This window comes from Ranitomeya imitator, chromosome 1 (genome assembly GCF_032444005.1).
Source record: "Ranitomeya imitator isolate aRanImi1 chromosome 1, aRanImi1.pri, whole genome shotgun sequence".
In the NCBI taxonomy this organism is placed as follows: domain Eukaryota; kingdom Metazoa; phylum Chordata; class Amphibia; order Anura; family Dendrobatidae; genus Ranitomeya; species Ranitomeya imitator.
In genome coordinates, this window is record NC_091282.1 from 163,604,562 (window position 1) to 163,874,447 (window position 269,886).

At 42.9% G+C, this 269,886-nt stretch overlaps 1 protein-coding gene across 1 annotated transcript; it reads left to right on the forward strand.

The window, feature by feature from the left end:
• Nucleotides 1–46,413: 46,413 nt before the first annotated feature.
• Nucleotides 46,414–168,099, forward strand: LNPEP (leucyl and cystinyl aminopeptidase). The gene is made up of 18 exons (XM_069752086.1): nucleotides 46,414–46,634; nucleotides 97,057–97,891; nucleotides 100,799–100,940; nucleotides 105,252–105,383; nucleotides 109,844–109,964; nucleotides 114,311–114,465; nucleotides 118,665–118,778; nucleotides 127,267–127,398; nucleotides 130,219–130,350; nucleotides 135,753–135,913; nucleotides 139,681–139,769; nucleotides 148,629–148,812; nucleotides 152,144–152,300; nucleotides 153,790–153,968; nucleotides 155,574–155,735; nucleotides 162,218–162,358; nucleotides 165,251–165,332; nucleotides 167,062–168,099. Exons 1-18 carry the CDS (start codon nucleotides 46,616–46,618, stop codon nucleotides 167,188–167,190), a joined length of 3,066 nt encoding a protein of 1,021 aa, XP_069608187.1. The 5' UTR covers nucleotides 46,414–46,615; the 3' UTR covers nucleotides 167,191–168,099.
• The last annotated feature ends 101,787 nt before the right edge of the window (nucleotides 168,100–269,886 follow it).

Here is a 269,886-nt window from a genome sequence, read left to right on the forward strand (position 1 = left end):
CTGTAGCTGCGACGGTGCAGATGCCAATCCCGGACACACGGACACGCACCTTTATATATTAGATAGCTGAGTTTCCTGTTATCAGGAACAGTATGAGAAATGCAAGCCAAGAAGTACAGAACTGTCAGAGAAGCCAAAATCGAGACACTGTTTCTCCCTATAAGGGCTCGTGCACATCGTTGTACTAAGGATCCATTTTGCCATAATAGGGATGACATGGAGGTGCACGAGCCAGATATGTGCTACTTCATACACAGGCACGGATGGATGCTTTTCTGCACAAATTCGACAGAAAACAAGTTGTGTTCAGATAAGAACTGGAATAACAATAAGCACAATGGGGTCTTATCCGGATTACAAAGTAAAAATGGATTTGCTCACCTGGGGGGCTGTGAAAGTCACGGGTTTCATGTGGTTTTATAAAACTGGATCCATACCGCATCTGGTTTCCTATCGTATATTGTGTAATAGTGTGCAGGGTAGAGTATGTCACCACGGAACAGATAGACCAACTGTTGAGGGGAATTTATTAACAGGAGTAAGATTCTCCTTGCAGGGGTTTAATAGAGATGAAGTAAACAGTTATCAAAATCGAAATGGTTAACGAGTGTTCTTGTAACTTATCAGCCCAGGGAGGTCCTGACTGGAGGGTCCTTGTTCCAACGTGGGTACAGTCACCAGCAGCGCTTGAGATCCTGAAGTCTCTCCTCTGTCTCCTGGGAACTTGAGACGCCGGGGTTAAGTCTCTGCAGTCTTTTCTCCCAGTGAAGCTGGAAGCAGGAAGTAACATGGCCACTCTGCTGCAAGTCTCTGTATATCAGGCTGGCAGTCTTTCTGCAGTAGCAATGCTGCACACACACTGAGCAGTTTACTTGTCACACTCAGGGGTCCTGGCTTGTCACTGCGGTCACCGGGGCTGCGTGCTCAGGTCACTGTCAGGGGATACGTCTTCTCTGATTACGGAGGGGATACGTCTTCTCTGATTACGGAGGCTTCCAAGTCCACACTCTCACATCCAGCCTTCACTACGGCTGGTATCTCAGCCTCAGTGCCCTCACGGGGAGCACTCTCTCTCGGGGAGCGCGGTGCTGCAGCCTGCTTTCTCCCTGGCGCGCTGTTCCCTCTGTCTCGCGCACTCTGCTCTCCCGCTCTTTTCTGACCACACCCCCCTCTTCCTCTCTGCCCCCAGCAGTCACATGGTCCCTTCTGTCCAGGGCATAAACTCTTCCCCCGACAACCCAGCTGTCTAAGTGGTTCCAGGTAAGGAGCATGGAAAGCAACCTCCTTACATTCCCCCTCTCTTGAAGCTCGCCATTCCACGGGCGAGGACTTTTCGAGCTTCTCTTTGTTCTTTTGAGGGGAGTCAGATACCTGCAATTCTCACATCTCCTTCTGCCTTTCTTCTTTCACATACTGCCAAACTAAATGGTCTAGGAGTTGTTCATCAGTCAGATTGAGATATTATTCCTTTACCTCGTCGGCAGCGATAGAAGAAAATTCCTCAGACGAATTTTGTGTTGTCACATTAGATTTTCCAATGGCATCCACTGTCTTCTTCTTTTTCTTTTTGGCTTTGCCGCTAGCAATGCTTGCATAGATGATTCATCCTTTTCCTTGGCGTTATCAGAAACTTAAGGGACTTCTTGCCTGGGCTCCTCAGTCTGGGGGCTTAGTACAAGTAATTCTTCTCCATAGCTCCCCCTCTCTTTGACAGGAGCATTCTCGTCAACACTGGAATCAGATGAATTAAGACCATGCAGGCCGGACTCTTCGCCATCTGCGCCGGGCTCTGCGAGCATCACTTCCGAGGGCTTCTCAGCCACACGCCCTGTCTCACACAGCTGTTCCATTTCCTCCATTTGATCAGGAACTGGTGAGCTGACAGCCAGCACACTCTTCACCTCAGGGGACGACATCAGTGGTTCCTCCTTCTCATCGAATAGGACCTTGAAAACGAGCTTCGCAGGAACACTTGGCACTTTCTCCCCTTCTCCTGGGCATCCGACGTTGTGGTACTGTCTTGCTCTAGGTGGGGCTCTTCTCTTGCTGCCGTACCACTTCCTCCAGGGGATTCGTTCCCTCCAGATAGTAGGACCTTCAGAGGGGTGAGTGGATCTCTGCCACCGCTCTTCTCGGGTAGGGCAATTTCTGGACATGAGTCCCACCCTTCTGCACGACCAGCACTCACGTCTGCGTCTGTCTGGAGGGCGCTTTAGCCTGGATCGTCAACCTCAGCGGGAGACATCTCTCATCTGCGGTTGCTCTTCACCCCAGGATACGGAGTTACACTCTGGGGCCACCACTGAAACCTTCTTCATGCTACGCACCTCTCCGCTATCTCTTTCTGACTGCTTCTGCACGTTACCTCGGGGTATGTTGCTGGTCCCCAAAACGGCAGTCAGGGCTTTCCCCAGACTCTCAAACTCTTCCCAGATTCTTCTTATCTTCAACCGGGAATCCCGGGTCCATGTCATCTCTTCTTCATTCTGACTGGGTGCTCCACAATTGTAGCATGTCGACAGTCTTCTTCGCCGAGCGGCACTAGTCTCACTTTGGGGGGCGGTCACTCTTTCTCGCACCGGAGGGCTGTACTCTGCAGCAGGGGTCTTCTTATATTCAGCCACTTCTTCATTGACTCGCTTAACCTCCTTCTTCAAGTCTTCTACCCATTGAGGGGCTGTTACCTCCCCGCTCCATACCTTCCCCACTGGCACTACCACCCCTTGCTCTTGCTCGCGCATGCGTGCGTCACTGCCGACCTCAGAGAAGGTCATATCTGGCTTTACGTGCATGCGCTCTCGCAGGGCCTGTTTCATCAACACATCTCGCAAGCCTGACACTAGTTGGTCTCGCAGCACAACATCAATTGACCCCACACCTACACCGTCCTTCCGTATAATGGCAGTATGAAGCTCCTGCAGTGCATTCATATATTGGTCTCCCCCTCTCTTTGTACCCGGCGAAACAGTTGCATGCGCAGCTCCCCTACGTCAGTGGGGTCCCCATGCGTCTCCTCAAGTATACATAATACTTTGTTCAGGGTATCTCTCGCCTGGGGGGGTCTGAGCATAACAGAGTCCCGTGCATCCCCCTCTAGGGCCATCACAGCTATTTCTGCCTGCAGAGCTGGCTTTCTCTCTGGCGCACTGTCCCCTCTGTCTCGCGCACTCTGCTCTCTCGCTCTTTTCTGACCATCCCCCCCCCCCTCTTCCTCTCTGCCCCCAGCAGTCACATGGTCCCTTCTGTCCAGGGCAGAAACTCTTCCCCCCCGACAACCCAGCTGTCTGACTAAGTGGTTCCAGGTAAGGAGCAGGGAAAGCAACCTCCTTACAATTGCATCCTTGTCAGCACAGGTTTCATATCCACTTTCATCTCCACGTGAGGAAACAAAATGTGGTAATCTCCCCTAGAAGCATTGATTCTTGAGCTCTGAGATATGGGGTCTGACGGAGCTGGATGGCAGAGCAGAGACCACCGCTGAACACAGCCCAAGCAGATGGGTATAAATCGGACATGTGCTGTCTGAGTTTTGACCTGACAGCACACTGAGCCATGTTATTCTATAAGGCTGCCCAGATGACTAATCCTTCTCTTGCTCCGACTGTCCACAAGACATATTGACAGGTATTCTATCACTGGGTGTCCCTTCATATTGACAGGTATTCTATCACTGGGTGTTGCTTCATGTTGACAAGTATTCTATTACTGAGTGTCTCTTCATATTGACAGATATTCTATCACTGGGTGTCTCTTCATATTGACAGGTATTCTATCACTGGGTGTCGCTTCATATTGCAGGTATTCTATCACTGGGTGTTGCTTCATATTGACAGGTATTCTATCACTGGGTGTCGCTTCATATTGACAGGTATTCTATCACTGGGTGTCGCTTCATATTGCAGGTATTCTATCACTGGGTGTCGCTTCATATTGACAGGTATTCTATCACTGGGTGTCGCTTCATATTGACAGGTATTCTATCACTGGGTGTCGCTTCATATTGCAGGTATTCTATCACTGGGTGTCGCTTCATATTGACAGGTATTCTATCACTGGGTGTCGCTTCATATTGCAGGTATTCTATCACTGGGTGTAGCTTCATATTGACAGGTATTCTATCACTGGGTGTTGCTACATATTGACAGGTATTCTATCACTGGGTGTTGCTTCATATTGCAGGTATTCTATCACTGGGTGTCGCTTCATATTGACAGGTATTCTATCACTGGGTGTCGCTTCATATTGCAGGTATTCTATCACTGGGTGTCGCTTCATATTGACAGGTATTCTATCACTGGGTGTCCCTTCATATTGACAGGTATTCTATCACTGGGTGTTGCTTCATGTTGACAAGTATTCTATCACTGGGTGTCGCTTCATATTGACAGGTATTCTATCACTGGGTGTCGCTTCATATTGACAGGTATTCTATCACTGGGTGTCGCTTCATATTGACAGGTATTCTATCACTGGGTGTCGCTTCATATTGACAGGTATTCTATCACTGGGTGTCGCTTCATATTGACAGGTATTCTATCACTGGGTGTCGCTTCATATTGACAGGTATTCTATCACTGGGTGTCGCTTCATATTGCAGGTATTCTATCACTGGGTGTTGCTTCATATTGACAGGTATTCTATCACTGGGTGTCGCTTCATATTGACAGGTATTCTATCACTGGGTGTAGCTTCATATTGACAGGTATTCTATCACTGGGTGTTGCTTCATATTGACAGGTATTCTATCACTGGGTGTCGCTTCATATTGACAGGTATTCTATCACTGGGTGTTGCTTCACATTGACAGGTATTCTATCACTGGGTCTCGCTTCATATTGACAGGTATTCTATCACTGGGTGTCTCTTCATATTGACAGGTATTCTATCACTGAGTGTCGCTTCATATTGCAGGTATTCTATCACTGGGTGTCGCTTCATATTGACAGGTATTCTATCACTGGGTGTCGCTTCATATTGCAGGTATTCTATCACTGGGTGTCGCTTCATATTGACAGGTATTCTATCACTGGGTGTCGCTTCATATTGCAGGTATTCTATCACTGGGTGTCGCTTCATATTGACAGGTATTCTATCACTGGGTGTCGCTTCATATTGCAGGTATTCTATCACTGGGTGTCGCTTCATATTGACAGGTATTCTATCACTGGGTGTTGCTACATATTGACAGGTATTCTATCACTGGGTGTTGCTTCATATTGCAGGTATTCTATCACTGGGTGTCGCTTCATATTGACAGGTATTCTATCACTGGGTGTCGCTTCATATTGCAGGTATTCTATCACTGGGTGTCGCTTCATATTGACAGGTATTCTATCACTGGGTGTCGCTTCATATTGACAGGTATTCTATCACTGGGTGTCGCTTCATATTGCAGGTATTCTATCACTGGGTGTCGCTTCATATTGACAGGTATTCTATCACTGGGTGTCGCTTCATATTGCAGGTATTCTATCACTGGGTGTCGCTTCATATTGACAGGTATTCTATCACTGGGTGTTGCTACATATTGACAGGTATTCTATCACTGGGTGTTGCTTCATATTGCAGGTATTCTATCACTGGGTGTCGCTTCATATTGACAGGTATTCTATCACTGGGTGTCGCTTCATATTGCAGGTATTCTATCACTGGGTGTCGCTTCATATTGACAGGTATTCTATCACTGGGTGTCCCTTCATATTGACAGGTATTCTATCACTGGGTGTTGCTTCATGTTGACAAGTATTCTATTACTGAGTGTCTCTTCATATTGACAGGTATTCTATCACTGAGTGTCTCTTCATATTGACAGGTATTCTATCACTGGGTGTCGCTTCATATTGCAGGTATTCTATCACTGGGTGTTGCTTCATATTGACAGGTATTCTATCACTGGGTGTCGCTTCATATTGACAGGTATTCTATCACTGGGTGTCGCTTCATATTGACAGGTATTCTATCACTGGGTGTCGCTTCATATTGCAGGTATTCTATCACTGGGTGTCGCTTCATATTGACAGGTATTCTATCACTGGGTGTCGCTTCATATTGACAGGTATTCTATCACTGGGTGTCGCTTCATATTGACAGGTATTCTATCACTGGGTGTCGCTTCATATTGCAGGTATTCTATCACTGGGTGTCGCTTCATATTGACAGGTATTCTATCACTGGGTGTCGCTTCATATTGCAGGTATTCTATCACTGGGTGTCGCTTCATATTGACAGGTATTCTATCACTGGGTGTTGCTACATATTGACAGGTATTCTATCACTGGGTGTTGCTTCATATTGCAGGTATTCTATCACTGGGTGTCGCTTCATATTGACAGGTATTCTATCACTGGGTGTCGCTTCATATTGCAGGTATTCTATCACTGGTTGTCGCTTCATATTGACAGGTATTCTATCACTGGGTGTCGCTTCATATTGCAGGTATTCTATCACTGGGTGTCGCTTCATATTGACAGGTATTCTATCACTGGGTATTGCTTCATATTGCAGGTATTCTATCACCGAGTGTCGCTTCATATTGCAGGTAGTCTATCACTGGGTGTCGCTTCATATTGACAGGTATTCTATCACTGGGTGTCGCTTCATATTGACAGGTATTCTATCACTGGGTGTCGCTTCATATTGACAGGTATTCTATCACTGGGTGTCGCTTCGTATTGACAGGTATTCTATCACTGGGTGTCTCTTCATATTGACAGGTATTCTATCACTGAGTGTCGCTTCATATTGACAGGTATTCTATCACTGAGTGTCGCTTCATATTGACAGGTATTGTATCACTGGGTGTCTCTTCATATTGACAGGTATTCTATCACTGAGTGTCGCTTCATATTGACAGGTATTCTATCACTGGGTGTCTCTTCATATTGACAGGTATTCTATCACTGAGTGTCGCTTCATATTGACAGGTATTCTATCACTGGGTGTCGCTTCATATTGACAGGTATTCTATCACTGAGTGTCGCTTCATATTGACAGGTATTCTATCACTGGGTGTCTCTTCATATTGACAGGTATTCTATCACTGAGTGTCGCTTCATATTGACAGGTATTCTATCACTGGGTGTCGCTTCATATTGACAGGTATTCTATCACTGAGTGTCGCTTCATATTGATAGGTATTCTATCACTGGGTGTCTCTTCATATTGACAGGTATTCTATCACTGAGTGTCGCTTCATATTGACAGGTATTCTATCACTGGGTGTCTCTTCATATTGACAGGTATTCTATCACTGGGTGTCGCTTCATATTGACAGGTATTCTATCACTGAGTGTCGCTTCATATTGACAGGTATTCTATCACTGGGTGTCTCTTCATATTGACAGGTATTCTATCACTGAGTGTCGCTTCATATTGACAGGTATTCTATCACTGGGTGTCGCTTCATATTGACAGGTATTCTATCACTGAGTGTCGCTTCATATTGACAGGTATTCTATTACTGGGTGTCTCTTCATATTGACAGGTATTCTATCACTGAGTGTCGCTTCATATTGACAGGTATTCTATCACTGGGTGTCGCTTCATATTGACAGGTATTCTATCACTGAGTGTCGCTTCATATTGACAGGTATTCTATCACTGAGTGTCGCTTCATATTGACAGGTATTCTATCACTGGGTGTCGCTTCATATTGACAGGTATTCTATCACTGGGTGTCGCTTCATATTGACAGGTATTCTATCACTGGGTGTCGCTTCAAATTGACAGGTATTCTATCACTGGGTGTCGCTTCATATTGACAGGTATTCTATCACTGGGTGTCGCTTCATATTGACAGGTATTCTATCACTGGGTGTTGCTTCATATTGACAGGCATTCTATCACTGAGTGTCGCTTCATATTGCAGGTATTCTATCACTGGGTGTTGCTTCATGTTGACAAGTATTCTATTACTGAGTGTCGATTCATATTGACAGGTATTCTATCACTGGGTGTCTCTTCATATTGACAGGTATTCTATCACTGAATGTCGCTTCATATTGACAGGTATTCTATCACTGAATGTCGCTTCATATTGACAGGTATTCTATCACTGGGTGTCGCTTCATATTGACAGGTATTCTATCACTGGGTGTGGCTTCATATTGACAGGTATTCTATCACTGAGTGTCGCTTCATATTGACAGGTATTCTATCACTGGGTGTCTCTTCATATTGACAGGTATTCTATCACTGAGTGTCGCTTCATATTGACAGGTATTCTATCACTGGGTGTCTCTTCATATTGACAGGTATTCTATCACTGAGTGTCGCTTCATATTGACAGGTATTCTATCACTAGGTGTCGCTTCATATTGACAGGTATTCTATCACTGAGTGTCGCTTCATATTGACAGGTATTCTATCGCTGGGTGTCTCTTCATATTGACAGGTATTCTATCACTGAGTGTCGCTTCATATTGACAGGTATTCTATCACTGGGTGTCTCTTCATATTGACAGGTATTCTATCACTGGGTGTCGCTTCAAATTGACAGGTATTCTATCACTGAGTGTCGCTTCATATTGACAGGTATTCTATCACTGAGTGTCTCTTCATATTGACAGGTATTCTATCACTGAGTGTCGCTTCATAATAACAGGTATTCTGTCACTGAGTGTCGCTTCATATTGACAGGTATTCTATCACTGAGTGTCTCTTCATATTGACAGGTATTCTATCACTGAGTGTCACTTCATAGTAACAGGTATTCTGTCACTGAGTGTCGCTTCATATTGACAGGTATTCTACCACTGAGTGTCTATTCATATTGACTAGTATTCTATTACTGAGTGTCGCTTCATATTGACAGGTATTCTATCACTGGGTGTCGCTTCATATTGACAGGTATTCTATCACTGAGTGTCGCTTCATATTGACAGGTATTCTATCACTGGGTGTCGCTTCATATTGACAGGTATTCTATCACTGAGTGTCGCTTCATATTGACAGGTATTCTATCACTGGGTGTCGCTTCATATTGACAGGTATTCTGTCACTGGGTGTCGCTTCATATTGACAGGTATTCTATCACTGGGTGTCGCTTCATATTGACAGGTATTCTATCACTGGGTGTCGCTTCATATTGACAGGTATTCTATCACTGGGTGTCGCTTCATATTGACAGGTATTCTATCACTGGGTGTTGCTTCATATTGACAGGCATTCTATCACTGAGTGTCGCTTCATATTGCAGGTATTCTATCACTGGGTGTTGCTTCATGTTGACAAGTATTCTATTACTGAGTGTCGCTTCATATTGACAGGTATTCTATCACTGAATGTCGCTTCATATTGACAGGTATTCTATCACTGAATGTCTCTTCATATTGACAGGTATTCTATCACTGGGTGTCGCTTCATATTGACAGGTATTCTATCACTGGGTGTCGCTTTATATTGCAGGTATTCTATCACTGGGTGTTGCTTCATATTGACAGGTATTCTATCACTGGGTGTCGCTTCATATTGACAGGTATTCTATCACTGGGTGTCGCTTCATATTGACAGGTATTCTATCACTGGGTGTCGCTTCATATTGACAGGTATTCTATCACTGAGTGTCGCTTCATATTGACAGGTATTCTATCACTGAGTGTCGCTTCATATTGACAGGTATTCTATCACTGGGTGTCTCTTCATATTGACAGGTATTCTATCACTGGGTGTCGCTTCATATTGACAGGTATTCTATCACTGGGTGTCGCTTCATATTGACAGGTATTCTATCACTGGGTGTCGCTTCATATTGACAGGTATTCTATCACTGGGTGTCGCTTCATATTGACAGGTATTCTATCACTGAGTGTCGCTTCATATTGACAGGTATTCTATCACTGGGTGTCTCTTCATATTGACAGGTATTCTATCACTGAGTGTCGCTTCATATTGACAGGTATTCTATCACTGGGTGTCTCTTCATATTGACAGGTATTCTATCACTGGGTGTCGCTTCATATTGACAGGTATTCTATCACTGAGTGTCGCTTCATATTGACAGGTATTCTATCACTGGGTGTCTCTTCATATTGACAGGTATTCTATCACTGAGTGTCGCTTCATATTGACAGGTATTCTATCACTGGGTGTCGCTTCATATTGACAGGTATTCTATCACTGAGTGTCGCTTCATATTGACAGGTATTCTATTACTGGGTGTCTCTTCATATTGACAGGTATTCTATCACTGAGTGTCGCTTCATATTGACAGGTATTCTATCACTGGGTGTCGCTTCATATTGACAGGTATTCTATCACTGAGTGTCGCTTCATATTGACAGGTATTCTATCACTGAGTGTCGCTTCATATTGACAGGTATTCTATCACTGGGTGTCGCTTCATATTGACAGGTATTCTATCACTGGGTGTCGCTTCATATTGACAGGTATTCTATCACTGGGTGTCGCTTCATATTGACAGGTATTCTATCACTGGGTGTCGCTTCATATTGACAGGTATTCTATCACTGGGTGTCGCTTCATATTGACAGGTATTCTATCACTGGGTGTTGCTTCATATTGACAGGCATTCTATCACTGGGTGTTGCTTCATGTTGACAAGTATTCTATTACTGAGTGTCGATTCATATTGACAGGTATTCTATCACTGGGTGTCTCTTCATATTGACAGGTATTCTATCACTGAATGTCGCTTCATATTGACAGGTATTCTATCACTGAATGTCTCTTCATATTGACAGGTATTCTATCACTGGGTGTCGCTTCATATTGCAGGTATTCTATCACTGGGTGTTGCTTCATATTGACAGGTATTCTATCACTGGGTGTCGCTTCATATTGACAGGTATTCTATCACTGAGTGTCGCTTCATATTGACAGGTATTCTATCACTGGGTGTCGCTTCATATTGACAGGTATTCTATCACTGGGTGTCGCTTCATATTGACAGGTATTCTATCACTGGGTGTCGCTTCATATTGACAGGTATTCTATCACTGAGTGTCGCTTCATATTGACAGGTATTCTATCACTGGGTGTCTCTTCATATTGACAGGTATTCTATCACTGAGTGTCGCTTCATATTGACAGGTATTCTATCACTGGGTGTCTCTTCATATTGACAGGTATTCTATCACTGAGTGTCGCTTCATATTGACAGGTATTCTATCACTAGGTGTCGCTTCATATTGACAGGTATTCTATCACTGAGTGTCGCTTCATATTGACAGGTATTCTATCGCTGGGTGTCTCTTCATATTGACAGGTATTCTATCACTGAGTGTCGCTTCATATTGACAGGTATTCTATCACTGGGTGTCTCTTCATATTGACAGGTATTCTATCACTGGGTGTCGCTTCAAATTGACAGGTATTCTATCACTGAGTGTCGCTTCATATTGACAGGTATTCTATCACTGAGTGTCTCTTCATATTGACAGGTATTCTATCACTGAGTGTCGCTTCATAATAACAGGTATTCTGTCACTGAGTGTCGCTTCATATTGACAGGTATTCTATCACTGAGTGTCTCTTCATATTGACAGGTATTCTATCACTGAGTGTCACTTCATAGTAACAGGTATTCTGTCACTGAGTGTCGCTTCATATTGACAGGTATTCTACCACTGAGTGTCTATTCATATTGACTAGTATTCTATTACTGAGTGTCGCTTCATATTGACAGGTATTCTATCACTGGGTGTCGCTTCATATTGACAGGTATTCTATCACTGAGTGTCGCTTCATATTGACAGGTATTCTATCACTGGGTGTCGCTTCATATTGACAGGTATTCTATCACTGAGTGTCGCTTCATATTGACAGGTATTCTATCACTGGGTGTCGCTTCATATTGACAGGTATTCTATCACTGGGTGTCGCTTCATATTGACAGGTATTCTATCACTGGGTGTCGCTTCATATTGACAGGTATTCTATCACTGGGTGTCGCTTCATATTGACAGGTATTCTATCACTGGGTGTCGCTTCATATTGACAGGTATTCTATCACTGGGTGTTGCTTCATATTGACAGGCATTCTATCACTGAGTGTCGCTTCATATTGCAGGTATTCTATCACTGGGTGTTGCTTCATGTTGACAAGTATTCTATTACTGAGTGTCGCTTCATATTGACAGGTATTCTATCACTGAATGTCGCTTCATATTGACAGGTATTCTATCACTGAATGTCTCTTCATATTGACAGGTATTCTATCACTGGGTGTCGCTTCATATTGACAGGTATTCTATCACTGGGTGTCGCTTTATATTGCAGGTATTCTATCACTGGGTGTTGCTTCATATTGACAGGTATTCTATCACTGGGTGTCGCTTCATATTGACAGGTATTCTATCACTGGGTGTCGCTTCATATTGACAGGTATTCTATCACTGGGTGTCGCTTCATATTGACAGGTATTCTATCACTGAGTGTCGCTTCATATTGACAGGTATTCTATCACTGAGTGTCGCTTCATATTGACAGGTATTCTATCACTGGGTGTCTCTTCATATTGACAGGTATTCTATCACTGGGTGTCGCTTCATATTGACAGGTATTCTATCACTGGGTGTCGCTTCATATTGACAGGTATTCTATCACTGGGTGTCGCTTCATATTGACAGGTATTCTATCACTGGGTGTCGCTTCATATTGACAGGCATTCTATCACTGGGTGTCGCTTCATATTGACAGGTATTCTATCACTGGGTGTTGCTTCATATTGACAGGCATTCTATCACTGAGTGTCGCTTCATATTGCATGTATTCTATCACTGGGTGTTGCTTCATGTTGACAAGTATTCTATTACTGAGTGTCGCTTCATATTGACAGGTATTCTATCACTGAATGTCGCTTCATATTGACAGGTATTCTATCACTGAATGTCTCTTCATATTGACAGGTATTCTATCACTGGGTGTCGCTTCATATTGCAGGTATTCTATCACTGGGTGTCGCTTCATATTGACAGGTATTCTATCACTGGGTGTCGCTTCATATTGACAGGTATTCTATCACTGGGTGTCGCTTCATATTGACAGGTATTCTATCACTGAGTGTCGCTTCATATTGACAGGTATTCTATCACTGAGTGTCGCTTCATATTGACAGGTATTCTATCACTGGGTGTCTCTTCATATTGACAGGTATTCTATCACTGAGTGTCGCTTCATATTGACAGGTATTCTATCACTGGGTGTCTCTTCATATTGACAGGTATTCTATCACTGAGTGTCGCTTCATATTGACAGGTATTCTATCACTAGGTGTCGCTTCATATTGACAGGTATTCTATCACTGAGTGTCGCTTCATATTGACAGGTATTCTATCACTGAGTGTCTCTTCATATTGACAGGTATTCTATCACTGGGTGTCGCTTCAAATTGACAGGTATTCTATCACTGAGTGTCGCTTCATATTGACAGGTATTCTATCACTGAGTGTCGCTTCATATTGACAGGTATTCTATCACTGGGTGTCTCTTCATATTGACAGGTATTCTATCACTGGGTGTCGCTTCAAATTGACAGGTATTCTATCACTGAGTGTCTCTTCATATTGACAGGTATTCTATCACTGAGTGTCGCTTCATATTGACAGGTATTCTATCACTGAGTGTATCTTCATATTGACAGGAATTCTATCACTGAGTGTCGCTTCATATTGACAGGTATTCTATCACTGGGTGTCTCTTCATATTGACAGGTATTCTATCACTGGGTGTCGCTTCAAATTGACAGGTATTCTATCACTGAGTGTCTCTTCATATTGACAGGTATTCTATCACTGAGTGTCGCTTCATAGTAACAGGTATTCTGTCACTGAGTGTCGCTTCATATTGACAGGTATTCTATCACTGAGTGTCTCTTCACATTGACAGGTATTCTATCACTGAGTGTCACTTCATAGTAACAGGTATTCTGTCACTGAGTGTCGCTTCATATTGACAGGTATTCTATCACTGAGTGTCTATTCATATTGACTAGTATTCTATTACTGAGTGTCGCTTCATATTGACAGGTATTCTATCACTGAGTGTTACATCATATTGACAGGTATTCTATCACTGAGTGTCGCTTCATATTGACAGGTATTCTATCACTGAGTGTCGCTTCATAGTAACAGGTATTCTGTCACTGAGTGTCTCTTCATATTGACAGGTATTCTATCACTGAATGTCGCTTCATATTGACAGGTATTCTATCACTGAGTGTCTCTTCATATTGACAGGTATTCTATCACTGAATGTCGCTTCATATTGACAGGTATTCTATCACTGAGTGTCTCTTCATATTGACAGGTATTCTATCACTGAGTGTCGCTTCATATTGCAGGTATTCTATCACTGGGTGTTGCTTCATGTTGACAAGTATTCTATTACTGAGTGTCGCTTCATATTGACAGGTATTCTTTCACTGGGTGTCGCTTCATATTGACAGGTATTCTATCACTGGGTGTCGCTTCATATTGACAGGTATTCTATCACTGGGTGTCGCTTCATATTGACAGGTATTCTATCACTGAGTGTCTCTTCATATTGACAGGTATTCTATCACTGGGTGTCGCTTCATATTGACAGGTATTCTATCACTGGGTGTCGCTTCATATTGACAGGTATTCTATCACTGAGTGTCTCTTCATATTGACAGGTATTCTATCACTGGGTGTCGCTTCATATTGACAGGTATTCTATCACTGGGTGTCGCTTCATATTGACAGGTATTCTATCACTGGGTGTAGCTTCATATTGACAGGTATTCTATCACTGGGTGTCGCTTCATATTGCAGGTATTCTATCACTGGGTGTTGCTTCATGTTGACAAGTATTCTATTACTGAGTGTCTCTTCATATTGACAGGTATTCTATCACTGGGTGTCGCTTCATATTGACAGGTATTCTATCACTGGGTGTAGCTTCATATTGACAGGTATTCTATCACTGAGTGTCTCTTCATATTGACAGGTATTCTATCACTGAGTGTCGCTTCATATTGCAGGTATTCTATCACTGGGTGTTGCTTCATGTTGACAAGTATTCTATTACTGAGTGTCGCTTCATATTGACAGGTATTCTATCACTGGGTGTCGCTTCATATTGACAGGTATTCTATCACTGGGTGTCGCTTCATATTGACAGGTATTCTATCACTGGGTGTCGCATCATATTGACAGGTATTCTATCACTGGGTGTCGCTTCATATTGACAGGTATTCTATCACTGGGTGTCGCTTCATATTGACAGGTATTCTATCACTGGGTGTCGCTTCATATTGACAGGCATTCTATCACTGAGTGTCGCTTCATATTGCAGGTATTCTATCACTGGGTGTTGCTTCATGTTGACAAGTATTCTGTTACTGAGTGTCGCTTCATATTGACAGGTATTCTATCACTGAGTGTCTCTTCATATTGACAGGTATTCTATCACTGGGTGTTGCTTCATGTTGACAAGTATTCTGTTACTGAGTGTCGCTTCATATTGACAGGTATTCTATCACTGAGTGTCGCTTCATATTGCAGGTATTCTATCACTGGGTGTCGCTTCATATTGATAGGTATTCTATCACTGAGTGTCGCTTCATATTGACAGGTATTCTGTCACTGAGTGTCTCTTCATATTGACAGGTATTCTATCACTGAGTGTCTCTTCATATTGACAGGTATTCTATCACTGAATGTCGCTTCATATTGACAGGTATTCTATCACTGAGTGTCTCTTCATATTGACAGGTATTCTATCACTGAGTGTCGCTTCATATTGACAGGTATTCTATCACTGAATGTCGCTTCATATTGACAGTTATTCTATCACTGAGTGTCTCTTCATATTGACAGGTATTCTTTCACTGAGTGTCTCTTCATATTGACAGGTATTCTATCACTGAATGTCGCTTCATATTGACAGTTATTCTATCACTGAGTGTCTCTTCATATTGACAGGTATTCTATCACTGAGTGTCGCTTCATATTGCAGGTATTCTATCACTGAGTGTCTCTTCATATTGACAGGTATTCTATCACTGGGTGTCTCTTCATATTGACAGGTATTCTATCACTGAGTGTCTCTTCATAGTGACAGGTATTCTATCACTGAGTGTCGCTTCATATTGACAGGTATTCTATCACTGAGTGTCGCTTCATATTGACAGGTATTCTATCACTGAGTGTCTCTTCATATTGACAGGTATTCTATCACTGAGTGTCGCTTCATATTGACAGGTATTCTATCACTGAGTGTCGCTTCATATTGACAGGTATTCTATCACTGAGTGTCTCTTCATATTGACAGGTATTCTATCACTGAATGTCGCTTCATATTGACAGGTATTCTATCACTGAGTGTCTCTTCATATTGACAGGTATTCTATCACTGAGTGTCGCTTCATATTGACAGGTATTCTATTACTGAGTGTCGCTTCATATTGACAAGTATTCTATCACTGAGTGTCGCTTCATATTGACAGGTATTCTATCACTGAGTGTCTCTTCATATTGACAGGTATTCTATCACTGAGTGTCGCTTCATATTGACAGGTATTCTATCACTGAGTGTCGCTTCATATTGACAGGTATTCTATCACTGAGTGTCTCTTCATATTGACAGGTATTCTATCACTGAATGTCGCTTCATATTGACAGGTATTCTATCACTGAGTGTCTCTTCATATTGACAGGTATTCTATCACTGAGTGTCGCTTCATATTGACAGGTATTCTATCAGTGAATGTCGCTTCATATTGACAGGTATTCTATCACTGAGTGTCGCTTCATATTGACAGGTATTCTATCACTGAGTGTCGCTTCATATTGACAGGTATTCTATCACTGAGTGTCTCTTCATATTGACAGGTATTCTATCACTGAGTGTCGCTTCATATTGACAGGTATTCTATCACTGGGTGTCTCTTCATATTGACAGGTATTCTATCACTGAGTGTCGCTTCATATTGACAGGTATTCTATCACTGAGTGTCTCTTCATATTGACAGGTATTCTATCACTGAATGTCGCTTCATATTGACAGGTATTCTATCACTGAGTGTCTCTTCATATTGACAGGTATTCTATCACTGGGTGTCTCTTCATATTGACAGGTATTCTATCACTGGGTGTCGCTTCATATTGACAGGTATTCTATCACTGGGTGTCGCTTCATATTGACAGGTATTCTATCACTGGGTGTCGCTTCATATTGACAGGTATTCTATCACTGGGTGTCGCTTCATATTGACAGGTATTCTATAACTGGGTGTCGCTTCATATTGACAGGTATTCTATCACTGAGTGTCGCTTAATATTGACAGGTATTCTATCACTGGGTGTCTCTTCATATTGACAGGTATTCTATCACTGGGTGTCGCTTCATATTGACAGGTATTCTATCACTGGGTGTCGCTTCATATTGACAGGTATTCTATCACTGGGTGTCGCTTCATATTGACAGGTATTCTATCACTGAGTGTCTCTTCATATTGACAGGTATTCTATCACTGGGTGTCGCTTCATATTGACAGGTATTCTATCACTGGATGTAGCTTCATATTGACAGGTTTTTTATCACTGGGTGTCGCTTCATATTGACAGGTATTCTATCACTGAGTGTCTCTTCATATTGACAGGTATTCTATCACTGGGTGTCGCTTCATATTGACAGGTATTCTATCACTGGGTGTAGCTTTATATTGACAGGTATTCTATCACTGAGTGTCTCTTCATATTGACAGGTATTCTATCACTGAGTGTCGCTTCATATTGCAGGTATTCTATCACTGGGTGTTGCTTCATGTTGACAAGTATTCTATCACTGAGTGTCTCTTCATATTGACAGGTATTCTATCACTGGGTGTCGCTTCATATTGACAGGTATTCTATCACTGGGTGTCGCTTCATATTGACAGGTATTCTATCACTGGGTGTCGCTTCATATTGACAGGTATTCTATCACTGGGTGTCGCTTCATATTGACAGGTATTCTATCACTGGGTGTCGCTTCATATTGACAGGCATTCTATCACTGAGTGTCGCTTCATATTGCAGGTATTCTATCACTGGGTGTTGCTTCATGTTGACAAGTATTCTATTACTGAGTGTCGCTTCATATTGACAGGTATTCTATCACTGAGTGTCGCTTCATATTGACAGGTATTCTATCACTGGGTGTCTCTTCATATTGACAGGTATTCTATCACTGAGTGTCGCTTCATATTGACAGGTATTCTATCACTAGGTGTCGCTTCATATTGACAGGTATTCTATCACTGAGTGTCGCTTCATATTGACAGGTATTCTATCACTGGGTGTCGCTTCATATTGACAGGTATTCTATCACTGGGTGTCGCTTCAAATTGACAGGTATTCTATCACTGAGTGTCGCTTCATATTGACAGGTATTCTATCACTGAGTGTCTCTTCATATTGACAGGTATTCTATCACTGAGTGTCGCTTCATAGTAACAGGTATTCTGTCACTGAGTGTCGCTTCATATTGACAGGTATTCTATCACTGAGTGTCACTTCATAGTAACAGGTATTCTGTCACTGAGTGTCGCTTCATATTGACAGGTATTCTATCACTGAGTGTCTATTCATATTGACTAGTATTCTATTACTGAGTGTCGCTTCATATTGACAGGTATTCTATCACTGAGTGTTACTTCATATTGACAGGTATTCTATCACTGAGTGTCGCTTCATATTGACAGGTATTCTATCACTGGGTGTCTCTTCATATTGACAGTATATACCTATCTTCCATATTATACAATATATAAATGGAAATATGAAGAGATCCCAAAAATGCAAATAAAATACAACTTTTATTATACCACAATTAAAACAACAATTAAAAAAGCAACAATACCATACAGTGGAAGTCGAACAGGAAAAGAACCACACATAAATGTAAATAGGTAAAATGAATCAGTAATACTCATAGATCATGGCATAAATACAGGCTAAGGCCATAGTAACAGGTATATCAGGATGTCATTCCATACTGCCCAGAACTCAAGATGTGTAACAAAATATAAACACACTCTATCTCAACTGTGGAGGGGCACAGACGATCCCTATATCCAATCCTAATAGAGACAGCCACCAAATGCTATTAATCCTATTTATTGACAGGTATTCTATCACTGAGTGTCTCTTCATATTGACAGGTATTCTATCACTGAGTGTCTCTTCATATTGACAGGTATTCTATCACTGAATGTCGCTTCATATTGACAGGTATTCTATCACTGAGTGTCGCTTCATAGTAACAGGTATTCTGTCACTGAGTGTCGCTTCATATTGACAGGTATTCTATCACTGAGTGTCTCTTCATATTGACAGGTATTCTATCACTGAGTGTCACTTCATAGTAACAGGTATTCTGTCACTGAGTGTCGCTTCATATTGACAGGTATTCTATCACTGAGTGTCTATTCATATTGACTAGTATTCTATTACTGAGTGTCGCTTCATATTGACAGGTATTCTATCACTGAGTGTTACATCATATTGACAGGTATTCTATCACTGAGTGTCGCTTCATATTGACAGGTATTCTATCACTGAGTGTCGCTTCATAGTAACAGGTATTCTGTCACTGAGTGTCTCTTCATATTGACAGGTATTCTATCACTGAATGTCGCTTCATATTGACAGGTATTTTATCACTGAGTGTCTCTTCATATTGACAGGTATTCTATCACTGAATGTCGCTTCATATTGACAGGTATTCTATCACTGAGTGTCTCTTCATATTGACAGGTATTCTATCACTGAGTGTCGCTTCATATTGCAGGTATTCTATCACTGGGTGTTGCTTCATGTTGACAAGTATTCTATTACTGAGTGTCGCTTCATATTGACAGGTATTCTTTCACTGGGTGTCGCTTCATATTGACAGGTATTCTATCACTGGGTGTCGCTTCATATTGACAGGTATTCTATCACTGGGTGTCGCTTCATATTGACAGGTATTCTATCACTGAGTGTCTCTTCATATTGACAGGTATTCTATCACTGGGTGTCGCTTCATATTGACAGGTATTCTATCACTGGGTGTCGCTTCATATTGACAGGTATTCTATCACTGAGTGTCTCTTCATATTGACAGGTATTCTATCACTGGGTGTCGCTTCATATTGACAGGTATTCTATCACTGGGTGTCGCTTCATATTGACAGGTATTCTATCACTGGGTGTAGCTTCATATTGACAGGTATTCTATCACTGGGTGTCGCTTCATATTGCAGGTATTCTATCACTGGGTGTTGCTTCATGTTGACAAGTATTCTATTACTGAGTGTCTCTTCATATTGACAGGTATTCTATCACTGGGTGTCGCTTCATATTGACAGGTATTCTATCACTGGGTGTAGCTTCATATTGACAGGTATTCTATCACTGAGTGTCTCTTCATATTGACAGGTATTCTATCACTGAGTGTCGCTTCATATTGCAGGTATTCTATCACTGGGTGTTGCTTCATGTTGACAAGTATTCTATTACTGAGTGTCGCTTCATATTGACAGGTATTCTATCACTGGGTGTCGCTTCATATTGACAGGTATTCTATCACTGGGTGTCGCTTCATATTGACAGGTATTCTATCACTGGGTGTCGCTTCATATTGACAGGTATTCTATCACTGGGTGTCGCTTCATATTGACAGGTATTCTATCACTGGGTGTCGCTTCATATTGACAGGTATTCTATCACTGGGTGTCGCTTCATATTGACAGGCATTCTATCACTGAGTGTCGCTTCATATTGCAGGTATTCTATCACTGGGTGTTGCTTCATGTTGACAAGTATTCTGTTACTGAGTGTCGCTTCATATTGACAGGTATTCTATCACTGAGTGTCTCTTCATATTGACAGGTATTCTATCACTGGGTGTTGCTTCATGTTGACAAGTATTCTGTTACTGAGTGTCGCTTCATATTGACAGGTATTCTATCACTGAGTGTCGCTTCATATTGCAGGTATTCTATCACTGGGTGTCGCTTCATATTGATAGGTATTCTATCACTGAGTGTCGCTTCATATTGACAGGTATTCTGTCACTGAGTGTCTCTTCATATTGACAGGTATTCTATCACTGAGTGTCTCTTCATATTGACAGGTATTCTATCACTGAATGTCGCTTCATATTGACAGGTATTCTATCACTGAGTGTCTCTTCATATTGACAGGTATTCTATCACTGAGTGTCGCTTCATATTGACAGGTATTCTATCACTGAATGTCGCTTCATATTGACAGTTATTCTATCACTGAGTGTCTCTTCATATTGACAGGTATTCTTTCACTGAGTGTCTCTTCATATTGACAGGTATTCTATCACTGAATGTCGCTTCATATTGACAGTTATTCTATCACTGAGTGTCTCTTCATATTGACAGGTATTCTATCACTGAGTGTCGCTTCATATTGCAGGTATTCTATCACTGAGTGTCTCTTCATATTGACAGGTATTCTATCACTGGGTGTCTCTTCATATTGACAGGTATTCTATCACTGAGTGTCTCTTCATAGTGACAGGTATTCTATCACTGAGTGTCGCTTCATATTGACAGGTATTCTATCACTGAGTGTCGCTTCATATTGACAGGTATTCTATCACTGAGTGTCTCTTCATATTGACAGGTATTCTATCACTGAGTGTCGCTTCATATTGACAGGTATTCTATCACTGAGTGTCGCTTCATATTGACAGGTATTCTATCACTGAGTGTCTCTTCATATTGACAGGTATTCTATCACTGAATGTCGCTTCATATTGACAGGTATTCTATCACTGAGTGTCTCTTCATATTGACAGGTATTCTATCACTGAGTGTCGCTTCATATTGACAGGTATTCTATTACTGAGTGTCGCTTCATATTGACAAGTATTCTATCACTGAGTGTCGCTTCATATTGACAGGTATTCTATCACTGAGTGTCTCTTCATATTGACAGGTATTCTATCACTGAGTGTCGCTTCATATTGACAGGTATTCTATCACTGAGTGTCGCTTCATATTGACAGGTATTCTATCACTGAGTGTCTCTTCATATTGACAGGTATTCTATCACTGAATGTCGCTTCATATTGACAGGTATTCTATCACTGAGTGTCTCTTCATATTGACAGGTATTCTATCACTGAGTGTCGCTTCATATTGACAGGTATTCTATCAGTGAATGTCGCTTCATATTGACAGGTATTCTATCACTGAGTGTCGCTTCATATTGACAGGTATTCTATCACTGAGTGTCGCTTCATATTGACAGGTATTCTATCACTGAGTGTCTCTTCATATTGACAGGTATTCTATCACTGAGTGTCGCTTCATATTGACAGGTATTCTATCACTGGGTGTCTCTTCATATTGACAGGTATTCTATCACTGAGTGTCGCTTCATATTGACAGGTATTCTATCACTGAGTGTCTCTTCATATTGACAGGTATTCTATCACTGAATGTCGCTTCATATTGACAGGTATTCTATCACTGAGTGTCTCTTCATATTGACAGGTATTCTATCACTGGGTGTCTCTTCATATTGACAGGTATTCTATCACTGGGTGTCGCTTCATATTGACAGGTATTCTATCACTGGGTGTCGCTTCATATTGACAGGTATTCTATCACTGGGTGTCGCTTCATATTGACAGGTATTCTATCACTGGGTGTCGCTTCATATTGACAGGTATTCTATCACTGGGTGTCGCTTCATATTGACAGGTATTCTATCACTGGGTGTCGCTTCATATTGACAGGTATTCTATCACTGGGTGTCTCTTCATATTGACAGGTATTCTATCACTGGGTGTCGCTTCATATTGACAGGTATTCTATCACTGGGTGTCGCTTCATATTGACAGGTATTCTATCACTGGGTGTCGCTTCATATTGACAGGTATTCTATCACTGAGTGTCTCTTCATATTGACAGGTATTCTATCACTGGGTGTCGCTTCATATTGACAGGTATTCTATCACTGGATGTAGCTTCATATTGACAGGTATTTTATCACTGGGTGTCGCTTCATATTGACAGGTATTCTATCACTGAGTGTCTCTTCATATTGACAGGTATTCTATCACTGGGTGTCGCTTCATATTGACAGGTATTCTATCACTGGGTGTAGCTTTATATTGACAGGTATTCTATCACTGAGTGTCTCTTCATATTGACAGGTATTCTATCACTGAGTGTCGCTTCATATTGCAGGTATTCTATCACTGGGTGTTGCTTCATGTTGACAAGTATTCTATCACTGAGTGTCTCTTCATATTGACAGGTATTCTATCACTGGGTGTCGCTTCATATTGACAGGTATTCTATCACTGGGTGTCGCTTCATATTGACAGGTATTCTATCACTGGGTGTCGCTTCATATTGACAGGTATTCTATCACTGGGTGTCGCTTCATATTGACAGGCATTCTATCACTGAGTGTCGCTTCATATTGCAGGTATTCTATCACTGGGTGTTGCTTCATGTTGACAAGTATTCTATTACTGAGTGTCGCTTCATATTGACAGGTATTCTATCACTGAGTGTCGCTTCATATTGACAGGTATTCTATCACTGAGTGTCTCTTCATATTGACAGGTATTCTATCACTGAGTGTCACTTCATAGTAACAGGTATTCTGTCACTGAGTGTCGCTTCATATTGACAGGTATTCTATCACTGGGTGTCTCTTCATATTGACAGGTATTCTATCACTGAGTGTCGCTTCATATTGACAGGTATTCTATCACTGAGTGTCGCTTCATATTGACAGGTATTCTATCACTGAGTGTCGCTTCATATTGACAGGTATTCTATCACTGGGTGTCTCTTCATATTGACAGGTATTCTATCACTGAGTGTCGCTTCATATTGACAGGTATTCTATCACTGGGTGTCTCTTCATATTGACAGGTATTCTATCACTGAGTGTCGCTTCATATTGACAGGTATTCTATCACTAGGTGTCGCTTCATATTGACAGGTATTCTATCACTGAGTGTCGCTTCATATTGACAGGTATTCTATCACTGGGTGTCGCTTCATATTGACAGGTATTCTATCACTGGGTGTCGCTTCAAATTGACAGGTATTCTATCACTGAGTGTCGCTTCATATTGACAGGTATTCTATCACTGAGTGTCTCTTCATATTGACAGGTATTCTATCACTGAGTGTCGCTTCATAGTAACAGGTATTCTGTCACTGAGTGTCGCTTCATATTGACAGGTATTCTATCACTGAGTGTCACTTCATAGTAACAGGTATTCTGTCACTGAGTGTCGCTTCATATTGACAGGTATTCTATCACTGAGTGTCTATTCATATTGACTAGTATTCTATTACTGAGTGTCGCTTCATATTGACAGGTATTCTATCACTGAGTGTTACTTCATATTGACAGGTATTCTATCACTGAGTGTCGCTTCATATTGACAGGTATTCTATCACTGAGTGTCGCTTCATAGTAACAGGTATTCTGTCACTGAGTGTCGCTTCATATTGACAGGTATTCTATCACTGAGTGTCTCTTCATATTGACAGTATATACCAATCTTCCATATTATACAATATATAAATGGAAATATGAAGAGATCCCAAAAATGCAAATAAAATACAACTTTTATTATACCACAATTAAAACAACAATTAAAAAAGCAACAATACCATACAGTGGAAGTCGAACAGGAAAAGAACCACACATAAATGTAAATAGGTAAAATGAATCAGTAATACTCATAGATCATGGCATAAATACAGGCTAAGGCCATAGTAACAGGTATATCAGGATGTCATTCCATACTGCCCAGAACTCAAGATGTGTAACAAAATATAAACACACTCTATCTCAACTGTGGAGGGGCACAGACGATCCCTATATCCAATCCTAATAGAGACAGCCACCAAATGCTATTAATCCTATTTATTGACAGGTATTCTATCACTGAGTGTCTCTTCATATTGACAGGTATTCTATCACTGAGTGTCTCTTCATATTGACAGGTATTCTATCACTGAATGTCGCTTCATATTGACAGTTATTCTATCACTGAGTGTCTCTTCATATTGACAAGTATTCTATTACTGAGTGTCGCTTCATATTGACAAGTATTCTATCACTGAGTGTCGCTTCATATTGACAGGTATTCTATCACTGAGTGTCTCTTCATATTGACAGGTATTCTATCACTGAGTGTCGCTTCATATTGACAGGTATTCTATCACTGAGTGTCGCTTCATATTGACAGGTATTCTATCACTGAGTGTCTCTTCATATTGACAGGTATTCTATCACTGAATGTCGCTTCATATTGACAGGTATTCTATCACTGAGTGTCGCTTCATATTGACAGGTATTCTATCACTGAGTGTCTCTTCATATTGACAGGTATTCTATCACTGAGTGTCGCTTCATATTGACAGGTATTCTATCAGTGAATGTCGCTTCATATTGACAGGTATTCTATCAGTGAATGTCGCTTCATATTGACAGGTATTCTATCAGTGAATGTCGCTTCATATTGACAGGTATTCTATCACTGAGTGTCGCTTCATATTGACAGGTATTCTATCACTGAGTGTCGCTTCATATTGACAGGTATTCTATCACTGAGTGTCGCTTCATATTGACAGGTATTCTATCACTGAGTGTCGCTTCATATTGACAGGTATTCTATCACTGAGTGTCTCTTCATATTGACAGGTATTCTATCACTGAATGTCGCTTCATATTGACAGGTATTCTATCACTGAGTGTCTCTTCATATTGACAGGTATTCTATCACTGGGTGTCTCTTCATATTGACAGGTATTCTATCACTGGGTGTCGCTTCATATTGACAGGTATTCTATCACTGGGTGTCGCTTCATATTGACAGGTATTCTATCACTGAGTGTCGCTTCATATTGCAGGTATTCTATCACTGGGTGTTGCTTCATGTTGACAAGTATTCTATTACTGAGTGTCGCTTCATATTGACAGGTATTCTATCACTGGGTGTCGCTTCATATTGACAGGTATTCTATCACTGGGTGTCGCTTCATATTGACAGGTATTCTATCACTGGGTGTCGCTTCATATTGACAGGTATTCTATCACTGGGTGTCGCTTCATATTGACAGGTATTCTATCACCGGGTGTCTCTTCATATTGACAGGTATTCTATCACTGGGTGTCGCTTCATATTGACAGGTATTCTATCACTGGGTGTCGCTTCATATTGACAGGTATTCTATCACTGGGTGTCGCTTCATATTGACAGGTATTCTATCACTGAGTGTCTCTTCATATTGACAGGTATTCTATCACTGGGTGTCGCTTCATATTGACAGGTATTCTGTCACTGGGTGTAGCTTCATATTGACAGGTATTCTATCACTGGGTGTCGCTTCATATTGACAGGTATTCTATCACTGGGTGTAGCTTCTTATTGACAGGTATTCTATCACTGGGTGTCGCTTCATATTGACAGGTATTCTATCACTGAGTGTCTCTTCATATTGACAGGTATTCTATCACTGGGTGTCGCTTCATATTGACAGGTATTCTATCACTGAGTGTCTCTTCATATTGACAGGTATTCTATGACTGGGTGTCGCTTCATATTGACAGGTATTCTATCACTGGGTGTAGCTTCTTATTGACAGGTATTCTATCACTGAGTGTCTCTTCATATTGACAGGTATTCTATCACTGAGTGTTGCTTCATATTGCAGGTATTCTATCACTGGGTGTTGCTTCATGTTGACAAGTATTCTATCACTGAGTGTCTCTTCATATTGACAGGTATTCTATCACTGGGTGTCGCTTCATATTGACAGGTATTCTATCACTGGGTGTCGCTTCATATTGACAGGTATTCTATCACTGGGTGTCGCTTCATATTGACAGGCATTCTATCACTGAGTGTCGCTTCATATTGCAGGTATTCTATCACTGGGTGTTGCTTCATGTTGACAATTATTCTATTACTGAGTGTCGCTTCATATTGACAGGTATTCTATCACTGAGTGTCGCTTCATATTGCAGGTATTCTATCACTGGGTGCTGCTTCATATTGACAGGTATTCTATCACTGAGTGTCACTTCATAGTAACAGGTATTCTGTCACTGAGTGTCGCTTCATATTGACAGGTATTCTATCACTGAGTGTCTCTTCATATTGACTAGTATTCTATTACTGAGTGTCGCTTCATATTGACAGGTATTCTATCACTGAGTGTTACTTCATATTGACAGGTATTCTGTCACTGAGTGTCGCTTCATATTGACAGGTATTCTATCACTGAGTGTCGCTTCATAGTAACAGGTATTCTGTCACTGGGTGTCTCTTCATATTGACAGGTATTCTATCACTGAGTGTCTCTTCATATTGACTAGTATTCTATTACTGAGTGTCGCTTCATATTGACAGGTATTCTATCACTGAGTGTCTCTTCATATTGACAGGTATTCTATCACTGAGTGTCTCTTCATATTGACAGGTATTCTATCACTGGGTGTCTCTTCATATTGACAGGTATTCTATCACTGAGTGTCTCTTCATATTGACAGGTATTCTATCACTGGGTGTCTCTTCATATTGACAGGTATTCTATCACTGAGTGTCTCTTCATATTGACAGGTATTCTATCACTGAGTGTCTCTTCATATTGACAGGTATTCTATCACTGAATGTCTCTTCATATTGACAGGTATTCTATCACTGAATGTCTCTTCATATTGACAGGTATTCTATCACTGAATGTCTCTTCATATTGACAGGTATTCTATCACTGAATGTCTCTTCATATTGACAGGTATTCTATCACTGAATGTCTCTTCATATTGACAGGTATTCTATCACTGGGTGTCTCTTCATATTGACAGGTATTCTATCACTGGGTGTCTCTTCATATTGACAGGTATTCTATCACTGGGTGTCGCTTCATATTGCAGGTATTCTATCATAAATGTATAACAGTCAAGAACATATCAGAAAACTGCAAACTCGTCACTGCCAAGGAAACCACTGAAAAGAGGAGAGGGTATGAAGAAAAGTTCAGAAACCTCTAAAAACATAACTAAACGAACAAAGTTGTTATTCTCTGAAATCCTTTACTGCACTAATTCTACAAAGCCACTAAAAAGAAATGTGAGGTCACACACCCACAGCAATATCTAGACAGGAAGTCATTTAGTTATATGTGCGATAAACAATAATACAGGAAACTGCAGATAACAGGATACTGTATATGAGCTTACTAGGAGAACACAGAATTATCTCAGATTTTACAGTACAGCTTTACCTGCAGTGCTAACACGTGCAAGGTATGGCGTCACACATATTGCCCTAAGGTCACCAGCGTTTCTTTCCATGTCTACCCTGGTGATAGGAGCTGCGCCTACAGGGTATGTGCACATATTGCGGATTCCATTTTAGATTTTTCCTCGCGGATTCCCTGCGGGTTTTCTGTGGAATTTGTGCGTTTTTCACCTGCGTTTTTACACCTGTGGATTCCTATTATGAAACAGGTGTAAAACACTGCTGAATCCGCACAAAGAATTAACATGCTGTGAAAAATAAACCGCTGCATTTCCTTGCGGTATTTTCCGCAGCATGTGCACTGCAGATTTGGTTTTCCATAGGTTTACATGGTATTGTACAATGCATGGAAAACTGCTGCGGATCCGCAGCGTCCAATCCGCTGCGGATCCGCAGTCAAATCCGCAACGTGTGCACATAGCCACAGGGAGCCTATGCTGGCGCACCCTGCGCATCCATGGATTGCAGCAATTCATCTGAATGGCGACAAATAGTGTGCGGCTATCCACAGCTTCAATCAAATATCAATGCAAATTGCCAGACTGCTGAGTCACTAGGCTTTTGTCACCTAATCTGAGAGCAGCATAATGTTGAGACAGAGATCCTGATTAGGGTTGAGCGAAACATATCGGTCATTTTCATAAATCGGCGACTTTTAGGCAAAGTCGGGTTTCATGAAACCCGAACCGATCCTACAGTGGGATCGGCCATGCGGTACACGATCAGAGCGCCAAAGTCGCGTTTCATATGACGCTGTCACCGCCGTTTTTCATCCAATGAAGGAGGACGCAGAGTGTGGGCAGCGTGATGACATAGGTCTCGGTCCCCACCATCTTTGAGAAGGGCATGGCAGTGATTGGCTTGCTGTCTGTGGCGTCACAGGGGGTATAAAGGGGCGTGCACGCCGACCGCCATCTTACTTCTGCCGATCTGAGCATAGGGAGAGGTGTTGCTGCAGTTAGTCAGAAGCAGGGACAGAGTTAGGGAGGAAATATAAACCCCCAAACTGCTTGTGCTTGAGCGATTTTCACTGTCCCACACCACCATTTTGTGCAGGGACAGTGGAGGTCATATTGTAGTGCAGCAGCTGCATAGCTGTGTGCACGGTGCTGTGCAAACCAACTGCTTTTTTTAAAGCAAAATTCCTGTTGCTCCTTTCTGCACAGTTACCTATCTTGTTTATTTGTCCACATTTTTGTGTTAAGCAGTCCTTTTTATTGCTGCCATACTTGTCCTGAGCTCATTGTAGGGAGCTTTTTTTTTTTTTTAATTTTTAAAAAAATAATAATTCCAGCCACTTTCTGGCACGTTCATAGTGTTGTGTTATACCACTGGGCCAGAGTTGTGGTTCTGTGTCTCCCCCCCCCAAAAAAAAGGGAGATTAAAATTCGCACACAGTGTATATTCTGCTGTACTGCTAGTGTGTCATATATATCAGGCAGCCACTTTCTGCCACGTTCATAGTTTACTGTTATACCACTGGGCCAGAGTTGTGCTTCTGTGTCTCCCCCCAAAAAAAATGGAGATTAAAATTCGCACACAGTGTATATTCTGCTGTACTGCTAGTGTGTCGTGTATATCAGGCAGCCACTTTCTGCCACGTTCATAGTTTACTGTTATACCACTTGGCCAGAGTTGTGGTTCTGTGTCTCCCCCCCCCCAAAAAAAATGGAGATTCAAATTCTCACACAGTGTATATTCAGCTGTCCTGCTAGTGCATCGTATATCAGGCAGACACTTTCTTCCACCTTCATAGTGTTGTGTTATCCCACAGGGCCAGAGTTAGGGTTCAGTGTCTCCCCCCCAAAAATGGAGATTCAAATTCTCACACAGTGTATATTCAGCTGTACTGCTAGTGCGTCGTATATCAGGCAGACACTTTCTTCCACGTTCATAGTGTTGTGTTATCCCACAGGGCCAGAGTTAGGGTTCAGTGTCTCCCCCCCAAAAATGGAGATTCAAATTCTCACACAGTGTATATTCAGCTGTACTGCTAGCTAGTGCGTCGTATATCAGGCAGACACTTTCTTCCACGCTCATAGTGTTGTGTTATCCCACAGGGCCAAAGTTAGGATTCAGTGTCTCCCCCCAAAAAATGGAGATTCAAATTCTCACACAGTGTATATTCAGCTGTACTGCTAGTGCGTCGTATATCAGGCAGACACTTTCTTCCATGTTCATAGTGTTGTGTTATACCACAGGGCCAGAGTTGGGGTTCTGAGTCTCCCCCCAAAAGCAAGTCATCTTTCAGGCAAGCTACGTGTCAGCAGGGGAAGGTGGGGCAAAAGAATGTGAAATCCATGATTGGTTAATTTAAATGAAGGTTAGATCATCAACATTTTTGGTAGCCAGACGTGTCCTTTTTTCGGTCAGTATTGAACCAGCAGCACTGAACACTCTTTCTGAAAGCACACTGACAGCAGGGCAATCGAGGTTCCGTAATCCATATTCTGGCAATTCAGGCCAGGTGTCTAGTTTAGATGCCCAGTAATCAAAGGGGAATGACCTGAGAGGCAGAACATCGATAAGGGCGGAAAAGTAGTTTGTAACCATACTGCACAAATGCTGTCTCCTGTCACTTTGAATCGATGCAGCTGTCCCTGTCGTGTCAGCGGTCATTGCGAAATCATTCCACAACTTTGTCGTAAAACCCCTCTGTCCAACGCCACTTCGGATTTCTGCACCTCTGCCATATTGCCCCCTGCAGCTCGTGTGAGAACCATCACCGGCGCTGTGTGCTGGGAATGCCTGAACCAAACGGTCTACAAGAGTTGCTTGTTTGGTAGCCAATATTTGACCTAGGTTCTCATGTGGCATGATATTTTGCAGTTTTCCTTTATATCTTGTATCCAGGAGGCAGGCCAACCGGTTGTCGTCATCGGTCATCAGTTTAAAAATGCGGGGGTCCCTTTTTAGGATACGCAAGGCATACTCAGCCATGTGGGCCAATGTTCCAGGTGTGAATTAACTGTTTCTGCTGGGTTGAGGCCCACTTTCTTGCAAATCAACATCACAAGTGTCCCGCAATAAACCTGTACCAGACCTTGCAATGCCACCAGTTTCTGTTGCCACCTGAGAATCATCCTCCTCCTCATCCTCTTCGTCCGCCAATTCGTCCTGTACAGTTCCCTGAGCAGACAATGGCTGACTGTCATCAAGGCTTCCCTCCTCCTCGACTGCAGACGCCTGCTCCTTAATGTGCGTCAAACTTTGCATCAGCAGACGCATAAGTGGGATGTTAATGCTTATGATAGCGTCGACCACTGCACACCAGACAACTCCATGTCTGCCATCCAAGTGCCTGCCCGTGTATCCTCCCACAAATTTATAACAGCACGCCTCTGTTCGCACAGCCTCTGAATCATGTGCAGTGTGGAGTTCCACCTTGTTGCAACGTCGATTATTAGGCGGTGCTGGGGAAGATTCAGCGATCGCTGATGGTTCAGCATACGGCTGGAGTGTATGGGCACCCGGCGGATGTGCGAGCAAAGTCTTCGCACCTTCAGAAGCAGGGCTGGTAACTTTGGATAATTTTTGAGGAAGTCCTGCACCACCAGGTTAAAGGTGTGAGTGTTGTGTGTTCTGTGGCAGAGCTCCCTCCTGTGGTCACAAGTGGTACTTCGGCTGATTCTCTCTGGGAGCTTCCGTTTGTGGAGGAAAGTGGTACTGCGGCTTCTGAGTTTCCTCCCTCAGGTGATCTGGTGGGGTCGTTAGGTGCTTCTCTACTTAACTCCACCTAATGCTTTGATCCATGCTTCCTGTCAATGTTCCAGTGTTGGACTTGTTTTTCCCTGGATCATTCCTGTGGCCTGCTGCTCTGCATAGCTAAGTTCTTCTTTGCTATTTGTTTGCTATTTTTTCTGTCCAGCTTGTCTTATTGTTTTGCTGGAAGCTCTGGGACGCAAAGGGTGTACCTCCGTGCCGTTAGTTCGGTACGGAGGGTCTTTTTGCCCCCTTTGCGTGGTTTTCTTTAGGGTTTTGTGTAGACCGCAAAGTTATCTTTCCTATCCTCGCTCTGTTAAGAAAGTCGGGCCTCACTTTGCTGAATCTATTTCATCCCTACGTTTGTCTTTTCATCTTAACTCACAGTCATTATATGTGGGGGGCTGCCTTTTCCTTTGGGGTATTTCTCTGAGGCAAGGTAGGCTTATTTTCTATCTTCAGGCTAGTTAGTTTCTCAGGCTGTGCTGAGTTGCATAGGCAGAGTTAGGCGCAATCCACGGCTGCCTCTAGTGTTGTTTGGAGAGGATTAGGGATTGCGGTCTGCAGAGTTCCCACGTCTCAGAGCTCGTTCTATTATTTTGGGTTATTGTCAGATCACTGTATGTGCTCTGACCGCTATGTCCATTGTGATACTGAATTGCCTATCACAACAGTGAGCCAGGCAAGGTATGTGTTTCAGTTCTGAAAGGGCTATGGCAGCCATAAAATTCCTTCCGTTATCACTGAATACCTTGCCTGCCTCAAGATGTTGTTGTGAATTCTGTGGCTGAATTCACTCCTGTGGTCACAAGTGGCACTGCAGCTTCTGAGCTTCCTCCCTCAGGTGTTCTGGTGAGCTCGTTAACTGCTTCATTACTTAACTCCGCCTGATGCTGCTATCCTTGCTCCTTGTCAATGTTTCAGTGTTGGATCTGAGCTTCTCCTGATTGTTCCTGTGACCTGCTGCTCTGTATAGCTAAGTGCTTTTTGCTTTTTTGTTGCTTTTTTTCTGTCCAGCTTGTCTTTTGTTTTGCTGGAAGCTCTGAGACGCAAAGGGTGTACCGCCGTGCCGTTAGTTCGGCACGGTGGGTTTTTTTTGCCCCCTTTGCGTGGTTTTGCTTTAGGGTTTTTTGTAGACTGCAAAGTTCGCTTTACTGTCCTCGCTCTGTCCTAGAATATCGGGCCCCACTTTGCTGAATCTATTTCATCCCTACGTTTTGTCTTTTCATCTTACTCACAGTCATTATATGTGGGGGGCTGCCTTTTCCTTTGGGGAATTTCTCTGGGGCAAGTCAGGCCTATTTTTCTATCTTCAGGCTAGCTAGTTTCTTAGGCTGTGCCGAGTTGCCTAGGTAGTTGTTAGGCGCAATCCACAGCCGCTTTTAGTTGTGTTTAGGATAGGATCAGGTGTGCAGTCTACAGAGTTTCCACGTCTCAGAGCTCGTTCTTGTATTTTTGGGTATTTGTCAGATCACTGTGTGCGCTCTGATCGCTAAGCACACTGTGTTTCTGGATTGCCTTCATAACACCTGTCATTAGCAAACATAACAGTACAAGGAGCCCAACTAATGATTCTCAATAGAGGGAAAGAAAAAGTTCTGACATCATTTTTTTTTTTTTTTCTGCTCTGTGTTCACTTTTTTTTTTTCCCCTAGACATTTGGGTGATTCTGGACACAGGTGTGGACATGGATATTCAGGGTCTGTGCTCTTCAATGGATAATCTCGTTATAAATGTACAAAAAATTCAAGATACTATTGATCAGAAATCTATGTTAGAACCAAGAATTCCTATTCCTGATTTGTTTTTTGGAGATAGAACTAAGTTTCTAAGTTTCAAAAATAATTGTAAGCTATTTCTGGCCTTGAAACCTCATTCTTCTGGTAATCCTATTCAACAGGTTTTGATTATTATTTCTTTTTTGCGCGGCGACCCTCAAGACTGGGCATTTTCTCTTGCGCCAGGAGACCCTGCATTGAGTAGTGTCGATGCGTTTTTCCTGGCGCTCGGATTGCTGTACGATGAGCCTAATTCAGTGGATCAGGCTGAGAAAAATTTGCTGGCTTTGTGCCAGGGTCAGGATGATATAGAAGTATATTGTCAGAAATTTAGGAAATGGTCAGTACTCACTCAGTGGAATGAATCTGCGCTGGCAGCTTTGTTCAGAAAGGGTCTCTCTGAGGCTCTTAAGGATGTCATGGTGGGATTTCCTATGCCTGCTGGTTTGAATGAGTCTTTGTCTTTGGCCATTCAGATCGGTCGACGCTTGCGCGAGCGTAAATCTGTGCACCATTTGGCGGTACTGCCTGAGGTTAAACCTGAGCCTATGCAGTGCGATAGGACTATGACTAGAGTTGAACGGCAGGAATACAGACGTCTGAATGGTCTGTGTTTCTACTGTGGTGATTCCACTCATGCTATTTCTGATTGTCCTAAGCGCACTAAGCGGTCCGCTAGGTCTGCCGTCATTGGTACTGTACAGTCCAAATTCCTTCTGTCCATTACATTGATATGCTCTTTGTCGTCGTTTTCTGTCATGGCGTTTGTGGATTCGGGCGCTGCCCTGAATCTGATGGATTTGGATTATGCTAAACGTTGTGGGTTTTTCTTGGAGCCTTTGCGGTGTCCTATTCCATTGAGAGGAATTGATGCTACACCTTTGGCCAAGAATAAACCTCAATACTGGGCCCAGCTGACCATGTGCATGGCTCCTGCACATCAGGAAGTTATTCGCTTTCTGGTGTTGCATAATCTGCATGATGTGGTCGTGTTGGGGTTGCCATGGCTACAAACCCATAATCCAGTATTGGATTGGAATTCCATGTCGGTATCCAGCTGGGGTTGTCAGGGGGTACATGGTGATGTTCCATTTTTGTCGATTTCGTCATCCACCCCTTCTGAGGTCCCAGAGTTCTTGTCTGATTATCAGGATGTATTTGAAGAGCCCAAGTCCGATGCTCTACCTCCGCATAGGGATTGTGATTGTGCTATCAATTTGATTCCTGGTAGTAAATTCCCTAAAGGTCGATTATTTAATTTATCCGTGCCCGAACACGCCGCTATGCGCAGTTATGTGAAGGAATCCCTGGAGAAGGGACATATTCGCCCATCGTCATCACCACTGGGAGCAGGGTTCTTCTTTGTAGCCAAGAAGGATGGTTCGCTGAGACCGTGTATTGATTACCGCCTTCTTAATAAGATCACTGTTAAATTTCAGTATCCCTTGCCATTGTTATCTGACTTGTTTGCTCGGATTAAGGGGGCTAGTTGGTTCACTAAGATAGATCTTTGTGGTGCGTATAATCTGGTGAGAATCAGGCAAGGAGATGAATGGAAAACTGCATTCAATACGCCCGAGGGTCATTTTGAGTATCTAGTGATGCCGTTCGGACTTGCCAATGCTCCATCTGTGTTTCAGTCTTTAATGCATGACATCTTCCGTGAGTATCTGGATAAATTCCTGATTGTTTACTTGGATGACATTTTGATCTTCTCAGATGATTGGGAGTCTCATGTGAAGCAGGTCAGAATGGTTTTTCAGGTCCTGCGTGCTAACTCTTTGTTTGTGAAGGGATCAAAGTGTCTCTTCGGTGTGCAGAAAGTTTCATTTTTGGGGTTCATCTTTACCCCTTCTACTATCGAGATGGATCCAGTTAAGGTCCAAGCCATCCAGGATTGGATTCAGCCGACATCTCTGAAAAGTCTCCAAAAGTTCCTGGGCTTTGCTAATTTTTATCGTCGCTTCATCTGTAATTTTTCTAGCATTGCCAAACCATTGACCGATTTGACCAAGAAGGGTGCTGATTTGGTTAATTGGTCTTCTGCTGCTGTGGAAGCTTTTCAGGAGTTGAAGCGTCGTTTTTGTTCTGCCCCTGTGTTGTGTCAGCCAGATGTTTCTCTTCCGTTCCAGGTCGAGGTTGATGCTTCTGAGATTGGAGCAGGGGCGGTTTTGTCACAGAGAGGTTCTGATTGCACAGTGATGAAACCATGTGCTTTCTTTTCCAGGAAGTTTTCGTCCGCTGAGCGTAATTATGATGTGGGCAATCGAGAGTTGCTGGCCATGAAGTGGGCATTCGAGGAGTGGCGTCATTGGCTTGAAGGAGCTAAGCATCGCGTGGTGGTATTGACTGATCATAAGAACTTGACTTATCTCGAGTCTGCCAAGCGCTTGAATCCTAGACAGGCCCGTTGGTCGTTATTTTTTGCCCGCTTCGACTTTGTGATTTCGTACCTTCCGGGCTCTAAAAATGTGAAGGCGGATGCTCTGTCTAGGAGTTTTGTGCCCGACTCTCCGGGTTTATCTGAGCCAGCGGGTATCCTCAAGGAAGGAGTCATTGTGTCTGCCATCTCCCCTGATTTGCGGCGGGTGCTGCAAAAATTTCAGGCGAATAAACCTGATCGTTGTCCAGCAGAGAAACTGTTCGTCCCTGATAGGTGGACTAATAAACTTATCTCTGAACTTCATTGTTCGGTGTTGGCTGGTCATCCTGGAATCTTTGGTACCAGAGAGTTAGTGGCTAGATCCTTCTGGTGGCCATCTCTGTCACGGGATGTACGTACTTTTGTGCAGTCCTGTGGGATTTGTGCTAGGGCTAAGCCCTGCTGTTCTCGTGCCAGTGGGTTGCTTTTGCCCTTGCCGGTCCCAAAGAGGCCTTGGACACATATTTCGATGGATTTCATTTCTGACCTTCCCGTTTCTCAAAAGATGTCAGTCATTTGGGTGGTCTGTGATCGCTTTTCTAAAATGGTCCATCTGGTGCCCTTGGCTAAATTGCCTTCCTCCTCTGATTTGGTACCTTTGTTCTTTCAGCATGTGGTTCGGTTGCATGGCATTCCTGAGAATATTGTTTCTGACAGAGGTTCCCAGTTTGTTTCAAGGTTCTGGCGAGCCTTTTGTGGTAGGATGGGCATTGACCTATCCTTTTCCTCGGCTTTTCATCCTCAGACTAATGGCCAGACCGAACGAACCAATCAGACCTTGGAAACATATCTGAGATGTTTTGTTTCTGCAGACCAGGATGATTGGGTGTCCTTTTTGCCGTTGGCTGAGTTCGCCCTTAATAATCGGGCCAGCTCGGCTACCTTGGTTTCTCCATTTTTTTGCAATTCTGGGTTCCATCCTCGTTTTTCTTCAGGACAGGTTGAGTCTTCGGACTGTCCTGGTGTGGATTCTGTGGTGGATAGGTTGCAGCAGATCTGGACTCAGGTAGTGGACAATTTGATCTTGTCCCAGGAGAAAGCGCAACTTTTCGCTAATCGCTGACGCCGTGTGGGTCCCCGACTTTGTGTTGGGGATCTGGTTTGGTTATCTTCTCGTCATATTCCTATGAAGGTTTCCTCTCCTAAATTTAAACCTCGTTTTATTGGCCCGTATAGGATTTCTGAGGTTCTCAATCCTGTGCCTTTTCGTTTGACCCTCCCAGACTCCTTTTCCATACATAATGTATTCCATAGGTCGTTGTTGCGGAGATACGTGGCACCTATGGTTCCATCTGTTGAGCCTCCTGCCCCGGTTTTGGTGGAGGGGGAATTGGAGTATATTGTGGAGAAGATTTTGGATTCTCGTGTTTCTAGACGGAAACTCCAGTATCTGGTTAAATGGAAGGGTTATGCTCAGGAAGATAATTCCTGGGTTTTTGCCTCTGATGTTCATGCTTCCGATCTTGTTCGTGCCTTTCATGCGGCTCATCCTGGTCGGCCTGGGGGCTCTGGTGAGGGTTCGGTGACCCCTCCTCAAGGGGGGGTACTGTTGTGAATTCTGTGGCTGAATTCACTCCTGTGGTCACAAGTGGCACTGCAGCTTCTGAGCTTCCTCCCTCAGGTGTTCTGGTGAGCTCGTTAACTGCTTCATTACTTAACTCCGCCTGATGCTGCTATCCTTGCTCCTTGTCAATGTTTCAGTGTTGGATCTGAGCTTCTCCTGATTGTTCCTGTGACCTGCTGCTCTGTATAGCTAAGTGCTTTTTGCTTTTTTGTTGCTTTTTTTCTGTCCAGCTTGTCTTTTGTTTTGCTGGAAGCTCTGAGACGCAAAGGGTGTACCGCCGTGCCGTTAGTTCGGCACGGTGGTTTTTTTTTGCCCCCTTTGCGTGGTTTTGCTTTAGGGTTTTTTGTAGACTGCAAAGTTCGCTTTACTGTCCTCGCTCTGTCCTAGAATATCGGGCCCCACTTTGCTGAATCTATTTCATCCCTACGTTTTGTCTTTTCATCTTACTCACAGTCATTATATGTGGGGGGCTGCCTTTTCCTTTGGGGAATTTCTCTGGGGCAAGTCAGGCCTATTTTTCTATCTTCAGGCTAGCTAGTTTCTTAGGCTGTGCCGAGTTGCCTAGGTAGTTGTTAGGCGCAATCCACAGCCGCTTTTAGTTGTGTTTAGGATAGGATCAGGTGTGCAGTCTACAGAGTTTCCACGTCTCAGAGCTCGTTCTTGTATTTTTGGGTATTTGTCAGATCACTGTGTGCGCTCTGATCGCTAAGCACACTGTGTTTCTGGATTGCCTTCAGTACACCTGTCATTAGCAAACATAACAGATGTACACTGCCCTGCCATGACTGAGTTTGTTGCTGCAAGTACTCCACCAGTACTTCCGCGGTGTGTCTGTTGTCGCCCAAACACTTCATTTGCAACACAGCCTGCGGACGCTTACCACTAGCTGTTCTATAATGGGACACCCCGTGTGCAACACTGGCAGCTGCGGATGGAGTGGTAGGGCGACTGCGCTCTGTGCACGAGCTTTCGCTTCTGGAGGAGGAGGAGGAGGAGTTGCGAACGCCGTATGCCAACTTTTTCCTGAGACTGTGGGATAGGCTGAACTGTCGCACTATGGCTGCCCCTTGTGGACCCTGCATTCTACACATTAACCCAGTGCGCCGTGATGGACACGTAACGTCCCCGGCCATGCCTACTGGTCCATGCATCTGTTGTGAGGTGCACCTTTCCACTGACTGATTGCCTCAAGGCATGGACAATGCGGTCTTTGACATGCTGATGGAGGGCTGGGATGGCTTTTCTCGCAAAGAAATGTCGACTTTGTAGGTCATAGCGTGGTACTGCGTGGGCCATCAGGTCTTTGAAAGCTTCGCTTTCAACCAAACGGTAGGGCATCATCTGTAATGAGATTAGTATAGCAATGTGGGCATTCAAATCCTGTGTACGTGGATGAGAGGATGAGTACTTTCTTTTCCTAACGAGAGTCTCTTGTAGGGTGAGCTGGACTGGAGAGCTGCATATGGCGGAACTAGCGGTGGTGGTGGTGGTGGACATGGCGGATTGAGAGAGAGTTTGTTATGGTATTCTTGTTGTTGCCCAACATAGAGTCTTTCCTACCAATAACCTTGTGATTCCCTGACTGCTTTGGCCTTACGACGATACCTCCACATTTGCTGCTGGTGGTGTCCTAACCGGTGGGCTTACAGTGAGGGAAGCAATGTAGCATTGCTGACTACCTTCACTCCGAGCAGGTGAACCAACGGTACGGGATGTTTCGTAGTTAGTCCAGGCTTGCAAGTGCATGGTGGTTAAATGTCTAAGCATGCACGTTGTATTTAAATTTTGAAGATTCTTCTCTCTGCTAAAGGTCTTGGAGCATTTCTTACAGATAACTTTTGACTGATCATTCTGATCTTGGTGAAAAAATTGCTACGCTACACTCTTCCTACTATCGAAAATCTTTTCAGGCATTGTGCGCTGTGCTACTTTCACCGAATGACCACGCTCTCCTAACACTGTTTTTGTTTTTCGCAAACATTTTTGGCCTGATACGGGCCTGCCAGATGTCAGCTGTTGCAATGTAGATGGCTGATGCGGATCATCCTCCTCCGCTTCTGAGCTAGTGGCAGCGGCACCCTCTTCCCCCAATGGCTGCCAATCTGGGTCAACAACTGGGTCATCTATCACCTCCTCCTCAATGTCATGTGCACCTTCCTCAGTGTCACCGTGTAAGGTGCTATAGCGTTCGGGACAGGGCACCATAGTCTCATCAGGGTCACATTCTGGCTCAGTAAACTGCGAGGGCAATGTAGTGATCACAGTCAATGGAACAGCATCACAATCTAGCTGTGGCTGTGCATCAGTGCACTCCATGTCCTATTCTTCTTGTAATTGGCAGTGTACAATTTCCCTTTCGAACCCAGGCACGGTATGTGTAAAGAGCTTCATGGAGTAACCTGTAGTGTCGCCTGCTGCATCCTTCACTTTGGTTTGGGAGAAGGACACAAGGAAACGTCTTTTTCCTGACCGGGAGCATCCACTGACGACTGGCTGCTCTTACATTTAGAACTTTGGGAAGAGGAGGTGAAAGAGCTAGAGGGTGAGTCAGCAAGGAAAGACAACACTTTTTCCTGCTTCTCCGGCTTTAAAAGCTGTTTTCCTACTCCCAGGTAAGGGAGCCTTCGAGGCCTTGTGTAGTCAGACGATGACACAGGCTGAACACCTCCAGCCTTAGGTGCTACTGTGCTTTTGCCACTACCACAAGATGCAACACCACCAGCACCATCAGTACCAGCTGGCAACCCACGGCCTCTTCCACCAGACTTCCTCATTTTTGGGGGGGAGACACTGAACCACAACTCATATTACACCGTCGTAATATGAGGGGCCCTGTGCCAGTACCCCCCCAGATTGAACTGTGCTCTACCACTTGCAATACTACCTCTCCTAGCTCCACCACTGTGTAGTCTGTGCGGGTAAAACCTGAAATGGCACTGCCAATACGAATTATTTGAAATGATAGATGATAGTTAAAATATACAGGGGCCCTGGACTCCATTTAATACTTTGCGCCTACTACCACTGTCTTTATTATTTAGGCGTAATAACGGTGTCTGCCGCTGCATCTTTTTTTTCCTTCACTGAACAAGCTGAACTTCAACTGTTGTCCCGTTTCAAATATTAAACTGCATTTGCCCTACTTGTTGGGTTGGGGCCTACTAACGGTGTCTGCCGCTCCTTGGTGTTCTCCTGGTTTATTTTTCTTGCGCTTCAATCTTCAGGCTTTCGTTTAAATATTTTTTATATTAAACTGCATTTGGCCTACTTGTTGGGTTGGGCCTAGTAACATTGTCTGCTGCCGCCTCTTGTTTTCCTCTACTAAACAAAGTTGAGCTTGAAGCTTCAGGTTTTCGGCCTGTAACAACAATATGAAACTACATTTGGCCTAGTTCTTGGTTTGGGCCTAGTAACATTGTCTGTTGCTGCCTCTTGTTTTCCTCTACTACACAAAGCTGAGCTTCAATCTTCAGGCTTTTGGCCTATATTTAGAATATGAAACTGCATTTGGCCTACTTGTTTGGTTGGGCCTACTAACGGTGTCTGCCGCTGATTGTTGTTCTCCTCCACTGAACAAACCAATGCCGCCTGTTTACTCCTGTTACCAATTTTTAACAGCTTTTAGCCTACTTTTTTTTATTTTGGGCCTATATCTGTGTTTCCTCCTAATTCCTGCCCATTGCCCAGCCACTGCTAGATGAGTCTGCTGGTACATTGACACAGACCACTACATTCCCCTTGCACTCTACACAGCCTGAATCTGACCCTGCTGAAACTCAGGTTCCCCTTCCCGCATACTATACCACCTTACATGGGGACAAAGAGGAAGGTGCAGATGAAAGTGCAGGTTCCTTCAACAGGTGGGGGGGGGCATACTCGTTGGCGACGTCACTGGCACAGGGCCCCTCATAGTACGCAAAAGTGTCTCTGCCGGTGGGAGGCGCCCCCACCGTCAATCACAACGCCGTACTTTGAGGGACCCTGTGCCAGTGGCAATGCGAACGAGTGTGCCCCCCCTGCTTGCTCAAGATCACAGCACTTGCAAAGTTGAAATACTTACCTCTCCCTGCTCCACCGCCGTGACGTATTCCACATTTCCTGGGCCCAAGAAAAAGCCCTCCCCCCCCCACAACTTTAACCAAATGACCCCCAATTTTCAATACCTAACTATTATTATAAGGTTAATTAAGATTGACAAGCTTAAGTAACAAGAATTGATGATTTTGACATTAAAATGGGCTCTGTAGGTGTTTTTCTGTCCTCCACTCACTGCCGACTTTTATTCTCCATTGACTTGCATTGGGTTTCGTGTTTCAGTCGGCCCCCCGACTTTTCACAATGATCGGCCAATTTCACCCGACCCGACTTTTGACAAAGTCGGGTCTCGCGAAACCCGACTCGATCCTGAAAAAGTAAAAGTCGCTCAACCCTAATCCTGATGGCAGCGATGTGTCACTTTGTGGGCTTCTAAGAAACTCAAGACAAAACCTTGGTTAAAACACATAGGCTTTTTAACCACAGAGTGACAACCAATTCATGTAAATATACTCTAAAAGGAGTTGTTTCATTAGACAAACCTTTAAGGCTCAAAAATTCTGGCACGGATTTAACAGCAATTTCTGCAAAAAAAACTGACAAGCCACAGACACAAAAATTTGCAGCACACGTTCATTTTTCAGTGTGGAAAAAGTCTGGAGAATGTAAATGAGATAAATAAAATTTCCCCCACTTGACTGGTACTCTGAAGATCAAAACTGCACTGGCTGCAGCCCAGGTGATCTTTCCCTAAGGCCAGATTCAGACATGATCAGCCATGCCGCAGATCTCCTGACCCAAGCTTGACAGCCTCATATATGCCTATAAGGCCGGCCTCACACTCAGCGTATAAAAATACGGTCCGTAATTTATGGCCGTAATACGCTTTGAGGCGCCCTCTGCTGGTTGTCCTCATATGAACTCGAGCCTGGGAACTTTTCGGATTTTTTCCCACGCTCGAAGGACATCCAGCAGAGTGCGCCTCACCACGAATGAAGGTAACTACAGGTCATTGACCTAGTTTCCATTCATTCGCTGGGGTTTTACAGTCAGGAACACAGCTGCATTATAGCAGAGCTCCTGGCTGTAAAAGAAATTAACCCCTTCAGATGGATTTACATCGTGGGACGTGACAGATCCTCGTAAGGTATGTATATTGTTGGTTTATTATTTTTTCTTTTTCACAGAGCGAGGGTCTACAGGTGGATTACCAGAATAATAAAATATTCAAACAACCTGTGTTTTTATTTAATTAAAAGACTTTTTAATAATGTGTTTGTGTTTTTTTTAACCATTTCAGACTATTGGATTAATAATGGATAGGTGTCATAATTGACGCCTCTCCATTATTAATCTGGCTTAATGTCACCTTACAATAGCAATGTGACATTAACCCTTCATTACCCCATATCCCACCGCTACATGGGAATGGGAAGAGAGTGGCCAAGTGCCAGAATAGGCGCATCTTCCAGATGTGCCTTTTCTGGGGTGGCTGGGGGCAGATGTTTTTAGCCAGGGGGGGCCAATAACCGTGGACCCTCTCCAGGCTATTAATATCTGCCCTCAGTCACTGGCTTTACTACTCTGGCAGAGAAAATTACGCGGGAGCCCACGCCAATTTTTCCGCCATTTAACCCTTTAATTTAATAGCTAGAACGGCCAAATTTTCCATATACACACTACTAACATTAGTAGTGTGGAATATGCAAAAAAAAATGGGAATATGACATGGTTTACTGTATGTAAACCATGTCTCATATCATGCCGGGTTTTGGAAGGAGATAGCAAAAGCCGGCAATTGAATTACCGGCTTTAAAGCTATCTCGCGCTGTATGAATTATTAATATATATACATATATGTGTCTCACATATATATATATATATATACCTATTCTATGTGTAGACATTTATTCTACCTATTCTACTGTAAGCTGTCAGTGTGATTTTACTGTACACCGCACTGAATTGCCGGCTTTTCTTTCTAACACCGCTGCGTATTTCTCGCAAGTCACACTGCTGGTCCGTGTGTAATCTGTATTTTTCTGGCTTCCATAGACTTTCATTGGCAATTTTTTTGCGCAATACGGTGACAAACGCAGCATGCTGCGATTTTCTACGGCCGTAGAAAGCCGTATAATACGGATCAGTAAAATACGGCAGATAGGAGCTGGGGCATAGAGAATAATTGGGCCGTGTGTAATGCGTGTTTTACGGACGTATTTTATGCGCTCATACATCCGTAAAACTCGCTAGTGTGAGGACGGAGTAAGGCAGTTGCGTTTTGGGTGGAAAGAAGTTCGGCTAGTTCATCAATAATGAACTGTGACATTAATGTGTGAACCTAACATTGCCAGAAATAATCTTAGTCTCAGTCACCATTTCTGCCAACGATAACAGACGAAACAGAGCAACACGTTACGCCAATGTTGGAATAATGCTTATAATTGTATATTTTGCAAGAACTACTATTTACTACTGTTTATTAGTGAATTTGTTTCTGTCTCCAGCAATAGTGTTATATTGCCAGTAAAGCACTGTTCTAAAAACAAAACATCTACACTGTGTGTGTAGCTGGAGCACATTTTACGTTGCAAGTTGACAGACTAGATGCTAAAATCCTAAGCTATAAGAAATGCCAGTTGTAAGCTGTGCTATCTTTGTTCCTATCTTTGTTCACTATTGAACTGCTGGACAGTACAGAGATTATGGCCCAGAGACCCAGAAACCCAAAGCCCCAGAGAACAGCCGAGGAGAGACAGAAACAGAATACTAAGAAAAGTGGTTAGCACTCCAGCTTTGCAGTGCTGGAGTCCTGGGTTCTAATCCCACCAAGGACAACATCTGCAAAGAGTTTGTATGTTCTCCTTGTGTTTGCGTGGGTTTCCTCCATTTTCCTACCACATTCCAAAGACATACTGATAGGGAAATTAGATTATGAGCCCCATCGGGGACAGCGATGATGATGTGTGCAAACTGTAAAGCGCCGTGGAATATGTTAGCGCTAAATGAAAATATTATTATTATTAACTCTGTGAAGTTCACAATGCCAAATTTGACTAACCAGAACTACCAATCCTGGAAATTCAAGGTAAAGATGCTGCTAAGAGAAGATATGTGGAAATACACACAGGAGTCTAGACCTCAGAGTCCCTCTTCCTTCTAAAGGTACCTTCACACTAAGCGAGGTCGCTAGCGAGATCGCTGCTAAGTCACAAGTTTTGTGACGCAACAGCGACTTTAGTAGCGATCTCGCTATGTTTGACACGTAGCAGCGACCAGGCCCCTGCTGTGAGATCGCTGGTCGTGTCGAAATGGCCTGGACCTTTTTTTGAGCATTGAGGTCCCGCTGGGTAGCACACATCGCTGTGTTTGACACCTTACCAACGACCTCGTTGACGACTCAGACACCGACACATAGGCGTGCATTTGCGTTGCCTTTTCCGCACCCCTCCACTCCGATTGGTGGTCGCTTCTGCGTTCTGATTGGCGGTCAACAGAAGGCGACATAGTAGCGCTTCCATCCTTTGTTCCTGACCGCGTGGTGGTTTGCAGATCGTTGTAGAGTTCTCCGACCTGCGACTCCTCTTCGATTTATCTATTCTTCAACGGTTCTTCTGACACCTTTTGTGCACGGTAGGTATTATTTGGGGTCTCAAATTCGTTCCCACCGAAGGGCTATTGTGTCGCCTCATAAGGCAAGGCCGCCACCAATCAGAACGCAGTAGCGACCACCAATCGGAACTGAATGGGCGCGGAAAAGGCAACGCAAATGCATGCCTGTGTGACTACAACGTCACACAGGACGTCCCTCATCGAGGTCTGAATTGTCATAATAGCTGCCATGTGACAGGGTCACATCGACCAACGACATCGTTGTACAGGTCGCCGCATCGCTGCTACATCGTTGGGAAGATCTGTTTGACATCTCACCAGCGACCACATAGCGACGCAGCAACGATCCCTGACAGGTCGTATTAGTAACATAGTAACATAGTTAGTAAGGCCGAAAAAAGACATTTGTCCATCCAGTTCAGCCTGTATTGTTGTCGGGATCGCTTTAGCGTCGCTAAGTGATACGGGGCAGTTCTTGCATTGTTTGCATAAGCTTTTTGAGTTTCAGAGTCCCTCCTTGTTCAATTAAACAGGATGTGTCTGACCATGTCACACACACCACCGGCCTAGATAAGGTAGTAAAATGTTAACATTACATTTACTGTCCATGTCCAGGCGTCTTCCCTGTGCTGCTCCCATTCCGTTAGCACTATTTCCGTGATTTTCCTGCCTCCCCAGCCCTCCTGTCCAGCCCTCCTGTTAGCGTCTTCCAGAAAAATGCTCGAGTTTCCCATTGACTTCTATGAGACTTGTTACTCGAGCCGAGCCTATCCGAGCGTGCGACCTGCTCCATTCGAGTACCCAGCATTAGTGCTCGATCATCAGTATTCCTGCATTATTTATCACCCATCTTTGTATAGTGTCCACCAGTAAACCCTGCAGAGTCCATGCTGCTGGTCTGACATACACAGAGGGACCACCACATCTGCTCAGACCTGCAGACCACCACAGTACAGTGGGACCAGGCTGCCATGTGTGTTTGGAGAGCAGGAGCCGGCGCCTGCCTGTGGGAGTGGTGTATGAGGCTTGTCAGTGTGTGGGAGGGCAGACATGATGCCTGGCAGGGAGGGGAGAGGAAGTGTGCAGCACAAACACACAGCTCCTCTCCGCCTCCTCCACTGTCCCAGCACTGACACCGGGCTGCCTGCACACGATGGCTCATCTCTAGCTGCTACACTGCTTCTACTGGGGGACTACAAGAACCAGAAGTGACAGGACAAACTCAGCCCGACTATGGACTCTGCATCTAACGGTGAGCACTGACTAGAGCGCCGCACATGTCAGGTATACAGCAGCTTGTGACGTGTGTTCCCAAACATTCCCTGCCACTCATCCTGTGTGCATGGATCAGAGTGGTCCCTATCTGGGGTGGTCAAAGAGGGGGGATCTGCTGGGTGCAGAAATCCAGCAGAGGATCTGGTGAGGCTGGGAGCTCTCTGACTGCCCTGCCCAGTTCTGGGCTGTTTGTTTTGTTACTTTACTGCTCTGTGGTCAGAGCTGGAGACCTGCTGCCACTGCCTCCTCCTGTGCTGCCACTGCCTCCCCCTGTGCTGCCACTGCCTCCTTCTGTGCTGCTTACTGCCTCCTCCTGTGCTGCTTACTGCCTCCTCCTGGGCTGCTTTCTGCCTCCTCCTGGGCTGCTTACTGCCTCCTCCTGTGCTGCTTACTGCCTCCTTCTGTGCTGCCACTGCCTCCTTCTGTGCTGCCACTGCCTCCCCCTGTGCTGCCACTGCCTCCTTCTGTGCTGCTTACTGCCTCCTCCTGTGCTGCTTACTGCCTCCTCCTGGGCTGCTTACTGCCTCCTCCTGTGCTGCTTACTGCCTCCTCCTGTGCTGCTTACTGCCTCCTCCTGTGCTGCTTACTGCCTCCTCCTGTGCTGCTTACTGCCTCCTCCTGTGCTGCTTACTGCCTCCTTCTGTGCTGCCACTGCCTCCCCCTGTGCTGCCACTGCCTCCTTCTGTGCTGCCACTGCCTCCTCCGGTGCTGCTTACTGCCTCCTCCTGTGCTGCTTACTGCCTCCTCCTGTGCTGCTTACTGCCTCCTCCTGGGCTGCTTTCTGCCTCCTCCTGGGCTGCTTTCTGCCTCCTCCTGGGCTGCTTTCTGCCTCCTCCTGGGCTGCTTTCTGCCTCCTCCTGGGCTGCTTTCTGCCTCCTCCTGGGCTGCTTTCTGCCTCCTCCTGGGCTGCTTTCTGCCTCCTCCTGGGCTGCTTTCTGCCTCCTCCTGGGCTGCTTTCTGCCTCCTCCTGGGCTGCTTTCTGCCTCCTCCTGGGCTGCTTTCTGCCTCCTCCTGGGCTGCTTACTGCCTCCTCCTGGGCTGCTTACTGCCTCCTCCTGGGCTGCTTACTGCCTCCTCCTGGGCTGCTTACTGCCTCCTCCTGGGCTGCTTTCTGCCTCCTCCTGGGCTGCTTTCTGCCTCCTCCTGGGCTGCTTTCTGCCTCCTCCTGGGCTGCTTACTGCCTCCTCCTGGGCTGCTTTCTGCCTCCTCCTGGGCTGCTTACTGCCTCCTCCTGGGCTGCTTACTGCCTCCTCCTGGGCTGCTTTCTGCCTCCTCCTGGGCTGCTTACTGCCTCCTCCTGGGCTGCTTACTGCCTCCTCCTGGGCTGCTTTCTGCCTCCTCCTGGGCTGCTTACTGCCTCCTCCTGGGCCATCTGCAGCCTGAACTATGGAGCAGCTGAAGGTCACAAAGAGCAGGCAACATGGGGGCAATGCTCACAGGGAGAAGCTATCAGCTTCTGCCTAGTCATGTACCAGTGCTTACTATTATCTACCATTATCCATCTGCAAAACAAATAGACCTTATAGCAATGCAGGACAGGCAGCCTGTGCCCTTAGTAGATGAGTGGCCATACCCAGGGAATGCCATACTAATGCCTTACACAGGACTGCTGTAGACCTAGCTGGCTGCTAGTTCCTTAACAATTGTGTCGCACATAATCGCTTGTCCATATAGAATAACCCGGTGCCTGCTCCTTCCTTGTCCTGATTTCTAGTGTCATGGAGAGCTGAACATGAAAGAAACGTATTAGAAGATATCATTTGGGCATGGGAGATGGTAGTTTTGCATGTTTTTTGGCAACGTGTCAAATTGACATTGGGCCCAGTTAGGGAACTACTTTGTGAGGAAATGGCAGTGACAATCGGAGCTATGGGTGTCCTACAAAGATTGGAGTTTTGAATTTGGGGCCTAAGGACTGATGAGGTTATTACTTTTAAAAAGATTTAAACCTGGTCCGAAGCAAGAAATGTTCTAGATGTGCCTCCGGATCTCCAGTGCTGGATGCCAGCCATAAAGGGGTTGTCCCATGAATAAAGTGTGTTTTGGTCAGTAGATCTTGGAATAATAATAAGCACCCACGATTGGATGTGTTTAAAAAAAAAAAAATTCCTGTACTGAGATAATCTTAGGCTGGTTTCACATTGCGTTCTGGCACCCGTTCAGTGGCCCTATCAGGGCTTGCATCCTAACCCACCCCGGGTTCGGGCATATGCGCTGACGAGGCCATAGACTATAAGGGTATGTGCACACGATGCAGATTTTGCTGTGAATCCCCAGCGTTTCCGCAGCTGCGGATCCGCAGCAGTTTCCCATGAGTTTACAGTACAATGTAAACCTATGGGAAACGAAATCCGCAGTGCACATGCTGTGGAAAAAAACGCGCGGAAACGCAGCGTTTTATTTTCCGCAGCATGTCAATTCTTTGTGCGGAATCCGCAGCATTTTTACATCTGCTCCAATAGAAAACTGCAGATGTAAAAGCGCAGCGGAATCCGCAATAGAAAACGAGATAAATCCGCAGGAAAAACCGCAGCGGATTTGATACGGCTTTCTACGTGTGCACATACCCTAACGGTGCGGACAGAGCAAATGTGCGCTTTGTTGTTCATCATTTTCGGGCGAGTACGCCAGACACGGTCTACTACGTATGAGTGTCCGCCTTCAGTAGATGTACACACCCGAAAATGATGCATTTGCTCTGTTGGCACCATTGTAGTGTGTGGTGCATTTGGCGCATGCACTATAATGGTTTTGTGGGGGGGTGGATGCAAGCCCCGATGGGGCCAACGAACGAGTGCCTCAATGCAATGTGAAAGCACCCTGCTGTACACTTTTGTTTTCTGTGTCCAACCATGCAGAGCTGCTCCAGTTTATGGTCAGAACATGGCACAGCTCTTGATGAGTATGCAGTTGAAGCAGCATCTGTTACTTTATCAGGTAACACATTTCCTTGCCTGTATTATCACAGGAACAAGTGTTTTTGCTGCCTCTCCAGTCTTCTGATCTCATCAAAAATAAAGTCAATGGCGTAAGAGCTTTAGCAACTGCTGAGATTGTATGTCACTGACTTGATTTATGATGAACTCACAGGACTGGTGACCCAACAGAAACACTCTCCTGTGATAAGGCAGGCAGGGAAATATGTTCTCCTATACAAAGAGCTGCAAGCCACTTTTTTCATTATACTCATATATCATAAGTCACTTGTACTTCCTCCACTAGCTAGAAGCTGTAGTATGTGCCGATCATGAACTGGAGCGGCTCTGCATGGTTGGACACAGAAAAAATAAAACCGTACATAGCACAGGCACATTTATAAGGCTAGGGTCACATGATCGTATAAAAAATTGGCCCCATTCTCATCCAGGAGAGTGAGATGATTTTTTTTTTTTTTTTTTACTTGTCATTCATGTGCGGTCCGTATACAATTTTTTTTTCTTTTACTCTGCAGATATTAATCTTTTACAGGACCAGTTACAGTTTCCCATCTTGCAGAACTGCAATTTATCCGTAAAAATCGTCTGCTATACTGATGGTCCATATGGCATCTGATTATTTTTTTTTTTTTTTTTTCTCCCACTCATCTGATTTTGAAGTCAAATCACAGCATTCTTTCTCTGCAACGGACTTCTGGGAGAAATCCGTGTTTGACGTTTAGCTCCAGATTCTAACTTTTTAAAGGGTTTTCCCACAAACAAAAGTTAATTTTATTCACTAGATCTTGGAATAATAATAACTTCCACAATTGGATGTGTTTTAATAAAAAATGTTCCTGTGCAGAGATAATCTTATAAATGTGCCCCTGCTGTGCACTGTGTAATGGCTGTGTCTGACCACACGGGGAATGGTCTGATCATACCACAGCTCCTGGGCAGGGGTGGAAATAAGTGGATACAGACATTACAGCACGGGATCTCATCTGATTCTTTTTGTGAAACAAAACATTTCCCTGCCTGTTTTTAAGCAATGTTTCTGTGAGGTAAAGCAATCGGCTGGGATCTCATGCTGTAATGTCTGTATACTCTCTTTTGCTTCCTCCCCTGTCCATTAGATGTGATATGATCAGATCATGTCCCTGCACGGTCAGACACAGCCATTACACAGTACACAGCCGGGGCACATTGAGGTCACGTGCACACGTTGCACAAAGTGGTGCGGATTTTTCCGGACTTGTTTTGGTAAATCAGCAGGAAAACCGCACTGCGGAATTACCGTGATTTTTTTGGCGGATTTTGTGTGGATTCCACCTGCAGTTTTACACCTGTGGATTCTTATTATGGAGCAGGTGTAAACCGCTGCGGAATCCGCACAAAGAATTGACATGCTGCGGAATAAACAACGCAGCATTTCCACACGTTTTTTTTTCTGCAGCATGTGCACTGCAGATTTTGTTTTCCAAAGGTTTACATAGTACTGTAAACTCAGGGAAAACTGCTGCGAATCCGCAGCGGCCAATCCGCAGCGGATCCGTAGCAAAATCTGCAACGTGTGCGCATAGCCTTATAAGGCTAGTTTCACACTAGCGTTTTTATGATCTGCGGAGGGCTGTGGACTTCCTCCGTGAAGCCCCGCTCTCAGCCGCATCTCCGCTGCTATCTCCGCCTACTTCTGCATGCGGCACGCATGCGGCCTGCGTACGTATCTTTAACATTAGGTATGCAGGTCGAGCGGCTGTATGCGGATGCTTCCGCATGCGTCGTTTTGACGGTGCGGCGACCAGCGTAGGACGCAGCTGGTAGCAATTTTTTTTTCCGCCGCGTCTTCAAAACGATGCATGCGGAATCATCCACATACAGCCGCACGACCTGCGTACCTAATGTTAAAGATAGGTACGCAGGCCGCATGCGTGCCGCATACAGAAGTAGGCGGAGATAGCAGCGGAGGTGCGGCTGAGGGCGGGGCTTCACGGAAGAAGTCCGCAGCCCTCCGCAGATCATAAAAACGCTAGTGTGAAACTAGCCTAAGATTATCTCAGCACAGGAACATTTTATTTATACACATCCAGTTGTGGAAATTATTATTATTTCAAGGTCTAGTAAATAAAATGAACTTTTAAAGTTCGTGGGAAATTCCCTTTAAGTTCAGATTTGCTCATGAGTATGGGGGAGTCATGAGACCACGGCCAAAATTCGGCCAACAGTGATCTAATGTATATGATCAGCTTTACTCTACTTTGTCCCTGGTACAACCTGAGCTCAGATCTTGCACTGATATGCTGGAGATTTGTTGCAGACATTTGTGTGTGCCCTATTCCATTGAGCAGAGACGCCTCCATTGTATGTGTTTTCAGTCATAGGAATTGTAAAGTGATGACATGTTAATAGACTATGCCATAACTTTATGATCGTGGAGTTTTGACCTCTGAAAATGAAGGGGACAACACTGGTCCCCTTTGAGCTGCTCCTCTTCACTTGAACAGGGCCACAATGCTGTTTCCTGCATTGCGGGCGGCTGAGGCTCTGCTCCATCATGGAAAAATAGTGGCGGCTGGGATCAATAGGAGTGTCACAGGTCGGGATGGCATGTCCTAGTATTATACTACCACTTTACAAATCTGCCACGTGTGAACATACCCTTACAATAGTGACCCTGCATCTCTAGTGTAAAGACCGTGCAATACACCTATTTCTTTCTGTCACGGTTCAGATGGTTCTGTGGCAGTTTTTTCAGAGTGTGACCACGATGAGTTTTGGTGAGATTTTGACATAGTGTATTTTTACTTCATCAAAAAGCAGCGTCTTAGTTTCAGCAGAGTGGTTGGGGTTTGTACACCTCTCGTACTTATTGTTACTTGGTGTAAACTGAGCTGCGGTGCATGTTACATATCTGCGACATGTCATGTCCTCTTGCGGTTAGGCAGAGTTTTATGTGCAGATTTTTTTCCATAGACTTGCGATAGGTGCGTGAAAGCCGCAGGTAAACAATACACATGTTTTTAGTTAATTTCTGCCATGGAAATGCATAAAAAAATGCATATACACTGCACATGTCTATATCAATAAAGTTTTGTTTACAGACAAATACCAGGAAGTGTGAAAAACGAATCAGCTTTATTTAAAGCATGACACACCAAAAAGAGACAAAAACACACTAAAAAAACCCGCAAGTGACCTAATTTACTTAGTAGGTGCAGAAAATCTGCAACATTAAAAACTCGCCAAAAGCTCATCGTGGGAACGTGGCCTCAGGGTCAAATCCGAGCCCGGGGTCCGGACTCACTGTGTCATAACTCGCTCTGGAAACATGTTAGCTGCTCTGAGGCTGCTGTGGGCTACAAGGCCTTTTTTTTTCCTTTTAGATACCGTAGTTTTCTTACAAAAAAAAGTTAAAATTGTGACTTTTTATTTCCGCTGTCTGGTAGTGTATGAAAGCTCCGGTGTACAGTGTTCCCTATGGACTTCTGTGCTGCTTTATTATGGAGCCGAAACATGGCTGCCTGTCATATCTTCTTCAGGACGTCATTATATAGAAGCAAAATGAACAGCTCCACTCCTACACATGGGCATTCTTAGGTTATTAGGTACTTGTCCTAGAATTCCCCTGGCAGACACATGTGTGGAGAGTATAAATATACCAGACTTGTTGTGCTGCTCCACTGCTGCAGTGTTAGTTAGGCTAGGTTCACATTGCGTTAGTGCAATCCGTTTAGCGCGTACGCTAACGGAATGCGCTAACGCAATGTACAAAAAGGGATTGTGTTTAGCGATCCCGCTAGCGCAGATTCCCGATCTGCGCTAGCGAGAATTGACCCAAAAACGCTGCAAACAGCGTTCGAGGTCCGTCGGAAAATAACGGGACATCGCTGACGCATGCCAAAAATGGCATACGTTAGCGATGCGTTAGATACATTGCGGTCAATGGGTGCGCTAAGGGATCCGTTACATTGCGTTAGTGGCGCTATGTAACGGATTCCGTTAGCGGACTGCCACTAACGCAATGTGAACCTAGCCTTAGTGGGCTATACACACTTCTGCAGTACTTGTTTTTTCTACGTTTGTCATTGTACTACGTGTCATTGTATTCTGTTCATTCCATTTTTACTAATTACTTGTTTTTCATATGCTGTATAGGTGTCTGGGTAAACCACCAGAAAAAGGCATTTTTTGTTTGTTTTTGCAGCAAAACCTGCTCTATTGACAGGAAAGAAGCTGCAGAAAAAAAGCAGGTTTTTCTTGTTTTTTTTTCTTCTGTTTTTTTCTGCGATTTTGTCATGCTAAATTTGTCTCTTGCACATGCTGATAAAGTTTAGTGCAAACAATAAAAAAAATCTATGTAATCAGGTTTTGGCAGAAAATACACTGCAAAACCTGATACCTGCTTTTTTTGGTGCAGATTTTCAGCGCTTCTCACTACCCATTACTTCGAACGGGTGAAGAAAGAAAAATGCCGAAAAAAATGCTAAAAGTGACATGCTCTATTGTGCAAACAAACATCCAAAGCGCAAAACAATGGTGGCAAAAAAATCAAGGTGTCTGCATGAGATTTCTGAAATCTCATAGACTTTGCTGGTACTGTAAAACGCCACTGAAAATTTGCATTAAAAATGCATAAAATAAACCGCCTAATGTGAACACAGCCTTATACTGGCAGGTGAAGTGAACCTATTATTATTATTATTATTATTATTATTATACATTTTTATAGCGCCATTTATTCCATGGCGCTTTACATGTGAATACGGGGCAAATATAGACAAATACATTAAACATGAGCAGATAACAAGGCACACGAGTACCTACCTGTAAGCAGGGAGAATGGGTGACTCTAAACACTTATTCACATGGACCAGTCAAGATGTGCTTTATATATTACTATGATGGTCGATTTTACAACATTAAGGCTAAACCATGGCATGTTTTAGTGATTGTGTGGTAATTGCATCAATAAGGCTACTTTCACACTAGCGTCGGAATCTCCCCGTCGCAATGTGTCGGGGAGAGATTTCGACGCTAGCGTTTAACGTACTGCACAATGGAGGCAGCGGATGCATTTCTCCGGAGCATCCGCTGCCCCATTGTAAGGTGCAGGGAGGTGGGGGCGGAGTTCTGGCCACGCATGCGCGGTCGGAAAAAGCGGTCCGTCAGGAGCAAAAAACGTTACATGTAGCGTTTTTTGCTCCCGACGGTCCGCAAAAGCTCGACGGATGCGACGTGTGGCAATCCGCCGCAAATGCGTCGTCAATACAAGTCTATGGGGAAAAAACGCATCCTGCAAGCACTTTTGCAGGATGTGTTTTTTCTGCAAAACGACGCATTGTGACGGATTGCAGAAAATGCTAGTGTGAAAGTAGCCTAGGTAGGCTATAAGGGGAACTGGGTGACTTTGACAAGGGCCAAATTATGATACCTAGATGAATGGGTCACGGCATTTTTTGCAGCCTTCTGATCATAGAGTGGCATGTTTGGAAAACCTGAAGCAGGAAAAAAGCGCTCAAAAGACTGATCATATGGGCCGCAAAGTGGCTTTACAACACATGAACAGGGAGAGTCTTTAAAGGTTTTTTTTTTTTTTAGAGCCGTTGCCCTCCAAAAAATTACATTTGCAAAAGCAAATGGCCCTGTGGTTTGACATTTCTATCTATCATAGCTGCTTTGGGTAAGATCCAGCAGCTGAGAGTCATCCCTGGCGTCCTAGTGATCAGTCACTTGATCAGTGGGATCAATACAGCAAGTGAGACGGCTTACTGCTTCCTCCATTACTTATAATCTGTACTGCGTCTTATGTTGATGGGAATAACCCATTAATATTCAGCCACACACATAATATAAGGTTCCTGGTACCTTCAGTACACACAGTATCTGGAGCTGAAAACTGATCGTGAACCAGATACAGCGGTGATGGCAGCATTCAATTAATCGTCACCATATTTAGAATCGCTGACTAAAGGAGCTTTAGAGCACTGACCCACGCTGTTTGCCCTTGCGCTGTTTGCCCTTGCGCTGCTGCCCCAGTCTTAAAGATGACTGCAGCCAATCACGGAGCTCAGCAGTATTGTGCCATCTAAAGTAGCTTGACCGCTGATCTCAGTGATTGGCTGCAGCCATGTGCTGTAGTTATGTCACCGCTGTAGCCATGTCCACCATGATTGGTGTTGACAGGCGCAGACTGTTGTATAACAGGTTACTCAAAGTCCCATACAAGGTGTCTGAGATTTCCAGTCACTGTGAAAGAGGAACTCTGGACTTTTTCTGACGCTCACGGGACTCCTTTTCTGATGTCATTTTAAAACCTGATCAAACCAAAAAAATTCTAAGACCTTATGTTGTTTTTCACCGTGCTAAACCAGTGAGGGAAGTTCCTTTTTCTTTCTTTTTCAGTTGTGAAAGTAGTTGGGTAGACATAATTATCTCTCTACCGCATACACAGCACTTATAAAAAAAAGGGGGCGCTATAGACTTTTGTGTCTCTGTTTTAACTCCCAAAATGCTGATGTTTATTTGAAAAATATTTAGAATTGACAGTCCTCGGTGGTTGATGCCTTTTAATGGCTAACTGAAAAGATGGTAACAAATTGCAAGCTTTCGAGACTACACAGGTTTCTTCATCAGGCAAAGACTAATACAACATCTGAAGAGTCCCATTTATACACAACATCTACAAGGTCCCAGGTACTTTCAGCTGCATCACATCTAATGTGGTGTATTTAATTATTTGTACTAAATGTCCAACTGGGGGTCTGTATGTGGGTTAGACAGGGCAAAAACTTAAAACAAGGATGAATTCTCATCCCCACACAATAAGAGAAAAAAGAATGGACCTTCCGGTAGCAAAACATTTTTGTATCCCTGGTCATGGCATCATGGACATGAAATTTTTTTAAAAGGTAATTTCAAACCTCAGAAAGACAGAAGAATCTGTGAGTATAAACTCATGAGGACCTTTACACACTCAGGAATGGATGTTTCGCATGGATTTATGTCTTTTTTTACATCAATTAAGGAATTTGCTCTTCAGACCTTCTGGGGTCATCATAACACAGAACCGGACCCATTCAGAGGACCATAAAACATTAAGACTTCCTTATCTATGAACTGTTCCAATATCTATGTCTATTCCTCTTACATAATGATAATTCTGCTTCATGTCACTTGTCTTATCTATTGCCTTCTTTCTCTCTGTGCTGTGTTGTGTATAAGTATGTGATTCTTCAGAATTTGCATTGGTCTTTGACTGATGAAGGGACCTGAGTAGTCTCGAAAGCTTGCAATTTGTTACCATCTTTACAGTTAGCCATTAAAAGGTATCAACCACTGAGGACTCTCGCGTCTAAATATTTTTTTTTATAGACAACATGAAGCAGGAATAATGCAATAGATAAGACAAGTGACATGAAGCAGAACTATCATTATGGGAGAGGGATAAACAGTTGTGGCTGTAAATATTGAAACAGGTCATAGATAAGGAGCGTGAAAGTTTTATTGTCCTGTGATTAGGGTCTGGTTGTGTTACCTCTACAGGGTCTAAAGAGCACAATCCTTAGCTGATGTAGAAAGACTTCAAATCTCAGCGAGACAGAAGGATCTGTGAATATAAACTTATGACAACCTTTGGCACACTAAGTGCAGGAATGAATGTGTCACATGGATTTATGTCTTTCTACATCAACTAAGTAGTCTGGAAAGCTTGCAATTTGTTACCATCTTGTCTGTTAGCCATTAAAAGGTACAGTTAGGGCCAGAAATATTTGGACAGTGACACAAGTTTTGTTATTTTAGCTGTTTACAAAAACATGTTCAGAAATACAATTATATATATAATATGGGCTGAAAGTGCACACTCCCAGCTGCAATATGATAGTTTCCACATCCAAATCGGAGAAAGGGTTTAGGAATCATAGCTCTGTAATGCATAGCGTCCTCTTTTTCAAGGGACCAAAAGTAATTGGACAATGGACTCTAAGGGCTGCAATTAACTCTGAAGGCGTCTCCCTCGTTAACCTGTAATCAATGAAGTAGTTAAAAGGTTAGGGGTGGATTCCAGGTGTGTGGTTTTGCATTTGGAAGCTGTTGCTGTGAGCAGACAACATGCGGTCAAAGGAACTCTCAATTGAGGTGAAGCAGAACATCCTGAGGCTGAAAAAAAAGAAAAAATCCATCAGAGAGATAGCAGACATGCTTGGAGTAGCAAAATCAACAGTTGGGTACATTCTGAGAAAAAAGGAATTGACTGGTGAGCTTGGGAACTCAAAAAGGCCTTGGCGTCCACGGATGACAACAGTGGTGGATGATCGCCGCATACTTAATTTGGTGAAGAAGAACCCGTTCACAACATCAACTGAAGTCCAGAACACTCTCAGTGAAGTAGGTGTATCTGTCTCTAAGTCAACAGTAAAGAGAAGACTCCATGACAGTAAATACAAAGGATTCACATCTAGATGCAAACCATTCATCAATACCAAAAATAGACAGGCCAGAGTTAAATTTGCAGAAACACACCTCAAGAAGCCAGCTCAGTTCTGGAAAAGTATTCTATAGACAGATGAGACAAAGATCAACCTGTACCAGAATGATGGGAAGAAAAAAGTTTGGAGAAGAAAGGGAACGGCACATGATCCAAGGCACACCACATCCTCTGTAAAACATGGTGGAGGCAACGTGATGGCATGGGCATGCATGGCTTTCAATGGCACTGGGTCACTTGTGTTTATTGATGACATAAGAGCAGACAAGAGTAGCCGGATGAATTCTGAAGTGTACCAGGATATACTTTCAGCCCAGATTCAGCCAAATGCTGCAAAGTTGATTGGACGGCGCTTCATAGTACAGATGGACAATGACCCCAAGCATACAACCAAAGCTACCCAGGAGTTCATGAGTGCCAAAAAGTGGAACATTCTGCAATGGCCAAGTCAATCTCCAGATCTAAACCCAATTGAGCATGCATTTCACTTGCTCAAATCCAGACTTAAGACGGAAAGACCCACAAACAAGCAAGACCTGAAGGCTGCGGCTGTAAAGGCCTGGCAAAGCATTAAGAAGGAGGAAACCCAGCGTTTGGTGATGTCCATGGGTTCCAGACTTAAGGCAGTGATTGCCTCCAAAGGATTTGCAACAAAATATTGAAAATAAAAATATTTTGTTTGGGTTATGTTTATTTGTCCAATTACTTTTGACCTCCTAAAATGTGGAGTGTTTGTAAAGAAATGTGTACAATTCCTACATTTTCTATCAGATATTTTTGTTCAACCCTTCAAATTAAACGTTACAATCTGCACTTGAATTCTGTTGTAGAGGTTTCATTTCAAATCCAATGTGGTGGCATGCAGAGCCCAACTCGCGAAAATTGTGTCACTGTCCAAATATTTCTGGCCCTAACTGTATCAACCACTGAGGACTCTTAAATCTTAATATTTTTCTATCTACTGGCTAACACGGTACAAAGATATATCTCTTTCCTGTATCAAGATGTTTGTGATAATTAGCTGTCATGTGATGACGTGGGTTAAAAAGATTTTCTAGTTTCTAAAACCCCTGTCTTTAACTCCAGTTTGTTTTAAAACCAATCTCCCTCCCCGGGTCCAGTGCCAAGTATCTGCCCCTGTTCCTGGTGCCTGTTCTTTTCTACAATACTGGCATCGCATTGATGGCGCTGCAGCCTTTCAGCGAGCTCAGCGGTTCTTAAGTTTGCTCTCAACTCGGGCATAGCCGCTGAGCTCAGCTACTGGCTGTGGTGCTGTCCACGTGACATTCGCACTGCTGACCATAACAGATACTTGGATCAGCGGTGGAGACTCAGTGCTGAACCTGGGGAGGGTGAGTAACGCAAACTTTATTGTTTTATAACAAATTACAGCTCGTAGACGGAGTTATCTAAAATCAAAATCACCTCTTTTAAATATCTCATGTGTTGTAGACGCTGGGCCTTAGTCATCATTTTTTTTAAAAGAAAAACTTTCTTTATTGCCCATAACGATCAAACTCAGTGCATCTTTAATTTTGTGAACAGCCCAGATAAAATGAAAACTGATTGGTTTCCATGGGCAACAAAGAAAGTTTCCTTGGCAAATTTGCCTCACTGCTTAACAGTTTTTTTTTTTAAAGTATCTAGAAAAAGATGAGTATATTCTAACGTGTCAAAACCTGAAAATATTATCAAAGATATCTACGATATAATTGTCTAAGGGTCACTTCCGTCTGTCCTTCTGTCATGGTTATTCATTCGCTGATTGGTCTCGGCAGCTGCCTGTCATGGCTGCTGCGACCAATCAGCGACGGGCATAGTACGGAAGAAAATGCCCGCTCCTTACTCCCGCAGTCAGTGCCTGTCGCCCGCATACTCCCCTCTGGTCACCGCTAACACAGGATTAATGCCAGCGGTAACGGACCGTGTTATGCCGCGGGTAACGCACTCCGTTACCGCCGCTATTAACCCTGTGTGTCCCCAACTTTTTACTATTGATGCTGCATCAATAGTAAAACGATCTAATGTTAAAAATAATAATAATAAAAAAACAAAACAAAACCCTTATTCTCACCTTCCGCCGTCGCGTCCTCTTCTCGGCACTGCAAGCGGCAGGTTCCGCTTCCAAAGATGCTATGGGAGAAGGACCTTCCATGACGTCATGTGACCGACGTCATGGAAGGTCCTGCGCTCATACCAATCCTGGGACCGGACAACGCACACAAGCGCCGGAACTACAACGGGCTCTTCGGATGGTGAGTATGTTTTTTTTATTTTTTAACCTGTTACATACGTGACTGGGCAATATACTACCTGGTTGGGCAATATACTACGTGTCTGTGCTGTATACTACGTGACTGGGCAATATACTACGTGGCTCTGTGCTGTATATTACGTGACTGGGCAATATACTACGTGGCTGTTGTGAATTCTGTTGTTGAGCTCCCTCCTGTGGTCAGGAATGGTACTTCGGCTGGTTCTGTCCATGGACTTTCTCTGGTGGCTGTGGGTGTTTCTGAGTTTCCTTCCACAGGTGACGAGCTTAATTCGTTAGCTGGCTACTCTATTTAACTCCTCTTGGATCATTGCTAGATGCCAGCTGTCAATGTTGTACTATGGCTCTAGTTTGCTCCTGGATCGTACTGGTTACCTGTTACTCCAGCAGAAGCTAAGTTCCTCTTTGCTATTTTGCTTGTTTGCTATTTTTTCTGTCCAGCTTGTTATTGTTAAATATTGCCTTGCTTGCTGGAAGCTCTGGGACACAGAGGGGCGCCCCCCGCACCGTGAGTCGGTGCGGAAGGGTTTTTTTTTCCCTGCACTCTCTGCGTGGCTTTTGTAGGTTTTTGTGCTGACCGCAAAGTGACCTTTCCTATCCTCTGTCTGTTCAGTAAGTCGGGCCTCTCTTTGCTAAATCTATTTCATCTCTGTGTTTGTGATTTCATCTTGCTCACAGTCAATATATGTGGGGGCTGCCTTTTCCTTTGGGGAATTTCTCTGAGGCAAGGTAGGTTTATTTTTCCTCTTAAGGGCTAGCTAGTTTCTGAGGCTGTGTCGAGTTGCATAGGGAGCGTTAGGAGCAATCCACGGCTATTTTTAGTGTGTGTGATAGGCTTAGGGATTGCGGTCAGCAGAGTTCCCACTTCCCAGAGCTTGTTCTGTGTTTTGTGGCTATCAGGCCTTTCCGGGTGCTCTTAACCATCAGGTCCATTGTTGTCCTTACCACCAGGTCATAACACGTGGCTGTGCACTATACTACGTGGCTGTGCACTATACTACGTGGCTGTGCAATATACTACGTGGCTGTGCAATATACTACGTGGCTGTGCAATATACTACGTGGCTGTGCAATATACTACGTGGCTGTGCAATATACTACGTGGCTGGGCAATATACTACGTGGCTGGGCAATATACTACGTGGCTGTGCACTATACTACGTGGCTGTGCAATATACTACGTGGCTGTGCAATATACTACGTGGCTGTGCAATATACTACGTGGCTGTGCAATATACTACGTGGCTGTGCAATATACTACGTGGCTGTGCAATATACTACGTGGCTGTGCAATATACTACGTGGCTGGGCAATATACTACGTGGCTGGGCAATATACTACGTGGCTGGGCAATATACTATGTGACTGGGCAATATACTACGTGGACATGCATATTCTAGAATACCCAATACGTTAGAATCGGGCCACCATCTAGTCTGTATATAATAATGTTAAAATATTGTTGGCTCATGAGTGCTGTCTATGACGTGGCGTTAAGAGGTGGCTGTTTACTTCCCTATCTCACTACACCCAGTGTATTATACCATATCCCAAATTTGCAGCATCATGTAGATTTGATAAATATTTTATCAATTCCGACTGTACCAGTCTCCCCACAGTAGAAGGACCATACAAACACTGCACTTGCCAGTCTCCCCACAGTAGAAGGACCATACAAGCACTGCACGTGCCAGTCTCCCCACAGTAGGAGGACCATGCAAACACGGCACGTGCCAGTCTTCCCGCAGTAGGAGGACCATGCAAACACTGCACGTGCCAGTCTCTCCACAGTAGGAGGACCATACAAACACTGCACTTGCTTGTCTCCCTGTTCAGCCTCCAGCAGGTTAATACCCATGGTTTGTATATATTGATAAAGCTCGCAAAGGGACTGCAGTGGGGACTAGTGCACAGGGCCGGTCACCTCAATCTGTAGCAATATTCAGAACCACACTGCTGTGCAGTCCATGAAGAAGCCTGTAGAGGCAAGTGACAGCACTTCTCAATGTAAGAGGTCAGAGCTAAGCTTGTAATAAGTTTGTATTCTCACGTTAACCCCTTAGAGACCGCCGATACGCCTTTTAACGGCGGCCGCTAAGGGTACTTAAACCACAGCGCCGTTAATTAACGGCGCTGTGGAAAAAGTCAATAGCGCCCCCCAGAGGCCGACTTTCTCCGGGGTCTCGGCTGCCGAGGGTAGCCGAGACCCCAGAGAACATGATTCGGGAGGGTTTTAACCCACCCCGCATTTGCGATCGCCGGTAATTAACCGTTTACCGGCGATCGCAAAAAAAAACAAAAACGCGATCTCTTTTTAATTTCTCTGTCCTCCGATGTGATCGCACATCGGAGGACAGAGAAAAGGGGTCCCAGGTGGCCCCCCAATACTCACCTAGCTCCCCCGATGCTCCTCGTGTCTCCCGGTGGGCGCCGCCATCTTCAAAATGGCGGGCGCATGCGCAGTGCGCCCGCCGGCCGGCACCCGGAGAATCTTTGGGGTCTCGGCTGCCGGGGGTAGCCGAGACCCCAAAGAGCATGATCGGGGTCGGTATTACCGACCCCTGTTTTGCGATCGCCGGTAATTAACTGTTTACCGGCGACCGCAAAAAAAAAAAAAAGTAAAGTGTAATTCTCTGTCCTCTGATGTGATCGCACATCAGAGGACAGAGAAATAGGGGGATTCGGGGACCCTAGCATACTCACCTAGGTCCCTGGATCCTCTTGCTGCTCCTCCTGGCCGCCAGCAGAAGAACATGGCGGACGCATGCCCAGTGCGCCCGCCATCTGTCTCCATCTGCCGGCCGGCAGGAGAACAGCAGTTGGGGCTAAAATTAGGGTTAGGGGTAGGGTTACGGGTAGGGTTAGGGGTAGGGTTAGGGGTAGGGTTAGGGGTAGGGTTAGGGCTAGGGTTAGGGCTAGGGTTAGGGCTAAATTTAGGGTTAGGGTTGGGGCTAAATTTAGGGTTAGGCTTCTTTCACACTTACGTCGGTACGGGGCCGTCGCAATGCGTCGGCCCGACATACCGACGCACGTTATGAAAATTGTGCACAACGTGGGCAGCAGCTGTAGTTTTTCAACGCATCCGCTGCCCAATCTATGTCCTGGGGAGGAGGGGGCGGAGTTACGGCCACGCATGCGCGGTCAGAAATGGCGGATGCGACGTACAAAAAAACGTTTCATTGAACTTTTTTTGTGCCGACGCTCCGCCAAAACACAACTGATCCAGTGCACGACGGACGCGACGTGTGGCCATCCGTCACGATCCGTCGGCAATACAAGTCTATGGGCAAAAAACGCATCCTGCGGGCACATTTGCAGGATCCGTTTCTTGTCCAAAACGACGGATTGCGACGGAATGCCAAACGACGCAAGTGTGAAAGTAGCCTTAGGGCTAGGGTTAGGGTTAGGGCTAAAGTTAGGGCTAGGGTTGGGGCTAAAGTTAGGGTTAGAGCTGGGATTAGGGTTAGGGTTTGGATTAGGGTTGGGATTAGGGTTAGGGTTGGCATTAGGGTTACGCTTGGGATTAGGGTTAGGTTTGGGATTAGGGTTAAGGTTAGGGTTGTGATTAGGGGTGTATTGGGATTAGGGTTTGGTTTGAGGTTAGGGTTGAGATTAGGATTAGGGGTGTGTTGGATTTAGGGTTTTGATTAGGGTTATGGTTAGGGTTGACATTAGGGTTGTTTTGGGGTAAGGGTTGTGATTATGGTTAGGGTTAGTGATTAGGATTATGGATCAGGTTGGGATTAGGGTTAGGGGTGTGTTGGGGTTAGGGTTGGAGCTAGAATTGGGGGGTTTCCACTGTTTAGGTACATCAGGGGGTCTCCAAACACGACAGCCAATTTTGCGCTCAAAAAGTCAAATGGTGCTCCCTCCCTTCTGAGCTCTGCCGTGCGCCCAAACAGTGGGTTACCCCCACATATGGGGCATCAGCGTACTCGGGATAAATTGGACAACAACTTCTAGGGTCCAATTTCTCTTGTTACCCTTGTGAAAATAAAAACTTGGGGGCTACAATATCTTTTTTGTGGAAAAAAAAATATTTTTTATTTTCACGACTCTGCATTCTAAACTTCTGTGAAGCACTAGATAAGTTCCTTGGGGGGTCTAGTTTCCAAAATGGGGTCACTTGTGGGGGGTTACTACAGTTTAGGTACATCAGGGGCTCTGCAATCGCAACATAATGCCCACAGACCATTCTATCAAAGTCTGCATTCCAAAAAGGCGCTCCTTCCCTTACGAGCTCTGCCGTGCGCCCAAACAGTGGTTTACCACCACATATGGCGCATCAGCGTACTCGGGATAAATTGGACAACAACTATTGCAGTCCAATTTCTCCTGTTACCCTTGTGAAAATAAAAACTTGGGGGCTACAATATCTTTTTTGTGGAAAAAAAAAATATTTTTTATTTTCACGACTCTGAATGCCCAAGTGCTTCACAGAAGTTTAGAATGCAGAGTCGTGAAAATAAAAAATATTTTTTATTTTCACGACTCTGAATGCCCAAGTGCTTCACAGAAGTTTAGAATGCAAAGTTCTCACCACACATCTAGATAAGTTCCTTGGGGGGTCTAGTTTCCAAACTGGGGTCACTTGTGGAGGGTTTCTACTGGTTAGGTACATCAGGGGCTCTGCAAACGCAACATAATACCCGCAGACCATTCTATCAAAGTCTGCATTCCAAAACGGTGCTCCTTCCTTCCGAGCTCTGCCGTGCGCCCAAACAGTGGTTTACCCCCACATATGGGGTACCAGCATACTCAGGACAAATTGGACAACAACTTTTGGGGTCCAATTTCTCTTGTTACCCTTGTGAAAATAAAAACTTGGGGGCTAAAAAATTTTTTTGTGGAAAAAAAAATATTTTTTATTTTCACGGCTCTGCATTATAAACTTCTGTGAAGCACTTGGGCATTCAAGGTTCTCACCACACATCTAGATAAGTTCCATGGGGGGTCTAGTTTCCAAAATGGGGTCACTTGTGGGGGATTTCTACTGTTTAGGCACATCAGGGGCTCTCCAAACGCGACATGGCGTCCGATCTCAATTCCAGCCAATTCTACATTGAAAAAGTAAAACGGCACTCTTTCTCTTCCAAGCTCTGCGGTGCGCCCAAGCAGTGGTTTACCCCCACATATTGGGTATCGACGTACTCAGGAGAAATTGCACAACAACTATAGTGGTCTAATTTCTCCTGTTACCCTTGTGAAAATAAGAATTTGTGGGCGAAAAGATCATTTTTGTGTAAACAAAAGCGATTTTTTATTTTCACGGCTCTACGTTATAAACTTCTGTGAAGCACTTGGGGGTTCAAAGTGCTCACCACACATCTAGATAAGTTCCTTAAGGGGTCTAGTTTCCAAAATGGTGTCACTTGTGGGGAGTTTCCACTGTTTAGGTACATCAGGGGCTCTCTAAACGTGACATGGCGTCCGATCTCAATTCCAGCCAATTCTGCATTGAAAAAGTCAAACGGCGCTCCTTCACTTCTAAGTTCTGCGGTGCGCCCTAACAGTGGTTTACCCCCACATATGGGGTATTGGCGTATTCAGGAGAAATTGCATAACAAAATTTATGGTTACATTTCTGTTTTTACACTTGTGAAAATAAAAAAAATGGTTCTGAATTAAGATGTTTGCAAAAAAAAGTTAAATGTTCATTTTTTCCTTCCACATTGTTTCAGTTCCTGTGAAGCACGTAAAGGGTTAATAAACTTCTTGAATGTGGTTTTGAGAACCTTGAGGGGTATTGTTTTTAGAATGGTGTCACACTTCATTATTTTCCATCATATAGACCCCTCAAAATGACTTCAAATGTGATGTGGTCCCTAAAAAAAAATGGTGTTGTAAAAATGAGAAATTGCTGGTCAACTTTTAACCCTTATAACTCCCTAACAAAAAAAAATTTTGGTTCCAAAATTGTGCTGATGTAAAGTAGACATGTGGGAAATGTTATTTATTAACTATTTTTCGTGACATATCTCTCTGATTTAAGGGCATAAAAATACAAAGTTTGAAAATTGCAAAATTTTAAAAATTTTCGCCATATTTCTGTTTTTTTCATAAATAATCGCAAGTAATATCGAAGAAATGTTACCACTAACATGAAGTACAATATGTCACGAAAAAACAATCTCAGAATCAGCGGGATCCGTTGAAGCGTTCCAGAGTTATAACCTCATAAAGTGACAGTGGTCAGAATTGCAAAAATTGGCTCGGTCATTAAGTACCAAATTGGCTCTGTCACTAAGGGGTTAAATCTTGTGTTACTTCATTGTTTCCAAACAATAGTCAAAACTACCATAGAGTGGACAACTGGTTTAAAGTTTACCTCTACTTGTACTGTCACAGAAAAATGGTCTGCTGGGATCCATGTCCATGCAAGTGACTTGTAGAATGTGCGACTATCTCGGCTACAGTGGTGACTTAGCCGCCCAGAGGCATTCCTCACCAACTATTCCTGGTGTTAGAACATGAATCCAAGGTGTTTCTGAGCTCTAAAAGATCTAGAGGTCATGTTGTATTTATTGCTTTGTCAAACTGGAAGAATTTTTGCGTGTTCACAAGTAAAATGAAATTATATTGGGGTCATAATAGTCTTAATATATACTTACCCTGTAATGTCTTCATATCCTGTTCCATCCCGATGTGTCCGGATCTCTGAATTCCAAGCGGCAGAAGTTCACCGACCTCCATATTGGGACACCCAAGTGATGGGTGTCTCAATATGGAAACTGCCGCTGGTATCACCAGCGGAACACTGTCGCACCACACACACACGCACTGTATGTCGTACGCACCACACACACACACACACACACTGTATACGCCGTATTTAACACACACTGTATACGCTGTATTTAACACACACACTGTATACGCCGTATGCAACACACACACACACACACTGTATACGCCATATGCAACATACACACACTGTATACGCCGTACGCAACACACACTGTATATGCCGTATTCAACACACACACACTATATGCCGTATGCAACACACACACTGTATACGCTGTATTTAACACACACACTGTATATGCCGTATGCAACACACACACACACTGTATACGCCATATGCAACATACACACACTGTATACGCCGTACGCAACACACACACTGTATATGCCGTATTCAACACACACACACTATATGCCGTATGCAACACACACACTGTATACGCCGTATTTAACACACACTGTATACGCTGTATTTAACACACACTGTATACGCCGTATGCAACACACACACACACTGTATACGCCATATGCAACATACACACACTGTATATGCCGCATGCAACACACACACTGTATATGCCGTATGCAACACACACACTGTATATGCCGTATGCAACACACACACACACTGTATATGCCGTATGCAACACACACACACACTGTATATGCCGTATGCAACACACACACTGTATACGCCGTACGCAACACACACTGTATATGCCGTATGCAACACACACACACACACACTGTATATGCCATTTGCAACACACTGTATATGCCGTATGCAACACACACACACTGTATATGCCGTATGCAACACACTGTATACGCCGTATGCAACACACACTGTATACGCCGTACGCAACACACACACACACACACACACACACACACTGTATATGCCGTATGTAACACACACTGTATATGCCGTATGCAACACACACTGTATATGCCGTATGCAACACACACAAACACACTGTATATGCTGTATGCAACAAACACACACACACACACACACACACACACACTGTATATGCCGTATGCAACACACACACACACACACTGTATATGCTGTATGCAACACACAAACACACTGTATATGCTGTATGCAACACACACACACACACTGTATATGCCGTATGCAGCACACACACACACTGTATATGCTGTATGCAACACACACACACTGTATATGCCGTATGCAACACACACACACTGTATATGCCGTATGCAACACACACACACACACTGTATATGCCGTATGCAACACACACACTGTATATGCCGTATGCAACACACACACACACTGTATATGCCGTATGCAACACACACACACTGTATATGCCGTATGCAACACACACACACACTGTATATGCCGTATGCAACACACACACTGTATATGCCGTATGCAACACACACTGTATATGCCGTATGCAACACACACACACACACACTGTATATGCCGTATGCAACACACACTGTATATGCCGTATGCAACACACACACTGTATATGCTGTATGCAACACACACAAACACACTGTATATGCTGTATGCAACACACACAAACACACTGTATATGCTGTATGCAACACACACACACACACACACACACTGTATATGCCGTATGCAACACACACACACACACACACACACACACACACACACACACTGTATATGCTGTATGCAACACACACAAACACACTGTATATGCTGTATGCAACACACACACACACACTGTATATGCCGTATGCAACACACACACACACACTGTATATGCCGTATGCAACACACACACACACACTGTATATGCCGTATGCAACACACACACACTGTATATGCCGTATGCAACACACACACACACACTGTATATGCCGTATGCAACACACACACACACTGTATATGCCGTATGCAACACACACTGTATATGCCGTATGCAACACACACTGTATATGCCGTATGCAACACACACACACACACACTGTATATGCCGTATGCAACACACACAAACACACTGTATATGCTGTATGCAACAAACACACACACTGTATATGCCGTATGCAGCACACACACACTGTATATGCTGTATGCAACACACAAACACACTGTATATGCTGTATGCAACACACACACACACACACACACTGTATATGCCGTATGCAACACACACACACACTGTATATGCCGTATGCAACACACACACACTGTATATGCCGTATGCAACACACACACACACACCCACACACACACACACACGCACTGTATATGCCGTATGCAACACACACACACACACTGTATATGCCGTATGCAACACACACACACACACACTGTATATGCCGTATGCAACACACACACACACACACTGTATATGCCGTATGCAACACACACACACACACACTGTATATGCCGTATGCAACACACACACATACACACTGTATATGCCGTATGCAACACACACACACACACTGTATATGCCGTATGCAACACACACACACACACACACACACACACACTGTATATGCCGTATGCAACACACACACACACACACTGTATATGCCGTATGCAACACACACACACACACTGTATATGCCGTATGCAACACACACACACACACTGTATATGCCGTATGCAACACATACACACACACACACACTGTATATGCCGTATGCAACACACACACACACACACACACTGTATATGCCGCACACACATGCAGCACACACACACACACACTGTATATGCTGTATGCAACACACACAAACACACTGTATACGCCGTATGCAACACACACACTGTATATGCCGTATGCAACACACACTGTATACGCCGTATGCAACACACACTGTATACGTCGTACGCAACACACACACACTGTATATGCCGTATGCAACACACACTGTATACGCCGTACGTAACACACACACACTGTATACGCCGTATGCAACACACACACTGTATACGCCGTATGCAACACACACACACTGTATATGCCGTATGCAACACACACACTGTATATGCCGTATGCAACACACACACACACTGTATATGCCGTATGCAACACACACACACACACACACACACTGTATATGCCATATGCAACACACACACTGTATATGCCGCATGCAACACACACACTGTATATGCCATTAAAGGGGTTTTCCAACTAAATAAAGTTGATTTTGAAAATTGTCTGTGTCTGACCGTGTACGGAGCATACCACATCTCCTGGGCAGCGGAGGAAGCAAAAGATAATACTGACATTACAGCAGGGGATCACAGAGGATTTCTTTTGTCAGGTAAAATATTTCACTTCCTGCAATTTTCATATTGAATTTCCCAGAGGAGCATTGCACGGCGAATAAGCCTCCTTACCTTGACAAGCCAGAGCTGGTATGTCACTCTCCACAAGGAGAAACCTTACCCCTTAGACCCCAGTCCAGAGCCTCTCACCTAGCGAAATCTGTTCTCATGCTTCGCACTGATGAGGGCCAACAGCCCGAAACACCGTGTCTACGAATTGAGATACTGATTTGGCTTTTATCCTAAGTCATATTGCACGACTCGTTAAAGGGTTGATTGTGACTTGTAGGATCGCTACTTCCAACAGGTGGCGCTATAGAGTTTAAGTCTCTTTTTCTCTGAAGAGGCAATTTGCATATTATGTTTTTAACCCCTTCCCGACCTTTGACACAGCGTATGCGTCATGAAAGTTGATGCCAGTCTGACCTGTGACTCATATGCTGCGTCACAAAATGATCGCGTTCCTGCAGGTCGGGTGAAAGGGTTAACTGTAATTTCACCCGCACTGCAGGAACAGGAGGTGTTGTACTTGAGCCCGGGGAAGGGGGGGGATGAGGGTGGCTTCGCCACCCCGTGGGTACGATCGCTCTGATTTGCTGCTAGCAATGAAAATTGGTGAAATATTACAATCCAGCCATGGCCGATGCTGCAATATCATCGGCCATGGCTGGAGACCGCGATCTAACCCCCACCACCGATCTCCTCCCCTCCATGCTGTCCTCCGCTCCCCTCCCGTCCGCCCCCCGCGGTCCGATCTCACCCCCCCAGGGTCCGATCTCGCCCCCACTTACCTACCGAGCTCTGGTGTCCGTCCGTCTTCTCCATGGGCGCTGCCATCTTCCAAAATGGCGGGCGCATGCGTAGTGCGCCCGCCGAATCTGCCGGCCGGCTGATTCATTCCAGGTACATTTTGATCACTGTGATAGAACCTATGAAACAGTGATCAAAATAAAAAAATAGTAAATAAACCCCCCCTTCATCACCCCCATAGTTAGAGAAAATAATGAAATAAAGATAATATATTTACTTTTATTTTTCCACTTGGGTTAGGTTAGAACTAGGGTTATGGTTGCAATTAGGGAGGGGTTGCAGTTAGGGTTAGAATTAGGGATAGGGTGCGGATGTGGCTGCGGATCCGCAGCGAATTGGCCACTGTGGATCCGTAGCAGTTTTTATCACGTTTACAGTACCATGTAAACCTATGGAAATCCAAATCCGCTGTGCCTATGGTGCGGAAAATACCGCGCGGAAACCCTGCGCTGTATTTTCTGCAGCATGTCAATTTTTTGTGTGGATTCCGCAGTGTTTTACACTTGTTCCTCAATAGGAATCCGCAGGTGAAATCCGCACAAAAAACAATGAAAATCCGCAGTAAATCCGCAGGTAAAACGCAGTGCGTTTTTATCTGCGGATTTTTCAAAAACGGTGCGGGGAAATCCTCACACGAATCCGCAACATGGGCACATAGCCTTAGGGTTAGGGTTGGAAATAGGGTTAAGATTAGGGTTAGGGGTGTGTTAGGGTTAGGCTTGGGGTTAGGGGTGTGTTGGGGTTAGGGGTGTGGTTAGGGTTAGGGGTGTGTTGGGGTTAGGGTTGTGATTAGGGTTATGGCTAGAGTTGGGATTAGGGGTGTGTTGGGGTTAGGGGTGTGGTTAGAGGTGTGTTGGGGTTAGAGTTGTGATTAGGATTAGGGGTGTGTTGGGGTTAGTGTTTGAGTTAGAATTGAGGGGTTTCCACTGTTTGGGCACATCAGGGGTCTCCAAACGCGACATGGTGCCACCATTGATTCCAGCCAATCTTGCGTTCAAAAAGTCAAATGGTGCTCCCTCCCTTCTGAGCCCCGGCGTGCGCCCAAACAGTGGTTTACCCAAACATATGGGGCATAAGCGTACTCTGCACAACAACTTTGGGGGTCTAATTTCTCCTGTTACCCTTGGGAAAATAAAAAAGGGGGCTAAAAAATTTTTATGTTTGTGGGAAAAAAATGATTTTTTGTTTTCACGTCTCTGCGTTATAAAATTCTGTGAAGCACTTGGGGTTTCAAAGTGCTCACCACACATCTAAGTTCCTTGGGGGGGTCTAGTTTCCAAAATGGGGTCTCTTGTGGTGGGTTTCTACATCAGGGGCTATGCAAACACAACGTGACGCCCGCAGACCATTCTATCAAAGTCTGCATTTCAAATCGTCAGTACTTCCCTTCCGAGCCCCGATGTGTGCCCAAACAGTAGTTTACCCCCAAGTATGGGGTATCGGCGTACTCAGGACAAACTGGACAACAACTATGGGGGTCCAATTTCTCCTGTTACCCTTGTGAAAATGAAAAAAATGCTTGCTAAAAAATAATTTTCGAGGAAAGAAAAATTATTTTTTGTTTTAACGGCTCTGCGTTATAGAATTCTGTGAAGCACTTGGGGGATCAAAGTGCTCATCACACATCTAGATTAGTTCCTTGGGAGGTCTAGTCTCCAAAATGTGGTCACTTGTGGGGGAGCTCCAATGTTTAGGCACACAGGGGCTCTCCAAACGCGACATGGTGTCCGCTAACGATTGGATCAAATTTTTCATTCAAAAAGTCAAATTGGCTCCTTCCGAGCCCTGCTGTGTGCCCAAACAGTGGTTTACCCCCACATGTGAGGTATCGGTGTACTCAGAGAAATTGCCCAACAAATTTTAGGATCCATTTCATCCTGTTGCCCATGTGAAAATGAAAAAATTAAGGCTAAAAGAAATTTTTTGTGGAAAAAAAAAAAAAAAAAAAGTACTTTTCCATTTTTACGGATCAGTTTGTGAAGCACCTGGGGGTTCAAAGTGCTCACTATTTATCTAGATAAGTTCCTTGGGTGGTCTAGTTTCCAAAATGGGGTCACTTGTGGGGGAGTTCCAATGTTTAGGCACACAGGGGCTCTCCAAACACGACATGGTGTCCGCTAAAGATTGGAGCCAATTTTTCATTCTAAAAGTCAAATGGTGCCCCTTCTCTTCTGAGCCGAACAGTGGTTCCCCCTTCCCCCTGCAGACCAATCCATCTAAGACTGCATTCCAAATGGCGCTCCTTCCCTTCCAAGCTCTGCCATGCGCCCAGACAGTGGTATCGGCGTACTCAGGACAAATTGTACAATAGCTTTCGGGGTCCAGTTTCTCCTTTTACCCTTGGGAAAATAAAAAAAATTGTTGCTAAAAGATCATTTTTGTGACTTAAAAGTTAAATGTTCATTTTTTCCTTCCATGTTGCTTCTGCTGCTGTGAAGCACCTGAAGGGTTAATAAACTTCTTGAATGTGCTTTTGAGCACCTTAAGGGGTGCAGTTTTTAGAATGGTGTAACTTTTGGGTATTTTCAGCCATATAGACCCCTCAAAACTGACTTCAAATGTGAGATGGTCCCTAAAAAAAATGGTTTTGTAAATTTGGTTCTAAAAATGAGAAATCGCTGGACAAATTTTAACCCTTAACTTCCAAAATTGTGCTGATGAAAAATAGACATGTGGGTAATGTTATTTATTAACTATTTTGTGTCACATAACTCTCTGGTTTAACCCCTTAAGCCCCAAGGGTGGTTTGCACGTTAATGACCGGGCCAATTTTTTAAATTCTGACCACTGTCCCTTTATGAGGTTATAACTCTGGAACGCTTCAACGGATCTTGGCGATTCTGACATTGTTTTCTCATGACATATTGTACTTCATGCTAGTGGTAAAATTTCTTCGATATAATTTGCGTTTATTTGTGAAAAAACGGAAATTTGGTGAAAATTTAGAACATTTTGCAATTTTCCAACTTTGAATTTTTATGCCCTTAAATCACAGAGATGTGTCACACAAAATACTTAATAAGTAACATTTCCCACATGTCTACTTTACATCAGCACAATTTTGGAACCAAAAATGTTTTTTGTTAGGGAGTTATAAGGGTTAAAAGTTGACCAGCAATTTCTCATTTTTACAACACCAACAGTTTTTAGGGACCACATCACATTTGAAGTCATTTTGAGGGGTCTATATGATAGAAAATAACCAAGTGTGACACCATTCTAAAAACAATACCCCTCAAGGTGCTCAAAACCACATTCAAGAAGTTTATTAACCCTTCAGGTGTTTTACAGGAAGTTTTGGAATGTTAAAAAAAAAAATTAACATTTAACTTTTTTTCACAAAAAATTTACTTCAGCTCCAGTTTGTTTTATTTTCCAAAGGATAAGAGAAGAAATTGGACCCCAAAAGTTGTTGTGCCATTTGTTCTGAGTACGCCGATACCCCACATGTGGGGGTAAACCACTGTTTGGGCGCATGGCAGAGCTCGGAAGGGAAGGAGCGCCATTTGACTTTTCAATGCAAAATTGACTGGAATTGAGATGGGACGCCATGTTGCGTTTGGAGAGCCCCTGATGTGCCTAAACATTGAAACCCCCCACAAGTGACACCATTTTGGAAAGTAGACCCCCTAAGGAACTTATCTAGATGTGTGGTGACTCTGAGCACTTTAACCCACCAAGTGCTTCACAGAAGTTTATAACGCAGAGCCGTAAAAATAAAAAATCATAATTTTTCACAAATATGATCTTTTCGCCCCCAATTTTTTGTTTTCCCAAGGGTAAGAGAAGAAATTGGACCCCAAAAGTTGTTGTGCCATTTGTTCTGAGTACACCGATACCCCACATGTTGGGGTAAACCACTGTTTGGGCGCATGGCAGAGCTCGGAAGGGAAGGAGCGCCATTTGACTTTTCAATGCAAAATTGACTGGAATTGAGATGGGACGCCATGTTGCGTTTGGAGAGCCCCTGATGTGCCTAAACATTGAAACCCCCCACAAGTGACACCATTTTGAAAAGTAGACCCCCTAAGGAACTTATCTAGCTGTGTTTTGACAGCTTTGAACCCCCAAGTGTTTCACTACAGTTTATAATGCAGAGCCGTGAAAATAAAAATTATTTTTTTTTCCACAAAAATTATTTTTTAGCCCCCAGTTTTGTATTTTCCCAAGGGTGACAGGAGAAATTCGACCCCAAAAGTTGTTATCCAATTTGTCCTGAGTACGCTGATACCCCATATGTGGGGGGGAAACCACTGTTTGGGCGCATGGCAGAGCTTGGAAGGGAAGGAGCGCCATTTGGAATGCAGTCTTAGATGGATTGGTCTGCAGGCGTCACGATGCATTTGCAGAGCCGCTGATGCACCTAAACAGTAGAAAGCCCCCACAAGTGACACCATTTTGGAAACTAGACCCCCCAAGGAACTTATCTAGATGTGTTTTGACAGCTTTGAACCCCCAAGTGCTTCACTACAGTTTATAACGCAGAGTAGTGAAAATAAAAATTAATTTTTTTCCCACAAAAATGTTTTTTTAGACCCCCAAATTTTTATTTTCCCAAGGGTAACAAGAGAAATTGGACCCCAATAGTTGTTGTCCAATTTGTCCTGAGTATGCTCATACCCCATATGTTAGGGTAAACCCCTGTTTGGGCGCACGGGAGAGCTCGGAAGGGAAGGACCACTGTTTTGCTTTTTCAACGCAGAATTGGCTGGAATTGAGATTGGACGCCATGTCGCGTTTGGAGAGCCCCTGATGTGCCTAAACAGTGGAAATCCCCCAATTATAACTGAAACCCTAATCCAAACACACCCCTAACCCTAATCCCAACGGTAACCCTAACCACACCCCTAACCCTGACACACCCCTAACCCTAATCCCAACTGTAAATGTAACCCTGACTTTAGCCCTAACCCTAATGGAAAAATGGAAATAAATAAGTTTTTTTGTGTCCCTACCGAAGGGGGGTTTGATTTACTTTTATAGTGGGTTTTCTAGCGGATTTTTATGACAGCCGTCACACACGTTTTTTGGCAGCCGTCACACACTAAAAGACGCTTTTTATTGCAAAAAATATTTTTTGCGTTACCACATTTTGAGACCTATAATTTTTCCATATTTTGGTCCACAGAGTCATGTGAGGTCTTGTTTTTTACGGGACGAGTTGACGTTTTTATTGGTAACATTTTCGGGAAGGTGACATTTTTTTGTCGCTTTTTATTCTGATTTTTGTGAGGCAGAATGACCAAAAACCAGCTATTCATGAATTTCTTTTTTTTTTTGGGGGGGGGGGGCGTTTATACCGTTCCGCGTTTGGTAAAATGGGTAAAGCAGTTTTATTCTTCGGGTCAGTACGTTTACAGCGATACCTCATTTATATCATTTTTTTATGTTTTGGCGCTTTTTATACGGTAAAAACTATTTTATAGAAAAAATAATTATTTTTGCATCGCTTTATTCTGAGGACTGTAACTTTTTAATTTTTTCGCTGATGATGCTGTATCGCGGCTCCGTTTTTTGCGGGACAAGATGACGTTTTCAGCGGTACCATGGTTATATCCGTCTTTTTGATCGCGTGTTATTCCACTTTTTGTTTGGTGGTATGATAATAAAGCGTTGTTTTTTGCCTCGTTTTTTTTTTTTTTTTAACGGTGTTCACTGAAGGGGTTAACTAGTGGGACAGTTTTATAGGTCGGGTCGTTACGGACGCGGTGATACTAAATGTGTACTTTTATTGTTTTTTTTTATTTAGATAAATAAATATATTTATGGGAACAATATATTCATATTCTTTTTCTTTATTTAGGAATTTAAAAAAAAAAAAAAAATTTTTACACATGTAAAAATTTATTTATTTTTTTAAACTTTTTTGCTTTGTCCCAGGGGGGACATCACTGTATAGTGACAGATCGCTGATCTGACACTTTGCAGAGCACTGTGTCAGATCAGCGATCTGGCGTGCCCTGCTGCTTGGTAACAGAGCCTGCTCTGGACCCGGAAGTACTCCCTGGAGGACCCGGAAGTAGCCCCACGGCCATTTTGGATCCGGGGCCTGCAGGGAGGAGACGCTCGGTACAAGGTGAGCACTTCGCCTTGTACCGATCGTCTCAGGGAAGCACGCAGGGAGCCCCCTCCCTGCGCGATGCTTCCCTATACCGCCGGCACACCGCGATCATGTTTGATCGCGGTGTGCCAGGGGTTAATGTACCGGGAGCGGTACGTGACCGCTCCTGGCACATGGTGCCGGACATCCGGATGCCGGACGTGAGCGCGGCCGATCGCGTATGACGTACTATCCCGTCACTGGGAATTAAGTCCCAGGTCACCTTGACGGGATAGCACATCATATGGGATTAAGGGGTTAACAGAATAAAAATTAAAAATTTGAAAATTGCAAAATTTTCAAAAATTTTGCCAAATTTCCATTTTTTTCCACAAATAAGCGCAAAAATTATTGACCTAAATTTACCACTAACCTGAAGCCCAATATATCACGAAAATACAATCTCAGAACTGCTAGGATCCGTTGAAGCGATCCTGAGCTATTACCTCATAAAGGGACACTGGTCAGAATTGTAAAAAATGGCCAGGTCATTAAGTTCAAAATAGGCTCGGTCATGAAGGGGTTAAACAATATGCACATAGGAAAGAGAGCATGGGGGGGGGGGGAGGGATAGACGGCTCAAACGAGAGAACACATGAACGAAGAAGACACAACAGTGGTGAACAGAGAGAGACAGCAGACTAGGGGGACAGCACATGGGGTACACAGGTCAAAGAAGAGATGGCATGAGAGGAGAAGACAGCAGATGGGGGAGAGAGAAAGCGCACAGGGGGAAGAGAGACAGAGCAAAGGGGGAGACAGCTCAAACTGGACAGCACATGAGGGGAGAACACAACACAGGAAGGAGAGAGACAGCAGACAAGGGGGATATCACATGAGGTACACAGGATAAAGAAGAGAGCACAGACGGGAGAAGTCAGCACATGCGGAAAGAGAAAATGGATAGGTGGGTGAGCACATAGGGGGAGAGATTCTCAAAGCTGCAAAGCCTATTCCTATCGTGACATTACCGCCCTCCCGATATGATAGCATCGGGCCTCCATTGAGTTTTCTAATATTCTCCTACAGTCAGTCATCTACATATGTTGGAAAAGTTAATGGCGATGCTTGAGGCTACTGCGCAACCTCTTTTGAATGTCCCTGTTGAATAAAATGAAAAACCTCCTTTCCTTCCAGATCGCTGCCACTTCTCTAAATGCTGTGTTCCACGGCGATCTCTTGATGTCTGCTCTCTCTGAACTGTGAGCCAAACAAGTAGCCAATGATGGGCTGCAGCGCTCACGTGACAATGTCACAATCGGGTCACCTAGCCACATACCTCACTGCTCTCAGTTAGCTTCTTAAGGTTGTCGTTACCTCCTCGCTGTGGGGGTCCGCCAAAAACGGAGAGCTACTTCTTTTAAGTGCTTCGTCCTTTGAAATCTAGGAAGCAGTAAAACGCAGCAGTGTGCTTCATTCTTTGGGTGGCTTTTGTTTGGAAGCTGACCGCTATTTAAAATTTAACTTTATAAAAAAAAAAAAAAAGCTGCCGCTGGTGAAGCAAAAGAATCGGCGAAACGCCAATGTTGATTTGCCATGTGTGATTGCCATCTCATCTCCGTTTTGAAAGTTTTCTTTGCCATCTCCTGATACTAATGTCCGTTTATTCCGTATTTGTGAACGTGGCTGAAAATCATTAATATATTTTTTTCTTTTTTAGAATAATTTACTTATTACCTGTTTTTAGGATATCTACACTGGACAGGGTTGGTAGAAAAAGATTAAAGTGTGGATGTGAAGAATCAGAAATCCTTCGTGGGTTCTGTAAGATGATGAATCATGCTCAATGTTATAGAGGCTGAGGATTTCTCAGGCAGTCCTTCTGACTAACGAGCACATTTATTTTATCTGGTATCTGGACAAGAGACCGAGATGAAGAACATCAGATGTGAAAGTAAAGCTTAATTTCCAGATTTTCTCGTTCCTCAGCAGGCTGTGCCCCTTCTATCTTGTATCCCTCCGCTTGTATTTCGTTCTGGTTGCTAGGCGATGATGACTTTTGGCACGCCACTTTTCCTTGATGCCTTGCATGGCATCCACCCAACTTGGATACAGTACAGAACACAGAATCTGAAATCTCTGAATTTGTGTGCGGCTCTTCCAGGATCCAGAGCGTTACTAAACATCCTCATGTTGTATGGGCAGTGGGCGCTTGGATACATTTTAACCTAATTTCCTGGTATGGGTATTTCCTGCAATCTGTTTGTGGGTAGAATACAATGGTTCAGCTGCTGTGCTATGGTTACCCATCCTAAATATCGTGCCTTGGAGGAGATAATTCCCATCTGTCCAGGTACACTATCTCTGCTGTATTTGCTGCACAGCTGAACAAATAGTTATTTATTTGGATTTATTTTGTATCGCTCCCTGCCTTCCACATTCTCAGGATACCCGGTGATATAGATACTATACACCAAGCTTGTAATTACCAGCACTTGTAATGAGGCCGTTTTCCTTTTTTGTTTTTGCCATTTGTTCATCTGTTTTGTTATAGTTTGCTTCCTGTTAAATACTCTATTTCATGATGCAAAGAACGGGAGTTGAAGAAGCTTCCTTTGTGCCCAAGGCTGGGGTTTCTGAATGTGTCCTCCAATTCTTGGTCCCAAAATTGCAGCATCATGACTGTCATTCAGAAAGGCATTTTTCCCCCCTGTCACCTCTTCCCCACAAGTCCCTAATATTATTATTAGCAATTCCTCTACACATTATGATTCCCTCACAATTTCCTCTACACTTGAAGAGGCCCCACTGTGCCCTCCACAAGTACTGACTAACAATAAATAAATACAAATGCTCACCTATCTTGGCTCCTCCATTGCTCTGCTCCAGTCTGTGTTGTGTGCAGGCTGAGGTGTGATCTAGTGCTATCATTGCGCCTACTGTACGAGACTCGATGCATAGGCTGAATGGTGGAGCAGAGAGCTGACAGCTCCCTGCACCACCACTGTATGCAACCGAGACTCCGATGGATAGGCTGAATGGTGGAGCAGACAGCCCATAGCTCCCTGCTCCTCTACTGTGCGCAACTGTGCGAGACTCCGATGCATAGGCTGACTGGTGGAGCAGAGAGCTGACAGCTCCCTGCTCCACTACTGTAGGCAACTGTACGAGACTCTAATGCATAGGCTGAATGGTGGAGCAGAGAGCTGACAGCTCCCTGCTCCACTATTGTATACAACTGTACGAGACTCCGATGCATAGGTTGAATGGTGGAGCAGAGAGCTGACAGCTCCCTGCTCCACTACTGTATGAGACTCCGATGCATAGGCTGAATGGTTGAGCAGAGAGCCAACAGCTCCCTGCTCCACCACTCTACGCAACTGTGCGAGACTCCGATGCATAGGCTTAATGGTGGAGCAGAGAGCTGATGGCTCCCTGCTCCCACTGTGTGCAACTGTGCAAGACTCCGATGCATAGGCTGAGTGGTGGAGCAGAGAGCTGACAGCTCCCTGCTGCACCACTGTACGAGACTCTGATGCATATGCTGAATGGTGGAGCAGAGAGCCGACGGCTCCCTGCTCCACCACTGTACGCAACTGTACGAGACTCCGATGCATAGGCTTGAATGGTGGAGCAGAGAGCCGACTGCTCCCTGCTCCACTACTGTGCGCAACTGTCTTTGCTTCTGAATGAGGCATATACTTTTGAAATCGAGACTATGAGCTGGGAGTGCAGTCCTTTTTGGCCTCTGATTCCCCCAACTCTTGGGCCCCATAGCTGCAGCATGGCCTGATGCTTTCAGCGATATGGCACTGCTATTGTGCCTGTCCTATGTTGGCTCCTAATAGCAGCATTACTGATAGAGTACTTTGCTGCCATAACAGAAATGTGAACAGTGATTTAGAAATGCAGTGTTTTATAGTTTATCTGCAATGTTTCCCTATTGACCTACAGCCAACATGCTGTGTGTGACACCATCCTAAATGGGGAAAGTACAGAATGGTAAATGATATGACTAATATTACTTCACCTCCAGAGCTTCATTGCAGGATTGCCCAACAGCCACTGTGTCATATCATAGAGACTGTTATTTCCTCAAAACGCCCACATCCCCAAGTTGTCACCTCTGCATTTCTTTTAGGGTAGAGGTGTTTTCACATTTCACAATGGGAAGCAAGTGTTCCTTTTTCTTTGCTTTCAGGACCCAGTATGAGCTTTGTTCTAGTAGCAGCCTAAGGAGAGAATTCATGTAAAGTCCCCTTATCCGCTATTCATCATTTTTCCTATTTTCGGCTTATTTTTTATTTCGAAACATATATATATATATGTGTGTGTGTGTTTTCTTTATTTTATGGTACTCCTAAAATCTCCAGTTAACATCCTGTTTCAACCCACATTGGAGACTCCTTCAGGGGCTTTTACCTGAAACCATGAAAAATGGGATGAGGATATGCTGCTGACAGAACCATAGGCTTCAATGATCAAATTGAGTCCATAACGTGCACCTCTGGGCTCCGAGTGACCTTTTTTAAAGCCACATTGGTCTTTGAAGCCGGAAATTGCTCTATGTACCAGGGCTGTGGAGTCGGTAAGCCACAGTTGCGACTCAGACTCCTGGATTTTATCAGGTTCCGACTCAGACTCCTTCATAAATGGCTAACAATAAATTTACTGTTGTAAAATATTAACATTGTGCTTATTCAGGTTCTCACCATCATATAAGTAATCAGACCACTTGGTAATACTGTTATTCCTCATGTACTCACAGTTAACTGATGCAAAGTTTGTTAAAAAGATAATACTTCATACAGTCTTCCTCTTCTGAGTAGCAGCTGTGAGATGCTTGGAAGACGCACACCTAGTAAACATCTAGTCTAGAGGAGGAGCTTTACTACTAAGAATTTGCAACACATTTTCACTTTCAGTTTCATACATTGTAAGTAGGGGGGCTGGGGCAGCATGAGGTTAACCAAGTATAAGATTAGATAAGGGCAGTGGAGAACAGTGACACATAAGAAGTAAGAAATGTCTCTATCTCCAGCAGAACTGCTTATCACTGTTGTTCATAGTTTGATAGAACATATATATTTGAGTAACATTTATAAAATTCATATGAAAGTTCAATTATGAAATATTAATATTTTTTTAAAAGCTGGAGTCGGTACATTTCTACTGACTCCGACTCCAACCAAAACTAACTCCGACTCCACGACTCCGACTCTGACTCCACAGCCCTGCTATGTACCCCCTCTGTCTATCTGTATGTCCCTGTCTACATTCTACTGAGGAGTACAGCACTACCAAATATATCTGATGGGAGCTCTAAGTTTGAAGGCGTATTCACACCTCCAAGATCCTATCCCAATACGTAGTAGGTGTACGGTAATTATAGTAATATTAGCAAATATCTCCAATTAGAAATATTGAATAGTTTTTCTGATTCATGGTAAGTTCACTAATGAAATGACTGTTTGCTAGTGGTTGTAACCATGGATACCTAAGGTCCTGCAATGCCTGCACATGAGGAAAGCGACATAGTGAATCAGAAAAACTATACAGCATTTCTAATTGGAGATATTTGCTAATCTCTATATATATAATTGTCTAAGGGTCACTTCCGTCTGTCTGTCCTTCTGTCTGTCACGGTTAGTCATTCGCTGATTGGTCTCGCCAGCTGCCTGTCATGGCTGCCGCGACCAATCAGCGACGGGCACAGTCCGATTAGTCCCTCCCCTACAGTCACAGTCCCCGGCGCCCGGTCCATACTCCCCGCAGTCAGTGTCCCCGGCGCTCCGCTCCATACTCCTCGCTCCTTACTCCCCGCAGTCGGCGCCCGCTCCATAATCCCCTCCAGTCACCGCTCACACAGGGTTAATGCCAGCGGTAACGGACCGCGTTATGCCGCGGGTAACTCACTGCCTATGCAGCGTCAATAGTAAAATAACAATATAGTGCTTTTTACAAAGCACTATAAATATCCAATGTTAAAAATAATTTTAAAAAATCATCATATACTCACCCTCCGGCGCCTTTCCCGCTCCTCGCGACGCTTCGGTGCTAAAGACGTTATGCGACAAGGACCTTCCATGACGTCACGGTCATGTGACCGCGATGCCATCACAGGCCCTGCACAAGAAGGACCTGCCATGATGTCACGGTCATCACACCCTGGGACCGAAAGATGGCGAACAGGTGACAGAACTACAAGGGGCCCTTGGATCAGAAGGTGAGTATGTTTATTTTTTATTTTTTAACCTGTGACATACGTGGCTGGGCAATATACTACGTCGCTGTGCACTATACTACGTGGCTGGGCAATATACTACATGGCTGTGCAATATACTACGTGGGCTGTGCAATATACTACGTGGGCTGTGCAATATACTACGTTGGCTGTGCAATATACTACGTTGGCTGTGCAATATACTACGTGGGCTGTGCAATATACTACGTGGGCTGTGCAATATACTACGTGGGCTGTGCAATATACTACGTGGGCTGTGCAATATACTACGTCGCTGGGCAATATACTACATGGATGGGCAATATAGTACGTGACTGGGCAATATAGTACGTGACTGGGCAATATAGTACGTGACTGGGCAATATACTACGTGGCTCTGTGCTGTACACTACATCACTGGGCAATATACTACGAGGACATGCATATTCTAGAATACCCGATGCGTTAGAATCGGGCCACCATCTAGTATTATTATAATTACACCTACTACAAATTGGGATAGGAGCTTGGAGGTGGGAATACGCCTTTAAGTTCTACTTTCTGCTCTAAAAGGAAAATGACAGATTATGAGAGGGGTGTTGGGAAGGGTGGGCTCAGCTGCTCTTGTCCCTGGATACTGTTCAGGAGTTGAAAAAAAGAAAGGGCATTGATGGTAGCGGCTGAGACACCATCTTCGCAAAATAAAGACTTCTGGGGTAGTCTCATGTTATTAATTGGGTAAAGTTGCAAAGTGCTGGTAAAAAGCAAACAACTTTGCAGTCTACCTCTTATCCCAAATCCTCTCCATTCTCAAGAACCGGAGTTAGAATTTTATAGTTGCCTAGATTACCGGCCACCACTGCAGCTCATCAGAGGTGGACAGTCTCCAAGGCAAGGAGCACACAATTGCACACTTTGCTGGAGAGCCTGCGAGTACTGCTCTGAAGATGGCCGGATCACTGGATCCAGCTAGCTGCAGTTCCTTTCCACTCCTCTGATGCTTCCACTTTACGAAAAATGGACCTCATTATGTGTCCGGACATGTAACATAACAGAATCAGACTGTTCTCACTCTCTCTGGGTCGAGGGCTGGTTTTTCGCCGTTGCAGAGTCGGCATCATGTCGACATCTCACATCACCACTGCAGTCAGTCACTGAGCTCAGCGGTCTGGCCGAGGTAGGCTGGACTCAGAGGATGGCTGCAGTGGTGAGCTGAGACCAGAGCAGGAGAACTGGCCCTGGACCCGGGAGGGTGAGTACTATAGGATTTTATGTTACACGTCCGGAAACGTCTAGATCTAGATTTCTAAACGTGGGAAACCTCTTTTACTATTTTGCTAAGTGACTTGTTGATCCTCTGTGACGGTGACATAGATTGGTGTTGATCCGGTGGCTAATCGCTGGTGTTGGAATAGGAGACCGGTCCTTTCAGACTCAATGTTTTGACTTTGAGGCCGGAGTCTTTATGCCAGTAATGAGGGAACATAATGTTCTCTAATTACATCTTCCCTGGTAAACACAGAAGGACGTGGTCCTTACAATGAGCGGCCCTACCTCAGACATGATTTGTGTCACTGTGCAAGGCTCCAGCACACAACTAATCATGTACATGAATTATGGCCTCCAAATCCTTCTTTGTACGGATGTCACCGAGGGATTTGGTTTTGTGTACAAAGCGACAGTTTCCTTCCCCGACTGTAATTATTATCTACAGCAAGCCAAAACTGTGCTTTTGCATCTAATATATATTCGGAATTTCCCTGGTTCTGTAACTTGTCATCCACTTTGCGTTTCTCTTTACCCTCCTACCAGTGCCTATGTCTTGCCCGTCCCAAACTAAAAACCTGCCTCGCTGTTATTCTAGCGTTCAGTTTGACGGACATGGGAGCGGGAGCAGAGACTTAAGATCCCGCATTTACAAAGATAGTGATTTGCAGATCCTATTTAGCACATTATCAAATGAGATCTGAAGCTACAGTGATCATTTATTGTCAATTTTTACATTCGCTTTAAGATTTGTAAGCTGATACTTTTTTTTTTTTTTTTTTTTTGGATCATCATCACATAATGACAGACCCTCTAATAGCAATTCAGATTACAGACCCCGAATTGTATAAACCCTGGAAGCTGACGATCGGGCATCTGTGCTCCAGAAAGAGCATAATTTCCAATATGCCTTTATACAATATGTCACATAGGCCATTGTGTGTTAAATACCTAGATATACGGTATTCTTTTTACCCTCGAACATTAATTGGATGTACATGTGTAGTGCCATATAATTACCCAAATAAACCTCTATAAAAATCAGCCTGGACTGTAGGCGTGTGATTATAGTGGGTGCAGGGGTCGCAATCACATCGGGCCATGGAGCCTAGGAGACCCTTTGGCCAATAAAAAGAACATTACTATTAAAAACCTGCGGTAATTGCGGGCTCTTTTGGAGATTTTGCTTAAGGGCCCATGTATGTGACTGCTAGAACCGAAAGGTGTGTATATGTGCCCTGCTGGAGGCCAACATGACATGCATTTTGAACTATTACTATTGTTCATCAGCCACTTTTTTCCATGTACTATTAAAGCATTTAGAGAGCATTAGAGTTTTTTTCTCTTCCCTACATTATAACCCTGACACATTGAGTTTTTAATTATGAAATTCCTCCATAATAAAAACAAAATCTGATGCAAAATGTCCTGTGCTAGAAGAAATGAGTGTCTTTAAAGGCCGGTTACTCCCTGGGTGAGATGTAATTGGCGGTCTGTTGTACAAGATTATAAAGCTGTGCACATTTTTATTCCATTAAATATGTAGGAGCTTTATCCTTTCATCTCGCTACAATCTGTCCTTCAGCAGAGAAGCCTTGTTGTGTCTGCAAACTCTGGTATAATTGGTATAGAGTTGCCACTAATACAGAAGCTAACGAAGCACTGCTCCCATCAGAATTGTTATCCTCTCACTATATTGCAGTCATCATATTATTCAGCACTGTGTACTGACAATTGCTCATTTTCCCTTTCTACTCAGCTAATTCGTCTCTTTTCCATTAGGTCTATGACATCACACGATTTAAAAAGCTGACTAGCTGAATCCTTCTAAGGCTGCCATCACACTATCCGTATTTGGTCAGTATTTTACATCAATATTTGTAAGCCAAAACCAGGAGTCGAACAAATAGAGGAAAAGTATAATAGAAACATATGCACCACTTCTGCATTTATCACCCACTCCTGGTTTTGGCTTACAAATACTGATGTAAAATACTGACCAAATACTGCTAGTGTGACGGCAGCCTAAGAAGGACTAGGAGGTCAATTTTCCCTGCATGAGTCATAAGTCACTGCAAAAGTCAATTAGAGGGGGGATGAGCTGCTGGGTCAGGAGTTGAAGAGGGGGAAGATAAATGCCGGTACAAGAGACTTCCTGTTTCTACTTAGAGCAGAGGAAAGAGAAGAATTAACTGGGTTGAAAGGCAAAATGAGCAATTGTAAGTATACAGTGCTATATAATATGATTGCAATATATTAAGAGCATAAAACCTTTGATGGGAGGAGTGTTTCTTTAAGATTTTCCAAGTTTACACCTACATGGTGATCCAAAAAATGCATATAGGACAATAATTTTTCCATAGAAAGTAGAAGTAAACTTTCCAAACAAAGTAATGACAATTACAAGTACAACATGATGTTACAAAAATCTATAAAACTGCATAGGCTGCTGTTTGCTTCATTTGGAGTCCTCCTTCGCCTGTGCCGGGGGGTCTGGAGATCTGTGCACCAGTCAGTCTTGGTTATTAGGGGTAGGAAATCCACATCCGTGTCTGACCAGGGATGACCCCCAGGGTGCTGGCGGGGGTTTGTAGATCTGTGCACCAGTCTTGGTTGTCAGGTGAGGATAATCCTCATCCTTGTCTGACCAGGGATGACCTCATGGTGCTGGCGAGGGTCCGTAGATCTGTGCACCAGTCTTGGTTGTCAGGTGAGGATAATTCTCATCCTTGTCTGACCAGGGATGACCCAAGGGTGCTGGCGAGGGTCCGTAGATCTGTGCACCAGTCTTGGTTGTCAGGTGAGGATAATGCTCATCCTTGTCTGACCAGGGATGACCCTAGGGTGCTGGCTGGGGCCCGTAGATCTGTGCACCAGTCTTGGTTGTCAGGTGAGGATAATCCACATCCGTGTCTGACCATGGATGAACCAAGGGTGCTGGGCTTGGTGTGTAGGCTGGTGCGCTCTGACTGCTAGCGCTCATCACTGAATTTCACTAGTGTCTTCTGTATTCCAGTGACACCACTGATACAGGTACAGACGCTTATACTAGCCGGAAGGCTTCGTAAGTATTTTTGAAACTGCATTTTCTGTCCTCAGGGAAGGAGGGAAACCATTGATTCTAAAAAGCGTTGGAAGCCTTGTACTATTCCAAGAACCCGTACAGGTATCGGTGACATGTTACTTGTCTATCTGTTAAAAGATAACACATCATGCTATCTAATAACGGATGGATAAAAACGGTATCTTTTATTTTTCAAACCATAAAACCTGACATTTGAAGATAAAAAAAAAAAAAAAAAAAAACGTGTTTCTGGAGTCCTGGACACCCTTAATTTGTAGTATAGTAATAAAATAACAATGGTCTCATTATAAACCAAACACAGCCAATCACAGGGGAGCTATGAGTGATGTCAATAATTGGTGTGCAGAGAACTTCTCACACATTTATGGGCAGAGGTCGGCCATGTAGTTGGGTATTGTACTAATATATTATATATATATATATATATATATATATATATATATATATATATATATATATATATATATATATATATAGTCATGGCCAAAAGTATTGACACCCCTGCGATTCTGTCAGATAATACTCAGTTTCTTCCTGAAAATGATTGCAATCACAAATTATTTGGTATTATTATCTTCATTTAATTTGTCTTAAATGAAAAAAGACAAAAGAGAATGAAGCAAAAAGCAAAACATTGATCATTTCACACAAAACTCCAAAAATGGGCCAGACAAAAGTATTGGCACCCTCAGCCTAATACTTGGTTGCATAACCTATAGCCAAAATAACTGCGACCAACCGCTTCCGGTAACCATCAATAGGCTTCTTACAATGCTCTGCTGGAATTTTAGACCATTCTTCTTTGGCAAACTGCTCCAGGTCCCTGATATTTGAAGGGTGCCTTCTCCAAACTGCAGGGGTGTCAATACTTTTGGCCATGAAAATATATATATATATATATATATATATATATATATATATATATATATATATATATATATATATATATATATATATATATATATATATATATATATATACACACACATACAGTTAGGGCCAGAAATATTTGGACAGTGACACAAGTTTTGTTATTTTAGCTGTTTACAAAAACATGTTCAGAAATACAATTATATATATAATATGGGCTGAAAGTGCACACTCCCAGCTGCAATATGATAGTTTCCACATCCAAATCGGAGAAAGGGTTTAGGAATCATAGCTCTGTAATGCATAGCGTCCTCTTTTTCAAGGGACCAAAAGTAATTGGACAATGGACTCTAAGGGCTGCAATTAACTCTGAAGGCGTCTCCCTCGTTAACCTGTAATCAATGAAGTAGTTAAAAGGTCAGGGGTGGATTCCAGGTGTGTGGTTTTGCATTTGGAAGCTGTTGCTGTGAGCAGACAACATGCGGTCAAAGGAACTCTCAATTGAGGTGAAGCAGAACATCCTGAGGCTGAAAAAAAAAGAAAAAATCCATCAGAGAGATAGCAGACATGCTTGGAGTAGCAAAATCAACAGTTGGGTACATTCTGAGAAAAAAGGAATTGACTGGTGAGCTTGGGAACTCAAAAAGGCCTTGGCGTCCACGGATGACAACAGTGGTGGATGATCGCCGCATACTTAATTTGGTGAAGAAGAACCCGTTCACAACATCAACTGAAGTCCAGAACACTCTCAGTGAAGTAGGTGTATCTGTCTCTAAGTCAACAGTAAAGAGAAGACTCCATGACAGTAAATACAAAGGGTTCACATCTAGATGCAAACCATTCATCAATACCAAAAATAGACAGGCCAGAGTTAAATTTGCAGAAAAACACCTCAAGAAGCCAGCTCAGTTCTGGAAAAGTATTCTATGGACAGATGAGACAAAGATCAACCTGTACCAGAATGATGGGAAGAAAAAAGTTTGGAGAAGAAAGGGAACGGCACATGATCCAAGGCACACCACATCCTCTGTAAAACATGGTAGAGGCAACGTGATGGCATGGGCATGCATGGCTTTCAATGGCACTGGGTCACTTGTGTTTATTGATGACATAAGAGCAGACAAGAGTAGCCGGATGAATTCTGAAGTGTACCGGGATATACTTTCAGCCCAGATTCAGCCAAATGCTGCAAAGTTGATTGGACGGCGCTTCATAGTACAGATGGACAATGACCCCAAGCATACAGACAAAGCTACCCAGGAGTTCATGAGTGCCAAAAAGTGGAACATTCTGCAATGGCCAAGTCAATCTCCAGATCTAAACCCAATTGAGCATGCATTTCACTTGCTCAAATCCAGACTTAAGACGGAAAGACCCACAAACAAGCAAGACCTGAAGGCTGCGGCTGTAAAGACCTGGCAAAGCATTAAGAAGGAGGAAACCCAGCGTTTGGTGATGTCCATGGGCTCCAGACTTAAGGCAGTGATTGCCTCCAAAGGATTTGCAACAAAATATTGAAAATAAAAATATTTTGTTTGGGTTATGTTTATTTGTCCAATTACTTTTGACCTCCTAAAATGTGGAGTGTTTGTAAAGAAATGTGTACAATTCCTACATTTTCTATCAGATATTTTTGTTCAACCCTTCAAATTAAACGTTACAATCTGCACTTGAATTCTGTTATAGAGGTTTCATTTCAAATCCAATGTGGTGGCATGCAGAGCCCAACTCGCGAAAATTGTGTCACTGTCCAAATATTTCTGGCCCTAACTGTGTGTGTGTGTATATGTATATATATATATGTATGTATGTATGTGTGTATATATATATATATATATATATATATATATATATATATATATATATATATATATATATATATATATATATATATATATATATATCTCTATCTCTCTATATCGCTGTCATCAGGTAGGGAGTGGATGGCATTTTTATTATAGTACTATAGATTCATTCTGCCCTGATACAGTAGTCATGTTGTTGACTTCCTCTGTTTAAAGGGGCGATGTCCTGTCGACAGTGAGGATTTAATGGCCTGCATGAACAATCCTGTTTTGCTCATTTGTCAGCTGAGAGGTGGCACAATTCCATGGGCCAGTGATCGGGAACAATCGCTGTTTTTGATCTCTCATTTGATGATTATTGTCTTGTGTAATTAGGTCTATATCCAGACAAAGTAATTTAAATATCTTTATCTTATCTTAAATATAAAGTTGTCTGTTATGGATGCTTGAGAGATCATGTTCGCAAATTAATACTGTGCTCGCAGCACCATCCTCAATGATTCAGACAGGCGGCCTCACTTTCTAGAGTAGGAGAAGGTCCACGGGGAGAATAAGAAGTCCGCCAAACAAGTTTATATAGAATGAACAATTTTAGTGAAGCAAAATAGATAGTTAAAAGTATTTATTTTTTTATTTATTTTTTTTAATTTGGAGATGTTAGCCGACCATACAAAAATGAAAAGAAAAAAAAAAAAACACTGAGCAAACCTAGATAACATACAGGTTGCGTCTGGAATTGCAAGTCAAGCAAGATCATCCTTAATAAAGTGCAAGGTGCGCGTGACAAGCTCATAGAAAGTAGAGCAAGGAATACCGGATGTGCTGGAGTCGGGCTCTGGTAACACCTATGGATTAGTGTGCTCAGTACACATAATAAATGAGGCCAATGGCAAAGAGTAAGTAATTCAGGAGAGGCCAGAGACGGCATCAGAAGGTATAGGAAGAGGTCAGACAAGTGATTCCAGAGTCCTAGAGAAACACATGGCGAAATCCTGGCTGTGGAGTTTATACTTTGTGACCAGTAACATGCTATAAATACCCAGATTCCAGGAGGCTCCAGCGTGTCCCCTACGTTTCGGCAGTTCTTCCTAGACCTTCTGATGCCGCCTGTGGACTCTCCTATGGATTACTCTTTGCCGTTGGCAGCATTTATTATTTGTTCTGAGCACACATATTCATAGGCATTACCAGAGACAGACTCCAACACATCCGCTATTCCTTACCTGCGTATGAACTTGTCACGCGCCCCTGGCACTTTATTGAGGATGATCGTGCTTTGATAATATTGCTATCTGATGCATTTATCTGCTTTTTGCTGTAACCTTGACTTGTAAGTTACACATAGTATGCAATTCCAGACACAACCTGTATGTTATCTGTTTGCTCAGTGTTTTTTTTTTTTTTTTTTCATTTTTCTATGGTCTGCTAATATCTCTGAAATGTAAAAAAAACAGCAACTTTTAACGGTTTTGTTTGATTAAAATTTTTCATGCTATATATCTTTTTGTTTGGAGGACTTCTCTCCGTAGGTCTTTTTGCAATCACGGTCCTCCGTGTCTTCTTATAGAGCATTTTTAGGCTTTTGGATTCGGAGAAGGTCTAGAAGGGGAAAGTTTAATGTGTGTAGACCTAGTGACCATGACCAGGCTGCATCTCAGTGTCTGTATCACCGCGGCCAAGGATGGCGTCTTTCTGTTGGGTGGGTTCATCCTTGGCATCGCTAAACAGGTGAGCACACCCTTCTGCCCTCTTGTTTTGCACATCCAACCTCCCTCACTGGTGATTACAGATGAGCGAATATGTTCGGAAAACACCCGCCAAATCCAAATTTGTCATATTCATGCCAATTTTATGTTTGACCATCGTTTCCGAACATATTCGCACATCTTCCCATTGACTCCAATGGCGAATATTGTAGATACCGCGATCGTAACCCAAACTGAATATTGAAATATTCGCTCATCTCTACTGTTGATAGACAGTCCTTACTCGCCTGAGCTGTCAGTCACCAGTGAGGGAGGCAGGAGCATGCGGAAAAGTTCCCTGAGCCTCTTGGCCACACCAAGGGTGCACCCAGCTCCCTAATTAGCTGTTTAATTCAACTTCAGTTTCTGAGTCCGCGATTAGAGCATATTTTACAGGGGCTATATCCCCTACAATTACTATGTGCTTAATTTTTACTGTCCGTTTAGAGAATGCATTAGAAATAATTTTATCACATATCCATTTGACCCTTTGATCCCCGGTGGAGACAGCCATCAGCATTTTGCAGTTATACTATAATTTTGGTTATTTTTACAAAGCCTCCTGTGGTTTATAATTGTTACCTATCCATATAAACGGTCGTCTCTTTCCATCTGTCCATGCTGGACTCTGAATCTCATCCTCTCTCAGGCGATGTAAACCGTTTATTCTCGTCATTTTCCTGTTGGATTATTGTAATTTACGTTGTATGTTTTCTCTGTAAAACATGTACATTTGTGTTTGAAATTAGATAAGTTTGGCAATTAATCACAACATCTAGCAGACTATCAAAATGACTAGAACTGAAATTTACAGCATTGGCTGCAATACTAGATCCGGCCCCTGGAAAGAAGTGGCGCTGTTTCTGTAAGAAATCAGCTGTGTTTTTTCCTAATCTCACAATTTTCTTTAAATCTAAGGCTACGTTCTTACAACGAGCATTTGAGTTTTTCATGTAGCAGCATTTCTGCACTTATTAATGCGTTTTTTTACCTGCGTTTTTTTTCTGCATTTTTTCTCTCTGTGGCGTGTCGTGCTATGAATAAAGCTTGTTTGTTTTTTATACTGCCTGGTAATTGGATTTAACAAACTATATTGATACAGTCATATATGGTTTAAATAAATTTTTTACCTTTTGGATTTTCCGTATTTACCGTAATTCAATTCTCGTACCCGCAAGAGGAATTGACATGTTGCAGATTTGAAATGCTCACCGCGGGGCCATTTATGCAGTTTAAAATAAAAAATAAAAAAACTGTAAGGATGATGAGATTTCTATATATTCCATCCACTTTGCTAGAGCTGTGAGATGTTGCATTTTTTCACAGGAAAAATACACCGCACCAAAAACTCATGGTGGGAACTTAAAACGGTATTCCCATCTTCAAGTTCTTATCCCATTATGTCGTAGGTGTAATAATAATAGCAAATACCTCCAATTAGAAATTTAGTATAGTTCTTCAGATTTGCCATGTCACTTACCTCATGCAGGGCATTGCAGTAGCTTGGGTGTTGTGAATTCCACTCTTGACCTCCCTCCGGTGGTTGTAAGTGGCACTTTTGTGGGTTCTGCTCTTGGGCTCCCTCCGGTGGTTTTAAGTGGTATGGCTGCTTTTTGGATTTAGCAGTCTGCAGCTGCTTCCACTGATTGTCTTTCTGCTCGGCTATTTTTGCCTGGCTCTTCCCTTCAGCCAGTGCCACTTGTCAATGGTTCCTGGTTGGATTCACATCTCTCTTGGATTCCCTGTTATCCTGACCAGTTCAGCAAAGTTAAGTCCTTGCTTGCTCTTTTCTGTCCACAGGTTGTGGACTTATTTGTTCTGTGCTTTCTATGTTTTGTCCAGCTTGTCAGTATGGATTAATTCAGTTAAGCTGGAAGCTCTGGGAAGCAGATTTACCCTCCACACCTTTAGTCAGGTGTGGAGATTTTTGTAAACTCTGTGTGGATTTTTTGTAGTTTTTAATACTGACCGCACAGTATTCTATCCTGTCCTATCTATCTAGCTATACTGGCCTCCTGTGCTACATCCTGGTTTCATTCTGTGTATGTCTTTTCCCTCTCCACTCACAGTCATTACTTGTGGGGATCTATCTATCCTTTGGGGATTTTCTCTGAGGCAAGATAGTTTTCCTATTTCTATCTTTAGGGGTAGTTAGTTCTCAGGCTGTGACGAGGTGCCTAGGGAGTGACAGGAGCATCCCACGGCTACTTCTAGTGTTGTGTTGAGCTTAGGGACTGCGGTCAGTACAGGTACCACCTCCTTCAGAGCTCGTCCCATGTTGCTCCTAAACCACCAGTTCATAACACTTGGGTATCCTTGGTTACAATCACTAAGCACTGTCTAACTGTCACTATAAGGCCGGCGTCACACTCAGCGTAGGGAAATACGGTCCGTATTTTACATGCGTAATACGCAGAAATGTTCCCAAAATAGTGATCCGTATGTCATCCGTAGGCAGGGTGTAGCAGCGTATTTTGTGCATGTAAACCTCCGAATGTAATCCGTATGGCATCCGTACTGCGAGATTTTCTCGCAGGCTTGCAAAATGGACATACAATGGATCCATGGGCTCAAATATTCGTGAAAACATGTACACAGTCTCTCTCTCTCTGTATGTATGTATGTGTGTGTATATGTGTGTATATATATATATATATATATATATATATATCAGTGAGGCACATATATATACATAAATTTATATTTCATACAGTGCTAGATAGCGGAAAAGCCGGTAATTCAATTGCCGACTTTTCCTATCTCTTTTTTGCATATTCCTCACTACTAATGTTAGTAATGTCTGTGTGCAAAATTTGGTGGCACTAGCTGTTAAAATAAAGGGTTAAATCGGGGGAAAAACTGGCGTGGGCTTCCGCGCAATTTTGTCCGCCTGTTGGGAAAGCCAGTGACTAAGGGCTGATATTAATAGCCTAGAGAGGGACCATGGTTATAGGACCCCCCTGGCTAAAAACATCTGCCCCCAGCCACCCCAGAAAAGGCGCATCTTGAAGAGGACACAGACGTATGCAATGCGGCAAGCGGACCATCGTTTGCGATGCTTCCACGAGTCCTAACGGTAGATTGCGCAAGGACCCTTAGAGGGGTAGTCCCATCTCCAAGATCCTATCCCAATATGTAGTAGGTGTAATAATAATATTAGCAAATTCCTCTGATTAGAAATGTAGTATAGTTTTTCTGATTCGCTGTCTCTTTCCTCACGTGCAGGCATTGCAGGACCTTAGGTATCCATGGTTATGACCACTGATATAGTGACAGTTATTTAGCTAGTTGCTAGAGGTCGTAACCATAGATACCTAAAGTCCTGCAATGCCTGCACATGAGAAAAGAGAAACAGGAAAACTGTACTACATTTCTAATTGGACGTATTTACTAATATTATTATTACACCTACTACATATTGGTAAATGATATGTGAGATGGGCATACCCCTTTAAGTCTATAATCTAGCCTAAATAGCATACAGTGTACTGGATATATCACAGATGACTGGTACTAATAAAGAAAGACATACAATACAAAAAGTTACAGAAATAATAGCAGATCAATTCTAGCATTTAAGCCCCGATTCATCAAAGTGTGAACACCATAAATTTTTTGCAGCTTTGGTGTTTTACTACATTTTTGGCCAACTCCACCAAACCGAAGTAGGACATGAGTAGCGACGCTCAGATGTCTCATTTATGACAAGCTGTGGTGGACCCAACATTACTAATCATACTCCATTTTCTGACTCAAGCTAATATTTGTGGCGAGATAGGACTCCACTATGCCCTGTCATCAAGACTGGTGTGAACAGCGGTTTTGATGAATAAGGGTCTTAGTCTTAATGGACCAAGTGCATCAGACCTCTTTAACTTTCTGGCTTCAAATTATGATAATTCAGGTTGAAGAGCCATGCTTAATTTTTTAAAGAGTCAGAATGGTAATAAGCTCTGATACGATTGATCCATTAGGGCTGAACGATAGCAATGACCTGCCATTGTTTTTGCGATCGTATCTTAGTCCTTTAGTACACGTTCGATAGTGTTTGATGGTTTGGCCAGCAGTGATTTCACCCTTTTCTGCCTTCCACAGGAGCACTCTCTTGGCTGAGTGCTTTCATGCTCTCTATTAGAGAGCTGACATCTTTTAGTGGCTTATCTTTTAGAAAGCAAAAGAATCTATGCTCCAAAATTGGATATACCGGATCATTATCTCCCTCGACAATAGGTTTTCCGTGGCCTTCATACACATTAAACTGTCAGCTGAACCCGTTAATATTGGTGAGCTCTGGCAAAATTAGTCCAATGTGTATGGTGGCCTTTACTTGATATCTATGTTGTGTCCAGTAGATTGTATGCTACTTAGGCTAGATTGGAGGCTAGATAGCCTTGAAGAAGCATAATTTGATGCATAAAAGTCCATAGACTGCAGTCAATTGTTTGTCTTCTTTCGTAGATGCTATTGTATTGTATAGTTACCGAATGGTGAGTGACGTGGATTCTCTTTTGACCTAATGATGGCTGCTTTTTTTCCTAAAAACGCACACTTTATGTTCATGGCGTGTGTCTGGAATTACATTTTTGCTCCATTCATTTGTTGAGGCCTATGAAGAGCTGAAGAATGGCGCCATTTCTAGAAAATGGCTGCTTTTCTGAGGTGATAAATTCCATTAATAACTAAATTATTTAGTAGTGCCATAGTAACTCAATGAAATCCAAATTAAATTGTAAAGGTTTTCCACAAGTAATCTGAAATACATAATGAAGAATTATGTGAACTATACTTTGCTTTTAATAGAAAAGGGAAATAATAATTTCATTTTTTTTCTACAGACCGGGCCCAGTTGCCTAGAAATATGATAGAAAACAGTATGTTTGAGGAGGAACCGGATGTGGTTGATATTGCTAAAGAACATAACCTAAATCCCTTGGAATCTGAAGACGTCGAATACGAACCAAGAAGCTCTCGTCTACTTGTGCGAGGTTTAGGAGAACACGAGCTGGATGAAGACGAAGAAGATTATGAATCTTCTGCAAGACTGTTGGGCATGTCGTTCATGAACAGAAGTTCAGGTCTTCGGAACAATGCAGGGAACTACAGACAGGTTCAAGAGGGACTTTGTCCGGCTCCTTCTGTGAGAACTGTAATTGTGAGCGTCGTGCTCGTTGTGATTTTAGTTTCCATAGTGACTGTCATTTACTTACTTCCAAAGTGTACATTTACCAAAGAAGGATGCCATAATAAAACTCGTCCAATGGAACTGGTGTACCCCATTGCTACTAATGGGCAGCTCTTCCCATGGACTAAAAGTAGACTTCCCACCTACATAAAGCCATTGGAATATGACATTACTCTTTTTCCCAATCTCACCACTTTGACGTTTTCTGGCAAAGTTAATATAAAGCTAAATATCATTGGGACCACTAATGCAATAGTGCTTCATAGCTCAGGTCTTCACGACATACAGGCAAATGTCATTTTACCGGGTGGCAGCGTTCATAACCTTTCCGTTTTGGAATATCCCACTTTTGAGATGATTGCTATGGTTTTACCTGAAACATTGACTAAAGGAGCCGAATACTTGCTCTCCATTGAATACCAGGCAAACCTTTCAAGTTCTTATTATGGATTTTATAAAATCTCATATAAGGATGAACATGATAACAGGTAACTATAAATGTGTATCAATATATGTGGTTATGGCTCTGTTCCCATGTTTAGGCATCTGTTTACCATACACACTAAAGGGACAGAATGACCAAACCAACGACAGGCGCTCAATGCACCCTTGGCATGGACAAACAAGTAAGTGCACCTTCTTGTCTGTTTGGATCCCCCTATCCTGTCAGCAGGGTTGTGCTCAGTAAACTACAGACTGTGGCAGGTTGGCACCGTTCTACAGATTACAATGATACCTTGGTTGCTGAAATCAGTCTTGTGGTTGTTGTTTAACTGAAAGCTACTAATAAAGATTAATGATATGCTCGTGCTCCGGGGCAGCCTGTGGGGGTCTTCATGTGGTGCTCTGCCTACATATTCATCCCTATGGGCTTCTGACAGGTCACTGATCCTTCACTGACCTGCCCCCTATTTTACATACTGCATATCATATTGTTTGGAAAAAAAATTACATTCATCACGCAGGCGGCACCTGTGCTGTAGCATGGTACAATGGCTAATATGCATATATCCATTTATGCTTTAGTCATATAGTGTTGTGGGTAGAAAACAAAATTGTTGATCAAAATGGCGCAGGCACAGTAACATCTATCGGGCTGGTGGTGGCGCCATTTTGCTAGAGACAAAACTTGGCTCCATCAAAATGGTGTCGTTGGCGCCTGCACAGTAGCATCTATCAGCTCAATTTTGATGGATCCAATTTTTTTTTCTCTAGCAAAACGGTGGTGGCGCTTGCGCAGTAGCATGTATCAGAACGCGATAGATGCTACGGAGCCGGCCTCATTTTGATGAAGATAATTTTTTTTTTCAACCCTACAATACTATATAACTAAAGCATAAATAGATATATGCATATTAGCTATTGTATCATGCTACAACGCAGGTGCTGTCGCCGCCATTTTGATGAATGTTAATTTTTTTTCCCCACACAATATCATATGCAGTATGTAAAATAGTAGGCAGGTCAGTGAAGTTTCTGATCTGTCATTAGCCCGTACAGATAAATATGTAATCAGAGCACCACATGAAGACCCCCCACAGACCACCCGGGAGCATGAGAATCTCATTAACTGAAAACTACAAATACAGATTAAAGGGACACTGTCACCTGGATTTGGAGGGAACAATCTTCAGCCATGGAGGCGGGGTTTTTGGGTTTTTGATTCACCCTTTCCTTACCCGCTGGCTGCATGCTGGCTGCAATATTGGATTAAAGTTCATTCTCTGTCCTCCGTAGTACACGCCTGCGCAAGGCAAGATTGCCTTATGCAGGTGTGTACTATGGAGGACAGAGAATGAACTTCAATCCAATATTGCAGCCAGCATGAAGCCAGCGGGTAAGGAAAGGGTGAATCAAACACCCAAAAACCCCGCCTCCATGGCTGAAGATTGTTCCCTCCAAATTCAGGTGACAGTGTCCCTTTAAACAACAACCGCAAGACTGATTTCATCAACCAAGGTATTATCTTAATCTGTAGAGTTTTAGGGTGTACGTACAGGTGTATTTATTATAGAGGCAAATGTAGGGGACACAGAAGTCATGTGGCTCCATGAGTTATTGGTTGGGGAACACTGCTTTAGGCTTACATAACATTAAAGGGCTATGCCAGTTCTAAGATATTCGCCAAACCGAATAGGTAATAACTAGTGATGAGCGAGTGTACTCGTTGCTCCGGTGACCTCCGAGTATTTATGACTGCTTGGAGATTTTCTTCTCCGCAGCTGAATGATTTACAGCTACTAGCCTGCTTGATTACATGTGGAGATTCCCTAGCAACAAGGCAACCCCCACATTTGCTTAGCCTGGCTAGTAGCTGTAAGGCTAGGGTCACACTGCGTTTTGGCGGTACGTTTAACGGACTACGTTACACCGCGGCATAATGCGGTGTAACGTAGTCCGTTAACGCTGCCATTGATTGTAATGGCGAACGCATCGCTAGCGCACACCCACATTGGGCGTGCGCTAGCGATGTGCCGTCATTTGAGTGACGGACCGCGAACGCTGCTTGCAGCGTTCACGGTCCGTTCTTCGCTAGCGCAGATCGGGGATCTGCGCTAGCGGGATTGGCAAACGCGATCCCTTTTGGGACATTGTGTTAGCGCAGTCCGTAGCGCTGTGCGCTAAACGGACTGCCCTAACGCAATGTGACCCTAGCCTAAATCATTCAGCTGCTGCCTTTAAACCTAAATCTCCGAGCAGTCATAAATACTCGGAGGTCACCCGAGCAACGAGTACACTCGTTCATCACTCGTAATAACCGCTAAATTAGCAGGACTTGCATGCCCCCTATTTGAATGGAGCAGGTGTGGTACACGTGGGCTTCTTATCTATTCCAAGTCTTTTGGACTGACGAAGATGGCCGATTACAGTACTACCTCCATTGTCCCTTAGGCCTTCATAGATGACCGCTTGTTAAAACTAGAATACAGCTTTGCTGATCACATGTGTAGTACCACAATGATAGTCTCTTTTTGGATTGTATCTTTGATCTCGGAGTATTGCAACGTGTGTGTATCCATCGATCCAGCCAGCATCAGAGTGACGTGAGCAGGCTATAAAGCTTAGGGGTTGCAAGCAATGCATTGTCTTCAACATGGTAACCGACCATTGCACCACCCTGACCCTTACCAATTTAAGAGCTTGAGACATCTCCTTTTATTTTTGCTCGTATTCAAAGGGACAAATGTGAACAAGTTATAACCTGAGGTGATCAGGCTTTGGAGCTCTTCATTCTCCTGTATAATTGTGTGGGGGAAGGGATGGGACAAGCCTTCAGACTCTATATTGCACTACTGGCATCATCATCTTTTTCTGACAGTGATAATATGGCAATGTTTGGAATGGTTACTGTGAAATTTGCATTATGCTATTGTTTCCTTCCATGTCTCGTACAGCACGTGGCTCGCAGCGACACAGTTTGAGCCCCTGGCGGCAAGAAAAGCTTTTCCTTGCTTTGATGAACCGGCTTTTAAATCCACCTTCCGACTGAAGATCAGAAGAAGTGCAGCACACGTTGCACTATCAAACATGCCGAAGGTATGGACGAATTAGAATTAATGTTGTTGGTGCATAATTATTACATGGTGGGGATATCTGAAACATGGCTGGATGAGAGCCATGACTGGGCTGTTAACTTGCAGGGCTATAGTCTGTTCAGAAATGACCAAACGGATAAGCGAGGGGGAGGTGTGTGTCTATATGTAAAGTCGTCCTTAAAACCCATCCGGCGTGATAATATAGGTGAATCTAATGAAAATGTAGAGTCCCTGTGGGTGGAGATAAGGGGAGGGGGAAAAAATAATAAATTACTGATAGGGGTTTGTTATAAGTCTCCAAAAATAATGGAAGCAATGGAGAATATCCTCGTAAAGCAAATAGATGAAGCTGCGACTCAAGGAGAAGTCATTATTATGGGGGACTTCAACTACCCTGAAATAGATTGGGGAACAGAAACCTGCAGTCCCAGCAAAGGTAATCGGTTTTTGACAACTATGAGAGACAATTACCTTTCACAACTGGTTCAGGACCCAACAAGAAGGGAGGCACTGCTAGACCTAATATTAACCAACAGGCCAGACCGCATATCAAATATAAGGGTTGGGGGTCACTTGGGGAATAGTGATCACAAAATAATAAGTTTTTATGTATCCTTTAAAAAGATGTGTAGTAGAGGGGTTACAAGGACACTAAACTTCAGGAGGGCAAATTTCCAACGGATGAGAGATGATCTTGGTGCAATTAACTGGGACGATATCCTGAGACATAAAAACACACAAAGAAAATGGGAGACGTTTATTAGCATCCTGGATAGGACCTGTGCACAGTATATACCGTATGGGAATAAACATACTAGGAATAGGAGGAAACCAATATGGCTAAATAGAGCTGTAAGGGGCGCAATAAGTGACAAAAAGAAAGCATTTAGAGAATTAAAGGAAGTAGGTAGTGATGAGGCATTAAATAAATACAGAAAATTAAATAAATTCTGTAAAAAGCAAATCAAGGCAGCAAAGATTGAGACAGAGAGACTCATTGCCAGAGAGAGGAAAAATAATCCCAAAATATTCTTTAACTACGTAAATAGTAAGAAACTAAAAAATGATAGTGTTGGCCCCCTTAAAAATAGTATGGGTGAAATGGTGGATGAGGAAAAAGCCAATATGCTAAATTACTTTTTTTCATCAATATTTACACAAGAAAATCCCATGGCAGACAAAATGACTAATGATAAAAATTCCCCATTAAATGTCACCTGCTTAACCCAGCAGGAAGTACGTCGGCGTCTAAAAATCACTAAAATTGACAAATCTCTGGGCCCGGATGGGATACACCCCCGAGTACTGCAGGAGCTTAGTACAGTTATTGATAGACCATTATTTTTAATCTTTAAAGACTCCATAATAACAGGGTATGTACCACAGGACTGGTGTATAGCAAATGTGGTGCCAATATTCAAAAAGGGGACAAAAACTGAACTCGGAAATTATAGGCCAGTAAGCTTAACCTCTACTGTGGGTAAAATCCTGGAGGGCATTCTAAGGGATACTATACTGGAGTATCTGAAGAGGAATAACCTCATGACCCAGTATCGGCACGGGTTTACTAGGGACCGTTCCTGTCAGACAAATCTGATCAATTTCTATGAAGAGGTAAGTTCCGGACTGGACCAAGGGAACCCAGTGGACGTAGTGTATATGGACTTTTCAAAAGCTTTTGATACGGTGCCACACAAAAGGTTGATACATAAAATGAGAATAATGGGGATAGGGGAAAATATGTGTAAGTGACTTAAGAGCTGGCTCAGGGATAGGAAACAAAGGGTGTTTATTAATGGAGCACACTCGGACTGGGTCGCGGTTAGCAGTGGGGTACCACATGGGTCAGTATTGGGCCCTCTTCCTTTTAACATATTTATTAATGACCTTGTAGGGGGCATTCAAAGCAGAATTTCAATATTTGCAGATGACACTAAACTCTGCAGGGTAATCAATACAGAGGAGCACAATTTTATATTACAGGATGATTTATGTATATTAGAAGCTTGGGCTGATAAATGGCAAATGAGCTTTAATGGGGATAAATGTAAGGTCATGCATTTGGGTAGAAGTAATAAGATGTATAACTATGCGCTTAATTCTAAAACTCTGGGCAAAACCGTCAATGAAAAAGACCTGGGTGTATGGGTGGATGACAAACTCATATTCAGTGGCCAGTGTCAGGCAGTTGCTACTAAGGCAAATAAAATAATGGGATGCATTAAAAGAGGCATAGATGCTCATGAGGAGAACATAATTTTACCTCTATACAAGTCACTAGTTCGACCACACTTAGAATACTGTGCACAGTTCTGGTCTCCGGTGTATAAGAAAGACATAGCTGAACTACAGCGGGTGCAGAGAAGAGCGACCAAGGTTATTAGAGGACTGGGGGGTCTGCAATACCAAGATAGGTTATTACACTTGGGGCTATTTAGTTTGGAAAAACGAAGACTAGAGGTGATCTTATTTTAATGTATAAATATATGAGGGGACAGTACAAAGACCTTTCTGATGATCTTTTTAATCATAGACCTGAGACAGGGACAAGGGGGCATCCTCTACGACTGCAGGAAAGAAGGATTAAGCATAATAACAGACACGGATTCTTTACTGTAAGAGCAGTGAGACTATGGAACTCTCTGCCTTATGATGTTGTAATGAGTGATTCGTTACTTAAATTTAAGAGGGGACTGGATGCCTTTTTTAAAAAGTATAATGTTACAGGGTATATACACTAGATTCCTTGATAGGGCGTTGATCCAGGGAACTAGTCTGATTGCCGCATGTGGAGTCGGGAAGTAATTTTTTTCCCCAATGTGGAGCTTATTTGTCACATGGGTTTTTTTTTTTGCCTTCCTCTGGATCAACATGTTAGGGCATGTTAGGTTAGGCTATGGGTTGAACTAGATGGACTTAACGTCTTCCTTCAACCTTAATAACTATGTATTCTAGCCCGTCTGGTAGTGTTGATTCATTATAAGTAACGCACATACTTAAAGGGATTTCAGATACTTTACAATTGGTGGCCCTTCCTAACATACAGTGGCCATCAACATACCATCAGTGGGCTTGCACCCTAGGCACCTCCGCTGATCAGCTAGGTGGAGTTGCCGGAGCGCTCCTCTGAGGGCAGGGTCTCCTTCATTATTACCATGAGTAGGAGGCTATACTGCCCTCCTGTCTATGGTTGGGTGCTGTGTACGTAAGTAAAGTATATAGATATCGGCACTCCCAATATTTAGTAGATAAAGAATATATATCAATTAGGTGACGTTTTGGTCCACAATCTGGACCTTTGTGAGAGCAAACAGAGACAACAACAGAAATGAAGATGGTTCCAGAAGTTGGTAACCAGCACTATGGGTAGAGCCGGTCCCCGCCACGTGCCGATCGCTCTGTTGGATCTCGCTCCATCCATAATGTTATTTAGTTCTATAACCATCTTCATTTCTTCTGTATCTCTGCAGTCCGTGTGGTCTAAGGACCAGATTGTGGACTGAAACATGAATAAACTATTTTCATCTATTACATAGTTCTTCACACTTTTTTTTTTTTACTTTTTTCTTTGCCAGGCGCCGCTTATTTAGTGGGAGCAGTGCTTAGTATTATGGCTGGGTCCCATTACAGTGAATGGATCTGAGCTTCAGTACTAAACATAGGTAAAAGTATGGAGCAGTAGGAACAATGAAGTCATCTATTTGGGGCCGGGCATAGACAGCAGAGGGGCCCCTGAGCAAGAATAGTATTTGGACCCCTTGCTTTCAAGATGAAAATGTCCCTCTCCTTCATGTCCCTATGTTTTATTTTAAATCCTCCATTTCTTTCTCATCAGTGGGGATGTTAATACTGGGGACCATGCAGTGTCAAGAATGAAAGCCCCCTTATTGCTAAGATTGTGGGAGTCCTGCAGTTGGGCGACCACTGATCAGACAGTGATGACCTATGCCGCCATATTGTTTTAAATGAGTTGTATAAATCTTCAGCGTCCTCCTTCTGGGAATCTTTGCAGGATAACGTTGGTGTGTTGCCGCGTTTCTTGGCCGTGTTACATTTTGCTGGCTTCCATTAAGGCCATTTATAGTCTTTCCTACATTTGTAAATACTTTGCTGATGTATATCCCCTGAATGACAGCGCGTCTTACAGCCAAGAGCCGCACTCGGATATGCACTGCTTATACACACAGCTGTCAGCAGCGACTCCTACATCTCGGCCGAGCCGCTGTAGCGCCACCCTGTGGTGCATTTTGGAACTGAAGCTTTAGGTCACTGCAGCTTTAACAACTTTGTCTAACACACATTTTCTTTTCAGATTAACACAACAGACCTCCCGGATGGTCTTGTTCTTGATGACTTTGCCACCAGTGTAAAGATGAGCACCTATTTAGTTGCTATAATAGTGTCTGACATGAAAAATGTAACTATGGACGTGAATGGGACTTTGGTAAGTTTACAGAAATTATTGAACTATTTAAGTAAACAATGTTCTTAAAGGAGTTGTATAGGAGTAAGATATCGATGACCTATCCTATTACTTTGGAGGTGGTCCGACAGCAGTCACTCCCACCAATAATGGCCACTACACAGTCTATGGAGCTGTGATGTCGGGGCCTGGTAACAGCTAGTTTGTGGGGGTACCAAGTGTCAGCCCCGCACTGATTGGATGTTCATTGCCTCTCCTAAGGCTCTTATTCCTGTGTAGAGAACCTTTGTTCTTCTGCCTTTAAATCTGTGCTGTTTGCACAAGTACAGCAAGCTTACCATGAGTCCTGTGTGACCTTACACAGCCAGGCTGATATTTGGCTGTCTAGTTTTTTATGTTTCAAAGTCGGCATCGCTGTTCCATGCAGAGGCTTTACACAACATAAGTATACCAACCCGTGTACTTTTTTATTTTCAAACTAGTAGCCTATGGGTGATATACTGTATGATATTGCAAATTAAAGACGTTGTCTAAGTACAACCCATTTAGCGGATTGCACTAGTGGATGAACTAAATGTAAGGGAATATAAAGCAAAATCAGTGTGGCAGGAGGGAATGAGGAGCGACCGTGAGCATGGGCTGGTTGTCATTCAGGAGTCAAATATTAGTAAATGTCATCAGTGAAATACTTCTAGAATTGATTTGGCTAAGAACTATCTATCAATTTTTGTTTCTTTTTCTGCTGTGAACGCATAATGTAAGCCCCACACCTTTTTCTATTGAATATAATGAATGGAAGCCAAGGGCCTCCACTGTCCTGGTCCTTATAGGTGCCAGCAGCCAGATGCCTGATGACCACACTAACTTATATTTTACCAGAGAAAAGGAAAGTAGTTTCCAGTTCATTCCACAGGTTTACAAATCAGTCCTTGAATTACGGTATATATTGCATGTTTAGAGCGGTATAGCTATCCGCCAGCGCATTTTGGACTCTGTGTGCCTTCCATATGTTACCACCAGGATTAAGGTAAAGAGTAACAGCCGCACTCAACAAGGTTCTTTGCTTCTGCAAAATAGTGCTCAAATTTATTTACGGTACACCACAGAAAAGGATAAGTAACGCGAGAATTCTGGTGTTACTTATCCTTTTCTGTGCTGTACTGTAAATAAAGAACCTTGTTGAGTGCGGCTGTTACTCTTTACCTGTCATGTTATCTGGACTCTGTTCAGCTTCAGCCTGCACCTACTATCCCAACAGAGGGCGCGTCATTCATTTTTTCATCGACCAGGATTAAGAACGCACGCATTGATGGATGGCTATACTGCATGAAAAATGGAATTTAATGGTATTTAAATAAAGACTGATATATAAACCTGTGCATTGAACTGGAAACTACGCATCATTTCATCAGTATCCACATGGGTGAGCTGGTGCTGTGTGTGTGTATGTATGTATATGTATATGTATATGTATATATATATATATATATATATATATATATATATATATATATATATATATATATATATATATATATATATATACCGTATATACTCGAGTATAAGCCGAGATTTTCAGCCCAAATTTTTGTGTGCCCTCGAGTCACGGTGGGCGGCAGGGTCGGTGGGTGAGGGGGAGAGGGCCCTGAGACATACTCACCTAGTCCCGGCGAGCCTGGCGCTCCCCGCCTGTCCCAGCTCTTCCCCTCTTCAGCGGTCACGTGGGACCGCTCATTAGAGAAATGAATAGGCGGCTCCACCTCCCATAGGGGTGGAGCCGCCTATTCATTTCTCTAATCCGCGGTTCCGGTGACCGCTGATAGAGGAAGAAGCTGCGGCACCGAAGACAGCTGTCCGGGAGAAGGAGCCGGACGCCGGGACCAGGTAAGTATGTCATATTTACCTGTCCCCGTTCCAGCCGCCGGGCGCCGCTCCATCTTCCCGGCGTCTCTGCGCTCTGACTGTGCAGGTCAGAGGGCGCGATGACGCATATAGTGTGCGCGGCGCCCTCTGCCTGATCAGTCAGAGCGGAGAGACGCCGGGACCGGACGCCAGAATGAGACGCTGGGAGCTGCAATCAAGAGAGGTGAGTATGGCTTTTTTTTTTATTGCAGCGGCAGCAGCGGCACAGATTTATGTGGAGCATCTATGGGGAAATATGAACGGTGCAGAGCACTATATGGCAGAGCTATGGGGCAGTATGAACGGTGCAGAGCACTATATGGTACAGCTATGGGGCAGTATGAACGGTGCAGAGCACTATATGGTACAGCTATGGGGCAGTATGAACGGTGCAGAGCACTATATGGTACAGCTATGGGGCAGTATGAACGGTGCAGAGCACTATATGGTACAGCTATGGGGCAGTATGAACGGTGCAGACCACTATATGGCAGAGCTATGGGGCAGTATGAACGGTGCAGAGCACTATATGGCACAGCTATGGGGCAGTATGAACGGTGCAGAGCACTATATGGTACAGCTATGGGACAGTATGAACGGTGCAGACCACTATATAGCACAGCTATGGGGAAATATGAACGGTGCAGAGCACTATATGGTACAGCTATGGGGCAGTATGAACGGTGCAGAGCACTATATAGCACAGCTATGGGGAAATATGAACGGTGCAGAGCACTATATGGCACAGCTATGGGGGCAGTATGAACGGTGCAGACCACTATATGGCAGAGCTATGGGGCAGTATGAACGGTGCAGAGCACTATATGGCACAGCTATGGGGCAGTATGAACGGTGCAGAGCACTATATGGTACAGCTATGGGACAGTATGAACGGTGCAGACCACTATATAGCACAGCTATGGGGAAATATGAACGGTGCAGAGCACTATATGGTACAGCTATGGGGCAGTATGAACGGTGCAGAGCACTATATAGCACAGCTATGGGGAAATATGAACGGTGCAGAGCACTATATGGCACAGCTTTGGGGAAATAATGATCTATTTTTATTTTTTAAATTCACCGGTAAATGATGCATTTCCACCCTAGGCTTATACTCGAGTCAATAAGTTTTCCCAGTTTTTTGTGGCAAAATTAGGGCGGTCGGCTTATACTCGGGTCGGCTTATACTCGAGTATATACGGTGTGTGTGTATATATATATACATACATACATATATATATATATATATATACATATATACATATATATATATATATATATATATATATATATATATATATATATATATATATATATATATATATATATATATATATAGAGAGAGAAAAAAACCAACCAGCACTCCCAATGTGAACACATGCAAGCTGCAAGCTGCATCATATAGATATAAAGAAACACAGCAGCACATGTATATGAATCTAGGCCATGTGAAAACACAGAAAAATATTCGATATGAATCATACTACTCAAAAATATTTTTTCATAAAAATTTTTTTTTTTTTTTAATTTTTTCATAAAACTTACAGTTATAGATAAAATGAAGATTCTTAGCGCATAAATTGGCCAATTCATGTGTGCCCATCAACCACGGCAAGGTGATCTCCCTCTGATGGGTCCTAACTCTACTGTACATGCCACTCTTGGGCCACCAGCCTACAACTTAGGACAAACATGTCACTCTGGGCTAAACCTACAATTTATGGGCAAGTAGAGATGATTACCGCCACCTGCAAGGTCAATGGGAGGAGTGCAAGATCAGTCTGGATGCAGCCACATCCATACACTAAAAAAAGAGAAAAAAACCAACCAGCACTTAACTGTAAGTTTTATGAAAAAAAAAAAAAAAAAAAATTTTTATGAAAAAATATTTTTGAGTAGTATGATTCATATCGAATATTTTTCTGTGTTTTCACATGGCCTAGATTCATATACATGTGCTGCTGTGTTTCTTTATATCTATATGATGCAGCTTGCAGCTTGCATGTGTTCACATTGGGAGTGCTGGTTGGTTTTTTTCTCTTTTTTTAGTGTATGGATGTGGCTGCATCCAGACTGATCTTGCACTCCTCCCATTGACCTTGCAGGTGGCGGTAATCATCTCTACTTGCCCATAAATTGTAGGTTTAGCCCAGAGTGACATGTTTGTCCTAAGTTGTAGGCTGGTGGCCCAAGAGTGGCATGTACAGTAGAGTTAGGACCCATCAGAGGGAGATCACCTTGCCGTGGTTGATGGGCACACATGAATTGGCCAATTTATGCGCTAAGAATCTTCATTTTATCTATAACTGTAAGTTTTATGAAAAAATTAAAAAAAAAAAAAAACATTTTATGAAAAATATTTTTGAGTAGTATGATTCATATCGAATATTTTTCTGTGTTTTCACATGGCCTAGATTCATATACATGTGCTGCTGTGTTTCTATATATATATATATATATATATATATATATATATATATATATATATATATATATATATATATATATATATATATAAATATTCTTTCCTCTTTCCTGCAACTTGTGGCACAACTAACCCTTTCTTTTACTAACAGGTGTCGGTCTACGCCATACCCCAGAGGATTGACCAAGCTGAGTACGCCCTGAAGGCTGCAGTCACGTTACTTGAGTTTTTCTCTAACTACTTCCGCATTAAATATCCACTTGGAAAATTAGGTTTGTATTCTTGCTTGAGTAGAGAATATGGGAGAGAGATGCATGTATTCTGTCCCTGAGGAAAGGGAGTAGGGTACATTTGAGTACGTCTGAAGGTGACACATAAGACTCGTGTGCGCTACATACAGGGTGACGAGTTTAAGGCCGTGCTCCGGTAGCTGAGACCCCAGAGATTTTCAGAAGCTGGGGGGGGCTATAACCTTATTCCTCAGCGTCGTTAAAAAACAGCACTGAGGAATAAGTACCCTTAACTTCTGCCGTTAAAAGGCGTATCGGCGGTCATTAAGGGGTTAAAGATATGTAACTAACAAATACTTTCCTGTTTAATCCCTTTGCTGCTCCATTCTTCTTGGCAGCTGTTCACATGAACTTTGCCAATTTAAATGTATCTTCTCATGGGCAGTAAGGTGATAAATCTGGCCTGTCTGGTCTTTATTTAGGACTATAATATTGAATCTGGCCTAGTGTTAGAGATCTTGCTTGAGCTGCATCTACACTGGAAGATGATCACTAATTCCATGATTATCCTGCAGTGTAAACAGGCTGCCAGTGACGCTCGATCATTGGGTTACATGATTTTTTTGGTCTGCTCTTGGCGTTCTACGGTATTTTGTCTCTCTGAGCATCTTTTACTTTGGTCTGTCTGTGTAAACGGGCAATTAAATGACCCCGATAGGTAAAAGTTTACCTATCGGTGGTCATATCGTGCCCCTGGTCGTTTTGTATAAACAGACCCTTAGTTCCGAAAGGGTGGATTATCATGATGAGGGAGAAATGGGCAACAGTCTTGCAGACCCCACTGATTGGCAAGACAAAGTAATATCTGGAGCACCGTAGGTGATCACTGTTCATCCAGGCACAACCATGTGTCTGTGTGGTGCTACAGCTCAGCCACATACTGTTGTCTATGCATTATTGGTAAACCCCAATATCAAAGCCAATGAAATCAATAAGATCTTTATTATTAATATATGAAACCAGAAACACAATAATTACAATAGACAAGAATGGAATACACAGGCAATGAAAAGACGGGGGATATCACCATAGGAAAAATAAAACCGTAATTGAAACCTTGCTAGATCGCGATATTGTAGCCACAGCGGTATATTTATTGAAAATAATAATTCACTATATAATATAGGCAGGTAAGAGAGTAAAGGAAGTCCGTACAATAATAACAATAAACCCCCATCTAACCAAAACATCTAAACTGAGCTGTATGACAAAAAGGCCCACTGTATACCCACATGGCTCTAAGAGTACAGTAGCAAGGTAGAGGTTGATGTCCCACCACACCCGACGCGCGTTTCGCAAGAACACCTTCATCCAAAAAAATAAGATCACATATCCTTGTACGCTGACGACAGACTACCACTGACCAGACTTAATTGATATGATATAAACCTCTATAATGGGAATATCTCTTTAAGCAGTTGACGCAATGATCTAGAGCTGTATAATTTAATTTTTAGCCCTGGATTTCTGAATCAAAATATATTTACATGTAAAAAATTGGGACAATTGGATATGTTCTGTATAAAGGATGACAAATTATCTTCAAGCCGCACAGTTCTGAATGCACGCCTAATTAATAATCCCCCGGTAGTTCTTTCTTTAATCCCTTGTTGTGATGCTATAATGCCCCAGGGCTTACTTTTATGTTTATTTACTGAACCAAATTATTTCATTTGCATCAGGCTTAATTTTTGCTTTTACCCAGTTCCCATATTATCATATCTCTTGATTAGTTGCTTGTTCTCAGTGTAAATATTTGGCACAATCCTGTCTTTCGCAGTCAGGTGGAAACGCTTCAGATGCTCGCTGGTGATGTAAATGCTGTATGTGTGGAGCTATGATTGAGAATGCTGCTCGGGGAGATCTGATTGAGGTGACGAGCTGAGACAATCAGGGGACCTTTATCACATCTCGGCGTCATCGGTTTGATATTACGCAAAGATTCTCTTAAGGTACCTTCACACTAAACGATATCGCTAGCGATCCGTGACGTTGCAGCGTCCTCGCTAGCGATATCGTTCAGTTTGACACGCAGCAGCGATCAGAATCCTGCTGTGATGTCGTTGGTCGGGGCTAGAGGGCCAGAACTTTCTTTGGTCGCTGGCTCTCCCGCTGACATCGCTGAATCGGCGTGTGTGACACCGATTCAGCGATGTCTTCGCTGGTAACCAGGGTAAACATCGGGTTACTAAGCGCAGGGCCGCGCTTAGTAACCCGATGTTTACCATGGTTACCATCGTTAAATTAAAAAAAACAACCACTACATACTTACCTTCCGCTGTCTGTCCCCGGCGCTGTGCTTTCCTGCACTCACTGTGAGCACAGCGGCCGGAAAGCAGAGCGGTGACGTCACCGCTCTGCTTTCCGGCCGCTGTGCTCACAGCCAGTACAGAGAAGCAGAGCGCCGAGGACAGACAGCGGAAGGTAAGTATGAAGCGTTTGTTTTTTTAACTTTTAGGATGGTATCCAGGGTAAACATCGGGTTACTAAGCGCGGCCCTGCGCTTAGTAACCCGATGTTTACCCTGGTTACCGGCATCGTTGGTCGCTGGAGAGCTGTCTGTGTGACAGCTCTCCAGCGACCAAACAGCGACGCTGCAGCGATCCGGATCGTTGTCTGGATCGCTGCAGCGTCGTTTAGTGTGAAGGTACCTTAAGTGCTGTTTTATGGTTTAGACATAAGAGAACTTGAAAGGTTAAAAATGACTGACTGCAGGCCGCCATTCTGTTATCAGCCCGTAACTGGGTGGAGAGCGGAGGTTCCCCGGCGGTACGTCACTGGTGGGGAGGAGGAACCCCTGATGGAATGCAGAATGTTCAAGGTTTCTGTTAATGCTGCTCTGCATGTTAAATCATCAAACCGACCTGACAAATACAGCCTGTAAATACATTGCTTTGTACTGATCCTCTCTTCTCTACAGTTTAGATCTACGTTCACAATTCTTTTGACTTCAGAGCTGAAATCTTCCAGGATTCTGGTTCAGATATCTGTTTTACAGCATTATAGTAATTCCATATAGTTGTTGGATGTGTATGACCACAGGTTTATGGGCTGTCTTCTATGGCAACAAGCAGAATGGTAAATGCAGCTCTGGGATATAGGACATTACAGGTTGTACCAGTGCAGTGTAAAGCAATGTACACAATTTGGGCAGATGTATTGGACACCTACACATAACCTCTACAGAAGCTTTTATGGCATCTTGCTCGAAATCTAGTGAATATAAATGTGGAACGTTCTTTTCTGAATGGTTGGTCCTGTGGATCGACATTTGGGATCAGGAGGGAAAGATTAAGCTGTTTTGTGGTGGGTTGGATCCGCCATTGTGGTTGTGCATGTGCTCCTTCGCTTTGCCCTTTCACATCCCTCGGTTGACCACCTTGATAGACTTTTTTTTTTTGTCAACCATTTTAACTTTGTAGCTATGTAAATCCATAGGCGTTAACATGGATTATTCACTTCACCACTACAATAGTTTCCACTCCTCTAGGAAGAATTTCTACAAGATTTTGGAGTATATCTGTGGGAGTTTTTGTCCATTCATCCAGATGAACATTTATGGAGTCAGGCATGATGTTGTTGGTTAAGAACTGGTCTATGATCTAGTTCAGCTTAAAGGGAATCTGTCAGCAGGTTTTTGCTACCTCATCTGAGAGCAGCCTGATGTAGGCAAATAGACCCTGATTCGAGTGATGTATCACTTAGTTTATTGGGTGAAGCAGTTGTGACACAATCAGAGTTTTTAGATGTAGCATGAAGCAGAGCTCATAAAGCTAACCCCACCCACACTAGACTATTTCCATTGTATATTGACAGTGAGCTGCTAATCAGTGCCGGGAGAGGATGTGGACCAGATCTCACATGGGCACCAGTCCAGGCAGTGGTAATCTCCCGCTATATTGAGAGATCTCCTGCTATCTCCTGCTATCTCCTGTGATATTCCACAGTCATCTGCCTCCAACAGTGGAGCTCCACCCATTCATTTATTCTTGTGTCTATATAGGTGTATTGTTTCCAACTTTGGTTGGTGTGTGTTCTTGTGGGCAGATACACACTGTGTGTGGCTAGCACCATATTGCCATTTTCTTCTCTTTTTCTTGTCCATATTTATTATCAATAAAATATATACATTTTGGATTACCTTTGTGTATCAGTGTTTATTTTCTGAATCCTCAGTTTGGTGTTTTCTCTTCTTTTGTTCCTTCTACTTTGCCGAATGGTCTGCTATTTTCTCTATCAAGCTTTGTAGTATATGTTAATCTACGGGATACTACTATCTTGTACATTGCTTGTGAAGTGTGTAATTTTTCTTGTTTTATGTTATGTAGATTTAGTCGCGATACCAGATATACAAGCAGGAGCAATGGAAAACTGGGGTCTCCTTACCTTCCGGGAGACCACACTGCTTTACCAAGAGAACACCTCGTCACTTCTGGATAAACAGCTGATCACTCAGGTCATCGCTCATGAACTGGCCCATCAGGTACATGCCTTCAGTCCTGCCGTAGAGAACGTTTATTAGTTTGTGTTGTTAGGCTACGTTCACATTAGCGTTGCGCGCCGCTGCGTCGGCGACGCAACGCACGACGCACGCAAAAACGCTGCGTTTTGCGACGCGTGCGTCGTTTTTTGACGAAAATCGGACGCAAGAAAAATGCAACTTGTTGCATTTTCTTGCGTCCGACGCTAGCGTCAAAAACGACGCACGTGTCGGAAAACGCAACGCGAAAAACGCATGCGTCCCCCATGTTAAACATAGGGGCGCATGACGCGTGCGTCGCCGCTGCGTTTCCCGACGCAGCGTCGGGAAACGCTAATGTGAACGTAGCCTAAGTCTGTGAATTCCAAGCGTTGTGACTATTGACTGTATGAATATTTAGAGGGGCTGTTTTTTATGCCTCCTGGCTTCCTGCTCGCTGCGTGGCGGTGCGCTCCTGATTATTGACAGTGGGGCCCACCAGGATGTCACGCTACTGACCTGAGCTCAGGAAAGTCGGGGGAGAGTCCGGAGATCCCCACTTTATGCTTCCATAGTTGTCCCATTTTATTGAACTTGGTGCGTTATGCTTACTGTACTCTAGTTGTCCCCTGATCCTTGGGGTAGAGAATGACTTGCCGATCGCGGACCATCTGCAGCCGATCTTTGCACACAACAGTCCCTTAGACAGTAAAATGGAGCAGAGGCTGTGATGTGCATCGCCGTTCCATTCAAGGCAAGGCTGTGGAGCCCCATTCTGAAGCCCCAATCTCTGAATCATGGAGGGTCACAGGGGTCAGATCTCCAGCGATCAGCAAGTTATCCGCTATCCTACATGGAGGGGGAAAGCTGGGTTTTTTGCTTGTCCCTAATAATATTTGGGGACAGAGTTGTTGAATGTTGGCGATAAGATGATTCTGAAGATGTAAAAATCTTCATGCTGTGTTGAATGCAAACGTGGGCAAAAGGCGTCAGGTGCACACAGTACAGAGGAGACGTATTATCTTCCAGAAGCCTCTTCCTCCTCTACACGTGGTGAAAAAATATTTGGGCCTCAAGCACGTGACCTGTAAGCCAGGCAGGTGAAATCAATAGAAAACTTCTTTATTCAACACGTCCATGAAAACTAAAAAACTAAATATCTGTTTGTATAAGTTGAGTAATGCACAAATATGAGTTACACTATCTTAATGCATAAACCCCAAATACCCCCAGACCTATACATTAAATGAATAAATCGGCGTTCTGGACTCCAGCTCGGGCCCCATTCATCTGCTCTGAGCAGGTGTCTGCCGTCGGTGACAGCGGATGCTGATCGCTGCAGCTGTGCTAGGTTTCTGGCCTTTAAGGGGCAACACGGGGTTAAAATAAGGTCATATGTTATTCACTCCTCAGTTCCAGTGCTGAATCTCCGCCACTGCTACAGAGGTGACATCACCACTACTGCTCATATCACCACTGATGCCAATGGCTAAGCACAATGGCTCTACCACTATAGACGGCATGAGCGGCTGAGCTCGGTGACTTGATATGCCTGTGACGTCACCACTGCAGCCAGTGTTAACTCAGTAAGGGAAAGTAACATCGGATTTTAACATTTTAATCCAGTCCAGGCCCATAGATGCAAGAAACCTATAATCCAAAACACCTGTGCAGCAGTCTGAGGGTATTTAACCCCTTAAAGAGAACCTGTCAGCAGGATTGGGCACAGTAACCTACAGACAGTGTCTGGTCGGCGCCATTATACTGAATAAAATGATACCTTGGGTGAGGAAATCCATCTTGTGGTTGTTGTTTAATCTTTATTTTCAGTTTTGAGTTAATGATATGCTCGTGTTTCGGGGCGGCCTGTGGGGGTCTCATGTGGTGCTCTGCTTACATATTCATCTGTGTGGCTTATGACAGGTCCCTGATCCTTCACTGACCTGACCCCTTTTTGGCATACTGAATATCTGTACAAAAACAAAAGAACAACCTTTTGCAGGCAGGTACCAGCCATGGCACCTGCTCTGCACTATAATCGCATGTTTAGTGTGGCATACATGTTCTTCATGTTGTTCAGCTAGAAAAAAAAATCTATTTGAAAATGGCGCCTGCACAATAGCAGCTATTGGTGTATGTAGCTGTGATCCGATAGCTGCTACTGTGCACGACTGGGCGGCGCCATCTTGCTGGAGAAGAAAAATATTCCTCCTCCCTCTATGGCGCCGCCCACGGAGATAACCGAGAGCTGCTACTGTGCAGGCACCATCTTGGAGGAGGAATACAACGGAGTATAAGGCCATGTTCACACAGTGCGTTTTTTACCGCGGAACCGCGGCGGTTTTGCCGCTGCGATTCCGCAGCTGTTTTCCATGCAGGGTACAGTACACTGTACCCTATGGAAAACAGGACACACTGTGCACATGGTCCGGAAATTGTAAAAAAAAAGCCGCGCTGAATAGCTCCCGGAAAAAAGAAGGAGCATGTCAATTCTTCTTCCTGAACCGCAGCGGTTCTGCACCCATAGACCTCCATTGTGAGGTCAAAATCGCAGTAAAACCCGCAGATCAAAAATATATCTGCGGGTTTTACTGCGATTTGATGTGCAGAACCGCTGCAGCAGGAAGTGCGGGGGAGCGGGCGGAAGTGCGTGGGCGGAGTGTGGCTGCCCCCCCGTGCTCCGATCCCGCCCCCCCGTGCTCCGATGCCCCCCCCCCGTGCTCCGATGCCCCCCCCCAGTGCTCCGATGCCCCCCCCGTGCCCTAATCTCCCCCCCTTATACTTACCCGGCGTCCCGGTGTCCGTCCGGCCGTCTTCTCCCTGGGCGCCGCCATCTTGCAAAATGGCGGGCGCATGCGCAGTGCGCCCGCCGAATCTGCCGGCCGGCAGATTCGCTCCAAAGTGCATTTTGATCACTGAGATAGGTTATATCTCAGTGATCAAAATAAAAAAATAGTAAATGACACCCCCCCCCCACTTTGTCACCCCCATTGGTAGGGACAATAAAAAAATTAAGATTTTTTTTTTTTTTCACTAAGGTTAGAATAGGGTTAGGGGTAGGGTTAGGGGTAGGGTTAGGGGTAGGGTTATGGGTAGGGGTAGGGTTAGGGGTAGGGTTAGGGGTAGGGTTAGGGTTAGGGGTAGGGTTAGGGGTAGGGGTAGGGTTAGGGTTAGGGGTAGGGTTAGGGTATTTTCAGCCATTTTAGCCCTAAAAAGCTTCCTAGGGAACACACAGTAAAAAAAGGATAAAAAAACGCATCAAAAAACGCATCAAAAAACGCATCAAAAAACGCATCAAAAACGCATCAAAAAAGGACAAAAAAAGGACCTGCGTTTTCTGCCAAGAGCTGCAGTTTTTTAAAAAAACTGTCCTGAAAAAAAAAGGATGGAAATCCTGAACGTGTGAACATACCCTTAAGATTAACCCCTTTCCGACTGTTTGGTGCGGGCTCCGGCGTTGAGCCAGCACCTTTCCTGGCACATTTCAGCTGATCAATACAGCTGACATGTGTCCACAACAGCCGCAGGTGGAATCGCAATCTACCCACGGCTGTTAACCCGTTAAATGCAGCTGTTAATTTCTGACAGCGGCGTTTAACTCGCACTTCTGGCAAGTTAAAAAAAAAAATATATAAAAAATATAAAAGTTCAAATCGCCCCCCTTTTGCCCCATTCAAAATAAAACAATAAAAACGATCAAATATACACGTATTTGGTATCGCCGCGTACAATTCCCTACCTGCTGTGCGATCTCTTAATATTGATAGACGGAAGGGAAAATCAGAGAGCCATCAGAAAAGCAAGAGCTTAGACAGACTTGTAACATTTTACCATATTATTGAGCTAAATAAGATTTATAGCAGCAAAATGGTAGTGAATTTTTAAGACTGTTTAAAAAGTTGGTTAACTTTGCATTTACAAAGTTAATGAACACTAAAAACAATATCCTGTGTGAAGGTGAATATAGCCTTTAATAACTCAATCTGGGTTGAAACATATAAGCAGAATTTGTATATTTAATCTTCTGGAAAAAAAAGTCACGCAAAGTGAACCCGAGCTCTGAATCCTGCCGGTATTCTGTTCTAGTCACTATAGGGAGGATCAGTGGTGAAACTCCCCCTAGTATAACATTTATTATCCATTCGTTTGTGAAAAATGTGTAAAGACCCCACCCCCCAGGAACGTGCCTGTGTTTTTATTAACGATAGGTTCTTGTCTTGTAGTGGTTTGGAAATCTTGTGACCATGGAGTGGTGGAACGATCTGTGGTTGAATGAAGGTTTTGCGACATACATGGAGTACTTTGCTTTGCAGTCAAAATTTCAGGACCTGAACGCTGTGAGTATAGTGATGGCTTTTAAATGAACTTTCACTACAAAATCTCGAAATGGCTCATGGTAATAGAAAACCCACTCAGTCAGGACCAACAGAAAGAGTACCATTGAATTGTAATAAATAACCGTAAATTAACATAACAACAATTATATCACAACCATAAGACCAAATTCACCCAACAAGGCTGGGCGATTCTCCACATGCCACAACTCACCGAGGCCTATGTCCGAAAAGTGGGCACAGTCCTTTCTGTATAATCCCGGGGTAAAACCCTCTAGATCGAGATTCCTATAAGAAAAAAGCCTTTGAATAAATACGTGAATTTTGACATTGCTTTATTAATTCTCTTCCTTATCCGATTCATAAACAAGAGCCTCGGTTTAGACTTCATCAACCTGGTGATGATTTTTGAAAAAACAAAACTGGAATGGAAACAACATTTTTAACAATGAGAAATCTTTTTTTTTCATTAACGCCAACAAACCTAAAGTGCCCACTTTTCCTAAATCATTACCACACTGTAACAAGGTCAGATACCAAATAACCGATAATTTCTCCATTTCCTCTCATTCCCCTCATACTGTGCCACCAGACAGTAAAATGATCAATTCTCAGTGTAATTTCTAGCGTTGGCTCTCTTCTGATCCCAATATATGATAGAATGTCCTAGGATCCACTCAAAGGACCTGAAATATGAATTTAAAAAGCATTAGTGAAGCATCAAATCCGGTCTTACGTAGAGCCTAAGGCCCCTTTCACACATCAGTTTTTTGCCGTCAGTCACAATCCGTTGGCTCAATGGATCATCTGATCCGTCGCAGATTGTGAAAAACTGATCCAACGGATTTGTTTTTTCTATGGATCCGACTAGCGGAGTTGGCTAAATAAATCTGAGCATGCTCAGTTAAAAGAAATGGATCCGGATCCGTCGCTGTCCGTTTTTTGCGATGTACACAAAAAACGTTACTATGTCTGTTGCCTCCGGCTGCCGGACAAACAATTTTCGATGGATCCGGATGTGAGGCCATCCGTCGCTAATACAAGTCTTTGAGAAAAAAACTGATCCGGTGCAATCAGTCACCAGATTCGTTTTTTTTCAAAATTCAACGGATTGTGACTGATGGCAAAAAACTGATGCGTGAAAGGGGCCTAAAATGTTTAGAATCCCATCTGCCATTTTTCATCATGTTATTGTCACACACCCATCTGTCCTGCTTCCGTGGCTGCACCAATTCTGGAGGAATGGGAAGAGATTTTTAAATCTGATTTTCCGAGTATAGAAAAACATTTGTGAGTATAGAACTGAATTGATATTTTGTAGCAGGTTCTCTATTTAAATGAACAAAAAGGGGCCTTTAATAACTGGTCTAGCCTGTAACCATTACTTTCAATTAATCACTGGACCAATTGAGCCAGAAATTGCATTAAGCCTGGTTGTACATCCTTTACCTAATTGATCAGTTTTTGATTGCCTTATAAATAATACGATATGAGAATTATGCAACTCTATGTTGTGAATGAATAAACCGGAAGGTTTTGTTTTACAAAAAAACATTAATTCACCCACTCTTAAGAGCTGCAAAAAATACTAATGCAAAAGCAACTCTAAAAAGTAATGTTTCATATTTCTCTTTGCATATGTCAGCCAGCAATGGCCACAAGTCTTTTAAGATATCAACAGAAACTGGGCGCCTGTCATCTGTTTTGTAAGAGCAACGCCTAAATTCTTTTAATAACTGTTTAATTGGGAAAAGGCTACATTCTGTAAAGCTGTAGATAATCCCCCCCCCCCCCGATGTAACCTTAAAGATAAGAAAAACAAGTTGTTTTATACTTACCCAGGGGCGGTCCCGCTGCAGTCCGGTCCGATGGGCGTCGCAGGCCCGGGTCCGGTGTCTCCCATCTTCATATGATGACGTCCTCTTCTTGTCTTCCTGTCGCGGCTCTGACCATTCTCAGCTCCTGCGCACTGCAGTACTTTGCTCTGTCCTCAACAGGGCAGATAGATTACGCCTGCGCAGGAGCCGCGACAGGAAGCAAGGATGAAGATTGGGGGCTTATCTACAACATTACAGAATGCTGTAGATAAGCCCCTGATGGCGGTGGCCTCAGTTTGTACGGCAAAATTGAGGTGACAGATTCCCTTTAAGAAGAATGATATTCCAGCTAAAAATTTTTGACATGGCTCAATAATAACCTTTATCTATTAAAGATTGTGCAAAATGCAAAGCGTATTCTGGACTGGTTTTGAAATACCGTATTTTTCGGACTATAAGATGCACCAGACCATAAGACGTGGAAAGGACCAAAAGGGTGGAAAATAGCAGAAAAAAGATTTTTATTAGATGGGAGTCCGTCTTATTGTCCAAATTTAAGGTTTCTTACCTGAGAGTCGGCGGTGGTACAGCGGGGTTACAAAAGGCAGGGTCCCTTCCTCAGGAAGCCGGCGGTGGCAGAAGTGGGGCAATGCTGCAGTCCCGGGTGCGTTGCTGCGGGTCCGGTGTCGGCGGTGAGGCAGAACTGGAGCTGGAGCAGGGTCCCATGCTCAGGATGCCGGTGGTGGCAGAGGTGTGGCGATGCAGCGGCGTTGGGCGGTGCGGAGTGCACCTCAGTAGGGTCCCTTCTTCAGGATTCCAGCAGCAGAAATGTGGTAACGCCGCGGCCCAGTGTCCACGGTGAGCTCCTGTGGCCCACGGCTTTAGTTAGATGGCCACAAGGTGATGCACTCTGCTCACCGTGGACACCGGGCCGCTGCGCCGCCACATATCTGCTACCGACATCCTGAAGAAGGGACCCTGCTCACCTGCACTCCGCACCGTCCACCGCTGCAGCATCGTCACACCTTTGCCGCAACCCCCCCCCGGTAAGCCTGTGTTCGCACTATAAGACGCACCCCCCCCTATTTTCCTTCAAATTTTTTTTTGGGAAAAAGTACGTCTTATAGTCCAAAAAATATAGTAATCAAAATAGTTCTTTTTACAAATTAATCCACTTCCACTATGCAGCGGAATAATCAGCCCATGTTCTATTTGAAATAAACATGTCGATGTAATACGGGATTATTCCCCGATAAGATCCCATAGATGAGTCGGGCAAGCTTTTCCTTCCTTTTCTGCTTCTGGAACTAATTGATGAAAAACCGACCACTGATGGCGAGAAAGGGTAGAAGCCCAACTACGGGAATTTTTGAAGATAATGTATTCATTGCTAATACCACTTCTTGGTTTGTGGATGAAAGCAAAATTATTTTATTAGTGAGGCATGAACCTCAAATGACCAGGGCCACTAAAATGGATAATAACTATAGAGCAATGGAATTCCGAGTCACAGGTCAACAGGTAACGGTCTAAATTCTGATTTTTATATCTGATTTTGCTAACAGAGCATTTTTTCCTTGGGATCTAAGTAGATCAATTGCCATATCAAAAGAAGTATATTTGATTGAAGCAACTGATTTATCTGTTTCATCATTTAATGATGATCCCCGGGGGTAGGACAAATGTTATATTAGTCTAAACAATCCAGGCTATTTTTAAGAACAAGCAAGACAGAGAAGAATGGACTAAAATATCTTGAGGAAAACTCTTCAAACTATAGAATGCATTGGGTTACAATTATAGATATTGTGGAGAGTGCCCGTGTCGGTGTGGAGAGTGCCCGTGTCGGTGTAAAGAGACTTAAAGGCCATGCAGTTTTCAGATCTTCACCTAAGTCATGTTGTTAGGCTTGTTAAAGGGTTTATCCAGGACTTTGTTTTTATGCCCGTAGTGAAAATACAACAACAAAAAAACAAGCAGGTAGGTTGCTACCATGTGCCCGGTGCCGAGTTCTGCCGGGATAGCTGGAAATCCAGCGGCATCCGCTGACATCACATCGACAGAGTTGCTAACTACCTGCCTGTTCCACCTGGTGCTGGCACGGGGTGGTCATTGACCGCTCCCGCCATTGATTCAGCTGCTCAACATCAATAGAGCGGCTCTTTCTGTTCCAGGCTACTCTGTCGACGGTTCGTGACCACTGACGTCATGCTAATTGACATCAGACTCCCCACAGTTCGCAACTTGCTTGCCTTTTAGTTTTTCGGTGCGTAGTAGAATAAAAAAGGAAAAAAAATGTCTTGGAGAAACCCTTTTAAAGGATCAATATGGACTGTTAGGGTTGCTACTTCCAATTTGTGGTACTAGAGTTCCAGTCCTCTTCCTCTCTGAAGAGACTATTTTGTATATTTGGTAGGATCTGTCCGCTCTCCTCTATTATCAGCTTTTATCCTATCCGTAAATATCAGCCTCATTTCATTGTAGAAATCACGTCTATGAAATATGCACACTGGATTTTGTCTTTGAAATATATTATCCAAAAGACCACAAGATGGAGCTAAAAGAATATCTTTGAATATAACAGCAGTCTCCTAGTACAGCGCATGAGTGTTATGTCTATATCTAGTGTACTACAGAAATATCTCTAGATATACAGTGGCGTGTAAAATATGGGACCCCTGGTCAAAATTACTGTTACTGTGAAGAGTTAAGCAGTTAAGTTGAAGATGAAATGATCTCTAAAAGGCATGAATATACAAATGACACATTTCCTTTTGTATTTTAGGGGAAAAAATTTTTTTTTTATCTTTTACATTTTAGAAATTACAAAAATTTAAAATGGTCCAATGAAAAAGTTTGGGCACCCTTGGAGATTTGTGTGCTCAGATAACTTTGACTAAGGGTACCGTCACACAGTGGCATTTTGATCGCTACGACGGCACGATTTGTGACGTTCCAGCGATATATCCATGACGTTCCAGCGATCTCGCTGTGTGTGACACGCTCCTGCGATCAGGGACCCCGCTGAGAATCGTACGTCGTAGCAGATCGTTTGAAACTTTCTTTCGTCGTCTAGTGTACCGCTGTGGCGGCATGATCGCATGGTGTAACAAAGGTGTGCACAATATTGTATACGATGTGCGCATAGTAACCAACGGCTTCTACATCGCACATACGTCATGAAATTTATGGCTCCAGCGTCGTACATTGCAAAGTGTGACAGCAGTCTACGACGCTGGAGCGATATTGTTACGATGCTGGAGCGTCACGGATCGTGCCGTCTTAGCGATCAAAATGTCACTGTGTGACGGTACCCTAAGGTTTCAGACCTTAACTAGCCTGTTAGGGGCATGGCTTGTTCACTATCATTGTTGGGAAAGGCAAGGTGATACAAATTTCCCAAATAAATGCTCAGCCTCCTCTAACCTTGTGCCAGAAAACAGCAGCCATGGGTTCTTCTAAGCAGCTGCCTAGTGGTGGAGGCCCACAAAGCAGGAGGAGGTCATAAAATTATAGCAAAATGTTATTAAGTTGCTCTTTCCTCAGTTTAAAATGTAATTAAGGAATTGCAGTTAACGGGAACAGTGGAGGTCAAGATGAGGTCTGGAAGAACAAGAAAAATGTTAGTGAAAGATGCTTGTAGGATTACGAGAGGCAAGTCAGAACCCCCACTTGACTGCAAACATTTAGCAGACTCTGGAGTTGTGGTTGGTACATTGTTCTACTGTTCAGAGACACCAACACAAATACGGCCTCCATGGAAGAGTCATCAGAAGAAATGGCAGATTGCAGGGTAAACCTGGGAATGTAATAAAACTGGGATTGTAATTGTACAAGTAGGAAGCGTAAAGGAACAATTAGTCTTGATTTCTGCTCTTCTCCTTGTACTTGCTGTAGGCAGCAGGTGAGGGGCTCGCTACTCGCCCTTCGTCAGATTTTCATGCTGCGGATATCCTGCTTTCTATTAATTAGTGGAAATCGAAGCATAAACTACTGGATTTACAACTTCAAAAGATGACTGCGTAATCAATAATTCAGCATCATGGTCTAGGAGTCATTGGTTGTCTTTTACGTGCCCTTGATATTTATGCCAGCTGATGTCTATAAAGACATAAAGGGGGAATGAGATAAAAGCTGCTGTCATCTCGCACACTTTTAAACCATCAGCAAGATTGGTAAGTGTTTCCTCTAGATGTAATGCGGAGGAATTACCGGTTGTGGTTATGGAATAGTCTGTGCACATTGCAGGTCAGCCATAGAAGTCGGTCACAGCCCCGGATCTGAGTACCGGGACTTCAGCTGAACATTGCATTGTTACACCTCATACGCGATATGTGTGATCCATAGCATGTGGGACTTGCTGATGTTAATGGCGCCAGGTCTGTGACACTGTCCCATCATCATCTGATGGGACCTCATCCTAAACACGTGCAGAAGACGCAGAACCTGAATCATGCTGTGCGATGTGCGATGCATTTATGGCAGAAGAGATACAGGACAGTCATCTGTGCACAGGTGCCATCATTACATGGTTCATCTGGGCGAGATTTCATCTTCTTCAATGACCACAAGCTGAGATCCATAAAGGAGTGTTATGGGACTGCTGACTTCCACAGTTGAAGGTGATGACCATGCCATGTGCGATCGGCAGATGCTGGGCCTCTAGAGAATCCTCATATTGGAGCATGAAGTCTGTACACATAGTCCATTAGAAGATTGCACACACTTTCATTACTATTGGTGATGTTACATTTTTTTTTTTCTTGTATTAAACTGATTTGATGGTCATCTTCTTCAGAATGTGTCTAGGAGGTTCTGGAGCAACTTGAGCTCTCTGTTCTGCTCTTTTCTTTAGGCTACGTTCACATTAGCGTTGCGTCGGGGGCAGCCGCGGTGACGCATGCGTCATGCGCCCCTATATTTAACATGGGGGGCGCATGGACATGCGTTGCTCTTGCGTTTTGTGACGCATGCGTCACTTTGGCGCAACTGTCAGAGCGCAGAGGACGCTGCATGATGCAGTTTTTTCTGCGCCAAAAATCATGAAAAAATGAACGCATGCGTCAAAAAATGCTGCGTTGCATCGCTGACGCTGCACCGCACAACGCAAATGTGAACTTAAATGTCAGTCCGTATCACTGCAATGTCATCATGACATAACAGAAGGTCATACATTCAGCGCATAGGCCAGTTCACACATTGGATCTGCTGTGTTTTTTCATTGTGGTTTTCTGAAATTTTTGGGGAGCATGATGGCTCAGTGGTTAGCACTGCAACCTTGCAGTGCTGGGGTCCTGGGTTCAATTCCTACCAAGGACAACATCTGCAAGGAGTTTGTATGTTCTCCCCATGTTTGTGTGGGTTTCCTCTGGGTTCTCTGGTTTCCTCCCACACTTCAATGTGTGGTAGGGAATTGGTAGAGAATCTAGATTGTGAGCCCCCATGGGGAGAGTGAGGTTTGTCTGTAAATTGGCACTAAGTAAGAAAAATAAATTACATAAAAAACTCTGCATTTTGGAAAAGAGCAAGCTACAAATTAAGTGCAGCATCGGTGCAACGTGTGAACTCATTCTTGCTCTTTTGAGAGAAGTTACAGGACGATGCAGTCCAGTGGTATATAGAAGAAAAATGCCTCCTAGTTCTATCCAGGAAAGATATATATCTTGGTACCCTGTTAGCCAGTAGATAGAAAAATATTTAGAATTGAGAGTCCTCAGTGGTTGATACCTTTTAATGCCTAACTGAAAAGATGGTAACAAATTGCAAGAAATTCTGGAGAATCACATATTTATGCACAACATATCACAGAAAAAAAAACATGGATAAGACAGGTGACATGAAGCAGAATTACCATGAGTGATAAACAGTTATGTCCATAAATATTGGACCAGTGCTTAGATAAGGAATGTTTTATTGTCCTCTGATTGGGGTCTGGTTCTGTTGTCATGACCCATCATGGTCTGAGGGGCAAATTTCATAGTTCCTTAGTTGATGTAAAAAGACATAAATCCATGCGACACATTCATTCCTGCACTAAGACTGTCAAAGGTCATCATCCGTTTATATTCCCATATTCTTCTGTCTCTTTAAGATTTGAAGTTACCTTTTAAAACAAGAAATTTCATGTCCATAATGTTATGATTGGGGAGACAAAAATGTATTGCCAAAGGAGATCCATTCTTTTTTCTCTTATTGTGTGGCGGTGAGAATTCATTCTTGTTCTAGTTAGTGCAGGAATGACTCAACCACTGAGGACTCAATTCTAAATATTTTTCATAGTTCTATTGACACTACACTTTGTTCCTAGAAATTACACATTTTTTTCCAAAGTTTTTCTCTGATTGTATTTGGCATAGCCAGAAGAGGCCCCTGTGGAACACAATGTGTGGGCCCTCTGTAGTCCCACCAGCTCCTTATAAAGCCCAGTTCCTCCTGCTTCGGAGGTGGCAGTGACCCCCTTTTAGCCCCCTGTGTGGTTGCACCAACGGTATGTCCGCCCCTTGGTTGTAAGCAGGCTTCCCCTTTATTGACAGGGGGGTAGAGATGGCGGATCATGCCTTACGAGCAGAGTTCTGCTAATTAGTCAGTGCTCATTTTCCCTGATCAATATTCATTTCTTCCCTGTGATATTAGATCGGTGGTTGACGCACCATTTTGCTGTTCTTTTCCTCCAGGACAGTAACTTCCTTAAAGCGCGCTGTGATGCCTTGGAGAAGGACTCGTTACAGACCACTCATCCTATATCTACTGATGTGCAGTCCCCAGAGCAGATTGAAGAGATATTTGATGAACTCTCCTACATCAAGGTCTGTAATATTCTGCTCTTCTCTTGCCAAATGGGTAAAATTACAAAATGCTTATAAAAACAAGCAACTTTGCTATTTACCTTTTATTATAAATCCTCTCCATTCACAAGAAGTGTACAGCTTGTTGCCAAAGTTATCGACCACCTCAGAGGTGGCCGAACTCCTAGGCAAAGGGCAGATGCTTGCAAGCTGCCTACTCTGAAGCTGGCCAGACTTTAGGATCCAGCCTGTTCAGTCTCCTGCACACCTCCTCTGCTACAGGGGGAAAACTCCAACCCAAAATGTCAATCCTAAACGGGTTGTCCTATGAACAAAGTACATTTTATTCAATAGTTCTTGGAATAATAATATCCACAATTGGATGTTAAAAAAAAAAAAAGAAGTCATTTGTGATCCCTGCTGTATAAACTCTTTTGCTTCCTCCCCTGCCCAGGAGCTGTGATATGATCACACCATGTCCCTGTACGGTCAGACACAGCCATTACACAGTGCACAGCAGGGGCACAATTATAAGATTATCTCAGCACAGGAACATTTTATTTAAACGCATCCAATTGTGGAAATTATTAGTATTCCAAGATCTATTGAGGCAAATGTTGATTAAAATTGACTTTGTTCCTGGGAAAACACACACTGCCCTCTGAGAAGACAGGGGAGTTGGGGGATCCTGGAGATGGGAACATGAGACAACCCCTTTAAGATGCAGTACACACCTCATTTGATCTCTATTTTGGAGAAACCTCTCTATGTATATGCTAGATGTACAGTAGAAACCGTTTAGTATATATTTTATACAATGGAAGTCAGTAGTATATAACCTTGCTGTATGTCCAGCACACACATGTAGTGTGAACAACGTCTCAGCAGTTTTTAATACATCCAGCAGAAAAAAATATATCCAACAGGTGGCGACAGCGTCCAGTTATTCAGTGTTCAGTTCCCTCTTTCGCTCTCTGTATTACTGTGATTGTGTGTATTAAAGGGAACCTGTCAGCAGGTTTTGCCACTATGCGGCCACTGCCTTTCAGGGCTTATCTACAGCATTCTATAAGGCTGGGTTCACACTGCGTTATCGGCGTACGTTAAACGGACTACGTTACACCGCGGCATAACGAATTGTAACGTAGTCCGTTAACCCCGCCATTGAAAGCAATGTCGGACGCATCGCTAGCGCACACCCACAATGGGCGTGCGCTAGGGATGTGCCGTCATTGAGTGACTGACCCTGAGACGCGGGCTGCAGCGTTTCCGGGTCCGTCACTGCTAGCGCAGATAGAGCTAGCAGATACTCCATCTGCGCTAGCGCTCTGCATATACCGGCACTTGCACTACAGCAGCCCGTTAGTCGGGTCCAATGGGTGTCGCAGGTCCGGGTCTTGCGCCTCCCATCTTCTCGCGCCGCCGCCCACCTTACAGGTTCTCTTTAAATACTGGAAATTTATATATGGAGAATAGATGTTCAGAAAGTAAAATTTTTGTCTTTTTTATGGGGAAAATGAATTGAAAACCTGAATAGAAGCCAAAATATCGTGGAAAGTGAATAAGGATTATTTTCTTTCGTTAGATCTTAAGTCGTCCAACTTGCCATTTCCAAATCTATACCCACCATTCATACATATGTCTTTGGACTTGTTGCTGATCTTATTTTCCCTTTCCTTTTCTGTGTTCCTAAGTACGATAATTGCCATTCCATGTTACTTCATATCATTCTTGGCGTGTTCTTCTGGTTTCATTGTTCTGTATCAAGGGGAAAATAACTAAATATGTCTCGATTTAATCCTGAATCGTGGACTCTGTTCCCGATGGACCCCATTGACTTATAAGGGGGTTAGCCTGGATATATCAAGGTTTCTGTTTTTCTGACTGCAGAAACACTGATTCATAATCCGATACTTTTGTTGATGGAGAAAACCCCTGAACCCCCCCGCATCGCCCATTATACCTGACAACGTTCCCTAATCCACAGCTTGTCACATTCCTGCTTGCAGGAGGCTGAATATAATGATTTCAGTGTATAATATTTCCTATGAAATGAGCTTTAATGGTTTTGCAGCATAATGTAGGCAAAGAGATACTGATTCCAATGTTGTATCACTTAGATTACTGGGTGCAGAGGTTCTGACACTCAGAGCTTTTAGATACAGTATGAAGCAGAGCTGAGAAAGCTAACCCCGCCCACACCAGGCTCTGTATATCCAATGGCTATAGACCCTGAGATGCTTATCACAGGGGAGGGGGCGGAGTCAGACTACTGTAGTTCGGCAGTGCTAATCACAAGGTGATAAAACCTTCACTATAAGTAAACCACACTACACATGGTAATATATGACATATCATTCAACTCTGTGTCTCAGCCCCTATGTCCTGCTGTCTTCGATAACATGGCAACCCCCTGCTGAGAGATTCCCTTTAAACACTTTGAGATGATTGAATCTGTCAATAAATGGCTCATCTATACTCCCTTCCTTGGCATTATCAGACACCGTACCAGCTGAACCATTGCTACCATAGGAGAAGGAAGCAATGAAACTGCAGGACCAGGGCAAGTCTCCTGTTAGTTTGGGTTATGCCACATTCAAGGGCCAGTAAAGCATTGGTAGAGTAGAGGCCTCTGCACAGTCCATTGGCAGCGTGCAGATGTTACCCAATATGCCAACATCTCCCGTCACAGATTACGGACGTCTTCATGCACCCAATACACTCGTGTGTGATGAAGTAGGTGACCCCAATAAATACTTACCAGTGTAGATAATGATATATTTCAGCCTTGTGCCCTTTATAGCTTACATTTATAAAATGTTTTCTGTCCTTTTTCTTTAGGGTGCGTCCCTTTTACAGATGCTGAATGCTTATCTCTCTGAGGAAGTCTTTCATGACTGTATTGCGAAATATCTTAAAGATCATGAATATGGAACCACAAAGAGCGATGATTTATGGGACAGCATGAACCTGGTACGTGTCCTGCAGCATTCTAGTCATCATTCTATAGACGCAATGTTGGCCAAACCGGCCAAGCTGCGCCAGGGCCTGCTGACTCCCCGACAGGTGGTCTTAGAGAAAAGAATGGGGATTCTTGAATTACAACACCCAATTCTTTTTTGTCCAAGGGAAGAGAAGCCACTGTACTGGCGTCCGTCAACAGCTTAATTCATTCTCCCCTTCAGATCACATGTATGGGGGATTTCGGGAGAAGAACGCTCTGAAGTCAATAGTCATCTTAATTTCTTTACCCCATCCAGTGGGCTTCGCAATTACTTTTTTTTATGCTAGCCATAGATAGAAAATATTCTTCTGATTTGTAGATGCAGATTATTCACAATGTTGTCTGATGCTTACATTGTGATTAAGTGCCCCAAGTAATTGTGGTGCAGAAAGGTAAGCTGGGATCAGTGAGTAGGATCAAATCCGTACTCATCTGGGGCCCGCCTGTGACAACTTTTTGGATAGTATTCACATCCAAGAGATGACACGTTAATGACACAGTAAACGGAGGTATGGTGAAAAGGGGGAAAAAATTAAGTCAGCTCACCGGTCTCAAAACAAAATCCAGTATGTGTCCACGCATGGAGCCGCCCTGATCAGAGACGTAGTCCAAAGCCAAAAGTAAGAGAGAAGATTCTCCAGCGTGGATCTTCATTAAAATATCAATTTATTGGAGACATTTTTAAAACCAATATTAAGTTATATGCAGCATGAAAATTGGGGTCCGTGGTGGTCCAAACCAACGCGTTCCAATCGAAACGCATCGGTTTATACCACCAGGGACCCCAATTTTCATGTTGCATTTAACCTAATTTTGGTTTTAAATATGTCTCCAATAAATTGATATTTTAATGAAGATCCACACTGGAGAATCTTCTCCACATTAATGACAAAGGAATCAAAGGTGCTCACCATTTTTGGCTATGTGAAGACTAAATATCATGATCACATGTAAGAATTTTGCCAGGCGTTGCTGTATATGCTGGAGAACCAACCAAGGCTGGAATCTGGTATGGTGTAGCAGGAAGATATCTGAAGACTAGTGCGCTATAGTAGCCAATCATGGGTGATATATTGAAGATTTCACGAATAAAAAGTGTAAGTCACTTCTTTAAAATAGTAAAAGGTAAATGGTGGTCCACACTCCAGGGAATAAAAGTACAGTTCCTGGTAGAAGCCCCTTCGCCGAGTCCATGTCTAGCTGCAAATTTAAGGGATCCAACAATAGCAGAGATGAGGCTAAAAGTAGATGCAAAAATAATCCAGATGTTTATTCCAGTAGGGGCAACATTTCTGCTACTTGACTGTATCGAGCATAGACAATAAGGTTTAACCGTACAGTTAGTCCTCGGGTTACGACGGTCTCGAGTTACATCGTTTCGTGGTTACGACGCCTCATTCCGACTTACGCGGCTTTGCGTCGTAAGTCGAACTACGTGCAACTATGTGCAGCGGCGGAACAAGAGTCCAGTACTGTACACGGTACCCAGTTACACGAGGAAAACAAGTCTTCTGCACGCCATAACACCCTAATTATGTAGGATACTGTTAGGATAGGTGTTTGGATAGGCTAAGTGTTTGCAGTACTGTACTATTATTATGGTACAGTACTGTATGAACGTATGATCCGACTTACGTCGAAATTCTGTTTACGACGCCGCGTAAGAACGGATCAACATCGTAAGTCGAGGACTACCTGTATTAGTAAAATCTGGCACAAATCACTCTTTGAATTGCTGTTGCCTTGATCTTTGGAAACCTTCTTTGCCTTCATCTCAAGGTGGAGGAGTTAAATGGATAGTTTTGCAGAAACTTCTCAGTTACGGTACTTAAAATAATAATCGCAACCACATGACACAGTTGTTGAGGTCTAATGGTGTGTGTATATGTATATATATATATATATATATATATATATATATATATATATATATATATATATATATATTAGTGTGTGTACATATATACTAGATGGTGGCCCGATTCTAACGCATCGGGTATTCTAGAATATGCATGTCCACGTAGTATATTGCCCAGCCAAGTAGTATATTGCCCAGTCACGTAGTATATTGCCCAGTCACGTAGTATACAGTACACAGCCACGTAGTATATTGCCCAGCCACGTAGTATATTGCCCAGCCACGTAGTATATTGCCCAGTCACGTAGTATACAGCACAGAGCCACATAGTATATTGCTCAGCGACGTAGTATATTGCACAGCGACGTGGTATACAGCACAGACACATAGTATACAGCACAGCCACGTAGTATACTGCCCAGTCCCATAGTATGTTGGCCAGTCACGTAGTATATTGCCCAGCCACATAGTATATTGCCCAGACACGTATGTAACAGGTTAAAAAGAGTTAAAATAAAAAATAAACATATACTCCCCTTCTGAGGGAGCCCTTGTAGTCCTGTCGCCTGTGTGCGCGGTGCAGGTGGCAGCTTCCGGTCCCAGGGTTGGATGAGCGCAGGACCTGTGATGACGTCGTGGTCACATGACCGTGACGTCATGGAAGGTCCTTCTCGTATACCATCCTTGGCCCCGGAACCTGCCGCTTGCACTGCCGAGGAGAGGACGCGACGACGGAGGGTGAGAATTAGCAGGTTTTTTGTTTTTTTTATTATTTTTAACATTACATTTTTTTACTATTGATGCCGCATAGGCAGCATCAATAGTAAAAAGTTGGGGACACACAGGGTTAATAGCAGCGGTGTATATATATAATATATACTAGATGGTGGCGGCCCGATTCTAACGCATCGGGTATATATAATATAAAATTTGGTCTAATATTTCCTAATCCAAACATTCGGACTCCACTAATTAAATATCTACCCTTTTCCAGACTATATTAAGCATCATAGTAACATAGTTAGTAAGGCCGAAAAAAGACATTTGTCCATCCAGTTCAGCCTATATTCCATCATAATAAATACCCAGATCTACGTCCTTCTACAGAACCTAATAATTGTATGATACAATATTGTTCTGCTCCAGGAAGACATCCAGGCCTCTCTTGAACCCCTCGACTGAGTTCGCCATCACCACCTCCTCAGGCAAGCAATTCCAGATTCTCACTGCCCTAACAGTAAAGAATCCTCTTCTATGTTGGTGGAAAAACCTTCTCTCCTCCAGACGCAAAGAATGCCCCCTTGTGCCCGTCACCTTCCTTGGTATAAACAGATCCTCAGCGAGATATTTGTATTGTCCCCTTATATACTTATACATGGTTATTAGATCGCCCCTCAGTCGTCTTTTTTCTAGACTAAATAATCCTAATTTCGCTAATCTATCTGGGTATTGTAGTTCTCCCATCCCCTTTATTAATTTTGTTGCCCTCCTTTGTACTCTCTCTAGTTCCATTATATCCTTCCTGAGCACCGGTGCCCAAAACTGGACACAGTACTCCATGTGCGGTCTAACTAGGGATTTGTACAGAGGCAGTATAATGCTCTCATCATGTGTATCCAGACCTCTTTTAATGCACCCCATGATCCTGTTTGCCTTGGCAGCTGCTGCCTGGCACTGGCTGCTCCAGGTAAGTTTATCATTAACTAGGATCCCCAAGTCCTTCTCCCTGTCAGATTTACCCAGTGGTTTCCCGTTCAGTGTGTAATGGTGACATTGATTCCTTCTTCCCATGTGTATAACCTTACATTTATCATTGTTAAACCTCATCTGCCACCTTTCAGCCCAAGTTTCCAACTTATCCAGATCCATCTGTAGCAGAATACTATCTTCTCTTGTATTAACTGCTTTACATAGTTTTGTATCATCTGCAAATATCGATATTTTACTGTGTAAACCTTCTACCAGATCATTAATGAATATGTTGAAGAGAACAGGTCCCAATACTGACCCCTGCGGTACCCCACTGGTCACAGCGACCCAGTTAGAGACTATACCATTTATAACCACCCTCTGCTTTCTATCACTAAGCCAGTTACTAACCCATTTACACACATTTTCCCCCAGACCAAGCATTCTCATTTTGTGTACCAACCTCTTGTGCGGCACGGTATCAAACGCTTTGGAAAAATCGAGATATACCACGTCCAATGACTCACCGTGGTCCAGTCTATAGCTTACCTCTTCATAAAAACTGATTAGATTGGTTTGACAGGAGCGATTTCTCATAAACCCATGCTGATATGGAGTTAAACAGTTATTCTCATTGAGATAATCCAGAATAACATCCCTCAGAAACCCTTCAAATATTTTACCAACAATAGAGGTTAGACTTACTGGCCTATAATTTCCAGGTTCACTTTTAGAGCCCTTTTTGAATATTGGCACCACATTTGCTATGCTCCAGTCCTGCGGAACAGACCCTGTCGCTATAGAGTCACTAAAAATAAGAAATAATGGTTTATCTATTACATTACTTAGTTCCCTTAGTACTCGTGGGTGTATGCCATCCGGACCTGGAGATTTATCTATTTTAATCTTATTTAGCCGGTTTCGCACCTCTTCTTGGGTTAGATTGGTGACCCTTAATATAGGGTTTTCATTGTTTCTTGGGATTTCACCTAGCATTTCATTTTCCACCGTGAATACCGTGGAGAAGAAGGTGTTTAATATGTTAGCTTTTTCCTCGTCATCTACAACCATTCTTTCCTCACTATTTTTTAAGGGGCCTACATTTTCAGTTTTTATTCTTTTACTATTGATATAGTTGAAGAACAGTTTGGGATTAGTTTTACTCTCCTTAGCAATGTGCTTCTCTGTTTCCTTTTTGGCAGCTTTAATTAGTTTTTTAGATAAAGTATTTTTCTCCCTATAGTTTTTTAGAGCTTCAATGGTGCCATCCTGCTTTAGTAGTGCAAATGCTTTCTTTTTACTGTTAATTGCCTGTCTTACTTCTTTGTTTAGCCACATTGGGTTTTTCCTATTTCTAGTCCACTAACGTTTTATAAGGTTTACACCTTTTGTTAGCGCACAGGCATAATCATGTTTCATTTGCGCTATCGCCATGTCATTGTTCTGTTTTATGCCGCTCCATAACTGAGGGAGAGCCTAACCATCTCTGTGTATATTTAATTAATGCATACATCTATTTTATTTCTCTCTGGTTATTCATGGCCAGTCCAAAAGTCAGGAAATAAGTTGATTAAAAAAAAAAAAAGGGTTCACGGAGAGTTTACCAAATTATTTCTAACAATAAATTTGATTCCTCGAGCCTTCATTTTGAGAAATACTAATAAAGGTTGCACGGAACGACCCGAGTTGTATGGCTCCTTTTGTCAAATACAATAAAGTAGGGTCAATCTAATTAGGACGGACGTTGTGTGGACCGATAATTTAACGGAGCTATCGGATTTGCTAAATATAGTTATGACAGTAGACAAACATTTCACTCTTTAGGTCACAAAATCTAAGGCAGATGTGAAGAACATCATGAAGACCTGGACTCAGCAGGCTGGATATCCTCTAGTGACTGTTGAAAAGAAAGGGAAGAATGTGTCTGTGAGTCAGGAACGATTCCTCCGAACTGTAAACTTCAGCAATGCAACTGGGATGTCCAAGTGGGTGTTTTTCTGTTTTAATTTTTTATAATGTAATTTTTGCCCCTTTTGAATAGAATTTTGGAAATATTTGAAATTTCTCTTCAAATATCTGAGATCAACATTTTGCTTTTTTTTTTTGTTTCATAGTTATATTACTTGCCAAATTGTAGGGAGTTTACAGGTTATAGGTTCTACATGTGTAAGAATAATCTTTAGTGTTCTCACATCAACTTTCCCACTCCAGGTCTGTCTGATGCCCTATCTTTGTGTTAACTAGTCTGGCATATTTTGCTGCCCCAAAGATAAGTATGTTTAATATACGTACTTTCCAATGTTGGAAAATAGCAGGAGAACAAAGTGTTAAATGTCACATTACTGTTGATTTTTGAAGAAATTATAATTTTTTTTCATGTTAAAAATTTAGGATGCAAAGTAAATGTTGTACCGTATTTGTTCCACGATTTATTTGAAAGATGGCCCTGACCTGTGTAAAATATGCAACTTTTTTCTGACTTTTGTATGGAAATACGTTCATAAATCCATAATAAAAAGTATTAACACCCCTGCAATTCTGTCAGATAATACTCATTTTCTTCCTGAAAATGATTGCAAACACAAATTATTTGGTATTATTATCTTCATTTAATTTATCTTAAATGAAAAAACACATAAAGAATTGTCCTAAATACAAATTGGATATAATTCCAAACCAAACATAAAAAAGGGGATGGACAAAAGTATTGGCACTGTTCGAAAAATCATGTGATGCTTCTCTAATTTGTGTAATTAACAGCACCTGTAACTTACCTGTGGCACCTAATAGGTGTTGGCAATAACTAAATCACACTTGCAGCCAGTTGACATGGATTAAAGTTGACTCAACCTCTGTCCTGTGTCCTTGTGTGTACCACGTTGAGAATGGAGAAAAGAAAGAAGTCCAAAGAACTGTCTGAGGACTTGAGAAACCAAATTGTCAGGAGGCATGAGCAATCTCAAGGCTACAAGTCCATCTCCAAAGACCTGAATGTTCCTGTGTCTACCGTGCGCAGTGTCATCAAGAAGTTTAAAGGCCATGGCACCCTGGCTAACCTCCCTAGATGTGGACGGAAAAGAAAAATTGACAAGAGATTTCAACGCAAAATTGTGCGGATGTTGGATAAAGAACCTCGACTAACATCCAAACAAGTTCAAGCTGCCCTGCAGTCCGAGGGTACAAAGTGTCAACCCGTACTATCCGTCGGCGTCTGAATGAAAAGGGACTGTGTGGTAGGAGACCCAGGAAGACCCCACTTCTTACCCCGAGACATAAAAAAGCCAGGCTGGAGTTTGCCAAAACTTACCTGAAAAAGACTAAAACGTTTTGGAAGAATGTTCTCTGGTCAGATGAGACAAAAGTAGAGCTTTTTGGGCAAAGGCATCAACATAGAGTTTACAGGAGAAAAAAAGAGGCATTCAAAGAAAAGAACACAGTCCCTACAGTCAAACATGGCGGAGGTTCCCTGATGTTTTGGGGTTGCTTTGCTGCCTCTGGCACTGGACTGCTTGACCGTGTGCATGGCATTATGAAGTCTGAAGACTACCAACAAATTTTGCAGCATAATGTAGGGCCCAGTGTGAGAAAGCTGTGTCTCCCTCAGAGGTCATGCGTCTTCCAGCAGGACAATGACCCAAAACACACTTCAAAAAGCACTAGAAAATGGTTTGAGAGAAAGCACTGGAGACTTCTAAGGTGGCCAGCATTGAGTCCAGACCTGAATCCCATAGAACACCTGTGGAGAGATCTAAAAATGGCAGTTTGGAGAAGGCACCCTTCAAATATCAGGGACCTGGAGCAGTTTGCCAAAGAAGAATGATCTAAAATTCCAGCAGAGCATTGTAAGAAACTCATTGATGGTTACCGGAAGCGGTAGGTCACAGTTATTTTGGCTAAAGGTTGTGCAACCAAGTATTAGGCTGAGGGTGCCAATACTTTTGTCTGGCCCATTTTTGGTGTTTTGTGTGAAATGATCAATGTTTTGCTTTTTGCTTCATTCTCTTTTGTGTTTTTTCATTTAAGACAAATTAAATGAAGATAATAATACCAAATAATTTGTGTTTGCAATCATTTTCAGGAAGAAACTGAGTATTATCTGACAGAATTGCAGGGGTGTCAATACTTTTGGCCATGACTGTATATCACTCAAAAGCATTAACCATAACTACATCAAACATACATTGATTTGGCACATCGTGTAGGACGTTATTGGCACAAAAGCAATGAGAAATTTCCCCCAAAGAGTCGAAGATTGTTGAATTTGCAAAACTGAAAAACTATTTTATCTAGAAATGTTCTTGGTTAAAGACAAGTTGTTGGAACTGTGTGTGTCATAGTTACATAGGTTGAAAAAAGACACCAATCCATCAAGTTCAATTTTTCTCTATCGGTTCTATCTTGAGATGATTTATGACCCACAAGGCTATTGGTTATGAGGAAATCGTCCAGCCCTGTTTTACCTGCTGATGTGTCGGCCATTACTACCTCTTGTGGTCGGCATTCCACAGTCTGACTGCTCTAACTGTTAAGACCCCTTTCCTGTCAAGATGCCAGAACCTCTTTTTCTCCACACATAATGAATATCCCCTGGTGATTTGCCAGGTATTTGGAAATAATAAGTTATGTAACAGTTTTTAGTAGTGACATGTGATTTATTTTTTCCCAAGGACTATGAGACATTTTGTTAATTATTGACTAAGTAAAACCATGTACTTCTCAATATTATTTTGGTCTTGACTTTTATTTTTATGCTCTGATGGTACCTTAGATTGTTTTGGGCCAGACCTGAATGTCAGTCTATTAGTAGGGTCAGAGGATAAAGTGATGCCTGCAATAATTCAGGATAAATTCAAACTATAGATTGTGATATGGAAAACTGAGAAAGTCACCAAATTTTTATTAAAATGTAACACAACTTGATTTAGCCAACTTGTTAATTAAATAACTTGTTTAGGGAGCAAAAAAATATATAGTTCTCAACTAATATCATAACTGGTTTCCATCATCTAGATAAACTGCAGAACTTCATTGATTTTTGCTTTGAATTGGATGCAGCTAAGATATCGGTTCGGGGATGGCTGTACTTCACTTCTGGTCTGGAGATGTCAGTGTACTTGTCATAAGAGACCTGTTTGACACAATAACTGTTTTATTAGAGACTTACGTAATACCATTCAGATGTTTTTTAGGGCTTTGTGATGAGATCAAACATGGTCTATATGTCGGTGTGCTATCTGTTTTTTTATTTGGACAGCAACTGACCCATAAACCATAGAGTTTCATTGATTCTTACAGACATCTATTGTAAAAATGAATCCATGTGTCTGATCTGTAAGACTCTGAAAAGCACCAGAATTGGCACATCTAATAGATGCACCTTTTCTAGGCAGCTGTGGGCTGCTGTTTTTAGGCTGGGGGGGGGGGGGGGGGGCCGATATCAATGCCCCCTTACCAGCTTGAGAATACCAGCCCCCAACTGAGAGCTTTTAGAAAAGACCTCTCTTCAGAAATGCCTCAGCCTTCATTGCCACCTGGAAATAGTGCCTGAGGGCTGGATTCCCTGGTTGAAAATTTACCACCTCTTCTTTTAAGTAAACGTGAAGGCCTGCAATTCCTTCGCATGTTATTGACATAGGAAAGGTTTTCCCAGTCATGGTTTAATTAATTTGTAGTATTCATTAAAGTTTAGCGTGTTGCGTAAGTTTTATATGTTTGATGGAATCCAAGCTTATCACCTTGTTTTTCATAACAGCACATTATGGCACGTGCCTCTTTCTTACACATTTGGACCTTGTGAAGGACTCACCTGTTTTTCGGTCTTCTTGCTCAATGAAACGCAACGTAAGTAATGTTATAATAGAAAGAAATTTGGATATATTTTTTTTATGGCATAGAAAAAAAAAGATACAGGTGAACTCCATATATTAGCTTTTAAAGGGAACCTGTCAGCATTGTGGTAACCATGTCACTTCACACTTGGTAACAGTGGTAACCATGTCACTTTACACTGGTACCGTATATACTCAAATATAAGCCAAGATTTTCAGCCCATTTTTTGGGGCTGAAAGTCCCCCTCTCGGCTTATACTCGAGTCATACCCAGGGGTCGGCAGGTGAGGGGGCCGGCGGCTGTCTAATAATACTCACCTACTGCTGGCGTGGTCCCTGCAGTCCCTGCTTCTTCCAGCGCCAGGAGTAGGTAAGTATACGGGGAGGGGAGCGCTGCGCGATATTTACCTGCTCCTCGTTCCAGTGCGGCTCCGTCTCCAGCGTCCTCTGGCTATGCCGCTCAGGTTAGAGGGCGCGGTGACGGTCACTGGTCCCTCACTGACCAGCCCCCTATTTTACATAATGCATATTATGTATAGTGAAAAGAAAATCACCTTAGGCAGCCACCGGCTCTGCAGCATGATCGCATGTATAATATGCATTTAATTCTTTAATTTGCTTGTATAAATAGATTTTTTTTAAATGAATTTATCTCAAAAAGTCGCTGGTTGTGCCTGCACAATAGCAGAAATCGGCGATTCAGTATGTAAAATAGGGGCAGGTCAGTGAGGGATCAGTGACCTGTCAAAGCCATACTGGTGAATACCTAATCAGAGCACCACATGAAGACCCCCACAGGCCGCCCAGGATCACGAGCATATCATCTACTCAAAACTGAAAATAGTGATTAAACAACAACCACAAGACGGATTTCATCAACCAAGGTATCATTGTAATCAGTATAATGGCGCTAACCTGACACTGTATGTAGGTTACTGTGCACAGTCCTGCTGACAGGTTCCCTTTAAGAACTGCAATAGACGCCTACCTATTATGGCTAGTAGGAGAGTGGACGTGCCTTCATAAAGCATGGTATGGAAACAAATTTACTTTTCAGTCTGAGTTCATGTCTGTAACCAGAAAAAGTGAATTCTTCAAAATATTACTTTTACCTAAAGCAAATGAACCATTGTGCTGAGATGAAAATATTTCAGTGTATCATATTCAGTAAGGAAAGGTTTCACCGATCTTCAGCATGCCCCTCAACAGTGTCGGGAGGGTCTGTTGTGACTAGCCCAGTGTAGCACTTACCTTGCTCCCATACAAGTTGACTTCATTCATTCACTACCACATGCTCATTCTGTGGCAGATCTGGTACAGTAGTATGTAAAAGTTTGCGCACCCCTAGTCAAAATTAATGTTATACAGTTAAACAAGTGGAAGAGGAAATGATCTCTAAAAGGCCTAAAGTTAAAGATGACACTTTTCCTTTTGTATTTTAGCCAAATAATAATTTTGTACTTTTTACATTTTAAAAATTACAAAAATGAAAATGGGCCTATGCAAATGTGTGTGCACCCTTGGAGATTTGTGTGCTTAGATAACTTTGACCAAGGTTTCAGACCTTAATTAGCCTGTTGGGATTATGGCTTGTTCACTATTATCGATGGAAAGGCCTGGTGATGCAAATTTCCCAGCTTTATGGAAACACAGTGAGTTTTTTGAGGTGGACAAATCTGATGAGTTTTTCAAGTGGAAATCCCTTCTGGAGATCCTCCTTTCTTACGCCTCCTTCACACGTCCTGATATTTTTGGTACTGGAAAAAACAGTACCGGCGTTTTCCGTGTGTACTTGTATATCATCAGTGTGCTGTCCGTGTGCACCATCAGGGTGACACTTACTGTAATGGAACGCAGAATAAAAATGACAGATGTGTAGCTGTTCGATGTGCAAAGAGATCGATAGATATGGAGTAGGTAAATGGCTAGAAAGAGATCTGTGAGATATCAGTGCCTTGTGTGTGTAGTTTACTGTACTTGTGTTAAGCTAATAATTGAATGAAAAAAAAAATTGTGGGGTCCCAGCTATTTTTGATAACCAGCCAATGGTTTATTTGAATAAACACGCCATCATACTTTTGCTGGTTCAGCAATTTATTGGGGGAAAAAACCCTAAAAAACCCATGGAGGTCCGCCGTATTCTTGAAATAGAAGCATATAAAAAGAGAGAAAAAAACTCAAGAGACTGTCCCCAGTTCACTAAATTATTATAAAAAAAAATGTTCTCCCGTGGCTTCGACGTAGTCCATCATTCCCTAATCCTGCTATTCAGTCGCCGGGTACTGACGACAACTCTCATCAGCGTCACTGTCTCAGCGAGACCAGTGTTTTTTTTTTCCATTTATTTCTTAACTTAATCCAAGTATAGTAAACTACACATAATAATAATCTTTATTTTTATATAGCGCTAACCTATTCCGCAGCGCTTTACAGTTTTGCATCACTGTCCCTGATGGGACTCACAATCTAGATTCCCTATCAGTATGTCTTTGGAACGTGGGAGGAAAGCGGAGAACCCGGAGGAAACCCACGCAAACATGGGGAGAATATACAATCTCCTTGCAGATGTTGTCCAAGGTGGGATTAGAACCCAGGACTCCAGCAGTGCAAGGTTGCAGTGCTAACCACTGAGCCACCGTGCAAATCACTAAGTATATATCCCACGGATATCTATCTAGCTATTTATCTACACCCTATCTGTCTTCCCTACATCTGTCCATCTGTCCATTCATCTAGCTTTACACATCTTTAACACCTAAACATCTGTGATTTCTATTCTGCATTCTGTCCCGGTACGTGTCACACTTTATTTCATCCATGTGCGGGACGTATTGACATCCGTGCTGCCAGTTAAAAACGGACCTGTCCACGTGTGTCACACGGACATCCAGCCATGTGCGCAGCCCCATAGATGGGTATGCCGGTGTAAGTGTGAGAACTGTCACCACACGTACCAGAAACACTGATGTGTGAAGGAGTTTTTCTATTCCTGAAGAAGGATCCACTTCAAAGAAATGTCACGCTCAAAAAATTACTTAGATGAACAGAAAAGTGGATTTCCCATAGAAATGAATATACCGTATTTTCTAGTGTATAAGACGACTGGGCGTATAAGACGACCCCCAACTTTTCCATATAAAATATGGAGTTTGGGATATACTTGCCGTATAAGACGGACGGGGGTCATCTTATACGCCCAGTCATCTTATATGGCGAGTGTGGTGTGGATTGTTCCCAGGGTCTGGAGGAGAAGAGACTCTCCTTCAGGCCCTGGGATCCATATTCTTGTAAAAGAAAGAAAAATAAAAAATATGGGATATTCTTACCCTCCGACGGCCCGCGGCTCTCAGCGGTGCAAGCGGCGGCCTCCGTTCCTAAGGATGCATTGAGCGAAGGACCTTCGATGACGTCATGGTCACGCGACCGGTCATGCAACGTCATCCAAGGTCCTTCGCTCAATGCATCCTTAGGAACGGAGGCCGCCGCTTGCACCACTGAGAGCCACGGGCAGTCGGAGGGTAAGTATATCCCATATTAATTATTTTTATTCTTTTTTTTTTTTTTTTTACATGAATATGGATCCCAGGGCCTGAAGGAGAGTCTCTTCTCCTCCAGATCCTGGGAATCATACAGGACCGCTCCCTGCACACGCTATACCCGGTGTATAAGACGACCTTTTGAGATGATTTTCATGGGTTAAAAAGTCGTCTTATACGCCGGAAAATATGGTAAATAATTTTCCCAGCGTTTTTGATTTTTTTTTTTTTTTTTTTTTAACACAAAGGGGGAGGATTTTGGATTCACTCTTTAACCCCTTCCCGACCTGTGACACCGTATGCGTCATGAAAGTCGGTGCCAATCCGACCTGTGACGCATATGCTGTGTCACAGAAAGATCGCGTCCCTGCAGATCGGGTGAAAGGGTTAACTCCCATTTCACCCGATCTGCAGGGACAGGGGGAGTGGTAGTTTAGCCCAGGGGGGGGTGGCTTCACCCCCCCGTGGCTACGATCGCTGTTGATTGGTTGTTGAAAGTGAAACTGCCAATCAGAGCGATTTGTAATATTTCACCTAAAAAACTGGTGAAATATTACAATCCAGCCATGGCCGATGCTGCAATATCATCGGCCATGGCTGGAAACACTTATGTGCCCCCACCCCACCCCACCGATCGCCCCCCCAGCCCCCCGATCTGTGGTCCGCTCCCCTCCGTCCTGTGCTACGCTCCCCCGTCCTCCTGTCCGCTCCCCCCGTGCTCCAATCACACCCCCCGTGCTCCAATCAAACCCCCCGTGCTCCAATCAAACCCCCCCGCACTCCGATCCCCCCCCCGCACAGCGATCCCCCCGTGCTCCGATCCACCCCCCCCCCCGCACAGCGATCCCCCACCCCGTGCTCCAATCCCCCACCCCGTGTTCCGATCCACCCCCCCGTGCTCCAATCCACCCCCCCGTGTTCCGATCCACCCCCCCATGCTCCGACACCCCCCCGTGCCCTGATCTCCCCCCCTTATACTTACCTAGCCTCCCGGGGTCCGTCCGTCTTCTTTGCTGGGCGCCGCCATCTTCCAAAATGGCGGGCGCATGTGCAGTGCGCCCGCCGAATCTGCCGGCCGGCAGATTCGTTCCAAAGTGAGTTTTGATCACTGAGATAGGTTATATCTCAGTGATCAAAATAAAAAAAATAGTAAATGACCCCCCCCCCCCCCCCCTTTGTCACCCCCTTAGGTAGGGACAATAAAAAAAATAAAGAATTTTTTTTTTTTGTTCCACTAATGTTGGGGTAAGAACTAGGGGTAGGGTTAGGGTTAGGGTTAGGAATGTGCACATGTATTCTGGTCCTCTGCGGATTTTTCCGCAGAGGATTTGATAAATCCGCAGTGCTAAACCGCGGTGGATTTATCGCAGATTTACCGCGGTTTTTCTGCGCATTTCACTGCGGTTTTACAACTGCGATCTTCTATTGGAGCAGTTGTAAAACCGCTGCGGAATCCGCAGAAAGAAGTGACATGCTGCGGAATATAAACCGCTGCGTTTCCGCGCAGTTTTTCCGCAGCATGTGTACAGCGATTTTTGTTTCCCATATGTTTACCGCAGCGTTTTCCGCAGCGTGTGCACATACCTTTAGAATTAGGCTATGTGCACACGGTGCGGATTTGGCTGCGGATTCGCAGCAGTGTTCCATCAGGTTTACAGTACCATGTAAACATATGGAAACCAAATCCGCTGTGCCCATGGTGCGGAAAATACCGCGCGGAAACGCTTCGTTGTATTTTCCGCAGCATGTCAATTCTTTGTGCGGATTCCGCAGCGTTTTACACCTGTTCCTCAATAGGAATCCGCAGGTGAAATCCGCACAAAAAACACTGGAAATCCGCGGAAAATCCGCAGGTAAAACGCAGTGCCTTTTACCCGCGGATTTTTCAAAAATGATGCTGAAAAATCTCACACGAATCCGCAACGTGGGCACATAGCCTTAGGGTTAGGGTTGGAATTAGGGTTGTGGTTAGGGTTGTGATTAGGGTTATGGCTACAGTTGGGATTAGAGTTAGGGGTGTGTTGGGGTTAGTGTTGGAGGTAGAATTGAGGGGTTACCACTGTTTAGGCACATCAGGGGTCTCCAAACGCAACATGGCGCCACCATTGATTCCAGCCAATCTCGTATTCAAAAAGTCAAATGGTGCTCCCTCAATTCCGAGCCCTGACGTGTGCCCAAACAGTGGTTTACCCCCACATATGGGGTACCAGCATACTCAGGATAAGCTGCGCAACAATTACTGGGGTCCAATTTCTCCTGTTACCCTTGTGAAAATAAAAAAAATGCTTGCTAAAACATCATTTTTGTGGAAAGAAAAATGATTTTTTATTTTCACGGCTCTGCGTTGTAAACGTCTGTGAAGCACTTGGGGGTTCAAAGTGCTCACCACATATCTAGATAAGTTCCTTGGGGGGTCTAGTTTCTAAAATGGGGTCACTTGTGGGGGGTTTCTACTGTTTAGGCTCACCAGGGGCTTTGCAAACGCAACGTGACGCCCGCAGACCATTCCATCAAAGTCTGCATTTCAAAAGTCACTACTTCCCTTCTGAGCCCCGACGTGTGCCCAAACAGTGGTTTACCCCCACACATGGGGTATCAGCGTACTCAGGAGAAACTGGACAACAACTTTTGGGGTCCAATTTCTCCTGTAACCCTTGGGAAAATAAAAAATTCTGGGCTAAATAATTATTTTTGAGGAAAGAAAACGTATTTATTATTTTCACGGCTCTGCATTATAAACTTCTATGAAGCAATTGGGGGTTCAAAGTGCTCACCACACATCTAGATAAGTTCCTTTCGGGGTCTAGTTTCCAAAATGGGGTCACTTGTGGGGGGTTTCTACTGTTTAGCCACATCAGGGGCTCTGCAAACGCATTGTGACGCCCGCAGAGCATTCCATCAAAGTCTGCATTTCAAAACGTCACTAAACAGTAGTTTACCCCCACATATGGGGTATCACCGTACTCAGGAGAAACTGGACAACAAATATTGGGGTCAAATTTCTCCTGTTACCCTTGGGAAAATAAAAAATTGCAGGCTAAAAGATCATTTTTGAGAAAATAATTTTTTTATTTTTATTTTCATGACTCTGCGGTATAAACTTCTGTGAAGCACTTGGGGGTTCAAAGTCCTCACCACACATCTAGATTAGTTCCTTTGGTGGACTAGTTTCCAAAATGGGGTCATTTCTGGGGGATCTCTAATATTTAGGCACACAGGGGCTCTCCAAACGTGACATGGTGTCCGCTAATGATTGGAGCTACTTTTCCATTTAAAAAGCCAAATGGCTTGCCTTCCCTTCCGAGCCCTGCCATGCTCCCAAACAGTGGTTTACCCCCACATATGGGGTATCGGCGTACTCAGGACAAACTGGACAACAACATTTGGGGTCCAATTTCTCCTATTACCCTTGGCAAAATAGGAAATTCCAGGCTAAAAAATCATTTTTGAGGAATGAAAAATTATTTTTTATTTTCATGGCTCTGCGTTATACACTTCTGTGAAGCACCTGGGGGTTTAAAGTGCTCAATATTCATCTAGATAAGTTCCTTGGGGGGTCTAGTTTCCAAAATGGGGTCACTTGTGGGGGAGCTCCAATGTTTAAGCACACAGGGGCTCTCCAAACGCGACATGGTGTCCGCTAACAATTGGAGCTAATTTTCCATTCAAAAAGTCAAATGGCGCGCCTTCCCTTCCGAGCCCTGCCGAGTGCCCAAACAGTGGTTTACCCCCACATATGAGGTATCGGCATACTCGGGAGAAATTGCCCAACAAATTTTATGATCCATTTTATCCTATTGCCCATGTGAAAATGAAAAAATTAAGGCGAAAAGAATTTTTTTGTGAAAAAAAAAAAGTACTTTTTCATTTTTACAGATCAATTTGTGAAGCACCTGAGGGTTTAAAGTGCTCACTAGGCATCTAAATAAGTTCCTTGGGGGGTCTAGTTTACAAAATGGGGTCAATTGTGGGGGAGCGCCAATGTTTAGGCACACAGGAGCTCTCCAAACGCGACATGGTGTCCGCTAACGATGGAGATAATTTTTCATTCAAAAAGTCAAATGGCGCTCCTTCCCTTCCGAGCCTTACCATGTGCCCAAACAGTGGTTTACCCCCACATATGAGGTATCAGTGTACTCAGGAGAAATTGCCCAACGAATTTTAGGATACATTTTATCCTGTTGCCCATGTGAAAATGAAAAAATTGAGGCTAAAAGAATTTTTTTGTGAAAAAAAAAAATACTTTTTCATTTTTACGGTTCAATTTGTGAAGCACCTGGGGGTTCAAAGTGCTCACTATGCATCTAGATAAGTTCCTTGGGGCGTCTAGTTTCCAAAATGGGGTCACTTGTGGGGGAGCTCCAATTTTTAGGCACACGGGGGCTCTCCAAACGTGACATGGTGTCCGCTAAAGAGTGGAGCCAATTTTTGATTCAAAAAGTCAAATGGCGCTCCTTCCCTTCCAAGCCCTGCCGTGCGCCCAAACAGTGGTTTACCCCCACATATGAGGTATCCGCATACTCAGGATAAATTGGACAACAACTTTCATGGTTCAGTTTCTCCTTTTACTATTGGGAAAATAAAAAAATTGTTGCTAAAAGATAATTTTTGTGACTAAAAAGTTAAATGTTCATTTTTTCCTTCCATGTTGCTTCTACTGCTGTGAAGCACCTGAAGGGTTAATAAACTTCTTGAATGTGGTTTTGAGTACCTTGAGGGGTGCAGTTTTTAGAATGGTGATACTTTTGGGTATTTTCAGCCATATAGACCCCTCAAACTGACTTCAAATGTGAGGTGGTCCCTAAAAAAAATGGTTTTGTAAATTTCGTTGTAAAAATGAGAAATCGCTGGTCAAATTTTAACCCTTATAACTTCCTAGTAAAAAAAAATTTTGTTTCCAAAATTGTGCTGATGTAAAGTAAACATGTGGGAAATGTTATTTATTAACTATTTTGTGTCACATAACTCTCTGGTTTAACAGAATAAAAATTCAAAATGTGAAAATTGCGAAATTTTCAAAATTTTTGCCAAATTTCCGTTTTTATCACAAATAAACGCAGAATTTATTGACCTAAATTTACCACTAACATGAAGCCCAATATGTCACGAAAAAACAATCTCAGAACCGCTAGGATCCGTTGAAGCGTTCCTGAGTTATTACCTCATAAAGGGACACTGGTCAGAATTGCAAGAAACGGCAAGGTCTTTAAGGTCAAAATAGGCTGGGTCATGAAGGAGTTAAAAAAGCAAACAAACTCTGTGTGAACAGTGTCATAGTACAATATGTCATCCTAAGGAAACATGTGGTTTAGGATAATGTTCTGTTTTCTCTTTAGACACAATAGTTTTGCCAAGCGAGCCGGCCTGGCTGAAGTTTAATGTGAAGATGACTGGCTACTACATAGTGGATTACGGTCCAGAAGGTTGGGACGTGCTCATTACGCAGCTCCGGAGCAATCACACGGTCTTTACTGCTAGTGATCGAGCCAACCTGATCCATGATATATTCAGTCTTTCAGGGTAAATTACTGATTTTTTCTTTTGGCTTCTTTACTTTGTCAGGAAGGCAGAGGCAGCTTTTAATATAGTGAGCGTGTAGCTTTTCTTTAAAGCCATGATAAGCGCTGATTTGTTGTCTGTGTGTTGATGTATTTTCGGCTCTCTGCCTGCGCTGTGTTTTATTGGAATGCTGTTTGTTTTTCATGCTGGACAGGAAATATTCCCTGACCTCAGAATTGCTCTGGATGTTTCGGCATGTGGCTGATTTATTGACATTGCTAAGTGAACAAATCTCGGCATCTTGTGGTTTCTACTATGTACACATTTCGAGTAACCCAAATTCTGATTCGCATCACTTGTTCCTTTTTGGATAAATACCTGCTCAGCCGCAATTTTAGGGGAACAATGTAGATATTGTACCAATGTTATACATTCGCGGATGTTGGATGTTACCAAAAGCAACTAGGAAAGTGCAGAATAGAGAAGAAAGATTAAAAGAAACCAATTCTTTTTGGGTTTTGCTCTTTATGTCGGTAACCGGAGTTTAGTGGAGACTGACCCTTACTGAACCAAATTTGTTTTAGGTTTAGTTATCTCTAAACTTGATCAATATCATTTTAATGACTTGCCAAGCGTGGTAGAGAAACGTTTGTCAACACGTAGACTGTTGGATTGTAGACACTCGATGATTAAAGTTGCGAGTAGATTTCTGCCCATAACGAGGGCAAATCTACAGTCTGATAAGTCAATCTGTGATAGTTTAAAGACCCTCTCACATGGGCCCATGGAATCTAAACTTACAAGGACTAAAGGGGTTGTCCACAGGCTGGATATTGGTGACCTCTCCAACCGATCACCTTTTAGGAACGACTACTGTATAATTGTTGTTAGTGGGTAAAGCACCTCAATTCCTACGCTTACTTTTTGCTATAATATGTCTATATGGTCACAAACAATAAAGAAAATAATATATAATATGCTGAGTGAAAGGAAAGTCTGAGAGTCACAACAGTGTGGTCAGAAAAAAAATTAAAATGTGTAAATAATGTGAATTAAAGGGAACCTGTCACCCCCAAAATTGAAGATGAGCTAAGCCCACCAGCATCAGGGGCTTATCTACAGCATTCTGTAATGCTGTAGATAAGCCCCCAATGTATCCTGAAAGGTAAGAAAAAGAGGTTAGATTATACTCGCCTGGGTGGGCAGACCGATCCGATGGGCGTCGCGGTCCGGCGCCTGCCATCTTCATGAGATGACGTCCTCTTTTTGTCTTCCTGCCATGGCTCCGGTGCAGGAGTTGAGGGCAGAGCAAAGTACTGCAGTGCCCGGGAGCTGGGCCTCTCTGACCCTTCCGGTGCCTGCGCACTGCAGTACTTTGCTCTGCCCTCAACAGGGCAGACAAAGTACACATGCGCCGGAGCCGCAGCGTGAAGACCAGAAGAGGATGTCATCGTAAGAAGATAGGAGGCCCCAGACTGGACCGCGACACCTATCGGACCCGGACCGCAGTGGGACCGCCCCTGGGTGAGTATAATCTAACCTCTTTTTCTCCTCTTTCAGGATACATCGTGGGCTTATCTACAGCATTACAGAATGCATTACAGAATGCTGTAGATAAGCCCCTGATGCTGGCAGGCTCAGCTGATCTTCGATTTTCAGGGTGACAGGTTCCCTTTCACATCGTGTGCGGAGATATGTGTGTGTATATATTGGTGCAAACATATCACAGAAGGAATCGGTTTCATGCCCAGAAAACATTAATACATAGATAATACCTGTTACAGAATGAGTTGTGAAAAAATGAGAATAATCCTCAATTAAGCAAATTAAAACGCAAACTACAAGATGCAAGGTTAATTACTTGTGATTAGCAAGTGTTCTCGGATAGCGTGTTATCCGAGCATTCTCTGTGCTAACAGAGGGTCTTCGGCGTGCTCGAATAATATGTTCGAGTCCCCGCGGCTGCATGTCTCGTGCCTGGTTGTTAGGCAGTCCCTGCATGTGTTGAGGCTGCTGAAGCGCTGCAAGACATGCAGCCGCGGGGACTCGAACATATTATTCGAGCACGCCAAGACTCTTTGTTAGAACCCGAGCATGATAACACCTTATCCGAGCATGTTCGCTCATTACTATTACATAAAAGTATCAGAGAGCAATAGAATTACAGTTTCCCATCCGGCTTTACCATTTTTAAAGGGGTTGACTGGGGATTATAAGTTTTCATCTATTCAGAGGATAGGTGATCAACAAGTTATCGCTGGGGTTCCATGTCTGAGATCCTCACCGATCAGCAGAACTTTTATTCCCCTTAGAGAGCGGCGGTGTGCATGCTCGACCAATGCTCCATTAATTCCCTGTGGGGCTGCCAAGTGCTGCACTCAGTTTTTTTTCTCACTCACAGCCCCGTGGTGAATGAATGCAGCGGCAGTTGAGTAACCGATCTGCCGTTTCATTTAAGGATAACCGTTCCCAATTCTGCCGATAGGTGGTGACTTATTTCCAGTGACCATCTCCTTTAGTGAAATACAGCTCTATTACTTGAGAATTTTGTACTATTTACTTAGAATGATTACACATTTTCAGTATTCCTGAAGGGAAATTAAGATCCAGCACTTTGCACGTGATTGCTGCAATGATTTGCTGCTTACATTACATGCGACTTATATTATATTATTATATTATTACAAATTTTAAAAAACTGACGTCACATCTAAACTTAAACTACGGTAAGTGTGAACAGGTGCTAACCTAGAGTCACCAACTCGTATACACTCAAACAAAAAAGGCTGCACTCTGTAGCGCCATAGCATGCAAATATGAAATATGAAAATTGAATTGTGTTATTGCACTAGAAATATGACAAATTGAGAAAGCTTAGCGCATAGATTGGCCAATTCATGTGTACCTGGTCGCCACGTTAAGGCGTTTCTCATTACCTGGACCTATCAATGCCAATTCTCTCTTAGAATAAAGTCTTCATTTGTATGGGAACCTAATAGGAGTCCTCTCTTAGACTGAAATCTATATCTCTGTGGAGGGGTAATGGACCTGTTGCGATTAAAACACCTGTGGCTAAGAGGTGGAGGAGTGCTCAGTCAGAAGGCTAATGAATACAAATTTCAAAAAACTGACCATCACATCCAAACATAAACTAAGTGTGAACAGGTGCTAACCTAGAGTCACCAACTACATGCTTTGGAGCCACAGAGTGCTGCCTTTTTTTGTGTGAGAGTATATTATGTTACAGTTCTGATTATATTTGTATTATGGGGTCATTTTGTGCTATTGATTACTACGAATGTGTATGTCCTTCCACTGGACAACTTACTGTATTGTTGCTTTGTTTTACCAGTGTTGGAAAGGTCTCGCTGTCAAAGGCCTTTGACCTTCTGACCTATATTGAAAATGAAGTGGACACTGCCCCCATCAGACAGGCGCTGCATCAGATCCACAACATTCAGAGTCTCCTAGCTAAACAAGGATTTGATTTTCCAGCGGCACAATTAATGGTATGTGTTTTTTTTTTTTTCTTAAATATTCAAAGTTTACTTTGCCTCTACTTAAAGTTTTAAAATCCTTTATGGGAACCTGTCCAGTCCCAGAAGCTATTAACATGCAGATATATAGGGATCATCTGCAGGTTAATATCATTGCAAAGCTGTCCGGCTGCTTTATTGAAAATGTAGCTACAGGAACAAAATGAACTTCATTCCTCCCGGCAGTTGGCATAGAGGCGCCTGGAGCAGCTATAGTCACCGCTCACTATACCGAGTGGCGGCTCCCAGCATGTCCTGTCACTTTGATTGACAGGTCACTCTGCACATATTTGTGCTGCAGAGTGCACTGTCAATCAAAGTGCCGGGGTTGTGCTGCCACTCAGTATACGGGGACTGTAGTAGCTGCGTGCATGCCTCTTGACAGGAATCGGGGAGCTCTCCAGACAAATGAAGTTCATCTCTCCTGGTAGCCAGCTTGGCAGCATTGTAAAATTGATAGAGTCTCCTCCTCATGCTTAACCCCTTCATGACCTATAACATATAGGTACATCATAGGTTGTGTATCTCTCTTTGATGCGGGCTCCAGCGCTGAGCCTGCATCTTTTCTGGCACGTGATAGCTGTTTTGATGACCTGAGATGACAGAAGATCGCAACTTCAAGTTGAAAATAAAGTTGATAAAAACTGAAATAATTAACAAAATATAAAAATTCAAATCAACCCCTTTTTGCCACATTCAAATTAAAACCAGAAAAAACAAAAAAATACACATTTGATATTGTTGCGTTCAGAAACGTGTAGTCTATCGAAATATGAAAAGAATTAATCCAATTGGTAAACGGCATAACGAAAAAAAAATAAAAAACACCAGAATTACCTTTTTTTTTTTTTTGGCTACGGCAACATTGCAATAACAGGCAATCAAAGCATCATATCTACCCCAAAATGGTATCAATAAAAATATCAGCTCGGCATGCAAAAAATAAGCGCTCAGCTAGCCCCAGATTCCGAACAATGAAGACGCTATGGGCCTCAGAAGATGGCGCCATTTTTTTTTTCAACCTTTGGATTTTTTTCACCACATAAATAAAAAAGAACCAAGACATGTTTGGTATCTGCAAACTCGGAATGACCTGGAGAATCATAATGGCAGGTCTCTTTTTACCACATCGTGAACATGGTAAAAAAAAAAAAATCAAATTATTTCTGTAGTAGACCCTGGCAAGCAATGTGTAATTTCCCTTCAGCATCCTTGCAGGATAAATTGAGCATTCCACGGTGGCTAATATTGGTGGGCTGACTTTGAAGGGTCCTCGTCGCTTCTCAAACCACGGTGAAAGCCCTGGATCTCACCGGAAAGACTAAGATGATGTCCGTCTCACCATGTGTAGTGGACATTTGTGCTTACGTTAACAATCTGTCTCAACTCTCCTTTTTCACAGTCATGTTTTGAGTGTAGATGGCTAGAACTAATTGACTTACCAGTATATGTTTTATTTTAGAGGCGCATGTTTGATCTTTTGAGCAAGCAGATAAAAAAACAGGAGTGGACTGATAATGGAACATTGTCTGATCAGGAACGGAGATCATTGCTCTTGGATTTGGCATGTACATATGGCGATGCTACCTGCATTAGCACTGCTACGGAGCTGTTCAATACCTGGCGTACCAATGGAACACGGTGAGGTTCTTGTCCTACTATGCATGCATATATGCCACACCATTGTTGTCTACAGAGCTCAGATGATGGGCTAATCAGACACATTTGGGGGTGCAAGATCATCTTACTCTACAGGTACTGTCACACTCAGCAACTTTACAACGAGAACGACAACGATCTGTGACGTTGCAGCATCCTGGATAGCGATCTCGTTGTGTTTGACATGCAGCAGCGATCTGGATCCCGCTGTGCCATCGCTGGTCGGAGCTAGAAGGCCAGAACTTTATTTGGTCATCAGGTCGGCGTGTATCGTCATGTTTGACATCAAAAGCAACGATGCCAGCAACGTTTTACATGGAGCTAACAACCAGCGAGAACGATAAGTACGTCACTGGATCACTCCTGCATCGTTCTGGAGTTGCTGTGTTTGACGTCTCTACAGCGACCTAAACAGCGACGCTCCTGCGATCGGCTCGTTGTCTATATCGCTGCAGCGTCGCTGAGTGTGACGGTACCTTACTACTATAAAATGATTACGGTAATTTAATTAAGACTGTAATAAGCAGGGAAAGAATCAACTGGATGGCACAATTGACAATTTGCCACAAATTGAGTTAGGGCTGAGGTTCTCTGCTAGTCACATGCAGGAAGATGAGCTGAGGACTCCATGATATAGTCCAACAGGCTAGTGGTAATTGTAATTGTGACTATCTAACAATATTATACATCCTATTAAAAGAAGATTTAAACTCCGTATTGTAGGGAAAGGACATTGATGACCTAACCTTAGGCTAAGCCACAAGTTTAGGATCAGTGTCAGTCCTATCCTTAGAATGCCCATTGATTAACTGCTGTGTGGCCCCTTTCAATTTTCATCCACAGTAGCTCCCCCTACATAACATTATGATGTATTTCTAGATTTAGATTTTAAAAGTGCGTTATAAGGCTCTCTGTACTGGTGTAACAGTTCAGAGGAAGGTTGGCAGGTTTCAATGGGGCTTCCATGGACAGGCTTTGTACAAGCCACTCCACTGAGTAAGTTCTAAGGGAACCCTGGCCTTCATCTTTTAACCCCTATACAGGCACCTGGACTTACGCTGGGACCCCTCGGTTCCATCCACTGAGTGACTGCTTGCTGGTGGGGCGAGCTAGCAGTGAGCAGGATCATCCAGCTTGGTCATATCAGTCAGGGAGAAAATCAGAAGTCTGGGACATGGTTAGGATTGAGATTAGTAATGTAATGCAAATCAAACCAGATAAATCAGAGCAATTAAACCAGGTAAAATCTCACGTATGATTGGCAGCTAGAGACAGACTGCCAGCGGAAGAAATAAGGAAAAGCAAGAGGAGGGTGTAGGAGGAAGGCGGAGATTGTGGCAGAGCACAAAGGATGTTCTCAGTAGCCGCAGTCATCTTCTATCTTAGTAATATGAAAATCAGTCTTAACTGAATACAGATTTTACCCGAGAATTGAGACTTGAGAATGATTGATGAGTCCTGGAGGAGAAAGAAGCCGATCTCTCTGATAAGATATATTACACAGTTACATATTTCCATGTGTATATTGATTTATGAACGACAAATGTATTCAACGTTACTCTTTAAATACTATGTTTATCTCCTTAGTCTCCCAACAGCTGTCACGAAAATTGTATTTAAAGTTGGTGCCCTGACAGATGATGGCTGGGGGTTTCTGTACCAAATGTACTCTACATCGCCGTCTGAAGCGGAGAAAATCAAAATGCTGGAAGGTCTTGCTTGCACAGAAAATGGCAAACAGCTCCAGTGGTGTGTATTGTACTAATGCCATTTTTAAAGACAAGATTTTTCTTTTCTTTCTTTGTAAAATGTCCACAATAGAGGGTATATTATCAATGGAGGTGTAGGTGGCAATGAAGTATAATTAGGCAGCACCTTACTTAAAGGCCTGACGTTTGATAGAAGGACAAACCACATTCTGTTAGAATAGCTGGTTAGAGTGTTGGACATTTTCCTATTTTGGAAAATCCCTGTCCCCAGGCGCAGTTTGTTTTTGAATAAAAAAGCCCTTCACTCCCCATCCCCGGGTCCTGGTCTCCCCAATTGCTGCCAGTTATGTTGACAGCGCTGCGTCCAATTAGTGAATGGCCTGTGCCATCAGCTGCTGGGCCAGTGCTGCAGACAACAACAGACACTGGGAGTAGCAGCAGATACTCACTGAGTGAGAAAAACACATTTTTCTTTTTTAAATGAAACGATGCTTGGTGACAGGGGCTTTATGAAACTGGTAAAGCTTATATACTTACATCCAGGGGATCCCACTCTACTCCCGTTTGATGTTCTCACATCTAGCACACTCGCCACACTATTGCATCCAGCTTCAAGCCATTCTTTAACTGACAGCATCATCCTATCTCCAGGCTACCATTCCCCCCCTCAGTCTACGCACATCCAGATCTGCCCTTCTGTGCAGGGCTACTCACAAGTCACCATCTGGAGACCTGCTCTTCATACCTGGTTGTTAGACCTGGTGCTAATGCACCAAGTTGGCAGATGGACACAAGCTAGACATCATTGGACCATGAGATATTTGTGGCTCCCAAGCCAAAGGACAGGTTGGGAACACTGCTGTAGAGGCTGTTATGGAGCTGAATGGGGGTCCGGAGGCCTAAGCTCAGGTTTGCTTTCTTCCAGCTTTCCATGTGCAGACTTCTCTTTGTATTGCCATAGGAAGGATCGGAGGAGATAAGCTTTCACTGTTAACTCTTGGGATGATGACATATCATACTACAGTGCTCTCTCAAATTACATTGCAACTCATAACTCACCCCAACCAGCTGTGTTCAGAAGGAATCAACTCCTATTGAAGAGAATAGGAGCTGGCGTTCAGTATGCAGCAAAGTGGCCACTACATGGTGCAATTGGGATGTGATGTTCCAGCTCCTAACATTATGTACATCCGGCCGATGCTGAGCTGGTAATCGATGATCTTTGGGTGTTTGACCCTGTGAGGCAGTGACTCGTGTCACAGGTAGGGGTTGCTGTGTGTTCTCCCCAGGTTGTGCATGCAGACGGATGAAGTCCATAGGTGTTCATGGCAGTCACGGATTTCCGGTCCGGGTTTTCAATGTGGCTGAAAGCCACAGGTTTGTTTGTTAAAAACCCTGCAGTAAGGGGGTGTCAGGTGCAAGGTCAGTGTCAGGCTGGTGTGCAGAGCAGAGGCCTGCTGAGCACTGGCTGAGTGCATGGAGGCACAGGCCAGCGGAGCCAGCAGCTATGGCAGCTGAATAGCCTGGCACCCGCAACGTACACAGTGATACAAGTCGTCCATGGTAACTGGTCTCAGATGTGGACAGTCCTGTCCTCGGAGGTGGATGTCCTGTGCCCGAAAGAGAACTGGCATGTATAACTATTGCAAACAGGTGGATATGGTGCCCGGCTGCGTACTGGAGTATATCCTGGGCTGTGTATGGCTGTGTGAGTAAAGAGTCTGTGATACAGCGGTGCATGACACCCACAGGAACTAGTCAGAGGAGGACTGCCGTGTGTTGTGTCTGCAACATGTGAAGCTGTGTGTTTGGACACTGTAATATGGCGTGCAGTCGCCCCACGGATACTGGACAAGGAGAGGTCCGGCGTGTTTAGGGACTGCAATCTAAAAGCCATATTATGTGTAGTGCTATGAAACCGGCACTGAGACGAGATGCAACTGTGTGTATTGAACTTTGATGTCGTGTACTATGAAATGCTATGCATGTTATGTGTGAAGTAACACATGAAAGAGACTTTTGTGTTTGAACTTTGTGGGTCACTGCCTCTTCACTGCGTACTGTGCTACTGCTGCCTTACAGACCCCCATTTATTTTATATTGGTGTCCCAAGGGTGGGTCGTCAATCATAATGTCCTGGACAAATCCTATATATACAGTGGGGCAAAAAAGTATTTAGTCAGTCAGCAATAGTGCAAGTTCCACCACTTAAAAAGATGAGAGGCGTCTGTAATTTACATCATAGGTAGACCTCAACTATGGGAGACAAACTGAGAAAAAAAATCCAGAAAATCACATTGTCTGTTTTTTTAACATTTTATTTGCATATTATGGTGGAAAATAAGTATTTGGTCAGAAACAAACAATCAAGATTTCTGGCTCTCACAGACCTGTAACTTCTTCTTTAAGAGTCTCCTCTTTCCTCCACTCATTACCTGTAGTAATGGCACCTGTTTAAACTTGTTATCAGTATAAAAAGACACCTGTGCACACCCTCAAACAGTCTGACTCCAAACTCCACTATGGTGAAGACCAAAGAGCTGTCAAAGGACACCAGAAACAAAATTGTAGCCCTGCACCAGGCTGGGAAGACTGAATCTGCAATAGCCAACCAGCTTGGAGTGAAGAAATCAACAGTGGGAGCAATAATTAGAAAATGGAAGACATACAAGACCACTGATAATCTCCCTCGATCTGGGGCTCCACGCAAAATCCCACCCCGTGGGGTCAGAATGATCACAAGAACGGTGAGCAAAAATCCCAGAACCACGCTGGGGGACCTAGTGAATGAACTGCAGAGAGCTGGGACCAATGTAACAAGGCCTACCATAAGTAACACACTACGCCACCATGGACTCAGATCCTGCAGTGCCAGACGTGTACCACTGCTTAAGCCAGTACATGTCCGGGCCCGTCTGAAGTTTGCTAGAGAGCATTTGGATGATCCAGAGGAGTTTTGGGAGAATGTCCTATGGTCTGATGAAATCAAACTGGAACTGTTTGGTAGAAACACAACTTGTCGTGTTTGGAGGAAAAAGAATACTGAGTTGCATCCATCAAACACCATACCTACTGTAAAGCATGGTGGTGGAAACATCATGCTTTGGGGCTGTTTCTCTGCAAAGGGGCCAGGACGACTGATGCGGGTACATGAAAGAATGAATGGGTCCATGTATCGTGAGATTTTAAGTGCAAACCTCCTTCCATCAGCAAGGGCATTGAAGATGAAACGTGGCTGGGTCTTTCAACATGACAATGATCCAAAGCACACCACCAGGGCAACGAAGGAGTGGCTTTGTAAGAAGCATTTCAAGGTCCTGCAGTGGCCTAGCCAGTCTCCAGATCTCAACCCTATAGAAAACCTTTGGAGGGAGTTGAAAGTCCGTGTTGCCAAGCGAAAAGCCAAAAACATCACTGCTCTAGAGGAGATCTGCATGGAGGAATGGGCCAACATACCAACAACAGTGTGTGGCAACCTTGTGAAGACTTACAGAAAACGTTTGACCTCTGTCATTGCCAACAAAGGATATCTTACAAAGTATTGAGATGAAATTTTGTTTCTGACCAAATACTTATTTTCCACCATAATATGCAAATAAAATGTTGAAAAACAGACAATGTGATTTTCTGGATTTTTTTTTCTCAGTTTGTCTCCCATAGTTGAGGTCTACCTATGATGTAAATTACAGACGCCTCTCATCTTTTTAAGTGGTGGAACTTGCACTATTGCTGACTGACTAAATACTTTTTTGCCCCACTGTATGTGATATGTTTGTCCTTCTGTCACATTTTTAGACATGATATTTAAAGTGTAGCCTGGCTCAGCTTGTAATTCATCTTGTCCTAAATATTAGAAAATTGGATTGCATGCAGTTCCATCATTCATACCTTCAATGGTTTCAAACTATAGACTGCCAATGGCGAATAGCTTTTTTTCTACTTTGTATTTAATCTTATCTCACTATGGTTGCCCTTTTCCACTTTAAGGTGGAGAAGATCACTGGAATGGTTCTGTAACAACATCTTTACTAAATTCCAATTCTTAGACAATACATACAGTGGGTACGGAAAGTATTCAGACCGCTTTAAATTTTTCACTCTTTGTTTCATTGCAGCCATTTGGTAAATTCAAAAAAGTTCATTTTTTCACATTAATGTGCAATCTGCAACCCATCTTGCCTGATAAAAACAGAAATATAGAAATTTTGGCAAATTTCTTACAAAAGAAAAACTGAAGTATCACATGGTCATAAGTATTCAGACACTCCTATTTAAGTCGCATGCTGTCCCATTTCCTTGTGATCCTCCTTGAGATGGTTCTACTCCTTCTTTCTGGAGCACAGATAGCACCTGGGCAGGGTGCAACATCATATGAGGAAAGCAGAAAAATCCAGCTCACAGATGAGTCCAAAAAAGTGCATTTTATTGTCCAAGGTACATGAAGCAAAGATTAAAATAGTGTGTTCACAAGAAAAGAGAGTACAGGCATCCTTTGATGCGTTTCGAGCGTCATGCACTCTTTGTCAAAATCTTAAGCAAGTTTTCCCCATCCCAACTCAGCAGAAATCCTTTTTAGGCATGACCCTGGACACTTTCCGAGGGATGGTGATTCTCCCTTGAGACAAGGTCCTAGCCCTTCAACAGGGAGACAGGGCACTTTGTCATCATTTCCTGACCCCATCCGCTTCGGCATGGTGGTCCTGGGCAAGATGGTGGCAGCAATGGAAGTTGGTTACCTGCAGCATGCGCTTCTGGCAGCCTGAGACAGGAACCCTTTGTCCCTCAACCGATGGTGCCGCTTGTCCCTGCGGGTCAAGCTGGCGCTCCGATGGTGGATGAGATGGTCCTCCCTCATCCAGGGGAAAGCCTTTCTCCCGGTTCATTGGCTGGTAGTCTGTCTTCTGTTACCACACTGCCCAGGGGCGTTGGTCATCTCGGGAATCACGCCTTCCGATCAACATCCTGGAGATTCAGGCAGGATCGCTTCAAAGCCGCAGGTGAGGACTTTCATTCAGGGGGTTTGCCACGTGGTACCTCCCTATAGAATGCCTTTGGATGCCTAGGACCTTAACTTGGTCCTAGGTGTTCTACAGGAGCCTCCTTTTGAAACACTGTGGGATGTTTCTCTAACCCTTTTTTCACGGAAAGTCGCTTTCCTTGTCGCTGTGACGTCAATCAGGCAGTTTTCAGAGCTGGCTGCTCTGTCTTTTCGAGCGCCTTAACCACCTTGTCCTGGTGGAAAATTAGATCTCAGGCCATCGCCGTCCTTCTTACCCAAGGTGGTTTCCTCCTTTCACCTTAATGAGGACATTTTCATATCTTCGTTTTGCCCAGCACCGGTACTCCAGGTGGAGACGGTTCTTCACTCTCTGAATTTGGTGAGGGCTCTCAGGAGGTACGTCTCACAGACGGCGTTCTTCTGTAAGTCGAACACTTTATTCATCCTTCCTGAGGGTAACAAGAAGTGACTCGCCGCTTCAAAATCCACAATAGCCAGGTGGCTCCACTCGGCTATTCAAGAGTCTTACCATCTCAGAGGCAAGCCTATCCCAGAGGGGATTAAGGTGGACTCCACTCGGTCGGTGGGTGCTTCGTAGGCCATTCGGCGCCAGGTGTCAGCGGAGCAGGTTTGCGAGGCTGCGACTTGGTCCAGTCTACACAAGCTCTCTAATCACTACAACATTCACATGCAGGCTTCCGCAGATGCGGGCCTGGGCAGTCGAGTCTTGCAGGCGGCAGTAGTGCATCTATAGACAGTTGGTATATGGGGTTTGATCTGCTGTGTTGGCTCCCCACCCAGGGACTGCTTTAAGACGTCCCATGGTCCTGTGTCCCCCAATGAGGCGAAGGAGAAACATGGATTTTTGTGTACTCTTCGTAAAATCCTTTTCTCCGAGCCACTCATTGGGGGACACAGCACCCACCCTATTGGCCTGACAGCTATTTTCATTCTTCGGTTTGACATGTTGTACCAGTATTTGATAGTTTTGTTCTCCTACTGCTTTGTCACTGAACTGGTTCAGACAGGAGCCAGTGATAGGTGTATGCTGCAGAGGAGTAGTTAATTTTTTATATATTTACTTAGTGGCAGCCTCCTAGTGGCAGCAGCATGCCCTCATGGTCCTGTGTCCCTCAATGAGTGGCTCGGAAAAAAGGACTTTACTGTGAGTACACAAAAATCAATGTTTTTTTTTTTTTTAATAAATTAGCAAAAATTACTACATTTCAGTTTTTTTTCAGTCAAGATGGGATGCAGAGTGTACATTAATGAGAAAAAGTTAAATTTTTTGAATCTACCAAATGGCTGCAATGAAAGAGTGAAATTTTTTAAAGGGGTCTGAATACTTTACGTACCCACTGTATTTCAGCCTTTGTACAGATGCAGCAGGGACTGAATGTGTCATTGTGAAATGCTAAAAAACTGTCCTGTGTATATTAATAGGCTTATTAATGGACTATGATACTGTGTAGGAATAATTGTATTGCCTTACATCGCTGAATGTTTGTTATTCTGTACACCAGGTTGATGTACGCCAGTCTTCATGGAGATGGTATAAAATCACAGGACTTTCCCATCGTCATTCGTCTTATCAGCAAGAATGTTCCCGGGTTTCTGCTGGCTTGGAATTTTGTAAAGCAAAACTGGAATGTGATTACTCAGAAGTAAGTGTGAACTAGTCTATTGCAAAAATTGTTGCTGAATAGTTACTGTAGATTACAGCGCATGATATGTAGACATTGCATGAGTGATCTACCAACCAGCTTGAATAGACTTGGGCAAAGGGCGACCCTTCTGTTGTTTCTGTGCCGCCAGCGGACCAGGGCAGCCCAGAGACCGAAAAGTGTTGTTTTTCACCACACTGTAGCCTCCTTACGGCATTTCAGTTTCGTCTGTATCTGCATCCTCGGGAAGCAGATTCTGGAGAATACAGTGATGGCACAGGGAGCCATCAGCTTCTTCTTCTGCTATTGAGCTTATACATATGAGAAAGCTGCAGTCAAAATTACGTCTTTACAATGTGCCAGCTGTATGGAGCCTCAGTGCACTGCACAGACTGGAGCAGCGCATAGGGGAAACTGGGTTAGGGGAGTAGTAGTATTTTTAAATCCTCAGTATTTCAGTGAAGCCGTGGGAGCATCATACTGGTGTTTGTGGGGGGATGGTTTTGGGACGTCATACTGAAAGTGGGTTGTATGGGGACAACATACTATGTGGGTGTTTTGTGGAGACATATTGTATAAGGGGCTTTGTGTGGATATACTATGACTTTGTGAGGACATCATACTGTAGAAGACTTTGTTGGGACATCATATTGCAGAGAGGGCTTTGTTAGGACATCATACTGCTTTGGGGTGCTATGTGGTGACATCATACTACGTGGGGGGTTGGAGGTATATGATACCATGTGAGGGGATTTTTTGGGACATCATATTGTGTGAGGTGCTTTTGGGGGACATGATGTTGAGGACATCATACTCTGTAGGAGCTGTGTGGGGGCATCATTTTGTTGGGAGCTGTTGATCAAGGCAGAAGGGCTGACAAAAGCAGTACGATTATAAACTTTCTAAAAAGCAGTTAATTATATGGCTTTGATTAGTTGCTACTGAGAAGAATACATATTACAATAAGCCATATCGTAAAATGTTTTACTAGTAGCACCTAGTCAACATACCTAATTCTGTTGAATATTAGGTGATAAGTCACCCTGTCCCTGGTGCCTATGGAGCCCAAAAGCCCCCTATCGCATAAGACACTAATATTATAACCAGTAGGTGGAAGGCTCAATTACAGATATTGCATTAGGATCCAGGAACTTTAAAGCTATGTGCACACGTAGGAAATGTGGTGCAGAATTTTCTGCACAGAATCTGCAGGTGCGTTTTTGATGCGTTTTTTTTATGCGGTTTTAGTGCGTTTTTTGTGCAGAATTGATGCGGATTTAATGGAAGGGTGCAGAAACGCTGCAGAAACGCACAAAAGAAGTGACAGGCACTTCTTTGAAATCTGCAGCGTTTCTGCATGGATTTTTCTGCACCATGTGCACAGCTTTTTTTTTTTCACGTTGATTTACATTGTACTGTACATCACAGTGCAGATCTGCAGCGTTTCTGCACGGAAAAAAACGCTGCAGATCTGCACTAATTCTGCACTAAATCTGCATTGTGTGCACCTATCCTAAGGGTAGGTGCACACGATTCATTAAACTCTGCGGGTTGGACATTATGTACTTGCGCAGCGTCCAACGCGCAGCGTCCAACCCGCATCGTCCAGATGTTACAGCATAATGGGTGGGATTTCAAGAAATCTCATGTCCACTATGCATCCGGAGACTCCCACAGATCACCCGTGGAGACAGACATGCGGCGCGTCTTTCCAGACCGCAGCATGTCTATTAATCTTGCAGACACATATATGCTCCAAAAGATAAATTTCACCCGTACAATGTATTGGGTGCGGTGATTCAGCATGGTTCAGTGGGCACAGAGGATTCACCTGCGTTCAATAACCAGCAGCGCTTTGGACGGAGCGGACTTGTGCTGCGTCCAAAGCGCTACCAATTGCTGAACCTGTGCACCCGGCCTTAGTCACACCTTCATCTATTCTATGGACATAGTGTGAAAAGAGAATTGGAAGAAGAATGTTACTTTCATACAGCCGTGAGAAATTGTCTGTACTTCTCTCACCCATACTGCCTCCGTGTGATACCTCTGTTGTATCCATATTCTTTTTATGTTACTGAACAAATGTCTTTGTGCCGAAGTCAATAAAAAGACCCCTGGAAAGTCACATGTTTATCACGATTAACGATCACTAGCCAACAGATCCATGGGACACTGATGCAAATGATAAGCCAATCATAATCCTTCCGATTTGTGTCCATGTTTCACAAATTCACTATAATTTGAATGGCTCTGAACCGCAAACACTGATCAGAATAGGATCTACTCTGAATCTCCCGGATCTCACACAGGGATCCATGTTTTTTGTGGATTTGTGTATAGTTCCATGAAATTTCATGGGCCCAGGCCCGTGTGCTCTACAAGTTAAAAAATGGACAGCAAATAAATGTGCCTTGTGGACGTGTGAATGTAGACCCTGGCTACATTCACACATCTGTATTCTTTTACATCTTAACAATGGATCAGTTCAAAGTGGTTGGAACACTGAAGTTTAAAAGTGCGTCTTCTAGTTTTCATCCGTTTTTAATGGATCCACATAGACCTTAATGTAAAAGTCTGCTCTGCTAAAAGGCGGCGAATAGGATATACTCTTGAGTCTTGTCAATCAGTTTTTAAAAAGGATGCGAGTATTGATCAATGAAGCGAAGGGTCCATGTACTGTCTCAGAACAGAATGGACAGGACATAGATGTGCCACATGGATGTGGGGATGTAGTGTTACTTTACTTTATAGGCTTCTGTGCAAATATAACACCACATCACCAGTGCATGATATATTCTGCATCGAAAGAGGGGAAACACGAGTTTCTATTTCTTTGTTTTCCTTGGTTTACATACAGATTTATCAATAATACCAAATGATTTTCTTCTTTAGATTCGTTCCTGGTTCGTTCCCCATACAGTCCATTGTGGCCAAGACCACTGCTCACTTTGGAACAGAGGTTTACTTAAATGAGGTTAGTTTCTTACCAATAAATACATGTGTCTAAATATTCATGTTATATGTTAATGTGGTCTCGGTTGTGTGTCCTTCTATGGCTGTCGGATTAAGATAAGTTTAGTAGGGGGGGCTACAAGAACATTCTCATTCCCTGTGGATCATGGATTGTATCTCAAAAAAATGAAAAAGAAAAGAAAAAACATAATGTTTGGGGAGCCATCAAAGGAAGAATACTTAAAATATATTTATTTGTTTTTTCTGACTCTTACATATGTCACACCATCAAGAATTGAAATATAATAATTTTGCAAATAGTTTTTTAAAGTTTATCATCAATATATCATAAATATTAAAAAGAATCAAGATAATACAATAAATACAAACGGACATCCGTGGGTAAAGGTGTCAGATTATGAGCACAAGGATGAGAGATAAATAATACATACTAGATGGATAGTGTGCACAATTCAATGATGCATATATTATTCCCCTGTATATATCTTTACAAAAATAATCATATTATAGAGACGACCACAAGTGTAATGTCGGGGTGGTGTCATCCTTACAGTTCTTGGGTAAATATGTTCTATATATTACACTTGTGGTTTCCCTGCATTCAATAACGTCATGTTAAGATGCAACACTCAGAACTCTATGGTATTTCTGTATCGATAACTACGGTACTTTTATTTTGGAGAAGTTACTACTTTTGACAATCTCTTCATCCATTGCAAGTCTGTAATCTAACTTGTGTCTCTGTGTGAGATTTCTGTTTTTTTTCATACTCTGCCAGATGTTTCTAGAATGTTGTTTTAACATATCAACTAATAGAAAACTTTATCCATGTTAGGTAAGGATGTGGCATGTTGGACGCTCAATCGGTGCTCCTTTCATTCTCTACAGGGCTGCCAAAAAAAAAACAAGATAGCCCCATAGGGAATGAATGGATCACAAGTCGCCCGTACACACTCCCGTTTCATTCTAACATGGATGAAAGTTTCTCATTCTGCCGATCAGTGTGGGTCCCTGTGGATGGGTAATAACTAGTGATGAGCGAGTGTACTCGTTAATCGGGTGACCTCCGAGTATTTATGACTGCTCGGATATTTAGTTTTCATGCTGCAGCTGAATGATTTACAGCTACTAGCCTGCTTGATTACATGTGGGGATTCCCTAGCAACCAGGCAACCCCCACATGTGTTCAGGCTGGCTAGTAGCTGTAAATCATTCAGCTGCCGCAATGAAAACTAAATCTCCGAGCGGTTATAAATACTCGGAGATCTCCCGAGCACCGAGTACACTTGCTCATCACTAGTAATAACTTGTTTTCACTGGTCAACCCCTTTTAATATGTTAGGTCATTGTTGGCCACGCCACATCCTATCATACCCCTGCTGCTCCCCCCATGACTTTTTAGACTTATAACTTTTAGCACAAGTAAGGGAAGTACCAACATTTATATCCTTTTACTGCTACAAAATAGAAAAATGTCCCCAATTGAGTTAAATGAAAAATGTTTTCTGTCCCTCACAAACCATCTGTCTACTATGGATATGAATTCCTTTTACTATAGACCACCAAAACTACTATTGTTAATACTAACCCATAAAACACTGTTGGTAAAATAAGTGAAGTCGTACATGTAGAAAGTCGGCAGTGTGAGTTTTTGAGAATTTCCCATATGTGGCTTGCTTACACTTTTGCTGGACTTTTCATGCGTTCATTCTGTTTTTCTTTAAATACAGGTAATACATTTCTTCAATTCTACTGAAGGCAAAAGCCGAGAGATGTGGTGCGTGAAAGAGGCCATTGAAACCATAAAGCTCAACGTCCAGTGGATTAACAAAAACCGTGACAACCTTACCTGGCTGTAGATCACCCTGCAAAATTTGTGTCGGGTGACCACACTTTCAGGCCTTTAAAGCACAGATCGCATGACAGGCATCCTGCAAAGTCGTGTGAACTTTTGGAGGGTTCTTGACCGCTCAGGGCTAAAATAAAATAAAAATCCGTTTGTGTAAGTGACTGGTCATATGGAGAAAGACTGTATTTATTACAGGGTTGTGACGATCAAAATGTTATTACCCTTTATGGCACTGGGCCGAGAGAGACATCCAAGGTGAAGCAATTTCTACGACCACTGTGCTTAATCTGTCTGCAAAAATTTGGCTTGGAAATTGTATGCGTGTGTCAACAGCACAAATTGTGTGAGAATGTGGATTTGTAACTATGTACATAATAAATACATCCATGGAGCACGGGATTTCTACTTCTAAGACGAGAACGTCTGTTATCGTTTGTTCCATTTTAACACTGGACAGACTTTTGTTTGACAATTGATAAGAATTTGTTAGCGTCTCGCTGCCTTACCCCTCAGGTTTTCCATTTAGCTTGTGAAAAAAAGCAAGACTGCAATGCTGTACAATGGCGTATCACTGCTCCTTTTTATACAGAGTAATCATTAACGTTTGCGGGTTAAAATAATGTAACATAATAAAGAATGATGAAATTCTCAGACTTTGTAGTAGGCAATAGATATGACTGTTTTAGGACTGCCTGCTGAGATGCACAATGTTTTATACCAGGCTTGTGTTTTCTGATATTTGCACTTCCTTCGACATGACCCACTGTAAATGTTAATTAAATAAGCCCACAGCTAATTGTATGATTTCACTTACGTTGGAAGAAGTGCTGCAATATGTAACCAGGTCAGTGAAGGGTTAATCGAATCTAGGAAAATCTCAATAAATCTGTTTATTATTAAATGAGCTTTCAAATGGCAAGATGGAAGAGTCGTGGTCTTTGTGTTCACTGTAGGTAATCGATTTGCGGTATTAATGAAAATAAGTGAAAAAAAAAAAAAAATATTGCCACCAGGTTTGGGTTGTAACGCCTCTTGCTACTAGGACAATTCGCACGTTTTTACTTTACATAGATAAAACCTGAAATAAAAAATGGTAAAACTAATATTATACCCCCATAATCATCTGTTCTCTGAAAGTAAAAACACCTGACACTGTGTGAAAATGACACCCAGTATTTTACACTAATGGGGGCCTTCATACAATTTTGCATCAAATGGTAACATGAATGTTTCTACTTAAGAGTCTGGCTAGTGTGAGCATCGGTATGCACGACCTTTAACCCCTTCACCCCGAAGCCTGTTTTCAGCTTCCTGACCAGGCCATTTTTTTCAATTCTGACCACTGTCACTTTATGAGGTCATAAGTCTCATAGGTCATAAGCACATATTGTGCTTTGTATAAATGGTAACCTTTGGCACTCAATCAGTCAACAATAAGCTCCAATTTCAAATAATTATGGATTTATTCATGAACAGCTGACATCATAGGATAACACATCATTTCACCCAATATTAGCCTTTGTCAAGGAAGTCTATGAACATTAAAAAAAAATGAACAACGTATGGTTAACATCATCAAATAAGCTTGATCCATAAAGCAGCCAAAAATACAATATGTCAAGCGGCCGTATATATCCATATAACTAAATATCACAGAGAAATCATGAAATAAGTGAACAAAAACTCGTATATAGTAGTCATGTATGTAAACCCGAGAAAAGAAGAAAAGGATTACTCATAGATCCTCAAGTGAAAATCCAAATAGAAGTCATAAAGGAGGGGATGAACAGGAACAGAGAGGAGACTAATCCCCTACAGCAATAACACATGCCATTCATAATGCAAGCAGATAAAGGACAAGGGATAGAAAAATAAACATACAAATAAAGTAGTGAGTCCCAATTGAATAGGCATAGTATGTTCTATGTCAGAAAAGCATTTTTTTTTTACAGCAGAGTATTTTTGACCTCTCTGTGCTCTTTTGTGTCTTCAAGTTTTTTGGTGGTGTGAACAGGTTACTACAGACTTGTTCAATGTGCAAGTAGCCCATGTGTTTCTAGTTCTATAATTGTTCTCTTGTTTCTACAAGACTTGGGAGTCCATCACTCCTCTGTGGGTCATTTGCATGTAAGCTGTTCCATCCTGCATGTCCACATGGATATTCCTTCTCTGAACCCTTATACAGGTACTATACAGATGATCAGGTTTTAAATACATCAGATAGGGATTATATGCATTAGATAGGACTGCTCTATAAGGGTATACCTTGACCATTGGTGGAGCAGCTTAGTATAAATTTTTTTGCAAAAAAACGTATCAACTAAATACCCTGTTTTTTTTCCATCTTTTGACAAGCACTTGCATATTACTGTGATTTTTTTACAACAGAGTATTTTTGACCTCGCTGTGCTCTTTTGTGTCTTCAAGTTTCTTGGTGGTGTGTGAACAGCTTCCTACAGACTTGTTTATTGTGCAAGTAGCCCATGTGTTTCTGGTTCTATACATGACTACTATATACAAGTTTTTGGTCACTTATTTCATGATTTTTCTGTGATATTTAGTTATATGGATATATACAGCCGCTTGATATGTTGTCTTATTGGCTGCTCTATGGATCAAACTTATTTGATGATGTTAATCATAAGTTGTTCATTTTTTAAATGTTCATAGAATTCCTTGACAAAGGCTAATATTGCCGACACATTGGATGAAATTATGTCTGTTATCCTATGATGTCGGCTGTTCATGAATAAATCCATAATTATTTGAAAATTTTACTTATTGTTGACTGAGTGCCAAAGGTTACCATTTATATATTCTACTTTATTCCTTTGAGCACCACCAACCTGATAGAGTGCATCACTTTTGATCTGGTATTTGACTTATGTTTATTTGAGAAAAAAACGGAAATTTTGCAAAAATTTTGAAAATTTCGCAATTTTCAAACTTTTTGTTTTTATGCCCTTAAATTAGAGAGGCATATCACACAAAATAGTTATTAAATAACATTTCCCACATGTCTACTTTACATCGGCACAATTTTGGAAACATAATTTTTTTTTGTTAGGAAGTTATAAGGGTTAAAAGTTGACCAGCGATTTCTCATTTTTACAACCAAATTTGCAAAACACTTTATTTTAGGGATCATCTCACACTTGAAGTGACTTTGAGGGGCCTAAATGACAAAATGCCCAAAAGTGACACCATTCTAAAAACTGTACCCCTCAAGGTACTCAAAATCACATTCAAGAAGTTTATTAACACTTCAGGTGCTTCACAGGAATTTTTGAAATGTTTAAAACAAAAAAAAAGAACATTTTACTTTTTTCACAAAAAATAATTTCAGATCCACTTTGTTTTATTTTACTAAGGGTAACAGGAGAAATTGGACCCCAAATGTTGTTGTACAATTTGTCGTGAGTACGCTAATACCCCATATATGCATGTAAACCACTGTTTGGACGCATGGCAGAACTCGGAAGGGGAGGACTGCCATTTGACTTTTCAATGCAAAATTGGCTGGAATTGAAAACGGATGCCATGTTGCGTTTGGAGAGCCCCTGATGTGCCTAAACAGTGGAAACCCCCCACAAGTGACACCATTTTGGAAAGTAGACCCCCTAAGGAACTTATCTAGATGTGTGGTAAGGGCTTTGAACCCCCCAAGTGCTTCACAGAAGTTTTATAATGTAGAGCCGTAAAAATAAAAAATCATTTTTTTTTCATAAAAATGATATTTATGCCCCAAATTTTTTATTTTTCTAAGGGTAACAGGAGAAATTGGACTCCAAAAGTTGTTGCGCAATTTGTCCTGAGTATGCTAATACCCCATATATGGGGGTAAACCACTGTTTGGGCGCATGGCAGAGCTCAGAAGGGAAGGAGTGCCGTTTGACTTTTAAATGTAAAATTGGCTGGAATTGGGATCAGGCGCCATGACACGTTTGGAGAGCCACTGATGTGCCTAAACAGTGGAAACCCTCAATTCTAACTCCAACCCTAACCTGAACACACCCTAATCACAACCATAACCCTAACCACAAACCTAACGCTAATTCCAACCCTAACCCCAATTCCAACCCTAATTCTAGCCCTAATCCCATCACTAAGACTAATCCTAACTTTAGCCCTAACCCTAAATTTAGCCCTAACTCTAACCCTAATGGGAAAATTGAAATAGATATATATTTTTTTTAATTATTTTAGGGGTTTGATTTACTATTTATAGCGGGTTTTCATGTTTGACAGCTGTCACACATTAAGACGCTTTTTATTGCAAAAAATAATTTTTGCATCACCACATTTTGAGAGCTATAATTTATCCATATTTTGGCCCACAGAGTCATGTGAGGTATTGTTTTTTGCGGGACGAGTTGACATTTTTATTGGCACCATTTTCGGGCACATGACATATTTGGATCATCGCTTATTATTCTGATAATTGTGAGGCAGAATGGACAAATACCAGCAATTCATGAATTTCTTTTTTGGGGTTATACCGTTCCACGTGTGGTAGATTTGATAAAGCAGTTATATTCATCGGGTCAGTACGATTACAGCGATACCTCACATATCTTTTTTTCATGTTTTGGCGCTTTTACACAGTAAAAACTTTTATAGAAAAAATTTATTTTGCATCTCTTTATTCTGAGAGCTATAGCTTTATTTTTCTGCTGATGGAGCTGTATGATGGCTTGTTTTTTGTGGGACAAGATGACTTTTTCAGCGGTATCATTTTTATTTACATCTTTTTGATCGAGTTTTATTGCGCTTTTTGCTCGGCGGTATGATGGTACGCATTGTTTTTTTGCCTCGTATTTTTATATAATTTTTTTACGGTGTTCACTGAAGGGGTTAACTAGTGGGACAGTTTTATAGTGTGTACTTTTGTTTGTTTTTTTATTTCCATAAATGGATTTATTTAAAAAATAGTTTTTTTTTCTTTGGGAATTTAAAAATATATATATATTTTTACAAATTCTGTTTTTTATTTTTTTTATTTTATAACATTGTCCCAGGTTGGGACATCACTATATCATGTCAGATCGCTGATCTTACACTTTGCATAGCACAGTGTCAGATCAGCGATCTGACAGGCAGTGTAGGAGGCTTGCTGGCGCCTGCTCTCAGCAGGCGCTGACAAGCCACCTCACGGAAGGACCCCATGGTGAACTTGGAGCCGGGGGTCTCCATGGAGATGACTGGAACTACGCGATCGCATCATGTTCTGCTGGGAGCGCACAGGGAGCCCCCTCCCTGCGCGGTTGTTCTCTATACCGCTGTCAATACTGACAGCGCCATCAGAGGGGTTAAATGCCCATGATCAGCGCTAGCACCTATCGTGGGCATTGCTGCGGGGTGTCAGCTGTCACATACAGCTGACACCTGCACACGATCGCCGCGACGCTCACCGTGAGACCGCAAGATCGTGCCACCATACAAGTACTGCTGTTTGCGGAAACGCAGTTCCCGCAGAGCAGTACTAGTACGGCACATGTCGGGAAGAGGATAATATTTTGTTGAAGTACCGTTTGAAATTATAACAATTAGCAATTTTTTTCCCTCTCTTGCAGTAGTGCTCCAAATCTGTGAGATTGTGTGGGCATCTCTTCAGATCAACAAACAGATTTTCAATTGGATTCAGGTCTGATTGCTGGCTGGACCATTCCAAAACTTTGATCTTCTGGCAAAGTTATTCTTTTGTTGATTTGGAGGTATGCTTAGGATCGTTATTATGCTGAAAGTTGAAATACTTTTCCGTTTTTTATCACAGGTCTTTAGATGGGAGATTGTTCTCATCCCGGCAGCTGAATGATTTACAGCTACTAGCCAGGCTGAGTACATGTGGGGGTTGCCTGGTTGCTAGGGAATCCCTACGTGTAATCAAGCAGGCTAGTAGCTGTAAATCATTCAGCTGCCCCGATGAAAACAATCTCCGAGCAGTCATACTCGGAGATCACCCGAGCGTGCTGGGGAAAACCCAAGCAATGAGTACACTCGCTCATCACTAATCTTAATCATCATAGCACAACTTACTCAGCATTTTCAACCTGAACGCATTGAACAAACCAAAAGAAAAAAGAGATCACATCCTCAAGTGTGATTATCTAAATACAGTCTCATCCTAATTATATGTTAAAAACCAAATTAAAAGCACCAATATTTTTACCACCTATTTATACATGTAACAATTTTTTTCCCATTATATCACTAAACTTGTCATTTATGAAGTGTTTAAGAGGAATAGTCCAGTAGATAAATCCTCGCTCTATAAAATACGAACTAATCAAACAATTCATAGTAGGTTTTTAAACTGCCTTTTATCATCAATGTGTCCCTTCTAGTGGGTGAAATGTCATCTTGTCCATAAGCGCTTACTAGCAGTGGACGGCTTGTCATGGTGATCGGCTCCACCTGAGTTAATATCCATTGCCAATCTTATGCCGCCTTCTACCTCTTCATGGACTTCAATGTCTTTGTTTTTATTTCTGTTTCACTACATGGGATGACAGTATGTCCCTTTGATGGGTTCTGCTTCCTGTAACCGAGGTTTTCACAATCTCTCCTCCTCTTCGTAGTCCTGGTTTGTACAATCCATGAACTGGATGTTAAGAATATTTTTCTCCCTCCATTTGAGAAGTTGCCGATTTGCTGTGAGCGTGGCCTCTGGAGGCTGGAGCTGTCGGCCGGTCATCTGCTCTGCATTCACTGTCTACCCCTGCTCATTCTCAGCCCTAACAAAGCTTTCTCCTCTGTCCTCTCCTTCTTCTAAGCTGTAACATAATAAAATAATACAGTAATATCTAAAAATCATGGATTATTTTGGAAATATAGAGCCCACACTTTTAGACCACATGCTGAACAGATCTGAATTCAAGATTTTCGAACTGACACTGTAATAGTTCTTATTTTTTTAAATATGATCCCATCACGATCCCAGCTTTTATTTTGGTACAGATGTGGATAGGAGCATAGCAGGCACATATGCAGTTTTTGAAATTTTTAAATTAAATGTTTTTTTCGGAAATGCGTTTTAAACTTTTACGTTTGCGTTCGCATGAGTAAAATATTATCAAAGATACTCTTGTGACATATCTGGTGAAAGCCTGTACAGTTCTGAGAAGAATGGTGTTTATTGTTTCTCTATCTTTTTTCTAACCTGAGTTATGAGGAGAAATGTAAAGGCAGGCAACACGGAAATTCGCACTTTTTCCGAACTTTGAAAATCAATAAAAAAAAAAAAATTGCTAGAATTCTTTTTCTTCACATTTTGCATTCTCTGACGCACTATTATCAAATAACAAAATCTCAAAAGAATTAAAAATATAGAGGTAAAAATCAATGGTTCACTTGACAAGGAATGACCCGTTAGAATTGGTGGTTCCACGTTTTTGGACATCAGGGGGTCTCCAAACGTGACATGGCGCCATCATTAATTCCAGCCAATTTTGCGTTCAAAAAGTCAAGCGGTGCTCCCTCCCTTCTGAGCCCTGCCATGCGCCCAAACAGTGGCTTTCCCCCACATAGGAGGTATCTGCGTACTCAGGAGAAATTGCACCACAGATTTTGTGGTCCATTTTCTCCTGATACCCTTGTAAAAATGAAAAAAAAATGGTTCCAAAGTAAATTTTTTGTGAAAAAGTAAAATGTTTATTTTTTTCTGCCATATTGCTTTAGTTCTCTTGAAGCACCTAAAGGGTTAATAAACTTCTTGAATGTGGTTTTGCGCACCTTGAGGTGTGCAGTTTTTAGAATGGTGTCACTTTTGGGTATTTTCTGTTATATTGACCCCCAAACTCACTTCAAATGTGAAGTGGTTCCTAAAAAAAAATTGTTTTGTAAATTTTGTTGGAAAAATGAGAAATTGCTAGTCAAATTTTAACCCTCAAAACATCCTAATTAAAAAAAAATAGTTTTGTGTGACACCACTCTCTGATTTACAATGGGGGACATAAGTATTTGATCCCTTGCTGATTTGTAAGTTTTTCCACTGACAGACATGAACAATCTATAATTTTAAGGGTAGGTTAATTGTAACATTGAGATAGAATATCAAAAATAAAATTCAGAAAATCACATTCTATAAATTATATAAATGTATTTGCATTTTACAGTGAGAAATAAATATTTGATCCCTCTGCCAAACAAGATTTAATTCTTGGTGGCAAAATCCTTGTTGGCAAGCACAGCAGTAAGACTTTTTTTTTGTAGTTGATGATGAGGTTTGCGCACATGTCAGGAGGAATTTTGATCCACTCCTCTTTGCAGATCATCTCTGAATCATTAACATTTTGATGCTGTTGCTTGGCAACTCAGAGCTTCAACTTCCTTCATAAGTTTAGTATGTGATTAAGGCCTCTCCATGACCTTAATGTGCTTCTTTTGAACCACTCCTTTGTTGCCTTAGCTGTATGTTTTGGGTCATTGTCTTGCTGGATGACCCAGCCACAACCCATTTTTAATGTCCTGGCAGAGGGAAGGAGGTTGTTACTCAGGATTTTACGGTACATGGCTCCATCCATTCTCCCATTGATGTGATGTGGTGAAGTAGTCCTGTGCCCTTAGCAGAGAAACACCACCCAAACATAATGTTTCCACCTCCATGCTTAACAGTGAGGATGGTGTTCTTTGGGTCATAGGCAGCATTTCTCTTCATCCAAACACGGCGAGTTGAGTTAATGCCAAAGACCTCAATTTTTGTCTCATCTGACAACATCACCTTCTCCCAATCACTCACAGAATCATCCAGGTGTTCATTGACAAACCAGACGGGCCTGTACATGTTCCTTTTTGAGCAGGGGCACCTTACCGGCACTGCAGGATTTTAAACTTTTACGGCGTAATGTGTTACCAATGGTTTTCTTGGTGACTGTGGTCCCAGCTGCCTTGAGATCATTAACAAGTTCCCCCGTGTAGTTTTAGGCTGATCTCTCACCTTCCTCATGATTAAGGATACTCCACGAGGTGAGATTTTGCTTGGTTCTCCAGATCGATGTCATTTGACAGTCATTTTGTATTTCTTCCATTTTCTTACTATTGCACCAACAGTTGTCTCTGTCTCACCCAGCATCTAACTTATGGTTTTGTAACCCATTCCAGCTTTGTGCAGGTCTATGATCTTGTGCATGACATCCGTATAAAGCTCTTTGGTCTTGCCCATGTTGTAGAGGTTAATCTGACTGATTAATTGAGTCTGTGGACAGGAGCCTTTTATAAAGGTGATTATGTAAGACAGCGGTCTTTAATGCAGGTAACATGTTGATTAGGAGCATCTAACTGGTCTGTAGGAGCCAGAACGCTTAATGGTTGGTAGGGGGATCAAATACTTTTTTCTCACTGCAAAATGCAAATAAATTTATATAATTTATACAATGTGATTTTCTGGATTTTATTTTTGATATTCTATCTCTCAATGTTAAAATTAACCTACCCCTAAAATGATACTGTTCATGCCTTTGTTAGTGGGCAACCATACAAAATCAGCAAGGGATCAAATACTTATTTCCCCCACTGTAAGTGTACAAAAATAAAAGTTTAAAAATTGCAAAATTTTCAAAGTTTTTGCCAAATTTCAATTTTTTTCATGAATAAACGCAAGTTATATTGACGAAACTTTACCACTAACATGAAGTACAATATAACACGAAAAACAATCTCAGAATCAGAAGCGTTCCAGAGCTATAACTTCATAAAGTGACAGTGGTCAGAATTGTAAAAATTGGCTCTGTCACTAAGGGGTTAACAGGTGTGTAGATTTTTTTTTTTATCCACTAGTGTTGTTCAGTAAAAAATTTCAAAAAGGAATATATACCGACTATGACACTTATTTTTAAAATAAGTAGTTTTAAATAGAATCTGTCACTCCAAAAATGGTATATGAGCTAAGGCCACGTCTTAAAGGGACACTGTCACCTGAATTTGGAGGGAACAATCTTCAGCCATGGAGGCGGGATTTTGGGGTTTTTGATTCACCCTTTCCTTACCCGCTGGCTGCATGCTGGCTGCAATATTGGATTGAAGTTCATTCTCTGTCCTCCGTAGTACATGCCTGCACAAGGCAATCTTGCCTTGCACAGGCGTGTCCTATGGAGGACAGAGAATGAACTTCAATCCAATATTGCAGCCAGCATGCAGCCAGCGGGTAAGGAAAGGGTGAATCAAAAACCCCGCCTCCATGGCTGAAGATTGTTCCCTCCAAGTTCAGGTGACAGTGTCCCTTCAAGTGTTACGGAACCAGAATATGTTGTGCAGTTATATGTATGTATAATAGGTTCCATGTGAGATACATGTCCCTAATGCATCAGCCCACAGGCTGTGCCCCTGGGCAGAGGGGACACGATATTCCCCTTTTGTCCTCCCGCCACCTTTGTAATTTCCACAGTAAATATCGGCAGGCTCCGGCCACCTGCGGCTATTGTAATGTATGTCTGGCCTGCCGCTTTTCTATTGGCCTGCCCTCTGTATCTGTGTGATATATTCTGTGTCCTGTGAGTAAAGTTTTGTCAGACTGGAAATACGTGGAGAAGCAGTGATCTTTTATATGCGCCCATGTAACCCAGCAATTCCAGCCAGCATCCTTCATTCAGACTCCAACCAAAGCAGAGTGAACCTCCTGAAACGCGGGGTGGTACTGAAAGAAGTACCCCAGCTTGGTAGACCCCATTACACCACCGGCATCAGGGGCTTATCTACAGCATTCTGTAATGCTGTAGATAAGCCCCCGATATAACATGAAAGGTAAGAAATGATAATAATTTTTATTTATATAGCGCCAACATATTCCACAGCACTTTACAATTAAGCGGGGACATGTACAAACAATAAATTCGGTACGAGTTAAGACAATTTAAACCGTGACATTAGGTCCCTGCTCGCAAGCTTACAATCTACAAGGAAATGGGGGGGACACAATAGGTGAAAAGTGCTTGTTATTTCTGGTCTGGCAATTATAATAAATAGGGATTTTCATACAAAGATGCATGATCTGGTCATCAGCCCATGTGTTTAAGTGCAATAGTCAAGTATCAAGTGCAGTTATCATGTGTATGGAGGGTGTGGAGACAGATGAATAGTAGGGTGCAGATTCAGAGTAATATTTGGAAGGAGGGAACAGGGCAAAGTTAGTTTACTGAGTAGCTGATGTGGTAGGCTGGTTTGAAGAGATGGGTTTTCAAAGCGCGCTTGAATAGGTCGGGGCTAGGTATCAGTCTGATCGTCTGGGGAAGTGCATTCCAGAGAGCTGGCGCAGCACGAGAGAAGTCTTGGAGACGGAGGTGTGAGGTTCGGATTACAGGGGATGGTTAGTCTTAGGTTATTTGTAGAACGGAGGGCACGTGCAGGGCGATAGAGATGAGATATAAGGCGGTGCAGAACTGTGGAGAGTTTTGTGGGTGAGAGAGATGAGTTTATACTGGACCCTGTAGCGAATGGGTAGCTAGTAGTGTTGAGCATTCCGATACCGCAAGTATCGGGTATCGACCGATACTTGCGGTATCGGAATTCCGATACCGAGATCCGATACTTTTGTGATATCGGGTATCGATATCGGATCAATAGGGATGTGTAAAATAAAGAATTAAAATAAAAAATATTGATATGCTCACCTCTCCGGCGGCCCCTGGACATCACGCTGCTAACCGGGAGGCTTCTTTGTTTAAAATGCGCGCCTTTAGGACCTGCGAATGACGTCCCGGCTTCTGATTGGTCGCGTGCTGCCCATGTGACCGGCACGTGACCAATCAGAAGCCGCGACGTCATTCTCATTCACAAAAACTCCTAATTCTAGGAATTGAGGACCTGCGAATGACGTCACGGCTTCTGATTGGTCGCGTGGCGGTCACATGGGCGGCACGCGACCAATCAGAAGCCGGGACGTCATTCGCAGGTCCTAAAGGCGCGCATTTTAAACAAAGAAGCCTCCCGGTTAGCGTGATGTCCAGGGGCCGCCGGAGAGGTGAGCATATCAATATTTTTTATTTTAATTCTTTATTTTACACATCCCTATGGATCCCAGGGCCTGAAGGAGAGTTTCCTCTCCTTCAGACCCTGGGAACCATGAGAATACCTTCCAATACTTGATGTCCCATTGACTTGTATTGGTATCGGATATCGGTATCGGCGATATCCGATATTTTTCGGGTATCGGCCGATACTATCCGATACCGATACTTTCAAGTATCGGACGGTATCGCTCAACACTAGTAGCTAGTGTAATGACTGGCACAAGATGGAGTTCAAGAAAAGCACATCCAGCCCATGAATGGCAGCGCTTCCCAGGACTCACATTCAAAGATGATATTTCATAGTAACATAGTAACATACATAGTAACATAGTTAGTAAGGCCGAAAAAAGACATTTGTCCATCCAGTTCAGCCTATATTCCATCATAATAAATACCCAGATCTACGTCCTTCTACAGAACCTAATAATTGTATGATACAATATTGTTCTGCTCCAGGAAGACATCCAGGCCTCTCTTGAACCCCTCGACTGAGTTCGCCATCACCACCTCAGGCAAGCAATTCCAGATTCTCACTGCCCTAACAGTAAAGAATCCTCTTCTATGTTGGTGGAAAAACCTTCTCTCCTCCAGACGCAAAGAATGCCCCCTTGTGCCCGTCACCTTCCTTGGTATAAACAGATCCTCAGCGAGATATTTGTATTGTCCCCTTATATACTTATACATGGTTATTAGATCGCCCCTCAGTCGTCTTTTTTCTAGACTAAATAATCCTAATTTCGCTAATCTATCTGGGTATTGTAGTTCTCCCATCCCCTTTATTAATTTTGTTGCCCTCCTTTGTACTCTCTCTAGTTCCATTATATCCTTCCTGAGCACCGGTGCCCAAAACTGGACACAGTACTCCATGTGCGGTCTAACTAGGGATTTGTACAGAGGCAGTATAATGCTCTCATCATGTGTATCCAGACCTCTTTTAATGCACCCCATGATCCTGTTTGCCTTGGCAGCTGCTGCCTGGCACTGGCTGCTCCAGGTAAGTTTATCATTAACTAGGATCCCCAAGTCCTTCTCCCTGTCAGATTTACCCAGTGGTTTCCCGTTCAGTGTGTAATGGTGATATTGATTCCCTCTTCCCATGTGTATAACCTTACATTTATCATTGTTAAACCTCATCTGCCACCTTTCAGCCCAAGTTTCCAACTTATCCAGATCCATCTGTAGCAGAATACTATCTTCTCTTGTATTAACTGCTTTACATAGTTTTGTATCATCTGCAAATATCGATATTTTACTGTGTAAACCTTTTACCAGATCATTAATGAATATGTTGAAGAGAACAGGTCCCAATACTGACCCCTGCGGTACCCCACTGGTCACAGCGACCCAGTTAGAGACTATACCATTTATAACCACCCTCTGCTTTCTATCACTAAGCCAGTTACTAACCCATTTACACACATGTTCCCCCAGACCAAGCATTCTCATTTTGTGTACCAACCTCTTGTGCGGCACGGTATCAAACGCTTTGGAAAAATCGAGATATACCACGTCCAATGACTCACCGTGGTCCAGCCTATAGCTTACCTCTTCATAAAAACTGATTAGATTGGTTTGACAGGAGCGATTTCTCATAAACCCATGCTGATATGGAGTTAAACAGTTATTCTCATTGAGATAATCCAGAATAACATCCCTCAGAAACCCTTCAAATATTTTACCAACAATAGAGGTTAGACTTACTGGCCTATAATTTCCAGGTTCACTTTTAGAGCCCTTTTTGAATATTGGCACCACATTTGCTATGCGCCAGTCCTGCGGAACAGACCCTGTCGCTATAGAGTCACTAAAAATAAGAAATAATGGTTTATCTATTACATTACTTAGTTCTCTTAGTACTCGTGGGTGTATGCCATCCGGACCCGGAGATTTATCTATTTTAATCTTATTTAGCCGGTTTCGCACCTCTTCTTGGGTTAGATTGGTGACCCTTAATATAGGGTTTTCATTGTTTCTTGGGATTTCACCTAGCATTTCATTTTCCACCGTGAATACCGTGGAGAAGAAGGTGTTTAATATGTTAGCTTTTTCCTCGTCATCTACAACCATTCTTTCCTCACTATTTTTTAAGGGGCCTACATTTTCAGTTTTTATTCTTTTACTATTGATATAGTTGAAGAACAGTTTGGGATTAGTTTTACTCTCCTTAGCAATGTGCTTCTCTGTTTCCTTTTTGGCAGCTTTAATTAGTTTTTTAGATAAAGTATTTTTCTCCCTATAGTTTTTTAGAGCTTCAATGGTGCCATCCTGCTTTAGTAGTGCAAATGCTTTCTTTTTACTGTTAATTGCCTGTCTTACTTCTTTGTTTAGCCACATTGGGTTTTTCCTATTTCTAGTCCTTTTATTCCCACAAGGTATAAACCGCTTACACTGCCTATTTAGGATGTTCTTAAACATTTCCCATTTATTATCTGTATTCTTATTTCTGAGGATATTGTCCCAGTCTACCAGATTAAGGGCATCTCTAAGCTGTTCAAACTTTGCCTTCCTAAAGTTCAATGTTTTTGTGACTCCCTGACAAGTCCCCCTAGTGAAAGACAGGTGAAACTGCACAATATTGTGGTCGCTATTTCCTAAATGCCCGACCACCTGCAGATTTGTTATTCTGTCAGGTCTATTAGATAGTATTAGGTCTAAAAGTGCTGCTCCTCTGGTTGGATTCTGCACCAATTGTGAAAGATAATTTTTCTTGGTTATTAGCAGAAACCTGTTGCCTTTATGGGTTTCACAGGTTTCTGTTTCCCAGTTAATATCCGGGTAGTTAAAGTCCCCCATAACCAGGACCTCATTATGGGTTGCAGCTTCATCTATCTGCTTTAGAAGTAGACTTTCCATGCTTTCTGTTATATTTGGGGGTTTGTAACAGACCCCAATGAGAATTTTGTTACCATTTTTCCCTCCATGAATTTCAACCCATATGGACTCGACATCCTCATTCCCTTCGCTAATATCCTCCCTTAAAGTGGACTTTAGACAAGACTTTACATAGAGACAAACCCCTCCTCCTCTCCGATTTTTACGATCCTTTCTAAACAGACTGTAACCCTGTAAGTTGACTGCCCAGTCATAGCTTTCATCTAACCATGTCTCGGTTATTCCCACTATGTCAAAGTTACCTGTAGATATTTCTGCTTCTAGTTCTTCCATCTTGTTTGTCAGGCTTCTGGCGTTTGCGAGCATGCAGTTTAGAGGATTTTGTTTTGTTCCAATCTCCTCACTGTGGATTGTTTTAGAAATGTTCTTACCTCCCTTCAGAGTATGTTTTCCTGGGTCGTCTTTGTTCGAGTCTAATGTTTTTCTTCCCGTCCCCTCTTCTTCTAGTTTAACGCCCTCCTGATGAGTGTAGCGAGTCTTCTGGCGAATGTGTGTTTCCCAGGTTTGTTGAGGTGTAGTCCGTCTCTTTCATATTTTTTCATTTCATAACTTTTATCCCAGTCTCAGAAACTTGATTTGGCGTGTGGACCAAGTTCAGGAAAACACCCACGGATCAGTAGGATTGTTTGGCCAGATAAAGGGCAGAGTTATAGGTTTTGAGCATGAACTTATAGTGGTTGAAGTCTTCTGCTAAGAGAGATTTTCTCCACCGCCGCTCTGCACACCTTGAGCAACGCTGAAGAAAGCATGTTTGCATAGTGTGCCAGGGCTGCCGTTGTCTGTGTCGGGTCTTTCTGCGAAAGAAAAACAGGTTATATTATACTCACCCAGGGGCAGTTCCGCTGCGGTCCGGTCCGATGGGCGTCGCGGTCCGGGTTCGGCGCCTCCCATCTTCATTCAATAACATCCTCCTCTTGTCTTCCTGCCGCGGCTCCGGCGCACGTGTACTTTGTCTGCCCTGTTGAAGGCAGAGCAAAGAACTGCAGTGCGCAGGTGCCGGGAAAGGTCAGAGAGGCACGGCAGGAAGACAAGAAGAGGACATAATCGTATGAAGATGGGAGGCACCGGACCGCGACACCCATCGGACCCGAAATTAACCGGGACTGCCCCTGGGTGAGTATAATATAACCTGTTTTTCTTACCTTTCAGGTTACATCGGGGGCTTATCTACAGCACTACAGAATGCTGTAGGTAAGCCCCTGATGCCGGTGGCCTTATCTCATATACGATTTTTGGGGTGACAGATTCCCTTTAACAGCAGCACATCATCTGTTTAAATAGGATGATGTGCTGCTGAAAATGCTCACGTCCCAATTATCGTATTGAGCTTATAGGTGAATGAGGTGATCAGGCCTGTTACCCGAATAGTTTGGCTATCTGATCTGTACGGGCACCTTTATTCTTTAATACAAGAATATACAGGTTTTAACGCTATATAACACATTTCTAATGTGAAATCATCACTTGAAATTGCTTTAGTTTTTGTACCTGTAGCTCTCGACATGCTGCTTCTACACCAATATTAACTCCAAAATTCAGACTGTATTACAAAAGCTCAGTTATTAGGCTAAAAACCTGACTATTGTGCACAAAGCTACTTTTTAGCACTTGGTATTACAGTCCTTAGAGTCAACTTTAGGGCTCAAACTCATATGCGAGGAAAACTAACGAGTGCAATCCTATAAAAAATCAGATTGTACTCTGACCAATGTTAATCTATGCGTCCCTCCTCCGGGGATCGGAGCTAAGAAAAAAATCACAGCGTGCTGTGGTTGTCCTCATATCTGAAATGAGACTCGCCAAAGCAAGTCAATGGATGTGATAAAAAAAAATTGCACGGCACTCGGACTATGCGAGTGCTGTCCGATTTTTACACACCCATGTCTTTGAAAACCCGATATTTCAACAGCCGCGTACAGTAAAATAACAGTGTGACCTGACAAAATAGAATAGATATATACAAGGAATAGATAGATATAAAGATGTTCGTGGCATATATAATTAGTACAGAGCTTGTGTAGTTAGCTCAGTATCTCTGCTGGAGGTTAGGCTGTATATTCGCTTCATGCAAAACTGCAGCCTGCCATCTCTATGTAACAGAGCTAGACATGTCACAGGACAATTGGATTATTATCTTCTCGTCGGACAGGTGAGGAATATGGTGGTTTATTTTAATTCTTTTTCAAGGGACATTGACTTCAGTGGATTAGGAGTTGAGGTGAGTATACGTGTTTTTGGTATACTCAAGCTCATTAAAGTAGTCTGTATCATTATTTCAAATAAAATACTTCATTCTGGGTGTTACTTGTTTAAACAATTTGACTATGGGGTTAGTAATGGGGGTGTCTTATAGACGTCTCTCCATTACTAACCCCTGGACTTGATGTCACCTGACAGTATTGGAGTTGATGTCACCTTTATATTATCACCCCACTTGTCACCGCACCAGGGCAAGTGCGAAGAGTGAGACTAAGTGCCAGAATTAAGTAAAAAGGGCAGCACACTGCAGCGCCAAAACATGCAAACTTGAAAACACGAAATTTGAACTGCATTACTGCACTAGAAATATGAAAAATGAGAGCTTTTAGCGCATAAAAATGGCCATATTTATGTGTACCTCGTAGCCACTTTACGGCATCTCTCTTATACGAGGTCCTACGCTTGACCTACCTCACCGAGAATAAACGTCTCCATCTGAATGGGTACATGTGAAACCTCTTCTTGGACTCAAATTCTCTCTTTCTGTGGAGGGGTATTGGACCTACTATAATTAAAACACCTGTGGCTAGGAGGCGGGGAGTGCACGATCAGAAGGCTAAAGAATACATTTCAAAAACCTGACCTGCACATCCAAACATAGACTGAGTGTGAACAGGTGCTGAACCCAGAGTCGCCAACTCGTATATAGTTAAGTAAAAAGGGCAGCACACTGCAGCGCCAAAACATGCAAACTTGAAAACACGAAATTTGAACTGCATTACTGCACTAGAAATATGAAAAATGAGAGATTTTAGCGCATAAAAATGGCCATATTTATGTGTACCTCGTAGCCACTTTACGGCATCTCTCATACGAGGTCCTACGCTTGACCTACCTCACCGAGAATAAACGTCTCCATCTGAATGGGTACATGTGAAACCTCTTCTTGGACTCAAATTCTCTCTTTCTGTGGAGGGATATTGGACCTACTATAATTAAAACACCTGTGGCTAGGAGGCGGGGAGTGCACGATCAGAAGGCTAAAGAATACATTTCAAAAACCTGACCTGCACATCCAAACATAGACTGAGTGTGAACAGGTGCTGAACCCAGAGTCGCCAACTCGTATATAGTTAAGTAAAAAGGGCAGCACACTGCAGCGCCAAAACATGCAAACTTGAAAACACGAAATTTGAACTGCATTACTGCACTAGAAATATGAAAAATGAGAGCTTTTAGCGCATAAAAATGGCCATATTTATGTGTACCTCGTAGCCACTTTACGGCATCTCTCTTATACGAGGTCATACGCTTGACCTACCTCACCGAGAATAAACGTCTCCATCTGAATGGGTACATGTGAAACCTCTTCTTGGACTCAAATTCTCTCTTTCTGTGGAGGGGTATTGGACCTACTATAATTAAAACACCTGTGGCTAAGAGGCGGGGAGTGCACGATCAGAAGGCTAAAGAATACATTTCAAAAACCTGACCTGCACATCCAAACATAGACTGAGTGTGAACAGGTGCTGAACCCAGAGTCGCCAACTCGTATATAGTTAAGTAAAAAGGGCAGCACACTGCAGCGCCAAAACATGCAAACTTGAAAACACGAAATTTGAACTGCATTACTGCACTAGAAATATGAAAAATGAGAGCTTTTAGCGCATAAAAATGGCCATATTTATGTGTACCTCGTAGCCACTTTACGGCATCTCTCTTATACGAGGTCCTACGCTTGACCTACCTCACCGAGAATAAACGTCTCCATCTGAATGGGTACATGTGAAACCTCTTCTTGGACTCAAATTCTCTCTTTCTGTGGAGGGGTATTGGACCTACTATAATTAAAACACCTGTGGCTAGGAGGCGGGGAGTGCACGATCAGAAGGCTAAAGAATACATTTCAAAAACCTGACCTGCACATCCAAACATAGACTGAGTGTGAACAGGTGCTGAACCCAGAGTCGCCAACTCGTATATAGTTAAGTAAAAAGGGCAGCACACTGCAGCGCCAAAACATGCAAACTTGAAAACATGAAATTTGAACTGCATTACTGCACTAGAAATATGAAAAATGAGAGCTTTTAGCGCATAAAAATGGCCATATTTATGTGTACCTCGTAGCCACTTTACGGCATCTCTCTTATACGAGGTCCTACGCTTGACCTACCTCACCGAGAATAAACGTCTCCATCTAAATGGGTACATGTGAAACTTTTTACTTAACTATATACGAGTTGGCGACTCTGGGTTCAGCACCTGTTCACACTCAGTCTATGTTTGGATGTGCAGGTCAGGTTTTTGAAATGTATTCTTTAGCCTTCTGATCGTGCACTCCCCGCCTCCTAGCCACAGGTGTTTTAATTATAGTAGGTCCAATACCCCTCCACAGAAAGAGAGAATTTGAGTCCAAGAAGAGGTTTCACATGTACCCATTCAGATGGAGACGTTTATTCTCGGTGAGGTAGGTCAAGCGTAGGACCTCGTATAAGAGAGATGCCGTAAAGTGGCTACGAGGTACACATAAATATGGCCATTTTTATGCACTAAAAGCTCTCATTTTTCATATTTCTAGTGCAGTAATGCAGTTCAAATTTCGTGTTTTCAAGTTTGCATGTTTTGGCGCTGCAGTGTGCTGCCCTTTTTACTTAACTATATACGAGTTGGCGACTCTGGGTTCAGCACCTGTTCACACTCAGTCTATGTTTGGATGTGCAGGTCAGGTTTTTGAAATGTATTCTTTAGCCTTCTGATCGTGCACTCCCCGCCTCCTAGCCACAGGTGTTTTAATTATAGTAGGTCCAATACCCCTCCACAGAAAGAGAGAATTTGAGTCCAAGAAGAGGTTTCACATGTACCCATTCAGATGGAGACGTTTATTCTCGGTGAGGTAGGTCAAGCGTAGGACCTCGTATAAGAGAGATGCCGTAAAGTGGCTACGAGGTACACATAAATATGGCCATTTTTATGCGCTAAAAGCTCTCATTTTTCATATTTCTAGTGCAGTAATGCAGTTCAAATTTCGTGTTTTCAAGTTTGCATGTTTTGGCGCTGCAGTGTGCTGCCCTTTTTACTTAACTATATACGAGTTGGTGACTCTGGGTTCAGCACCTGTTCACACTCAGTCTATGTTTGGATGTGCAGGTCAGGTTTTTGAAATGTATTCTTTAGCCTTCTGATCGTGCACTCCCCGCCTCCTAGCCACAGGTGTTTTAATTATAGTAGGTCCAATACCCCTCCACAGAAAGAGAGAATTTGAGTCCAAGAAGAGGTTTCACATGTACCCATTCAGATGGAGACGTTTATTCTCGGTGAGGTAGGTCTAGCGTAGGACCTCGTATAAGAGAGATGCCGTAAAGTGGCTACGAGGTACACATAAATATGGCCATTTTTATGCGCTAAAAGCTCTCATTTTTCATATTTCTAGTGCAGAAATGCAGTTCAAATTTCGTGTTTTCAAGTTTGCATGTTTTGGCGCTGCAGTGTGCTGCCCTTTTTACTTAACTATATACGAGTTGGCGACTCTGGGTTCAGCACCTGTTCACACTCAGTCTATGTTTGGATGTGCAGGTCAGGTTTTTGAAATGTAAGTGCCAGAATTGGCGCAACTTATGGATGGGGGTTTAAACATGGGAAAAAATGGCGTGGGCTTCCGCGCAATTTTCATCGCCAGAGTGGGAAAGCCAGTGACTGAGGGCAGATATTAATAGCCTAGGGAAGGACCATGGTTATTGCCCCCTCCCCCCGGCTAAAAACATCTGCCCCCAGCCACCCCAGTAAAGGCGCATCTGTAAGATGGGCTGTGCAGCCTGTCGTAATATTGTGAGGGCCGTCGATTTTAAATTGTCTGATGGCAAAAGGACTTTCAAAATTATGAAATATATATCTTGTAGTAGTGACTTTGTCATATACTACGCCACATGTCCTTGTGACTTGCTATATGTGGGCCTTACTTCTAGGGAGTTGCGCATCCGAACAAAAGATCATGTGAGGGACATCAAAGCAGCGCAATCCTCTATTGACATAGCCTCATTAAAGATTGTCCCTCGGCATTTCAGGCTGCGCCATGCCTGCAACTCGGACTTAATAAAGGTCCGTGGTATTGACCGCTTACGTTGTGGTATCAGAGGTGGTGATCTTAAATGCAGGCTGGCGCAGCTTGAGTGTCGCTGGATCGTTACTTTAGATACCATGACCCCTGCAGGGTTGAATGAAAAAATTAGTTCCCCCCCTTTTTATAATCCGGTGCGTCTGTCCGGGGATCCCGTTTGCCTCTTAGCGATGGTCTCATGTTGTGCTTATCTTGAGCCGTTATTTTTATCATATTAACTTGTGTGTGTTTTTGTTCTTTTCACCTATTTATTTAGTGTTATCTCTTGGATGAAGTTTCCTGGATCTTGAAATAATACCATTCCCCACCTATGATCTGTACCCTGTGGACAAGTCGCGCATCTGTTACATCTATGCCATGTGTTTTTGACATTGTACTATGTGCGATTTCTATAAGCTGTGCTATTGTGTTCTTTGTACATAATTTTTCATGGCTGCATTGAAATTACTGTATTAAGTTATTGTTTTAGCACTGATCTAGCTGTTACAATGTTAGAGATTACCTGCGGTCTTTGCAGTCTGGTGGTCGCCCTTAGCCAACATGGTGGAAATGCCTTTTCCGGCCGTGGGTTGTGCATGCGCGCGGTTGCCGCCTCCGTCCCTCATCTAATGAGGCGTCTCTGTGGGTGATGCATTCACTCATTGTCATGGGAATACTTTTCCCATGCTGCATCGCATCCTGACGCCGAGCGTGATGATGGGGTAGTGTGTGGCCCCGCCCCCATGCGCTCCATTAACATGCCTGGAGGTAACTTTCTGGTATGTGTCTCACCTGTTTTTGAGTGCTCAGTGGGGTATTTAAGGTCTGGGTCTGGCACATTTACACACTGCCCCCCGAAGAAGCAGCAGCGAAACGCGCGTTTGGGTATCTGTGTGGTGACCGGTGCTATCCTATGGGTAAGATATATTCTGATTGCACATGCTCTTTATTTTTAGCCCCTTCCCTTATGGGTGTATGTACTGATTGATCCTGCACTTTTTATCTTATGACGCTATGATATTGTACATCCTTTGGGAAGGTAGATATTATGTTTATCTTACCCACTTTTAATATTTATACTCTATGGCTATCCATTAATACTTGTGTGGATATTTTTACATTTATGGAATAGCTTGGGCTGTATGGATAACCGGTCATTACCTGTATGCATCATTGTAGTTTGACCTGTCCAGTGATCTTGTTTTTATCTTTGCACTTATTGTTTGCCTGTTCTTTGTATTGTATTACTAATAAAGTTGTATATATATTTTTCTAAAATGAATCGCATGGCAAATAGTAGTTATTTGAGTACGATATGGTTACATTTGGGAGTTTAGGCTCTTGTGTTTTTTTCGTATGATTTCTAATGTTCGAAGTGTCTGTGTGTAAAATTTGGGAGCTCTAGGTGTTAAAATAAAGGGTTAAATCACAGGAAAAAATGGTGTGGGCTCCCGCGCAATTTTCTTTGCCAGAGTGGGAAAGCCAGTGACTGAGGGCAGATATTAATAGCCTAGAGAGGTACCATGGTTATTGCCCCCCCCCCCCCGGCTAAAAACATCTGCCCCCAACCACCCCAGAAAAGGCACATCTGTAAGATGCGCCTTTTCTAGCACTTAGCCTCTCTCTTCCCACTCCCCTGTAGTGGTGGGATATGGGGTAATAAGGGATTAATGTCACCTTGCTATTGTAAGGTGACATTAAGCCGGGTTAATAATGGAGAGGTGTCAATAAGACACCTATCCATTATTAATCCAATGTTCATAAAGGGTTAAAAAAACACACACACTTTAGGAAAAAAGTATTTTAATGAAATAAAGACACAGGGTGTAGTAATAGTTTATTAAACGCTCAATCCAATTGAAGACCTTTGTCACCTGAAACAAAATTAAAATAAAAAAACAACACTATCCAATACCTCTCCAGCATCACAGTCAAGTCCCACGATGTAAATCCATCAGAAGGTGTTAATTAAATTTACAAGCAGAAGCTCTGCTAATGCAGCTGTGCTCCTGCCTGTAAAAAGTGGGGAATGAATGGAAAGCAGGGGAACATAGCTACCTAGACTTGCGGTGCTGCGCCCCCTGCTGATATGAACTTGAGCGTAGGAATTTTTCTGAATATTTTCTCATGCTCGAGTTTATATGAGGTTATGCCAGCAGGAGGCGCAGCACCGCAAGTCTAGGTAGGTTCCCCTGCTTTCCATTCATTCCCCACTTTTTACAGCCAGGAGCACAGCTGCATTAGCAGTGCTTCTGCTTGTAAAATTAATTGGTCATGGCCGTTTGACCGCGACCAATGAGCGACTTGGGATTTCCATGACAGACAGACAAACAGAAAGATGGAAGTGACCCTTTGACAATTATATAGAAGATGTATATATATATATGTGTCTCACTGACATATATACCTATACTATGTGGATACATTAATTTTATCTCTTCTATTCTAACCTGTCAGTGTGATTTTACTGTACACCGCAATGAATTGCCGGCTTTTCTATAGAACACAAGTCGCACTGATGGTCTGTGTTTAATCAGTTTTTTTCTCGCACCCATAGATTTGCATTGCCGATTCTTGGCCGAGATACGCTGACAATCGCAGCATGCTGCGATTTGACTCGGATCCTGAATACAACCAGATTAACATTGGGCCGAGTGCTATGCGATTTTTTTTATCGCATTGCACTCGTCCGTATTACAGTCTAGTGTGACTCCGGCCTAACTCTGAGGATCCAGTGTCACGCATGACATAAAATAATCTGTTTCATATCCATAGCTTCCGGTGTGCTGAGGTCTGTTCACTGGACAGAACATAACGTCTTGAAAGCAATATCACTACATTAGTTGCATATGGTGCATAAGTCTGGCACAGAAACAAGTATAGATCACATAAAACTGTTTTATGATGCCTTTAATATGATCATGGTGCTGCTTGTACACATTTCCAGAGCAGGTGTCTTTACCCCAGGGTGCCGCATACACATCTGCTTTCTGGAGAGTGGTTTTCAGGACTCACTGACATGTTTAAGATATTAATGAAGCATTGAAAATAAATGAATTGCATGGCTGTGGGCCACTAACATTTGTGACTCCTCATGCTGATGGATAGTTGTCATTAACTGTGTGTTTCTCTAGTGATCTGTCCCTTGTAGACCATCCCCACTAAGTACAGTTACGAGGCATTACATTGGAAGTAGTTACAGGATTTACACTTACTCAATTCACAGCTTCCATTGCGCTATTGACATAAGGTTTTCTTGGTGAACTGCCTTTTCCAGGTAAAAATTTCTTCTTTTGATTGCTAGCAGATTCTTTTAAAGAGAACCTGTCATGTAAAATAATGCTATTAACCTGCACATATGGGGTTAATAGCATACCGACACCAGTGTTGAGAGCCCAGGGTGAATTTAACTTTTTCCTCCCTGGTAGCATTCGGCTTCCTGTCAGAGGTGGCGCCGGCTGTTTCAGTCACCACTATATGGCAAGTGGGAAGAGTGAGGCTAAGTGCCAAAATTGGCACATCTTATACATGCGCCTTTTCTGAGGTGGCTGAGAGCTGATGTTTTTAGCCTGGTGGTGGGGGGCATATCTATGGCCCCTTCCTAGGCTATTAATATCAACCTCCAGCTGTCTGTCTACATCATTTTTGGGGGTCCCCATTTTAATAGCCAGTAATGGGCAAGTATACAGATGTGAGTTGATATTAATAGCTGGGAAGCTCCATGGATATTACCCGCTTCCAAGGCTATAAACATCTGCCCCCAGCCGAAAGCTTTCCCTCTGCTGGTTAAGAAAATTATGCTGGAGCTCACATGGTTAAAAGAAGTAGCATGTCACTACTTTTTTGCGGATCTGCAGCGTTTTTGTAATTCCATTATAGAAATCCGCAGGGGTAAAAAAACGCAGTAAATCCACAGCAAATCCGCACAAAAAATGCAACAAATCCGATAAATTTTTACCTCTAAAATATTGTTTTAGCCCCAAATTTTTAATTTTTAAAATTGCTAATAGGAAAAAATAGACCTCTCAGTTTGTTGTGCAATTTCACCTGAGTACGCCAATACCTCACATGTAATCAGGAATTATTTTTGAGGCACAGTGCAAAACTCAGAAGGGAAGGAGCGCCATAATTTAGTGCAGATTTTATTTTTATGGTTTGTGGGTGCCATGACCCACTCGGGAGAGCCCCTGAGGTGCCAGCACAGCCTAACCCTCCCATAAGTGACCCTATTTTACAAACTACACATATGAATCCATCTAAGGCAATCACGGTGGTGGTTTTGATTATTTGGGCTTATTTTGAAGCCACAGGTCCTGGGCAGTCGAGCAGCTGGCCATGATCTCTGTATACCAAAGAATTCTAGAATCAAATGTGAGGCAAACTTTACCGAAACTGGGTCATGAAAAGGACAATGATCTAAAGTGCACCAGAAAATGTATATCAAAATTACTGAAAAAGAAAAGAATCTTAAGAAAGCAGTGTGCAAAAGAATTTCCACAAACCTCAATGAACTTTAAAGAGGACCTGGTCAAAAATGCCCAGGTTTTGCTCTTATTTATTTCCACTGCTCTGAGTATTTTTTTTTTAATGCAACATACAGTTCTCGATATGCGGGCCATTGTACTTAGTGCTAACTTTTATAATGCTTACCACGTGGATGTGGCTCACAGGATGATAATGCAAGGTAGCCTAAAGACAAGCCTCAAAGGATCCCATGAGCCACCAAATAAAAAGTCCCATATCTCTGGTACTGTATGGCAGATGTAAAAAAATTAAATAACTGGATTGTTCAGGAAGGCAAAAATTAAAAGCAACAACGGTCAGCTTTATAGGACAGCACGGTGGCTCAGTGGTTAGCATTGTTGCTTTGCAACGCTGAGGTCCTCGATTTAAATCCCACCAAGGACAACCTCTGTAAGCAGTTTGTACATTCTCCCCGTGTTTGCGTGGGTTTCCTCCTGGTTCTCTGGTTTCCTCCCACACTCCAAAGACATACTGATAGGGAATTTAGATTGTGAGCCCCAATGAGGACAGTGATGATAATGCGGAATATGATGAGGCTATATAATCACAACTCAGTAAATAAATTAATAAAGTTTTCTCCTGGTCCTCTTTAGACAGTGCTGCTAAATTCCTCCAGAGTGATATGAGAGACTCATAACATGATTTCCTCAAGTTATTGTTGCTAAAGGTCAAGTGGTTGAGTCATGGGACGTACTAAATTTTTCCCGTGTATTTTGTTAAAAAAAAATTATATGGTATAATCTGTCACACGTTGTTTATTTGTTTTATTAACATAATATTAATGCATAGCACTGCAGTGTTAGAACTATCTTCAGACAGGGAGGAGAAGACCCCGTGTACAGTCCGGCCCCTGAGCACCGAAATCTAATTAGTAGTGATGAGCGAATATACTCGTTGCTCGGGTTTTCTTGAGCACGCTCGGGTGACCTCCGAGTATTAGTTAGTGTTCGGAGATTTAGTTTTCATCACCTCAGCTGAATGATTTACAGCTACTAGCCAGGCTGAGTACATGTGGGGGTGGCCTGGTTGCTAGGGAATTCCCACATGTAATCAAACTGTGTAACAGTCGCAAATCATCCAGCTGCTGCGAGGAAAACTAAATCTCCGAGCAATCATAAATACTAGGAGATCACCCGAGCAACGAGAACACTCGCTCATCACTACTAATTAGCAGAAAACTTTAAATGGTGATGAAAGAAGAACCACAAAGCGGATTACTTCACCAAAGGTATCAATGTAATCTGTATTACAGCGCCATTACAGCCATGTCTTTACTTTACATTACAAAATTGTGCTGACAGGTTCTCTTTAACCCCTTAAGCCCCGAGGGTGGTTTGCACGTTAATGACCGGGCCAATTTTTACAATTCTGACCACTGTCCCTTTATGAGGTTATAATTCTGGAACGCTTCAACGGATCTTGGCGATTCTGACATTGTTTTCTCGTGACGTATTGTACTTCATGTTAGTGGTAAAATTTATTCGATATAGCTTGCGTTTATTTGTGAAAAAAATGGAAATTTGGCGAAAATTTAGAAAATTTCGCAATTTTCCAACTTTGAATTTTTATACCCTTAAATCACAGAGATATGTCATGCAAAATACTTAATAAGTAACATTTCCCACATGTCTACTTAACATCAGCACAATATTGGAACCAAAATTTTTTTTGTTAGGTAGTTATAAGGGTTAAAAGTTGACCAGCAATTTCTCATTTTTGCAACACCATTTTTTTTTTTAGGGACCACATCTCATTTGAAGTCATTTTGAGGGGTCTATATGATAGAAAATACCCAAGTGTGACACCATTCTAAAAACTGCACCCCTCAAAGTGCTCAAAACCACATTCAAGAAGTTTATTAACCCTTCAGGTGTTTTACAGGAATTTTTGGAATGTTTAAATAAAAATAAACATTTAACTTTTTTTCACACAAAATTTATTTCAGCTCCAATTTGTTTTATTTTACCAAGGGTAACAGGAGAAAATGGACCCCAAAAGTTGTTGTACAATTTATCCTGAGTACGTTGATACCCCATATGTGGGGATAAACCACTGTTTGGGCGCATGGCAGAGCTCGGAAGGAAAGGAGCGCCATTTGACTTTTCAATGCAAAATTGACTGGAATTGAGATGGGACGCCATGTTGCGTTTGGAGAGCCCCTGATGTGCCTAAACATTGAAACCCCCCACAAGTGACACCATTTTGGAAAGTAGACCCCTTAAGGAACTTATCTAGATGTGTGGTGAGCACTTTGACCCACCAAGTGCTTCATAGAAGTTTATAATGCAGAGCCGTAAAAATAAAAAATCATATTTTTTCACAAAAATGATCTTTTTGCCCCCAATTTTTTATTTTCCCAAGGGTAAGAGAAGAAATCAGACCACAAAAGTTGTTGTGCAATTTGTCCTGAGTACGCTGATACCCCATATGTGGGTGTAAACCATTGTTTGGGCGCATGGCAGAGCTCGGAAGGGAAGGAGTGCCATTTGACTTTTCAATGCAAAATTGACTGGAATTGAGATGGGACGCCATGTTGCGTTTGGAGAGCCCCTGATGTGCCTAAACATTGAAACCACCCAAAAGTAGACCCCCTAAGGAACTTATCTAGATGTGTTTTGAGAGCTTTGAGCCCCCAAGTGTTTCACTACAGTTTATAACGCAGAGCCGTGAAAATAAAATTCTTTTTTTTTTCACAAAAATGATTTTTTAGTCCCCAGTTTTGTATTTTCACAAGGGTAACAGGATAAATTGGACCCCAAAAGTTGTTGTCCAATTTGTCCTGAGTACGCTGATATCCTATATGTGGGGGGGTAGCACTGTTTGGGCGCATGGCAGAGCTCGGAAGGGAAGGAGCGCCATTTGGAATACAGACTTAGATGGATTGGTCTGCAGGCGTCACGTTGCATTTGCAGAGCCCCTGATGTACCCAAACAGTAGAAACCCCCCACAAGTGACCCCATATTGGAAACTAGACCCCCCAAGGAACTTATCTAGATGTGTTGTGAGAACTTTGAACCCCCACGTTTTTCACTACAGTTTATAACGCAGAGCCGTGAAAATAAAAAAAATCTTATTTTTCCCACAAAAATTTTTAGCCCCCCACATTTTAATTTTCCCAAGGATAACAAGAGAACTTGGACCCCAAAAGTTGTTGTCTAATTTGTCCTGAGTAAGCTGATACCCCATATGTTGGGGTAAACCCCTGTTTGGGCGCACCGGAGAGCTCGGAAGGGAAGGAGCACTGTTTTACTTTTTCAACGCAGAATTGGCTGGAATTGAGATCGGATGCCATGTCGCGTTTGGAGAGCCCCTGATGTGCCTGAACAGTGGAAACTCCCCAATTCTACCTGAAACCCTAACCCTAACACACCCCTAACCCTAATCCCAACGGTAACCCTAATCACACCCCTAACCCTGACACACCCCTAATTCTAATCCCAACCCTAATCCCAACCGTAAATATAATCCAAACCCTAATCCTAACTTTAGCCCCAACCCTAACCCTAACTTTAGCCCCAACCCTAACCCTAACTTTAGCCCCAACCCTAACCCTAACTTTAGCTCCAACCCTAACCCCAACCCTAACCCTAGCCCTAACCCTAGCCCCAACCCTAGCCCCAACCCTAGTCCCAACCCTAGCCCCAACCCTAGCCCCAACCCTAGCCCCAACCCTAGCCCTAACCCTAGCCCCAACCCTAACCCTAGCCCTAACCCTAGCCCTGATGGGAAAATGGAAATAAATACATTTTTTTTTAATTTTATTATTTTTCCCTAACTAAGGGGGTGATGAAGGGGGGTTTGATTTACTTTTATAGTGTTTTTTATATCGGATTTTTATGATTGGCAGCCGTCACACACTAAAATACGCTTTTTTTTATAGCAAAAAAGTTTTTGCGTCTCCACATTTTGAGACCTATAATTTTTCCATATTTTGGTTCACAGAGTCATATGAGGTCTTGTTTTTTGCGGGACGAGTTGACGTTTTTATTGGTAACATATTTGGACACATGACAGTTTTTGATCACTTTTTATTCCGATTTTTATGAGGCAGAATGACCAAAAACCAGCTATTCATGAATTTCTTTTGGGGGAGGCGTTTATACCGTTCCGCGTTTGGTAAAGTGGATGAAGCAGTTTTATTCTTCGGGTCAGTACGATTACAGCGATACCTCATTTATATCATTTTTTTATGTTTTGGCGCTTTTATACGATAAAAGCTATTTTATAGAAAAAATAATTATTTTGGCATCGCTTTATTCTCAGGACTATAACTTTTTTATTTTTTGCTTATTATGCTTTGTGTGCTCGTTTTTTGCAGGACAAGATGACGTTTTCAGCGGTATCATGGTTATTTATATCCGTCTTTTTGATCGCGTGTTATTCCACTTTTTGTTCGGCGGTATGATAATAAAGCGTTGTTTTTTGGCTCTTTTTTTTTTTTCTTACGGTGTTCACTGAAGGGGTTAACTAGTGGGACAGTTTTATAGGTTGGGTCATTGCGGACGCGGCGATACTAAATATGTGTACTTTTATTGTTTTTTTTTTTTTTTTTAGATAAAGAAATGTATTTATGGGAATAATATATATATATTTTTTTTTTTTTAAACATGGGGAAATTTTTTTTTAACTTTTTTACTTTGTCCCAGGGGGGGACATCACAGATCGCCGATCTTACAGTTTGCACAGCACTCTGTAAGATCGGCGATCTCATTCATCGCTGCAGCGTTACCAAGTGCCTGCAGGCGACCCGGAAGTGCTCCCTGCAAGACCCGGATGCAGCCCCGCGGCCATTTTGGATCCGGGGACTGCAGGGAGAAGACGCTCGGTACACGGTGAGTACATCACCGTGTACCGATCGTCTCAGGGAAGCCCGCAGGGTGCCCCCTCCCTGCGCGATGCTTCCCTGTACCGCCGGCACATCGCGATCATGTTTGATCGCAGTGTGTCAGGGGTTAATGTGTCGGGGGCGGTCCGTGACCGCTCCTGGCACATAGTGCCGGATGTCAGCTGCGATATTCAGCTGACACCCGGCCGCGATCGGCCGCGCTGCCCCCGTGAGCGCGGCCGATCGCATATGACGTACTATCCCGTCACTGGGAATTAAGTCCCAGGTCACCTGGACGGGATAGTACGTCATATGGGATTAAGGGGTTAATGGGCATGATGAAACTCCAGCTATCCCTGCAAGTGAAAAGAGCGGGCACTTTTATTTTCAACATGCACAAACCTTTGGTTTTCACTGATAGGTGCTGCCAGAAGCAAATTTCCATCTTCCCTCTTGGAAATGTATGACTTTGCGTAGTTTAAGAACTCATTTTAGCCAATTTCAGTGTGATTGTGCTTTCAGATAAAGATTTCCCGAACACTGAGCTACATCTGCGCTCGGATGCATACTATCTATCTTAGGCTAGTTTCACATTTGCGTTTAAAAATGCAGCGTTTAAAACGCATCCGCAGGTGGTGAAAAAAACGCATGTAAACGCGTTCAAACACTGCGTTTTTTAGACGCATGCGTTTTCGCATGCGGTAAAAAAAACGCTGCGTTTTTACACATTTACATGCGTTTTTTTCCTGCGTTTGCGTTTTTTATACGCATGATGAGAAATTTCACAAGAGAAAAATCAAGATCCAGACACCGCCAATGGGACTACAGAGGGCGTGTGACATGACTCTGTGGACCAAAATATGGAAAAATTGTAGCTCTCAAAATGTGGTAACGCAAAAAATATTTTTTGGAATAAAAAGCGTCTTTAGTGTGTGACAGCTGCCAATCATAAAAATCAACTATAAAACCCACTATAAATAGAAATGGCTAGGGTTAGGGTTAGGGTTTGGATCCCTAGGGTTAGGGTTAGGGTTTGAATCCCTAGGGTTAGGGTTAGGGTTTGGATCCCTAGGGTTAGGGTTAGGGTTTGGATCCCTAGGGTTAGGGGTAGGGTTAGGATTTGGATCCCTAGGGTTAGGGGTAGGGTTAGGGTTAGGGTTTGGATCCCTAGGGTTAGGGCTAGGGTTAGGGTTAGGGTTTGTATCCCTTTATCACCTTGATGGTGGGGGGTGGCTTATCAGTGTTTAGACTTGTTTTTCCCTATTAAAACGCATGCGTTTAAAAACGCAACCAAACGCATGTGCTTAAAAACGCATGCGTTTAAATAGACAGCAATAAGTTTTTTTGCGGCAAAAAAACGCCTCTAGAAATTACTACATGTTGCATTTCCGCAACAAAACGCAAGCATAGAAACGACGCATGCGTCGTCAAACGCGGCAAAACGCATACAAAAAAACGCATGCGTTTTTAATGTTAAATATAGGAAAAAAAACGTATGCGTTAAAACGCAGCAGCAAAAAACACAAATGTGAAACCAGCCTTAATTGGTTGTGGCTCTAGTTATACTTTAGTAATGACTTTAGTGGAGAGCTACATCAGTGGGAAAGAACATTGGGTAATATTCAGTTTTACCGACCGAAAACCTTGACAAAGTTTCTGCCCTTATTTCTACTATTCACACTTTGAAATCAATCTTTACGTTTTCTAGGATTGTTCCCCGTGGATAATGTCAACCTTATGAGGCATAACTGAAATATCATCAATCTAAGGAAATGTCAGTCATTACTGCATCAGTTACATTCAACCTTTGAAGTCCGCTTGGTCCTATTGAGCACGACCACAATTCTTCACACCTGACATTGATTTTGCTGAGAGCATAAAACTGTCACAGCTCCTCGTCGAACTCTGCTTTTCCAGTGACATAAACCTTCATGAACACGGACTTAATTTCACACACAACGTCTGAGTGATCTGGACACGTTTCCCTCGGCCACACCAATCCCAACACTTCCCTCTTAGATCCAGAGCCCTCTCTGATTTCCTCAAGTAAATCAAAATGGTTTGGAATTAATTTCTGTCTATAACACTTGGTGAAACATTACTAATGGTTCCCACATGAACTTCAATATCCCTGGTTGTTTTATTTGGCTAATATTTCCACAACAGATTATCTGTGCATACGGGAATGCCAGAATTATCACAGTAACTCCTTGCTGAGTTAAAGTTGGAATGTCAAGCCAGATACAAGTAACGCAAAAGTAACAATATAAATGACTCTCCGAAAAAAATCTACTTCCACATCGTGAGCAATAAATAAATGGAAAATTGAATTTGTCAGGCTTCTGAGAACTTGGCACATTTAGATGGTAAGCATTCACGTCAACCATGATTGCCTAGTATGTAAGTATTTCTTAAAGGGGTTCTCCATTACGGAACCGTTTAATCATGTCTGGGCCCCACATAAAATAAAAACAATGGATACCCACCGCCTGCAGCAGTGCCACTTCAACAACTATTCCTAACGGGTCACGTGAACATGTATTATCACGGGACTGCAGCACTTAAGTGGCTGCTGCCTTTACTATTTTGTGTTTAAATTAATTTTCAATAAAAAGATGAATTTTATGGATGGAAGTGCCGGAAAATCCTTTTTATCTTTTTTTTTTTATAATATTTACTTTCAATTACATTGTCAATCTAAATTTACTGACCATTAAAATAAATGTCAAGCACACAATACAGTAATATTTCGACAATATAAAATGACAAAAGATCGCTCATTCTGACCATATGGTGATCCACAAAAAAATGAAAAAACTTAATGACTCGAGTATAAGCCTAGGGTGGGAAATGCAGCAGCTACTGGTAAATTTCAAAAATAAATAGATACCAATAAAAGTAAAATTAATTGAGACATCAGTAGGTTAAGTGTTTTTGAATATCCATATTGAATCAGGAGCCCCATATAATGCTCCATAAAGTTCATGATGCGCCCCATAAGATGCTCCATACAAAATACGCCCCATATAATGCTCCATAAAGTTCATGATGGGCCCCATATAATGCTAAAGAAGAAAATGTTCAGCTTCACCGAATCCGTGAAAAAAAGTTTTCTTTATTCACAAACTTAAACATGCAAGATACAAACTTCAGCACAAACCATATGGGTACGAATCGAAACGCGTTGAGATTTGTACCCATATGGTTTGTGCTGAAGTTTGTATCCTCCATGTTTAAGCTTGTGAATAAAGAAAGCTTTTTTTCACGGATTTGGCGAAGCTGGACATTTTCTTCTTTTGGATTCTGCACGCCTGGACACAGCGGGTCCATGCTCCTGAAATTCAGCTTATGCATCATGGGTGAGCTGGTTTATATTCCCATATAATGCTCCATAAAAAATATGCCCCATATAATGCTCCATAAAGTTTATGATAGGCCCCATAAGATGCTTCATAGAAAAATATGCCCCATATAATGTTGCACAAAGGTTTATTATGGCCCCATAAGTTGCTCCATAGAAACATTTGCCCTGTATAATGCTGCACAAAGGTTGATTGTGGCCCCATAAGATGCCCCATAGAAACATTTGCCCCATATAATGCTGCACAAAGGTTGATTATGGCCCCATAAGATTCTCCATAGAAACATTTGCCCCGTATAATGCTGCATAAAGGTTGATTATGGCCCCATAAGATGCTCCATAGAAACATTTGCCCCATATAATGCTGCACAAAGGTGGATTATGGCCCCATAAGATGCTCCATAGAAACATTTGCCCCATATAATGCTGCATAAAGGTTGATTATGGCCCCATAAGATGCTTCATAGAAACATTTGCCCCATATAATGCTGCCTAAAGGTTGATTATTGCCCCATAAGATGCTCCATAGAAACATTTGCCCCATATAATGCTGCACAAAGGTTGATTATGGCCCCATAAGATGCTCCATAGAAACATTTGCCCCATATAATGCTGCACAAAGGTTGATTATGGCCCCATAAGATGCTCCATAGAAACATTTTCCCCATACAATGCTGCTGCGATAAAAAAAATGACATACTCACCTCTTGTCCTGAGCAGGTGGGGACACCGACATTTGCAATATTCACCTGTCCCCGTTCCACCGCTGCGCGCCGCTCCGTCTTCCACATCCTCTGCAGTGGCTGTGACCTGAACGTCACAGCCGAGGACACGGAGGACGGAGCGGTGCACAGTGGTGGAACTGGGACAGGTGAATATCTGAATGCTCACCCTCACCTGTTATGCTCACCTGTTCCCGGCGCGGTCCCTGGCAGATTCTCACTGACAGATGGTCTGCGGGCGCCGGCAGCTTCTTCCTATGTTCAGCGGTCACATCGTACCGCTCATTAAGGTAATGAATATGCAGCTCCACCCCTATGGGAGTGGAGTCGCGTCCATATTCATTACTTTCATGAGCGGGACCACTGAATACAGGAAGAAGCTGCGGGTGCCGGAGAAGCAGGGACATGCAGAGACGCGCCGCGCCGGAAGCAGGTGAGCATGATGTGACAGCTGCCACTCCACCTGCCCCGCCGACCCCCTGGGACAATGACTCGAGTATAAGCTGAGAGGGGCACTTTCAGCCTAAAAAAATGGGCTGAAAATCTCGGCTTATACTTGAGTATATACGGTATTTTCCTTAGTGTATAGAACATATTTATATTATAAAACGTCCATTCAATATTTACCCTACTATATATTCTGCCCTCATACAAGTTTGTTATTCAAAACTCAGTGTGATAAATAAAAAAACCTAAACAAGCAAATAAATGAATCAAAATAATTCCTAAATGTACCAAATAATGAGTAATTCTGTCTCATAGGAGAGATTATCACTGGAAATGTGAAATATAGGGCAGAAGAAAGAAGCAGATTTCCCTCATGGCTTTTCTCTTCGTAGAAACGGCTTTACAGGTCAGCTTGAAAGGACGACAAAATTCTTTGATAGTTTTCCAGAAATGCAAATACTATTGTAAATGTTTATGTATCTTATCCTGAGGAGCTAAAGCAGAACAGGCTTCTATTGCTCGCAGCGTTGCTGCTTCCCTGGCTCTACGGAAAGTTGATGTCATTGTGAGTCAATCATTAGTGTATTTTGGATGGTCCATGCAGAACACTGAGAAGTGACTTTATTTCTAGTATTGTGTGACATTCGGATAAATTGTCCTGACATGTGCAAAAATAAGCACTAACTTAATGACAATTGCTTTTGTCAGGATCACTGGGAGTTACAAGTCCTGTGTCATGGGAGTGCTTTGTAAGTGAAATTTTTGCTTGAAATGTTGATTGATTTTGCCATGCTGTAGTTCTAGGGATTTACAATCTATAGTCGTGAGCCCAAACACTGCAGCATTGCTTCTACTATCAGACACTAACATAGATTATGTGTGATAGGGTTGTGTTTATTTTGTAATTGTAGTTTTAAGCTCACAATATATTCCCGGGTTTCAGTAGTTATCGTATCTCACTACTCTAGAAGCAGACAAGTCTTCTCAGACCTTTTCCACATGGAGGATTCACTACAATGAAATCTTTCGAAGTGTTTAGACAATTCTGGACACTTGGATTTTTTGATGAAGGAGAAGATGTTTTGTTTGGATCTGCAAATATTCTGTAGTCAGAAATTCAGAAGTGTTTACAATATTAAAGCTTTCATTTATTGTTAGTGACAAAGGAAAATGGTGGCTATGCATTTTGCTGACCTTCCCTGTCCAATGTAAGGGTGAAGGCTTTTCACAGTTTCTTTTGTTTTATCAAAATTCTCGATATGCTTTTTACATGTATTGCTGCAATTTATTAATCCTACATGGCTGCATGAATAATTTATTTTGACTTATTTCTAACATTTTTAGACTGTATGAAATTTTGTTCCACCTCTTTCATTGTTACACGTTTACCCTGCATCTGCTCATTTTTCTATATACAGCTCCCTTTATATTTGTTATAACATATGCTGGCCTGATTAAGCCATCCGCAGAGCCAAACTAACAATCTGCCTCATGTACAAAAAGGGCTGCGCGGCACGCCAATACTTGGGGTGCACGAATAGGATACTACTCCAAAATTATGTAAGAATAGATTTGGCACACCCAATTCAGATGCAAGGAAAATAGAGATAATTTTATTGGTATAGATACATCCACCGTATGAAAATGTTGACGTTTCGGCCAAAATTAGGCCTTCATCAGAAATTATCTTCAGCTCTTGAAGATGACACAAAAGCGTCAGGTACACCTGAGCAGAGGAGCCTTAGAGGAACCAAATAGAGCACTGGAGACACGCACTACTGTGCAGGGGATAGGGCACAGTGTGTCATATTTATAGGTTTATATCGTCTGGTGGACACACAACACACATCTATTTTTTTTCTGTTACCGTGTAGGGAGGAAGCTCGGCAGGCTCAGTGGGAGCGGCTTAGTGCTGGAAAAAAAGACTCATTCAGGTACTTGTGGTCTGGCCTGTCCGAATCTTAGCTACCAGATGTCAAGGGTATGCAGTTCTCAAAAGAAGTCATATCAAAGGCAAATAGCACCAAAATAACCAAGTATTAAAAAAATATAGAGAGCTTTATTGAAAAAATATTTTAAAAAGTTATAAATTCAGATAATAGGATAATGACCGCGGTAAGCCAAAAAATGGAACCACAACAAAACAGGCACCAAAACAGGCAGAGTACATAAAATATAAGATGCTCAAAAGTGCATGTGCATTGTGCAATTAGGTATACCCATATCCATAGTATAGATGTTGGGTGGATCCACACTCAAGGGTACACAAAGAAGTGAAGAAGGTCCAAAAAGGCTCTATGCCAAATTAGTAGAGTATATTGAGCAAGAGAAAAATAAAGAAACATAGGGAGTAGATCAGTGCCTGGAGATTACCTGAATGCTGCAGTGCCAGCTGCCCCAATGTACGTTTTGGCACAGTCCCTTCTTCCAAGGGAACTCACTGTGCCGAAACGCGCGTTGGGGCAGCTGGCACCGCAGCATCCAGGTAATTTCCAGGCACTGATCTACCCCCTTTATTTTTCTCTTGCTCAATATACTCTTCTAATTTGGCATAGAGCCTTTTTGGACTTTCTTCACTTCTTTGTGTACCCTTGAGTTTGGACACATCCAACACCTATAATTTGTATATGGGCATACCTAACTGCACAATGCACATGCACTTTTGAGCATCTTATATTTTATGTACTCTGCCTGTTTTGTTGTAGTTCCATTTTTTGGCTTACTGCTGTCATTATCCTATTATCTGAATTTATACATGTTTTAAAATATTTTTTCAATAAAGCTATATATTTTTGTAATACTTGGTTCTTTTGATGCTATTTGCCTTTGATATGACTTCTTTTGAGAACTGCAGACCCTTGACATCTGGCAGATAGGATTCCGACAGGCCAGACCACAAGTATTGATATTTCTATTACACTATGTACCAAATTTTTATTTTATTTTTTGTTCCTGGGTTAAGAGCTTATATCAAGAATGGAGCCATTATGTAGCATCCATAGATGTGTACTTTCTCATTCTGTACCTCATTATGCCTCCATAGTTTGCAAAACCACATTCTTTAATATCGTACTGTAATTACTCGATGGGTGGACTCACCCTTTCAGGTTCGCAGTTTTTTAGCCAACTTTATTTTCAGAATTGTTCTCATTGTGTCTAGGGTGGAGTAACTTTAACTGTTGACCACAAATTATTCCTGTATGAGAAATCCAACCCAACAAGTTGTTAAGAACTTGTAGCATAATTGTTCCATGGATGTAGTTATTGCCCATTTTATTTGCTTTTCATTGCCTTATATCACAGCCACATCACAGTTTGTGCCATAAAAGAACCACAAAGCGCTTAATTAACACATAAACATAGTTTATGCCTCTTATTCCATGATTATTTTTATTACATTTTCTATGCTTGTTATACATTGACTGATATAAAAATTATTGTGGTAATTTTGGAAAAAAAAAAGTATAGACGAGTAGGATGTTATCTCATTGAGAAAAGTGACAATATTCATCACCACAGCATGTGAAAAAATAAAAAATCTTTTACATATATGTAAAAGTGACCAAACTCATTAGACAATTTCCTTTCCAAAAATTTTTTGGGCAATAAACCCCCCTGATCTTTCCAGTGATGTGCACTGCTGTCCCACCGCACACTGGTGTATTTAACCTTATGAAGGTCACTTCTAGCACCGCTGCCCTGAGGTTCCAATGTACAAGGCTATTCACTCTTTACTTATTAGGAGACCACACAAATGCAAATCCTAGTTCTTCTGTTGGTAGTAAATCTTTATTCACTTAATGACCGCTTTATTAGAGACACCTGCCCTTTTTACTATTGGAGTTTTCCTGTATGGAAATTAAGCGCATGACCCAGGGGTGTAGCAAAAAAAATCAAATGAATAAGTTCTCCATGGATCACTTTCCATGTGAATCCACATTAGGAAAATCAAATGATCCCAGATACGTAAAGGGACTCTTATCAGCATAGAATGACTATTCAAATTATGTCCCTCTGCTCGGTGCTTCATGGGGGTGCCAATCATTTAAATATACCTTTCCACATGTTTGTTTTCTCTATATCTTCATCCTCTTCTTTGACTGACAACTCTGACTTCATAGAATCAGGGAGGGGTGGGGAAACATTGAAAAGAAGCAGATGTGAAGGTGTATTTAAGTGATTGACTCGTCATTGAATGCCTTTATTTGGTTTGAACAGTCAGTATATGCTAACAGAGTCCCTTTAAATTAGACCTAGTCATTGGTACAAAACTAGCTGAAGGCATTGTTTAAACAAACACCAGCCTTATGGGGTTTTCTCGTGCATCGATGTTATTAGTCTACCAGGAGTAATGTGATTGAGAAAAAGCATCCAACAAAATGGGTCCCTGTGCATGTAAATAATTTGTCAATAACAGGGCTCAGTGCCATGTCAGGAATCATTGTAATGAACGGGATGTGCACAGTCAAGCAAATTGCAGCTGTGACGCTAGTGTGAAAGACACACTGTGAGGCAGAGAAGTCAGATGTTCCAGGGCCAGGACCAAGAGAGGACATAGAAATCCAAGGGGAAAGACAACGGCGTAAGTCATGTATCGGTCCGGGGTCAAAATACCAGGAGATAGCGGATCAAAGCAAAAGGACAAGACAAAGGGATAGTCAGAACATGGTTCAAAGGGTCAGGCAGCAGAAGAGCAGAACTCAGCAGAATCAGGCAAAGAGTCCCCAAGAAGCACAAAGTACATCTGACAGGGATCAGAGGCAGAGAACACCTGGAGAAAAGCCCACCACCTCCCAGTCACAAATTGGTGGACCGAGCAGTCAATCAAAATACTGACAGCTCAGAACGCCCATCACAAAACGGGACAGCCGAGCTGTCAATCACCTACAACTCAGCATGACCCAGATTCCATAGGGCAGCAAAACACTCACTCACTGAGTGGAGGAATCGTGACAGCACCTGAATACAACACTGGAGCCCCAACCAACTTGTCTAAAAGCACAAATTATCATTCTTTACCTTATCATAGCCATTATTGTCAAAGAGAAACAAAGACAAAGCTCCAGTGGGAAATTGAATGCAAAAATCGGATCACTAAGCAATGAAAAAACACATCTGTTAAAATAAATCCACATTTATTTTGACCCATGCTGATAGGGGAATAAAAATTTAGGACAAACAGTGTGAATAGATGGGAATAGATGAACACTTCATGACAGGAGTCAACAGTTAAAGGTGGTAGAGGTGGAGTAATGGTGTGGAGAATGTTTTATCACAACACTTTAGGTCCTCTTATTCATGTGGATAGACAATTGGATAGTAGAGCTTACCTAGTCGTTGTATCCAACTGAGTGTATCCCTATATGACAGCTGCTTGACCAATGCCAGAAGGGTCATTTTGATTTTGGCAAGATCATGCATTATGCCACAAAGGCTGTATAGCCATGGATTGGTTCCAGGAACATGACAGTGACTTTTTCTTGCTTCCCTGGACTTCGACGTCCCCAGATCTTAGTTCTGTGGAGCATAACTGGGGCTGGGTTCAATGTGGATTAATGTGCTGCTAGGTACTGCAGATCTGCTTAAATTGAAGAAAATAGAAGCTTATATGCAGTACCTGTTAGCAGCTGGAAGTAGTAACCGCTGATTGGTAGGGGCGCCAAGTGTCAAACCTGTACCATTTCTGTATTAAGGATAGGCCATCAAGAAAAAATGTAGTGGACAACCCCTTTAATATAAAATAAGCCTCCATCATTAGATATTGTATTGGAACCTACGTTACGCCTCAGGTTGCCATTATTGCTACCTGCAGTGTCAGCCAATTATTGCCGGGGAGCAGGGTCTGAGGCCCGGAACATGACCCAGACATTTGTTTCCTGTTTTTCATAGGGGGGCAAAGTGGGGTCACTCCACAATATTTAGTGCACCTTTCATCTAGTATCTCTGTTTTATATGTCTGAGTGTTAGAATTCTAGAATAATAACCGTAGGCACAGCTTATATCAGTGGTGCTCAAGTAGGCGCCCAAACCATATAGTGTAGAAGATAAACTTGGCACACACTTAGTGGGATGCAGTGAGATTTTAATTAGGAGAGTACATACAGTTACAGTTAGAATTCAGCTGAAACTCTAATAATATTCAGCATTTGGTTTGCTGCGGATTTAGATCTTTATTGCATAGTGGAAATATGATTAAAACTCACCTTTGGCACTGCTTTTTCTATGTTTTAAAGTGTCTGTGCAACAATTTAAACTGTTCTACTCTGCCTGATATTGCCTGCAAAATATATTTACTATGCAATATGGAAAATGTATTTAGATATATAGTGTTTATGCATACCTCTGATATTTGCTTCTCTTATGGCGGACTTTATGGATCCTAGGCTTTTGAGTTATGTCAATAGCTTAACATTGCAATGTGACATAAAGCATCTGCTTGATTTGGAGAATAAGTGAAGACAGGTGTGGTGTGTTCTGAAATTCATACAAGAGCAGTCACTCATAACACCCAATCACATTACACCTATGGACCATATTCCTTCAGAGATGGCCGTTTTACAACCCTACCGGCACATGTGTGTGCTTTGTCTCAGTAGCAGCTATGGCGATTGTTCTTCTCATGCTACGTCTGGATTTCAGCTTGTACAAACAGATGGGTGTTACACAAAGAGTGGAAGTGACTAGATTTATTATTTGCATCGTTATATACAAGCATCTAATATTCCTCATGGCATTGCAGACCCTCGGTTGCCCTTTATTAACTAAAAGCAAGCCTTTCTTCTGGAACAATAATGGAAGTGAGACTAAGCCGCCTTAAATCATTACTTAGTGTTGGCTAGAATCCATATTAAAAGGCCACCAGCACTCTCTGCAGCTAGGGAAATGTGCCGTAATAGCAAATAATATAGAAATGTACCTTTAATAGATTGATATTGTGGGTTGTGGGCTCACGGCAGCAGGAATGGAACATGAAAAATTCTGATAATAGCAATTTTCAAATAAACTTAGCACATAAAAACAGCAATCATTTCCACACCACTATCCATGACCCCACATAGTGATATCACCTGTTTGATCTCCAGGCAGTGGACCTGGAGTGAGTAGATCACTCCATTCTCAAAGGATTTCTCTCGTTCGCCTTAGGATCGGTCAATATTAAAGCTCGTGCAGATGATCATATGTTTGGTCAGAGTGCAATCCAACAACCATCGAATCTCACCCAGACCAACGTTACGCTATGGGGCCGTGCATTTGTCAGCTTAAATCCTAAGACCGAGAAAAAAAATTCTCAGCATGCCGAGTTGGATTGAGCAGATTGCACTCGGCCATGCAAGTCAATGAGTCCATGTAAAACATCGGACTGCACTCGGATGACTTCTGAGTGCAGTCTGATTTTCACGGACTAACACAATGGAGAAGATGCAGACTCCTTTTTTTTCATCTTATTATTCATCCGATTGAATCTGAGCACATTATGATCAGACTCTGATAAAACTGTGATCAAAGTGTGGTTATCATATTTGGCCAAATCATTCAGATGAGAGAATATACGCTTGTGTGATCCTAGCCTTAGATAGATGGGGGGTGGGTGCGATACCCTGAATCGCCATTGGTCAGCTGTTAGACCTTCTCCCTTCTTCTCACTCTAGCAAACAGGCTCTTTTCCATTTTTTCTTCACAAACCAAAGGAAAAAACAGGACATTTTCTCTACTATGATACACTCTAGTTGCTTGAACATAAACTTGCCTTTTAGCAGCTGTACTGCTGTAATGGGGGTTATAGAACTGTTGTGTACTCTAATACGTCCCGTTTTAGTGACTTGTACATCTAACTTATGGTTATGTCATTATGCTGTTATGTACATGTGCGTATTCTGTGTGATAGGTATGCAGCATATAATTAGTCCACTAGATGGGGACTTGGCAGTATTTAGCATTGTAAATAGTTACAGGGGGAGCCAACCGTGTATAGAATAGATGGTTTTCCTGTTTTGGAGCAGAAGGGCCCGTACAGGGTGGATGGCTTCGTAACGTTTGAAGTGAGAAGCCTAGCCATCCAGGGGCCAGGAGGGCCAGAAGTACAGCAGTGCAGCAGGAAAGGACGCTGTGCAGAAGCAAAGGGATGCAGGTTGCTTCATCATGTGGCAGCTTGCTGCATGGGCTGATGCCCTCATGTCCGGGGCAAAACGGACAGGGGAATCCTAAAAGTAGTGAAGCTGAACAGGGAGGACGCTGCAAAACGACACGTACCCGGGACCTACTGAAGGATGTAGGGAAGAGCACAGGGAAAGACAAAGAAGTGAGCTGTGTGGACCTCTATGTTGATGCTGTTACTGACATCGATGTGCTGTGTATGCAAAGAAGTAAAGTTCTTCGGTTAAAGTTGGAATCAGACTCTGTTGCTTTGTGTACTAAGTTGGAAGTAGTACTTCTGCATCCCAGGGAGCACCCGGGAAACCAAGTAAGTAAGGCAGCGGGACTTTATCTATGTGATGCGGGTGGTAGGGCGCGCTTGTGCAGACACCTAAGCAGGCCTGACTACGGCCCCGGCTGTTGCTCACACTTGGCGTAGTTAGCAGGATCCTGCAGCCTTGAAAAGCAGGGATGCCGTGAAGAAAGAAGAAACTGATACCCCAAAAGTGACTTGTTTATTGGATGTGACAGAAATCCTGGATTTGACTGACACCTTCTTTCTGACCAAGATGGCGGCTATGAAGATGGTAGAAAATGGCGCCAAAACAGAGAACGATGACTGTGATCTCACCCTTCGTTGGCGGTCCGATGCAGAGATGGCGTGAAAGGTTGTCTGGCACCACCCCCCGGGTCGCCCATGGTGGGCACGTTCGAGGCTGAGGGAATCCCGGCCCTCCCTGCAGAATACTGAAAAATGGGTGGAGTGGTTGGAAGTGGCCCCACCTTGGAAAGGGTGGGGTCCGGAAGAAGACCCTGTGTGCAGCTGTGTGGCGCCATTGTGCGACACAGGACATGAATGCTGCCCAGTCAAACACTACCCCTGCCATGTCCTGGCAACTAACGACATCTGCGGCTGTAGAGTCATCAGCCCGAACTTGGGCATGGAGCCCAAAAAGCTGACAAAGCGGCACGTGGCGTGTGTCGTTGAACTGATATGGCTTTGTGCTGATTAAGGGAAGTTGTGCTTGTTCCACTATCCATTTGTACGGGACTGTTCAGCGCTGCTAGGGGCAGAAAGAGCCCTGGAGCACTCCAGAGACGGGTGCAGCGTGGCCGGCATGGGCCACAGTGTTTTGTTAAAAGGTTTACCACCATCCTAATTTTGTTGCGCTTGTTGCGCCCCTTCTGTTGGATGGCAGGACTTTGCCCTTGCGGAGGCGCTGACCTTGGACTGCGTCACAGACTGTGTGCGGCTGCGGCAACAGACTGTTTTTGGGACAGGCAGCGCACATACCGGCAAAGGGTGGTGCTCTGCTCAAAGGAAGGGGGGGAAGTTTGCTCATGAGGTTAGAGTCTGCCTGGTTAATTCGGTCTGTGGACAGGAGTCTTTTATAAAGATGACTATATAAGACAGCTGTCTTTAATGCAGGTATCGAGTTGATTTGGCATGTATAACTGGTCTATAGGAGCCAGAATTCTTAAAGGGACACTGTCACCTGAATTTGGAGGGAACAATCTTCAGCCATGGAGGCGGGGTTTTTGGGTGTTTGATTCACCCTTTCCTTACCCGCTGGCTGCATGCTGGCTGCAATATTGGATTGAAGTTCATTCTCTGTCCTCCATAGTACACACCTGCGCAAGGCAATCTTACCTTGCGCAGGCGTGTACTACGGAGGACAGAGAATGAACTTCAATCCAATATTGCAGCCAGCATGCAGCCAGCGGGTAAGGAAAGGGTGAATCAAACACCCCAAAACCCCGCCTCCATGGCTGAATATTGTTCCCTCCAAATTCAGGTGACAGAGTCCCTTTAATATTCTGTCTCTCAATGTTAAAATTAACCTACTCTTAAAATAATAGCCTGTTCATGTCTTTGTCAGTGGGCAAACTTACAAAATCAGCAAGGGAACAAATACTTATTTTCCCCACTGTATAGTCTGTTGTTGACAACCATCCCGGGAAAAGTAGAATATTACTGGCATTCTTGTTGGTGTGATCCTATCCAATTCAGCCAAATGTATTGATTTCTCATCATTTAGGGGTAAAAAATGCATGAGAACTCCCTATTAATCACTGTCATGTCAGCTTTTCATTAACGTATTTGTGGCACCCCTAGGGGTATTTGCCACAAAAATAGTTACTGACAGTAAATGCAAATACTAAAATAGCAAGACTGCACTACCACCTCCGGCCAGAAGGGGGAGCTCCAGAGACTCCCCTTGATCCATTCTGGTCTGAGAGAAGAACTGGCAGTTGGGCTAAGGAGCTGAAAGTGAGAGGTCATACAGTTGAATCTCTAACAGCCCTGTGACTGTTACCAGGCCTAAATCACCGGCCTGAGAAGAAGAGGGATAGAGAAAAAGGACATTGTGAGAACCGGGTAGCATTAATCACTACCCAGAACAGGCGCAAAGACGGATACCGGATCCGTGGCTGTATTCATTACATATAATACAGTAACCGGAAAAACGTGAGGTGATATCAGCTTCACTAGGGTCGGACGCAGCAACAGACACAGAGTTCAGCGGTACTCCTGGAGGGGGTAAGCCGATAAAAGGACTCGGGTTGCCCGTCGAACCAGGACCCGGAGGGGACAGATTGGGCCGGCAGCCAGTTCACATACAGCAGCAGAGCCACACAGAAATTGCGCACAATAAGAGGCGAAGACCCCGGCAGGGTCAAAGTAACTCAGAGTTCCCATACAGACTCCGGTGACAGGACTGGTTGTAAATCCTTTTTTTGTTAAAGTAAACTGGTTAAACGTTTCAGTGCCTCAGTCTTTCATTTGGACAATAGCCATCTATCCAGGATTGGGATCATCACCGCTGGGAGAACCTGCTGCTGATCAAGTAAGTGCCTGTTCCCTCATGATACCCTTTACACTGTGCATTGCCTGAGGCCACAGCACCGGGTCAAGCCACCCGTGACATCCCCCTCAAGAGACAGACTCCATTGGTCCGGTGCTGGGTATCCCGGTCTCTTGGGCGTCACAATTGGCGTCACGAACAGGATCTAGCCAGCCCGTATACCGGGTATTGTGTGCCGTGATTGGAGCCCAAAACTGTGAAAACTTGGATGAAAAATCTTGAAAATTGACTTTATTAAAGAAAAATCCATTCTCCATTGAAAACTATTGAAAGTGACTTTTCCCCATTGGTTATAATGGAGTAAAGATGGCCGCCATCCCCTGAGGTAATCACTTCATAACCGTTAGGCACGAGACTGTTAATTGAGCTACGCCATCACCTGAGCCCCAGTCTAACTGAAAAACTTCAGAATCCGCCATTACAGAGCGCGGTGGGTGGGAGCAGCAGGGGGCGTGTCATTGTGGGCGGCACCAAGCTGAGCGCTCTGACATCAGAGCAAGGGGAAAATCGATCCTGCTGCACAGCGGAACGAATCTACACTATCCCGACGGAAGCGGAGGACCGGAAGGGTCCGGATTAACTAAGGGGGCACAGTATGTCGCAGCACGGAGACGCCGCAGCACCCGGCGACGCTAATGCAGCTGAAAGACAGAGTGTCGATAGAGAGTCCGGTAGCGCAGCGGTGCAAGGAGTGGCGCCCATCATGCCGGTGCTGATGCCATATACCCCGGGTGGCCCATGGCTTCCAATGTATGAAGGTGAGCCTAATACCCTTGACGATTTCAGAGAAAAGATGCTGGCCCATTTTGACATGTTCCCTGTGGGTGAAGTTCAGCGTGTTAGTCTCCTGATGATGCAGTTAAGTGGCCATGCTAAGCGAGAAGTCACAGCATGGGCAGCTGATCTAAAAGGCACTGTTGAACGCATATTTGCTGGATTAAAAGCTACATTTGAAACCACGGCCAGCAGCAAAGCTAAAATACGATTCTTTAGTTGCAAACAAAAAGTTAATGAGGGCATGAGAGACTTTGCCTTAAACCTGCAGGAAGCCCTTAAATCACTTACACTGGCTGAACCCATTTTTAACACCGGAGCGGATAAACTGCTAAGAGATCAATTTATTGAGGGACTCTACACCCCTTCTCACCGGGGGCATGTGAGCATGCTTGTTTTTAAGAACCCTGAATTGACATTTGCCCAATTAAAGGAGAGCGTTATACGTCTCCAGCTGGCAGAGGCACCTCGGGATCAGGATCCTGCGCAACTCATGGCAGAGGCTCCTCAACAACATGGAGTACCAGTGACATCAGCTATGTCCGGGGCCATTGCTAAGCCCCTGGGGCCCAGTACTAATGAGGCTCTTCAACAAAAGCTTGACTCTTTAACTGATGTTGTTGCTTCAATGGCTAAAACCATGCAGGAGATGAGAGGACCCAAGATGGAGTTGTCAAACCGTAGAGAAGGTGTTCCATGGATGAGACCCCGGAGATACCCGACATGGAGAGGACGACCCCGCGACCGCTACCAACCGGATGGACAGCCCATTTGCCGCCGTTGCCAGCAGCCAGGCCACTTTGCACGAGATTGTGATTTAAACGGGAATCCCCTGGGAATGCGGGCCGCTTCGCAGGAATGAACTTTCAAGGCCCAACACCCTGGCACGACAGGTACATCGGAGGACGATCCATTATCCCTATCGTGCTGGACGGAATGCCCCTCAACGCTTTGCTGGACACAGGTTCCCAGATTTCATCTATACCGTATATCCTTTATAAGAGGTACTGGGCTGATGCAGATATTGATAAAGGGCCCTCTGATGTTGAACTAGATATATGGGCCAGTAATGGTAAGTTGGTACCGAAACTAGGATTCAGGGAGATGACCATAAAGATTGGTAAAGTAGAATTGAAGAAACAGGGTATAATTGTTGTTGATGTTGACCGGCGGAACTGTGAACCAACTGTATTGATAGGAATGAATGTGTTAGAGAACTGCTTTTCCGAAGTCATTTCTGTCTTACAGCAAATTGCTGAAACTGCCCAATCCTGCCAGCAGAGAGTTCTCCGGAGGGAAATAAAAGTATTGATGTTAAGGCAACAGGTAGAAGTTGCAGGTGGAGAAATCGGCAGTGTGAGGGTAAGTGATCCAACATCTATTGTAATCCCACCAAAAACAGAAATGCTGGTATGGTGTAGAGCAGCCATTGGTACTAAGGGACGAGATTATCAAGCCTTAATAGAACCAGTGTACACCGACAGCAGGCCCACTATACTCACAGCACGAGGGATAGTAGAGGTACACCGGGGACGAGTGCCGGTACGACTTTTGAACTGTGGAGAGGAAGAGGTCACTTTGCCAAGGTATGCTACAATGGCAAAGCTATATACTGTTGACAACAATGCCATCACAACCATTGAGCCCTTAGAACCAACCTGTCAGGTGGAAGGCAATGGCTCAGATGGAGAAATGGAGGATTGGTGCCAACAGCTACACGTGGGCATAAATTCAACACCTACCCATCAAAAACAAGGGGTGTATAGGCTAGTGACGGAATATGAACAAGTCTTCAGTAAACACCCATTGGACTTCGGACGGATAGAAGGGGTAGAACACACAATCCCCACCAGTGACCATCCCCCAATAAAAGAAAGATATAGACCCATACCGCCCGCTCACTATCAATGTGCAAAAGATATGCTGAGGGAGATGAAACAGGCCGGGGTAATAAGAGACAGCTGTAGCCCCTGGGCGGCCCCTCTAGTGATTGTCAAAAAAAAGGACGGAACCATGAGAATGTGCATAGACTACCGGAAGATTAATAACATCACCCATAAAGACGCCTACCCCTTGCCTAGGATAGAAGAGTCCTTAACTGCTTTGAAATCTGCTAATTATTTTTCCACCTTAGACTTAACAAGCGGGTATTGGCAAGTCCCTGTGGCTGAGCGAGATAAGGAAAAGACGGCATTCACCACACCAATGGGTCTATGTGAATTTAATCGCATGCCGTTCGGACTCTGCAACGCATCCGGTACCTTCCAGCGGCTGATGGAATGCTGCCTCGGACACAAGAACTTCGAGACCGTCCTCCTGTACCTAGATGATGTGATCGTCTACTCAAAGACTTACGAACAACACTTAATAGACCTGGCAGAAGTGTTCGAAGCCTTATCCAGGTATGGCATGAAAGTCAAGCCATCCAAATGTCACCTTCTCAAGCCAAAGGTACAGTACCTGGGACACATCGTGAGTTCGGAGGGAGTAGCACCAGATCCCGAGAAAATAAGCGCCATAAGGGATTGGCCAAGACCTACCAGCGCAAAAGAAGTGAGACAATTCCTGGGATTGGTGGGTTACTATCGCAGATTTATAAAAGGATTTACCAAGTTGGCAGCACCCTTGCAAGACACCTTGGTAGGGCAGACGAAGAAACCTTCAAACCGAACCCCTCCTTTTCAGTGGAACGACGAAAGGGAAGACTCCTTTGAACAACTAAAGAAGGCACTAACCGGAGAAGAGGTTCTGGCATACCCAGATTACCATCAACCTTTCATCCTCTACACCGATGCCAGTAATGTGGGACTAGGAGCGGTGCTGTCACAAAAGCAAGAAGGTCGGGAGAAAGTCATCGCCTTTGCAAGTAGAAAGCTCCGGCCTACTGAAAGAAATTCAGAAAATTACAGCTCCTTCAAATTGGAACTACTGGCAGTAGTTTGGGCTGTGACTGAACGTTTCAAACACTATCTGGCCGCTGCAGAATTTATTGTCTATACTGACAACAATCCGTTGACCCACCTGGACACAGCCAAATTAGGTGCGTTAGAACAGCAATGGATAGCCCGGTTATCTAATTACAACTTCAAGATCAAGTATCGAGCAGGTCGCAAGAATGGAAATGCCGATGCCCTATCCCGGATGCCACACTTGAGAGATGTAGAAGAAGAAATGGGGGAGCTTGAAGAAATTGAACTACCAGCCTTCCATCATCCCAAGGCAAAACATCATCAGTCAAGTACCTATCAGAAACAACAAGAGGTGAATTTAAATCCGTTAGCACACCATAGATGGGCTGACACCCAAGACAGCAATCCGGCTGTGAAGTTGGTGAAGGAACTGTTAACTGAGCAAAGTGCATATCCCGATGAGGATGCCCCAGAAGAGACGCATCAACTCTGGAAAGAGAGAGGCAAAATGTTCCTGTATCAAGGGAAGCTCTGTAGAAGGTACACCAATCCGAAAACACATGAATTGGTTTGGCAGATTATCGTGCCTAAACAAGATGTCAAGATGGTCCTCGAAGCTTACCATAATGGTGCTGGTCACTTCGGTTGGAAAAAGTTAGAAGTACTTCTAAGAGAAAGATTTTATTGGGTCGGGATGAGAAAATCAATCGAACAGTGGTGCAGAAATTGTGGCCGGTGCAACCTCAGAAGAAACGATCAAAAGAACCAAAGAGCACCACTGCAGCCCATAATCACCAAACAACCACTTGAACTTGTAGCCATGGACCACGTGAAGTTGACACCAAGCCGGTCTGGCTATGTCTATGCCTTGACCATCGTGGACCATTATTCACGCTTCTTGGTAGTAGTACCCGTAAAAGATCTGACAGCAAAAACAGCAGCCAAAGCGTTCCAAACGTACTTTTGTAGACCCCATGGATATCCGGAACAGGTTCTCACCGACCAAGGTACAGCCTTTGAATCAGAGATCTTCAGAGAATTCTGTAATATGTATGGTTGCAAAAAGATCCGGACGACGGCCTATCATCCACAAACAAACGGCTTATGCGAGAAGATGAACCATATTGTAATAGAACTACTAAAGACTTTACCTGAGGCAGAAAGGAATCAATGGCCAGAGAAATTGCCTGACTTGGTGGATCTGTATAATCATGTCCCGGTGAGTTCCACCAATTGCACCCCAGCTTACCTTATGCGTGCAAGACCCGGCCAATTACCAATCGATCTAGAAATGGGAATTCTGAAACCAGACGCAGAAGTCCAAGACTCCAATTGGGATATCATACGGCAAAAGCAGTATCGCCAAGTGCAAGAGAGTGTGGAAAGAAGCCTTCAGCAAACTAGAGAAAGACAAGAGCGAACTTTCAACCAGAATGCTCTAGCGACCCCATTAAGACCAGGTGACCAAGTGCTCAAGAGAAATCGTCGAACCAATAAACTGGACAATCAGTGGGAAGCCGTACCCTACACAGTTTTACCAACAAGAGTGGATAATCCTAAAATGTGTCTCATTAGCAAAAACGGAGGCTTAACATCTGTACTAGTGTCAAGAGACAATCTTAAATTATGTCCGGAAGCATTGAAAGAGCCAGACGTTGTCCAGCCAGAACCAGAAGTTATTCAACCCATACAGGTTCAACCAGTAAAGGAAAAAGAAGAGGAAGTGTATCACACCTGTATAGGAGACTTTCCCAAAACCCTACTAACATACCATGGTGCAGTAGTGGTTCCCATGGTGGCCTTTTACCCAACACCAAACCCAATACCAGAAGTCCCAAGACAGGAAGAGGCTGACCCCGTACTACAGGAGGTTCCAGGCCAGGAAGAACAGATTCCTGGTCAGAGTAATCCCATTCACGGTGGACTTGCCAACTCCATAGTCGTGGAATTATCTTTAGCAGAGCGGGCAGATACTACATCCGCAGTAGACAGTAGTACACCACATGAAGAGACACCGCTATTACGTAGATCACAGCGTAGTACCCAGGGTCAATTACCGGCCAGGTATGCAGATTACCAACTATAAAGCTCATAATGTGAATTGTATATATGTTATGCCGTATATAGTTAAACAGAAAATGTAGTATAGTCATTGTTATCAGTCTGCAACGTTTAAGCCCAGTGCCTACAGAGACTTGTCTGTATGAACTTCTTGCATATTCTTGAACTTTTTATCAGCCCGGAGGCACTAAATCAAAGCTCCGGAAAGACTGCTTTTTGAACTTTGCTCCTCGCTCTTTTTGAACTTTCTTTAGACTTTATATTGATAACTCCGTTGGAAAAATGGAACTAAATTCCTGGACACAAAGTGCAGTGCCTTTCCTAGTACCTTCAAGTATAGAACTGTATTAATGGACGCTATTTGAAGTGACTTTGTACAGAACTATATTTTTGTTTCCTCGAGTGGTTTTTGTAACTTTTCATTTTTAAGACTCTGTACATATTAATTGTTATTTCAAAATGTTATTGTCCCACAGTCCCGGAGTACTGTTCTTAACTAAGGGGGAATGTGGCACCCCTAGGGGTATTTGCCACAAAAATAGTTACTGACAGTAAATGCAAATACTAAAATAGCAAGACTGCACTACCACCTCCGGCCAGAAGGGGGAGCTCCAGAGACTCCCCTTGATCCATTCTGGTCTGAGAGAAGAACTGGCAGTTGGGCTAAGGAGCTGAAAGTGAGAGGTCATACAGTTGAATCTCTAACAGCCCTGTGACTGTTACCAGGCCTAAATCACCGGCCTGAGAAGAAGAGGGATAGAGAAAAAGGACATTGTGAGAACCGGGTAGCATTAATCACTACCCAGAACAGGCGCAAAGACGGATACCGGATCCGTGGCTGTATTCATTACATATAATACAGTAACCGGAAAAACGTGAGGTGATATCAGCTTCACTAGGGTCGGACACAGCAACAGACACAGAGTTCAGCGGTACTCCTGGAGGGGGTAAGCCGATAAAAGGACTCGGGTTGCCCGTCGAACCAGGACCCGGAGGGGACAGATTGGGCCGGCAGCCAGTTCACATACAGCAGCAGGGCCACACAGAAATTGCGCACAATAAGAGGCGAAGACCCCGGCAGGGTCAAAGTAACTCAGAGTTCCCATACAGACTCCGGTGACAGGACTGGTTGTAAATCCTTTTTTTGTTAAAGTAAACTGGTTAAACGTTTCAGTGCCTCAGTCTTTCATTTGGACAATAGCCATCTATCCAGGATTGGGATCATCACCGCTGGGAGAACCTGCTGCTGATCAAGTAAGTGCCTGTTCCCTCACGATACCCTTTACACTGTGCATTGCCTGAGGCCACAGCAGCGGGTCAAGCCACCCGTGACACCCCCCTCAACAGACAGACCCCATTGGTCCGGTGCTGGGTACCCCGGTCTCTTGGGCGTCACAATTTCATTATTTTTGGGAAAGCAAATCTCCCCTATGACTAAACATACTGTGTGATTGTATTCATGTTAATGTAAGAAATGTCCACATTTCAAGAAGATTTAGCTTCTTCTCAGTGAAAGATGTTATCTAACCTCATGGTCTGAAGTTTATAAAATGCTGTTTCATTATTTCTATATTTTACATAAATATCATACATCTGGACCCCATACATCCTAGAAACGTCTCAGTCACAAGTACTTTCCCTACCGCATAGATAAAGTCTAGATTTGCCATTTCCATAGAGTACTATTGTTCCAAATAATTATTAGATTTACTCAGTTATTCACATTTTAATAATAACAGATCCCTAGAAAACAGAGATGTAATGAGTTCCATATATATCACTGTACATATAATTTATAGATTCACCCATCTACAAACACTTCATTCTGAATTCTGTTTTTTTCTTCATTTTTAAGATGCTAACATACTAGAGGCAACATGGACAATCTGTTTCGTAAGTCCCATACATGAGATTTCGTGGCTTTATTGCTGCCTTGCTTTCATATGTTTGGATGTATAATATTGTTCCATTTACCATGACATGATGGGTCTGTATGGTGAGAAATGTTAGAATGGGGAAATTGTTCAGCAGATGATTATTCTAAAATCTCACTCTCCAATTGATAGATGTCCACCAATATTTGCTTAAAAAAAATGTCCACTACGCAAGCGAAATTCTCCTTAGTTGCCTTGATTGTGTGTTTTGGGTCGTTGTCATGCTGGAATTCCAAGCCACAACTGGTCTTCAATGCTCTTACTGAAGGAAGGAGGCTGTTGGCCAAAATCCTGTGATACCTATGACCTCATCCATTCTCCCTTCAATAAGGTGCAGTCGTCCTGTCCCCTTTGCAGAAAAGCACCCCTAAAGTATGATTTCTCCCCCTCCATGTTTCACGGTTAGGATGGTGTTCTTGGGTTTGTATTTATCATTCTTCTTCCTCTAAGCATGGCGAGTGGAGTTGATACCAGAAAGTTCTATTTTGGTCTCATCTGACCACATGACCTTCTCCCACACGTCCTTTGGATCATCCAGATAGTCACTAGTGAACTTCAAATGGGGTTAGACATGTTCTGGCGTGAGCAGGGGAACCTTGCGTGCCCTGCAGGATTTTAATCTATGATGGCATAGTGTGTTAACGCTAATGACTGAAATCCCAGCAATCTTCAGGTTATTGACCAGGTCCTCCCGAGTAGTTCTGGGCTGATTCCTGACCTTTCTCAGAATCATCCTTACCCCATTAGGAGATATCTTGCATGGAGCCCCAGACCGAAGAAGATTGACAGTCATCTTGTGTTTCTTCCATTTTCTAATAATTGAACCAAAAGTTGGTGCCTTCTCACCAAGCTGCTTATCTACTGTCCTGTAAGCCATCCCAGCCTTCTGCATGTCTACTACTTTGTCCCTGGTGTCCTTAAACAGCTCTTTGGTCTTGGCCATGGTGAATAGGTTGGAGTGTGATTGATTGAGTGTGTGGACAGGTGTCTTTTATACAGGTAACGAGTTCAAACACGTGCAATTAACACATGTAATGAGTGCAGAGTAGGAGGGCATCTCAAAGAGAAACAGGTCTGTGAGATCCATAACTCTTGCTTATTGGTAGGTGATCAAATACTTATTTCATGCAATAAAATTCAATTTAATTATTTATAAATTATACAATGTGATTTTCTGTTTTTTTTTATTTTAGATTCTGTCTCTCACAGTTGAAGTTTACCTGCGGCAAAAATTACAGACCTCTCCATTCTTTGTAGGTGGGAAAGCTTGCAAAATCGTCAGTGTATCAAATACTTATTTTCCTCACTGCATATTTATATACAGTGCCTTGCGAAAGTATTCGGCCCCCTGGAGATTTTCAACCTTTTCCCACATATCATACTTCAAACATAAAGATACCAAATGTAAATTTTTGGTGAAGAATCAATAAGTGGAACACAATTGTAAAGTCGAACGAAATTTATTGGTTATTTTAAATTTTTGTGGAAATTCAAAAACTGAAAAGTGGGGCGTGAAATTATCTTACATATAAGAAAAAAATAATGAAAATTGCACTCAGATGACACTTTGAGGAAAATACGATGAAACTCCCTGATGAAATACTGTCTGTTTTTCTCATAAATGCAAAAAACTGACATCTGAATGAGACCTGAAGCAGTTTTGAGATGCTTTGAAATTTAGTCTGTGCAAACACAAGAACCTGTGCGGTATATCAATTCTGAGGAATCCGCACAGTATTCCGGCACCTGGTGCGGGGAAGTAGATCCCAGCGGTTTTTACATTAATACATAAGTACGGGGTGCTATTTGCTTGGCTGTTAAGGACTTGTTACACATAGACTTGCTAGTCACATCCTGCTGTGTCCCTTTATTCTATTTCATCTTTAAAGATAATGGACAAATTAAGTTTGGTTAGCAGGAGATAATATGGACCAAACCAATCCCTTATGTAGATGTTTCCAGTCTCACATCTTACAGATCTTTCATTTTCCGTTCCAATATTGTCCAGACAGAGATTTCTCTTCCCAAACCCACATCAACCGCGTTGCTGCCGCTCCGTCGCCCTCTTCCAGTTCTCTAGATTCTCAGTTCTTTTAATTCCAGACACTTTTGCTTGTTATTTATTTGCTCGGTATGTAGTTTCTGTTTATGTCATCAGTATAAATATGCACGCTCCTCAAAAAAAGTATGTTAATGATTTAAATCAAAGCGCACAGAGGATGTTAACTTGTTTCATGTGTCTATGGCTAAAAGCAAAAGGATATTAAAGTCAGATGCATGTTAGAGAAAAAGCTTTATTTTACGCTGTCACAGTAATAGACAGTAAGTTACAGCCGCGATCAGACAGTTACGTGTGTTTTACGTATCATCCGACGCCGACAGCAAAGTAATTGGTCTATGTATAATATCATTGTTATTAATGTCTTTACTGCTATTTTGGAATACTATACAATGCCCAAGGACATGTACTGTATAAAACTCAGGATGGAACACATTATTTCCTTCTCTTATTTTTATGATCTTTGGAGGAATTCACACTGCCGCATCAGTCATTGGCCTTATTGCGTCTGGATAATGCAGACATGTCGCCATCAGCAGTAAGTTTGGTGCAAAGGTCCGCAGTGCGCCCATTTTGTGTCATCTGGCTTAACCCCTTCATGACCCCAGCTTTTTTCGGTTTTGCGTTTTCGTTTTTCGCTCCCCTCCTTCCCAGAGCCATAACTTTTTTATGTTTCCGTCAATATGCAATGTGAGGACTTATTTTTTGCGGGACAAGTTGTACTTTTGAAAGTCATCATTGGTTTTAGCATGTCGTGTACTAGAAAATGGGAAAAAAAATTCCAAGTGCGGTGAAATTGTAAAAAAAGTGAAATCCCACACTTGATTTTTGTTTGGCTTTTTTTGCTAGATTCCCTAAATGCTAAATTTGATTCTACAGGTTTGATTCTACAGGTCATTATGAGTTCATAGACACCAAACATGTCTAGGTTCTTTTTTTTATCTATGTGGTAAAAAAAATTCCAAATTTTGCTAAAAAAACAAAAATTGAGCAATATTACGATACCCGTAGCGTCTTCAATTTTCGTGATCTCGGGTTGGGTGAGGGCTTATTTTTTGTGTGCCGAGCTGACATTTTTAGTGATACCATTTTGGTGCAGATACGTTCTTTTGATCGCCCATTATTGCATTTTAATGCAATGTCGCGGCGACCAAAAACACGTAATTCTGGCGCTTCAATTTTTTTTTTACCGCTACGCTGTTTAGCGATCAGGTTAATCTGAACACGGCAATACCAAATATGTGTAGGTTTGATTTTTTTTAATTATTGTTTTATTTTGAATGGGACGAAAGGGAGGTGATTTAAACGTTTATATTATTTTTCTTTTTTTCATATTTTTTAAAACTTTTTTTTTTTTTACTTTTGCCATGCTTCAATAGCCTCCATGGGAGGCTAGAAGCTGGCATAGCCTGATCGGCTCTGCTACATAGGAGTGATGCTCAGATCGCTCCTATGTAGTAGATTTACTGCATTGCTATGAGCACCGACCACAGGTTGGCGCTCACAGCAATTCGGCATCAACAACCATAGAGGGCTTCAATAGACTTCTGGTTGTCATACTGATGCATCGCTGACCTCCGATCATGTGACGGGGGTCAGCGATGCGCGCATTTCCGGCCCAAAGGCCGGAAGCGCTAGTTAAATGCCGCTGTCAGCGGCATTTAACTAGTTAATAGCAGTGGGTGGATCACGATTCCACCCGCCACTATTGTGGGCACATGTCAGCTGTTCAAAACAGCTGACATGTTTCTGCTTTGATGCAGGCTCACCGCCAGAGCCCGCATCAAAGCGGGGCTTAAGACCTTGGATGTATCTATCCTGTCCGAGGTCAGAACAGAAAGGGGTTAATGTAACGCATCCTACTCAAAAGAAGATGGATGTCCAGCTACACCCATATGACTTGTGCTGAAGTTTGTACCCTCTATGTTAAAGTTTGTGAATAAAGATACTTTTTCTTCACGGATTCGGTGGAGCTGGATATCTTTCTTCTTTTGGATTATATACGCTTGGACTCAGCGGGTTCGTGCTCTCGAAGCTCAGCTAATGCATTACGGGTGAGCTGGTTTATATATTTTTTTCTTCAACACATCCTACTGCAATTTTTTGCACAAGGCCTTGAGTCTTAGGGTACATGCCCACGATCGGAGTTTCTGCGGATACTGCATACTTCTGCAGCATCAAACCCGCAGTGGCCAGATGTTACAGCATAATGGATGGGATTTCTAGAAATTCCATGTCCACTATGCGTCCGTGGCTCATCCGCAGAGAATGATATGTGTTGTGTCTATCCAGACCGCAGCATGTCAATTTCTTTTGCAGAGACTAGCATGTATTTCACCAATAGAACGTATTGGATGGAGTGAATCCGCACAATTCAGTGAAAACATGCGGATTCACCTGTGTTCAATAGATGGCAGCGCTTTGGACCCAGCAAACATGCACTGTGTCCAAAGCGCTGCTAGTTCCGGATCATGGGCACCTGGCCTTAGGGGAAAATTAATCCTGTAAAATGGGTCAGTGCAGTCTCTTTTGGACTGGCGCAGCACATGGACCAAATGTAGTTAACCTTCGCTGTTTTAAGACTTTCTTGTTTGTCTGGTAGTTTATACAGCTACACAGGTGGAAGCAAGTTGCACATCATTAAAGAGAAACATTGACCCACCCATAGATCTTAACAGCTCATTGACATGTTAGAGAAAACATGGTTTTCTCTGGAATAAGTTATTGTATCGCAGATATCAAGGTATCATTTTATTCAACTTCCTGTGACCTACATGACCATATAGATGGCTTAGGAGGGCTGATTCCTTCTGACAGTTTCCCTTTAAGCACAACCTTTCTCAGATCCGCTGTACAACATACAGTTAGGTCTATATATATTTGGACAGAGACAACATTTTTCTAATTTTGGTTATAGACATTACCACAATGAATTGTAAACAAAACAATTCAGATGCAGTTGAAGTTCAGACTTTCAGTTTCATTTGAGGGTATCCACATTAAAATTGGATGAATGGTTTAGGAGTTTCAGCTCCTCAACATGTGCCACCCTGTTTTTAAAGAGACCAAAATTAATTGGACAGATTCAATCATTTTAAATAAAATGTTCATTTTTAGTACTTGGTTGAAAACTCTTTGTTGGCAATGACTGCCTGAAGTCTTGAACTCATGGACATCACCAGACCCTGTGCTTCCTCCTTTTTGAAGCTCTGCCAGGCTTTCACTGTGGTGGTTTTCAGTTGCTGTTTGTTTGTGGGCCTTTCTGTCTGAAGTTTAGTCTTTAACAAGTGAAATGCATGCTCACTTGGGTTGAGATCAGGTGACTGACTTGGCCATTCAAGAATATTCCACTTCTTTGCTTTACTAAACTCCTGGGTTGCTTTGGCTTTATGTTTTGGGTCATTGTCCATCTGTAGTATGAAACGACGACCAATCAGTTTGGCTGCATTTGGCTGGATCTGAGCACACAGTATGGCTCGGAATACCTCAGAATTCATTCGGCTGCTTCTGTCCTGTGTCACATCATCAATAAACACTAGTGACCCAGTGCCACTGGCAGCCATGCATGCCCAAGCCATCACACTGCCTCTGCCGTGTTTTACAGATGATGTGGTATGCTTTGGATCATGAGCTGTACCACGCCTTCGCCATACTTTTCTCTTTCCATCATTCTGGTAGAGGTTGATCTTGGTTTCATCTGTCCAAAGAATGTTCTTCCAGAACTGTGCTGGCTTTTTTGGATGTTTTTTAGCAAAGTCCAGTCTAGCATTTTTATTCTTGATGCTTATGAGTGGCTTGCACCGTGCAGTGAACCCTCTGTATTTACTTTCATGCAGTCTTCTCTTTATGGTAGATTTGGATATTGATACGCCGACCTCCTGGAGAGTGTTGTTCACTTGGTTGGCTGTTGTGAAGGGGTTTCTCTTCACCATGGAGATTATTCTGCGATCATCCACCACTGTTGTCTTCCGTGGACGCCCAGGTCTTTTTGCATTGATGAGTTCACCAGTGCTTTCTTTCTTTCTCAGGATGTACCAAACTGTAGATTTTGCCACTCCTAATATTGTAGCAATTTCTCGGATGGGTTTTTCTGTTTTGGCAGCTTAAGGATGGCTTGTTTCACCTGCATGGAGAGCTCCTTTGACCGCATGTTTACTTCACAGCAAAACCTTCCAAATGCAGCACCACACCTCAAATCAACTCCAGGCCTTTTATCTGCTTAATTGAGAATGACATAACGTAGAGATTGCCCACACCTGTCCATGAAATATCCTTGAAGTCAATTGTCCAATTACTTTTGGTCCCTTTAAAAACAGGGTGGCACATGTTAAGGAGCTGGAACTCCTAAACCCTTCATCAAATTTTAATATGGATACCCTCAAATGAAAGCTGAAAGTCTGAACTTCAACTGCATCTGAATTGTTTTGTTTAAAATTCATTGTGGTAATGTATATAACCAAAATTAGAAAAATATTGTCTCTGTCCAAATATATATGGACCTAACTGTATATTGCTATATACAACAGGTCAGGATGACAAAATTTAGAAAGGCACAATCAACCAATCAGATTGTCATACAAAAAAGTGAATATAGAAAAGGTAAAGTGCATCACATACACTCCTCAACATTGAAATTGCAACATCAAGAAGGAAAAGTTGTGGTATTATGGAACCCACAGAATCAACAGACATTGATATGCAAATGTTGTAAAAATTGAGACATTTTCAAAACATTTCATTGAATTGAGTATGAGCACAACGTGCAGAAATCCCTGTATTTACATGCCTTGGCTGTTATCAATGAGGTTATTACTGGCTGTTTTGCCACACTGAATGCATTTGACACACATATTCTGATGATTTTCGTGCCTAGATCAGTGGAGTATCACCAATGGCGGAAGCGCACGCAACTCATAAGCCCGTCATCGGACATTCAACTGTATCAGCAACTTGGATGCCGATCTAGTTGAAAGCAATGATTGAGGTAGTCACTGAGGCTGCGCAGACTCCCCGAGTGACGTGGTGAACTTGACAACGTGGGAAAATGTTCAGAAACTTTCCCACGCTAATGAGTTAATGTCCGGTCAGGCAGGGAGATTGCGCAGGCAGATTTTCATTCATTCCTTTGTGGTTTACAGCCTGCCCAGTAGCATTAGCAACGCTCAATGTTGTAAACTATTTAACCCCTTGAGCTGGATTGCAGCGTGGGACTTCACTGTATGGCGGACAGGTATAGGATATTGTTGCTTTTTTATTTTGGATTTTTTTTACAGAAGAACAAGGGCTTCGCTTAGATTGAGAGTGCAATAAAGATGTTAAACCTGTGTGCTTCAATGTTTCATTTATTCTTAATGTGTGTGTGTATTTTTAACCCTTTCATACTATTGGATTAATTATTATTATTTTTTTATTATTATTATTATTTATATAGCACCATTAATTCCATGGTGCTGTACATGAGAAAGGGGTAACATACAGAGTTATAGATATCATTTACGGTAAACAAATTTACAATGACAGACTGGTGCAGAGGGGAGAGGACCCTGTCCTTGCGCGCTTACATTCTACGGGATAATGGGAAAGAGACAGAAGGTCGGGGGTGCGTCAGCTCCGGTGATGACACTTCTCCATCATTAACCAGGCTTAATGTCGCCTTACAATAGCAAGGTGACATTAACCCCTTATTACCCCATATGCCACCGCCACAGGGCAATGGGAAGAGAGAGACTAAGTGCCTTTTCTGGGGTGGCTGAGGGCAGATTTTTTCAGCCGGGGGGGGCAATAACCATGGTCCCTCTCTAGGTTATTAATATATGCCCTCAGTCACTGGCTTTCCCTCTCTGGCAGAGAAAATTGCATGGGAGCCCACAACAGTTTTTTTTCCGTGAATTAATCCTCTAATTTAACACCCACAGCTCCAAAATTTTACACACACACACACTACTGACATTATTAGTCAGGGACATATATACATCTAACAGATATACAATGGTTTCTGTATGTAAACCATGTGTCATATCCTGTCGGGTTCTGCAATGATTTTACAGAGCCCAACAATTGAATTATCGGCTATTTTGCTATCTAACTCTCTATGAAATATAAAGATGTATATATGTGTGTCAATGACATATATATATATATAATATATATATATATATCTACTATATAATTGTCTAAGGGGTACTTCCGTCTGTCTGTCTGTCCCGGATATTCATTGGTCGTGGCCTCTTTCTGTCACGGAAATCCAACTCGCTGATTGGTCGCAGCAAAACAGCCACGACCGATCAGTGACGGCCACAGTCCGGCGCCAAAATGGCCGCTCCTTCCTCCCCGCAGTCAGTGCCCGCTCCATTATCCCCTCCAGTCAGCACTCACACAGGGCTAATGACAGCGCTAACGGACCGCGTTATGCCGTGGTGTAACACACTCCATTAACGCTGCTATTAACCCTGTGTGACCAAATTTTTACTACTGATGCTGCCTTTGCAGCATCAATAGTAAAAAGATCTAATGTTAAAAATAATTTAAAAAATAAAAAATCATTATATACTCACCTTCCGCCGCCTTTCCCGCGCCTCACGACGCTCCGCTGACCGCTCCATGCAAGCGGCAGGTCCCGGTGGCAAGGATGGTATGCGAAAAGGACCTGTCATGATGTCTCGGTCATGTGACCGTGACATCATCACAGGTCCTGCGCCCATACCAGCCCTAGGACCGGATGCTGCCGTATGCACCGCACACAGGGCCAGGACTTCAACGGGCTTTTGGAGGGTGAGTATATGTTTATTTTTTATTTTAAGTCTGTATACTAGGTGGCTCTGTGCTGTATACTCCGTCGCTGTGCAATATACTACGTGGCTGGGCAATGTACTACGTGACTGGGCAATATACTACGTGGCTGGGCAATATACTACGTGGCTGGGCAGTATACTATGTTGACATGCATATTCTAGAATACCCGATGCGTTAGAATCGGGCCACCATCTTGTATATATATACACACACTGCTCATAAAAATAAAGAGAACACTAAAATACCACATCCAAGATATCACTGAATGAAATATTTCAGTTGCAAATCTTTATTCATTACATAGTGGAATGTGTTTAGAACAATAAAACATAAAAATGATGAATGTAAATCAAAATGAATATCCCATGGAGGTCTGGATTTGGAATGATACTCAAAATCAAAGTGGAAAATCAAATTAGAGGCTGATCCAACTTCAGTGGAAATGCCTCAAGACAAGGAAATGATGCTCAGTAGTGTGTGTGTGGCCTCCACGTGCCTGTATGACCTCCCTACAATACCTGGGCATGCTCCTGATGAGGCGGCGGATGGTCTCCTGAGGGATCTCCTCCCAGACCTGGACTAAAGCATCCACCAACTCCTGGACAGTCTGTGGTGCAACATGATGTTGGTGGATGGTGCAAGACATGATGTCCCAGATGTGTTCAATCAGATTCAGGTCTGGGGAACGGGCGGGCCAGTCCTTAACTTCAATGCCTTCATCTTGCAGGAATTGCTGACACACTCCAGCCACATGAGGTCTGGCATTGTCCTGCATTAGGAGGAACCCAGGGCCAACCGCGCCAGCATATGGTCTCTCAAGGGGTCTGATAATCTCATCTCGGTACCTAATGGGAGTCAGGCTACCTCTGGTGAGCACATGGAGGGCTGTGCGGCCCTCCAAAGAAATGCCACCCCACACCATTACTGACCAACTGCCAAACCAGTCATGCTGAAGGATGTTGCAGGCAGCAGATCGCTCTCCACGGCGTCTCCAAACTCTGTCATGTCTGTCACATGTGCTCAGTGTGAACCTGCTTTTATCTGTGAAGAGCACAGGGCGCCAGTGGCAAATTTGCCAATCCTTGTGTTCAGCTGGTGTCAGAGAATTTAAACAGGCGTTCACCGACCACAAGTAGGTCAGGATTTGATCTTGTTGATCTCATTGACTGGTCATCTCCTGAAACAACTCAGAGAGTGGAGGGGTATTGGAGTCAGTGGGGTCCATGGCCTGAACAAACTTTCATGCTGATGGGTGTGTACCCACTGCGCATGGACCGGGCTTACCCTGGAGGCACGTAATTAAGGGGCTACCTGGTCTTCACTAGCGCCTCTGATGGTGAGGTTAGGCCAGGTACCACTCCAGGGTAGTCCCCAGTACTGCAGCAGCTGACCTCAGGGGTGAGGGATGAGGTAATGGACTCCGAGTATCAGGCAGGACAGGATCTAGATCAGATTCGGGTACAGACTGTATGGTTTCAGATTCTGGTTAACAGGACAGATTCAGGAACATGGGATAGACTCAGGTGCAGGGTCACAAAACAGATTCAGGATCAGGGACCTGACAACTAGTTTGTAAGCTGAAAGCACACTAGACAGTAAAGTTGCTCAGGCACCTCCCTACAAGGGAGGGTGCCTTAAATACCGAATGCCTCCCTGCTATGAATTGGGGACATTTATGGAGTATGTGCACTGCCCATTTAAGAAGCGGGAAGCACGTGCGCCCTAATTGCATTGCCGGGAGACCTGCAAGACATGCGTGGGTGTTGGGACCTGGGAGCCGGAGCACTAAGAGCCGCCAAGTGGCCATAGCGGTGAGCATGTCGGCGTCCCTGCCGGGGGGAGGAAGGGGAATTCAGGGAAGCCAGCATTACTATTATTTCTCTTTATTAACTTTTTTAACTCAGAATACTAAGGAAACTACAGAAAAAGTAAAAGTGTTTATCCAGGACTTTTTTTTCCCTATGGGACTAAGAACTTAGTGGCAGATCATTGCTAGCTGCCCAAATTTTTTGCCAGATCCACTCATCTATATTCAAGAGGTATACGTCGTGGACTATGGGCATTCAACATTTAGCATGCTCCTTACTGTTCAAACTGAAACCTCAGTACCTGCTGACTTTAAATCTTGCTAAAGGTTTCTTTCAATCACTCAGAGTTTTTTTTATCATCTGCATCATCAGGAAGTTATCACCTTGTGGCAGCAGGTGATGGCTTCCTTTTTCTGCCACGTTTAGGTTGTGTAGCCTGAGTTCCTTTAACTTTTAACTTGTGAACTCTGCTTCCAACTGTTTCTCAGGGAACATTCAGAATTTGTTTGCTAACTTTCTAAATCCTTTTCCTTGTGCAAAGCAGAGAACTCATCTCTTAACATTTTGGACCACACCCAGACAGCCATAGAATATTAGCGAACTGGAGGTCATTGCCCATGAGGAATGGGTTAAGATTCCTCAGGAACTTTCCCTGAATCTGGTTCTGGCTTTGCTTTAGGTTTTCAGCAGGTCATTACAGCCAAAACATGTTCCGCTCAGTACTAAAGATGTTTGTCATGAAGGGTTTGAATAATACTGATTTTTGCATTCAATTTGTAGATACTACTTGTTAAATTATTTGTGTTGAACTATTTAAATTATTCTTGTTTAATTTATTGTATTGGCAGAAAGTTAGATCATTTTTCTACTAAATCTAATTTGCAATGGGGCTTGAATAATTTGGTTTCTAATTGAATAACTGTATATGGGGGACCCACTCTGACTGTTATTGAAGGTTCAATTTAGAGATGTGTCAAACTTTACCTTTACATTTTTAATGATGTGATATTAAATATCTAAGTAAAGTTTACAGTATATACACTTGAAGCTCACACCGACTAGTGACTGCTTTTTCTTCCATTGCTAGTATTGCATGAAACACATAAGTTTCTTTACTAGTGATGACAGAGCACTAAGATGCTTGTTTCGAGTAACGAGTATAATGGGAGCCAATGGGAAATCCAAGCATTTTTCTGGCAGACCCTACAAGGATGTCTGGAAGGCAGTGAAATGGATGGAAAAAGTGCTGAATGGAAGGAGAAAAACATAGGTAAGACACCTAGAAGCATCTCTGACTAAGGATCACGGCTGAGATCACTGGTGTCACACGTTTATTCCATTTTACAGACTGACAATAAAACATCCAAAAGTGAAGAGAAATTGGAGTTTTCAGGAAAAAAATGTTAAGAAACATTTTTTCCTGTATAGTGAATTGTATGTAAGACATTTTTAAAAAAATAATTTAAGTAAACCAAAATTAAAATTTTTAGTAAAAAATTGGCAATTTCAGTGTAATTTATGAAGGAAGCAAGAACTGCCAAAAATTTGACACTCTGTATTAGACGTAAAGGAGTGCCTCATACACATCCTTTTCAAATTGTCATGTAGTGGTACTCCTAGACGCATAAAAGTTCGCACACAGTGCAAAGTCTGACAAAACTTGCAGTCAGGTTCTTCCATACATCCTTGAAGGCACCAACTGTAGTACCTCATTCAAATATTAAGAAAATGTAGTTATGGTACTCCTATACTCATACAAGCTCTGCACACAGTGTAAAGCCAGAAAAAAAATTTCAAGCAGGGTCATCCATACACAAATGAAGGCAACAACTTGAGTGACCCTGTCTCTGCTGTACCTGGTGTGTGTTTACCTCACCTATCCTCCTTGGTTGGGCAAGGAAGATTGCTTTCTGCCACTAGCATTTTCTGATGGGAATTTTTTCAACATATTTTCCTGAATGACCTTCTGGTATAGCACCATTTTAGTAGACCTCTGCACCTCAGATAGGAGAGATGCAAGGTTCTCCTTACAGCGTGGGTCTAGCAGAGTGAACAACCAGTAATCTTTTTTGGTCAAGAGGAATATAACGCGAGGGTCATAAGAGAGGCAGCAATACATAAAGTCTGCCATACAGTTAAGTCCATATATATTTGGACAGAGACAACTTTTTTCTAATTTTGGTTATAGACATTACCACAATGAATTTTAAACAAAACAGTTCAGATGCAGTTGAAGTTCAGACTTTCAGCTTTCATTTGAGGGTATCCACATTAATATTGGATGAATGGTTTAGGAGTTTCAGCTCCTTAACATGTGCCACCCTGTTTTTAAAGGGAACAAAAGTAATTGGACAGATTAAATAATTTTAAATAAAATGTTCATTTCTAGTACTTGGTTGAAAACCCTTTGTTGGCAATGACTGCCCCAAGTCTTGAACTCATGGACATCACCAGACGCTGTGTTTCATCCTTTTTGATGCTCTGCCAGGCCTTCACTGTGGTGGTTTTCAGTTGCTGTTTGTTTGTGGGCCTTTCTGTCTGAAGTTTAGTCTTTAGCAAGTGAAATGCATGCTCAATTGGGTTGAGATCAGGTGACTGACTTGGCCATTCAAGAATATTCCACTTCTTTGCTTTAATAAACTCCTGGGTTTCTTTTGCTTTATGTTTTGGGTCATTGTCCATCTGTAGTATGAAACGACGGCCAATCAGCTTGGTTGCATTTGGCTGGAACTGAGCACACAGTATGGCTCTGAATACCTCAGAATTCATTCAGCTGCTTCTGTCCTGTGTCACATCATCAATAAATACTAGTGACCCAGTGCCACTGGCAAGCATGCCCAAGCCATCCACCGTGTTTTACAGATGATGTGGTATGCTTTAGATCATGAGCTGTACCACGCCTTCGCCATACTTTTCTCTTTCCATAATTCTGGTAGAGGTTGATCTTGGTTTCATCTGTCCAAAGAATGTTCCACCAGAACTGTGCTGGCTTTTTTAGATGTTTTTAAGCAAAGTCCAGTCTATCCTTTTTATTCTTGATGCTTATGGCTTGCACCATGCAGTGAACCCTCTGTATTTACTTTCATGCAGTCTTCTCTTTATGGTAGATTTGGATATTGATACGCCTACCTCCTGGAGAGTGTTGTTTACTTGGTTGGTTTGTTGTGAAGGGGTTTCTCTTTACCATGGAGATTATTCTGCGATCATCCACCACTGTTGTCTTCCGTGGGCGCCCAGGTCTGTTTGCATTGATGAGTTCACCAGTGCTTTCTTTCTTTCTCAGGATGTACCAAACTTTAGATTTTGCCACTCCTAATATAGTAGCAATTTCTCGGATGGGTTTTTTCTGTTTTTGCAGCTTAAGGATGGCTTGTTTCACCTGCATGGAGAGTTCCTTTGACTGCATGTTTACTTCACAGCAAAACCTTCCAAATGCAAGCATCACACCACAAATCAACTCCAAGCCTTTTATCTGCTTAATTGAGAATGACATAAGGAAGGAATTGACCACACCTGTCTATGAAATAGCCTTGGAGTCAATTGTCCAATTAGTTTTAGTCCCTTTAAAAACAGGGTGGCACATGTCAAGGAGCTGAAACTCCTAAACCCTTCATCCAATTTTAATGTGGATACCCTCAAATAAAAGCTGAAAGTCTGAACTTCAACTGCATCTGAATTGTTTTGTTTAAAATTCATTGTGGTAATGTCTATAACCAAAATTAGAAAAATGTTGTCTCTGTCCAAATATATATGGACTTAACTGTATGTGTCAAGCTCCCCACAGCCAGCACTTCCCTGTCTCCACTATGATGAGGACTTTCCATCTCCTCCTGCTCCCTTTCTACCTCCTCCTTCCCCTCCTCAGCCCATCCATGTAGCAGTGATGGTGCAAAGCTTGTTTGGGTACTAGACTCTGTTGCACTAGAAATTAGCTCCTGTTCCTCCTCCTCCAAAGCCTCCCCATCCTCATTGTTATCCAATCTGTGCGGGAGCAGATGAGATGAGGATGAGCTGGGTAGTATCTCCCTGTCAGATGTCTTCCTCCATCTCCACCTGGTATGCATGCAAAGCTTCATGTTTAATTGTGAGCAGCGACTGTTTAAGTAGGCAAAGAAGCAACATTGTTGCGCTGATTATGGCATCATCGCAGCTCACTATCTTTGTGACGTACTCAAAGTGTAAAGTGTTGGAGAACTGCACAAATATCATACATTAATGCCCACTCTTCAGTCTTTATGGAGGCTGATCAGTATACCGACGGGCATTTTGGAGCTGGTGAACTACAACAGACCTCTGCTGCTTGCAAAACCAAGCCTTGCCAGCATGTGTAGAGTGGAGTTCCAGCGCGTGGTCACGTCACACACCATTCAGTGACTTGGCACCTGCATGCACTGCTACAGCACTGCCAGAGCAGTGGCAGCTGTAGCTGTCTTGCAGAAATGGACGCTGACACGGCATACCTTGACCAGAAGCTCTGGAAAATCTGGCTAGATTTTCAGAAACCGCTGAACTACCAAGTTGAGCAAGTGGGCAAGCATGGTATGTGTGAGAGCATGCCAAGCTTCACAGCTGCAACTAGGTTACGGCAATTATCACACATGACCATGCCTGGTTGTAAGTTCTGCTGCGAGAGCCACAGATATGTCTGATCTGTTATTCCTTTCAAAAACTCTGCCGCTATGTGCGGTTTGTCTCTTAGACAAATTAGCTTCAGCATAGCCTGTTGATGCTTTGCTGAGGCAGTGCTGCAGAGCTTCCAGCTTCTAGCTTATGTGGACAATGTGCTCTGAGATACCAAATTAGAGATGGAGGATGAGGAGGCTCAGGAGGGGGTGCAGGAACTGGTGTAGGAGGTCGATGAATCACTAATAGAAGTAGAGCCGGCAATCCTAGGCGTTAGTAGCACATGTGCCATACCAGGGTGGCACTCAACCCCAGCCTACACAATGTTCACCCAGTGTGCTGTCATGGAAATGTAGCATCCCTGGCCACAAGAGCTTGTCCACATGTCGATCGTTAAGTGAACAATTCTAGTAAGTGCATTGTTAATGATAATGGTGCCTCAGAATGTAGAAGGACAGGTACAAGGTGGGAGACATCTACATCAGTGTCATGGGCAGGGGAATGGCAACCACCTAGCACCACCTCGTCTTCCAAGCAGCATCCTGGTCTTGATGACTTGGCGGCTTAACAGCAACTTGACTTATTGGCAGCAGTGTCTCATCATCATCTTCCTTCTTAGACAAAGTTTACCATTCCCCACCATCATCCTCTAGTGACTGTGGCTGCTCCAATTTTTGTGCATCACTAAACAGCATGTCCTCCAGTCCCGCTTGCAACATGCAGAGGCCACAATCAAGAAATGATAATGTAAATAGATCCTTGGAGTGTTCTAGTGTGGAATCACTGGTCTCCTGGGTCTTAACATGGTGGGAAGAATGAGGATCAAGATGAGGATTAAATGATCCAGACTCTTGGTTGGTGAGACTGGAACATGTGGAACACTGGGTGATGCTGGCAAGCATGCTTGAAGCATTATCTGCCATCCAATCAACCACCTGTTCACCCTAGTGTGGCTCCAGAATTGGTTCCCCATGCCTCCTTGCAAAGTAAAGCTATGTGTCATGTAAGGGCAAGTTGCTTGTGCTCCAGCAACAGGCGTAGTCTCACCTGCCGAACGTCCTTGAGGTGTGCGTATACCATCATCAGCACTTCCAGTTCCCCGTCCCTTACCGCACGCCTTATGCATTTTCTAATTACTAGATCTCTGGAAACCAAGTTTCCTTCATAAATTGAAACTAACATTTTTTAATTAAAAACAAAAAGTGTCCACCTGTAACAGGCCAAGAGATTTTTAAATTTCAAACCACCGCAATATCACACAAAGCAGGATAAACTGTATGGATCACAATAGTCAATTTCTTGAATAAGAAAAGCAGCTTTTAAAAATTTCAAAGCATGTTAAATAGTATGGATGAAAATAGTCAATTTTTGGAACCAAAAAAAATGGTCACCTGTAGCAGACCAAGCGGTCTTTAAAAATTTCAAACCACTGTAATTTCACACAAAGCATGTTAAAGTGTGTGGATGACAATACAGTCAATTTTTTTCACCAGCAAAAAATTAAAAAATGTGGTCAGCTGCAGTAGCTGTATGTTTAGCAAAGGGCAGCAAAGCCTTAAGCCCTGCCTAGAGGCTGTATTCACCACTCTCCAGCAGCTGTCCTTAGACTAAATGATGAATGTATTGCATAATAAGCAGTTTACAAAGCACCAAATTATCCCTAAGAAAGACTTTTAGCATGATAGTTTAGCAAAGTATCACCATTAGAGGACTACTACATTAAAAAACACTACATAAATCAATTATTAGTTAGGGAATATTTTAACCAGTTCATCACCATGATATATAATAAGTAAACTGTAGGCAAACCACCTTAGTTGATCGACTTTATATACAATATCTGTCCTCATCATGGCCTTTGCTTTGGCTTACTCTCTGTGTCTTTGTTCTGGAACCATCGTTTCATCTCGGAATCACAACTTCTCCTCTGTGCACATTGCTGCTTTCCTTACTGAATTTACTTACAATGACAATTACACAATATAAAACTTCCCCTTCCTTTAGGCAGTAGTTGTGAACACTAGTGAATGTCTTTGCCAGGCAGCCACCTTTGAAGTCCAACTTCTTAACATCTTGAGTTCATTTAGCTATAAAAGCTGTTGCTATGAATGCTGGAAGCCTGGACAGGTACATCTGTTCCACCACCTCACACTAGACTATATTCTCCTACAAATGTGTACATGATAGCGATACAGTGTCCATAAACGTTAACTTATCTCACATCCTTACAACATAATGATGCTTAAGTGGAAACACAGATCACCATAGTCCATTTCTAGGAGTCTGTAATTTAGATTTGTGGCCGCACCTGTAGCATTTCTTCCATTTTCCTGGCAAGAATTGAGTAATTCTTATTCTAGAATGGATCATTGGCATTGGTGTATCCTTATCAACACCTGCCTTATTATGCACTATATACCAATGCTCATTTTCCAAGGAAACACCTTTATATCTTGGCTCAGGTCTCTCTGTTGTTAGGAAAAGCAGCCCGTAACTATTGTTAGGTCAAAACTGGATTCAGACAGAATGAAGTTCAATTAAACACCTACTTGAATGTTTTAAATGATAGTTTTCGTTCCAAGTGAAATTTATTTGCATTGATTTATAGAGCTTAAGTACAGGATGAAGGCTGAGATTGTTTATAGACACGGTTATTGTACATGTGCGCCCCTTAATTTATTGAGCATATGACGTTTTTATTGGAGGTGGAAATGCTGTTTGTTGATGACCTCTACAGGTGGGGCTGAAAGTCTAAAAATAATGAAAACAAATCCAAATTTCCTTTTATAATCACACTTGTATTGGATTTTTAATAACATGAACTTCATAGTTTACGGCAGTTATGAAAATTGGTCATAACTCCGACTGGAAACTTAAGAATTTTCAGCAGTATATTGCATATGCTAAAAAAAGTAAAGAGCTAATATAAACGTAATTAGCAGCGCCAGATGGATCAGTAGTGTGGCTATCTTTACAAATATTTCAGTATATATTATCCATTGCAAAAAAAAACTTAACTGTACTGAAACATGCAGAATCTCTGTGGTCTGTGGTCAGTGTGTAGTCATAGCGATCTATATATCAAAGAGCTTTACACTAGTTTTTGCTACTTTTGATGTTTTTTCACCAGCTTCAACCAGTTCCACCAAAATAGATGGAAGTGGGGAGAAAACGGGTCGGGTCTTGGATGTGGTGACAGTGACCTCCCCATCAAATTTGGAAGTGGCGGTGTTTCGGACGCCAGAAATGCTACTCAATTTCCTGACTGGAGCAGCATTTCTGGTAAGGAGCATGCCACTGATAAGATTTGTGCCTAATTTATTAAGTGACATGCGCACCTTGATTAATTTGGTGTATCTTATTCCTGCATGCCTCTCAGTAAGACTGGTGCACAAAATGCCAGTCTTAAAGAATCTGGGCCATAAACTTTTTTTCTAGGATACTATATTATGCCAATATGCTTCTAAGGGGATAATAGTTTGGTTACACAATGCACAAAAAAAATAGTAAATTGGAGACATTTAACAGGCTCTATAGACCGCTATGGGATCTGTATCACGCTCTGAATAAATTGGAAGTATTGAAGAGCTGTATTGCTGTGTGCATGAGATTTTACATCTGGCTGTACAGTGACTTCTGCTTAGTGTCATTACTTTCTACATTATGCAAATTGCCTCTTCTGAGAAAAAGAGGACTTAAACGCTATAGCGCCACCTGTTGGAAGTAGCGATCCTACAAGTCACAATCAACCCTTTAACGAGTCGTGCAATATGACTTAGGGTACCGTCACACTATGCGATTTACCTACGATCACGACCAGCGATATGACCTGGCCGTGATCGTAGGTAAATCGTAGTGTGGTCGCTGGGGAGCTGTCACACAGACAGCTCTCCAGCGACCAACGATGCCGAGGTCCCTGGGTAACCAGGGTAAACATCAGGTAACTAAGCGCAGGACCGCGCTTAGTAACCCGATGTTTACCCTGGTTACAAGCGTAAAACTAAAAAAAAACAAACAGCACATACTTACATTCTGGTGTCCGTCAGGTCCCTTGCCGTCTGCTTCTCGCACTGACTGACTGCCGGCCGTAAAGTGAAAGTGAAAGCACAGCCGCTGTGCTCTGCTTTCACTTTACGGCCGGCAGTCACAGTGCGGGAAGCAGACGGCAAGGGACCTGACGGACACCAGAATGTAAGTATGTGCTGTTTGTTTTTTTTTAGTTTTACGCTTGTAACCAGGGTAAACATCGGTTTACTAAGCGCGGTCCTGCGCTTAGTTACCCGATGTTTACCCTGGTTACAAGCGAATGCATCGCTGGATCACATCGCTAGATCGCTAGATCGGTGTCACACACACCGATCTAGCGATGACAGCGGGAGATCCAGCGATGAAAGAAAGTTCTAAACGATCTTCTACGACGTACGATTCTCAGCAGGATCCCTGATCGCTGCTGCGTGTCAGACACAGCGATATCGTAACGATATCGCTGGAACGTCACGAATCGTACCGTCGTAGCGATCGAAATGGTATAGTGTGACGGTACCCTTAGGATAAAAGTCAAATCAGTATCTCAATTCGCAGACACGGTGTTTCGGGCTGTTGGCCCTCGTCAGTGCGAAGCATGAGAACTAACTTGGCTAGGTGAGAGGCTCTGGACTGGGGTCTAAGGGGTATCGTTTCTCCTTATGGAGAGTGAGTATTACTTTCTACATGATTCCAGACACACAACTTTCAAAGATATAGAAGGCACATTTTTTCTGATATTGACTTCTGATGGAACACTTTACAATGACTTCTTTGAGGTGTAATACTGTTGGCATGTAACAACCACACAATCATGTAAATACTGGCTCCATGTGGGGTCTAGAGTGTCAGTTACACATGATCACTATTGATGAGTGAGCATGCTCGGCACTGCTCAATACTCAATTGAACCAAAAACACATGGGCTACTTGCACAGTGAACAAGTCTGTAGAAACCTGTTCACACCACCAAGAGACTTATAGACACAAAAAGAGCACAGCGAGGTCAAAAATACTCTGTTGTAAAGAAGTCACAGTAAATGAGCAAGTGCTAGTCAAAAAATGAAAAAAATACAGGGTATTTAGTTAATACGTTTTTTTGCAAAAAAAAATGTATATTAAGCTGCTCCACCAATCGCCAAGGTATACTCATAATAGAGCAGTCCTATCATTTTTTGACTAGCACTTGCTCATTTACTGTGACTTCTTGGTGGTGTAAACAGACTTGTTCACTGTGCAAGTAGCCCATGTGTTTTTGGTTCTATAAGTGTTCTCTTGTTTCTACAAGACTGGGGAGTCCACCACTCCTCTGTGGGCCATTTGCACTAAAGCTGTTCCATCCTGCATGTCCACATGGATATTTTCTCTCTGAACCCTGCTTATACAGGTACTATACAGATGATCAGGTTTTTAATACATCAGATAGGGATTATATACATTAGATAGGACTGCTCTATTATGGGTATACCTTGGCGATTGGTGGAGCAGCTTAATATACATTTTTTTTACAAAAAAACGTATTAACTAAATACCCTGTATTTTTTTCATTTTTTGACTAGCACTTGCTCATTTACTGTGACTTCTTTACAACAGAGTATTTTTGACCTCACTGTGCTCTTTTTGTGTCTTCAATACTCAGTTGAGTATCAGGATGCTCGGGCATGCTCTGTACTCAAGTATCCCTGTATCCCATGGAGCTTGCCATACTCAAGTCCCCACCCCGCATGTTTTGCTGCTGTGTACCAGCTACTAAACATGTGGGGATTGCCTGCCAATAAGGATGGGTGGGCCGGTGGAAGTTCGGGTTCTGATACCGGATCCAAACTTTTTAGAAAGTTCCACCCAAACCACATTGAAAATAATGGACCTGCCAATCACGGTAATGCCGTAGCCATGCTGGCTACTGCCATTACTGTGATTGGCTATATAAGACCCGGTGATGTGATTCTCACTACACTGTACCCCGGAAACAGAGTAAGAATAGCTGCTGCAGAAGGGAAAGTTTGCATTACAGGTCTATAGTCAGGGATTGTATTGCCTTACAGTCCTTCCTGCTGAAACCTATTACCAAATAGTGTTTTACAGGGCTCTATCGATTCTATTCTCAACCTCAACTAAAGGTTAAAGAACAAAAAATAAATAGAAGTAATTAATGATAGAAATAATTTATTGGAAGCAAGTATGAGGGCAAGTGCTGGCACAGAGGCGCACGCATCAAGTAAAAAAATATAATAAAAATAAAATAATAGAAAATTGACATAATAGGCAGCACACAAATTATGAATGCTTGCAAAAAATATGAATCAGAGGAATAATACAAATCATAAATAGGAATTTAGGTGGATAAAAGTGCAGCTGTGCTATTAGTAGCCACTAGCCATAGAAAAGTTTTTTCACCATTGAAAGCAATGAGAACGTTGAAAAATGCACCAAAAATACTAAGTGTGAACATAGCCTACATTGTAAAGGAGGTGGTTTTATTTTTTCTCTTTTTTATTTTGCCTTATATAGAAGTTATTATACAAGAAAGATCTCCTGTTAGGGTCTTCTGGAAAAATACTCGAGTTTCCCAATGACTTCCATTTACTCGTTACTCGAGCCGAGACCGTCCGACCTGCATGATTCGATTAATGAGCACTCAAGCATTTTAGTGCTCGCTCATCACTAATGATCACAAAAAGTAATCTACCGTATATACTCGAGTATAAGCCGACCCGAGTATAAGCCGAACCCCTAATTTTGCCCCAAAAAACTGGGAAAACTTATTGACTCGAGTATAAGCCTAGGGTGGAAAATGCAGCAGCTACCGGTGAATTTCAAAAATAAAAATAGATGCTCCATACTGTTCATTATGGCCCCATAGCTGTGCCATACAGTGCTCTGCACCGTTCATTATTTCCCCATAGATGTACCATAGAAAGCTGTGCCATATAGTGCTCTGCACCGTTCATTATTTCCCCATAGATGTACCATAGAAAGCTGTGCCATATAGTGCTCTGCACCATTCATTATTGCCCCATAGCTGTGCCATATAGTGCTCTGCACCATTCATTATTGCCCCATAGCTGCCATATAGTGCTCTGCACCGTTCATTTTTGCCCCATAGCTGTGCCATATAGTGCTCTGCGCCGTTCATTATTGCCCCATAGCTGTGCCATATAGTTCTCTGCGCCGTTCATTATTGCCCCATAGCTGTGCCATATAGTGCTCTGCACCGTTCATTATTGCCCCATAGCTGTGCCATATAGTGCTCTGCACCGTTCATTGTTGCCCCATAGCTGTGCCATATAGTGCTCTGCACCGTTCTTTCTTGCCCCATAGCTGTGCCATATAGTGCTCTGCACCATTCATTATTGCCCCATAGCTGCCATATAGTGCTCTGCGCCATTCATTATTGCCCCATAGCTGCCATATAGTGCTCTGCGCCGTTCATTATTGCCCCATAGCTGCCATATAGTGCTCTGCGCCGTTCATTATAGCACCATAGCTGTGCCATATAAAGCTGTGCCATATAGTGCTCTGCACCGTTCATTATTGCCCCATAGCTGTGCCATATAGTGCTCTGCACCGTTCATTATTGCCCCATAGCTGCCATATAGTACTCTGCACCGTTCATTATTGCCCCATAGCTGCCATATAGTACTCTGCGCCGTTCATTATTGCCCCATAGCTGCCATATAGTGCTCTGCACCGTTCATTATTGCCCCATAGCTGTGCCATATAAAGCTGTGCCATTGCTGCTGCAATAAAAAAAAAAATGCCATACTCACCTCTTGCTTGCAGCTCCCAGCGTCCGGTCCCGGCGTCTCTCCGCACTGACTGATCAGGCAGAGAGCGCCGCGCACACTATATGCGTCATCACGCCCTCTGACCTGAACAGTCAAAGCAAGAGGACGCGAAGACAGAGCGGCGCCCGGCGTGTAGAACGCGGACAGGTGAATATTACATACTTACCTGCTCCCGGCGTCCCGCTCCCTCTGCCTGTCACACGGTCTTCGGTGCCACAGCCTCTTCCTCTATCAGCGGTCACCGGCACCGCTGATTAGAGAAATGAATATGCGGCTCCACCCCTATGGGAGGTGGAGCCGCATATTCATTTCTCTAATCAGCGGTCCCACGTGACCGCTGAACAGGGGAAGAGCTGCAGCACCGAAGACCGTGTGACGGGCGGGGGGAGCGTCAGGACCGCCGGGACTAGGTGAGTATGCCTCAGCGCCCTCTCCCCCTCACCCGCCGCCCACCGTGACTCGAGTGTAAGCCGAGAGGGGCACTTTCAGCCCAAAATTTTGGGCTGAAAATCTCGGCTTATACTCGAGTATATACGGTATGTGTTATTTCAGGGGAATATGTGAAACATACAATCTTGCAAATGACATTACTATGCTATGAAAAATTGTAATTTGCTACTTTGTGCATTTGAAAGGGTTGTCCCATGAACAAAGTACCTTTTTAATTAATAGATCTTGGAATAATAATAACTTCCACAATTGGATGTGCTTAAATAAAATGTTCCTGTGCTGAGATCTACTATATAATTGTGCCCCTGCTGTGTACTGTGTAATGGTTGTGCCTGACCCTACAGGGACATGGTCTGATCATATCACAGCTCCTGGGCATGGGAGGGAGCTAAAACGAGTATACAGACAGGACAACATGGGATCGCAGCTGATTCTTTTAGTGAGTTAAAACATTTAACAACCTGTTTTGGTTTTTTTTAAATGGAATATCATTTTGCACTGTCACTGCTGAGACACTGCTTGTCTTAGCAGAACGAGGACATAAACATACAGTGAATGTGACTAATGCCGGCAGCTTTAACCTTGATGTTCGTTTTGAAATCCTTCAAGAAAACCTTCCCTCCCGATTCACTATGACAGGTTAAACATTTTGCATACGAGGTACCATAAGAATATCCGATTTCACACTGGGAGATCTAGTCTCATTCCAGTCTTATCTGCTGTGTGTTACACACGTCTCAATATATTGTTGCATATTGCATGACAAATTAGACTTCTGCTTCAGATACATTTCTTTTGTTCTTTGAACTAAGTGCAGAGAAGTTCAAGAGCCACATGGCCTAATCTACAGCGTTGCGGTTGTCATTTTGTAGTGTATGTTTTAATAAACATTCCAGATTTACTATGAAGCTTCTGCCATATTGGCTTTAATGTGTCAACTGATTTGTGTGATCTTAAAACATGTGTTCGCATTGTGTCCTCGTAGGGAGTCTTATCTTGTTGATGCAGCAATTACTCCTTAGAAAAGATAATGACCAAGATATGGTAAGAAGAAGACAATTGTTGTTGAGGAAAGAAGACACAACTTCAGGGGTTGGTTGACTGGTGGAGGCAAATATTATTCCCTGCAACTTGTAGAAACTAGCAACACCACTCTCAGGGTATGTGTGCATGGGAACGTACTGCTGCGGACGGTCTTACATGGATGTAAAATCTAATATATAAAGCTGAATGTGTGTGTGTGTGTGTGTGTGTGTGTGTATGTGTGTATGTCCGGGATTGGCATCTGCACCGTCACAGCTACAGCCACAAAATTTTGCACAGTCACACGTCTGGACCCTGAGAGCGTCATAGCCTACGTTGTGAGGTGAAATTTTAACCCCGCGCGTTCCAATTCACCAAACAATTTTGCCCCTATCTACATAATGGGGAAAAAAGTTAAAGGAAAAGTGTTGGAAGCGTCGCAGCTACAGCAACAAAATTTTGCACAGTCACACGTCTGGACCCTGAGAGCGTCATAGGCTATGTTGTGAGGTTAAATTTTAACTCCGCGCTTTCCAATTCACCAAACTATTTTTCCCCTATCTACATAATGGGGAAAAGTGAAAGGAAAAGTGTTGGAGGCAAATTGACAGCTGCCAGATGTGAACAAGGGGGACTTAAAGAATGAGAGATGGCGCAAAAGAGTACATACCGATCAGTTGCTAAGGTGGGGCCCCGACCTGGGATACTCACCACACACGGGGATATGAACACACACACAAAATGCGCCACACACTACCATGTGCTTGAACACATATACCACCCTCAGCACACATTTCACCACACATACACCAACCTCGCCACATAAAAGTCGAAACACAAAAGTCGCCGCTCAAAACTCGCCACGCGCAAAACTCGCCACATGCAAAAACTAGGCTCATGCAAAACTCGCCACAAGTGCAAAACTCACCACATGGAAAACTCGCCACACGCAAAACTTGCACACGCGGAAAAATTGCCACATGCACAAAATTTGCAACACATGCAAAAGTTGCCTCACACAAATCTTGTACATACTCAAAAGGCACCACACATAAAACTCGCCGCACGCAAAACTCGCCATGCGCAAAACTTGCTGCACACAACTTGCTACACTAACCTGTCACATGCAACTCGACACACAAAAAGTTGCTACACGCATGTCGCCACACAAAACTCATCTCACAAAAGTCGCTACATGCATGTGGCCACATGCAACTCAACACACACAACTTGACACATGAAACTCGCCCTAAAACACACACAAGTCTGGTATTATCCTTCAAAAATAAAAATCTGATTAATAAGCAGACAAACTACAAGAGCAACAAATGTACCATATTGGAAATACGGCAGCTGTCAGTCACATGACCTGTCTATTATGTGTATGTGTGAGCTAATATATACTGCCAGTGGGGAGGGCTTCCTGTTGGCTGGGGATTTATCAGGCTGCCAATTTAGCTTACAAATACTGAGGTAAAAATACTAACCAAATAACGTGTGAACGCGGTCTAATACAGGAGGAGATGACATACAGATATATACTATATACAGGGGAGATGACACACAGATATATACTATATACAGGAGGAGATGACATACAGGTATATACTATATGCAGGAGGAGATGACACACAGGTATATACTATATAGAGGCGAGATGACGTACAGGTACATACTATATTCAGGGGAGATGACACACAGGTATATACTATATACAGGGGAGATGACACAGGTATATACTATATACAGGGGAGATGACACACAGGTATATACTATATACAGGAGGAGATGACATACAGGTATATACTAAATACAGGAGGAGATGACACACTGGTATATACTATATACAGGGGAGATGACATACAGTTACATACTATATACAGGAGGAGATGACACACAGGTATATACTATATACAGGGGAGATGACACAGGTATATACTATATACAGGAGCAGATGACACACAGGTATATACTATATACAGGAGGAGATGACACAGGCATTTACTATATACAGGAGCAGATGACACACATATATACTATATACAGGGGAGATGACACACAGGTATATACTATATACAGGAGGAGATGACACAGGTATATACTATATACAGGAGGAGATGACACAGGTATATACTATATACAGGAGGAGATGACACACAGGTATATACTATATACAGGAGCAGAAGACACACGTATATACTATATACAGGAGGAGATGACTTACAGGTATATACTATATACAGGAGGAGATGACACACGTATATACTATATACAGGAGGAGATGACATACAGGTATATACTATATAAAAGAGGAGATGACACATAGGTATATAGAGGAGGAGATGACATACAGCAGGTATATACTATATAAAGGGGAGATGACATACAGGTATATACTATATACAGGAGATGACATACAGGTACATACTATATATAGGAGGAGATGACATACAGGTATATAGTATATACTATATACAGGAGGAGATGACACATAGGTATATACAATATACAGGAGGAGATGACATTCAGCAGGTATATACTATTTACAGGGGAGATGACCTACAGGTATATACTATATACAGGAGATGACATACAGGTGTATATTATATATAAGGGAGATGACAAACATGTATATACTGAGGGGAAAATGAGAGGTGTGAGGTGAAAATGAGGGGTGTGAGGTGAAAATGAAAAGGTGTGAGTGCAAAATGAGAGGAGTGAGGGAAATAGTGGAGTGATCGGAAAATGACAGATGTGAGGTCGAAATGACAAGTGTTAGGGGGGAATGAGAGGAGTGAGGGGGAAAATAAGAGGAGTGAGGGGGAAAATGAGAGGTGTAAGGGAGAAAATGAGAGATGTGAGGGGGAAAATGAGAGGCGTGATGGGAAAATAAGAGAAGTGAGGTGCTATAACTAACCACAGATATTTACTATGCCCAGGCAACGCCGGGCTCTTCAGCTAGTATATACATAAAACACACTGACTGCATTTCATCAAGATTGGCATTGTACACACCGGTCTCAATGAAGGCATGGTGGAGTAAGACGTCCCAGCTTAAGGAATCAGGTGCATCTTACAAGTGGTGTGCACCTCTGTGCGCCTGCCAGAGAGCTTATTCCAGTCTACTGAGGATGCATCACTTGTCAATTCCAACATATGCTTAATAGGATCTTGACATTGTGCAGTATTCTACTTAAAGTGAATTTGTCAGCAGGTTTTCGTTATGTAATCTGAGGACAGCATGAGGTAGAGGTTAAAACCGTGAACTCAATGATGTGTCACATGTCCGGTAGTGTGCTGTTGTTTACTTGGACTGGAGGTTTAATCACCTGGTGATTAATAGTGCTGTAACTAGCTGGTCACATGAGTCCTGGCCTGATTCCATGATTCTGTCATAAGCACCTCACTGGCTATAGAGAGAGCCTGGTGTGGACAGGGTTAACTTTGTAAGCTCTGAAACATTGCTAAATCTAAAATCTCTAATTGTGCCAGAAAAGCTGCATCCAGAAAACTAAGTGATACATTGTTAGATTCAGGGTCTCTTTGCCTACATTGTGCTGCTCTCAGATGAGGTAGCAAATATCTGCTGACAGATTCCCTTTAGTGCACAGTGACAGTGCGCTCCCACACCGGCTCTGATCAGTAGTGACGAACCGGCAATAGAGCGCACTGTCAGTATATTGTAAGGAGATAACAAGGCGAGCAGGAAAAGGATTAAATCAGTGTTAGTTTCAGACCACCCCTTTAAAATAAACATAATTACAATGTCTCAATAGCTTATCTCACTCAAAACCCATATGTGATTCAACAGCAGGCTTTCTAAGAAAATATTGTGATGTCAGAACAACTTACTTGACTAAAACATTTGTCAGGTTAACGTACTTAAAAGAGGTTCTTATGTTTAAAAGAGCATCATTCTCCTGCTTTTCTTACAGGTCGACAGTTTTGAGATGCTGGCCCAAACTGTACACTCTCCCAAGCTGCTGGAAGAGGCAGTTTTGCCCCTGTAGCATGGGACAGTAGAACAATGACACTGAGGAAGGCTTTTACTAATTAAACCCTCTCTGGTGATCCAAAGGTAAGTAAAGGGTCAATGATAAAACTGGTTGCAATCAAATACTTGGTTGTTTGGTTTAGTGACCGGGCCAGTTATTTAAAATCTGACATCTGTCACTTTATTTAGTAATAACTCAGGAATGCTTCAACATATCCCATTAATTTTCAAACCGTTTTTTCATGACACATTATACTTTTTGATAATGGTAAATGTAAATTAATATGTGTTTTGTTTTATTATAAAAACATGATACATTTGCCAAAAAAATAAAAAAATAGCAATTTTCAAACTTTGAATGATTATCCCTTTAATCCAGACAGTCACACCACAGAAAAACATTAATAAATAACATTTCCCTCATGTCTGATTTACATAAGCACCATTTTTGTAATGTTGTTTTATTTTGTTAGCATTTTAGAAGGTTTAATAATGTAGCAGTCATTTTTCATTTTTTCAATAAAATTTACAAAACTTATTTTTTGGGGGAACTGTTCAGTTTTGAACTGACCTTGGGAGTCCTATATATTGGAATACCCCAAAAGTGATACCATTTTAAAAACTGCACCCTTCAATGTATTTAAAATTGCTTTCAGGTAGTTTATTAACCCTTCCGGTGCTTTTCCGGAATTAATGCAAAGTGGCATGACAGAAACTAAAAAGTTGATTTTTACCACTTAAATGTTGCTAACTTCTGAACAGGCCGCTACAGCCGGCAGACTTTAAGGCTACTTTCACACTAGCGTCGTACTCGGCCCATCGCAGTGCGTCGGGCCGACGTACTGACGCTAGCAGTGAATGCGCCGCACAACGGGGGCAGCGGATGCATTTTTCCAGCGCATCCGCTGCCCCATTGTGAGGTGCGGGGAGGTGGGGGCAGAGTTCTGGCCGCACATGCGCAGTCAGAAATGGCGGACCATCGGCAGCAAAAAACGTTACATGTAACGTTTTTTGCAGCCGACGGTCCGCCACAACATGGCACAACTGTCGCATGACGGTTGCGACGTGTGGCAATGCGTCGCAATGCGACGCTAATGCAAGTCAATGGAGGAAAATTGCATCCTGCAAGCACTTTTCCAAGATGCGTTTTTTCTACAAAGTGACGCATAGCGACGTGCAGTGCATGACGCTAGTGTGAAAGTAGCCTTAGACTGTTATTTGGCCATGACAAACATCAGCACCACATGATCAAGATCCCAGGGTGCCAATGGAGTTGAGGAGGGAGCCCACACACTCTGATGCTGTAGTCACTACTGACAGCAGCATCTTAGGGGTTAAACGGCCATGTTTGGTGCCAACACTGATCGTGGCTGATGCAGCAAGTTGTCAGCTATAGTGTACAGCCGACAGCTGCTGAATTGTCACCTGTCGGAGGATGCCATTCTGTTATATTGCAGGCATATGATAGGCTATATATTTTCTTCACTGGGGTAGTCTGGTAGTTTACTCACCTCCCCATGCTCCAGTTTCTGTTTTGGGGTGTCATATGTGGTTTCTCTGTCTGATAGGAAGTAAAATGCAATGTTCCCAGGGTCAGACTGGCCCATCAGAGGATCGGAGGATTCTCCGAAGGACCCAAGCACAGATATCTGCTGGCACAGTGAAGATAAGTCACTTGTGCCACTAATGCATCCCCCCTCCACCTTATCACCCTGACTGAGCCCCTTCCCCCTACGTCATCTCTGACTGCACCACTCCCCCATATCACCCCTGACTGAGCCCCCTCTCCCTATATCACCACTGACTGCACTCCCTATCTCCTATCACCCTTTACTGCACCCCCTGCTCAAGAAGGCACATGTGCAGGCCCGTCTGAAGATTGCCAATGAACACCTGGATGATTCTGTGAGTGATTGGTAAAAGGTGCTGTGGTCGGATGAGACAAAAATTGAGCTCTTTGGCATTAACACAACTCGCTGTCTCCACTGTCAATCATGGAGGTGGAAACATTATGTTTTGGGGGTATTTTTCTGCTAAAGGCACAGGTCTACTTCACATCACATCAATGGGAGAATGGATGGAGCCATGTACCGTAAAATCCTGAGTGGCAACCTCCTTCCCTCTGCCAAGACATTTAAAATGGGTTGTGGCTGGGTCATCCAGCAAGAAAATGACCCAAAACATACAGCCAAGGAAACAAAGGAGTCTCCAGACTAGCCAGTCTCCAGACCTTAATCCCATAGAAAACTTATGGAGGAAGTTGAAGCTCTGAGTTGCCCAGTGACAGCTTCAAAATCTTAATGAATTAGAGATGATCTGCAAAGAGGAGTGGACCAAAATTCCTCCTACATGTGCACAAACCTCATCATCAACTACAAAAAAGGTCTGACTGCTGTGCTTGCCAACAGGGGTTTTGCCACCAAATATTAAGTCTTGTTTGCCAGAGGGATCAAATACTTATTTCTCACCGCAAAATGCAAATACATTTATATAATTTATAAAATGTGATTTTCTGGATTTAATTTTTGATATTCTATCTCTCAATGTAAAAATTAACCTACTCTTAAAATTATAGACTGTCCATGTCTTTGTCAGTGGGCAAACTTACAAAATCAGCCAGGGATCAAATAAATATCTCCCCCACTGTATATATTTTGCCTAAAATACAAGGGAAATGTGCCATCTTTAACTTCACACCTTTTACAGATCATTTTATCTTCAACTTGCTTAATAGTTCACAATAATGCTAAATTTGTCCAGGCGTGCTCAAACTTTTAAATGCCATTGTACCTGTGGGTGTGCTAATCATAGACCATCTCATCCCGAAAATTCCTTAGCCAACCCAAGTGACCAGTAATTAAGCAAAATGGACTGAGAATGAGTGTAAGGCCGGGGACACACACAACGTATAAACGTTCCGTTTTTGACGGACGAGAATCGCACCAATGTTACCAAAACAGTGATCCGTGTGCAGTGCGAGGATGCGATTTTCTCGCATAAAATGATCCGTGTGACATCCGTGTGACATCCGTATGGCATCCGTATGGCGAGATTTTCGCGCAGGCTTGCAAAATGGACAGATAACGGATTTTACACCAGAAAACATTTAAATCATCACCAAGGACATTATTTAAAGGCCCTAAAACAGGTCCCACCCACCAATCTATGCAGTAGAGTCCCTGCTTGTGTTGGTGCACTTCGGATTGATGAGCAACATGTCTGATCTACTCACTTTTACCACCACAGAACGTGTGCTTTACAACTGGGTACTTTCCCAACGTTTTGGCCAGCCATACCCAGTTATTGTAGATCCGAGGAGGCGGAGACAGATGTGGGTACATCCACTTCTAAAGCAACGGATCAATAAAGGCCATTTCTGCCGTCTGTATGCTGCTCTGAGGACTAATCCGGACAAGTTCTTCAACTATTGTTGGATGAGGATTCAAACCTTTGACATTTTGTTGGAGATTTTGCGTCCAGGGATCACGAAGAAGGACACCAGGATGCGCAAATCTATTTCAGCTGAGGAGCGCCTTATTCTTACCTTGCGGTATGCCTTAATAATAATTGTCCCAATTTTCTAATCATTTTTTGGTCGAGCCCCCTTATTCAAATTAGATACTTAAATGGTTAAGTAACTTCAACATCATTTTGCCTTCTTTTCTAACATTTAATTTTGCCAAAGATCAAAGCCATAGCATGTCCTTAATGTTTTAATAATCATGTTTTTTTTATTTTATTTTGGTTTTGGCCCATATAACCCCGTATTGTGATCATTTTATATTTTCAAACAATATTCTTTTGTCTTTTAGCTTCCTTGCCACTGGCCTATCATATGCGGCCCTGCATTTAGAGTTTTTATTGGGCAAATCTACAATTTCTGGGATTGTGCGGGATACATGCAAGGAAATCTGGGGAAGACTCCATCAAGAGGTGATGCCTGAACCCAAAATTGCAGACTGGTTACGTATTGCTCAAGGATTTCAGGACACATGCCAGTTTCCGCACTGTATTGGGGCACTTGACGGAAAGCACATCCGTGTGCGTAAGGCGCCAGGTTCAGGGACCCAATTCTATAATTATAGACAGTTTTTCTCTGTAGTGCTGTTGGCCCTAGTCGACAGCAACTACAGGTTTATAATTGTAGATATTGGGGCCTATGGGAGAACTGGAGACTCTAGAGTCTTCAGTTCTTCCATTATGGGTCAGCGGCTGCGCAACAATGAATTGGATCTCCCACCCCCAAGTCACATACCAGGGGCTAATTTGGATGCGGTGCCTTACATGATGGTAGCAGATGAGACGTTTCAATTATCAAGGAACGTCATGAGGCCCTATCCACGGAGAGGCCTGGACTACCGGCGCAGAATCTTTAATTTTCATCTTTCCCGTGCCCGCCGTCTGGTCGAGTGTTCATTCGGCATTCTCAGTGCAAAATGGCGGGTACTTCAGTCTGCAATCCAACTGAGTGAAGGCAATGTAAATGGCGTGATTAAAGCATGTGTTGTTCTTCACAACTTTACAAGAGACCATAATTGCCCATCATCTGCTGCAGATGACATTGATTATGCAAATACTGTCTTGACAACTACACGTGTTCGTCCTTCACGTCGTCAGCCCTCTGGCCTAAAAGTTCGTGATGTTTTAACCAATTTTTTTGTGTCACCAGAGGGATCTACGGTTTGGCAAGACAATGCTGTTTTGCCTTAATTTAGTTAGATTCTAAGTTAATAAATCACAAAATTTGCTTCATAAATTTGTGTATTATGTATCTGATTTGGAAATTATGTAAGTGTGTAAAGTTGACAAATCATGTATGTAGCTGGACCAATACATAACACTCTGATTTCTGAACAAATTTTTACTGCTCAGCGCATATATATATATATATATATATATATGTATTCAAAAAACATATTTTCATTCTCGTATGTAATTTGAGCCAAATAAACAACACAGTTTAACATGCCAAGGAAACAAAACTTAGGCCACAAAAAAGCCCAAATGACAGGCCAAAAATAAAAACTAAAACATTACAGGTTATGGTAGGTTGGGGGTGGTGATGGTGATGGCGGGTGTCCAGCATGTGCGGAACTTTGCCTGGGTGGTTGACCAACCACACTGTCAACCTGTGTTATTGCAGATCTAAATTGAGGGTGTTGTGGCAAGTTGCGATCATGTGTATGAGATAACACTTGATGTGGAGGGTAGAAGGGCATCAAGTCCTGGGTACTGGATTGACCCATTTGGTCAGACCCCCCAATATGGCCATGTCGAGCAGACACATGTTGGGACCAGCCTCCAAACATGTGTCTGTTCAAGTGGTCATATTGGGCATTTGCTGATAAATCATAAATTGCCCTGTTTTGGGGTTGTTGTGTGCTTTGTGCAGGCTGTTGTTGGGGAGCTATAGTTTGCGGGGGTGGTGCTGACACAGTTTCTGATTGGTCCTGTCTAAGGTCTTGCACTGCCAGAAGGTTGGTAGCTGACATTTGCCACCGTTCAAGATAATTAAAAATATTAGTGGGGTTGTTTGGGGGTGTGGCCGCATCTATCAAAATTTGTATGCAACCTCTGGTCCGCAGCCTGAGCGAGCGTGGAATGGGCCGTAAATAGCGGGCAAGACTGCGGAAGTACGCTTCCTCCCCATGGTCATGGGCAGCTCGTGACAAATAGTCCAACACCCCTGTATCCACTTGCCTCCTGGTGCCAATGTTCAAAGCCACCCTTCTGCACCGACAACGGTTTGGTCTTGTAGTAGGCTGTGGTGATGTATCCAGAGCCAATGTTGGACTGCTGCTCTGGGCTCCTTCATCAACCTCAGGATTTGGCTCCTGTGTAGCAGAAGACGCTGCTGCTGGTTGTGGTGGTGGTTGTGGGTGGTTGCTGCTTGTTGCTTGCCCAGATGGTCCAGCCATTTCTGCATCTTCACCAACAGGGTCAATCAACAACTCTGAGTCAGATCCAGTCTCCCTTTCTGTCAGATTGGACTCTGTTCTGTATTTCACAAAATATTATTTATATTAAAACATACATACATATTCACGTAATAAGATGTCTACAATATTTGGAGACATGCATGCACTTACGGTCGGAGCTCCATCACCGGTGCCAGAAAATTAAGCCGATCATAATAAAGGTATTTCCTTTTTTTGGGGGCTGCATCACCACTCCGCCCATGAACTTGACGCTCACGCCGGTATTGGCCCCGGCAACTCCGCCAGCGTCTAGTGACATCATTTACTGCAAATATACAAAAAAATTCGATATAAATATGACACACATAACTCAAACCGTTACAGGGTTTGCAAGAACACATGGGCCCAGGAGGCTAGGGGGACATAAAATTCCTTTGGCCCTATATTAACGGACTATAGCTAAAAGACATTTCATCCATATTTGTGTCTCTTGGTAATGTTTTTGCATCTTCAACCAAGAGCATGGATGATTTACTCCCATCATAAACACAACACATATAATGGGTTCAGGCTTATTTTTATCATGAACCCACTATTAAACCACATTTTTTGGTGAAGAATGGTACTTACATATTTCTTGCTGAACCTCTTGAGGTCGCTCATCAAAATCGGGGAACATGTGGCGAGATATTGACCTCCATACTGCGTCTTTACGTGCACGGTCCACATAATGTGCGTCGCGTTGGTCCCATAATTCGGGTCTATCATGGACCAGAGCAATCAGCATCTCCACATTTATATGCCTGGCCATGCTGCTACAACAGTACACTCCGTGGAGGCGTGCTTCCTGGTTTGCAATCCAACGTGGGCCAGAAATTAGCATGCCAAAGCTTCCTGATAATGGATGATTCAATTTCCTGTCACCTGGAGAAGTCTTCCGTATTTCTCGCAATGCACACGCTTGGTCCGTATGTAATCCGATTTTTTCTCGCACCCATAGACTTCCATTGGCGATTCTCGGCCGAGATACGCTGACAATCGCAGCATGCTGCGATTTCACTCTGATCCTGAATACGGCCGAGAAAATATCGGATGATGGGAGCTGCCCCATAGATTAACATTGGGGCGAGTGCTATGCGATTTTTTATCGCATTGCACTCGTCCGTATTACGGTCTAGTGTGACCCCGGCCTAACTTGTTACCTGTGACTAATAAACAGTAGTAAATTGTACATGTGATATGCTCTTCCTCAAATATAAAATGTTTAGAAAATCAAGGCTGACTTACATTCTAAAAAAACAGGTAAATATTTTTCTACAAAGTAAATCTGCTCCTTTGGAGCCCCAGCACCCAGCAGTTTTCTCATTATGCTCAGTATCATTGGTGCATGAATGTTTTATAAAATTGCCGTCATGCTGAAATTAGAAACAGAATGTTAAATGAGAATTGAACTTCTGCTGAGAATTCCTTGGTATTATTGAATAATAAATAGGAGACCTGCCTGTTGCACAGTAAAAGAGTGATTGTCCATTAATGTTAGAATTGAATGGATTTTATGAAACAGTCATGTTCTACAAGGCCAGAAGGAGCATCAATCATCTGATGCAGTCAGGTTCCCACAGGGATCTCTACTTAGGTATGTACAATTACACACAGGTTCATCTATTCCTAAATCATGTTTGAAGGATGATTTTTGGTTTTATTCCTATACTCAGGCCATGTTGGAGATTCCTCTCTACGTCCCATGGTAATTTGTTCCAGTTCCCAACAACTATAACAGATTTGCCATATGTCATGGAAAGCTCTCTTTGCTCAGCCTAAGCTCATTGCTTACTAACTTTCCCTTAATGACCTTGTTGAGTGATTTCATATTGCTCCCACAAAAACTGCTTAACAATGTAAAGAGTTGCCGTGGTGCTAACATGTCCGTATTACATAAATGTCATATCCTGAACAGTGGCAGGCGGGAGCGCATAGCCCTGGATTTATCCTGTTCTGTGGACAGTTATTCAAGTAAGAACAAGCTATCACTAGGGATGGGCGGACTTGTGGATGTTTGGGTCCGTCGGGTTCGCCCATCCCTAGTTATCACCTATCCACAGGATCGATACCCGCTTCTTTCCTCTGTTTGAATGAACCATGTGGGTATAGTGCTATCTCTGTCAATCCCATTGATAATGATTTGACCATGGCTCCATTTCAACATGAGAAATAAGTCTCCTATTCTAATGATCAGTTGGGGTCTCAGCATTTGGGCTCCTACTTATCTCCCACTCATTACCTATCCCCCAAGAAAGGTAATACCACCTTGTTATTGATGGAACAAGTCATTGATGTATTTGATCTCTATATAATTTAGCTATCAGACTAAGACTGGAATCACACGAGCGTATAACATCAGATGTGATATGCTAACATTCGGATTCAGGTCTGCTACAACCGTGAGCCGAGTGTCGGTGCTCCGATCCTCTCACATGAGAGAATCACAGCACAGGTGTGGAGGAGACGGAGGAAGTAATTTCTTCATCTCCTCCATTACCTGACTCGGCATATATCAGACTGCTCTGGGATGACATTCAAGTGCAATCCAATATTTCACACGCACCCATAGACTTGTATGGGTGCGAGGGAGCCGAGTCTCGCTGCCAACTGCAGCATACTGCTATTGCTTTCTCATGCCAAATTGTCATGATAAAATAATTGCTGATTTGCACTACCCCACAGGATAGCATTGGGCCGAGAGCTATCCAATAAAACATCAGATAGCACTCGGTCGTGTTATACGCTCATGTGAGCGAGGCCAGACTGTGAATCTTTGTCTGTTTCCGATTTGTTACAAGTGTCAATCGTGGAGAATTTTAATGCAGTAAATGTATGGAAGCGAAGACATTTTTTCAAACTAGGTTGGCAGAGGGTTTCTTTGTTGGCCCACAAATTAGGGAGCGTTACAAGGACATTCATTTCAATGATGAACTTTAGGCTGTTGAGAAGGAAGGGCGGAACAGTTTTATGTGTATTTGTTCAGGATTTTTGGGAAACAAACATGCATCCAATTACAAAGAGCTGGTGGATGAGATGCTTATGTACACGTTTCTGAAGATTCACTTTCTCCATTCACACCTCGACTTCTTCCTATAGAACTGTGGAGCCGTCAATGATGAACACGGTGAGTGATGCCATCAGGACACTGCTGCCATTGAGAAAAGGTATGTAGGGAAAGGGAACCTAGAAATGTTAGGACACTACTGCTGGACAATCAAGAAAGATGCTCCAAACTCTACACCAGAAAAAAGGCAAGCCAAGAGAAAGTGCCGTGGTCGCGCAGGCCGGGGAACTCGGTAGCCAAGCAGGCAGTCTATCAGGGATGTCACAGTGGTGATTGCCCGGCACCGTGGCCCTGACCGGACAAAAGAAAAGGGGAATATTTACAGGGGATAATAGTTTATGGTTGTATCGTGACACCAGCTGAGGTGTCTGGCCAGGGATGGCCAGCACTGCAAGTGGGATCCCCAGAGGATAGATGGTAATGCAGCAAGATGGATCACTCCCCTCAGCAGGTGCATGTCCATTGGGCAATGATGGGAGTGGTAGTGAGTAGTGCAGCAGTAAGAAGCAAGGAGGCAAAGGAATTCAGTCTTTACCTTTACTGATGATGGATGCAGGTTGAATCCAGGAGTACTGGTCACTAAGTACAGGCTCCAGCCAGTCTGGAAGCAACTGGAGTCCACTCAACCAGAGTGGGTATAATGAGCCTTCCTTTCTGTGTTGTCTCTTTGGAGATTCAGCAGCTTATGAGCTGATCTGTACTCCCTGCTTGTCTATTCTGCATCAGCTACAGCCAGCATACATTGCAAACTCTTTTGGAAGCTGTTCTCTCTCCCAGCTCTGAACTTTCAGTAATGTGGTGCTTCTGGTGCTGCAGGGGTGACCACAGGACCTGCAGTCCCTCCAGATTCTGCTCCCAGGACTTGCAGTCCCTGGTAGCCTAGGGCTCTGGTGCCCTGTTCTCAATGTAATCCTAGGGTGAGCTTTGCATAGCTCCAACCAATGGAAACTCCATTTGCTCCTTCCTCCCTACCTCACACTCACTCTACACTCTACTCTCTCTATTACTCCTCCCCCCAGCTAGAAGAGGCAGTCACCCTACAAACTAGGGGCTTGTGCTCCCCCTTCTGGTCAGGGATCAGACTAGTGTGTGGATGTGTGGATTACTTAGTGTAGGGAGCTCCATTTACTTCCAGACATGATGCCACTATTGGTTAGGGAGGCAATATAATTGTGGCAGCAGAATGCAGGGGCGCCACAAAAGCATCCAACTTGAAATTGCATTAAATGTAGTTTTTTGGTTATTTTCTATGTACTTTGGTCCATGTAATCATAGTTTGTCATAGAAATTTCCAATAAATATGTGGAAGGTTTTTGCAAATTTCACCTTGTAACCGTGAATTGTGTATTTCATTGCCCCAAAGTGAGTCGCCATACTGTGGTGTGATGGCTAAGAGCAGTAGGGTTGAATGCATGAGTTCCAGTCAAGAAACTTTTCATCTCTGCAAAGAACCGAAAGGTCCGACTTGAGTTTGCTAAAGAACACAGCCAATGGAAAGAGACAGATTGGTCTAAGGTGTTGCAGTCGGATGAATCCAAGTTTAATCTGTTTGGTAGTGATGGCAAGCACTATATTGACCGCCTAATTAGAAATTTATACCAAACACCTACAGCAAAACATGGTGGTGGCCATTTCATGGTTTGGGGTTGCTTTTCTGCATGTGTCATTGGCCCCCGGTTTAGAATTGATGGAAATATGAATGCTACCATGTAGAAGGATAAACTGGAGAATGTAATGCTGCCACATGGTAAAACTAAAGTAGGCAGGGGCTGGAAATTCCAGCAAGACAATGATCCTAAGCACACATCCAATTTAGTAAAATATTGGTTAGCAAAGAAAAATGTTGTTGTGTCGCAATGGCCAAGCCAATCACCTCATTTCAACCCTACAGAGCACCCTTGGGATGAGTTAGGGCAATCAGTTGGGGCCCGTACCCATAGCAATAAAGATGAATTGGTTGCAGATTTGCAAATGGAATGGAGCAAGATCCCTCAGGATGTCTTGAGTACCTGAGTGGTTTCAAGCCCTGTCGGTGTGGTGCTACAAAATATTAAGTTCTGGCATTGTAAGCAATGAATTACTCTCTATGTGGTGATCAATAAATAGTATATGATATATAATTAAATGACCATATCTATATTCTAAAACATTTTGCAATTTCAATTAATCTCCAGGAAAAGGGCATCACAACAACCAGACAGAAGTAATCACGCTTAAAAAAATGCTAAAGTTTTGGTCTCCTCTGTATAACATGAGAATTTCGCTGCATGCAGCTACATTGCACAGTATAAAAATGTGAATGTGTATCAAAACCTGAACATGTCTGATGCTTCCACAGTCAATGGCGGCACCTTTACTGTTTTTGATAGGTTGTTCAATATAGGCCAGTAAATACACTCATCGACATTCAAATTACAACACCAAAAGAGAAAAGTCAAGAAATAAATAAACTTATATGCAGATGAAAAAATGGAAAAAATCTCCAAAGATTTTTCAACATGATACCGCCAGGTCACATTTTGCTTGTGCTACTGTGAGTGGCCTGAGTGACATAAACCTGCTACAATGGCCTGCAGTGTCTCTAGACTCGTCTCCCATTTCCCAAATCTGGGACATTATTCTTTGGCAATTGCCAAGGGAGCCGCCAGCAGCGGATCTCTATGATTTGTGTCCAAGTGCATTGAGCATGGCAGAACATTCCTCAGACAACCATAAATAATGTCATTGATCACAGCCAAGGAGTGTAAGTGCGAGGATATCTGCACATGGCGCTCATACTCAATACTGAATTCATCATAATGTTTTGAAAATGTTATTTCCATTTTTCATACTTTACATGCCATTAATATATTTATCAATATTGTCCAGACAGAAGTATATGTCTATTGTAATTTATGCCATTTTTGTGGCATAAATTATGATAAATTTGGCTTATATAGTTCGTATGTTAGAGGTTACTATTGTATAGTTATTAAGCTCTATCTACGTAAAAATAAAAAAATAATTTAACACGCAACCAAACAAGTGCTAAAAGAAGTATATAATCAGTTAAATACAGTATTTCATAAAAGTGACTACACCCCTCACATTTTTGTAAATATTTTTTTATATATTTTCATGGGAAATATACACTACGCTGAAGATATTACACTTTGATACAATGTAAAGTAGTCAGTGTACAGCTTGTACTAGGCTAAGTTCACACGTTCAGTATTTGTTGAGTATTTTACTTCAGTATTTGTAAGCCAAAACCAGGAATAGGACAATCAGAGGAAAAGTATAATAGAAATATGTCACCACTTCTGTATTTATCACTCACCCCTGGTTTTGACTTACAGATATTGAGGTAAAATACTGACCAAATACTGAACGTGTAATCATGGCCTAAAGGTGTAAACTGCCACTGGAATCCTCTTCCACTCCTCCATGACGACATCACGGAGCTGGTGGATGTTAGAGACCTTGTGCTCCTCCACCTTCTATTTGAGGATTTCCCACAGATGCTCAGTGGGGTTTAGGTGTGGAGACATGTTTATCCAGTCCAGCACCTTTAGGCCTTTTTCACACGTCAGTGTCTCCGACACGTGTGGCGACAGTTTTCACACATACCGGAGACACTTACACACTTGGACCCATTCAAGTGAATGTGTCTTGAATAACTCACGGTGATCTGCTGTGAAGTCACTGAGCTTGAACTGTGGTGACCTCGTCACTGACTTTTTCCCACATTGCTGAGGTGACCTGCTGCTGGGAACGCAGCCTCACTGACTGGCGGTAACCAAGATGATGTCACTGCTGGTCAATGATGCTGCGCTCGCAGCAGCTCATTCACCAGTGGTATTCAGCCTGGATGGTCGCATCTTGGCACCATCCAGGTTGAAAACTATTTATCCCCGAAACATGGATTATGGTGTGGGACAGAACGACCAATGAGGGATTGTCACGGATCCCTCTCTGTGCTGACACTAATTCATCATGTATCTGCTCTCAGCACGTGACTTGGGGTTGTGCCTGCCAAGGTGAATCAATCTCCCCTCTCCCAGTCCAGCATTCAACCTCTGTCCTATGCTGTAATGGGAGCATAAATCACATACCAACCCAGGCCACACACCCGCTCATGTACGATGCCACCACTCACCGAATACACAGGCGATGAGTCCTGGACTATTACTAATACTGTCTACCACTCATAAAGCTCACACAGTTTAAGGCTACGGATCTTTAGAACATTCAAGGTTCAACTTGTAAAAGTTTTATGCTTTAATACAAAAATGATTCAGTGCATACGGTAAGAAAAAGGTATAAAAATATGATCATAAAAAGACATACAGGTATGCAAAACAGTATAAAATAGCAGGAGAAAACTTACAGAAATTGCTAACTTTAGTCTGCTTTCTGCTCCCTGAGGGTAGGATGAATATAGACTTGGTGGAACACATCAGCTTCCCAGGCTGCCCTCACATGTGAACACGATTTTATGCATACAGACCTAATTTATAGATTTACTCTGGAGGTCAGACTTCCAGACCAGCCCTTCAGGCCAACACCATAACTGCTTGTATTTGATTGGACCGCGGCCACTCCCCCAATGAACACGCCATTTGCTCCGAGACTCCCTGTGTAAAGGTTCCCACAGATAGACAGTGTCAGGTTGCAATTGACATCTCTCTTCCAAAGAGCTAGGAGGTGTCAAATGTTCCTTTTCTTCTTGGTTCCCAGCACGACCCCCTGGTGAGAATGGAGACAGAAGTCTGCTGTCTCAGGAAAATTTATATTAACACCTGAGTGAGACCTGCAGCCTTCAGGACAGATGTTACATTATTACTAGTCACACAATAAACCTATGCATAATACACTGCACACATATATACTTATACATATTTCACCACAGGGATATTTTTTTTTTATTTCAGTTTTATTACAGGAGAACTAGGGCTTCGGTGGAATAGGCATTAAGTGAGTATAACTGTGTTTGTTATTTTTAAATAAAAATGGAAAACAGTGTTTTGTTTTATTTATAATAAAATACTTTATTCTGGCTGTCTCTTTATTTACCATGTAACTATAGGATTAGTAATGGATAGGTGTCATATAGATGCCTCTCCATTACTAATCCGTGGGCTTGATGTCACCTGACAAGACAAAAAGTTTTTATGGTACCGGAAACATCAAGACGTGTGAAACCAGCCGTGTGCAATCCGATTTGGCATGAGAAAACAATTGCAGCTTGCCGCTAGCGCATCTGAGAATTGGATCACGCAAACTCATACAAGTTTATGGGTGCATGTGAAACATCTGACTGCACTTGGATGTCACCTGAGTGCAGTCCGATTACCATAGATGCCAGCAATGGAATAGCTGTAGAAATTACTTTCTCGGTCTCCTCCGCACTTAATGTTGTTAGAGAGAATCGGAGCACAGCGCATGGACACTCGGATCAAACTCTGACAGGGTTTGAGCTTAATTTCATTTGTACATTACAAATGTGTGTAGCTTCCTCACACCCACCATACTCTTCATGGGATCCTCAGTGCTGCATACATAAAAGTTATAGAAGTTTTTATTGTACATTAGGTCTATAAAACTTTAGAGGTATTTTTTGGATAATTTATTGTCTTCTAATTTAAAAGCAATTTTTTAGTAGTTTTATACTGTGTGATATTCAACACTTCACTATTCAATAGCTGACAGTATTTTCAGGAGTATATGCTTTGGCAATATGCCATCGACATTGATTTATGGTTCCCAGCATGATTCCAGCTGGTCAATCTGAAGGCTGTCAGTTTGTCACGCTGGTGATAATGAGTGCTTTATTCTTCTGTAAGAAATAAATTGATTCCACGTATGAAACTGCTTTTAATTATTGTATTATTCTTTCATTCCACATCGGCACCACAAGTGTATTCTGTTCAATGAGCCAAAATCCCAATCTACACGGAACAATCAGGCAAGTTATCAGGCAAGCTATTTCATTTATTTGATGCATTACAGAGAATTCAAGGGATTAAGATTTTCTATCAAATGACTTTTATGCTCACTTTCTGCACCACAAATTTTCTACAAATGTTCTTAGTATTATTAAATAACTTGTTAGTGGGAATTAGGGAGAAATTACCGTAATTGTACCATCTGTCAGAGGCATACGCTCAAAAAGGGTACCATGATCAGACTTTGTGCTAGCCAATTCATTTGGCAGATTCCATATGAAACTGTGTCTTTGCACTTTAATCCTTGTACAGGAATTTGGTCTTAAAATAGGGTCCACTGAATTGCGTCCACGGAAGGGCTGATGGCTGGAGGAGTGAACTGGAGGTAAGAGAAGTCAAGGTAGCTGATCAGAACCAGGAGAGCTATCATGGCACAAAATCAGAAGATAAAAGAATGGTCAGGAAACAAGCCAAGGTCAATCAACAAGAATTCAAACATGGAAAGCAGAAACAGATTGGACAGGGACTGAACCAGAGAAGATAAACTATAACTGGCAGTGAGAGTCAGACATCCAGGAGTTTAAAGGAGTTGTCTGGTCTCAAGCTACAAGTCTGCAGGCAATCTGTGACCGCAGATTTCTGAATCCTCAAATCACATGCACTGTATGCTGTGAGGATTCTCCGGTACCCAGAGCATGTGGTCATGTTACCGCACGTATGCAATATGTATACTCCCAGCCACGTCCTGACTAGATGGGCATGGTCTCACACAATTCTCGCTCCATTCAAGTGTATTGTCCGAAGCTGGAAATAGTCTAGAAGCAGGGCCGGCGTCAGCACCCGGTGTACCCGGGCAAGTGCCGGGGCCCTGGCGAGACGGGGGGGCCTATTTACAGTATGACACTGAGGCTCCTGGGGGGCCCCCTCAGCTGGACTACATCCCCTGTCCCCTGTAATACACAGTACAACTCCCAGGACTCGGAGCACATCCCCAGCAACAGGCGGCACAGAGCTCTGGGAGTTTCGCAGCTGCTGGAGAGCCATGACGCGTCGCCGTTGATTAGCAGTTTCATCATGGATACGCAAAGTGACTTCCGATCTGTGTCGTCACTTCCGGGTGAGAGTGAGGATGAGCTCGTTATCCTAAGAGCTCAGAGCCGTCCGTCCTGCCCTGGGAATCCTCATCGTCCAGCGGCGCGCAGGGTCCGACCGTCCAGTGACCAGAGCATGAGCTGCGCAAGCAGAAAGACGAGCAGCAGTGCAGCACCTGTGGGTGTCCGTGACGGTGAAAGTGAAGAAGTCTTCCTGAATCCTGGAGCAAAGGCAGACCTACAGTGTGGCATCTGAGTGAGTGATGCTGGGACGTGTAGACTACTGTCTGTATATACTACACTACATGGCTGTGTTATGTAGTAGGTGGGCTGTGCTATATACTACGTGGGCTGTGCTATATACTACGTGGGCTGTGCTATATACTACGAGGGCTGTTACATACTACATGGCTGTGCTATATACTACGTGGGCTGTGCTATATACTACGTGAGCTGTGCTATATACTATGTGGGCTGTTATATACTACGTGGGCTGTGCTATACACTACGTGGGCTCTGCTATACACTACGTGGGCTGTGCTATATACTACGTGGCGGGCTGTTATATACTACGTGGACTGTTATTTACTACGTGGCAGGCTGTTATATACTACATTGGCTGTGCTATATACTACGTGGACTGTGCTATATACTACGTGGCTGTGCTATATACTACATGGGCTGTGCTATATAGTACGTGGGCTGTTATTTACTACGTGGCTGTGCTATATACTATGTGGGCTGTTATATACTACGTGGGCTATTAATCTGGCATTGTACTACACCTATATTTCTCTGCTGTATCTGTGCATCATGAATCGTGGTTTCTGTTAAGGGGGGGCCCACAGACTTTCGCCCGGGGCCCTCAAAAACCTGGAGCCGGCCGTGTCTAGAAGGATTTTGGCCTGAAGTATGCATATCACATACCTCCAGTCACATGATTGCCCTCTCCTGGCCCCAGAAAATCTTCACAGCGTGTACTGACTACAGACTTGTAGTTTAAGACAAGACAACCCCATTAAATAGAAAGTAGGCCTACCCAGTGCTCAAAGAAAGGATTCAGGAATTAAGCCCATAGCTTCCTGACTGTGCAGCGCCAAGAGACCAAAGATTTATATAGTACTGCCAAGTCGCTGTCATGTGTCACCTGCAACAAAGTGTGGCACCTCCTAGTGACCAAGGGGGAAAGGTGCATGATGAAGCATAAGAGAAACGGTACTCTTTAAAAAAGAGATTGCAAATAATGACGTACAAGCAAATGATAACCACAGATATCCCAAAAAAGGTGAACATACCTTAGTGGCACCCCGTGCAGCCATTATGAGACACTTCAGAACCAGACCCACATCTCTGGTTAGTCCCATCATCTTTTCTACATCAGGCACAAGGGATATCGAAGTGGTTAAGAGGGGAAATACATTCCAGGCACTTACAGTGCCTTGTGAAAGTATTCGGCCCCTTGAACTTTTCAACCTTTTCCCACATATCATGCTTCAAACATAAAGATACCAAATGTAAATTTTTGGTGAAGAATCAACAAGTAGAACACCATTGTAAAGTTGAACGAAATGTATTGGTTATTTAAAATTTGTGGAAATTCAATTTTTGAAAAGTGGGGCGTGCAATATTATTTGGCCCCTTTAACTTAATACTTTGTTGCGCCACCTTTTGCTGCGATTACAGCTGCAAGTCGCTTGGGGTATGTCTCTATCAGTTTTGTACATCGAGAGACTGAAATTCTTGCCCATTCTTCCTTGGCAAACAGCTCGAGCTCAGTGAGGTTTGATGGAGATCGTTTGTGAACAGCAGTTTTCAGCTCTTTCCACAGATTCTCGATTGGATTGAGGTCTGGACTTTGACTTGGCCATTCTAACACCTGGATACGTTTATTTGTGAATCATTCCATTGTAGATTTTGCTTTTGCTTTATGTTTGGGATCATTGTCTTGTTGGAAGACAAATCTCTGTCCCAGTCTCAGGTCTTTTGCAGACTCCAACAGGTTTTCTTCAAGAATAGTCCTGTATTTGGCTCCATCCATCTTCCCATCACTTTTAACCATCTCCCCTGTCCCTGCTGAAGAAAAGCAGGCCCAATCCATGATGCTGCCACCACCATGTTTGACAGTGGGGATGGTATGTTCAGTGTGATGAGCTGTGTTGCCTTTACGCCAAACATCGTTTGGCATTGTTGCCAAAAAGTTCGATTTTGGTTTCATCTGACCAGAGCACCTTCTTCCACATGTTTGGTGTGTCTCCCAGGTGGCTTGTTGCAAACTTTAAACAACACTTTTTATGGATATCTTTGAGAAATGGCATTCTTCTTGCCACTCTTCCTTAAAAGGCCAGATTTGTGCAGTGTATGACTGATTGTTGTCCTATGGACAGACTGCCTCACCTCAGCTGTAGATCTCTGCAGTTCATCCAGAGTGATCATGGGCCTCTTGGCTGTATCTCTGATCGGTCTTCTCTTTGTTTGAGATGAAAGTTTAGAGAAACGGCTGGGTCTTGGTAGATTAGCAGTTATATGATACTCCTTCCATTTCAATATGATCGCTTGCACAGTGCTCCTTGGGATGTTTAAAGTTTTGGAAATCATTTTGTATCCAAATCCGGCTTTAAACTTCTCCACAACAGTATCACGGACTTGCCTGTTGTGTTCCTTGGTCTTCATGATGCTCTTTGTGCTTCAAACAGAACCCTCAGACTATCACAGACCAGGTGCATTTATACGGAGACTTGATTACACACAGGTGGATTATATTTATCATCATTAGGCATTTAGGACAATATTGGATCTTTCAGAGATCCACAATGAACTTCTGGAGTGAGTTTGCTGCACTGAAAGTAAAGGGGCCGAATAATATTGCACACCCCACTTTTCAGTTTTTGAATTTCCACAAAAATTTAAAATAACCAATAAATTTAGTTCAACTTCACAATTGTGTTCCACTTGTTGATTCTTCACCAAAAATTTACATTTGGTATCTTTATGTTATGACTAGATGGCAGCCCGATTCTAAAGAATCGGGAGTCTAGAATCCATATATACTTTATTTATTCAAATGTAAGAATAATACAATTAATAAATAATAGTAAGAAAGAACAAAAATAATAGGCAGTATATGCAGAAAACACCAAACAAAAGTTCAAAATTGGTGTGAAAATGTCACTGAACCACTTCACAACTAAATATATATAGTTTTGGTAAATGGTATTATCATTTTTTTGACGAAATTCGGCAGGAGCTTGAAGAGCAACGTCACTGGGCCTGCCTCCACGCAGTAGAAACTTGCTGTGAGGTAAAAATTCAAAAATCACACCAAAATGGCGGGCGGAGTGTGTCACAGTACGGCACGTTTCTGATTGGTCGCTCGCAGCAGGCGGCAACCAATCAGACACTGGACACTGTTGACGTCACTTATCTCCGGACATTAGCTCCGGACATTAGCTCCGGACATTAGCTCCGGACAAAGCCACGGAAGTTGGCACAAATTGCAGGAAGTAGTATTCTAGGCAATTATATATTAGATATGTAGGTAAAGGTTGAAAAGTTCCAGGGGGCCGAATACATTCGCAAGGCACTGTATATTTCACTACTTTTCTCTTTGAAGGATGCGCTTTCTTATGCATGCCATTGTAATGAGGATCTTGTTTTACTATACACTTAATCAGCATAGAACAGTTATAACTGACATTGAATTGGTGAATAATATACATGAGTTGTGTATGAGAAGAATATGTCATGCTAGCACTCGTGAAAAAAGAGGAAACTTCTCTTAAGAGTTGGAAAATCTCTCAGGCACCACAGAAACCTCCCAGAATCTTATAAAAAATTCCACTCACCCAACCTCCTTGATTGGCTGCCAAGCATCCAGAGACACATTCAGAGTATGGAATAAGACATTAATATGCAAATAAAAAATTTCTTGTCCTTAAATTTCTCATCTCCTAGGAAGCAATTTTGAAATTTGATAACATAGATCATATTAAGGTACATGGCATAGTTGAACCATTGACATCTGATTTAGCACTGGTTGAATAGTCTTTTCCTCAGCTTTCTAAATACTAATTTTAAACTGAAACTTTAACTCCATGCTACACTGTGGGTAAAAGCAGCATTTCTCAAGAACTAAACTAGTTCTTGTGCCTTCTTTCGGCTTTTATAACAAAAAGAGTCCATCATATTTGGCTTTTGGGCACATTGCACCCTAAAGTAGATAGTTTTCCTTCACTTTGTTGCATAACCTCCTTACTCATAGCCAGGGCTGACATTAGGGGGATGAAACTGGGAAATTGTCAAGGGCTCCCACTCCATTGAGGGCCCCCAGCATCCACAGCAGGAGCTTTACTGATAATAGCATT

What these genes read in the sequence shown, in the direction of transcription:
- LNPEP (XM_069752086.1), top strand. An exon ending in ATATCCACTTGGAAAATTAG is followed by an intron (nt 109,965 to 114,310) that starts GTTTGTATTCTT and finishes TATGTTATGTAG; the next exon opens with ATTTAGTCGCGATACCAGAT. An exon ending in CTCATGAACTGGCCCATCAG is followed by an intron (nt 114,466 to 118,664) that starts GTACATGCCTTC and finishes CTTGTCTTGTAG; the next exon opens with TGGTTTGGAAATCTTGTGAC.